Source organism: Calliphora vicina, chromosome 4 (assembly GCF_958450345.1).
Source record: "Calliphora vicina chromosome 4, idCalVici1.1, whole genome shotgun sequence".
Lineage (NCBI taxonomy): Eukaryota > Metazoa > Arthropoda > Insecta > Diptera > Calliphoridae > Calliphora > Calliphora vicina.
In genome coordinates this window covers 121,415,668-121,704,025 of record NC_088783.1, presented here as the reverse complement: position 1 = coordinate 121,704,025, position 288,358 = coordinate 121,415,668, and the positions used below count along the sequence as shown (strand labels likewise).

The 288,358-nt window shown below is 28.0% G+C and overlaps 11 protein-coding genes across 22 annotated transcripts in view; 6 read left to right on the top strand and 5 right to left on the bottom strand.

Moving 5' to 3' along the window:
- The window catches only part of Pde9 (phosphodiesterase 9), a 145,052-nt gene extending 31,643 nt beyond the window's left edge, over positions 1-113,409 (bottom strand). Inside the window, exons 1-6 of one of the 2 annotated variants that reach the window (XM_065509965.1) lie at positions 112,977-113,409; positions 105,601-105,839; positions 67,887-67,934; positions 24,857-26,682; positions 14,205-14,231; positions 1,299-1,624 (exon numbers count right to left, since the gene is read on the bottom strand). In XM_065509965.1, coding sequence (XP_065366037.1) covers positions 1,299-1,624; positions 14,205-14,231; positions 24,857-26,489 — 1,986 coding nt within the window. In that variant the 5' untranslated portion in view covers positions 26,490-26,682; positions 67,887-67,934; positions 105,601-105,839; positions 112,977-113,409. The remainder of the gene's footprint in view (positions 1-1,298; positions 1,625-14,204; positions 14,232-24,856; positions 26,683-67,886; positions 67,935-105,600; positions 105,840-112,976) is intronic. The other variant, XM_065509966.1, reaches the window with a different exon arrangement.
- Positions 113,410-115,607: 2,198 nt separating this feature from the next.
- On the bottom strand, positions 115,608-116,830 carry LOC135956842 (eukaryotic translation initiation factor 3 subunit G-1). Its single transcript, XM_065507438.1, has 2 exons — positions 116,693-116,830; positions 115,608-116,620 (listed from the first exon to the last, which is right to left on the bottom strand). The coding sequence occupies exon 2, from the start codon at positions 116,618-116,620 to the stop codon at positions 115,811-115,813; it is 810 nt and encodes a 269-aa protein (XP_065363510.1). The 5' UTR covers positions 116,693-116,830; the 3' UTR covers positions 115,608-115,810.
- Positions 116,831-117,177: 347 nt separating this feature from the next.
- Tip60 (Histone acetyltransferase Tip60) lies at positions 117,178-119,262 on the top strand. 3 transcript variants are annotated; one of them, XM_065507963.1, is made up of 6 exons: positions 117,178-117,299; positions 117,354-117,480; positions 117,540-118,108; positions 118,160-118,740; positions 118,797-119,009; positions 119,108-119,262. In XM_065507963.1, coding segments are annotated over exons 1-6 (1,545 nt in total). In that variant the 5' UTR covers positions 117,178-117,245; the 3' UTR covers positions 119,109-119,262. The 3 variants fall into 3 exon arrangements, with proteins under 3 accessions (XP_065364035.1, XP_065364037.1, XP_065364036.1); XM_065507965.1 differs by lacking the exon at positions 119,108-119,262 and having other exon boundaries at positions 117,540-117,781; positions 117,851-118,108; positions 118,797-119,013; XM_065507964.1 differs by lacking the exon at positions 119,108-119,262 and having other exon boundaries at positions 118,169-118,740; positions 118,797-119,013.
- Positions 119,071-119,974, bottom strand: LOC135957253 (uncharacterized). The gene has a single exon (XM_065507966.1). It carries the CDS (start codon positions 119,944-119,946, stop codon positions 119,275-119,277), a length of 672 nt encoding a protein of 223 aa, XP_065364038.1. The 5' UTR covers positions 119,947-119,974; the 3' UTR covers positions 119,071-119,274.
- A 1,053-nt stretch (positions 119,975-121,027) lies between these two features.
- Nsun2 (tRNA (cytosine(34)-C(5))-methyltransferase Nsun2) lies at positions 121,028-123,886 on the top strand. The gene is made up of 7 exons (XM_065508869.1): positions 121,028-121,166; positions 121,226-121,921; positions 121,984-122,126; positions 122,195-122,530; positions 122,599-123,233; positions 123,305-123,454; positions 123,522-123,886. Exons 1-7 carry the CDS (start codon positions 121,107-121,109, stop codon positions 123,680-123,682), a joined length of 2,181 nt encoding a protein of 726 aa, XP_065364941.1. The 5' UTR covers positions 121,028-121,106; the 3' UTR covers positions 123,683-123,886.
- Positions 123,887-126,200: 2,314 nt separating this feature from the next.
- On the bottom strand, positions 126,201-128,120 carry LOC135958936 (vanin-like protein 1). Its single transcript, XM_065509886.1, has 4 exons — positions 127,990-128,120; positions 127,289-127,925; positions 126,524-127,229; positions 126,201-126,456 (listed from the first exon to the last, which is right to left on the bottom strand). The coding sequence occupies exons 1-4, from the start codon at positions 128,047-128,049 to the stop codon at positions 126,213-126,215; spliced, it is 1,647 nt and encodes a 548-aa protein (XP_065365958.1). The 5' UTR covers positions 128,050-128,120; the 3' UTR covers positions 126,201-126,212.
- A 22,886-nt stretch (positions 128,121-151,006) lies between these two features.
- On the top strand, positions 151,007-157,281 carry LOC135958754 (uncharacterized). The gene is made up of 8 exons (XM_065509649.1): positions 151,007-151,143; positions 151,313-151,958; positions 152,194-152,881; positions 152,941-153,129; positions 153,544-153,571; positions 153,647-154,292; positions 156,320-157,001; positions 157,099-157,281. Exons 1-8 carry the CDS (start codon positions 151,078-151,080, stop codon positions 157,268-157,270), a joined length of 3,117 nt encoding a protein of 1,038 aa, XP_065365721.1. The 5' UTR covers positions 151,007-151,077; the 3' UTR covers positions 157,271-157,281.
- A 2,221-nt stretch (positions 157,282-159,502) lies between these two features.
- On the top strand, positions 159,503-262,658 carry Ca-alpha1T (Ca[2+]-channel protein alpha[[1]] subunit T). 4 transcript variants are annotated; one of them, XM_065510120.1, is made up of 24 exons: positions 159,503-160,070; positions 167,038-167,436; positions 214,275-215,559; positions 221,608-221,717; positions 226,171-226,402; positions 226,508-226,682; positions 230,040-230,081; positions 233,858-233,979; positions 234,060-234,214; positions 236,057-236,149; positions 237,151-237,392; positions 240,780-241,344; positions 242,244-242,429; positions 242,513-243,288; positions 243,356-243,568; positions 247,965-248,079; positions 255,594-255,749; positions 256,109-256,291; positions 256,360-256,626; positions 256,689-256,865; positions 256,925-258,117; positions 258,178-258,370; positions 258,430-258,579; positions 258,642-262,658. In XM_065510120.1, the coding sequence occupies exons 3-24, from the start codon at positions 214,527-214,529 to the stop codon at positions 261,201-261,203; spliced, it is 8,940 nt and encodes a 2,979-aa protein (XP_065366192.1). In that variant the 5' UTR covers positions 159,503-160,070; positions 167,038-167,436; positions 214,275-214,526; the 3' UTR covers positions 261,204-262,658. The 4 variants fall into 4 exon arrangements, with proteins under 4 accessions (XP_065366192.1, XP_065366191.1, XP_065366193.1 ...); XM_065510119.1 differs by having other exon boundaries at positions 256,354-256,626; XM_065510121.1 differs by lacking the exon at positions 230,040-230,081 and having other exon boundaries at positions 159,504-160,070; positions 256,354-256,626.
- On the bottom strand, positions 221,552-269,274 carry LOC135959100 (alpha-ketoglutarate-dependent dioxygenase alkB homolog 7, mitochondrial). 2 transcript variants are annotated; one of them, XM_065510124.1, is made up of 5 exons: positions 269,056-269,274; positions 268,815-268,987; positions 268,582-268,749; positions 268,322-268,515; positions 221,552-221,711 (listed from the first exon to the last, which is right to left on the bottom strand). In XM_065510124.1, exons 1-5 carry the CDS (start codon positions 269,219-269,221, stop codon positions 221,666-221,668), a joined length of 747 nt encoding a protein of 248 aa, XP_065366196.1. In that variant the 5' UTR covers positions 269,222-269,274; the 3' UTR covers positions 221,552-221,665. The 2 variants fall into 2 exon arrangements, with proteins under 2 accessions (XP_065366196.1, XP_065366195.1); XM_065510123.1 differs by lacking the exon at positions 221,552-221,711 and adding an exon at positions 267,877-268,188 and having other exon boundaries at positions 269,056-269,270.
- A 172-nt stretch (positions 269,275-269,446) lies between these two features.
- LOC135956971 (pyruvate dehydrogenase phosphatase regulatory subunit, mitochondrial) lies at positions 269,447-273,055 on the top strand. Of its 2 annotated transcripts, XM_065507610.1 has the most exons (6): positions 269,447-269,508; positions 269,595-270,574; positions 270,640-271,212; positions 271,272-271,569; positions 271,634-272,117; positions 272,186-273,055. In XM_065507610.1, the coding sequence occupies exons 2-6, from the start codon at positions 269,596-269,598 to the stop codon at positions 272,627-272,629; spliced, it is 2,778 nt and encodes a 925-aa protein (XP_065363682.1). In that variant the 5' UTR covers positions 269,447-269,508; position 269,595; the 3' UTR covers positions 272,630-273,055. The 2 variants fall into 2 exon arrangements, with proteins under 2 accessions (XP_065363682.1, XP_065363681.1); XM_065507609.1 differs by having other exon boundaries at positions 269,472-270,574.
- A 7,638-nt stretch (positions 273,056-280,693) lies between these two features.
- Positions 280,694-288,358, top strand: part of Pits (Protein interacting with Ttk69 and Sin3A) — a 17,843-nt gene continuing 10,178 nt past the window's right edge. For all 4 annotated transcript variants that reach the window (XM_065509830.1, XM_065509829.1, XM_065509828.1 and 1 more), the window contains exon 1: positions 280,694-282,686. In XM_065509830.1, the coding sequence (XP_065365902.1) occupies positions 281,906-282,686 (781 nt within the window). In that variant the 5' untranslated portion in view covers positions 280,694-281,905. The remainder of the gene's footprint in view (positions 282,687-288,358) is intronic.

Here is a 288,358-nt window from a genome sequence, read left to right as displayed (position 1 = left end):
ACAGAAATAAGAAAATTTTGTGTAAAATTATAATTTGATAATGTTTTATCATTTATTTACATTGTTTTCATTATGTAAACAATTGAAATAATAGGGTTTTCAATGTATTTTTTGTTTGATTTTATTTTAAATTGGTACATAAATTAATTTTCTGAATTTTTACATTGTTTACATAGTGTAAACAATTGAATTTAAGGTTTTAAAAGAAAACTTTTGTAAAGAACTCTAATTAAATTCAAATTTGTACTGTTTCTTAATTATTTACATTGTTGACATTATGTAAACAATGGTAAAAATTAAATTTTTATTTGAAAACTTGAAAATATTACCTAAAATTATAATTTTTTAATGATATTTCAATAAATTACATTGTTGACGTTATGTAAACAATTGAATTTAAAGGTTTTGAAAGTAAAATCTTGAAAAATAAACTATATAAAACAATTTTCTCAATTTTTTACCTGGTTGACATTATGTAAACGACTAAAAAAAATAACTTTTATTAGGCAATTTTTAATTAACAACAAATTTCAAGTTTCATTAAAACAATTTATGAATTTATTTTAGTAATAAAAACATTCATAGAAAAAAAAATCTCTGATAAATCTACAACTGTCAGTAATCATTGATAACATTTGAATTCAAAGGTAAAACAACACACAAAAATTGTCATCATATAATGAACATTTTTGACAAATAAGCCGGAAGCTAAAAATATGTTAAATACAGCAACCAGCCAACCAAACAACCCATCCATCCATCCAACCATCCATCCATACCGCTGCCATAATGAAATCTGAGCACAGGCTTAGCTAAAATACACAGAAATCTATGTAATTGTAGAAGTATGGCGATATTAACCTCAAGCTTTACAGGCTAACAAACTGTGCTAAGAGATTTTGTGGTTTTTCCAATCGTTACTTAACATCATTTTGTATTACTTATATTGACAAATGGAAAGAAACCTTAAAGAAATTTGTTAACAAAATCTGTTTGACTTTGAACAGTTTTTTTATAATGATTTGGCTTTCATGTTTATTATTTAATTTAGCTTTTTCTTATTTTGTTATTATCTTACAAGCTATCAAGTTGGTAAATGTACTGAAATCAATATAAGAGTGTGTCTAAATTGAGTTATATAGCAAAACTTCCTTATTAACTTTAAAACATTTTCAAATAGCTGTCTTTGTCATGGTAGAGGGAAGGAAATATTAGCTCAAAGCTTAAATAAGGTTTCCCTAATACAGTTTGAAATTCAAACAAAGAAAATAAGTTAAAAATATTTACAATTTACTTACCATTTGCGCCACACAAAAGCAATGGCGAAAATTGTGAAACGGCACCTCATTGTAGTGTTTGTACACCTCGTACAACCATTCACGTAAAGTATCGATGGGTAGATTGAATTTCTCTATAAAGCCTAATTCCACAAACATAGTTTGCATTAAGTGTATGATATCGGCATCACCCCAGTCATAGGAATCGAAGGCGGGAAAACGCAAAGCATGGCGCACCTCTTCCGAAAAGTTGCTATCGCAAATTTCCAAAAAACGCTTCTTAACCTCCTGATGCTTTGGTAAACTACTCTTGCGATGCGGTGGACCCATGGGACGTTTAGAAAGACCTAAAATTTAAAATGAAAACTCTGGAGAATTAGAAATCATATTTGTCGATATCTTAGCTTAATAATATTAGTTAAATACACAGCATTAAGAAACTAAAAAAAAGTATTGTATAAATGTTTATTAGTCTGCAAAACAAAAATATTGAGAAACATGTTATGAGCTAGAAATGCTGTAAAAATATTAAACGGAAATACAAAGGCCAATTGATAACGGAAATTAAATTTGAATGCAACACTGCACAGCATAGAACCAGAGCAACAAACACGATTTTTGTATGCTAAAGTAATTTCATACTGCTGCTGACACACACACACACACAGAGAGAAAACAAGGTAAATTACCACTAAACAAACCAGCTTAGACTGATTGAATTTCCTACAACGACAACACAAAACCATTCACTTACTAATTTTAGTTAAAAGGGAAAACTTTTTCACTAATTAAATCAATGCAAAAAAAACGTACCATGTTTAATGGTTTCATTTCTGTAGCTACAACATAAATAAAACAAAAAGATTACAATGTAGCATCCAGCCATATACTTTCAGTTAGTAATTAGTAACTCCCTAGCACGACACACCATTTTGTTTTAACTTTCATTTAAGCTAATACCGTTAAGGTATTTGCACTCTCTCACTCCCTTAGAAAAGAGAAAAAACTCACAGAGAGAGAGAGCTACAGAATTTAATACAGTAATGTATACTTAATAAAGATACAAGAAAAAAACCCACATTAAAATATAAATTGTTGCAGCTGTTCCAGTCAAACATTGATGATGCAAGTCATTACCTTAAACCAGATTAAACCATGAATAAATAGCAGGAGGAGTGAAAAATAAACACGACAAAGCATGCAAGAAGAAAAACCTTCATTACATTTAAATTACTTATTGTTAGCATGAACAGCAACAAACAAACAAACACTATGTTGCAATAATGTGCAAAAAGAAATTGTATACAAAAAGTTGCTTGCAACATTAAATTTGCATGAAACAAACAAAGAAAGAAACTTCATAATGTAACACCCAGCCACCAACGTTGTCTTAGGGACAACCAAAATATAAAACTTTCAAAAACATTATAAAGAAAAACATCAAAATCAGCCCTGGTGTAAAACGAAACGAAAGTATGAAAGAAAAACACCTTGGGTGTGAAGTATAAAATGTGTAAAAAGTGTTAAGGCTTTACGAAACAATTCAATTTTATATTCTTGATCCATTTTTTTACCACATTTATCTCCAACACATATACACATCTTGACACCCTCCCCCCTTCTTCTCAATATCTGCTAGAGTTGCTGTTCATCTTTAGACACCTGCCATGTACAAACCCAATAACAACAATCAATTTAAGTTCATTTTCGTTGCTATGTATATTGTGCACATTAGTTCAGTTGAGTTCAATTCGTTTCAATTCTTTTGGTTTGTTGGTTCAATTTTGAAAAGTAGAAATGTGCAGACCATTGAAGTGGAAAAGTTACGTGCTTTCTAGACTTCAATCGTCTAAGCAAATATTTTGACTGTTTTGTTAATATATCATGCCGGCAAGCCATACACTGCCACTAATGCCCAGATAATCATTTATTTCTTCCTTGTAGTTAATAGGTTTTAGTAATTCGTTGTTTGGATCAAGATCAAACGCAGTATTTTTTTTTTGGGGGGGGGGGGTGATTTTAAGATGACAGAATGTACAAGGGTTATTTGCAAAGTAGGAAACGAAGGCAGGCTTTTTAAATAAGTAATATTTTTTTACAAACTAGCATTCTCTTTAAAAGTACTTAATTGAAAAGTATTTTTTTTTCCAAAAAAATTCTTTTCCTAAATGGAACTTTTTAAGCTTATTTGTTTTAAATATTATATGCTTTTGAATAATTTAAAATTATATTAGATTCTGAACAAAATGCATTGAAAAACAACTTTTTGGAAAAAAAAATATTTTTTTTATACATTTATGCTATTTTTGATATTGCAAAAAATGTACTTTTCCAAAATAGAACTCATTACGAAAAAAAAGTACCTTTTTTAAAAATGAACCAAATTCTGTGAAAAATTGCATAAAAAGTACTTTTTTCAAAATAGTACTTATTGCCACAAAAAAGTACTATTTTATAAATTTTTGATAAAAGTACTTTTTTCAAAATAGTACGTATTGCACTAAGAATGTACTATTTTATAAATGTTGTATACAAATTTTATGTTTTTTAGATTCTGAGAAAAATTCTGTGAATAATCGTTTTAAAAAATATCTCTTGATAAAAGTACTTTTTTGCAAATAGTACAAAAAGTACTTTTTCGCAAATTTTCTCAATATTTAGTGATTAAATTTAACTTATTTTAGGTTCTGAACTAAATTCTGTGGAAAAGTGTTTCAAAACGTATATTTTTCCAAAAAGTACTATTCTTAAAAATAGTACTTCTTGCGATAGATTATTTTTTTAAAATAAATTTAAATAATTTTTTGATTCTGAACATATTTCGGTACAAAAAAGTGTTTCAAAAAAGTACTTTTTTTCTAAATAGTACTAATTAATTGCTATAAAATGTGCTATTTTGAAAATATTTTATACAAAATGAATGTTATTGTGGAATCTAAAAAAAATCTGGAAAAAAGTTTCAAAAAAGTACATTTTCCAAAAAGTACTTTTTTGGAATAGTACTAATTTCAATACAAAATTCTATTTTATAAATGTTGTATAAATAAATTGTATAAATAAATAAAACATGTTTCAGAAAAGTACCTTTTCAAAATAGTACTTATTGTGACAAAAAGCGTTTAAAAGTACGTTTTTCGAAAAGTACTTTTTTTCAAAATAATACTTAAGCAAAACAATTCGTCCTATTTTAAATTATGAAAAAAAAAATGGAAAAAATTATTTAAAAAAGTACTTTTTTTTAAATACGACAAAACGCTAAATTTGTCTACACGATTAACTAGAAATTTCTCACATACAATTTCAAGGCAGCCCAAAACTTCTCAAACTTGCTCAAACAGCATAGAAATGTATGAACATTAAAAGCAAGATACTGGAATTTTGTATATGAGATACATATTTAGATAAAACCTTAACATAATGTACGAGTATTTGCTAGTGCCCTAAAAGATGTATTAGGGTTTTTGCTAGATGCCTTATCCACATGTACACTCACACGAATTATCTGTCTGTAGTAACAAAAACAAAATTTCATTAAAATTATAGGATTTTTTTGGTGGATAGTAGAGCTTAGTTAACGGAAAAGAAGAAAGAACAGGAAATGGCAATAAAATCTACCAGATTTATTTAAGTAGAAGTAAATCTATAATGCAAAATGAAAAAATAGGCCAATATGTAAATGAAATATTAAGAACTTTAAACTAAATAAAAAAAAAAGTAAAAAGAAACTGTTAGAAAATTCTAGCTATTTTAAGAAACTTTTTCAAATTTAATTCCTAATTTAATTTGTTAAAGCAGCCTTTATTTTATTACATGTTAATTTGCCTGACACTTCTCTTTATTATTTTATGTTTATTTTTGTTGTAAACTTGTATTGTGTTAAATTTTCATTATGTTTTAATAAAAGTAGGATTATTTTAATTATTTGTTAAAAATAAATTTAATTTTACACAACATTTTCAATTAAATTGTTATTTGCTTTGTGGTATTGTTTAGCAAAATGTCAATTTACGGCTCAAATTAAATAGATATTTCAATTCTCTTAAAACAAAAGGCCTACAACACACACAAAAACACCTACAACCTTAAAATAACTGTTAAAACGTGTACAAGTCTTTACTGTAATGAAAATTAATTGTAAGTCCTGTTAAAAGGAATTGTTTTGCACGTTTTATTAAGAATAAGTTTTAAATATCTTCATTATTATCTTTTTGATTTAATACTTTTTTTCATAAAATTCAAATTAAAAAAACAAATTAATACGCATGTTTTGGTGTTACAAGATGTTTACCTACTATATAACGTGAATACAAAGGGAAAGAAGATGTTTACAAAATCAGACGTTAAGTATCAGTGTTGAAAGATGAAAAGGCTGTGTGGTAAATTTAAATGTGTAAGGCAGCCTTTACAGATTCACATCGGCATGATTTACATACAAATTTAGACATGACTATAATTAAGTTACCGAAATGCTGATAATCACTTTGACAGCCAGTTATTGGACATTGGAATTAGGGAGAATTAACTTTGTGGCAGAAACAACACAATTTAAATAAGTTGGAAATTTAAATAGAGTAGGATTACTTAAAAAGGAGGAGATGAAAAGCTTAAAATAGATATACAATTTAAATAAGTAAAAGTTAGTAGTATTGCTTTAAATTGATTTGATTTTCTTTAAACATTTTTTAGGTATTTTCAATGTATACTTGTCATTAATATGAACATAGATAAATATTACGTATACGTTCATTTTTATATGAAAGTCAAAAAAGATTAGCATACTTTTAGGTGCTATGATTTAATATAGATTGTAAGCGTATACTTAATATTTAATTGAAAATAATTAAATATAAAGTATACGCAATTATTTGTATGACAACTAAATGTAATTGAGTATTTTAAATAGCAAATGTTTAAATACTATGATTTATGTATATGCATGTAAATATGAAAAATAAATTTCATTCAAAACTAAAGTAGTTTGGTCCTCAAATTGAGACAACTTTTATAATTTGTTATAGGTTTTTCATCAAATTTAATAAATTCTGTATTTCGCTCTTATTTACTTCTACATCATTGACTTTTTATTGCATAAAAAATCGTTTCAACCAAAAGTCTATGAAGACTTGTTTCACAAGAAAAACTGTTTGCCTAGACAATAGAAATGCTATTAAGTAAACTTTTATTTCTTTTCTTTTGTCCACAAAAAAACTCAAAAAAATCTACTACAAATCCCCTAAGGCCTGTATAAACAAAATGTAACCAAAAACTCTTAAAAATAATTTGAAAATTGTCGAATATAAAACGTTACTGTACAAAAAATAACGCAACTTGAGCCAGAAAATAAAAACTAAATTGTTTTCAGAAAATTGTTAGCTGCTAAAAAATAAATTTGTTTTACGCTTTTACAAAGGTGTATTTATTTCTGACTTTATGTCCAAAAATTTATGATGACAGGCTAAAAACCAATAAAAGTTAACAATCTATATTAATAAATATTTAATTACTTTCTAGCTAATGTATTCATTACCACATTTAAGCGGTATTTAGCACAAAAAACAACACAATGATGTTCTAAACAATTGACAAGTGATAATCACTAAAGTCCTATAAGTAAAACACAATTAATTACAGCAAAGTTTGACCACACAGAATAATGTTTTGTAATGGTAAATGTATGAGTGTTTGTGTGTTTTTTGAAAAGGCTTTATTGTTAATAATTTGAGGCTTTCAAGGCATTACAAGGTGTAAGTAAACCTTTCGGCCAGGGTATTATTAATTACTGCTGAAGTCTTTATGACAGTCATGTCTGACCAGCTAATTGTTTTGCTGAACTTGTGCTGGAGTATTAAAGGTGAAGCAAGCAGAACGGACATGTTGTAATTAAGTATTTGTCTAGGTTCACTTAGAAACGAGTTATTGTAACGTATGAGTGTGTGGAATTATTTTATGTTCAAATACTATGCATACGATTTGTAGTAAGTCCTATAAATGTTAACAAATTTGTTTATTTAAGCTATTTGCTTTTTAGTAGCATTTATTTTTTTTCTCCTATTTTTCCAAAGAAACCAACAATTTCCGGTTAATGGAATGATCTGAAAGTAAGTCACGTCCAAGTTCAACAATATTTGAATTATCACAAAATATTTCGAATGATATTGGAAAAAAAATTAATTGAATTTTTTCTCACCAAATAAATATGTTTCTGAAACTTTTAGTTATTAAAATAGTTCACCTTATTTTATTTTCAACGAAAAAAATTTCCGAAAAATAAAAAAAATCTAAGTCAATTTTTTTTAATAATTTTAAAGCCTATTTAAAAAAAAAATAATCTCTTGTCATTATCAAGCGTAAATTTTACACCATATATTTAATATTTTTGAAAAATATTACTTTTTTTAAACTAATTTGAAGCTGCTTATTAAAATGTATGTGTTACATTTGTAACAAAACAAATAATATAATGAATGAATTTGTTAATTTCATATTTTAACCTTTGTTGGTTAAAATAATATGTATGTGATTAAAATAAGAACAAACCCTACTTAAAGAAAATAAATATGGAGAAAACACATAACAATGTTTTGTTCCTTAATATAAAGGTGTAAATGTATGTGGTTTTGTTTTTAGAACACATAAATAACAGTTATAAATGCATTATTTTACTCCCTATACAATAACATGATTAAAAGTAAAAGAGAAAGAGAGACCAACATGAAAAAAAATATAAATGATGAGCATGATTATAAAGACAATAATTAGTATTCATGATGGTAATGATGATGTTGAGGCCAACAAAAACTTAAGAGCGTAAATTAATTAATTAATGGATTGTAATTAATTATGAAGCTTTACTGTTGTCTTTATTTATTTATTTTGTTGTTTTCTAAGAACATTTATAACAACAACTACTACAAAAACGAGTACATACTTTGTTTAAGGGTTATAACAATGACTACTCACACTTACTATTACACAAAAACTAGCTATACTTACTTTGTTTTTGTTGATTGGTTTACTAGACTCATGCTCTACTCTCTTTCTCTCTCTTTATTTTTATGATGGCTTGTATGTAAGTACTCATGCTTTTTTACTGTTATTTTTTTTCTTTCTCTAGCTGTTTTTGTATTTGTGTATTAATTTATGCTTGTTAGAGGAGTTTAACGGTTTTTATTTTATGTTTTTATGAGGGTGTGAGTTTGACAAAACTATTGTAATTAACTAATAAATTAATGTTTTAATATCCATTTAATTAAGTTGTTGTTTTCATTCAAATATGCTTAATAAAAGCCCCTGGAAAGTATTGTATAAAAACAATATTCATTTAATATTATATCCACAGCGTGGAGTACAAAAAACTTAATAAAACAAATTATGTATAATTAAAATTGAAAACAAAAAATAAATAAATAAATATAACCAGTTTTTTTTGCTATTATCTGTTTAAATAGGTACAGTAATGAAACGGAAAATAATTATATTTAACCTTTTCTATACCCTCCAGGATAACAAGAACCTGGCCACAAATTAAGACATTAAATAAAAAAATGTATTCTTACAATTAATCAATATAGCTAAGGGCTATATCGAGTCCCTATTTTATGAATTATTTGCTTTTATTTTCTGAACATAAACAAACGCCTACATAAAAATAAATCTACAGAATTACGTGGAAAAATAATAAAAACAACTGTGTTTTGTATGCCTAACAACATTATCCAAAGGGATATTTTTAAATGCTTCTGTTTAAATTTAAAGCGTTTATAATAATTATAATATAAATATTTAATTAAATCACTATTAATATTATTTTAGTATAAAAAACAGTTGTTTCAAATTGAGGAAAAAATTCTTAAGTTACAAAAAAATATTCAAAATTATTAGCAAATAATAAATTCATTTTATATTGTATAAAATATATCTTAATATTTATAAATTTTCTGTTTAAAAACTGCATTCGAATTACATTTGTTTGTCATTGAAATACCTACGTATACTTTATATTTAATTATTTCCAATTAAATATTAAGTATACGCTTTAAATGTATAGTAATTAATAATAACACCTAAAAGTATGCTAAAATTTTTAGCCCATATATAAATACAAACGTATACGTAATATTTATTTATTTTCATAATAATAACAAGTAGACGTTAGAAATACGATGTAGAAAAACCAAACAAATTATGAAAACTATAATTTTAATCAATACTACGGGTATTTAAACTTTAATAAAAACAATTTAAAGAAACTCACATCAACTTAAAGCATTTAAAAATCATTTTAATACAAACATTTAATTATATTAGTTATTAAATTAAAACTTTTTTAGTACTCAATTTTTATTCAATATTATTTTAAAAAATGTTTGTTGTCGTAGACTAGAAAACAAGTTAAAATTTTTATTACTACACAAAAGAAAAAAGGATAAATAATGAGCCTTTGTGTTGTTGATGTTAAACACGAAAAGGAATGTTTAAGAAAAACTTAAGATGTTGTTTGCTGCTGGTAAACATACTTTTTAATATAAACCTTGTTATCTCACGTACTTTTTAAAACAAACTCTGAATGAACCAGGCAGACAGACGTAACTACAAACAAACAAAAATGTTTTAAGATTTGGTTTCGTTTACTTATTTATTTATTTTGTGTTCAGCAGCAGCAACAAAAAAAAACAGAAAAAAGTCTAGAAATAAAAGAAAAATACTTGACATCCTTAAACGTTCGCATAGTATAAAATAGAAAAAAATAAAAGACTATAGAAAATGACTTGTTAACACAGACCTACTTACATAGACTAATATACAAATATACATACATACTACAGCCTACATTTAAACAGCGCAAAGTATTCATAGTGGTGGTGTGGTTTGAAAAATATGAAAAGTTGAAATACAATAAACTGATTGTATAAATTTCATAACAATAAGACATGACATAATTTCATTTACATACATTCAAACGTACTAACATGCATACACACACATAATCTCACACACACATACTTACACATACACAGGAGTTTATAGACAGCCTCTGTAGACGTGTTAATGTTGTTATTATTACATGCCTTTCAATATATTTGTGTATGAGAATGTGTGTATTTAATTTATAATCATATTTAACCTTAATATTGTTTTACTAAAATATATATACGAATTTATGTATAATAATACATTTGCTTAAAATCTAAAAATATATAAAATTCAGCCTTATGTTAACAAAAGACTAACTACAGTTTAAACAAATAAATAATATTTTTGTATTTTTTTTTCAGAAAATTTTCAACAAATCAAGAAATTGTTTAAATAGTGTAAAATACTCCGAAGTGATTACATACGAAGTTGCGGGTAAGTACCATACATTTTTTGATTTAAAAACTATATGTTAACTGCAAGGAATATGTTAGTGCATGTGAAACCTTGCTGAGTTTTCTTGCTCCAAATCAATGGTCGGCATAGAGTTATGCACTTTCTTTTTCTTTTATAATAATTTACAAAATTCTAAAAAAATTTAAATAAGCCCTTTAACACATTAACCTTTATTATTTCTACATACACACAAAAGCCTATGAAAAATCCCACATTATTGTTAATATTTTCAATTGACAGCCAGTGATAGAGACAGAGCAGAGGGAAGAGCACATAGCTGCATCATTACCATCTTTCTATTTTTTTCTTTCCAAAATTTATTCAATTTGATATGCTAATTATATATTTTAAGGTTTAAATTTAATTTGTCTAAAATAAGAAGAAAAAAACACATAATAATAATTGAATGACATTGGGTTTATATATACGATTGTTTGTCGTTATTATAGGTTAGAAAAGTTCAATTTAACAAATTTTATGATAAATATAAATGCAATTTAATGGGCAAAGGAAACATGATTTATTTGGCAGCTAGCGAAACAAGAACATTTGTTTTAAAGAACATGTTGCCAATCAAAAATAACAACATGTTGCAGTTCAAGGTTTTATGAATTCTCTTCAAATTAAAAATTATTCTTTTTAAAAAAAAGTACTTTTTTAAAAAAAGTACCTTTTTAAAAAAAGTACCTTTTTAAAAAAAATATCTTTTTAAAAAAAAGTACCTTTTTAAAAAAAAGTACCTTTTAAAAAAAGTACCTTTTTAAAAAAAGTACCTTTTTAAAAAAAGTACCTTTTTAAAAAAAAGTACCTTTTAAAAAAAGTACCTTTTTAAAAAAAGTACCTTTTTAAAAAAAGTACCTTTTTAAAAAAAGTACCTTTTTAAAAAAAGTACCTTTTTAAAAAAAAGTACCTTTTTCAAAAAAGTACCTTTTTAAAAAAAGTACCTTTTTAAAAAAAGTACCTTTTTAAAAAAAGTACCTTTTTAAAAAAAGTACATTTTTAAAAAAAGTACCTTTTTAAAAAAAGTACCTTTTAAAAAAAGTACCTTTTTGAAAAAGTACCTTTTAAAAAAAAGTACCTTTTAAAAAAAGTACCTTTTAAAAAAAGTACCTTTTTAAAAAAGTAACTTTTTAAAACAAAGTACCTTTTTAAAAAAAAGTACCTTTTTAAAAAAAAGTACCTTTTTAAAAAAAAATACCTTTTTAAAAAAAGCACCTTTTTGAAAAAAAGTACCTTTTTAAAAAAAAGTACCTTTTTAAAAAAAAGTACCTTTTTAAAAAAAGTACCTTTTTAAAAAAAGTACCTTTTAAAAAAAGTACCTTTTTAAAAAAGTACCTGTATAAAAAAAGTACCTTTTAAAAAAAGTACCTGTATAAAAAAAGTACCTTTTAAAATATTACCTTTTTAAAAAAAAGAACCTTTTTAAAAAAAGTACCTTTTTAAAAAAAGTTCCTTTTTAAAAAAGTACCTTTCAAAAAAAGTACCTTTTTAAAATAAGTACATTTTAAAAAGGAAACATATTACAACTATTTAGGCTGGAAACTTAAAATTTATTAAAAAAAATATAAAATTTTTTCGAAAAGGCAAAGATGTTCACAAGGTTGATCACTGGATTCCAAAAAAAGAACAATAGTTCAGTCATGTTTAATACATGAAACTAATATAGTAGCGAAAAAACAGCTTCAACAATAGTTTAATAATCTATAAATTACTGTACAAATCTATAAATTACTCTGACCATTACTCTATTTACCCTCCAAAATATGCTTGCTACCTCATTAGTTTTCCGAGTCTCGAATCAATTAATTAAAAACAGTTACATATTTGTACAAGTTAAAACACAACAATTAATTACTTTCCACACATTTATAGCCTTTAGTTAGTCAGTGATTTTTAGTTAACTATGTGCGTTTGCAGATAAACTAAAATCTAAATTGCCGCAATGTTTATTTAAATTTTTAATTAAAACGTCATTATAATTGCAACCACAAAACCTGACAGACAGTATTTAGGGGAAAATGTATTGTATAAAATAAGATTGCTAAACAAAATGGGTTTAATAAATTTAAAGTAAATTGAAATCTACATTATTAAAAGTTAATGAAAGGATAAACCCGGATAACGCCCAAAAAACAGTGGGTGTGTAACAAATTTAAGTATGAAAGCTAATTTAAGAGGCTTATAAAATCTTTTATAATGAAAACACAACAATAGTTTATAGGATTTTAAAAAGCAAAACCCTACTCAATTGTCAATAAACTTAATTGGTTGTATGGTGGTGGTTGTGTAGTAAAGTGTATTAATTTAGACAAACCATTCATTTACTTAAAACCTAATAAATGTCAAGCATTTTTTTAAGGGGGAAACCAAATAATTAAGTTTCTGTTTGATAGAATTTTTTGTAAACAAATTAAAATTTAGAGCCTTATGTAACTAAATGTAGAAATACCTAATAGATGTGTAATAGAGATGCTGAGTTATTCTTCATAAAGCATATAAAAGTGCTGAGCATATACGACCTTTTTTAAAAATTAATGTTGATATTTGTCCAAATGTATGATAATTTATTTATATAATTTGAGCTCAGTAACAAATTGAACAAATCTACATTTCCAATCGGGTAATTATTTTCTTCACAAATGAACAAATGAACAAATTAAAAACCAAATGCCTTAAGTGTTAAAATTGACTGTTGACATATGTATGTTTATCTTTTTGTTCGTCTTTTTCATTTCATTTTAATGCGAAAAACTCATTTGTTTTAAAAGAAATTAAATATTTTATAGAGGCTTGTTGAAAAACGATTTTCACCATCGAAAGCTGTTGCCTTTAAATATTTAATGTTAAACAAAGATCAAACTTGTGGTTTTAATATATGAAACATTTTAAATTTTTTTCTAATTTTAATGAAATCGTTCTGCTTTGTTTAAAATAAAAAGAATTTAAACAATTTTATGTGAAAAAACACACTCAATAAGAAAGTTTCACACACAAACTCTCAAACACTCATCATATAAATGGTGGAATTTAAACGTTGATATTTCTGAAAGGAATCTGTAGAAATACAAAACATAAATGAATATTTAATTTTTAATTACGTTTTTTCACTTAGCAACTGTTACTAATGAGCGCAAGAGAGTAAATTTAAAAATAATTGTGTAAAAAACCACAGGAAAAAATGAAAATGTCTTATTAAAGGAAGACGACATATGTGTTGGTTATACATATAGAAAATAAAGAGGGAGAGAGACAGAGTGATAGAGTACGTATGTGTGTTTTAAATTCCAACTGTAAATAAACATAAAAATGCTAATTTCAACATTAGCATTGAAAGTTTAGATTTCATCGTTAGAAATAAGAAAAGAAAACCAGCAAACAAAAACTTAGAAGAAAAGAAAACAAAAATACTTAAAACAAGTTCTTATAATTTATGACTTTTTATTAAAAGGAAATTCTTTTTCATTCTACTCTACATATACATATAAATAAATAAATGTATGTGTGTATTTATTTATTATTTTCATTTGTAGTTGTTGTTTGTTTTATGAGAAAACTTACTATTGATTTCCTTGTGCGTTAACTTACCTGAAACAAAAAAGTATTTAAAAGAAAAAAATATTGAAAAAAAAATAAACAGAATTTTTATTAAATCAGTGAAGTTTTGCTACAGGATTAAGAGAAGAACGAACACACAATACTACTAAACAGCATAACTAACACTGAGTTAACAAACATGCATTGTATCGGGCACATATTGGAGGAATCATAAGGAGGAATACACACAACACTTACTAATAATACTAATTCTAAGAAAAAGAAAAATAAGACATTTTTAGATACAAATGTATTAGTTAACACATACATAATTTATATATTCAAAATTCAAAGAAATAGAAAATTACTCTATTTGAGAAAAAAAAATAAAAAACACACCAACAGGAAATAGAAAGTATTTAAAACTTTGAATGCATTGAGGCAAAGATATGATTTTTTTAAACGAAAGTTTAATTTTATTCTGGGTTAAAACAAAACCTAAGCCAACTTTTTGTTATAACATGAAATGTTTAGAATGATACAACAACAATTAAAACTACAACAAATTTTTTTATAAATTACAACAACAATTAAGGCTGGAAACTGAAAATTGATTAATTACAAAATATTAAAATTTTTCGAGCTACTCTCAAATTTTGCTTCATAACTTTGTTTCTACTAAACAAATTTTGCTGAATTTTAATACCAAACTAACTACACTAATTGTAAACAGTCTGGGTAAATTTTCTTGAGATCGGTTAAGTATTCTAAGCTTGAGTGTGATTTAAACAAACAGACATTTACACGGGTCGATTGTACAATATGTTATGGTTGCAGTTTAACTTAAACCATGTAAAACTACAACAGCAACTAAAACTGCAACAACTTTTGTGTTTACTATACACATTATACTCAAATAAATACACATTACAACGATAATTTAGACTAAAAACTGAAAATACATGAAAATTTCGATTCTTTTAAGGTAATCTTATATTTTGCATCATATCTTTGTTTCTACTAAACAGATTTTGCTGATTTTTAATACCAAACTAACTACACTAATTATAAAACATCTGGGTAAATCTCCTTGAGATCGGTTAAGTATTCTAAGCTTGAGTGTGATTTACACAAACAGATATTTTCACATGTTATGGTTGCAGTTTAACATAAACCGTGTAATAATACAACAACTAAAACTACAACAATATATTTGCCTAAAACACATTAATTCGTAATAATTAAGGCTGGAAACTGAAAATTGATTTAGTAAAAAATATTAAAATTTTTCGAGGTACTCTCAAATTTTGCTTCATAACTTTGTTTCTGCTACACATATTTAGCTGTTTTTCAATACCAAAATTACTACACTAATTGTAAACAATCTCGGTAAGTCTCCTTGAGATCGGTTAAGTATTCTTAACGTGAGTGTGATTTACACAAACTGAAAAAAAACTGAAAAGATTGTCTTATATTTTCCTTCATAACTTTTCTTCCACTGAACAGATTTTACTGGTTTTGAATACCAAATTGTTTGAAATAGTTATTAGTATTCTATAAATCTCAATGCGATCAGTTTAGTATTTTAAACGTGAGCTTGATTTACACAGACAGATATATACACACGTTTAAGGTAATTTATTGTTACAGTTCAACTTCGAAAAAGATTTCAGATTTTACATAATAATTTTTTTTGTAGAAAGAAGGTTTGAAGACCTTTCGGTTTAGTATTTTTAACTTGAGCTTGCTTTACACAGACAGGAAATCTACTAAGGTTTTACAAAAATTGTGCATTTTTAAACTAATCCTTTTATGTACCATAAATCTGTAATTTCTGCAAGTTTTCTTTATGTAAAATTAACTTTAACTTAAATACCCTTGAAATATTTAACTTTGACATTGTGCGTAAATTTTCCTAACTAGCTTAGCTACCTTATTACAACAGTATGTCTTAAAGTTTTGCTGTTTTCATTACAAAAACTCATACTCATACATATAAAACTACATAGTTTACCTAGCAGGAAAAAAAAACTTTTTACATTAAAACTTCCCCTTGCCATACTTATTTATATACGATACTCAAATACAGAAAACTTACAAATTCTGGGAATCTTTACATAAAAACCAATGATAAAAATGGTGGCTTCCATTAACTGAAACCTCTCAATAAATCAATAGTAACAACAATTAAAGCGAGATTTTGATGGAAAATTTAATAAATTAGAGGGAAACAAAAACCCACATAAATGATGCTTTTCTAACAAGGCTAAAAAAAGAAAGCAAGAAAGATAAGTATGTGCTTTAAAATAAAAATGTATGCATGTGCAAAAAAACAAGAAAAGAAAATTTCCATTAAATTTTGCTAAAAATTTCATTACAATGTGTACATGTCAATAAATGACACCTCATTTACTTTTTCAAAATAAAACACACTCTGGCACACATATCACATTTACTCTAAGGAGTGTGCAAACAAAAAAAAAGCATAAATTTTCTATGGTTGTTAAAGAAAAAGAAAAAAAACCTTCACCTTTATAGTGACAAAATCTAACTGACTGGCATATTAATATTGTCAATAACAGCTGATTCCAAAATAAAAAAACACACACACTAGATCGAGTATACTTATAAAAACACAAGTGTTGGAATATTCTTCTATATATAAAATATAAAAGTTATAGCAACCCAGCAAACAATAAAGTGTACAAGTTTTAGCAAAATATTTAACACTTACGCTGGCTTACTGTTTTAAATACAAACATTCATATGTATATTTGCTTGTGTGTGCTTTTATAACAAACTATTTTTATACAGTGCATACTTTTAGGCACTCTATAAACACTGCAGGAGTATTTTTTGTTTTTTCTGTTACAGTTCTCTCCCTTTTTTTGTTGTTGAGGCTAAGAAAGCTGTAACAACCTCATTACAAATTCAAAACCATCATTGCTGTTTTGAAGTGTGGTGTGTTGCGACATGTTGTATTGTGTTACAGTGTGTTATATTTTATTTTATAAGTATGTATTGCCATAGAATACATTTACACTTGAATGATATTTTAGTTTGTCATATACTGCATACATACATACATATGTATATAAATAACAAAAATAGCATGTCTGTATAAATATTCGAATACGTATAATACATTCTTATAGCTAAGAAAATATTGTATAATATAATAAATGAATGTATAAATGTAAGTACCAAAATATATAGCAAGTAGGTATGTATGTATGTATGTTTTTAGCAACATACTTACTTAATAAAGTCGTTACTATGGTAGTAAAACTTTTCTTTCTGCTTACTCCCTACTTGTGTTATTTTAATGACACAAACTCTTACACAAAAATAAATTACAAGACATGAATTTATTTATAGGGAAAATAAATTTATGTTACTTAGAAATACACAGCTTCAAGTGGAATGAAAACTAATGGCAAATGACTAGATTAATATTATTGTTATGTAGTTAATTGAAAAAATATGATAAAAGGAAAAATTGTATAAATAAAATAAAATAAAAAAAACATTTTACCCAAAAAAAGTTACATCTTCATTTATTGGTAGGTTATTTTTTTATACTACTGCACAACCTGATTATTTTTAATGATTGAGCTTCATTTTTCTAATTAAATTTTTTTGTAAATGTTAAACAATATGTGACAAATTTTCTTAAGTATTAAAACAAATCATTACAAAAAAAAACTAAGCCGATTAAGTTATGTCCATCTATGTGTTAGTGTAAAACAGGCTCATGTTTAAAATTCTTAAGAAAAATTAATTAGACTCTCATAATATATTTATCATTGTCCTAGGCTGTTTGGTATTGAAAATCATTACAATCAGTTAAGAAGAAAAAAAGTTACGAAATTAAATACAAGACCATCTTAAAAAAATTTGATATTTTTAGGAAAATAAACATTTCAACATTGATATTATTGTTGTTGTATTTTTTACACAATTGAATGAACAGTTTAAGCTTAATTCAGAATTCATTCCATAAAACTATTAAACAAACAAATTCAAAGGCTTTTATTTTAAATAGAATTATTCAGTTTTTACTTAATTCATAATGGAATTATTTGAATCTTTGAATGGTTAAATTTTAGTTAATTCAAAGTTAATCCAAATTCAATGATAATATTCTCCATTTGATTTGTTTTTGTTTTGCTTTCAATAATTTACAAAATGATTTGAAAAAAAATTATTCAATAAGCAATTAATTCTATGAGAATGAGTTCTGCAAAAAATGTATTCAATATTTTTGAAGAACTAGAGAACTTATGTATTAATTCGTAAGGAATGTTTTGATGGAAAGGTGAAGACATAATATTTTCGATTAATTTAATTCTAGAACTCAGAAATTTGACTTTTTTGGAAAATTGTTACCTTCAGAACTAGTTCTATACTCCGGAATCAATTCTTTAATCCATGACTTTTGTTCGAAATTTCCACCTTCGTAACTAATTCTTCTTAGGAGCCATTTGACTCTGAGATCAATGATTTCTGTTATCTCAGAACTAGTTTCAGAGAAGCTTTATGGAGCTAAACCACGGAATGTTGTACGGATCCTGGAACCAGTCCATTGATCAATGATTTTTGTTGTAAATGTTCACTCTTCTAGAACTAGTTCTAGAGAAACTTTACAGATCCAAACACCTTCTTACGAATAGTACTAGAACTTGTTATTTTTTCTTTCTATGTATAGAATACAGCAATACGTTTTATAGTTCAGATATGCATTATTTGTTCATCTACAATTGAAGTCAAATATCTTTAAATTTATGAAAAATTTTATTGAACTTTTATGGATGTGTGAAAAAGATTTGATAACAAACCAAAATGTAGGCATTTTATGATCGAAATAAAAACTAAACTATATAATCTTAATAAAAATCTATCTATTTTAATGATTTTCTTATAAACAGTGGGAACAAACTTTGAGTTTACAAAGAAGTTTTTTATTTGAAAAAAAAATTAAATATATTTTTACGGTAAATTAATTGTTAATTAAGAAAAAACTAATTTTGTAAAAAAAGTTTAAAATTTTTTGAAATATTTCTATTGGAAATTTTTTGAAAAAAAAAATAAAATAAATATTTTCCACAATACAATAATATGATGAAAAATAAAAATTTGTTTGAAAAAATATTTAAAATTTTTTTAATAAAAATATTTTGAAATTTATTTTAACCGAATTTTTTTTTTTTTAACAATAATAATTAATAATTATTTTCTAGTATATAATAATATCGTAAAAAAAATAAAATTAATAAAAAATATTTTTTTATTGAAAATTTTTTATTTTTTTTTTTAAAAATTTTAATTTTTACTGTAAAAAAAAATAATTAGTATTATATTTGTTTTAAAAAAGTTTCAAAATTTTTAAATATTTTTTATGAACATTTTTTTTATTTAAAAAAAAATTTTAATTTTTTACTGTATTATTGTATCGTAAAAAATAATTAGTTTTATATTTGTTTTCAAAAAAATTTTAAATACTTTTTTTCAAATATTTTTTTATTTTTTTTTAAAAAAAAATTTTAATTTTGTTACTGTATTGTTAAAAATAATTAGTATTATATTTGTTTTCAGAAAATTTCAAAATATTTAAATACTTGTTTTCAAATAAAAAAAAAAATTCTTTTAAATGTTGAATATTTTTTTTGCGATTTTTTTAAATTTGAAAAATTACACTTTTCTTTACCATATACTTTTAAAGCAAGCAATGATTCTTAAAATTAGTTTTAAATTCGGAGTAATAATTCCAGAATACTTACAGGGTCCCACTGTAAATCTTCATTTGAACTAGTTATTGCTTATGGTCACACATGTATTCTATTCTCGATGTAACAAATGTACATGTTGGGTTTTTCATTCAAACATGATGGAAAGTTGTTACGCACATTTGAACACAAACATACACACACATGTATGTTATCATATCTAATGTATGGGTACGTGAATATAAAACTACAACTACACATCCATTCAAACACATACTTTCACAACCAAGACAATTTATCCGTTTATTTACACACTTGTGACAAAAAATAAATGACAAGACAAGTATGGTTATATATTATATATTTTTTTCCACACTTCAATGACAGATAATGTGCTCTCGTACATACATGTACAGACGGAGGGACGGACGGACGAACTACAATTGCGGTAATAACATTTATACCAACAATCATCAGTTACAACTAAAAATGAAATGATTTAATATGTTACGAGTTTTAAAAACAATCATGAAAGTAATCTTTGTAAAGGCTTCCCTATCTTGCTACACATTTTCTACCAACAAAATATTATGTATCTATGCCAAATATTTATATTCTAGTCAGTGTATTTCAAGGATGGGTTAGGAAGCAGCATATTTTAGCAAAATTGTATATAAATTCCATTAGCTATTACAAATATTTTCTACTTCATATACAAACGTTTAACTGTAAATTCTTTTAAAAGGGGTTGATTAAAATGAAATTTTCATTTTAACCCTTATAAATTATGAATACATATATAAATGAAATGAGGGAATAAAACACATTTATGTTTGTATTAAGTAGATAAATAGAAACGTGTAAAGATCTATTAGATTAACAAGCAGAGATTTAAGCTCATTAAGTTAAATAATAACAGCTTTTTAAATAACTTACACAAAGTAAACATGAATAAGTATGTGGTATTTATTAGGAATATACACTAACTAACAAAAATTTACATATAAAGTAATAAATATAAATAAAATTAAACTTAAAAAATCTAATTTTTGTTACAAATTAAGTTTCAAATTATATAAAAACCTAAAAAATTTAATCGTTCGAAAACATTTGCTTGGTAGTGTCTTACAGAAAAAGGATTAATGAAATAATTTGAACAAAATAATGGTTGTTTTTAGAAAGATACTTTTGTTTCTTACTGTAGAGGCCAATTACTGCTTAGGCATGGCTTTATGAGCCAAATAGATTAACTTTAATTTATGAATTTTTAAAAATTTAATTTCAAAAGAAATTACTTTGAATAATTTATAAAACTCAAATTTTCTTTCTATATTTTCTGTCGTTTTCAGTTTTAGGGAGTTAATCTATTTGCCTACTAATTATAAACCCAAATTATAAACCTTAAAATTTTGTACTATATTTTCACTACATTTTGTTTTACAGACTTAATATATTTGTTAATTGAGCCTTTCATTTGCTTGTTTTGTTCCTTATTTCTCTACTGATCAGTTAATTAAGTCAACAAGATTTTATTAGTCTAATAAAATTGTAAAAGATAATAAAAATAATTTGTTTTTTTTATCTGTCGTTTTAGCTAAAAGCTATTGAAATTCTTTTCATTGCCATAATAATGAGGCTTAGGCTTAATAAGCCTTATATTTGTTGTTGGCAGTAAAACTAACATAATTAATGTTACAAAATAAATAAACGTTTAGTTGAAAGAAATTTAAATATATAAATAAGTAATAATTTAGTGGAAACAAGTATATAAAACAAGCTATTAAACTAACTAATAAAACTGTTATGAAAATAACAGGACCTTGATTAATTGTATTATTTAACTTTAATTTAATTTGTTGTGATTAAATCTCACACATTACATTCAATCGTATATCTTTGTACAGTTATATTTATGCTTTAATTGTAGGTCTTCATAGAGTCTACCTTTAGCTTCAGTTTTACTACAGTCCAATTCTACATATTTATACAGTCCATTTTTAGCTTCAATCATAGGTCGTCATACGGTCATCTTACAATAGCATCAATTGTAGGTCTTTATACCGTCCAATTTTAGCTTCAGTCTTACTTTTTCTACAGTCCAATTTAAGCATCCATCTTCATTTTTTTACAGTCAATTTTTAGCTTCAATCATAGGTCGTTATTCATTCATATATCTTTATACAATCCAATTTTAGCTTTAATCGTAAGCATCACTTTCGTTTCAATATTACGCCTTTATTCCTTGCATTCATCAATAAAATTTATACAGTCCAATTTAAGGTTCAATTGTCGTTTTTAATACTGCCCAGTTATAGCTTTAATAGAGCATCTTTATATATATTTATATGGAAATTTAGCTACAATGCTAAATCTTTATACAGTCCAATTTTAACTTCAGTCATAGGTCATGATACAGTCCATTTTGGGCTTCAATCATATTTCTTTGTTTAATTAAATTTTCGTTTCAAATGCAGGCCATTGTTCACTTCAGTCGTATGGATCATTTTCGTTTCCATCGTACAGCTTTTTACTGTCCATTTCTTGCATTAATCGTACATCTTTATACAGTACAATTCAGTCTTCCATTGTAGTTTTTTATACAGTTAACTTTTAGCTTCAATTGCAGGGTTTACACCTTCAAATTTTTGCTTCAATCTTACTACCTTGTGCATTCAAATTTTATCTTAAATCGTAGAGGAGTATACCGTAAAATTTTAGCTTCAATCGTACATCTTTTTTACATCCTATTCAAAATGTCCAATTTTAACTTCAATAGTACTTCTTTGTACTGTGCAATTTTAGTTTCAATTTATATCATTATTAGCTAATCGTACGGAACACTTTCGTTTCATTGGTATATCTTTATACAGTCCATTTCTTGCATTAATCGTACATTATTATACAATCCAATTTAGCTTCAGTCTTAAATCTTTATACAGTCCACTTTTAGCATCAATCATATATCTTTATACAGTCCATTTTTAGCTTCCATGATGTACCTTTATACAGCATATTTCTTGCATTAATCCTAATTCTTTATACAGTCCACTAAAAACTTCAATAGTATGTCTTTATACAGCCAAATTTTAACGTTATCCTTTAGCTACAATCATATTAATACGTATTAATTCCAATCGTAGACCAATATTAACTTTAGTCATTTATACAGTACAATATTAGCTTTAATTGTAGCGATTTATACAAGTTCTTACTATGAGTTTATACAGTCCAATTTTAGCTTCAATCGTACATCTTTATAAAGCTAAATTTCTGGAAATATTTCCGAAATCTCTTTAGTTTAAATTCTTAAGCTTTTACTGTCGACTTTTGTATTATTATTACTGGCTATAAAAGTACATAGTTGTAAATAGTATTACAAAAATTATGCGCCAGTTATAAAAATGAAAAAAATAATTACCAAGTCAAATAATCCTATGTAAGTTGTAAAATAAACAATGTAATAGGAAAACAACTATATTTGGTATAACGAAATGCGGTACACTATGCAAAAGATAGTAAATACTATTCATTAAACCGATTAAAACAAAAACAAATACAATTTTAATTTACAAACGTCTTCATTTTATACAAAATCGTTTTTCTGTAACTCTGTTATTTAAGCAACAACTTGGAATCAAATAAAAGTTATTAAAATGTCTCTTAATAGAATAATTTTGCTAATTTTCCAAACAGATGTAGTCAAGTAGTTAAGCAATACTTAAATTACATAAAAAGTCATTGAAATGTCTCGTGATAGAAATAGTTTTATTGCAGCATTCATGTATACAAATTTAACAATTGAATATTACAGAATGTTACAAATGAAATGACAAACATTAATGCAACAAAATGTAGAGCCACATATGAATCCATTGTTGTAAATTTTTTTCAAAAACGGATTCTACAATGACGTCGACATTGTGTATTTTTTTATGGCCAAAGAGCTAATAAATACTAAAAGCACTAAAAATGGCAATAATAATTCTATAGAAATCCATCACTAGTAAAACATGCTAAATATATTTGCATTAGGAGGGCTCAACTAAAAATAAAGTTTTTTTTTTATTTAGTTCAAAAAAGCACAGACAAATTTAGGCATGATTGGACATGTTGGATCACAAAATATAACAAATAACTGGAAAGAGACTATTTTTTGCTTCGATCTTAAACTCTAATAAATATTTGAGTTAAAAACACTGAACATATATTTGTTCCTAACAAAGCAGGACATCCTAATACAGCTAAACACCTACACATTGATAAAAATACACATATACAAACGTGCATAGAAAATTATGCAATACAGAGCAAGAAAAAAATACGTCAAATTTGTTGCTATGTATATAACAGTTATAAAAATTTAAAACCATAAAATATTGACAGTCATTAAATGAAACACGAAATACGAATAATTGACACAGACATTTTAGGAGAAAAAAAGAAAAACTTTATAGAAAAAATTCAAGCAAATTAAAGAATAAAAATATACCATTTAACATTGAGTTATACAACAAAAGTATGACACGCCCACGTTAAGAGGGGCGTATAGATTTATTTGCACAAAATGGCAGAAAATCCCCTTTTTAAAGGGGGTTTGAAACAGATTAAATAAAAATATTATATTTTACACTGATTTCTAAGGAAAATGAAGTCAGGACCATTTAAAAAAAGCGGCCAACTCCTTTTAAAAAGGGATCTACAATATTGGCTGCCTTAAACCTATTTTAAAAATCTTAAACACTTAAACAACTAAACAAAATTTTAAATAAAAAAACATCCAAATTTATATATTTTTACAACATCTAATAAAAATTGTTCTTAAAAGTTAAAAAAAAAATTTCAAAATTTTTCACTAACTAAACTACAATACTTTACACAAATGTTTAAAACAAAATACAATAACTTTTTTTTACAATTCTAAATAACAAAGTTCTCAAAAATACTACTTACATAGCCAATTCATACGCTCGGTGTATTCGACTTTACGCTTAAGATCCTTGACCAGGGCTCGAAAGTCTTCATCGTTGAAATGACACTGTATAATGGTGTTATTTAATTGAACAATACTGTACTCGTTGTTGCCATTGGTCTGTGTTGCCCCACCTCCTACACCAATACCGCCTCCAACACCACCGCCACCACCACCAACAGCTGCACTATTTGTAGTCGTTGTGACAGAACCATTACCGCCACCCCCTGGCGTATTTGCACTTAAATTGCGCAAATCTGTGCTGCCATACAGAGCAGCATTACTGTTGCCCAGACCGGCATCCACATTGCCGCATGATTTACTTAGAATTAAAGTCTGACGATTGGCTATAGAATTGGCGGCTAATAAATGCTCACCGGCGGCTCCACAACTGCCGCGGTGCAAGGGAAATTTTGTGCAATTATTGTTTTTCAAAGTAATCTGCAGTTGATTACTTAAGGGTTGGCCCGGATGGGAGGGTGTGCAATCGCTGGCGCGTCTACGTTTTAGACTCTCATCCCCCGGTATGGGCTGGAGAAATGCAGTACTACTGCGCTGCTGTTGCGGCTGACTAGAAGTTGTAATATTTGCATTGTATATATGATTACCTTTGGTAAGTCTATCCGAGCTTTCGCTGCCTGTAACACCAATAACGCCCACAACACCGCCAACGCCACCACCACCGCCACCCTCGTCTTCGTTATCTAGTTGTAATAGCCGCTCAACACTGCTGCTGGTAGTCTTACTGCTCATTATGATCAAATGATTGCGTGGTAGCTTGGAGGTACCACTGCCTACTGCCCCAGCACTGCTGCGCCTACTACGTCTGCGGCGTATTACGGTGACCTTGTTGCGGCGGTCCTCATACAATTGTATTAACAAATCTTCGAGTAGAAAAGTGGTGGCCGAGTTTGTCACCGAAGTAGATGATTTGCGACGCACTGTGCCGGTCACCGAATCGTCTTCAAATGAGCTCTCCGTTTGCGGCAGACAACAATAGCTGCTGGCTATGGAGCTGGCTGGTGTGAGACTGCGTACCGAGGATGTGCCGCCTGCGGATCGTAATTTCAAATTTTCACTTTTGGCCAATTCGCGTTCGGGATCAACAATCGAGTGCTTGAGTAAAATTTCCTGTAACAGACGTTTCTGTTTGGCCGGACTGTAGGGATTCACCAGTTTAAAGTCACCATAGAGTTTGGCAAGAAAACGGACCCGTGAGGCAATATAACCGATCTTGCGCAAAAGACGCACATCGGAATTAATGTGACTGCGTGGAGCCGAGCTGGCGGTGGTACGTTTCTGACGTCTCAAACAAGGCGCTCCCACTGCAGGCCCTGCCGCCGCTGAGGAGGAAGATGTAGAAGTTGTGCTAGTGGTAGAGGGTCTGGAACGTATCTCGTAGTCGGTGTCACTGCTAGATTCGGAGGGACAACTGAAGCCGTCCTCTTCGTCGTCTTCTAAGGTGGCAGCGCGGGCATGTATAGGTGGGTTATCTAGGGGTAATGATGCTGCTGTTGTGCTTGCTACTAATCCTGTGTCCGTGGCTATTTCGGCGACGTTCGTCGTTGTTGGTGGTGGCTGAGGGCTGCTACGGCAGCTACTGTCCTTGTACATTTATATTTATAAGCAACGGGGGGATGGGCGTGTCAAAAGGACAGCGTTTTGCTTAACACTCGCGTCAACAGCACCAGCAACAACAACAACAAAACCTAATGTTTCTGTTGTTGTATGATTTTAATTTATTTGCAAATTAAATTTCCGTTATAAATTGTCATTTAATGCGCTAGTAAATCTGCCGTGCATAAGCCTAAAATGAAAAACAAATTTATATTAAATCAAATTAAAAATTGTATTGAAAAAGAGAAAAAAAACACTTTTATTTAATAATAATAAAACAACACAGTGATGAGTGATACTAATATGATAGAAAAACTAATAATTTAATTTAGTTGCCGATTTTTTTTTAGCTTTTTAAAAAAAATTTATATAAAATTTCCTCGTTTCCTGTGTAATTATTTATTTATGCCAGCCAGAAAACGTTAAATGTTCGTCATACCAAAAACCCCGTACACATGACTAAATAAATGCGTTATTAAATGTACAATAAAGCAAAAAAATAAAAAAAAAATATCATTTTATTTTATTTATACAATTCAATACGTAATAAGCGATGATTGAGTATTTTAATTGGATACAAAAATAAAACTTTATTTCGAATTTCACGTCACAATATAATATTTAGTGATGCAGAGAGAGAGTGAAAGGGAGTCAGTAAAATGACTCAATGTTTGTTTGTGAGTTGGTCCCCGGCAATTTAGTGCTAATTGATTTATTAGCTAAACACACAAACCTGGCCGCAACGACAAAACGACACAACCACAGGGAATTTATTTTCAATTATTTCATGTTTTTTTTTTGTTTTTGCTAAATAATTAAAAGGCAAATATTTTCATTGGACAAATTGCCAAAGCAAATTAATGAAATATTTCTTTTTGTGTAATAAAACGATATCAAAAGAAAAATTCCATTTCATTACATTACAGAAAAAAAACTTCTTTCAATAGATTGTGTTTATAATTTTTGTTATGTTGGAGTAGGGAAAGATGAGAGTTTTACTTTATGAACAAAGAACTTAAACATACAAAACAAAGAACTTAAACATACAAATTCTTTGAAACTTTAATAATGAAAATTGTATTTAAAAGACAGAGAAATTCTGTATTACACAAATTATAAATTTAAAAAGACTTTAAATAGTAGAACCTTTATAAAATGGACTTTTAGTAAAGAGACCTTATATAAGACCAATTAAAGCAAAACCTAGTTATAAATGCTTTCTATAATATGAAAGCTAAAATTTTAGCTTGTAATTTGTGTTTGTTTGTTATATCCAGGTTTCACTGTATTTCTATGTTACCTTATTCCTTTAATAATTCAAAGGCACATGAAAAATAAATATTTGTGTTATTTACTATGAAACAATGCTGTAATAATACAAAACAAAAAGTAACCACAAAAGCTGTTAGGTATGAGTACTGCACTCTAGCATTTCAAATACATAGCGTCAGCTAAATTGTAAATGTCCTAACTAATACTTTCATTCATTTTGCAAAAATAAAAACTATAACAACAAGCCTGCTTGTTTTCATTAAATTCATATACATATTACATCAACAATCTAAGCAAGAAGAGCAATAATAAGTATGGTTTTCTCTAAAATATATTTCGAGTCACATTTTGGTTTATAACTTGTTTTCATTAAATTCATATACATATTACATCAACAATCTAAGCAAGAAGAGCAATAATAAATATGGTTTTCTCTAAAATATATTTCGAGTCACATTTTGGTTTATAACTTTTTTCCTACTAAAACGTTTTCATTCATTTTCAATACAGAACAACCTAGAAGTATCATACACATGTTGCACAAATCTCATTGATTTGGTTTATGTACTTGGGCCATGAGCCTGATTTACACACACATAGAAAAGGATATTTCAAGATTGCCTAAGAATTTCATAAGAATCAAAATGCAATGTGAAATTAAAATTTTCTCAGTCATTACGATTGATAAAAAAGTGATTTCACATTTTGTTTTATACATTTTTTTCTACTAAAATGATTTAGCTAATTTTCAATACCAAACTGGTGTGGCCTGTGATTTACACAGAGAAATATTGTATGATCGTTTAAGAATTTCATAACTCTCTTTAGATGACTGAAGTTAAAATTTTCTTAATCATTACGATTGCAGCTGTAGGATTTACAAATGAAAAATTGATTTCATATTTTGCTTTGTAACTTTTTTTCTACTTAATTAATTTCGCTAAATTTCCATAGCAAACTAGAACTGTAATAAAAATTCTAGATAAATCTCAATGATTTTGACTAAGTATTTAGGACATTAGCTCGATTTACACAAACAGGCACATCATCTAAGAATTTCATAATTAAAATGTTAGTTAAGTCCTTTTAGGTTTCAGCTAACTGTATTAAAGTTAGTTTAAATAAATACAATCATATTTGAAAGCCCTACAAATACATATATTTATGAACATATAGAATGTAACTATAAGCCTCTCAACTTTCCACAATAATAAATACAAGCAGATTAACTCTGTTTTTTTTTTGCATTTCACGCAACAGGTAAACACAAAACAATTTCTCTGTGTATATGTTTGAAACTGCATCTGTGCTCACATCAATTGTCATTGCTAGTTGTCAATGTTGAAATCAATACATTTGCAAAAAAACACACACGTAAGGGAGATCAAAAAAATATATAAAATTGAAAATACAATTCCATAGATAGATGGACCACAGCAGCAGCACATCACACATCATCAACGTTGTTGACGTCGTCATACACAACGCCCTCACCATTGTCATCCTCGTTGTGTTGCACATCATCACATGTCCTCCTGTGTGCACAAATATTGTACAGTGTATCGCCTTTTAATGTTTCAACATTGGCTACAGTTACACATTTCATAAATTTATACTGATACATACTCCAACAAATGCTCATTCGTAGGAGTACACTCAAACAAAATTTTGTAAGCTTTGTCAATTTTAATGATTCTGGTGGGAAATGAAAGTAGACTAGTAGTTGAACAGATAAAAAAGTTTCTAGAGTCTTGAGAATTGGCAACTTTACAAAATTATCGAAAGAACTTCTCATATTTTATAAATGTTGATTAATTCTTGGAGATTTAAAGTCAGTTTTAAGAATTTTGTTGGTCAATGAAAAGTAGACTCCTAGATAAATAAAAAGCCCAAAGGATTTGTCAAAGTTGTTCTAAATTAATAGTTTATGTTTTTATTTTTTGTTCCAGTAAAGAATTTCTCCGAGTGCAGAAATTCATTTCAGTAAAACCAAATTGTTTTTACCACAATCCATGTATTTTTTTTTTTTTTTTTGAAATATGACAATACATATGTATGTAAGAGTACAATACATAAATACTTTTATTGTTAATGGCAGTCAAAGTGTGTGAATGTTTGTATTTGTGTACTCCTCTCTCTGTGCATCTGTGTGTGGAATACAATTCGTTAGTTATTTATGTTAAAAATGCAGAAAAAAATATCCTTTTACTAAAATTGAAAAATAATATTAAATTAAAGGCAGCAAAAATAAAATAGGAATATTTTTTTTTTCACAAGCAACTCAATTTGAGTTATACAACGAATATTAATGCAGACATGAAAGCTGTAGACTGGCAGCAAATTAAAAATAATGATTTCTTTTTAAAGATTTTTCATTTAAAAACCAATAATTCAATTGTTTACTCTAAGACAACCTTGTTCTTAATTAGAAAATTAAAACATTTTAGCAAAATCGGATAACACAAAAAATTATTAAAAATATAAAATACATGAGATTTTGAAAATTCAAAAATGTAAAATATGGTCATCCTACCATACAAACACATAATACCCTCCCCACTGTGGTAGTGTAATGTATAAAAATGATATTCCTTGTGCAAAATACATATGTGTGCTATACCTTTACCGAATCAAAATATTCCTATTGCAAAATACATATGTGTGGAAAACCACACAAGGGTGTAATGAACATCACTTGTTAAATATCTCAACAGAAAATATTTTTGAATAAATTGATGCATTTTCTTTTTTGTGTGGTTTCCCACACAAGAGTTAGATGAGGGTTAAGACAAGTTTACTACCAAGTTTACTTATTTACAACATTACCGAATCAAAGAACTATATGTATATCATTTTCCTCAATAAAACCCACAACCTTCTTCTCTGCTTAATTCACTTTATGATAAAAAAAAATCAAAATACATCATGACTTGAGATATTATCTCAACAAAAATGTAATTTACTTTTAATTACATTTATAAGTATGGTATAAGTACTCTTATGAATATGTGTACCACACTTATATTGATTAAAAATCAAGTTTGTTTTCTTCCTCTGAAACACAAGCAAAAAAAAGTCTTTGAAATTCACCAACATCTCAAACATTCTTCTCTACATTATGACATAAAATTATCACTGTTAAAATATTATTTTTGAGACTTTTATTTAAACTGACTTACAAAAACACAAAAAGAAAAAACTGTACAGAAATAATAATCATCACCATGGCTTCTCAATCTAATTAAGTAACTTTATAATAAAGCTTTACAATATTTATAATACACACCTCACACTCTCTTCATCTCTCTCTTTCTCTCTTTAACAACCAAAATTTAGGGAAACCAAAATTTGAAATGTATATGTTTGTAGGAGTATGTATAAATGGCGGATGACATCAAATTGGTTTTTGTTAAATTAATGAATGAATGAACGAACAAATGAAGAGATGAACACATTAAGATCACAATGTTTTTTGATAAGTAACAAAACCACAATCTAACCTTAAAATATAACACTAATTCTCAATGTCAATATAAAATTTTAAACAAAGCAAAGAAAAATTATCTTAATAAGTTTACCATTATTTTAAATAACTGAAATTGTTAATTAGATTTTGTTGTTCCTTTTTGTTGTTCTTGTTTTAGCTGTAATAGTGTTTATTCTCTTGGCATCTAAGTGTGAATATGAAGGCATTTGCTTGGAATCTTTTCAAGAAACTTCAAAAGAAACCCCCTTCAAAATGACACTTCAAGTAAAAGACAAGCATTGAGGCAATTTTTCATTTAATACATACATATGTATGTATGTATGTCTATAGAAAATAGTAGAAATCAGGTTAAAAGCAATTACTAAGTTTATAATTTTATAAAAATATAAATTCTAAGAAATTTAACAGCAAAATCTATTTAGCATATAAAACAGCTACACTTAAATATTTCTTCAAGTCTCAAACACTTTGTCAGGTATATTTTAATACATTTTGGGAAATAAATAAATTTATTCTTGAATCTTCGAGATAAGTTAGTTTTAAATAAATTATGTAAATAGCTAAGGATGCTTCCAAATACAATTTTGTACGAAAAATATTGAAAAAATTATTAAATATACTTTAAACTTTAGTACTTATACTTTTTTAAAGTTTTGTACTTTTATAGTTTTATGCTTTAATGCTTTTAAACTTTTATACTTTTAAACTTTTACACATTAATACTTTGATACTTTTATAATTTTATACTTTTATGCTTTTATACTTTTATGCTTTTATACTTCTAAACTTTTATATTTTAATACTTTTATACTTTGATACTTTTATACTTTTATAATTTTATACTTTTGTACTTTTATACTTTTGTACTTTAAACTTTTATACTTTGATACTTTTATATTTTAATACTTTTATAATTTTATACTTTTGTACTTTTATATTTTTATACTTTTATGATTTAACCTTTTATACTTTCATACTTTTATAATTTTATACTTTTATGATTTTATACTTTTACACTTTTATACTTTTATAATTTTATACTTTCCTACTTTAATACTTTTATACTTTAATACTTTTATACTTTTATACTTTTATACTTTTATACTTTTATACTTTTATACTTTTATACTTTTATACTTTTATACTTTTATACTTTTATACTTTTATACTTTTATACTTTTATACTTTTATACTTTTATACTTTTATACATTTATACGTTTATACTTTTATACTTCTAAACTTTTATACTCTAATACTTTTATACTTCTAAACTTTTATACTATTATACTTTTAAACTTATGTACTTTTATTCATTAAAAATTGTATTCTATTGCAATTATACTTTTCTACTTTTATAATTTTCTACTTTTATACTTTTATAATTTTATACGTTTATACTTTCCTACTTTAATACTTTAATACTTTTGTACTTTTATACTTCTAAACTTTTATACTTTTATACTATTATACTTTTAAACTTTTAAACTTATGTACTTTTATTCATTAAAAATTGTATTCTATTGCAATTTTTTACTACGTACTCCTCTTTTTATAGATTTTTTTCCGAACATTAATTAGACAATTCCATGCCTTATTAACTGTTGTATGACGACTGCCATTTAAATTTCTCTTATTTAATTTATTTATTTCTGTTTAAAATAATTTGATACACGTGTTGTCAAGACTCGTATATGTAAACATTATTTTTTTTTTCAATATTTTTTATATGAAATACAATTATTTTCTTATAATTTATCTATGATTATGATGGATTGCTGGTTGATAGGTGGGTGGGTTGTTAAGTTGCCAAATCTTATGCATGATTGGTTAGTAATGATTACTGTTTGTTTTCAAAGTTTACATAATAATCATATAACATTATTAAAACGGAAAGTACTCAATAAACAAATTAAATATATAACAAAATTCGATATGTCCTAGACAAACTTTACTTAGTTACTTGAAATGGCCAAAATAACAAACATAAATTTGCCAAATTTTCTTTTATTTGCAGCTATTTTTATAACCTCCCCCTGCCTGGTTTTATTCCATAACCAAATGACAAACTTAATAAATGTTTATATGTTCAATATAAAGTGATAGTCATTCCATTTATTTATGTATGTATGTAAAATTATAATAATATGGTATAAATATATTTGTATTACAATCAAAACAAATAAACAAAAAATTATGCATAAACAATAACAACTTGGCCAACAAAAAAAATGAAATAAGAAATGAAAAAAACTTATTTAACCGGAAACGGAAACTTATATGAAATGTATACAAATGAAAAAATATGTTACATATTCAAAATCATACTCTGTCACTCACACCTCACTCTCTGCTTTCCTCTCCTCTTACTTTAACGCCAAAAGAGAAACATATTGCTGTATATTTTCTTCCTTTACTTAAAAGAAATCACATTTTATTATATTAATGTTTTGAAAATATGGCAAAATTAAACAATGACTTGATGTATTTCTTTAGAAAAAAATTGGGATACGAGTAACTAGATCATGTTTATTTTTTCCCATAAAAACTAGTAGTTTTATTTACAATAATAATCAAATTTCTTGTCAGAGAAAAAAATAAAGATATCAGTTTAAAAACCGTAACATAAATTTTTGGCTCATATTTCAACACTTACGCACAAAAAAAAAGGTGAAATGTGTATTACTTTTCCAAGGAAAATGTGTAATATGATTATTATATAACAAAAAAATGTGTTGTTGTCATTTCATAACATTTTAGGTGAATGACACGAGTTTTATAAAAAAAAATTACAGTGGGCAACAACATGAAACAAAATTTAGAAAATATTAATTAACTAAATAAAGATTTTAGTTTAAATTTCCTTTAAATGTTCATTACATTAGCAGCTAACTTTTGCCCTGGCAACATAAAATTTGTTATGAACTAAAAATCAAAACCCCTAAACTAAAATTCTAAACTAATTAACAAATTTAATGTATGCGGCAGATAGTGATTCCCCTTATGAGGGATTTCAATAAGCCATGCAGCAAATTAATTCAATAAATTTGTGCAAATATGTAGTTTGCAAAATTTACACACATTCCATAAATATTAAAAAAAGCAAAGAACAAAAAAAACAACAGTGAAATGCCATAAATACTGAAAATTTCACATTATAAATAATGAAAAAAATCAGTAAATAATGCACTGGTTTTTATGGAATTCTACTGTGAATTCTTTATATGCACTTTAGCTAGTGACGCAAATACAAACACTAAACTTAAGCTCACACATACAAACAAATACACATACATATAAATATCCTCTACTTTAAAGCATTTGTCGGTATGTGTGTTAAACGACTATGAGTAGTCTATATAAATTTCCTTTACTGCTATATGTTTTATAGGTTTTCCGTTAGTTTTTTTTTTCTTCATTTTTCTCTTCCACTAACAAACACATCCGAAAATTGTGTCAAAATTTTAAATATTCTAACACTACAAACACATTTACGTTTGTGTGTTGTAGTTTAAGAGCTTATGCATGTAGTTGTGTTATGGAGCTGTTTTTAATGTGTGTTGCTTTTTTTTACAAGTCTAATATTTCAAAGATGGCGTTAGGGGAGACAGTAAGTACGAGTACAAATAATGTGTTTGTATGTGTAAAAATGGTCGCTGTTTTATAAATTTCAAAGTAGCATTGTTATTGTTGTGTTTACAATTAGAATTTTTATTGTCCGCAATATACTTGGAAATTGGGTAATAAAAAATACAGAATTTTGCAACGAAAAATGGGAAAATATATTTGGTTGCAAAAGAAGAAAGAAAATTATTTCAATAAAAATATAAAATTTAAGAGCTGTGTATAATAAAATCATATTTAGAGGAAATGAAACAAACAAATTTATAGAAGAATGGACAAAAAAATGCAAGCGACATCGAATATAGGATTTTGTGAAAGTATAGAAGCATAAAACTATAAAAGTATAAAATTATAAAAATATTAAAGTATAAAAGTATGCAATTATAAAAGTATAAAAGCATAAAAGCATAAAAAAATTAAAGTATAAAATGTTAAAGTATTAAAGTATAAACGTATAAATTTATAAAATTTTAAAATTATAAAATTATAAAATTATAAAATTATAAAATTATAAAATTATAAAATTATAAAATTATAAAATTATAAAATTATAAAATTATAAAATTATAAAATTATAAAATTATAAAATTATAAAATTATAAAATTATAAAATTATAAAATTATAAAATTATAAAATTATAAAATTATAAAATTATAAAATTATAAAATTATAAAATTATAAAATTATAAAATTATAAAATTATAAAATTATAAAATTATAAAATTATAAAATTATAAAATTATAAAATTATAAAATTATAAAATTATAAAATTATAAAATTATAAAATTATAAAATTATAAAATTATAAAATTATAAAATTATAAAATTATAAAATTATAAAATTATAAAATTATAAAATTATAAAATTATAAAATTATAAAATTATAAAATTATAAAATTATAAAATTATAAAATTATAAAATTATAAAATTATAAAATTATAAAATTATAAAATTATAAAATTATAAAATTATAAAATTATAAAATTATAAAATTATAAAATTATAAAATTATAAAATTATAAAATTATAAAATTATAAAATTATAAAATTATAAAATTATAAAATTATAAAATTATAAAATTATAAAATTATAAAATTATAAAATTATAAAATTATAAAATTATAAAATTATAAAATTATAAAATTATAAAATTATAAAATTATAAAATTATAAAATTATAAAATTATAAAATTATAAAATTATAAAATTATAAAATTATAAAATTATAAAATTATAAAATTATAAAATTATAAAATTATAAAATTATAAAATTTTAAAATTATAAAATTATAAAATTATAAAATTATAAAATTATAAAATTATAAAATTAAAAAATTATAAAATTATAAAATTATAAAATTATAAAATTATAAAATTATAAAATTATAAAATTATAAAATTATAAAATTATAAAATTATAAAATTATAAAATTATAAAATTATAAAATTATAAAATTATAAAATTATAAAATTATAAAATTATAAAATTATAAAATTATAAAATTATAAAATTATAAAATTATAAAATTATAAAATTATAAAATTATAAAATTATAAAATTATAAAATTATAAAATTATAAAATTATAAAATTATAAAATTATAAAATTATAAAATTATAAAATTATAAAATTATAAAATTATAAAATTATAAAATTATAAAATTATAAAATTATAAAATTATAAAATTATAAAATTATAAAATTATAAAATTATAAAATTATAAAATTATAAAATTATAAAATTATAAAATTATAAAATTATAAAATTATAAAATTATAAAATTATAAAATTATAAAATTATAAAATTATAAAATTATAAAATTATAAAAGTATAAAAGTATGAAAGTACGAAAGTATGAAATTATGAAAGTACGAAAGTTTGAAAGTATAAAATTACAATATTATAAAAGCATAAAAGTATGAAAGTATAAATGTATAAAAGTATAAAAGTATAAAATTATAAAAGTATAAAAGTATGAAAGTAGGTATGTATAAACGTATAAAAATATAAAATCATAAAAGTATGAAAGTATGAATGTACAAAAGTATAAAATTATTAAAGTATAAAATTAAAGTATCAATGTATAAAAACATGAAAGTATAAAATTATAATAGTATAATAGTATGATAGTAGAAAAGTATATAAAAAAATATCTCAATATAAACGTGTTAAAGTATTGTAATGTATGGTTAAATCTCCTTGAGTTAATCTTACAAATTTTCAGCTTAAATTGAAAAATCCTTAACCCTCCCCTCCCCATTTGCTTAAAAGTGTTTATACCAAAGTTTATATACATACCTTGTATGTAAAAACATAGTTTTCTTTTTAATCACAGCGGGGGAATAAATTATCTTTTTTTTTATTTAAGTCACCGTCACCAACACTACAACCACGTAAATAACAGGTATATACGCTATTTTATTGTAATAACGGTTTTGCGTTTGATGCAAACCAACACTACAACAACTATTACAAAATTTACAATTTACTCGTATGTCTGTGTAGTTGAAGGTGCACATATTGTTTTGTGCTACAACTACAACCACATTGAAATAGAAAAAATTAAAAAAAAACATCCAAACAAATACCAAAATGAAAACGAGGTATTTTTAGCTAGAGGATTGACTCACACACACACATTTATGCACTCGTTCACTTACTCAACCATACACTGGCAAAAGATTGTTGCTGTTTTTTTGTTGTATCTGTGTGTTAATTTTGGTTCATAGTTTTAAATGTATGCAGGCAGGGATGGATGTGTTTGACTGTTTGCATGCCATATTTTGTGCAGAGAAAAGGATAGAGAGGAAGCGTGCAAAAACCATCAACAAGAACAACTAACAATAACGGGAGATATGAAAAAATAATAATGAAAAAAGAAAACTACTTTTAAAAACTGTTTTCATTCAGACATTTCTTGTTGTTATTGTTGTTGGGTTTTTTTGCAAAACGAAAGCATACAGAAATGAACAATATACTACCTGTTCATACATACGAGCAAAAACAACAAGAAAAGCGAAAACTTTTGCCACAAAGTCACTCACTGTTTTGAGGTTTAAAAAATATTGATTGTTTACCCTCAATTGCTGTTGTAGTTGTTGCAATTTTGTTGCTGTAGTTGTTGCTATTGTGTTGCCGCTGCTTGCATATAAAGTGAACATATTGTTATGGCAGGTAGCAGCACAATGGTGCATAAATGAAATTTCTATGTCAAACAAATACAGGGTATTGAAATAAAAAGGTTTTAATAACAAAATTATTTAAAAAATCTACAAACCCCAAAAACCTAATCTCAAATCTTTAAGTTTTTTATGAATTTATTTCAATTTAATCTAAATTAATTGAAAAATTCCTTAATCAACCACCCTGTTTACATTTATTTGCTTTTTGTTGCAAATATTAAATGTAAAGGATACATTGTGTTGTACAACATTCCTTTATTTACTAACAATTGTGGTTGATTTAGTCAAAAACAAGGCCCATTTTATATACATTTTAAATTTCTGTTGAAAGTACTTAAGTAATTCATAGAAAAACCCCTTTAAAAGGTCTATAAAATATAAACAAAAAACATTCTATTTAATATTTTAACTTGACCTGTTTTCCTGGGAAAAGTAAATACTCTTTTTCTTTGTATTTAAAATAATAAACACTTTTTGTTATTACTTATTGTTAAGAGAAAGAAAAAAAATCACCAATCAATAAAGTAAATATTTGGTAAAAAATAAGGTGCAATTTAGTTATGAACATAATGAATATTTTCTTTTCAATATTTAAGCAAACATCTTTAAAATCCTTTTTCTTGCTATATATATTATACAACTGTCAAATATGTTTATATTTTTTTTTTTTGGAAATTTAGAGATCAACTACTAAGTAAACTTTTACTTGTTAACATTCAAGTTGTTTTTTATTTTAGGCCAACAACTTTTAAAGTTCAAACAAGAGTTATTTAAGATTTGTTAAAATTTTTTTATAAACCCAGCAGTTCTCGCAAAGTGCCCCGAACTTGTTATTTTACCTACATAAAATACAAACATAAAAGTCTGTAAAATGACACTTAGAGACAAATGACTTTCCAATTAACTACCTCTGGTTCGATTTTTTCACCTACATTTCACCAAAATTTTCTTTCACTTTCCCTTCACCATCTGAATAGTTATAGATAGCGAAGTCGATATAGCCATGTCCGTTTGTATGTTGAAATCAACTTTCCGTCAATATATTGGAAAATCGGCCCACAAATGGCTGATATATAAGGAAAAAACCGGGACAACCTCGATTTCTGGCCTTTTTTATCTCTATCTGGATTACTAAGTCGTTAATATAGACTATAAAATTGTAACGATGTATATAAAGCTATAGTACGTTAGACCTACAATGGGTCAAAATCGGGAAAAATATTTTTTGCCCGAATTTTTTTTTTCACCAAAAAATTTTTTTTGTCATAAATTTTTTTTCACCAATAAAAATAAAAAAAAAAATTTGGAAAATTAAAAAAAAAAATAAAAAAAATTTATTTGTTTATCTAAAAATATTTACAATTTGTATTTTAAAGTATAATGTGGTGAAGGCACTGTCGAATATAGCACTTTTACTTGTTTTTAATTGGATTATTTTCTTAGGAATTCTTAACAAAACTTCTTTCTAATAAGAAGAATTTTGTTGTTATGTAGTTTGAACACCTTTGGGATTTTATCAAACATTTTGTCTTTAAATATTTGTCGGTTGAGTGCATTTGTTTGTTACAAAATATTGTTTCATATTCTCAGGATTACTAGGGCAATCATTTTGAATAGAAAACATTTTTAAAGATACGTTTTTAAGCATTGATAGATATGCATTTTAATCAACATTAGTTTAAAGAAAGTATTTTTAACAACGAAGAATATTATGAATTTTGAATATTTAATAATTATTTTCTGTTTGTCGGCTGAGTCTTTATACCCTACACCACCATAGTGGGGAGGGTATTATGCGTTTGTGCAGATGTTTGTAACGCCCAAAAATATTAGTCTAACACCCACCTTAAAGTATACCGATCGACTTAGAATCACTTTCTGAGTCGATTAAGCGATGTCCGTCCGTCCGTCCGTCTGGTTGGCTGGCTGGCTGGCTGTCCATGTAAACCTTGTGCGCAGAGTACAGGTCGCAATTTTGAAGATATTTCGATGAAATTTGATACATATTATTTTTTCGGCTCAAGGACCAAGCCTATTGAAACTGGCTGAAATCGGTCCATTATTTCACCTAGCCCCCATACAAATGTCCTCCGAAATTGGACTTTATCGGTCATAAATGTTTAATTTATATATGTATCTCCACAAATTGCGCTCCAAATAAGTTTTATATACACAAAATTCATGTCACCAAATTTTGTTACGATCGGTCCATAATTAGTCATAGCTCCCATATAGACACGCTTCCGAAAATCACTTTAACGTGCATAAATCGCTTAAAAATGTTGGTAAACACACAAAATTCAACATAGTTAACTTCAATATACACATAAATCACACGACCTAATTTCATGGTGATCGGTCCATAATTGGTCATAGCCCCATTATAAGGCCCACTACCGAAAATCACTCAAAAATATAAATTATTGAAATTTAAAAGAAAATTTTTTTTTGCTCTTTTACTTAGTGTAGGGTATTATATGGTCGGGCTTGACCGACCATACTTTCTTACTTGTTTTGATATACATATTTTATCGGTCTGTTTGTCGGATGTTTTCATCATACATTTTAATATTAAGATTTTGTGAAATTTTATTTTCAATTTCCTGTAAAATTTAATTTTATAAAATTCAGCCGTCTGATACTTTGCTTGTTGTAATCCAACTTCTTGTCTGACTAAAAAAATTTATTTTATTCTTATACCCTTCATCTTCGTGAGAAGGGTTTGTTTGGCATTCCTTTTGTAATTTTTACATTTTTCATTTCCGACCCTAAACACAAAAAAATAATCGAGGCTATATTAACTAAGCTTGCATAGGTAATTTCTTTTTATATGAGACTGAAAAACTAAGTTTTATTATCTATGCCAATAGGTAATTCAAACTATACACTTTACCTAAAAACTATGTTAATATAACTATTGGAATTAGTATCTAATTTGATATTTATATCTTCTTCGAAGTTTTTTTGTTTATTTTATTGTCAATTGAAAATATTTTTGGTGCATACCATATTTTTAGGAAATATAACCTATGGATTTTTTGTGTGTATAAAGTATATTCTGGATCCTTATAGATAGCTGAGTCGACTATGCCATGTCCGTCTGTTGGAATCAATTTTCTGAAGACCCCAGATATCTTCGGGATTAAAATCTTCAATAATTCTGTCAGACATGCTTTCGAGAAGTTTTCTATTTAAAATCAGCAAAATCGGTCCACAAATGGCTGAGGAAAAAACCAGGACAAACTCGATTTTTGACCTATATTTGGATTGCTAAGTAATTAATAAGACAATATGGATATCTAATGATAGATATTTCAAAGACCTTTGCAATGACGTATATAAAACTATAGTAAGTTGGACCTACAATGGGTCAAAATCGGAAAAATATTTTTTAACCCGATTTTTTATTAAAAAAAAAAATTTTTAAATTTAAAAAAAAACAATTCGAAATTTTTTTTGCCAAAAAACAAAAAAGAAAATAAATTTTGTTTACCTAAAAATATTTACAATTTTTATTTTGAAGTATAATTTGGTGAAGGGTATATAAGATTCGGCACAGCCGAATATAGAACTCTTACATGTTTTTTATACATTTTTGTCGGTAATTTATTTGTTTTATTTCCCTGCAGCTTTCTTCTTATAAATGCTTATTTTGAATTTGTAAATTAACTTAAAAAAAAAAATTTACCTTCAAAAACTGTCAAACTTTATTATTCAGCAAATTATATTGTCACACTAAAACTTTTTAGAAAGAGTTCAACAGAAACTTTTAAAGTTTGTTTTTTTTAACATACAGGAAACAGTTAAGAAAAGCTTCCTTCCCAGCACCTTAAGTAAAATTCATGATGAATTATCAAATAATTATGAAACACACTAAAGCTTAAAAACCAACTGGTTTGACATAAATTTTCCCAAAGATCACAATCAATTATCATACACTACAACAGCTTTAACTTTGTAGAGATGCAAAAAAAATAAATAAACTTTTTTGGCATTTTTAGCCATTTATTATAATATAAACTTGTTTATTTTGCCAAACCAAAGAATGGGATATAGAAACTTTTAATAAGCTTAACTTTCTATAAGAAATTTGTAGTTGTTATTATTGTTGTTATTGCTAGGTGGTAATATGATTGATAACATGAAGGTTTTGCTGTAGTGTTTTGTTAACACTTCAATAGTTGTGTGAAAATTAAATTTCAGTTAAGAGTGTCTGTGTGAAAATTATCTATAAATATTTGTTTTCACCTTAACATTGTAATACATCATGTAGTGACGTATTTGAGAGATACAAAGCAAAATAAGAAAAAAAAAGTCAAAAGAAACGAAGTGTTAACACTAGATATGCCAGGTGTAACTCAAGGGAATAAAAGAACTTTTTTTTGTGTGGGTGGGTAGTTCCCTTCACTTATTTAAGCAAAAAAAAAAAAAAGAAGTAAAATTTCAGAGCAAACAAAAGAACAAATCATACATCATTCATCATCTGTGTGATATTTGTAAATAATGATGCCCAAAGGAGACAGCATCCATAATGTTTATTGCCGGTGATAAATCACATTTGACAAAAATCAAAAAAAAACACACAAAAGAAAAGAAGTAACTACAAAAGAAAAACATAGAAATAGTAGTTTAAAAATAACATGTTTAAACATTCCTTTAAACTAAAAAAAATCTCTTTGTTATAGGACTTGTTATGTTATTTTCTTTTTATCTAATTGTTTTTCCGTTTTTTGTTGAGTTGTCCTGGTCAAAGTTCAAATGTTACATTAATTACGATTTATTACATTTTATTTATTTGTTAAATCAAGACAACACAAAATTAAATGATTGGTTTGTAAATACTCTAGTAAATAAACACAAAACAGACTGCTTGTGCTGTACAACTGACAGCTTAAATGGTGGTAAATTGTCTGGTAATCCTTAAAGTAATACAAACACCATTAATTTGTCTTAATGCCAAAGCATACACTCACTTAAACATGCTGCTACATGTTACTCTCGTATATTGTTAAAGAAATACCACTGAAATACCACATGAAACACACTCACACAAACCCATAAATATGTATATGTAGAATTAAAGGAAACGGATATAGTAGCTGCAGATACACATCATATTTGCAATATATAATGCATAAATATTTGTAGTTATATATGGCAAACATTTGTACAAATCTAAAATTTTACAGAGGGAAGTGAGAAAGGATGGGGGGAGGGGTAATAATTTTAAAACAAGTGAAATCATGTTAAAACAAAATGGTTGTCTATAGCATACTAACTAAATTTACAGAAATGCTGGCTTATGATCCTGGTAACCCAGCAAACATTATGTTGTTATAAGAACTAGGTTTATAACATTACAGCCTTAATTTTTTTAGAGAAAAAGGCATGTTTCTTATTTTTAATACCAACACATGGTAGTGAGAATTTCATAACTGAATGTTTGCTGGGTTATTATATGTAATATGTGGTAGTAGGTGTTTAGTTATGGATTTAAAGTGTAAAATAAACTACAATTTTACTTATATGTATTTACACGCTGTCTCTAACTCTCTCTCTGTCTCTTTTCTTACATATGTACATAGAAATTTGCATTAGGGTGGCCCGAAAAACTAATTTAAATTCCACTTTACTTTAAGACACTTATGACACTCCAGGGCTGGCTTAAGAATGAACAAGCAGCTTTTTAGGTTTAATTTTGATTAATATTCACACAAAAAGGTACCACCCTAATAAACTTACAAACATATGTCATGATGTTAGTAAGTATATGAGTAAATATAACACTAATGCCTGCATATACATAGATATATCTAAGCAATTGTTTGGTAGTAGTGGGTGTATATGTATGTATGTACATATGTATGTGTGTATTTGTCACAATCAGTTTGCTGTCTATTAAATCTCTAATGAAATGTCACTGCATACTACATTTATATTTGTTATAATGCTGCTTGCATGTGTGTATTACAGTTCAGTAAAATATCTTTGGTAACATCTCATCTAAACACACATACACACATCCAACCTAACAAATGCAAGCACAGTCATGCTTATACATGCATTTAAAAGTATTTCTGCTGTAATGGACATGTAATATATTATACTTATACAGTGTTTTTTCTATCCATTTCTCTATTATTTTTTTTTTCAAATGATATTGCATTTGTCCTGTTTGAAGGTGCCCAGCTAAAGCCCTCGAGATGCTATGACATGAACGATTATAAAATCACAAATGTATAAAATCTTTCAACGCTTTAATGGCCCTTGGTATGTTGCAAGACTGGCTGATAGCAACTGGATTATTTGCTCCTCATAAAACTATGCCAAGTGCAATTTAAACCGACCACAGGTGTGATGTGACGTTCATGGCGTATGAAATTAATTTAATTAAATTATCAACATTTGTGTGTTTTTTTTTCTTTTTGCTTTTATATTATATGTATAAATGAGACATAAAAAAGCAGGTATTAACAGGATAATAAATTAAAAGCAGCTTAGTTATTGTAAGCTGATTGGTTAAATAATTCAAAAAGAGGAATTAATGAATATTTATAAGGTCATGAATAAAGGAAATTAACTAAAAATAATAAAAACAATTCAATATAGGAAAAGTGCAAAAAAAACAGTCGGTGGTTTTTCAATATATAAAATATATAAAATTGTTTGTGTGTATGAATTCTAAAAAATTCAAAATTCTAAAATATTTGAAATTGTACATTTGATTGTGTGTGTAAAACATGCTGATGCCTGAAATAATAAGGTGAATTACATCATATTTTGTAATAATATTTCTTATAGTCCTAGGCAGTTTGGTATTGAAAATCAGCCAAATCGATTAAGTAAAAAAAAGTTGTGAACCGAAGTTCATAGAAAATTTGTTTTATATACTTAGCAATGAATTACTTACGAAAAAAAGAAAAAATATATACTTTTTAAACAGAATTAACTGATGTTATATAACTAGCAAGAAAATATCTTCCAAAGAAGTGGAAAAGTAATGGAATTTACTATACAAAAAAGCCAAAAACTTATATTAAAGGTTATAATGAATTTTAAACTTAGTTGTGATAACCCAAACCTTGCTAAATATATAATAATTTAATGTACAAAACAATTCAATAAACAGTCTGTATTTTTGCGTGTGTAAATCACGCTGATGTTAGAAATACAATAGTGAAATATATAATTCCTTTGTAATAATGTTTGCAGTTTGGTATTGAAAATCAGTAAAATCTCTTAAGTGAAAATAAAGTTATGAACCAAAATATGAGGCAACTACCAAACAAAATTTATGATTTTTCAAAATATTCCCTAAATAATCATTATAGGAACTTCATATAGTTATAAAGACAGTACATTTGACCGCTGTCTATATAAAACACAGTTTTATAAATCAAAATGTAAAACACAATTGAGCAAATTTGATGCTTTAAAATATTTTTTATTGGTTTTATATATCTAGCAAAAAAAAAACGACTTCCAAAGAAGCTAAAAAGAAGTACAAGAAATGTTTGATGCATTGAATTTGAAGCTTATTTAAGTATGTTTTTACTTTTTTAAGCTTTTACGTTTGATGTAATGAAAAAATAACATCTAAGATGTTGTTTCTAAGTAATATCAAAATTCATTTAAAACCCTCAACAATTCAATAATGTTTGTTTTAAATAACTTTCAAAGTTATCCAAGTGTTACATTTTAAGTATTTCTAAAGTTTTTTGGTAAGAATCTGCTCACACTTTTAGTTGAATTTCCTAGAAATTGTTATAAATATATTTTAAAGAATAGCAAAATACAAAAGTTAATTTCCTAGCTTCAATATATTTTTTTTCTGTTGGTTTGATTAAAGAAATGCTGGAGCCAACTTTTTAAAAAAAAACCTCTTTATTTTAAATCTTGGAAAACTAAAATAATATCATTTCTCATAACAATAATGTACTTATAAAAATATTTTTTCCAAGAATATTCCAAGAATTTGCTGATTATGTATATAAAATAACAGTACTTTATCCGAAAATACTTATAATAATCATAAATATTTAAAGCTACTTTTTTTCGCGAATATTCCAAGAATTTGCTTATTATTGCTTTTCCAACTTAAATATTGCAAAAATACAACTACATGCTTGTTTTCGCATAGTGATCTCATAAACAACAACAAACCCAGCAAAAAATTAATATTCTTGTAATAACAAAAATATAAATTTATTCTAGGTCGTATTACATTTGCATTGCTAACTTCTAGAATATTAAACCAATTTAGCTGATTTTCAATAGCAAATTGCTTAGGATAATAACAATAATTCTAGATAAATTTTATTCAATTCAGTTCTTTAATTTAGATGTGAGTGTGATTAATACTAAAAAAATATATTATTTTACTAACACTGCTATTCTGCTTTAAATTCTTAATCTCTATAAAGCATATCTAGAGGTATTTAAACAAAATATTTTATTTTCTCTTACTGCTTCTTTGCAATTTTCGTTCTAAAACTGTTTAAAGAAATAGTTTGCCTTTGTTCTTTAAATAAATTAAATCAGATTATGAAATTCAAAACTCAATTACTAGCTTACTCAACTCCTTATACAACCTATTTATTTGCTTTTCCCTCTTTTCATTATATAAAATGAAATCTTATTTTTTTTTTAATTTTCTTATCTTTAAATAACATTTTCTGTTATTTTAATTTATTTACTCTATCATAGACAACAACCTCTTCAAGCACACCGGCAATCACAGCACACACTTTAGCTGATTGTGTGAATGCTAAGGAATCTGTTGAAATTGCTTTTTAAATTTCATAAATAAATATTTTAACAAGTTCAATTTTACGTTTTTAATTAAAGTCCACTTTTTTTTCTGACGATTTTTATTTACATACATGAGTGTTTGCACAAATTTTCATTAATTTTTTTTTTGTTCATTCTCTCACACTTTCTTTCATTTACGTATGAGCGTGGAGATACAATTAAATTTTGCTCTTAATAGATAGAAGAAAAAAAATCAAATACAAAATGAAAAGTAAAATGGAAAAATTGAAAAAAATGGAACTTAACCCTTGCTCATGATATATTATTGATTATTTTATAAGATAAAAATAAAAAAATATATTTTTGTAATACGCAGCAGAAAAAATGTTAACAAAATAAAAAAAAAATCACACAAACTGTCCTTAAAGTTTATTCACTTTCCAATAAAGTAGATCGATAGAAACACTCTCCAACACATGTATTAAGTTTGTATGTGTGTATGTTTAAGTGTGTGGGAAAAAGTTCATAAAAATATGTGTACGGGAGAGAGTGTTTCCTTTTTTTTATTTAACAAAGGATTGTTATTTGTTTGCAATAAACTGCAAATATTTCAAGAGAGCTGCCAAGCCATAGAGCAAGCAGCACAAAATTTAATGTGTTTGAAAAAGGATGTCGACCTTTTTTATTTTGGTTCCTTTTTTGTGTTAGTTTGTTTGTGAAAGTAAGTGTATTTCTGTATGATATTTGTTTTTATTGTTATTTGTATGGCTGTAAGTAGTAGTGGCAGTAGTAAATAACAATCGAGTCTAAAAGAAATAAAGCTTATTAACTGAAATAAAATTAGAAAATTACTTTTCGTTTGTTTCAAATACATACATACTTAGATTAAAATCTTAAACTTAAAGTGTAATATAATTTGAAAAAAAAACGCTGCTCGTTTTAGCACTACAAAGGATTTGAATAATAAACAAAAGAAATTTTCTTGTGGAATATGTAAATAAACAGCCTTAAGGTAGACTTTTTATTTTCTTTGTCATTATTACAAAAGCCAAGCAAAAGTAAAGAACTAGTCAGCAAATAAGACTTAACATGACTTAACTTTATTTGCTGACTGCTTTTTAAGAAAATTAAATAAATGTTTTGAAATTTAAAAGGATTTACACAAGTGTTTAAGGCTAGAGTCTTAAAAGTTTTCAATAATGTTTGGTAAAAAGTAACCTGGTTTAAGAAGTTCATTCTAATGGCTTTGTTTACTTTTCACAAACATTATTGGAAACTGTTAAGACATAATATTTAAACACTTGTGTAAATCCTTTCAAATTTCAAAACTTTTATTTAGTAAAAGTTTTTTTTTCCCAAATTACTTCTTCTAGTCACTAAAACTTAATCCACTTCTATTCTACTCTTTCATATTTAGTAACAATTTTACAAATTTTTGGCAGCTTTTAAAGAAACATTTATTTCATGTACATCGATAAAGCCCTTCTTAGGTGCTGTAATGTAAGGGAATAACCCTTGATTGTAATTGAGAAAACAAAAACTATGAGGAAAATAGAAAAAAAGTTGTATGTCTTTTTTTCTATTTTCCTCATATCTGCCATCTGCTTACAAGTACACTATACCAAAAACCTTGTCTTCTGTTTCCTCGCTAACGATTGATCGTTTATTACCTCACATTATTACCTTCGTGAGAAGGGTATATGTATATAAGTTTGCCATTCCGTTTGTAATTTCCACAATATAATTTTCCGACCCTATACTTATATATTCTGCATCCTTATAGATAGCGAAGTCGATTATGCCATGTCCGTCTGTCTTTCTGTCCGTCTGTCTGTTGAAATCAATTTTCTGAAGACCCCAGATATCTTCGGGATCCAAATCTTTAATAATTCTGTCAGACATGCTTTCGAGAAGTTTTCTATTTAAAATCGGTCCACAAATGGCTGAGATATAAGGAAAAAACCAGGACAACCTCGATTTTTGACCTATATTTGGATTACTAAGTCATTAATATAGACAATATGGATATCTAATGATAGATATTTCAAAGACCTTTGCAACGACGTATGTATATAAAACCATAGTAAGATGGATCTACAATAGGTCAAAATCGGAAAAATATTTTTTACCCGAATTTTTTTTTCACCAAAAAAAAAACCAAAAATTTTTTTTACAATTTGAAAAAAAAAATTAAAATAACAATTCGAAAAATTGTTTTTCCAAAAAATTAAAACTTGGAAAAAAAATTTTTGTTTATCTAAAAATATTTAAAATTTGTATTTTGAAGTGTAATTTGGTGAAGGGAATATAGCTCTCTTACTTATTTTTAAATAAAATATTCATAAGTTTGGGCAAAGTCGCAAAATTCAGTTTTAAAGAGACTGATTTCTAAAAATCTTGCTTTAAAGCAGTGGTCGTCATAAAGAGAACGTTAAACAAGGGTTATAATAAAATGCTATGCTCTTTTTCTCGCTGTTGTAATGGATTTTTGTTACTTATTTGATAATTTGAAACAACTTCGTTCAGATTTGTGTAAATAATCGATTATATTCGGCCCCCAGAAGTTATGAGTGCGATCACTGCTTCATATGTTCTGTGAAAGGAAATCTACTTCTCAATCGTGTAAATTAAACTATGTTTACGAACTCATATCGAAAGAGCAGACTTAGGTCTTGGTAAAATATAGTTCAAGACTTTATTTTACTGATTTATTTGTATTAAGATCAGTGGTGGGCACTTAGAAGCACCAGGTGCCGACGACGATGTAGTATTTAGACACCAATGTCAGCTAAACTCTTTAAAATTATTAAAAATATGACATGTTTTATTTTTGCTGAAAGACACAATGAATGCTGCTAAAGATCGCTCAGTCCCTCACATAGAGCTTATTGACCTTTAAATTCACTTTTATCCAAATCTTTACATTCTTCCCACGTTATTGCTGTAAAGTACATGATGTTTTTAGCCTTTTAATACCCCGCAGAGCAGTGTTTTTTCTCTACAAATTTATTGGCCACATGATTTTGTGGTCCCTTTGAGAAAGAAAAGGAAACTCATTGATAATTGCAAATAAGTGAGTGAATGATTGGTAAAATAAAAATAATAACATAATAATAAGAAATAAAAACAGCATGTATGTTATACAGTAGGAAATTGGTTTAAAGTCAAAGAAATTAAGAGAGGAAATATCTGATATATGAACCAAAAAACACTCGATTTTGTTTCAAATTTTTATTTTTGGATAAATCTTGAATACTAAGTTTTGTACAGATGCAATATGTATAGCAAATGAAAGGTATTTCAAAAGCTTTCAATAAAATTTTTAATTCTTTTAAATTGTTTTTTTTTTTGTTCAAACAATCATACTTTGAATACAATAGTTTTTCTATTTAGTTTTTAATGAATCCCTAGAGTGGCACTATTTGAATCTAAAATTTCACTGACCTATTTTATTTTATTTTGTTTGTTCTAAAACTTATTTTAAATATTTTTTATTAGGAAAATGATAAACATCTAATACCACTACAATTAAAGTATGGAAACAAAAAAGAAAATAAAACTTTCAAATATACAAGCACATGTTCAAAAACAAATTTATAGCCAATTGGGAAAAGTGTTTATAATTTAACATTTATTCTCATACATATGAATGAGTTTATGTTTTACAATAAAAATATGTATATTTAAAATGACTTTTAGTTTTATAGAGCAACATTGGTTGTGGAAACACAACTGAAACACAAGTAAAGAATAGCCAGGCTTTAAAAACTAAATAAAAAAAAGAGGCAAAATATAAATATTTATTAAAATATTTATATATGTAATGCTTCTTTGTCTCAGTTTCTTTTAAATCTTTAGATTTTTTTGCGTTCAGACCAATTCCATTTGCATTAGTCTGCTATATAAAAAACTTACATCTTTCAAATTCAAATTCTTAAGAGAATGATTTAAAAAAAATACATAAGTACTTTTAAATTCATATTCAAATGTTGTGCAAAAAATAAAAAAAACACAGACTAAAACAAAAACAATTCCATATTAAACAGGTGGGTTTGTGTGCAGTTTGCTGTCCCAGGTATAATTCTAGACCTTCTTTCTTACATTTTTTTTTGTTTTTTTGCTTTCCACAAACCATTAAGTTAATTTCTGTGCAGCTTGTGTATGATTTTGACTTTTATTTGTTTGTTCGTTTGGTTTTTTTTGTTTTCTTAAAAATTCATACAAATGTAAAATGAAAAATCCTCAAGTATAAACAAAACAACAAAAAAAAATAACAAACAAATTACCATAAAGAAATCCTGTAAACAACAATAAGAAAAACAAAAATATTTTTTTCTTTTTTTTGTAAATTGTAATATACAGATACTATTTTCAAAACAATGAAATGTTTTAAAGAAGATGTTAGCTGAAGAGCTGCATTTAGACAGCTACCAGCACATATTCATAGTGTTTTTATTTGTATAATAAAAATGGTTGATAAAAGAATAAAAAGAATAAAGGAAACCAAGCAGGACCTGAAGTAGATTTATGCAAAATTGTATATCAAGTATTTAAAAATGGTAAATTGTATATTTATAGTGAATTTCCCTCGTTTTAGCTAATCATAGTAAATTTCCCCTAAATTGAATATTTGTTGTAAATGTCCCTTAAATTTGCTATTTATATTTAGAAAATATCCCTATTTATATTTTTTTGTAATAAATTTTCCTTTTAATTAGCTCTTTGTAATAAACTAGCTGACCGTCCCGGCTTCGCTCGGTAGCTATTAATACATTTTTAATTCGTATGAGAGGTGCCACGCCCATTGTACTTATATAGGTCAATTGTGAATCTAAACCATCCAGGGACCCACTCAAACACACACAAACAATTTCATCCAAATCGGCCCAGCCGTTAAGGAGGAGTTCAGTTACTAACACACGTACAGAAGAATTATATATATAAAGATTTCCCCAAAACTGAATATTTATACAGCCCAATTATGAATAAAAAATCAGCGGGAGTTTTTTTCCCTTTTTCCATTTTTATACCCTTCACCATGAGTGGCAAGTTTGTCATTCCGTTTGTAATTTTTACATTTTTCATTTGCCTCTGCGTCTGTATGTTGAAATCAACTTTCAGTAGCCCCCAAATAACTTAGATACATGATTGAATTCTTTTTTAACCCGAATTTTTTTTCATCAAAAAATTTGTTGGTCATAAATTCTTTTTCCAAATTTTGTTTTTAATTTTAAACTTTTTTTTAAAAAAATGAAAAACAATATCGAAAAAAAAAATTTATTTTGTTTACCTAAACATATTTAAACAAATTTATTTTAAAGTATAATTTGGTGAAGGGTATAAAAGATTCGGCACAGTTGAATATACCTCTCTTACTTGTTATCAGTAGTATTGTTCTGCAATATTGCCACTCATTACTTTTATAATTTATTTAATATTTTTACTATCATCCTGATTTTATCTTTTAGTACCTCTGATTAAATTTCAAACAAAAATCTAACCCCCTTATCCACATTAAAAATTAAATTTTGTATTAAAATGTTGTTTTATGATCCTAGTAAAATAAAAATTTCATTATGAATAACAGCTTTATTAAAAATCTTCAAAATATTTCCTAAAAATTCTCTTCCTACCATTTTCAACTATTTTTTGTGAGCCATTCACAAAGAAAAACTTTACCATAAAACCTAACTATGCTATTTAAAAACTAAACTTTATCCTTTTTCCTTTCTTTACAGTTTGCAACAATTTGGTCAATATGCTGCTAATCGTGACAACAAACTAAAGTAAAATAAAATAAAGTACTACCAACAGCTCCTGACAGCAAAAGGTAAGCACACTTTGGCAAATGACTTAGAAACCATTAAATGCATTAAACATTTTACTTTATGACAAAACAAAATATAAATTCACTTAAATAGTATTATAAATGAATTTTAAGAGGGGTGATAAACATTTTGGAAAAATGACGGAAAATATTTCACTTTTAAATTCTATATAATCCTCTTCAGCATTGATAGTACGCATCATATCGCATATCGAGAAATTGAATTCGCGACTTTCTTACAAATAATCATATTACTTGCCATCAGTGGCCGGCATAATGAGAACACATAACATGGATTATAATATCATGTTAAGCGGTCTCTTTCTTGGTTGTCTGAAAAAATAATCGATCATGTTTTGCCCCTATTGGCTAAGAGTGCCGATCACTGTTTTACATATTAAGTGAAATGAAATCTACTTCTCATTCATGAGAGTTAAACGATATTGACGATTTATTGATATTTAGATCAGTGATCTGCCATCATATCCACCAGAGGCAGAACGCAATCGACTATTAGATGTTGAGAGTTAAACGATTGACATTTAAAATATACCATTTTATCCAAAACTTTCCATGCAGCCCTCGCTATTGTTGGAAATTATATGATGCTTAGCCTTTCAATACCCCACTGACTTTGCACTGTGTTCTCACTCCTCAGCTCAATTTTATTTGCCACATGATTTTGTGGTCCATTTGAGAATGAAAAGAAAACTCATTGATAATTGCAAATGTGCGAGTGAATGAGTGGTAAAAAAATAACATAATAATAAGAAATAAAAACAGTATGTAAGAAAATCAATTTGAAATTGCTTTAAAGTCAATAAGTCAATACAATTAAGTGGATTTATAAAAAGGAAATACATGGAAAAGAGGCAAGCAAACAAATAGTTATACTTGCAACAGCAAATATTGAACATATTGTGAAATTCCAAAATTCTAGGCTGAGATCCCAACATTTAAATCCTCTCTCTACTATATGTAAACAAAAAAACATAAGAAAGTTACAAGGGACAACAAAAGCATCTTCAAGCTGTCTAAGCTCTTTCATTTTCTGGGATGGCAGCATTATTAAAGCTCGCTGGTTTCTCTCACTTAATTGTTGAGTTGACAACATGGCAAACAAATAAATTATCAAGCTGAACAAAGTTTCCATGTGTGTCTGTCTGCTTTAGGATACATATTTACACATTTTCATACATAAACATTTTCTCTGCATGATTAGTTTTAATGAAAATTTATTGCGTTCTTGTAATGTTATGTGTGTGTGTACGTCTGAGTTTTCAAACTAAATTGTTGCATGTTGCTTTCAATAAAGTTAAACATACCAGGGGTATGTTTTAAATTTATAGATTGTTAAAAAATACACGAATATTTGAAATAAAGTTTTACATGAACAATTCTATATACTATTTACAAGTTAAAACACCAGCAGTACTTTGTTTTTTTTTTTTTTTTTTTGATTGTTAAATTGAATATTTTATGCAAAAAAAGAAGTGAGGAAAAAAAACAAATATTTTTATAAAATACTTACTACCACCTACAGAGACCAGGATTGCACTTGAGCTTCAGAGTTTTTGTTATGGAAATTTAGTTTAACAAATAAACGTTTGAAATAATTTAACTCACAGACAGATTTTATTATGGAAATGTTCAAATTCAAATACATACTTGGAAATGTTAATGCGTTTCAGCTTAAATGTTTAACTTTAGAATGGAAGAGGGATTTAAAGTAAAATCTTAAAGATAGAAATCATTAAGGAGAAATACATTTTTTATTTGAGCAAAGCAAAACAAAAATGATATGACCTTCATCAGCAATCTTGGCAATAGTTTGACATTAGTGGTCGGCATAAGAGAACATGGATGTTGAACATATAATGTTATTGTTTGAAGTGAAATCTACTTTTCAATCATAAGAGTTAAACCATGTTTACTCAATAAATAAATGTCAGTCAAATGTCTGATTTTTAGAACTATTTCTTCGACTTAAGATCGACTTATCAAAAAAACCTTTAAATCTGTAAATTTGTTTGGGAAATTATAATTCTAAACCTTGTAATCCAATAAATTATTTAATTTTAAGCTAAAATGAAACTTCGAAATTAAGTTTGAATTATTGAAATTGTCAAAAACTTAAAATCTATATACATAGATATATGATTTTAACTATATAACTGATTGAATTATGTAAAAAGAATTTAATTTTGAGGCTAATAAAAATTCTAAATTAACTTCGAATTATCGAAACCTTCAAATCTATAAAATGTTGTTAGGTATGTGATTTGAACTATATAACTGGTTGAATTCTGTAAAAAAAAAAATAATTTTGAGACTAAAATAAAAATTCGAAATTAAGTACGAATTTTCGAAGTTGTCACAAAATATTCAAATTTATAAAATGTTATAAGATATTTGATTTTAACAGTTTAAATAATTGAATTTTGTAATTTCGAGACTTAAATAAAAATTCGAAATTAAGTACGAATTTTCGAAGTTGTCAAAAAACCTTTAAATCTATAAAATGTTATAAGATATTTCATTTTAACAGTTTAAATAATTGAATTTTGTACAAATGTTGTCATTTTGAAGATAAAATAAAAATTCGAAATTAAGATCGAATTATCGAAATTGTCAAAAACCTTCAAATCTATAAAATTGTATAAGATACATATTTCATTTTAACTATATAACTGATTTTGAGGCTAAAATAAAAATTCGAAATTAAGTTCGAATTTTCGAAGTAGTCAAAAAGCCTTCAAATCTTTTGAATTTTGTTAGATTTTCATGCACTTTTGTTATCTGTTGTTAATATCTGTTTAAAAAATTCCATTATTAAATATAATTTAATGAATTGAAATCTGCTCAAGTTCATTGGCATTCATATTACTTACACTACAAATAATAATAAGTGTGTAAGAAATAATTAAGGTCATTAATCTTCCAAAAGATCATGATTACTTTATTTGCAAATGTTTAATAGTTAGATGATTTATATGGCTAAAAAAATACTTAACATAAATTAACCTTAACTGGCAAATATCATGGCCCCAGGATTGCAAATATTAATTTCACAAAGCTAATGCACCGCAAAGTTTTATAAAAAAATTCCTTTTAGATAAATCCTTACACAAACAATATACATTTAATAAGAAACTAATGAAAAAGGTTTTTGAAGCAAAGAGTTAAACAATTACTATATTACCTTTAACCTCTCTACGAACTCTTATTAAAAATAAACTTTCATAAACAAGATTCCAGATTAATTAACATAAAATTGTGATGGCATAGCAACCGATACTTGAAAACTCCTACAAATAAACCACACTTTCTTTGCACCAACAACCTTCTTAACGCTTCATTATTATAAACATTTTTATGGCTGGAAAAAAATATATTCAAAATAGAATTTATGTAAATTTATAAGTATAAACATGCATCATAAATCATTATGATTAAATTGAAACAAAAAAGAACTAAGAAAATTATAATTATTTTTTTGCTATTTATATTTACTTAGGAAAAGGTAGGGGCGGAGAGGGGATGTGGTGCGCCCTCATTAATTCAAATAAGTCTTAACTTAACGCCACAATTAAAATAGGGAAACAAATCTTACAAATTATAAATACCTACATACTCTTAATATTTTTTGGCAGTCGGATTATGGAGTAGGGGTAGGGAAATGTAAAAAGGTCCACCATATGTTTAATTACAAGAAATATGAGGGAAATTCCTAGTAAATCCTTTTTTTTGGTATGAGAATAAATGAAATATTATAATATATTTTTGCAACATTAACTAGGAATTTAAAATAAACTAAAAAGGGGAATAATGTATTTTTATACATACTCTGCTGTAACAATTTCAATCCTTTTTTAAACAATTTGAACAACCAAAAACTTTCAAATGTGCATTCGACAAAATCATGTTTCACTGTAGACTCTTGAGGTTTCATTCATTTTTAAAATGATAATTTAGCTTAAAATCCACCATCTACACCGATTTCTTTCTCTTGATCTTTAGTATTTCAAAATCGCAAAAATATTCTTTAAAAACATGATTCTTATACAGAATCTTGTCAACATAAGATATTTATGTACTGACCTCGTAACATAACTCCGGGAGGAAATTTTGCCTGCAATTGCAAGCTTTTTTTTAAATAAATTTTAAGCACCAAAAACTTCAAAATGTAAATTCTTATTTCATTGGATTCTAGGAGTTTTAAACAAAAACACAAATCCACCATTTATCGCAATCTTTCTTTAAAATGTGTGGCAATATTTTTTTATTCAATAATTTTTTTTCTTTTCAATTTGACACAAAAAAATATAAATTCACCAAAAAAAAATACAGGAAAAACATTTTCTTTCCTGAGTCTCAATTTGTTTAAACTGCCAAATTAGCATACCATCATGAGCCGGACTTTAAAAATAAGCAAATATTAACTCCAATACAATAAAATTTTCACAAAATCTTAAGAAATATTTACATTTTCAACATAGCCAGATAAAATCTTGTTTTGTTTTTGGTATTTCCAGAGTCTCCCTTTAAGTCAAAGATTCCCCAATGATATAATGGACCAAATAGTGAACTAAGATATGGAATATTGAATTTATTCATCTCTCTGAAACAAATATCGAATTTTAACACAATAAAGATAGAAAATCTTATTTATACATATTTTATATTTTTTTTTCTTTTTCAAATTCAAGAAAATTTTACGTCCTTTCAGAGCTAAAAAATGTGAAAAATGTTCGTTGGAAATTTATTTATTTTGAATCCTTTTTTTCAATTTTTATTATACAAATCCAGGGTGGCTTTGTTAATATTTGAAATATTTTTTTTAGACAAAGTATATAATTGAATATAAAAAGCTTTAAAACCACATAACTTGATAAATATTAAGCCGATTTTAACAAATGATATACCATTTTAAAGCTTACAAATTAAGGTTTTTACTGAAAAACAAATATTTCTAAAATTGTTATATATTTTATAGAAATGCCAATCATCTTCTGACTTTTGAATATGTTATTCGCTAAAAATTGGATACTCTTGAAGTTTCACACAAATATTTTCCATAGAATACATGCGTCTCTAAAAACCTTAAAATATTCATTAAAAAAGCCATTCTTCTCCAGAATTTTGAACATATTATTAGCATAACTTACTTTTTTCGTTAAAGCGGTAGATATTTATGCAGTAAACCACAGGAGTAAATTTTTCCAACAATTTCAATCCTTTAAAACGGCTTTAACTGAACCACCAACAATTTTAAAATATCTATTCGAGAAAATCATGTTTCTTTGTAGTGTCTTGAGGTTTCAAGCAAATATTTTCCATAGAGACCGTTTTTAAAATAATAATTTTTCACCATCTGATCTTAAAGTATTTCAAAACCTAAAAAAAAATCTTTAAAAGCTTCATTCTTCTCCAGAATCTGGAATGTATTATTTTCATTTGAAGGCTTTTTAATCAATTTTAAGCACCAACAACTTCAAAATGTAAATTCGTTAAAATCATATTTCTTTGGAGACTCTTGAAGTTTATACAGAAATCCACCATTTATACCGCTTTAAAATCTGAAGCAAAAATATATATGTATGTATATAAATTTGACACAAAAACTTTATTTAGAAAACAAACAAAAAATTTTCTAGAAAAAAAAATTGTTTAAAAAAAAATTTAATTTCGAGACTCTCAATTTGTTTAAAACACCAAATAAGCATAAATCATAAGCCGGACTTTAAAAATATGCAAATCTCGAAGACTATAAGCTTTATTCACTGGTCTGAAAAAAAATATTGAATTTTAATGCAATAACGGGAGAAATTGAAAGATATAAAAATCTTGGTTTTTTATACATACGAGAGTCTCCATGTAAGTCAACGATTTCTTAATTACAAAATGGTCCAGATGTTGAAAAAATAATTTAACTTCTTTCTTCTTATGCGCTTTTGTTTAATCACATAAAATGGTTTGTAAAAAATAAGATTTTTAAAGAATTCCTCTGCAAACAAAATTTTTTCTAGATGAAGTCTCTGGCAGTCTCCGCGTTTATTTACCCTGATCACGGGATAAAACCAATTAAATTACACGGTTTACTATTAATATTTTTTATAAATCGCGAATATTTCTTTTTCCGCTTTTAATTTGATAAAAATTGTGTGAATTTATTTGAAAATTTCGTAGGAAAATTCATATTTTTTTTTAAATTCAAGAAAGTTTTACGTCCTTTCAGAGCTAAAAAATGTGAAAAATGTTCGTTGGAAATTTATTTATTTTGAATTTTTTTTTTAAATTTTTATTATACAAATTCCGGGTGGCTTTGTTAATATTTGAAATATTTTTTTTTAAACAAAGTATATAATTGAAAGGAAATGCATATAAAACCACAAAACTAAGTGAATACTAAGCCGATTTTAACACAAGATATATTAATTTAAAGCTTACAAATTAAGCTTTTTACTGAAAAACAAATATTTTTAAAAATCTATTATATTTTAGAGATATATCCATTTGAAATATATACAACTTTTATACTTATTTATTACAAGATTTAACTAGAAATTAAACATACTTTAAAAGTTTTTGTAAACTTTCTGCTATCTAAAATAAAGCTCAACAAAATTTTCTTAGAAATCGTTATATTTTTATAAATTCTATTAAATTTAAATCAAGACAATAGCTTCAGTGCTAGCTAAATTAGGTCATTATAATTTATATGAATATTTAAAGGAAACGGATGCTCCCTACATACTCAACCAGCCATTTTGCTCTGTTTTACCGTTTCTAAGCCTGCATGTGTTAGTAAAAACTGCATACTCATATATATTTGTTTATGTGTTGAAATTAATATGTATGAGTGTGTCTAACGAAGCTTTGTGTGTTTGCATTTAATATTATCAATGTAAAATCTTAACATACATACATTTTGAAATAAATGTTTTAGTTAAGCAGATGATGATTGTCTGCGTTCTTTTTTTTATATATACATACATATGTATATTACGTTTGTAAAACAAAATAAATAAAAATATAATCATGTTGATTTGGCTTGTTCTTTTGTTTATTACTATGTAAGTAATTGTAAGCATTTGTTTTTGTTTAACATTTTTAATGATTTCTTTTGTTTCATTGTACGAGTAATAATTTATTACAAGTTTTTTTGCAACCTTAGCTAAAAAAATATTAATAATTTAACGCTTATTATGGCAAAAAATTTTGCAGCTATTTACAATATTTGCAGAAAACTGGCTACAAAATCAAATATTAATTAATTGTGGTTGTTAATATACAATATATTATTGTTATTGCATATTTAAGTAGAACTTAATTGAGATGTTTTTCGTTTGTACAGCAAAAATAATATTAATAAAGGAAAAAAAAAATACATATCTTAATAAAACAGCAACAAATACCGTAAAACTATTTATGTTGAATGAATGTATCATTAAATCAACAAAATTCAAGTGAAATCAATCAATCAATTTTAATTTACTTCAATATTTGTTTATTAAATATCAATATTAATAATATTGAATATTCTGCAGGCCTACCAGCAGGCATTCATACAAACACACATACAAACAGAAAGAAATTGAAATATATCAAAAGGCACTGTGGTCCATGATAAGGAAAAATTCCATAGAAAAGCAAAATATGTCGCTTAACACTGGAATATTACAAATTACACCTGTCCTTTTACACACACATGGACATACAAACTTTCTGTGTATGTTGTTGTTGTTTTTAGTTAAGGTACAACAACTTGTTAGCTTTTTATCCTATTACAACAAATTAAGCAAGCGAATCAATCAATGTAAAAAATTTGTGATTTTTAAATTTTTTCGAGGTTATCTCACATTTCGGTTCATAACTTTTTATCTATTCACACGATTGTCTTGATTTTCTATAGCGAACAGCTTAGGATAATAATAAACATTCTGAATAAATCTCATTCATTTCGGTTTTATATTTTGAACATGAACGTGATTTACACTAACAGAGAGAGACAGATAAATCTCTAAGTAGATTTAATTATTTTATTTAAAGCATCGTGCACATTTTTGGGGTTCCTCTATTGTTTTCTATAGTTAGTATAGGTAGGCCTATTGGATTGTTGTCCTTGTCAACAATATTCCTACAAATTGTATCATATTGTTTTCATTTTAGTTGTCAACACAATGAAACATTTTATTTTTTCGCTTTTTTTTTTTTTTTTGTTTTTGTATTATTTAATTTTAACCATTAAACAAGAGTATCCAAGAGGTACAAGTATATACATAAATTGAAACTCATACAAATAATACAATAACATATGGTCGCCGGATATGCAAGAAGGCAACTAAACTTATAAGTTTTTGTATAAAAGCCATACAAATTTCTGCATAATACTTTGTGATAATTTCAGAACTTGTAGAGATATTTAGAAATATATTGGTAATGCTCTCAACTGGTCAAATAAAAAAATGGTTCCATAAAATATACATAGGCCCTTTTGCCAGCAAGATGGCGATATATACATACATACAAATAAATCCACTTATATATGTATTTGAACAATAAACATATGTACAAACATTCATATGTATCCTTGTTTATAACACTGTATTGTATAAATTTAATGGCAACCACAATTTGAACCCACCATTGTGATGTATGCACATATGAGTATCATAAAAAAATAAATATAAATTGATATTGTTGCTAAAAGTATTTAACTTAAAATATAATCAAATTTTTTCTGTTCCCTACTGTTTTATATGCTCATACATACAAACATTTCATTTCATTGTATTGCTTTATTTGTAAAGTTTTGGCTTTGTGTAAATGTGTAAGATTTTTTTTTCGCTTTTGCTGTTTTTCTCTTAATTTTTTTGCATGTGGCTTTTAACGTTAATAAAATTGAAAACTTTTTAATTGTCTATTAAAAATAAAAACTGAAAAGTCACGCCTTACTCTTCCTTTTTTTTATACAGCATTTTACTGTTAACTGTAACTAGAACAATGCAAACGCGTGTTTGTGCTAAATATGCCAACACTTTGACAAACACCCACACACACACTCTCTCACACTCATACTCATACATTTAAACAAATATTTTCTACCCTTAGAGTAAAAACCAAGTACTTAAAGCCAGAGAAGCCTGGGTATTGTTAATATAGTTTATTTTTTATTTTTTTGCTTTTGTTTTATAAATGACAGCTTTTAACTAATATTTGTGTTAAAGTTTTCGCATCAAACTTTTACATAGTGTGTGGCATAAAGTTAATTTTATAAATTAAACGCTATTTTTATAAAAAAAAGAATCATAGAAAAATTTCATTAGAGATTTTATTTAATGAACATGGAAAAACTATTTTAACAAACCTTTAAAATTTCAAATATAAATTTCATATACAAACTTTATGTTAACAAATTACTTCTACAGAAACTACTAAATTTAATCATTAGTTGAACATTTTTTGTGTAAAAACTTTCCTTGATTTTTTGTTAAATAAATGTTAGAAAATATTAAATTTTAATGATGTCATACATATTAAAATATTAAACAATTAACTAACTCATTATACAAAACTTGAAAATTTAAAAAATCAAGCAAAAAATATCGATACGTATGATTAATATTAAATATTTAAAAAAAAATTGCACGTGGCGTATGATTAATATTAAACTACAACTTTTAAAAATTAGCTACAAATATTAAAAATCTACACAAACCTAATAATTTGTGTAACTAGCTTTATAGGGCTGTAAGGAATCTTAAATACCCTACACCTATAATTGCAATTATACTTTTCGCACTCGTCTCACATGTTGGTTTGTAACAAAATAAAGCACTATATATTTGTCTTAGAAATCGTTATATTTTTCCAAATTCTATTAAATTTAAATCAAAACAATAGCTTCATTATAATTTGTATGAATATTTAAAGGAAACGGAGCTTTTCTATTGCCCTAAAATGCTCAAAAAGTGTAGTGCTTCCAAATTAAGCGAAATTTTATTTAGAAACTGCCTCTACTAACTCCAACAAAATGTTAATTCATTTTATTTGTATAACCACTTGTTGCTTGGCCTAACCCCCTTAACTCTGACTTTGCCAACTTTGAGTTCAAGTGTTATACTCATAAACAAAACGTAATGTTTGTACAAATAAAAATCATAAGTTAAAACATATAATAAAATATTTTTACGCAGCCATTTAGTGTTAAATTCAAACGCGTCAAACTGGCGTTACATACCCAGTTGGGTGGTCTGTTTGTTTGATAAAACTTAATTGGATTTATTTAGACATGTTAGTAAGTACATACAAATATCTACTCATGTAGGCATATCTGTATACTTAAGCAAGTATGTGCGTTTGCTTAAACATTTTAATGTGTATTAATACATGTTCGTTGAAAACTGTTTGTATGTTTGTATTTAATGTCTATTTAATCCATTGCTTTATTGGAAATATCACAGCTGCTACATACCATACAACAATTGCAAACAAAATATTATACATTAAATACTTGTAGCCATAAATTATAAACTGTGCTTAAGCCAACAATTAATTGAATGCAATTCACATGATTATTGACTTTAGTTGGTGGAGCAGGCGTTAAAATAAAATTAAGGGTAAAATTTTAACATTCTAATAATAATATATTTTGAGAAAGATTTAAAGGTTTAACTTTTTTTTTATTAAACATGTGTGTGTAAAACACTTTCATGTGTGCAGTTTAAAACTCAAGTTTATTAGATTTATGCAGAATGTTTGCCATTGTCCTAAGCAGTTTGCTATTGAAAATTAGCAAAATCAGTTTAGTAGAACCAAAGTTATGAGGAAAAATGTAAAACTACTTTGGAAAAAGTTCAATATTTTGACAATTTCATATATTTGTTGTTGAAATTAGTTTCAGTTCAATCTGTATAAGCAAACATGTTGTTGTAGTTTAGAATGTTGAAGAAAAATCAATGTTTGTGTAAATTCTTGTTTTTGTGTGTGTGTGTGTGTGTGTGTGTGAATGAGCATCAATGTTGAGACGAGTGTAATTTGTGTAATTCTCATATTAGTGGGAGAGTAATTTGCCTTTACTGTTTTCTGCCTGACTGTGGTTAAAGATATGTGTGTATTTGACGCACACACTAAAAAAAATATTGACATCAATTAATTATAATTGTTGGCGGAAAAAAATTAAATAAAAATAATATGTAATATTAATAACAATAAAAATAAAACAAAATAAAGCTTAACATAAATTAAAGAGCAAACATTTGGTTAATTTTATGTTATTTTTATTAAAATAGCGATTGTTACAGAAGAGACTAAATAAAAAGCAGAGTTAGGAGAACTAGGAACTAGAACTAGAAATAAAGTTTAGAATACAAGTTTAGAGAAATTGTAACAAAAAATAAAATAGACTATTAGCGAATATAGCTTTTGTAATAAAATTCATTTTTATTTTACTAGAAGAGCACAACCAACCAGTTTTGAAGAAAGTTTAGAACATACTTTTAGTTTGTTCCAAAAAGGCACCAACTTTATGAGGCTTCATTTTAAAGTAGAGACCCCAACCTAATAAAGCCCTTTGTAGGTATAATTTTTATATTTATTTTTAGTTTCAGCTCTGCTATTTATTTTAACACACATGTATTTATTAATAAAACGAATTTTTTTTTGTATTTTTTTCTCATGATTTTTAATTAAAATCAATCTGTATTGTTTGTACATGTAAGTAAATGTTTGTCATATAATCATTTACTCATTGTAGACTTAAGCCAGAGATGTAACGTTAAAAAAAATCATCAGAAATATCATGTAAAGATTAAGCACGGTTTATAATTAAAAGTGTAAGGAATAATGTTAAGAGTATGAGGGAATTTGTATATAAATTTGTTGTTTTATATGAACTAAAATGAAATTATTTAAAACCCCACAAATTATAGGTATATAATCATGATTCTTATAAAATTCTGCTTAAAAATAGCTATACCTTTTTGTTATGTGTGTGTAAATCATGCTCACGATCTAAATACAGCACCAAAACTATCGAGATTCAGTTGTCGTATTTATCATTGTCCTAAGAAGTTTGTTATAGAAAATCAGTCAAATCGTTTTAGTTGAAAAAAAGTTAACCTCGTTTAAATCTGTTTAAATTTTCTTTAATTTTATAACATAACTGGTCATTCAGTAGCGCACAAAGTCTACGTACGTTTTTATTTTTAAGCAATTGTATAACGATTTAGTGATATTCTTTTGCTCACCTGCCAAATATTATTCCGAAAATACTAAGATTCACCTATAACGCTTGTCATTGTCCTAGGCAGTTTGGTATTGAATGTCACTATAATTGATTTAGCACAAAAAAAAATATGAAACAAAATGTGGGCTGTCCTTGAACAAATTTGTTGAAATTGTCTTTTATATCAATATATTGTAATGTTGATTATTATCATTCTATGGGTGTGTAAATCACGCTCACCTGCAAAATATAATTCAGAAATATATGAGATTCATTTAGCACTATTACTTAGAAATATTCATTTAATATCTCACAAAATATACACAAACTTGATTCATATGAAATTCTAAATGTATTTAGAAATTTTCTCCTATCATGTGTGTGTAAATCAATCCCACGATCTACATACAAAACCTAAATTAATAAGATTCATCTGAATTGTTTAAAATTGTCCTAGGCAGTTTGGTATTGAAAATCAGCATAATTGATTCAGCAGAAAAAAAGTTATGAAGCAAAATATGAGCTGACCTTGAACAAATTTGTTGAAATTGTATCTTACTTCAACATAATAAACTAACACTTGTTTTGAAAACCAACAATGTATAGAAAATCTTTATTCTTATGCTATTGTACAATGATTTAGCTATGTTCTTCTGTTATGTATGTGTAAATCTCTTTCGCGATCAAAATACTAAATCGAAATTAATAAAATTCAATATTTATCTTTATTATTTTCCTAGGCAGTTTGGTATTAAAAATTAGCAAAATCTTTTTAGTAGAAAAAAAGTTATGATGCTAAATGTGAGGTAAAAAAAAAATTTGTTATGAAATTTGTAAATTCAACTAGTTTCAGTTACAGTAATTAAAAATTCTTCAAATAAATGTCACTTGTTTGTTTGTTTGTTTTTATCTGTGATATTCATATTTATACACTTATGTACACAACTGAATACACATATACATATATAGCTGAACACATATGTATGTATGTATAGAATATATTGAAAAATGTATGGTGTGCTTTTAGGCTTTACCTTTTTTTATATTATTTTGGTAGTATAAATAACGTTCAAATAACAAACAAAAAATCATTGTAGCGTAATAAAAAATCCTTTTTCCCTGTCAACCTAGTTGGTTGTTTATGTGGGTGTGTGTGTATGCGAGTGTTTATATGCAAATAAAATATAAATAAATATTATTGCTTTAAATTCCTAAAAAATAAAATTCAAATCCAACATACTAACACCAAAACATCACAGGGAAAAATACACAAAATTCCTGGCTCGCCCACTCCTTTCGACTCATTTTCATTTCATTTATATTTGATTTTCATTTGCGAACAGGCAATAATATAACAAATAAAAATAAAGTACTGGTATCATCATACAGTGGGTAACAAAAGAAAACTAATAATGAAAACTTTGCAATGAAATTTCAATTACTTAGATTTAAAATAAATTTATTAAAATAGGAGTTTTAGGCTATTTTTAGAAAAATTCAAAGATTTTATTGTCATAAATATTTCTGAGGTGCTGCTTATATTTTATTCTAAAAAGCTATGTTGTACTTTTTTCTATTACTGTACTGGTTGGTGTACATGACAAATATTATTTACATAAAAGTACAAACATTAACCATAAAATAAATTTGCATTCTGGGTAAAATATAAAAACAAAAAAGCAAAATATAAAAAAAAGAAAACAAGTGTTAAAGTTTTTGAATGGGACTATTGTGTGTGTGTGTATTGTTGTTGCTGTAAACAACAAAACCATCATCATCATCACAGTTTTCAAAATTGGCAGAAATGTAACAAACTCACACATACTAAAACTTATACTCATACATGCATATCTACACTTACACATACAACGGAAGTTGCCCTTATAAAAAAGCTCTCTCTATGCGTATAAATGATAAATTTAAATGAATACTAACGGGTTTTTTATATTTTATTTTTTTTGTCTTTCTTTTTTTTTTGTAAATGACACACTTACATAAATTATTTTAAGCAAAACAGAAAAAAATAAAAAAACAAGTTTAAACAATTGTACTACTTTTAATTGCAAAAAAATAAAAAAAAACTTTAAAAAAATGATTAAATTTTAACAACCGTATACATTAATATGGTTGATAAATATTTAAATTTTAACTGTTAAGCAAATTACACAAAAAAATACATTCTTACTTACATACATACATATTGTAGAAAATACATTAAAAATTATTTGAATATTCATTTAAAGTTATAAAAGTAGGCAGATGTTCTGGTAATTAAGCACTATATGATTGCAAAAAACAATAATAAAAAAAACATAAAATATACAACAATATAATACTTATATGTTTAATGTGAAGAGTTGTGTTTAGCCCACTTGTCCCATATCCAACAGTAAGTGTTTGAAATATTTTGACATTTTGATGATGGCGGTGTTAAACTAGAATAGAATACAAGGTTTGTTGACAGAAAAACAAAACCTTGTTAATTTAGAGTTTTTGAGGGTTCTTTTTTCTAGGTTTAATATTAAAATTAAAGAACACAACAAATAAATATTATAATAAAATTATCAGAAACATAAATTTTAAGATCAATTATAGGGATGTGTAAGGGGTTTTTTAATGAACAATGGCTTAAAGTCATATTAAACACACAATTTCTCAAATTTTTAATATTTTCGATTTTAAGTGAAAACGTAGTATTAAAAATACAAAAGGTACCCTACTAAAAATGTATTGATACCTTCACCTTGTGCCTGCAATATTATCCAAGACACAAACCCGCAATTGGAAAATTTGTTTATAAGTTTAATTTTAGATTTGCAGCTTTAGTTCTCTAAATATGTATTAATAACTTCAGCCTCACTGCTCTAAATACCAAATGATACTAAATTAAACCAACAAAACCGAAACCCTTAATGGGTTTTGTAAAGCTAATTTTTTTAAATTTAATTTGAATCCCTTTTAAATCAATTTCAATCTACAATTTCTTTGAATTTTTATGCTTAGCCAAGACACTTACCTTTACATGAATGGAGTCCGCAAAATAAGCATTATCAGTAGCGGAAACCTAGAATAAAAATAAACAGAGATTAGTTTTTAGTATAAGAAATGAAACAAATAAACATAAATTATAAATATCAAAACCATAAACTTTGAAAAATTTCAGATCATTTAATTTTGAATTAACTAAAGATGATCTTTCTACTGAAATAATAAAATTCCTGCTAAAGAACTAATGATTTCAATAAATTATTTATTGAAATTTCTACTTAAAATAGTTCCTCCTAAACCCCAAGGGCGTATGATTAATTTAGTTATTTATTAACTCCTAAACAACCCACACACCCCACCCCAATGACGTATGAGTAATATTGATTAAAATCTATACGAAATATTAATCATACGTTAAACAGTGAAGCCAATCTTAAATTTTTTTATTAATATGGAACTTGTAAACTGCTGGTATGATAAAGAAATAATGTCTATAAATATTGTAGGGAAGAACTTAAGCTTTTAGAAGATTAAACTTATAAAAACCGTAATGGGTGACAGAGTCACCTATTGCAGTTAAAAGTTGACCAACAGAGTTCATAAATCTTACTTTTACAATTTGTGTACAATTTTGTAAAATATACCACTGGACTTAACGTAATTTTCTGCTATAGAATGATTAGTTTTCTGCTGCCTACAGATGCATAAAAGGTCTTCAAATTCGTTGTATTAAATTCAAGCAAACATTACAAGTTGTATTGAATAAGAAGTTAATTTAGGATACAGTAGATAAACCTAACAGAGAACTTGTTCATTATAGGGATCACAACTTAACTTTAAACCTAAAATTTTAAACCTCCAATACATATTGCTGTATACATATTTGAAGTAGTACACTAGTGGTTAAATATATATATTTATTATAACATATAAATTTCTTACCACAAAACATACCTTAAAAACCATAAAATATTTTATGTATTTGCTGCCTTATTTATTAAACAATCAAAATAAAAAGCCATAAAAATTCCAAAATTTAAACACAATATAATTGCTACACAATATTGGAGTTAAAAGGAAATATTATAAAACTTTTCATAAAAAAAAAACTTAGCCAACAAGTTCATTAAAATGATTTTAAATTCTTAAAAAATATATGGTTCCCTAGGCAATTTCTCTGGTAGTCTTTTATTTGTTGATGACATACTGTCAATGGTAGTTTCTTTCAAAATTCTTGTACTAATTTAATAACTATTAATAATAAAATAAAAGAAATGTTTTTGGTTTTCAACAGAAAATCTCCTTAAAAATTTTATTTAATATCAGAGTCATGTAAATTAGAAATTTGAAATTTAATATAAACGAAATATAACTACCAACTACAAAGTTATATAAAAGTAGCACCTATACAAATACAAACATTTCTAACTAAAAACCGGAACCTATAAGGATATTTAGAGTTATGTATAGGTATTTTAGCATTAAATGTAAAATGAACTAATAATAAACTGGGAGTAGATGATAACCCTGCAAAGTTTAACGATTTAAAATGATATAATGGAAATTTATATTTAGATTGTAGACACTTTTAATATTCTCCACCTATAAGTATTGTACAATTGCACACATTACACTCGTTTCAACATTCATGTCTTTTCTCACACACTTAAAAAAAAAGTTCAGCCGAGTTCACTTGGCCAAGGTCTGTCAACTCACCAATTACTTCTGCTACAACAACAAAAACAACATTATATTTTTTACACATTAAACTCTAATACACATTACAACAACAATCAACACAACAGTGTCAATATTGGAAATGGTTTTGCTAAAAAATATGAAGTTGGTCTTATATTTTGGTTCATAACTTTTTTTATAGTAAACAGATTTGGCTGATTTTCAATACCAGTTGACCTAGGACAATGATATATATGCTGGCTGAATCTCATTATTTCCAGGTTAGTATTTTGATCATGAGTGTGATTTACACACACATTTTTTAGAATACAGCCAAATTGCTGTAAATATCATTTAAAAGCAACAACAATCAATACTACAACAATTTTAGTTTTACACATAAAACTTTAATACACATTTCAACAACAAACAGTGCAACAGTGTTAATATTGAAAAAGGTTTGGTTAAAAATATGAAAATTTTGTCGAGGTTGTCTTTTTGGTTCATAACTCTTTTTCATGTAAACCAATTTCGCTGATTTTCATTAGCAATTTACCTAGGACAGTGATAAACATTCTAGGCTATTCTCATTAATTTAGGTTGAGCATTTTGAATGTGATCCTGTTTTACACACACAAGTTTCGAAGAATACATCTAAACCAATAATTTTTAAACATTATGGAGGTTTTAAATGAATATCTAGCCATTAAATTTATCATTGGGTTCTATACCTGCAGTAAATTGGAAATTGGAGACAAAACAACAGCAGCCTCAACTAATTTCTTGCTTCAACAATTGAGAAGGACAATGCCAAGTATTTTAGCACCTATAAAATAAAAACTGTGAACAATAAAAATCTACCTTAACAACTTTAAAAAATTTGGTAATTGAGAAAACTGCTAGAGAACAACTAAAACAACAAAGTAGCGTAGTAAACATAATGTAAACTCACACAACAAGAAAAAGTCTTACTTACAAAAATGCGTGACTAAAAGTTTAACATTACAAAGTAAATTTACAGCTATATTAAACAACTGAAGGAACGTTACAAGATAATGGACGACAATACAACATACCTTCCTTATAACTAAGCCTAAAGGAAAGCAAGGAGAGTGTAAAAACAGTATTAAGGCTATTTTTATGATCCTCAACTCATAAAATAACAAGTAATGTAGATATTAAATACAATACATATGCTTTTTGGAGCTGCTTTTGTGTTCTAAGAAAATTGCTTTACCCCCCAAGGAAACACTTTTTAAAGCCTCCAAGTAGCTGTAAAAAAGGGGTAGTAAAATTATGCGAAAAAAAATTCATATTTTATTCTTATATGTCGGTTTTTTGCTGCTACTTTTTTTAACATGTTGTGTTTTGCATAAAGCGTCAAAATGTAAGTTGTTTGTGTTGTTTTGTTGCCATGGCAAATCTTAGGAGAATGTATTGTATATAATCCAAAAAATAAGGCTATAGCAATTTTTAAACGTTTATTAAGGAGTTAGCGGTAGTAAAAAAGAAACAAGACAAGATTCTCAGAAAGAAAAAGACAAGAACAAGTACTTGATTACATTTTGTATAGGCCTTCGCCATATGATGTTGATGATTATGAGGGGTTTTAAGTTTTTATTTTAAGCATTATTTTATAGCTCATTGGTTTGTTATAAATTTTAGGAAAAACATCTAGTTACTGTTTATTTCTCAGCTTAGGCGCTAGTAAGGGATGTTGTTACAAAGAAAGAAAAGTAAAAAATTATGTAATGTTGTGAAATTCCAAGTCAATTTCACTATGTCCATTTTTATGTTTGTGTGCATCAAGCTCACAGCCAAAATATCAAACCGAAACTAATAGGATTCAACTACAATATTTACCAAAGACATAAAAAGTTTGGTATTGAAAATCAACATAATCATTTTACATGAAAAAAAGTTATAAATCAAAAATCAAATGAATTAATCCTAATACCTTAAACATACATTTACTTTTTTGGTCATACAATTTCTTACTCCCCCTCTCAGTTTTCAATTTTAATTAAATTTTAATGTTGCTATTATTGTTGTTATGTTATTAAGAGATTAATTTCGTTTAAATTTAACGTATTAATGTAAAAGCAAGGAACTGAAGGAAAGGAGTTTTATTACTCTGTTGCTTTATTTAAAATAAAAGTTGGGATTTTTATCCTGCTGTTTGTATTTTTCTGTTTTTTTTTTGTTTGTTAAGTTGGCGTTAATAAAAAATTATGTTACAGACAACATACAGCAACAACAGTAAAATAAAACTTAATTTAATTTTATTGTTGTGAGCAGCTATTAAAAAATTAATTTTTATTACACAAATAAAACAATTTTTCTCACTCTCTCTCTTAACTACACAGAGAGTTTTAGAATGATAGCAAAGTAACTGAAAACCAGCAGCTGTCAAAAGAAGTTAGACATTAATGAAGCGAATTGTTGAAATGGTTTTATGAGTTGATGTCTGATTTAAGGAAGTTTATGGTTTATTATATGAAAAAAAAAATCATTTACTTATAAGGAATTAATGGGAATATAAAAAAGTTTGTTTCAATGAAAGAAAACATTGATTTAATAATAGAAATATCTAAATATTTATTACATATTTATGGTATATTTTCCATTAAACAATAGGCCCCTAAAAGAAATGATAGGCGTATGAGTAATTTTATTTAAAATCTAAATTAAATATTAATCATACGTTGAACAGTGAAGTTAATCGAAAGAATTTAAATCTTTCATATCTTCTAAACTCTTAAAGTTTCTAAAAACAATGTTGTTATAAATTATAGAGCAGGAATTTAGCTTTTTGAGTATGTAACATGTATCAATCGGAATGGATTATAGAGTGAATTACAGGAGTTCAAAGTTTGCCACCAGAGTAAAAAACTTTCATAAATTTTAAGCAATCTTTTTATTTTTGGTGAAAATTTCAACTTTTTTTACCTTCTTATGATACATATAGATTAATTTGCCACCAAACAACTTCCAGAAATATTTCTAAAAAACACTTAAATTTTGATGATAAAATTGTTTAACCTTAAGCACAATAACTGTAAAGGATTTAATATCTTAAGGAGAAACATAGTTTCTAAAGTCCGTGTCTATTGTTGTTTAATTTGTAGAAAATTAGTTTTAATAACTATAACTGTTACAAAACTATTTAGATTCAAGTTTAATTAGAATAAACCACAAAATTTACTTTTTAATTTTGATAAATTTTTTAAAGAAATTATATCATAATTTTTGAAATTTTTAAATTATTTTTAATATGTATACTTAATCCTTAATTATAAATAAATAATTTTTTTAAAACTCTTCAATTTTTTGCCTCAATCTTTCCCATAGTGTTTTATACTAAATGCAGTTTCTGTCTCTGTCTGTATGAGTAACATGGTTTCCTTCCTTCCGTTTAAGGGTTGATAGTTTAATGACACTTTTTTTTTTGTTTTTTGATCTAATATGTAGTTGATTTTTATTTGATTTTATGTGGGTCTCTAAAGCTAATAAATAAAACAAAAATAAAACTAAGTAAAATTACCTCAAACTGCAGCTTAAAGCATATTATGCTAACAGACAGTTCAAAAATAGAATAAAACCAACTAACTTGTTCGGCAATATAAATAAATAACAAAAATAAATGAAGTCTAACCTTAGGCGTTTATTAAATGTAACACACTCATCCTTTTTGTTTTTTATTTCTTTTGTAGCCACAAACTAGTTGCTGTGTGCATGAATGTGAGTGACAATGTGTTGGCAATAAAAAAATATTATTTATATACTACAAAATTGTACTTACTACCACTACAGCAACAGAAACAACAAAAACTATTACTAATACAATAACTGTTACGTTTTAATGATGTTTGTCTATAATATCGACCGCACAACAGTTATAAAAACAACAACGACGACGACCACGTCCTGCTGCCAGTTAAACAAACACGAACGAACCAACTCACTCACTCACTTTTATTCAGACACTTTTGCAAGTTGTTGTTAGCAGGAATATTTTACTTTTTCACACAGTTTTTCAAACACTAACACTTTTTCACACACACTCTCTAGAATTTACAAACGTTTCGTTTAGTTTGCTGATAGTTTGGTTGGCTCTGGTCGCTTAAGTTTTCTTTGCTTAGTTAGTTCAATCAAATGAGGTTGTGTGTCATCTATGATTTTAGTTTCTAATGTTTATATATTCACTTTTATGACAGAAAGCCAATATTTAATATTAATTTAACCTATTTTTGCCCACTATTTTGTATACAGCAACAATCTCGGCCGCTTAATATGATTTTATTTTCAATATTTTCAAAACACTGTTAACAAATTTGTTTGCAGTTTATTAAACTTGCAGGATTTCGCTAGGTTATTTTTATTTATTAAAAACTTTTTTACTTTTTTACATTTCCTTTAATTTATTATATTTTTCTTGCATTTTTTGTTTAAATAATCAAATGATTTTCTTAGTGGCTTTGCTAAAATTTAGCTAGATTTATATTATTTATGGATTTTTAATTATGATTTTTATTACATGTGTGTGTATATGTATTGTTGTTTTTTTTTAATATATATACACTTATTTATATATATGTATATGTAGGTATGTGTGTGTGATTTTTTTTATTAAATATTGTCACGATTTTATTTGAGTTTAGTCCGCGTTATACTGTAGATAAATTTCAACTGTTGGGATATTTAAGCTTTAAAGATTTGTGTGCTGCCATCAGATTTTAGCTTTTCCCTTGTCTAAACGTCAAGGAAATGTACAAAAACAACAACAATGAGAAGGGACTAAATGAAAAGCTTTTTACACAATCAACAATTGAGTACTAACGTTTATGTTGCCTTGATGTACCAGAGAGTATGAGAAATGCAGAGAGAAAGAGTAACAAACTAAGAGAGCAAAGCAACATAAACAGTTAACAGGAACTAGGGGAAATGAAACAGTCGTTACTAAATGAAAATGAAACGTAATAAAACTAAAATACATGAATGAAAAATATATAACTACCAGGCGTATGAGTGTTATTTAGTATTTAACTATCAAATATTAAACATACGTCTTGTTGAACATGTTTTACTTTGAATTTATCCAATTTATGAACCAAAAGGCGTATGAGTGATATTATTTAAAAAATTATTAAATTAAACATACGTCAAATTAGGTTTCCTAGGAAAAAAACATTTAACTAATAACCATGCGATATAAAATAAATTAAAATGAAATTCGAAAATATGCAAAATCTCAAAAATATATTTCAATAAATTCTTTTAATAAAAAAGTAAATCTAATCATGAAAAAAATCAAATGATATTCCAAAATCAAAAAATATAAATTTCTTAATTAATTTTTTCACAAAAAGTAAAACTATAAATATCAAATGGATTTTTGTAAAATGTATATCACTTTTAAAAAATCCATAAAAAATTTATGATTTTTTTTAATGAAATACAATAGTTATTAAAATAAATTTCAAGCAGCAAAGTAGACACAATTTCCATTTCAATGATATACAATATGTCTACATTTTCTGCCACTTATGCATACAAATTGCACAAATTTCTAAAAAGTCTTTTTATTTTTTTATATAGCTAAATATTAAAACTAGTTATATGTTTTTGAAAAGCAGACATAATTTCCTTTCCAATGATATAAGATATGTCTATTATTGCTTTTCTTTTTTAAAAAATAAATGGGCACAAACTTGACAATATGCAATAAAATTGCACAAATTTTTAAAAAGTCTTTTATAATTTGTTTTATATATTAAAATATTTAATATATATATTAAATATTTATACATTTTTTGAAAGCACACACAATTTCCTTTCCAATTAAAATTATATTTTCTTCTTCTTTTGTAAAAAAAATGGGCACAAGCTTGATGCAATAAAATTTTTACAAAATTTCTCATAAATATTTCATATATTTAAATATTAAAACAAGTTATATATTTTTTTAAAGCAGACACAATTTTCTTTTCTGATAATATAAAATATGTCAACCTTTTACTTCCTTTAAGACAAAAAAAATGGACACCAACTTAACCACAGGCATTCAAATTTGCACAAACTTTTCAAAAATCTTAAATAATTTTTAAAATATATTTTAATACAAATCTTGTTTATACATTTTTGAAAAGCAGACATAATTACCTTTCAAATTGTATAACATTTGTCTTTCAGGACTTTTCTTTAAGAGAAACAAATAAGCACAAACTTAAGAGCAAACAATAAAATTGCACAAATTTTAAATAAATTTCTTGAAAGTTTAGAAAATTTTTACAAATTTCTTTTTAAAAAATAGTGTTACACTGTTTTAATATTAAAAATCAAATTGTTTCGCAAAAATTAAAAAAAAAAATTTAAAAAAATCGATTTTCTAAATTTCACATAAACAATTATTATCTTATAATAATCTTAATAATCGAATTCTAAAAAAATTTCACAAACTAAATTATTTATATGTGTATAGTTTCTTGTTTTAACAATATTTAGAAATATGTTCCTTAAATATTATTTTAAGACTTTAAAACAAAATTGGTTTGAAGATTTGGGTTGAAAAGTAAGAATCTAATATTTCTTATTTTTCAAGGCTTTGTTTCATTTCTCTTTTCTAAACCATATTTTATATTATTTTAAAAACTACAAAAAAAAAACATTTGTTTTCTAAATTTTCTTACTTTCCAAACCATCAAGGCTTTGTTTCATTTCTCTTTAAACTAAACCATTGTGTTCTAAGCTTAATAAGTTAATATGCAAATTTTCAATTTCAGTTATCTTTTTTTTTGCTTAAGAAAAACGTTACAATCAAATTGTCAAATTATTAAGTTATAAATAAATTACCATGAAATAGACTTGATGGTTGTTAACATAAAACAAAAAAGCTTTTATGCTCCTGGTCTCTAAACTAAAGCTTTTCAAATAAATCCTTAAAATTGCTAAAACACAGAAACTCTTAAACTTGATAACAAATTTGGACAGATTTACTCTGCTCTTTTAAAGCTCTGTGGTAATAGAAATGAAACAAAACATAAATATGAAATGGTTTTTTTAAAAATTTGTTTATATTATTTAATAAAATAGATAAAAAAAAGTTTATACTTTTTTATTAACTTAATGTTTTTTTTATATAAAACTTTCTTAAGGCATTAACACTTTGCCGGCAGCCAAAGTAGCAGCGACTTGTTATAAGCATCATGATCTAATAAACTTCAATAACAATCATAATAATAATTGTAATTTTATATTTTTATTATTTTGTATTTTTTTTTTTTAAACCGTTTAAAGCCTTACTTTCCCTTACTTTGGGTATAAACATTTCAAACATGGTTACAGAGATTGTTAAATAAGTACGAACAAAAAAAAAACAAGCGTTTTGTAAACGACAGTAACGTCAAAATTCATTGTCTGCTGGCGAATATGTTTTGTTTTGTTCACTTAAACAAACTCTCTGCACATACATAAGTATAAAAGATGTATGTGTTGTGTGTGTAAATTTTACTTATATATAATGGATGCTGCTAACATCATAATAATAACGAACGAACAATGAGGCATATTTTAGGGCTTTTAACAAAAGCATTTATTTGCATATAAGTGCTTATAATGATAATGTACATATTTTCCGCATACAAACACACTCGCTCGCTCTCACACCCACTCATTCCCTTAAACATGTTCTCCTGGCAGCATTGTGCCGTTTATTTCTTTTTTGTTTTTTATATAAAATTTAAATAAATTTGTTTTCGTTTTTTCTGCTGTTTTTTGTTGAAGAAGAACACGCAGCAGAAGCTTTAAAGGCAAGAATACTTACACAAACAGTTGGAGTTGTTGAGGTGACAGTATGATAAAGTTTCGTGTGCCTTAAGGGATTTAGTAAAACAGTACAAGAGAGCACAGCTCAAAAAAAAAAACAATGCAAAACAAAAGAAAAAATTACTGGAAAAACAATAACAAGCTGAAAAACATTGAAATGTTTGTATGACTTGTGAGTTATATTTTTTTTGTTTTTTTGGATTTTAATTTTTATGCTGAACTCCAAATTGTTGTTCTTATTAGGATGCTGCACACGCCAACACAATATTTTATTACCTTTCTTAGGAATATGTTTTTGTACATTTAATATTAAAACTAAAACAGCATATTAGCCTTTTTTCAGCTTTCATTTCTTTTGTGTCTTTTTATACTCATTCACTGAGTTGAAAAATTAACAAATATTTACTTAAGATCTGTTCAACAAAATGATGAATTTTTTTTTTGCTTTTTCCCAGAATGAAGTTGAAATATTTTTAAAACAAAACAGTTTAAAATAAAGTAGAGTGAAACGAAAACTGGGAAAACAAACAAATAATCCTGACTTTTAACGCTGCATATTAAATGCCAGGGTATATGACAAATTAACACAATTAATCCTTTAAATATGGCTCAGAAAATGTGGCATATTTTTAGGGGGCAAACAAATTTGAAGGCATAAATCTAGGTATAAACAGGAAGAGAAATTCTTAAAGTAAAGACAAAATGTAAAAAATATAAATAAAAAAAAAGCATTTAAAGATTTTATTTGAAAGAAAAAAAATTTTTTTTAACAATTAATTTTGCAAATTTGAAGCAAATTAATTTTAGAAGTAATTTCATCCTAATTTAAAATGGTTAATTTTGAAATCCCAATATTGATCGATTTTATCAATGACAGCTGCTGTGTTTCGCATAATTTTGTGGATAAACGGGATTTTTTTCCTCAAAAAAAATATTGTCAGGAGAAAAGGTTGTACGATAATATATAAACTTTAACTTTTATTATTTCAATAATTAAAAACTCATATTTAGGAAAAATTACGCCTTTTTCAAGGGTTAAAACTCCCAAATATTATAAACAATTTTATTCATTAATGAAATTGAAAAGAGAAACAACAAAAAGTTGACCCTTTTTTCCAGCAAGCAGAAAAAAAAATCAGTAAAACATTTTTAATTAATTGAAATATGATCAACATGTTTTACAGCTACATATTTTTAACAAATGAAACATATCCTCAAAAACAAGATAGATTTAACTTAATTTTTTTTGTTTAAATACAAGCTGCTGTAACTAGATAAATCAGCTGACATTAACCTTTAACCCGCCTCATTATACCCCATTATAATATTTATTAACATTGTCATTTATCATTCATCATCAGCATCATCATCAGCATTCATCGTTCACCCGCAAACTTCAAAGTGTGGGACAAAAAACAAGTTGTAAACATATACAGCCATTGTACTTTCAGCCACCAAACAGTTTTCTTTTCTTATTTTATTATTGACATTTGCATTACCCTCAATTGACAGAAACAGGCAGTGGGACAGGGTAAACACAGATGAACAGCCAGCCACAATATGACAAGAAAATTGAGCAGCAGTTGAGAGAAAAGAAAAGAATGTGAACTGAAAATCCCAGCAAAAGTCTATTACTTGTCTTCAGTTCAAATAAATTGTAATATTCATCCTTAAGATACATAAATATGCAAACATACAAAGAAACAAAAACAAAGAAGAAAGAACAATAAGAGCAACAATATTTAAAAAAAGGATATAAAATATATTTTTTTTTTATATTTTTGCTATTGTCATGATGAGTGTGTATGAAAAGTATAATATTATGAAAGGACATAATGAAAGTACAAAGTTATTTTGCAATTTTACATTTATGAGTAAATAAAATTAATGTAAGTGTTTGTTTGTAGATTCATGTAGTAATGAGTAAGAAGCTGATGCTGGAGAACTTAATTTCCGCACAATTAAATCACAACAAAAGATACTTTTGTCTTTTCTTTGGTTTTTGCATACATTGTTGGTTGGTTTCCACAACTCAGTGTTTTTGTTTTTACACATCAATCCCCAAAAAAAAAAAAGTTAAATAAACCCATTACAGTTTAAAACAAAAAAAAACAACAGAAACATGAAATTTTACAAAATTTTGCATAATATTTCAATTACTTGTTTAAGAGTACATGACCGGGCATGAATGTTTCCAACCAGTGTTTGGTGGCATGTGTTGGTCGTTAAATTAAATGTGGAAAACTCAATCTGTCAGTCAGTCAACTGACTAGAGAGCGTAACAGACATTATTTATCAACATTTAACCATTAACGAATTGTCAACAACCCATTCATTTGTTCATTCATTTGCTTATGACAAAACCAGACACTGCTTGTGTTGCTGTTGTGATTTTTCAGTATTTTTCCCTTGATTAAAGCAGATGAAATTGTTCGGAAATAATAGTTTTGCCTCATTTTTGGTCATTTAACCCCTACAACTAGATTAAGAAGACAGCAGTAATACGAAAACATTAAAAATTAAACATACAGAATAAATTTAATGGTGAATGGAATTTTTTTTTGTTGTTCTCAACTAGCAACAGTTGGTAGGCGTTTTGTAAATCTTTGCTTAAAATGATTACAAAGATTTCTGGCCAAATTTACCTTTCATTATTTTGAATTCGTTATTTTTATAAAAAATTTTAAACAAGGCTGGTTTTCAATTCCTTTGAGATCAAATGAAATTCCTCAATTTTTTTCTTCCCGAGTTAAAAAATAAAACTCGCGAAGCATAAAACTAACACTCGCTAACTAATAAAATGTGTGGACCTTTTCCTTTTTTATTTTTCAAATGAAATAAATGGACGCAAAGCCAACTTAAAACAAAAATCATTTTGAAGAAAATTCATTTTCTATCCGAGTTTAAAAAAAAAATTTAACTCGAAAAAATTTTAAAATATTTTGGAGCGAAATTTAAAAAAAAAATCACATTACGAGTTAAAAAAAAAAAAAACTAGAGGTAGTCTAAAAATTTGACTCACGAACTTCTAATTTGAAAACTATGTTTTTATTCCCGAGTTTAAAAATAATACTCTCGAAAGAATAAAAGTTTGCACTCTCAAAAATAATAAATAACTAAAAAAATTTTAAAATGGGGTTTACCCGGTTTTTGTAGATACAACTCGCGGGAAAATAAAAATTATATTCTTGAACTAATTTGAAAATAATAAATCGCAAACAATGTAACATTAGATTTTAATTTTTTGTTTTTTCGATTTTGAAAAATAAAACTCGCAAAAGAATAAAAAAATAGTTCACGAACTAATGCAAACATACAATTGGAAAACTCTGCTGTTAGCTCCCGGCTCAAAACAAAGACTCCCAAACGTATATTAGATAAACTTTTCTTAATTATAAAAATAAAACTCCCAAAAGAATAACAAGTTCACTCCCAATTTAAAATGAATTATTCGCATGAAACAGCAATTTACATTCCGGAGAGTGTAATTTCAACGATTTTTTGTTTAATTTTCCCTTTTCTTACGAACTAATGTTGGCGAATGTAGCTTTTAATTTAAAAACGATGTTATTTCTTCTCGATTTAAAAGAAAAAATAAAACTCGCGGAAGAAAAAAAAGTTTGTTTACGAACTAATTAAAAACATTACGTGGATCATTACAGCTTTATAGCAATAGCAACTTGTAATTTTGAACTGATTTTTTTCTCGAAATTAAAATATAATTAACAATTTAGCTATCGAACTAAATTCAAATATAGACATTCGCAAGCAATTTATATTCAAACGACTAAAATATATAATATCAAAAATATTTTTTTTTTATTTCCGAGTTAAAAAATAAAATTCTTCAATGAGTTAGAATTTCAATCGTGCACCATTCAAAAAAATAAAACTCGAGAAAGAATGCTATACTCAACCCCATAAGAGCATAAAAGCAGAATATTTGAATACACTAACAAGAATTAAAGAAAAAATCTAGATTATTAAATTCGGGAATTTTATTTTTTAAACGAAAATCTATATTTAGTTCATAAATTAATGATTTTTTATCTGCCTTTAATAAAATTTTTTTTAAAAATTTCCATTTAAGTTTTAAACAATTTATAGCTACATATTTGTTTATTTAAATCTTTTTCATAGAAACTATAAAAATATTTGCAATTTTATTTTTCTCAAATAAATGTTTTTAAGCCTTTAAACAGAATTTATGTTTTAAAACGTATGTAGCTATACAATGAATTGGTTATTTGATCATGACAACAATATTTTCCCGGTTGTGAATTGTTTGTTTTCATTTATATGGTTTATGCGTTGGTATTTATGTATATCTATGCTTTCACACATATGTATATATATATGTACATGCACACACACACTCACATGAATACCTTGAAAGCAAATCCTTGTTTTAATCTTTAACAGCAGCTGCTGGCAATTTTTATTTTCACTTTGATATTCAACCCATTCATTTATGGTTTCACAAAACGTTAATTTCGAAATAAAGTCATCATAAAAAAACCAACATATACATACATGCATGCATACTATACTAAAAAAAAAAAACATATGTATGTGGGCAAAACACATACGAACATTTCCCAGCAGTTCTAGGAGACTGTCCCGAACTAGTGATTTTATCAATCATTTAGATTATCAACAACTTAGTTACATAATTAGTTATTTTAACACATGCTTGTCATATGCTGGGGATTTCCGCCCTTTTGCATTCACATACCGGTTACATAGAGTCATTTACCTAACTGGTTACATGATCAGCTACTTTACTAGTTAATTTAACATATAACTACTTTCTACAGTACAGTACATAATAAACCTTTAAATTGACTACACTCTTGGTTACTTAGAGACACTAAAGTGACAATTGACTTCACGCTAGATTACCTGGAATGTATAAAGTAACCAATTGATTTCTCTCTGCACTGCAATTAACTTCTCGCTAGGTTGCATAGGATTTCAGTACGCTTACACAATTTGTATGAATTACACACTAAAAAGTGCAGTACAAAATAAACGATTAATGCGACTACACTCTTGATTACTTAGAGACACTTAAGTGACAATTGACTTCACGCTAGATTACCTGGGATGTATAACATAACCAATTGTTTTCTCTGTGCTCTACAAATAGCACATACGTGTCAAATGACCCAAAATATATAAATTAAAGTCAGCAAAGCCAAGTGACATTAATTACAGTTATTGTATATAAAGGATACATTGACTACTTGCTTAACTGCTGGGTTACGCATTTTAAACTTGGTTAGGTATGTGTGTGTGTGTGTGGAAAAGAGCAACAATGTTGTCTGCTGCAACAAATAACCGATATTGTACTTTCAATAATACTGGGAGTAAAGTGAAAAAAACACAGAAATGTGAAAACTTTATTTCACTTTTTTTTCCCAGGTCCTTGGCATACAGGCACTCATACGCAGCTAGCAGTTCAGCTAGAACATTGTGCATACCTTCTGCCTAGCAGCCTGTCTCTCCCTGCCTGCTTGTAAACTGTCATTTCAGTTTAAACTTTGTTGTTGAAACATTCGTTTAAATGTTTTTTTTTTCTCTAGTTTATGTTTTTAGTGCTCGTCTGTTTTTAGTTTTTTTTTATTACTTTTAGTTTGTGCCACATCTAGCCAAGGTTCCTATAGAAATGTTTTCCTGTTTTTTTTTTGTATGCAGTTTTTCCTTGTGCTCTTAATCGTACAATTCTATGGCTATAAACTCATTTGTTGCTAAATGTGTGGGTGCTGGGATGATTGATGGTGGTGTTAGTAAGGACAATGATGATGTTGATAGTGTTACTCTTGGTGTAGTAGGTGTTGCTGGAGGTAAATGTGTGTGTTTTTATATTCAAACATTTGATACTGTGTGTTGCAACAAGTTGTTTAGAGTTTGTTTTTTTTCATCCATCTTGGCAAATGCTTTTATGATTACAATTTGCAAAATATAAAGCCATTTCAGAAACTTTCGTTTTTTTTCGCCCAAAGCTAGAAGTTTAAGGAAAACGGATGTAAAACAAGATTTGAGTTTCTATTAGAAATTTTTGTGTTTGAAGATTAGCAATTTCTTATACAGTTATAGCTAAAATCTGTTACGTTTTTAATTACAAACTGAATGGACTGTTAATAAACTTTGTATTTTTTTGTTTTTTCTTTTTGGAAGCTTTAAATCTTGGCCTAATATCCTGTCTTTATTACTTAAGTAAATTCTAACACATGCTTTTCTACAGAAATTTTAAGCTTCAGTGCTTTTGAAATGTTTAAAGGAATTTTTAAGAAATAAATCATAAATAAACAAGAAAAACAAACAAACAAAAAACTTATTTCTTGTTTGTTAATATTGTTTAGCTTAAGGGTCCTAATATGTTTAGCCGTCTGTGTAACTTATAAATATGTTATGTAGGAAAAGTATGGCAAAAACGAGCCAATTTAATGACAAAGAAAACTCCAAAAAAGTATCCCTAAATTAGTAACATTATTAACAATAACAATGGCCTCGAAATGAAACAAAAATCTGTTTTGTCTTTACATAAAAACTGTAACTATAACTTTAGTCTGCCGAGGTAATACAATTTGTGTAGCTAAATTTACTTGACAACTTAAGTTAACAAGACAACCTTCAAAATGTACTACATTAAATGTTTTAGACAGCAAGAAGCCAGCTTATATAACCTTCATAAAGATAATTTTATGTCCTAAAAAAGGAAACAATTGAAGTTTGTGCATAAAAATAATAAAATTCTCGAATTGTTATTTTGAAATTTCGAAAAACTCGCAATTTTTTAAGATTTTGGGATAGCAACCTCCAAGGATCTAACATAAATATACTTTATCGGCTCTTAAATAAAAATTAATTTTTTTCACCCCAAATTTTCTAACGAAACTTATAAAATTGATGTTCGAAAGCATAACTCTACCTAATTGTGTTTTATCTTAAACACAAAAAATGTTTAAGTATTTGCAAATAATTTTTTCGGTTATACTAATGACGTCAAACTACTTTTACGTACATATGTTAAAAAAATAAAACATTTAATGCTAAAATCTATCAGCCACGAGGGCTGTTCATAAACCTAAATAACTAACAAAAAAGACATAAAAACCCAGCTATAATTTAAGGCTTAAATTAGTGAACACATGTAGCTCACACAACCCTCCTTTTCAACTAGTTTGTGCTGCAAAAGCATTTCGATTGACAACTTGGCTGATGAGCCAAACAAATAGCAAACAAAAAAGTATATAAAAAAACAATCAATTAATTATATTAACACTAATTGTAATCAACAGGTATTTGCACGAACAAAAAAAAAAACACACAGACATAAAATAATAATAACATGAAACAAAAACAATATAATTATTTGCTTTTTTATCAATAATAACATTGAAACTAACCAGGCGCAAAAACTCACGTATGACGTTATGAATTTATGTATGTTCGGTAACCAAGAGCAGGCTGGCTACATTATCTAGACAAACATTTTTATTAAGCAATTGTAGTTAGATTAGGGGGCTGGCACAAAGAGAACTTGGCGGATTGGTACATTTTTATTTACTTATATAGTACATGCTGTGTTTTTTCACTAAAATGTATAAAAGTAAGTCCGCTTTGCTTAAAACTATTAAGTTTATTTTTATGAGATTCATTCACATTCCGATCCTGATGAATATGAGTGCCGAACATTGATTTAGATCGGAGTATTGTTGTACCAGTTCATTTAACAGCAACGGAAAATTTAATACCCAAAATTGTATACCCAATTGTTTGTATAGAAAAACTATTATACACAATTTTTTCAATAAATACAACTGTTATACACACGATTTTCTATAGAAAAACAGTTATACACAAATTTTTATATAGAAAAAACTGTTATACACAAATTGTTCTATAGAAAAAATGTATACACAAATTTTTCTATAAAAAAAACAGTTATTCACAATATTTTCTATATAAAAAACTGTTATACACTACTTTTGCTACAGAAAAAACTGTTATACACAAAATTTTTCTATAAAAAAAACAGTTATACACAATATTTTCTATATAAAAAACTGTTACACAAAAATTTTTCTACAGAATAAATTATTATACACAAATTTTTCTATAGAAAAAACTGTTACACAAAAATTTTCATATAAAAAGAACTGTTATACACAAGATTTTTTGTAGAAAAAAACTGTTATACACAAATTTTTCTATATAAACTATCATACACAAATATTGCCATAGAAAAAAACTGTTATACATAAATTTTCATATAAAAAGAACTGTTATACACAAATTTTCATATAAAAAGAACTGTTATACACAAAAAGAACTATTATACACAAGATTTTCTTGTCATACTCTAATAATGCTGTAGAAAAAACTGTTATATACAATTTTTTATAGAAAAGACTGTTATATAACAAAATTTTCTGTAGAGAAAACTGTTATACACTAATTTCTTTTTTTGCATATTCTTTTTTAAGTATTTAACTACGAGTTTAAGTTTCAGTTCGGTAGTTAAATTTTTGTTTTATTTGATTTTCTTATTTCATCAGTGCCGCTCATTAAGGCAAACCCAAAATTAATGTTTTATAAGTTTGCCGGCCACTATTATAGAGAATTTTTAAATAATACTAGCCATTAGCTGGTCACATTAATGTTAAATTTCCACTGTTTCATATTGATTTGCGTTTATTTAATGTTATTTGGTTACAATTATCAATGAGTGCTGTAATAAGATTATTTTTATTATTTATAAACAAAAACACTCAACAGATTATTTGCCAAATTCAACTATATATTTCTATTTTATTTGATACACACTCAACAAGTGCATTATTATCAGTAATGAGCAAAATATACATATAAATAAACAATTTACTTATTCTAAAACAATATTTACTAAATACGTTTTCAAAATTTTAACCCAAACTGAAAATGAATTAAAACATGCAAAATATAAACTACTTAAAACCATAAAAACAAATAGTAATAACCAAAAACTCAAATGGCCACGTTTATGCATAATTTCAAGTTTATGGCAAAAAGCAACAATAGTTCATACCAAAAAGATTTGTAAATGCAAGTCAGGTGTCTAAAAAAGCTTTACACACACTCACGCAGGCATTAGCCCAGGTGATAATGACATTAAGATTTAAATATATTTGTTTTTAGTTTTTTTTTTAATTTTAATTTTCAAAGTCTATGAATGAGTTTGCTGACTGACTGACGTTTATTGTGGTGAGTGTATGTGTGCGTATTTGCGTAAATTTTATGGCCAAATAGACACATCGTTACCAACTTAACTGAACTAAACTGAACTGACTTAAGTATATCAGTTCATTGTTAGATTTATTGGTTTTTGATTTGTTTGGTTTGTTTCTGTGTAGTTGTTTGGTTTAAAGTATTTAAAGATTTTTTTTATGAAATAAGCATTTAATAGTAGCGATTTTTATAAGTGTCACTTTTAATGAGGGCCATAAAACTTGAAACACACAAAATGATTGATGAATACCAAATTACTTATCTATACAGTTTAAGTGTTTTTCGGTTTTTTTTTTTCATTATTTTATTAAGCATTTTTGCAAATTAAACAAAACAAAAAAATAATTTAACCGTGATGTCAACAAATTTTAAAGAAGAATTGGCAAACATTTTTAAATTCTTTAGAAACGTAATTGTATAAAAAGGGTCTTCCACATGACAACTCTAATGAAACAGCAAAAAAAAACGTTTAAATGTTTAAGTTTAGTGCAAAAAAAACTATAGCATGAGAGCATAAATAAATACACATGTGTAAGTTTATCTGTACTTGTATCAATTTTATTTAATTTAATTGAAACTCATTTGAGGCCTTCATACGCACATACATCTCTGAATACGAACAGCAGAGATGGAAAATTAAATTATTATACCCAAGTTTTTCTATAGAAAATACTTTATATAGAAATTTTTCTAAAGAAATTTTTTCTCCAAAAAAAAACTGTTATACACAAAATTTTCTATAGAAATACTGTTATACAGAAATTTTTCCATACAAAAAACCGATATACCCAAATTTTTCTATAGAAAAAAAAAGCGTTATACACAAATTTGTCCCTATAAAAAAAACTGTTACCAATGTTTCTATAGAAAAAACTGTTATACAAAAAAGTTTCTCTAGAGAAAACTGTTATACACAAAGTTTTCTCTAGAAAAAAACTGTTATACATAAATTAATTTATAGAAAAACTGTTATACACAAATTGTTCTTATAATAAACTGTTATACATAAATTTTTCTAAATAAAAACTGTTACACGCAAATATTTGTATAGATAATAAATGTTTCTATAGAAAAAAACTGTTATACCCGAATGTATCCATAAAAAGCAATGTTGTACACCAATTTTCTATAGAAGATATTGTTTTACACAAAAATTGTCTGTATAGAGAACTGTTATATACCAATTTTTATTTAGAAATAAACTGTTATATACAATTTTTTCTACTTAAACAACTGTTATACAGCAATTTTTCACTAGAAAAAAACTGTTATACACACATTTGTCTCAAGGAAAATCTGTTATACATAAATGTTATACAAATGACTTTAGAAGAAGACCTTTAGAATTCGTAAATTACATAAAAAGCCGATAATTACTGGAGAGTATCAAATTAGTCACGGTAGTACTATGGAAACGTGAAATAGTATCAAAAATAAAATAGTATCGTATCAACTTTTCCATGCCTGAGCAGCAGCCTCAAACGAAGAGGAAAAAATTTTGTATCAAATCAGAACACCAGACTGTTAAACCTCAAATCGCAAATTAAAGATAAAGTAGGCACAGAAAAAAATAAAAATCAAACATAAAAGATACAAATGTAACTATTTGTGTGCATGAAAAAAGCCACACACATACACAGGCTGGGGACAAAAAAGGCGGAACACAAAAATACATAATATAAAAAATTTGCGAAAATTTAATTAAATTCAACTTGTTCAAATTATATATTTTTTATATATTCATAATATAATCATGTGTCATCATATGGTTCAGCAGTCATTATATAATTGTGTCAAATCATATTATGATTTCAGCAAGTTTAATATAATTATATGTCATAGGTTATAATTGGTATGATCATATTATGGTTTTAGCACAATTAGATTATGGTTGAACCCAACCTTATTATGATTCTAGTTCAATCCTAATATGATTATTTTTAAACCTATTAGCTGACATGAACATATTATGGAGAATCTGTGATCATTTCATGATTATAAATATAACAATATTTTTTCATCGTTATCATAATTTAGTTCAAAATCAATAATATTGTCAAGTATATAGTGGCAATTATGTAACATTGCTGATGTTGTAGCAAATAGAATAGTTGCCGCAACCATGATGTAACTTGTATTTTCTCTCTGCCTATATGTTCTTAATAAATTGACCACAGCCTATTGAAAGTATCAGCATTAATGTCAATCTTTAGAACATCTTGCTTTTATTCATTTTTATTTTTATTTGATCACATACACACAATACTAAATACATGTAAGTGTACACAATGTACAAAAGAATGTAGTACATAAATGTTTGACTGTCTGTCTGTGTGACTGTCTAGCTGTCAGTTTGGCTAGCCGCCTGTGTGCGAGTCTGTCTAAAAATCTTTTTAAACACACAGAGATTCACGACATCAATGTGTTTTCTCTTTAGATTTGTTAAAAAATTCCCAAATTGAATAATTGACAAAGAAAGAAGAAAAATAGAAATAAACGTACTCTAGATACAAATGACATGACAAGCATCATAGTCGTCAGCGTCATCTTTTTCAGCAGCATCTTCTTTAAAACATCATCGTCAAACTCATCTGTAGGTAACCAGTCAAGCACCCGCGCCACCACCCTTCATTTGAACATATATACATCCATATTTATTGAATTTTGAAATTTATTTATGTGCGTGTAAGTGTGCAAAAAATATTTATTTTCAGTAGGGGATATACGGGTTGATTGGCTGGCACGAATGACTGACTTTGTTATCGTCTGCTAAGCTAGATATGACGACTTTAAACGTTGATACATATATGTTTGTAGGGCGGTCTATCTATCTTTATATCTATATATCTTCACTGTGGCATATTGATGTTTATATTTGTTTTTTTCTTCTTTTTATTTCCTTTTTTCGCAATTTATTTTGTATTTTTTTTCTTTTATTTGTCTGTTTGAATACCGAAGCTGTCTATGCAAATATTTGCAGATTCGAAATAATGAATAGAAAACTGATACGATAGGTAACTTAACGTAACGATACGTAATGTGAGCTTTCCTACCTCTCTAACTCTAACTCCCTCTAAGTGCGTAAGTATGTGTGTATCTGTGAGGCCGTTAGGCGTTGAAAGACAAATAAAGCTATTTATTGTCTTAGGCTCAAATGAAAAATGCAAATAATCTTCAAGGTATAGATAACATGGTGAAGATATTATTTTTCTTTGCCACACTTGTCAAACCAATAAATATGAAAGTGTCGTTATTTTTACTAAAAATATAAGTGTTTGTGTGTTGACAGGAGAGTTTTGTGGTTTAAAGGAGGGGGAGTGGAGAGAGATATAGAGAGAATAAACAAACAAACAAACGTGCTAACAATATAAACAACAAAAATAGTTAACATTTTTATTTGAATATAATTTTACTCTACCATGTCAAGAATTAATTGTTAATTCCAATTTAGAAATCGAAATTAATTTTATCTCTTAAACATTCCGCTAATGAATTTATTATGAATCAATTCGTTTATACAGAATTCCTTATTGAATGATTCAATTTTCAAAGTAGCTTAAAAAAGGTGCTCAATTTTCTTCAATTTCAAAACTACTTCAATCAATTTTTTTCAGTTAATTTTGTAATTGGGTCTAGGTGAAATCATGGACCGATATTTTCCATTATCAATACCAAACAAATCTTATCCACAGAGAGTATTTGTGGAAAATTTCAGTTAGCTCCTTTCGTTTGGGCCCTATCGTGTTTGTAACAGACAGATAGAGCGGACGGACATAGCTAGATTGTACTTAGTGAAGCTAGATTACCTGTGATGAATAAAGTATCCAATTAACTACCCTTTGCATTACAAAAAGCTCATTCGTGTCAAATCAGCAAAAACTATATAAATTGGACAAAATCAAGTGATCGGATATTAGAGAAAATTACTGTATATAATGTTTACTTTGGCTGCTTGTAAGACTGCTGGTTAGTTAGCTAATTTATTAAGAATCCACACTTCATTTCTCCTCTTTGCTAATGATCTATTACAGCCAGCAACTAAATCACCCTTTAAGTATTCAATTTTGTTATTTTCTTGTTTAGTAAAATGTTTAATTTCTTTTTTTTTTGAAAATAAACAACAGATAAATGCCAAAAGAAATTAATGTTAAAAATGATTAAAAGTGCAATTTTGTTACAGTGCAAAGTCCATATCATTTAGTTAAATAAAATACCTTTTTCTACTCGCTCGCTGTATGTATCTATCTATGTGTGTAAGTAAGTATCTGTATCTGTTTGAGCTGAGTGGTAAAAGTATGCACATAAATATGCATTCAAACTTAAAATTGTTTTGTTGCTGCTGCTGTTGTTGTTGTTTTTGTTGAAATTATTTTCCTGCAGCACGCCAAATTGGTAGCTGATGAAGAAAATAACAAACAAAAAAAATATATAAAAGCAGCAGAAAATAACGCGTGCTTAACTCGTTTCTTTATATGATACCATCACTATACAACAACAACTGAAATGCAATATTTTTTTTTATTATGTACATTGTATGTACTAAAGTGTATATATGTTTTTGTACTCGTCTATATATGTATGTATATAATTTGATACTTCTTGTGATTGCATGTTGTTTCTTTTATTTTTATTCACCATTAAAAATTCTTGGCAAACGTAAGAATTTCTTGTTTATCAGATGCACTGTCAAGCTCACTTGTTCTCTCTCTCTTTCAATTACACCAACACATCACCAAACACTCTCTCACGCACATGCTGTTATAAACAAAGCTTGCATATGTACAAACAAACATAAGGTATGTGCATACCAATGTAAAAAGCCTTGTAGTTCTGGGTGTCATAAAACTAGACTCACTAAAACAAAGCTCACACTTAGATAACATAGCAGTTCTTAGTAGTCATTAATTTACCCCTCTCCCAATGTGTCAATTTACCCTCTACTAACTAGTTCATTTCAGGTCGTTGTCTTATGTAAGGTACTGGCCAAAAGAGGTTAATTATTGCTCATAGAGCTAGAGGGTTGTAATATTTATAAATGCACCCATTCATTTTGTTGTTCTTGCTTTTTTTTATAAAATAATAACATCTCTGTGAAACACGAACATAAGGAATTAATTGACTATCAACGATTGCTTATTGAGCTATTTTAAACGATTTACTACTACGAGTCCTTAAAACTCTACATTCAAGTTTTAAAATCCTTGTTTTCTCAGTTTTTTTAATAATTAATTCAATATTTAGTTAATATAAGGCGTTTATAGCAAAGGTCAAAGTTCATATTTTTATTTTTTTAAATTTCTCAATAAAAAAATTAGAGTTTTAACACAATCCTTTAAAAACAAAAGAATTTAAGTCACATACAGGACGTTGTGAAAAAATTTCTTAAATAAAATCTAAAAATGTATATATTTCAGATCTCAGTCAACAATAAGTTAGGAACGAAATTAATGTAAATATTTCAAATCTACAGACTTTCTAGCAATGGCTAGGTATTATAAAGCTAGATTAAACCGATAATTAACTGTAACCAAATGTCTGGGGGGGTTAAATTTAAAATTCGCGAATTATTTGAAAAAAAAAGTGTGTTAAAGTAAAATCAACATGTTTAGGGGAATTTAATTTAAAATTCGCAAAAAAAAAACTTCCAAATAGCTTTTTAAACTTAGGATTTCATAGTGGTTTTTAGAGTATACTAAACAATTATACAAGGAGTTAAATTTAAAATTCGCGAATTATTTTTTTTACCAAAAAAAAACTTAATAGGCATTAGCAAACATCTGATGTGTTACAGGATAAAATATTAAACCTCTCACTTTTTTAACAGTAAAATTAAAAATTCCAGAAAAGTTATATTTAATGTTCGCGAATTATTTTTTTGCATTTCATTTATTTCTTAATCATATTAAGAAAATGTTTAGAAAAACTTATAAAGCACATATGTATTTAAACTTCCCATGCTGCATTATATATAACAACTTTAGGGGAGTTCTATTTAAAACTCGCGAATTATTTTTTCACCAAAAAACTTTGATACCGGTTAATTATATTTAATTATCAAAATGTCCTACAGCTATTTTTTACAGTAAAATAAAAAATTCTTAAACGAGTTTTATTTAAAATTCTCTAATTATTTGTATTTAGCAATAAAAACTTAAAAGGTATTACCAAACTTCGGATGGGATACAGAATAATGATATCCAATCATCAACATTTTAAAAAGCTCATTTTGTAAAAGTAAAGGAAAAAATGAGAGAATTATGTTTAAAATTATGGATTCTTTTTTTTTTTTTTGTTTAAATTGACGATATCCGATCTTGCTAATATTTTAAAGCACATGTTTTTACCTAAAAAAAATAAATTTTAAGGGAATTTTATATTTAAAATTGTCGAACTTTTTTTTTCAGTTTAGCTTTTTTCCATAAGTATTATTCTCATCTCAGTTGCTTTATCGATTTCTGGAATATTTTTTTGTTGGTAGAATTCTTGAATTATTTTTATTTTTGGTGCTATTTATTAAACAATGTTTTTTTAATTATTTTAAACATTGCTTTTCCAAATCGAAAAGTAATTTATTATTTTCTTCTCAGTTTCTTTAAAATTTTCTAGAATATTTTTTTAAGTTTTATGATAAAGAAAACCATTCTAGAGGGTGTTATACATATAAAATTCTCAAATTATTTATTTTTGTACAATCTATTCCACAGTATTATTTAGTTGCTTAAAAATCTTTTTCCAAACTATAAGCAATTTATAATGCCTTTTTAGTTAGTTTCATAATTGCCTTAAAATCATTGAACTCTTTTAATAGTTTTACTGGTTAAATAAAACTGCTCCTTTTGAGAAAACTTTCTTACTTATTGCTATAAGGTAATGCCCACTTAATTTACTTATTTTTTTTCTAAGGCAATAGCAACATCATAAGTTAAATATTTTTCCTTCTGCCATTCCATAAAATCCCATAAAAAAGGAACATAAAAAAATTTTTTTTTTCTTCTAAAGAAAAACTACAATAACATGTTGATCATACACATTCCTGGCAAAAGTTATCATTGGTTCCGTTCTTCAGACGACCTTAAAGCAAACAAAGTGGCAGAGAGGGATAGGGAAGAAGGAAGGAAGAAGAATATATTCTATTATAGTTGGTTAATGCAGAAAATGGAAGCATCAACAAAAAAAAAAAAACAACAACAGAAATGCCAAAGCAGCAGCATTTCCACAAGAAACCATTGCATGTGTAAGAGTTGTTGGCACAGAGTGGATTTGAGGGGGATTTTGGTACAATTGTACTTTTATTTGAGGTACTATAAAAACTTGAAAAGTTTAATATGACATCTGAAGCAGTTAAACTGATTTATTATAACATACATTTATATCGTTTCAAAAAAAAGTCTGAATTGTTTTTTTGACTCAGCAAGGGACATTTATTGGGGACATATTAGGTACCAAATTATAAGTACCTCAAATTCTTGTCCTATATTATATAATTGTTTTGGAAATTTGTTAAATATTATTTTAAATTTATAGATATTTGAATGGTCTTAAGTTGTAATCATATAACTGACAATTTTTTCAATGAAAATATTTTCACTATTATACAGATATCGTTCGTTATTTTAACAAAGTGTCAAAAACCAGTTATTTACCATACTGATGTTGTTTGACATAATCAACCATAAAAACAGTTTTTTTTAATTGTTTATAACTCTAGGTCCAATTAACATTTCTTTACCTATTAGCCCTGTTAAAAAAAGTAACCAGAAAGTACTTATTTCAATTTTCTTGGTACTATTTATATTATTTCCCTTACGCACCTCATATGATCCACAACACATATAGTTGAGTAACAAGTGCAACGTTCCGTTCCGTCTTCAGCTATAGGAAACACATTAAGACGAGATTCCTGAGCAACTTTATTTTTTATTTTTCTTCATTTATTACAAATCAAACTTAATCTGCCAGCAAATGCTAAACCATACTCATGAGCTGCTAAAGATACTACAACAACTACAAATAAATAAAATACAAAGTTGCTGAAAAATAATAAATACATGAAAGAAACAACAAACTGGTCCATTCAAGCTTATTGCTCTGCCATTAGTGTTTCTGCAAGTGTTTGTGTTTAGATTAACCCTTCAGTCAGTCAATGCTTCAAGACTGAGGTCAAGATCGTTCGTTGACCAGCCTATAAGTGGCGCGCCAATGTGTGTGTTTATGATGGTGGTAACAATAATTGTATGTTGCAGCACATTGCAAATGGTATGTACAAACAAATACCAAGACATTAAATATAAAAACAAGAAGTAAAGATGATTAAACAACAAAACAAAAAAAAAAAGTAAATAAATAAAAACAAAATCTTTAACAGCAGCAGCAAAAATATGCAAGCCGGACAGGACAGTAAATAAACCAGTAAACAAGAAACAAATAATAAAAAAAATATATACTTACGTACATACAAATATATGTATGTATGTGAATATTAGGGTGGCACTTCGTTGTACTCATGTCCGACGGTCCGTCTGTATGTTGAAATCAATTTTTCGTGGCCCCCCAAATAACATATATGTATGTATGATTCATACATAAATATATCAGCTATAGTATCGGTTCGGTTGTTATTTAAAATCAAGAAAATCGGCCCATAAACGGCTGAGATATAAGCAAAAGCACGACTACTTCGATTTTTGACCTATTTATCTATATCTGGATTACTAAGTCATTAACATAGACAATATGGATATCTAATGATAGATATTTCAAAGACCTTTCCAATGACGTATATAATAACATAGTAATTCGGACCCATAATGGTTCAAAATCGGGAAAAATATTTTTACCCAAGTTTTTTATACAAAATATTTTTTTCCATAAAATTTTTTTAATAATAAAATTTTTTTAGTCGTAAAATTTTTGTTAAAAAAAATTTGTTCAATCTTTATCTTAAAGTATATTTTGGTGAAGGTTATATAGGATTCGGCATTTATCTCTCTTTTGACCAAAAACTTTTGATAAAATGTACAATATTTAAACGTTATCCAATAATGACCTAGAACAATTTTAGATCTTGGGAGCATAGAAAATTTAAAAATTGCTAAATAAGGGCCACCCTAATGTTCACATACACGCATACATATGTATGTAAATGTGTGTGTGTAGATGTTTATAAGAAAATTTTGTTTGCTTGGCTTCGTTGCTTGTTTAGTCAATGTAAAATTGTTGTTGGTGGCGTTGGCTGTTTGGCTCCTTCGTAGTCAACGTAATCGTGAACATCATTGTCGTTATTGTGTTCGTAAACATTAGTGCTGTTGTTGTAGTTGGTGTTGTTGTTGTCATAGGCAACTAAGTATAAAGCTGGTCATTAATCTTTAATGTAAGGCAGTGGTCAAAGTAAGCAGAAAAATGTGCAAAGAACAACAACAATAACAACAACACTGCACTAACTACACCACACTATACTGCACTGCACATTACTTTACTGCAATGGCTGTGTGCACAGCAGAGCACAACTATAAAATCAAGTTTATTTTGTTTGCAATATCAAACTTATAATTCACTATTTTACTCTCTAACACACACTCACTTTGCACACACACATTACACATTTTATATGCACATAGATACATACATACATACATACATCCTCGTACAATATGCAGGTTTATTTTGTATGTAAGTCTGTTGTCGTAAAAAAGCAACACAACATGTAATTGACAATATGTTGTAAAATAAAATAGGAGTTGAATAGAAGACAACAACAGCAATAAAAAAAGGAAAACAAAGCACATGCAAGAAAAAACAGCAACAACAACTACAAAAACCAAACATGTTTAACAACAACAACATATTTTGCCATAGAAACTCTACAATTGTTTTTGATTTGTAAACAAGAGCATCGTTCAATTGTACACAAGTCAGTTAAATGTAAACTAGGGGTTTCAGTTCCTTACGATTAATTTTTAAAAAGGGGACAATATAAATTTCGGATCAAATAGCAAAAATTAACAAAATTATGCTTGTTTTCCAATAAAGAAATATAACAATTAATCTACACATTGATGAAAAAATTAATAGCTGCCTTGGGGCGGCCTAATGCTTTTTTTGTGTAATGAGCCAAAATTTTAAAATTGATAAAAACACTTTATATTTGAAATAAAGCAACGTTAACTTAAGACTTTTTGTTTTAGTTTTGGTGACAAGAAAAATACATAACATTTCGTAATATTTTTATGAAAAATTAAAACTTTTCGATTTTTTTTTTTGGGGGGTGGGGGGTTCAATTATCATTGTCGAGGCTTAAAGATTAATCACTTTCCTATTTACTACCATTTTGTTCTTTTCTAAGGAAAAATATATATAAAATCCTAGAAACAAAACTATCCCTGTTCTCGTCTTATCCAGGGTAAAAGACCGACCCCCCTAACTTTTACAACAGACAACAGAAGTATGTAATTTTTTATATTGTTGCACAAAACATCGTTTATTTCTTTTCTTTATTTATTTCAGTTTTTTTATTTTTGTTTGCTTTTTCTGGCTCTGTGCTCAATTTAATAGAGGGTTTTGGCGAATGAATGAATGCATGCATCTCGTTGATGTAGAGAGACGACCCCAAAAACCAACACCCTAGTAATTATCTAATAATTAACATTTATAGACATTTTGTTGTTGTTGTTGTTATTGTTATTGTTGCGGTTGTAGTAGTCGTGGTTTGGTGTTGTTTATTATTATTGTTATTGTTGTTATTAAACGTATACATGACGCCAGTTTATTATATGTAATTAGTTAAAATATGCACTCACACAAACTCACACACACAAACATGCCAATAATATTTTTACACATTCATATAATTAATCTATAATATATATTTTTTTTATTAGATTGTGTATTCATGTGTTTATCATTATTGAGGCGAAAAAAAAACATTATAATTGTCTACAAACTTTTCATTGAATTAAGATATTGTGATAATAGAGATTATTTTGAAATGTGTGAGTTTGTGTTTATTTACAACAATTTAAATTGTTAAATTGTTTTTTAAATTCGATTTAAAATTCTGGCCACAATAATGGTTGTAAACATTTTTAAAAATTTGGTCATCTCTATTTAGCTTTTCAAATTGAAATTAGTGTTTTCTCGGTGGTGTGCCTATAATAGTGTGAGAAGTAATAAATCCAACATTATTAGTGAATTCACAAGGTATAATATTATGTCTTATTGTTATAATGTTCTAATATTTCACGACTTGGCGGCTAGGCTTATCCGGCTCTTAGGCATTCGGCGCAGGTCTCTGCTGGTTGGTTAAGACAGCGAAATAAACATAGCATACAGAGAGTAGTATTATTTTAAGAAATTTTTTGTTTGTAAGGCAATAACAAAATTTGTAAACCATTGTGAAATATTAGAACTTTATGACAATATGACATATTAGGATATGCAATTTCATAGCGAATATTCAAAATTTTCTAGTACAATGCAAACAATTTGTTTTTTGCAAATATTTTAAGCTTGACGTTTTTTTAGTATAATAATTCTTAAAAACTTCCTTATAATGATTTTTTTTTTATTTCACAAATTTGACTGATTTTTTATAACTTTTTTGAATATTACTTTTGCATCTTTTTATGTTACAACAAACACATGTCACCCTGTAATCACCCACTTTTATTAATATTATATATCTACATTATATGTATATATACATTAGAGTGGCCCTCTAAACCATAGATAAATACACATAGGATCGGAAACTCTCCTGTCAAAGACCTAACTCAGTTGTCAAAAAACTATATGGTGAGAATGTATTAGTAAAAAAAACTCGTATATGTGATTTTTTTGAGTTTGAATTTGTTTCCGCTGTTTGTGTATTTCTCTATACTCTAAACATTTACCGATTTTGCTCAAATTTTCAACATTTATTTATTACTTGAGGAAGAACAATTGTACAAACTAAAGACCACCCTAATATACATTTTCTTTTCAAAATACTTGCATTTATGCGTAATTTCAATAATATACATTAAATTATGCTGGAGTATTTGTACTTGTATTAAGTATAATAAAGAGAGGAGGCATAATTTAAATTAACGACCGGATGTTTTTTTTTATATTTATGTACAAACCCAAGTAGAAATACATACATACATATATGTAAACAACAATATGCAACATGAACAGATCAATTCAAACAACAAATTATTAAAGTCAACAACACACAAAATAAGTGGAACGACTGCCAGAATATGCAGTTCAAAAATAAATTACAAACAACAACAAAAATAAAAACACCAAAGAAAGAAACTGTTTAACAAAAAAAAAAACCCAACTATATACACAGCACCGACTGGCTGTCAAATGAATTAAATTTCAATTTTCTCTGGTTTATGACATATTTACAACATCAAATTAAATTATATTTTCAATGTAGTTAAGTAGAGACTTTTTAATGTTATTAGATTAGATAAATGCTATTTAAGCAGTTGAAGGAGATATTAAGTTAGATTAGAGACTGTTTTGTATTATGTTGTTAGTATGTACTACTACATATGTAGATGTTTGTAGATTGAAGGGAAAATAATTCATATGAAACAGTTGCTGCGAAACGTCACGTGAGTCTGTCATTAAGTTTCAGCATGGAAAATTTGTATTTATCGTAAATTGTGGAGAAGTGTAGAGAAAAACGAATTTTATGTAGGCTACGAGGTACATATATTCTTTATTAAAGACCCGTTTACATTGTCCCACAAGTAATAAGATTTGTCAAATTTGTGTGTAGATGAGTACGAATGGGATTGTCTAAATGTAATATGTAATGAAATCATATGACATTGAGAGAATATAAAGATGAAAATACATACCGATCGTTTAAAAGCAATAAGCAACAACGTTCATCATATTTTTTTGGCATACTGAGGAATTTTCATTTTATTTTCTGTCCGTAAAGTCTTATCGTCTAAAGCCACCTCAAGTAATATAAAGCACCGAATTTCACAATGCAAAATACATTTTCTGATATTTACTATAAAAACTACAGATTGATCTAACTAGGTACAGTAAAATGGTAATACATCCAGTATTACATACTTTGTAATGCTAATCCCTAAAGTGAAATGGAAGAAAAAAATTAAACAGACTGCAATACTGATTACAAAAGGGTTACTAAGTAAATACCGATACTCAAATTGATTAAGTAACTACACTCTTGATTACATAGAGTCACTAACGTGTCAATTGACTTCAGTCTAGCTTACCTGTGATATATAAAATAACCAATTAACTTCATTTTGCACTACAAATGTTAAATGACCCAAAAATATATAAATTTGGAGTCAGTCAGGTGATCAGGCATTAGTGAAAATTACAGCCTATAAGATATACATTGACTGCTGGAACATGGCAATGCTACAAATCAAAAGCATTAGAAAACTGAGAGGATCGCCAGAGAGAAAGAAACATAAAATATAATATATTCTGGCCATTTTGGCTGACCACATCGAATTGAATGAAATTTTGTTACTCAGTAATCAGAATGTAGGATTGTGATGTAACGAAATTAACAATATTTTTGTTTTACATGAAATATTACCTTTATAAAACCATAAATACTAACAGTAAATTATACTCCTTACATAAAAATAATTGAAGTTTTGTTATAATTGATTCACTCTTACCTTTAACTAACTATGTATGTACTTACTTTAACAGTTTTCCTTTTTGCCTGCAACTCTCGTTAAATAAATGTTGTTTTTCTTAATTATAATTACCCTGTAATACAAGAGGAGTATCATAAAAATGTTTCCCATAAATCTTTTTTAAAGTTTTTCCTAAATAAAATGCGCTAATACATTAACACGATACCTTCTACATAACTACTTACAGACAGACTACACATTCTCATGCTACTTACATACATAAATACAAACATATAATGATGGCAAGTTAACGAACCTTCTTCTATAATTCTTTATAAATATTTTTCCTTCTTGCCATACTCTTCCCTGGGTTTTTCTATATGTACATACATATATTGTAGTATTTTACTACTAAATCTAATATAAAACTACAGCAACGACGAGCACAATAATTTAAACATCTTTTACCCTTGATAGTAAAAACCACTTGAGTTGTATTTTATATTTAATATACTCTCATACAAGCATAGTTATACAAACATATTAAAAGTTTATCAGTAATACCAACATACGAGTTGTACATATAATATAGTTAATGTTAATGTTAGTTCTAGGCGCCCTTCATTATAAGAATAAAGTATGCTAAAAATTTTAAAGAATTTGTTACAAAATTTGCAAAAAAAAAAATAAGCTTCAATTTATTAAACATTATTTAGCCTGGACAGGAACCATGAACATTCAAAATACGCTTCAATTTATTAAACATTATTTAGCCTGGACAGGAACCATGAACATTCAAAATACGATCTGGGGCAAAATTACTGTATTGTTTATTCTTACAAAAATTAAGTATGATCAACTATTTAAGCAATGTTAGCGTAACTTAACACTGCTCAATAAAGTTGCAATATTCTCACCTAAAGGAAAAGTTTAGCATAGACATCCACCTTCAATATAAATGAACATGTTGGAAACGACACATTTTGGAAACAGGAAACATAATAAATAGCAGCGTATACTAATTAGTGCTCTTTGCGTTTTACTTTAAATCTATGTAAATTTAAAAAATGTTGGGTAAAAGTTCGTAAGCTTAATTCTTGCTAGTATAGATTAATAGCAATTGGTTCACAAATTTTCCTTAACACACTTTCGTAATTTTCCCCATTTTCATGGCATTTATTTCTTAAACTCTATTTGTTTATGAGAAACCTTTTTTTGCTTAACTATTTTCTCAAACCACTATATTATAATTATACTCAAATGAATGAAATTAAATGTTAATTAATTTATTTTGTCGACTTAATGCTAATTTCAGTGGGTACAAAAGAATTCTTTTTTTTTTGCCAAAATGTTTGTTTAAGTAAACAAAACAAAACAAAATACAACATGCTCGCTCGTACGAAGTAGAAATAGAAAAAAAGAAATGATAATGCGAAAAGCAATAACAACAACCACAAGACAGGCAAATACAAAAACAAAAATAAAATAAAAATCGGTTATAGTCGTGACACTTGTTTTGATCGCCAGTCTGATCAGACAGACTTCGACAAATACACACATTGAAAACAGCTAAAACAACAACAACAACGAAAACAAAACCAAATTCAATGAGTGAGTAAAATAAACAAAAACAAAAAAAGAAGAAATAAAAACAAGCAAATGACAAGCAAAATCATATAAACAAACAAAATGAAACGGTACAGAGTGTGAATAAGACTCCTCTACTCGTAAAACACTTTGTTGTTGCAGTATTTAAATACAACTATATACAAATCTATATACATACACAAAAACATTCATATCTACATACATACAATATATAAATATGTTAATAAGAGTGTTTATTATTTTATATAGTTTTTATTTAATTATATTATCAAATGTTATTCACTACACACAGTTTTTATTAACTATTCAAACCAGTATGAAAGAGTGCTTATTTGCAATTTTTTTTTTTATTTTTTTTTTTTGTTATTTAATTATTTTGTTTTGTTTTCATTTATTATTATTATTTTTATATTAATGTGAAAATAACAAGTGTAAACATGTGATTGCAAAAACCTACAATTATTCTAAATGTTCTAAAACTATTTTACAATATTATTTTAAAATAAATTGTGCCCTTTTAACTTGTAAAAATTTACTTGTTGCGTATTAACTTATTCGTTGTCTTTACTTTGTAATTGTGATAACAATTTGTTTTTTTGTTTAATATCTCCTCTTGAAGTGATTTTATCAACAGGCCACTTGAACTGATCAAACCAATAATTATTTGCGAAAAATTGCTAATGAAAAAATAAGTAAAATAAATTTCTTTGTTGCACAATGAATTGTTAATTAAGAGGTTTTCATAAAAACAAATGTTAGGATTTTGGTAAGGAATGTTAAAATTATAAACAATATAGTATTCCTTATATTTACTCATGGGATTTTTGCATCTAAGTCTACGTCTTGACAAGCCATTCAATTTGTTTACTTGGCAGACATTTTTCATTTGCGAAATTTTCATTAGCCATGTCCGCCTGTCCGACTGTATGTTGAAATCAACATTCCGTAACCCCCAAATAATTTACATTAAAATACATCAATACATGGTTCATACATCAATCTCGGCTCTGGTGATATTTAAAATCGAGACAATCCGTCCAAAAATGGCAGAGATATAAGGAAAAAAACCCGGGACAACCTCGATTTTATACATAATTTTTATCTATATCTGTATTACTAAGTCTTTAGTATAGATAATATGAATATCCAATAATAGATATTTCAAAGACCTTTGCAATGGCATATATAAGGCCAAAGTAAGTCGGGTCTACAATGGGTCAAAATCGTTTTAACAAAAAAAATTTGTTCACTAACAAATTAAAAAAAAATAAATTTTGCTAATAAAATAAAAAAAAAAATAAAATTTTGTTTACCTAAAAATATAAAATTTTTTTATTTTAAAGTTTAATGTGGTGAATGGTATATAAGATTCGTCACAGCCAAATATAGCTCTCTTATTTGTTTTTATTAATATCTGTAAATTTAAACCCTTTTACCATAAAGGTAAAATTTCTATATTTTGAAATTTTCAATGTTACTAGTAATTTCCAAAAAAAATATCCCGCAAATGTTTTAAATTATAAACATTTTAACCCCTTTATCGCCGAGGTCAAAGATACATTTTTTCATTATTTAATATATCTCAATGATAATTTGCATTTTTATAACAAGCAGCAAAAATTTCGAGAACATTTATTAAAACATTTGTTATTTGTACAAAATCTGGCATCTTTAACCTTTTCACTATGAATGTCTAAGGTCAAATATTTCAATATTTTAAATCAATTAAATGATATCGGAATTTTTTTATTAAATATTTGCTAAATAATTCATTTTCAATAAAAATCTGTCAAAGGTTAAATTTTTCAATATTTTAAATGTTCCATTAAAAATCTAAACATTTTTGATAACTAAAATCAGCAGCAATCACGTGTAACAATAAACTTTTAATCACCAGCAGCCATTAACAAATTTCAGTTAAATTGATAAACAAATGAGTCTTAAATTTCCATAGCCTATTGACTTGACTGCCTGCTGCTAAAATTTAATCACAGTTTGATGTGAAAATTTTGTACAATCAAACAATTTTCAAAGCGCGTGGCATATTTTTTTTCAACAGACATCAGCGTTTGTTTTGTCAATAACATCAATAGTATTGAATTGTTTAAAAAAAAATCAAATGATTTAATATGTTACTATGCGTTTTAGATGAATTTATTTTCATTTGAATTTAATCAATTAATTGGTCAAACATTAAACGCGAGAAAAAGCACGATTATGTTAAATTACTTGTACTACACAATAAAATTAATAACAACCATAATTTTTATGAAATTATTTGTCATTTTGTTTGTGTTGTTTTTTTAAACATGTGTAGCTGTCGTAAAGTATTCTCAAAACAGTGGAGGGTCTTAATAGGGAACTGATTTAGGAATAATATGATGATTTGTTTAATTACGTTTTTGCCAAAATAAGCTTCTTTTTGCTGGACAAGCTTTCAAGCTAGTGTTAATGATATTTGACAACATGAGGCATACACGACGTATAAGAGATGAGGCTGATCATGCATTTTTAACGTGAACAAGTATCATTAATCGTCCTATAAAAGTGAATTTGATTTAAGTTAAGTTATTAGTTTTTGTTTAATTTACTTCCTAAAGGTACTTAATGTATTTCTAATAAAAAATTGTTACCATTTTATACAGGTGCTTAACAAATCGTACTCATTCTCAAGGTACTAACTAAATACCTTAAGCAATTTATGTGCGAAATATGCCGCCCACCATTAAGACATTTTACTGTCAAACAAAATAAATATATGTACAAAGATTTGCAGCAGTATTGAGCACAAATATATGGCTAAATAAACATGTACTTTATAAGTATAAATGTACGCAAAAAAAAAAAACGTAATTGTACATATATTTTTTTTGAGTGTGTGCTTATCACGCCAAAATGTGTTGTTCACTTATTTTAATTTATTTTATTTAATTTTTGCTGTTTTTGCTTTTTCTCTCAAGTGTATAAAAAACAAGTAAGAAAGTATGGTCGATCCATCGTGACCTTATAATACCCTACAATAAGGAAATGAGCATCAACACTTTTCTTTTAAAATTTCAATAATTCATTTTCGTGAATGATTTTCGGGAGCTATGATCAATTATAGACCGCTCGCCATGAGATTAGGTCGTGTGATTTAAGTCTACGTATATGAGACTTATTTCAGTTGAATTCTATGGGCCTTATATGGGAGCAATGATTTATTATGGACTGATCATCAGGAGATTAAGTCCTATTCGGAAGGACATTTGTATTAGGACTAGGTTTCAACAGACTTCGTCCTTGCATGTGTCAAATTTGATCGAGTATTTTCAAAATAGCGACCTTTACTTTGCGTACGTACGGACGGACGGACATTGATCGGTATACTTAAAGGTGGATGTTAGACAAATATATTTGTGCGTTACAAACATCACCACAAACGCAAATTCCCCCTCCCCCCTAGTGTGGTGGTGTAGGGTATAAAAATTAACAAAATACACAAAAAAAAGAATAAAGAATTCTACTATTCTACTCCAAAGCATGATAAGATTAGAGAAAAAAGCAAATAGCGGAGACAGGTGTAACAACATTAAAGTCAATAACATGAAAACTTAACAAAATTCTCCACAAAAAAGAAGGAAAAACTAATGAACTTGAAAAAGTCAGTTGGTTTTTTTAAATGAAAGACTACAACAGATTTTAGTAAAACAAAATAAAAGTTTAAAATAAATAAAATAAAAAAAAACTTACCCCCAAGCTAAGAACAGCCAGTGTCCATGCAGTTGCAGGCTTAACAAATTGGCGGGAAGCACATCAGCAACTGAATTTGATTTAATTTCCGTTACGTTTTGTTTTATTAAGGATATTTGTTTCACAGTTTGTTTTTCAAACAAATTTTAATGAATTTTTTTTTTGTTTGTTTTGTTATTTAATTTATTATTGTTTTTTTTTCAAATTGTTTTCATAACAGGAGAAATTATTAGTAAACACTTAAAAAAAAATCACAATATATAAATGAAAATGAGTACAGACACAAACATTTAAAAAGGAAAAAAACAGCTCAATTGCGGGATTTAAATGAATATATTGTAGTTATACGTATTTTAATATATGTATATAGTATAACAAGAATTATATATAAAAACCTTCAAACTATAATAATAATAATATCTACATAGCTACAAACTAAAATATATATTTATTCGTAGTACATATACATATATAAATACATATTTTTGTGTATAATTTTGCTCACATATATTCACGTTTTTTTATTCAAATTAGTTTTTGTTTGAAAATAAAATATGTGTGTTTACTGTATAAATACGATCGAATATAAAGAATCCATTAGAGTGAAAATAAATATTATAAAATAAAAAAAATACACACATCTATATGTATTTACACAAAGATGACGAAACGTCCTACAGTGCGGCACTCAGAATAGATAAATTAATTAATTTTGTTCATACAAAATCTGTAAACTGATTTGTTGCTACTTCTAAAGAAAGTCAAAAAAATTACTTTAACAAATTTGTATGTAACTGATTGACTGTCTGACTGACTGATCACAGGCAATAGCGAGAGAGCACAAACACACAATTATTGGCCAAGGGGTAAAAGATCTCTCGCCAGAGGGAGGTTGAGTGTAGAATATAAATATTCACCATAAACAGAACGCCAACAAAACGGCATTGGCATTCAAATAATAAAAATTTATATGTGTGAATTTTTGTTGAACAAAAAATAAAAATAATAACAATATTTTTAAACAACCACAACAAAAAAATCCCATTAAAAACAGCACAACAATCATAATCAACAGAATTTGAATTTATTGATGCGTTGAAAGTAGTCAATATCTAGGGCGTCCGAGAACACACACAGGGAAATTCTATATTGGGTGGAAAATACGAGGTTGGTTAAGTTATTTAACATAGAGACGAGACACTCCATAGTGTCAAACAAAAATACAACAAATAAGGTGTTTTTTATAACTGAGTTAGGTATTTTCTATGTGTATTTATTCAACAAGGATTGAATTCTATTCAAATGCAAATCTTTAAATGAAGCTAGAGAATTTGTTTTGTTTGTAACGTGCAGTTACAAAATATAGTAGAATATTGTTGTTAATAATTAACAAATAGTTTATGCGAATTTTAATATAAGACATCTAAGAAATACATAAACAAGAAAAGCAAGAATCGAAATCCATAGCCATAGTCAATAAGTTGTAGTTAGCCGACGAGAGCTAAAGAATTTATATCCTCGGATTGCATCAGTAATTAATTCGTTAAGAATAAATTCAGTATTCTTAAAATTTAAAGGAATGGTAAATGATTCAGAAAAATATTTCTTTTATGAAAATCATTCAGTTTTCAAATAATTTTTGAGTGTTTTTTATAAAAATTTTAAATTTCCAATAAAATTTGATTTAGAAAATTGAATTCAGAATTAATTCTTTCAAACCTTTAGGTGTAATAAGCCGGAGTATTAGTTTTGTTGGTCTGGTACAAATCTTGCAATATAACTTATGTTTTGCTTATTAAATTGTAAAAAATTTCAAATTAAAACTATAATTTGTATTGTATATATTGTGAATAATTTACTACTATGAATGTTTGTTCTTCATTATATTGATAAAGTTGTCATATTTGTTGTTTGCACATTTTAAATTTTAATGAATTAGTTTAAAAGCTGGTGAATCAAAAGTAAGACATAACGAATTACATCACGAATTGATCTGATGTTTTTAAAAATTCGATAATGTGAACGAAACGGAACGGTATACAACACAAAATAAAAATAAAACCAACAAAAGTAAGTATTATATAATAAAGAAGATTAAGTAAACCCTGAGATTTAGTTAAATATAAGGAGTGAGATCGAAAAATTCTTAACACACGTTTTTCATTACATTTTTTAACCCAAGTATTATTTGAATTTTTTTTTGATCAAGTTACCTTTGAAAAACATGTCAGTTATTATGTGTAATGTCAATTATATTAATTTTTTTGTTAATCTGATTAAAATGAGTGACCAGAAAAAAGTGCGTACTGAAATTATTAAATATTTTCAACAAAACCCAACTTGGTCTTACAAAAAGTTGGCCAAGCATACAAAGGTCTGCCGTCAAACTGTTTCCAATGTTATTAAACAGTACCGGGAGAACTTGTCAGTTGATAGAAAACCTGGTTCAGGTAGAAGGAATGGTCCACATGATGTTTCTAAAGCCAAAAAAATAGAACGCATTTTCAAAAGAGCTCCCAACACATCCGGTAGGAAAGCAGCCCGGTTAGCTCAGTGCTCGGACTATTTGGTACGAAAAGTTAAAGCTAATGCAGGTTTAAAAACATACAAGGCTCAAAAAGTTCCTGACAGGAACGCTACTAAAAATTTAGAGGCCAAAAACAGAGCACGGAAATTGAAGTCAAGTTTTATAAAAAAATATTCTTGCTGCATAATGGATGACGAAACGTATGTTCTGGCAGATTTTTCGCAACTTCCAGGTCAAAAATTTTATGTTGCTGATGCTCGAGGGAATGTTGAAGAAAAGTTTAGGACCCAAAAGCAGACAAAATTTCCCAGAAAGTTCTTGGTATGGCAAGCAATATGCAGTTGCGGCAAAAGAAGCCACTCATTTGTTACAACGGGCTCTATAAATACCGAAATTTACATCAAGGAATGTTTACAAAAAAGGCTGCTTCCATTCATAAGACTTCATAATGTGTCCACTTATTTTTGGCCTGACTTGGCATCCTGTCACTATGGCAAACAAGCCCTTGAGTGGTACAAGAACAATAATGTGGTATTTGTACCAAGAGAGGCAAATCCTCCAAACTGCCCGGAGCTAAGGCCAGTGGAGAGATATTGGGCTCTTGTTAAAAGAGAATTGAAGAGTACAAAAAAGGTGTCCAAAAGTGTGGTAGATTTTAAACGGAGATGGACTACATGTTCGAGCAAAGTGACAGAAAGCACTATAAAAACGTTAATGGAAGGGTTTCCGAAAAAGGTTCAAAATTTCATCACTAGTGATTAAAACTATAAAAATAATTTTTTTTGTAAATTGTAATAATAATTTCAATCAAATAAAAAAAAAATTAAAGCTGTAAGTTTAGTGGTTTCTTTTTTATAAACATATATGTATGTTAAGAATTTTTCGATCTCACTCCTTAATTAAAAATTAAGTAAAAATGTGTATTCCTACAGGGTCATGTTCAACCCCTTGAGTCTATAAAGATTAATTTGTTTATTGTGGCATGTAAATAAAACGATCACAAATCATCAACAAACCATAAAAATAATATTAAACGAATATACAAATTAATAATTTAATACGAGTACTTTTTCTTTTTGCTCATAAAATAAAAAATAAAATAAATGAATAATGTGTCTGCAATTTAAATTGAAAAAATAATGACGTACATGCACAGAAACATTTTTTAATATGTATAAAAAGAAAACTACAAGCTTACGATTTTTACAAGCAATATAAAATAGAGCAGTAATAATAGAAAAAAAAATATGTAATATATAATAACTTTGGTCACAGGTGACAGCTCGTAACTGACAATATTATAAAACATGAAAGATTGCTGCAGTACACAGCTGTTGTTTGGCATCTTTATATCCTGTTCCAAACAAAATCAGTCAAAATCACGATGTGACAACATGTGACCACCAATATATTTAACAGTATCTTTATTTTGTATTGAAGTCTAAAAATCACTTGTAAATCATCTTTTGAATATATAAATGTCAGCGTTACTATTCACTTTTTCTAAAGCGGTTAACTTTGTACCCACCCCATCAGGGGTTAACTTGACGATCACTATTTGTGTGTAAATAAAGCCATCAATATCATCAACAAACCATAAAATAAATTCTTTCAATTAATTTTAAATAAATAAAAACAATACAACAAAATATAAAAAAAAAAAATATTTTGAATTCAAAAATTTTAAAGAATTAAAAGAGAAAAAAATTCAATTAATTGAACATAAATTAGGTCAAAGGCGTTATACTCGCAGCGCACATTATGAAACATAAAAGAATGGCGCATTTAAATTTAAAATGTTGGAAAATTTTCAAATGTCCAATTGTCCATTAAATAAGAGAAATTTGAAAAAAAACGTTTAAATATTAATTTTGAATTTAGGTTAAGTAGAATGTAACAAAAATTATTATCAAAATGAAGTGCATTTATTTTTTGACAATTTCTTTGAAATAATTTAGCTTTAAACAAAAATTCCTGTTTCTAGTTACATCATATTATAAATGCAACAAACATATTTGATTCAAAATTTTGTTAAAACAGGTTTGAACATGTCTTTGTTATTTTTGAAAAATGTACAGCATCTATCATCGAAAATTTTAAGTAGATGAATAGAAAATCTACAAAGCTCAATAAGAATCAAATTAAGCTTAATTCAGAATTAAAAAATATCAGCAATTTATTCCATATTACGATTCCAAACAATTTCTATAGCTTCATTCAAATGCATTTACATAAATAGAATTCATTCATGGTTGAATGCATTCATAATGGTTGTCAGAAACATATACTAATTTACTGCAATCATATATATGATTGCTACAATAATGTGAATAGTAACTTTACCATATTATGGTTACCACAATCAAAGGAATAAATTCGTAATCAATTTTCGCTACAAAATAAACGGGGTTATTTCTGTTCTCAGTTTCATCATATAATCACATCAATATTATACAAAGCTTAATCAATCTTAATTCAGAATTTAAAATGTCAGCAACCCATTCCATAAAACCATTTCCTACAATACAAATCCTTTAACTTTATTCATTTATAATACAATTTATTCACCCATTGAATAATTAAATTACTGTTAATTCAAATCTAATCCAAATGATTTTTTTTTCATTCAAATTGTGTAGTTTTTAATAATTTTGAAAATTAATTGAAAAAATTGTCTAATGACTATTTGTAATAGATTTTAATTGAAGAAAAATGTAATCATTCAAAGCCATTAAACAGTATAAGCAAGACTTGAACAATGAAAGATATTGGTAAGGCAAAAGAAGTCGAACAAGTCTTTCGAAGAGCACCGAACACTTCTATCTGATAAGCAGCTCGTTAAGTTAAATGCTCTGATTCTTTTGTACGCAGAGCCAAAGCTAATGATGGGTAGAAGTCGTATAATGTTCAGAAAGTTCCAGATCGCAATGCGTTAAAGAACTTAAAAGCAAAAGATCGAGCGATCTTTGCCAATGTAAAGGCTTTATTATTGAGAACAAGAACTGCTTATTTTTGTACGGTTTTATTATATTAAGAATACCAATCATTTTGTAAATCAATGTGAGACATTTTTCCCAATGATTCTTATTTTTACTGGAATTCAAGGCTTGAGAATTATAGTCAAGCAATTGAATTACAGTTATATTACAGTTTATTTCAACAGCAATCTCCAGTAAAAAGGAAGCATACATTATGTTTAAAACATAATTGCATTTGCATTCAAGTCAAATTCTAACAAAATGTTCAAGTGCTTGAATTTTGTGGGGCTTAGGTGCTTATTGGGGTCGTATAATATTTGTTTGGTTTTCAAAACTTTGTATGGAAATATTTTCAAAGTGTGATGTGATAGTGTTTTAAAATCTAAGGGGGTAAATTATATGTATTTATTTAAAAATCTTGCCGAGGTAGTGCTTATTTATTGTATTCAATTTTAATTTTTGTACATTTCAATATATAAAATTATTTATAGACTAACGGTAACGATACTTTAGACGTAACGGTATTTTCGATTATAACGGTAACGATATTTTAACGGTAGTAGAGTTGTAAGGGTATCAATCTAATAAAATAATACTAGATTTAAAAAATTTAAAATTTACTTTTCTCTATTTTGTAGTTAGACTATTTATTTTTCATATATTTTGAACTTATCCTTTCAAAAAATCTTTTAATATTAATTACTATTTTAAAATTCAACTACAAAATTGTATAGCTAGATTGTTTCAGGTCTTGTCTTGTCATACATATCTAAAACTATAATTGCAATCTAATGGAAAATAGGAAAACAAAACACTTTAACAAACAAATTACTATCTTTAGACATCATTAATATTGATTAAATTTTAAATTGATTTGATTTGTTTACCACATACACCACTCAGCTAAACTACACATATGGATTTCAATGTATATATTACAAAAAAAAAAACAATTTGTGATTTTCCGTTTCAATTCCTATTAATGTGTACCAATTTCTTCCGGTTCAGTTTCATATATGAAAAGGATATGCATATATGCAGTAGCGTACTGTATACATTGTGAAATTTATAGTCGTTTGTAACTATAATTTGATAAATATAATGAAGAAGTTTTATAGGTTATTTCCGTATTTGGTTATCATGGTAATTTGGTTTTTTTTTAACAGTTTTCAAATGAAAATAGGAAAATCTTAGAAATTCATATAATAAAAACTATTAAATACAATAAAAACCCATAATTTTTTTTGTTTTGTTTCCCCCCCATTGGGTGGCTTTTTCCCATTATTCTTCCTCTCTATTAAATTCTTATTTGAATATTTGTTTTCTCTCTAGTTAAGGGTATTATTATTGTTGTTGTTGTAGTTACTGTAATATTTACACAAGCAATTATTATTGTTATTGTAATGTGGACACACAAACAAACACTCGTACATACTTACAGTTTTAAGTACGGTGGGCCTGTAAGTATGTACATATGTATACAGAAATATGTATGTAAATTTGTACATACATATGTACGTGTATGTATGTTTAAAGCTAATCAGCTGCTTGATTTGTTTCTTTATTTATTTATTTATTTTTTTTTACTACTCTGCTATTTCTGCTTCTTTATTATTATTATTCTCATCTTTTATTGTTATTAACTAGATGGGATTGAGTGTGTGTGTTTATACATATTTCTATGAAGTCGCGGACTGGCTGGCCCATTTGGCTCAGTGGTATTAAATTGTTGTGCTCTCTATTGCCTTTTGTTCGCTTTATAAATTAATTTGTGTTTTTTGCTTTGTTTCATTGATAATTTTTCTTTTTAAATGTATGTTGTTGTTTTTTTTTAAATTCATTTGGTGACATGCACTCACTCATTCACTCACTTACTCACTCACTGGGCGCACATGTAGACAAACACACACGTTTACATGCAGTATTCATTCGTTTGTACATATACATAAAAATCGTGATGCACCACTATCGCGCACCAGGTATGCATAAATTTATATGCACTTTTAATGAACAAGAAAAAACCGAAACAGAATTTTTCTTTACTCCAATTTACTTGCAAACTTATTAATTTTGTATGTTGAAAACTCTATTAATTTTTATTTATTTTTTAAATGGTCATTCACACATCAATTTACTCTACTTCTTTTGTAGAATTCTTTTCCAAAATTGTATTTGTTTAATAATCAACAAAAAAAAACAACACTTTGTTGTATTTCTTTGTTTATTTATTTAACTGATTTCCACAAAAGACTAGACGAGCGGATCTTAAGCGGAAAACACAACCTTCACGAACGAAATGCAAAAACGCACTGAACGAAACATCTACTGTTTCGTGCTCATTTTACCACACGAGAGGTGTCAAGTTCACAAAGAGCAACATAACAAGATTGTTTTTTAGTAGTGGTGGTACACAATGGGAAAAGAACATTAATTAACGTTTTCTAATTTTTGAATTTTTACAATTGGTCAATTCGCAAGGTCTCTTATCATGTCATATTGTCATAATGTCCTAATATTTCACAATGGTTTTTATTGTTTTTCGAGCAAAAAATGTCCTACTGTTTACTGTATTATCGTAACCAACCAGCAGAGACCTGCGCCGAATGCCTTAGAGTCGGTTTAGCCTAGCTGCCGAGTCGTGATATATTAGGACATTATGATTATATGACAGATAAGAGACCTTGTGAATTGGCCAAATAATTTTTTGTAAAGAAACATCAATTTAATAATGTAAAAAATAGTAACATTATATACAAGTCAAAAGTTCGAAAAAATTAATTCTTATTTCAACAATTAAATTTTAATTCAACCATTCATTATTTCGTAATTCAAACGATTTCACTCCACAGCACGAATAAATTCGTTGTCTTAATTCCTTAGTTCTCCAAACGTATTGGATTCATTCCTTTGAAAATTCATACTTTGTGGAATCATTCAAGTTTTCTTTAAGTCAAATTCATTACAAAATAGCTTAATAAAATTTATTAAGCATTACTTACAAATGTACTGTTTTTTTAATAAGCTATAGACATTTTTTAAATTTATTTTGTTAATTAATGATGAAAAAATATTGTTATATGTATATCGTCACCTAAAGAGCAATATAACAACAAAAATACTAAAATCGAATGTTTGGTGGATAATAATGAATAATTTAGAGTATAAATAACTATTTAAAAAATGCGATCGTATCGACTTTTCCTTAATTACACTTCAAATTATTGTTTGACTTTCGAGCCATAATTGATCAATCGTTAAATTAAAATTACTTGTTGAATTCGCTTTGAGTTATATCATATTTATTCGCTTGACCTTAACGTTTTCGCCTTATGGAATTCACCATACTTTTATTTATGAAACTATTTTCTATTTTCTGTTACATTTCATAGCATAGTTTTAGGTGTGACATGAAAATGAAGAAAGTCGTTATAGTAAAATTTAACAAAATTTTAACATTTTTAACTGATTTTAAATAATGTTGTATTCAGAATTGTATTTCTTTAAAAATTAATATACATATAAATATATGAAAACGTTTTAATACAAAAAATTAGTAAAAAAAAATGAATAAATAATTTTTTTCTATGCATTCATTTTTTCCAAATATACAGGCCTTTCACAGAATTCCATTCCGATCGAAAGTGGAAATTAATTCCTCATTTTGCTTCTTCAGAAAAAGTAAAACGAAAATTTCTTTCGGTATGAAACCACTTTCAGTTTTTAAAGTGGAATTAACATTTCTTGGTGTTTGTTTTTCTAAAAATTTTAAACAATTTTTTTTACCAAAAACTTCACTTTTGTTTTAATATTAAAAACGTCAAATTAAAATCAGAAATATAGAACTATTGAATGTGTGACAGCCCTGATAGTAAGAAGATTTATCGATAATTCAAACTTTAATCAAATTTATAAACTAATCTTTTTCAGCTGATCTATATATTTTGATCGTTAATTAGGATCAGACCAATCCATGGAACTATGCCATGATGATTAGCTTTGTAGTTGTAATAACACTTGACCGGAAACTCAATGTTCTCTATTGTTTCTGCTAAAAATAATAACTACTGCATACTCTTCAAAAACCTCTGTATAATTTTTTAAAACTATTGTGACAGAAAGTAATTTTAGATAAGAAATTCAATAAATTAAATGGAGGTTAATATTTCTTTAATTGAATAAATTATAAGATGTTGAGTATCTACATACATTAAAAAAAATTGCGATGACTTCGTGAATTTACAAAGTTATAACATTATTAAGTTTGTATTAAAAAGCGGAAATGCTTTTATTTTTTAAAATTAATATTTTTGAAAATTGTTTTTTAGATTTCATTTATTTCTAATCAAATTGTTTACCATTTATTAAGTAATTCTGCAAAAAACGTAAACCATTATACATATATCAGAAATAGCTGCTAGAAATATTGAAAATGTAATGAAAATTACAATACCATACCTTAACTGTCCGAAAGCATTTCCCAAACAAAATGTAAACAAATGATATTGGAGTTAGGCTACTGCTTACATTTACTCATGTAGCCTTTCTATCTACTTATATATTTATATTTCTGAATAGTTTTTGTTTGTTTTTCTGTATAACATTAATTTTATCATATAGAACTTGTTTGTGTAAGATGTATGTAAAAAAAAAGTTTATAATTTTAATTCTGTTTATTGGAAGTTAAAGTCGAATCCCTCACTACGTATCAGTTGGTCTGGGGTTTCGACCATTCAGCGCTCAAGATCAAATGATCATAACCGTGGCCATTAAGGATTTCAATAGCTGCAGCGGCATCTTTGCGTTGGCGGAAATGAACGTAGGCGAAACCTTTGCAAAGGCCAGTATTTTTATCGCGGGCCAAATACATTTTGGTATGTTGTCCAATACGTTTGATAAGTTCTTCAAGATCTTGTTCGGTCATAGATTCAGATAAATTGGAAATACGAATAGCAGCAGTATCATCGCGTCCACGCATACCCATACCACCTTTTTGACTGTCTTTAAGGAATGGAGGTACATATTTGCCGGGTTTGGGTGCTTCTGTAACGGCGGTGGCGGCAGCGGTTGCTTTCTTTTCCATCAGATTGGTATCCATAGCAGTACCCTTGTATGGACAATACACGGACCAATGCTCACCATTACAAATACGGCACTTGGCAATGTTTTTGCTCAAATCTAACAAAGGATCATTGGCCTTTTCTTCTTCCTTGGTGTTGAGAATTTGGATGAAGATTTCTTCAGCAACAATAGTAGTTTGGGAGTTGGGTCCGGCTTTATCATTTTTGGACTCGCCGAATTTGGGCCAAGTACGACGTAGAGCAACTGTTTTTGGCACAACTTGCTTGGAAATCTTGTATGTACGAACCACTTTAACTTTCTTGTCATCCTTGTCGTAGTTGTACTCTGTGACGTATTTGAAACCATTTTCAATTACTTCAGTAGGTGGTGGCAGACCGCCGTAATCTAGCTCAACCTCATCGGCCCATGAAGATTTAATTGTATCTGCGCCTGGCATCTGCATAAATTTTATAATTAAATGATAGTTAGCAACGTAATGTACACTTTTATAGTATTTATTTCACTTTACCTTTAATTTTAATTATATTTTTGCACTAAAAAATGAAAATTCTCTATACGCCACGAGTTAAGCAAATTCGATGCAAATTGTGAAAAGAAAATGTCAAATAGCAATCTTCTTCTTCTTTCAATGATTAATAACACAATCAATAGAATTTCACAACACTGAGGTGTAGTATATGTTATAAATAATATGTATTTTTGTATGGCAATTCCATAAATAAAAAGTAATTATTAACAGAACTCCCAAGCATAAAAAGTAAATAAACAAAATAGTATGATTATTAAAATTTTTAAAAAATTTCATAAATATTAAAATATATTTCATAAACAAACATTTTTGTCAACAACACTTGACAGACTTAATTTTATCCATTAATTTTTGGCCGTGTACCCGTTTTTACGTTTTTATATCAATCAGCTTTTATATAAATTAGAATTTGACATTTCTTAAATCAGCTTTGTTATTAAATTTTCTTGGCTATTATTACAAACAACTTCATTTAATATAGACGTGTTTACGAGAAAAATATATTAAAAATATAGACAAAAAGTATTAAAACATGAAACAAAAGATTGACATCGATGAAGATGTATCCTCTATATGTGAATCAACGGTAAGTTGAATTTAGTATTCTAATTTCTGGCTTATTTTAATGTTTAAATTTTAGGCCTCACTGACAGAAGGATGCAGACTTTCAGTGCGTATGCATAAAACAGACGATTGGCCCCTGGCAGAAATCGTTAGTATAAAGGACCATGATGGCAAAAGACAATTTTATGTCCATTATGTTGATTGTAAGTACAAAAAATGTGGAATGTTTCAGTTCCTTTTTTATGTTAAATCTTAATTTTAGTTAACAAGCGCTTGGACGAATGGGTAACGGAAGAAGATTTAGATACACGAAAAGTGCAATTTCCCCGGCGAGATGGTACACAAACTGGTGCCAGCACTGGTGTCACCACTCCCAAAAAACATCTTTCAGTGGCTGGTAGTGTTTCTCGGCCTACTTCGCCCCAACCCTCAGGTGGTGAAATGGTCAATGGAAATGCAGTCCTGGCAGCAGCATTACAGAAAAAAATCAATAGAAAAAGAAAAGTAAATTCTGTTCCAGTGCCTCTAAAGGAGGAAATAGTTGTTCCTAAGAAGAATTGTAATATTTTACAGATTAATTCTACACCTTTGCCGCTGTCAGCACCACCAGTGGTAGCTGCTACAGTGGCACCCACAGAGTCTTCTCCGGCCACTATACCAGTGACCACTAATGAAGAAGGTTCACAGGATGGTAAAAACGGCACCCCAAGACAATCAGGTAGTATGGTCACTATACATCAAGACGATGTAGTGACACGTATGAAAAATATTGAAATGATAGAATTGGGTAAACACCGCATAAAACCTTGGTATTTTTCCCCATATCCGCAGGTTAGTTACTTTAACATCTTTTTATATTATTTTGCTTAATCTTCATGTAAGCAATTTCAGGAACTGTGCCAAATGCCGTGCATTTACATATGCGAATTTTGTTTGAAATATCGTAAGAGTCGAAAGTGTCTGGAAAGGCATTTGGTCAAATGCAATCTACGTCACCCGCCTGGAAATGAAATTTATCGCAAGAGTACAATATCATTCTTTGAAATTGATGGCCGCAAAAATAAAGTGTACGCTCAGAATCTGTGTTTGTTGGCTAAACTTTTTCTGGATCACAAAACATTGTACTATGATACAGATCCATTTTTATTTTACGTCATGACGGAATACGACAACCGAGGCTTTCATATAGTGGGCTACTTTTCGAAGGAAAAAGAGAGTACAGAAGACTACAACGTTGCTTGTATTCTGACCATGCCTCCCTACCAGCGTAAAGGATACGGTAAATTACTTATAGAATTCAGTTATGAGTTATCCAAATTTGAAGGTAAAACTGGATCCCCCGAAAAGCCTTTATCAGATTTGGGTCTGCTTTCTTATCGATCTTACTGGGCACAAACAATATTGGAGATATTTATCAGTCAAAAACCAACAAATGATGGCGAAAAGCCAACCATAACAATCAAGTAAGTTCATTAGTAAAATTGTTGAATACAAACTTATTAATTTCTTGTTTTTTAAGTGATATTTGCGAAGTAACTTCCATCAAAAAGGAAGACGTTATTTCTACACTGCAGAACCTGAATCTTATTAACTATTACAAGGGACAATATATTGTTTGCATTAATCGTGATACCATAGATCAGCACAAAAAGGCCATGGACAAGCGAAAAATACGCATAGATTCAAAGGCTCTGCACTGGACCCCAAAAGACTGGTCTAAACGATCCAAGTGGTAATTAATTTTTTTCATCTTCCTTAACCCGCCCTCATTTTTAGTTATGTAGTCTAATCCATACATTTTTTTGTTTTTCTTTATTTTTTCATTATTAGAATTGAATGTGTAGAAAGAACCTAATGATACTTCCCCCCACTGAAAATAACTTAACAAATACTATTAATAAGATAAGAAATAAATGCACTGCAGGCTGGTGGAAAGATGTGAGACACGTCCTTTTGCCAGACACTGCATTTATAATATAAAATAATTGTGTTTCCTTTCAATATTCATTATACTCGTACTCCTTCAAGAGTTTAGGATAGTTCACCATGTCTAGGGTGTTGGTAAAATGGTCCAGACCTTGGGTAGTACATTTCTCCAAAGATATTTCAATAGCTTCAATGGAATACTGTATGGCATCAGTAGCGTTTTGAAGATCTACTAATTCCGAACGCCTAATTGGTAGATTTTTGTATTTCACCACTTGATGTAACATTTCCTTAAACTGTGTCAACTCTGGAGTGCAAATGTAGTCATTAGCACTGCCGCTGCTTAGTTTCTCCTTGATACTTTTAGCATCAGCGCGAGCTGATTCGGTGTTAAATTCAATAAGGTCATTGCGTAGTAAAACTTTTCGGGTACATGCTAATTTCACTAATGTGGCGTATTTGGCCACCAAACTAAAGTACTTGTGACGACGTTCTTCAAATACTTTCAGAGCTTCTTCGACTTTATGCTTTAATAGGATTTCACTGTCCCTGTTGCGTTTTAGAGTCTCCAAGTGCAACAATAAGTTTATCTCTTCCAAAAGCTTAGTGGATGAGCTGAGATTTGCACTGGAACTGCTGCCACTAGTGTTGATATTGGTCATCGATTTCGATTTAGTTGGTGTCACTGGCTTAAAATTTTGTCGACTTTTTGTGGGTGTTAATGGTTTTAAAAATGTCGACATCTTTCGTTGTTATTTAAATTTTTTCCCGCTTCAACACAACAAAAAAAGAGATGTATTAATTAATTCGTATACAAAACTTATTTTCCGGGTATTCGATACCAAAAAGATAATTAGTTTTATGATATTTTTAAAGAAAAAAGCAACTAATAAATGTGAAAATAAAGTTAAAATTTCAAACACAATTAAAGCGTGAGTTTAAACCTTCAAATAAGTTTTGCAATATTTTTCATTTTCAAAAAAATATTTAGTAATCTATCAAGTACCCAAACATAACATAAACTAGTTAAAAGTAACCATAATTTATACAAAAGTAGTTGGGAAATTTTTATACACTGAAAAGCAGATGTTAAATTAAAACGCTGCAAGTAATTAAACAATTCTACGAATTTTGCTATGAGTTTACACATTTTTATTGTATTTTATGATTCTAGTACCTGTGTTAATCTGTATGTACATATTTTTGTAATTTAAATACATTTTGTTTTATGACATTCACAAAACATTTCTTTCGCAAGCAAGCCATTAAAATAAATACGTGTAGCTTTCGCGACAAAAACAATATTTAAAATGGAAATGCGTCAACGTTCTTCGAGCAAGAACATAACATCGACAAGAGCTGTCCACACGAGTAAAAAAATTAGCTCTTTTTCTGCCATGCATCTTCAAGAATTAATATAGCAAAAAATATTTATTTTCAAAATTATACTTTTAATTTGTTTTCAAATTTAAATGCAATAGATATCTGATAGAGTATAAACAATATGATTAAAATTTTAAAATAAAAAATATCAGGAAATATTAAATCATTGGTCGGTATAGAAATCACCAGTGCGTTGTCGTTTGTTATAAATAAATTCCAAATCCTTATTTATTTTGATCAAAGCAAATAATATACATTTGGTGGGCAAATTTGTTATATTGGAATGAAAAGATATCGAAGTTACTAAAGAAAGGTCAGATTAAATCTTTATCATCAAATATATATATATACAAATAGTTTTTTCTAAGTGTATTTTACCATTGTTTAGTAATCTTTCATCTGGCAACTCCCTAACTTAACAACACGTGTTGACATTCAACATTTGTTTTCATTGAGAATTGTGGAGAAAAATTATATTTTCGCTTTAAATTAATAGAAAAATCACATTTATTAATAAAAAATGGGTCGTAAAAATAAATCTAATCCTTTTGCTGCCAAAAAACGTCAAAAGCGCCAAAATGTAGGTGTTTTAATGTTGCTAAAAACAATGTTTACATGAACTTTTTCTTTCTATTGCAGGCTGAAGAAGCAAAGCCGGAACGCAGAGCTGAACCATACCCAGATATAGTGCGTGATAATGCAGCATTTATTAAATACTATAATGTCCAGAATATTTGTGCTGATGAGCAGGAGTGGGAAAAGTTTTTGGTGGCTATACGTGAAAATTTGCCGGCTACTTTCAGAGTGACCGGTTTCAAGGGAGAAGCCAAAGCTTTATTAGATATAATACAAACTGAATTATTTACAGAATATGTTAAGGGTGTAGCGGAATTACGAGGCAAAACCATAGAGGAGGTAGAACGTCCTGTTTGTCTGCCTTGGTATCCAAATGGCATGGCTTATCAATTGGATTTGACCCGTAAGGATATACGTCGTTCAGAATCTTTGTATCGTCTACACAATTTCCTTATAAATGAAACCAATGCCGGCGCTATAAGTCGTCAAGAATCGGTATCTATGATACCGCCCATTGTTTTAGATGTTAAACCTACAGACAAAGTTTTGGATATGTGTGCTGCTCCCGGCTCCAAAACTGCTCAATTGATTGAGGCTTTACATGCCGAACCTGAGAAGTATAAGATCCCACCTGGTTTTGTTCTGGCCAATGATGTGGATAATAATCGCTGTTATATGTTGGTGCATCAGGCTAAACGTTTGAATTCACCTTGCTTTGTAGTGACTAATCATGATAGTTCATTTTTTCCAAATTTGTTGGTATGTATAGCTTAAAAGGTTATATTATTATTTATTACATATTTATTTTATTTTGTTGTTAGAAAACTGAGGCTGATGGCTCGAAATCGATTTTGAAATTCGATAAAATTTTGTGTGATGTACCCTGTTCCGGTGATGGTACTTTACGTAAAAATCCTGATATTTGGTTGAAATGGAATTTGGCCCAAGCTTATAATTTACATGGGTATTTACATTTTTTTTTTTTATCAATTTTACATAAAACTCAATTTACATTTAATTTTTTTGGTATAGTATACAATATCGCATTACCAGACGTGGCGCAGAAATGCTTGAGGTAGGCGGTCGTTTGGTTTATTCTACTTGCTCCCTTAATCCCATCGAAAATGAGGCTGTCTTGCAACGCATTATTTCCGACTCCAAAGGAGCTCTTGAAATAGTTGATGCCTCCCATTTGGTACCAGGTTTGAAATTTAATCCCGGCATGACTGAATGGAAATTGGCTTCAAAAGAAGTTGATGAAATTTATAGTAGTTTTGATGAGGTACCAGAAAAATATCACACTATCATAAGGCCCAATATGTTCCCCATGCCCAAAGAGGAAATTGAAATGTTGGGTTTGGAAAAATGGTAAGTAGTTCATTACAAGTGGTATTTCTATGAATTTAAATGAATTTCACTAATATATATTGGTAAAGCATACGTGTATTGCCACATTTACAGGATTCTGGTGGTTTCTTTGTAGCTGTATTGCAGAAAAAGTGCCAATTACCTTTCGAGAAAAATGATGTTAAAGATTTGTTGGACAAACCCAAGCCAGAGGTAAAATTGGACGAAAATGGTAAACCCATTGAAGAAAAATCGGTACCTTGGGGTCCACAGCGTAAACGTAGACGTCTACATGGCTATAAAGAGGATCCTTATGTATTCTTCGAAGAAAATGATGCCGACTGGGAAGAAATTAAAAAGTTTTACGATTTGGATGACAATTTGAACAAACGCTGTTTACTAACCAGATGTATAACAGAGAAAAAGAAAAATATTTATTATTGCTCTGATTTGATAAGAGATCTGGTGTTATTGAATGAAACTAACATTAAGATCATTAATACTGGTGTTAAATCATTTGTGCGTTGTGAAAATCGTCACACCCAGCATCCCTTCCGTTTGGCCCAGGAAGGTTTGCAGACTACAAATGCCTTTGTAGGAGCCAGCCGCCGTATACAAGTTGAAAGAGATGATTTGATTTTACAGCTTAATTGTACAGATCCCACCAAACCTCCCTCGTCTACAGAGCTCAAAGAGGCTACACAGCAAAGATGCAAAGAATTGAGTAAGTTTGTAATTGCAACGGAAATGTAAACGACTTATTAATTAAACCCATTGTTTTTTATACTTTATTAGGTGTTGGCAGTTGTATTATTAAATATGTAGATGAACGCTTTACTTTGTATATAGTAGGATGGCGCGGTACTTCCAGCCTTCGTGCCTATGTAGACAGCAATGAAACTTTACATATTTTACGTTTGTTGGGAGCTGATCTTAGTAAATTTGGTAAGTCATTTTATTTAAATTTGGGGGGTTTTATTTTAACTTATGGTTATGTTTTTTTTTTCTAAAGAAATTAATAAGTATGAAAAAGCTAGAGAAGCAGCTGCATTAGCTGCTGCCAATGAGGCAGTAGACGCATCTGCTGAGGCGGGAGATTCAATAAAAGAGGTTGAACAAAATTCGAGCCCCATGGAAACAAATGAAACCGAAGAAAACGCTACAAAAGAATAAATAAATATGCTGCAATTTTTTTTTTTAATTATTATTTTTAATATAAATGAAATAGTTTTACAGAAGGGATTAAGAAATACTTTTTAAATGTTTTAACTCAAAACTGTTTTTCATATGACCCTCGTTTTTGTGTATTTTTTTTAATCTAAGGAGCGTAAAGAAAATATAATCTTTATTTTTTGAAATATTTCAAAATTGTAACAACGTTATTGCCTTTTATTTTTTTTTTATACTGTTCACCCGTTTCCATTTTTAATTTGAGACCATATATAACCAAAAAACATCGACTACCTAAATTTTTGCCCAAATATATTTTTTCACCAATTTTTTTTTTTTAACAAAATTTGTGTTTTATTTTTTCACCAAATTTTTTTTTTTCACCAAATTTTTTTTTTAACCAAAAATTATTTTTCACTATTATTTTTGCAATTTTTTTTGTTTTTCAAAATTCATTTTTTTTTCACTTTTCTGCCACACAAATTTACCTTTCAGCAAATTATTTTCGACAAGCTTGTTTTAAATGTTTTTTTATTTAAGTTTACTTAATTTTGTTCAAACAAACAAAAAAAAAATCATTCTGTTAAATTGGCACTGCTTATTAAGTTAAAATTGTTGTTTTTTAATTAAAAAATCCATTTTCTTTATTAACTTATTTTTGAAAAACATTTTTGTAGTACTCTCATATCAATTATGTTGTTTCACACAGTTTTAAAAATAGTTATTCTTTCAATTTTCATCTATAAACCACCATCTACCATAACTTTAGTAATTCATGGTTATTGGCAATAATGTGTATTGCTTTGCATCCGTTTAATGCTAAACGTATATCCGGTTTATTTAGCAACAAATTAACTATAAACTTCGAATCAATCAAAAACGTATAAATTTAATCAATCAACAAATATGATTTGCAAATTAAAGGAAGAAACAAAATTTTTAAAAAATAATTTCCGTTTTATTAGAATTCGTAATATGTAAATTTAGTTTAAAAGCAATTGGTTAAAAATTGTTTTAACAAAGTAATAGATTTGAGTAAAACTATTAACGGCTTTACATTTAATATGTATATGTACCAGTGTCTTAGTATGTAATAACTTCCAAAAATTATAGCCTTGAATTTCTTTTTAGGATATTTTCGGAAAAAAAATGTTTCCATTTTAATTAAAATTGGCGTATATTATGCACACATATTAAATGCACATATAAAAACATCTTCTGGTCATATATTCATTAAATGTGAATAGAATGACCAGCCAGCCAACGGGTTTTATATGGGTGAGACGTGTGAAAATTACAATTACGTGACTAAAACATGTTAAAAACTCTAAGTGGTGTATAGTTCAGAGTAAAAACAAACAGCCATGAATTCTTCTTAAAAATGTATAGATACGACTCACATATACATTCATACTTATTTATACAATGTATGTTCTTGATCCTAGAAACGCTATCAATGTGTTAACACACAAACAAACATGTTCGTATAGATTTGTGAGAATGTGTGTAGATAAAATAGCAGGATGGCAAGCAATCATTAAAGCGGAAATAATACAAAACTGTTGCTTGCTTTCCGGTTAAAAAGCAACAGTATGAAAAAAACACTCAAAAAAGCTAGTGAAAGAAGCACGTAACTATAATTTGGTATTCGCCACTTGAAGGTTTCTCCATTACATTCATTTAAACCAAAATTGTTGATTTCTAATGTTTGTGTATTTGTTTGCATTTGAAATTAATGTTTGTCTGCTTGCATGTGTTTTTTTTTCTACTTTCTAATGTGTGTTTTTAAGTGTGTTTGAGTTATGAATGTGTTAGATATTAGATTTGACTATTTACTATGTTTATGTGTATAACATACTTATCAAACAGTTTAAAAAGATATTAATGTTTATCATTTGTGACATATTTTTTTTCATTAATTTGAAGTAATTCTCAAAAATGCTTGCATATTTAAATACTTTAATACTTTGGAAACAGTCGCCAGTTTCTCACAAAATTAACGTCTATGACGCCTCTGAAAATATCAAATGTTTGGAATATCCACCATATTTCCTTGGAATAACTTCATTTCGAGGAATATTCTTTGGCCAGAAGAGTTATCCGCTATAAGTCTGCTTAGGTTGCCATTTAAATTCGAGAAAATCGGCCCACAAATATGGTCAATAGCTGGATACTAAGCAATTAAGATAAACAATATCTAATAATAGAAATTACAAAGGCAATTCCAACGGCAAATATAATGCCATAGAAATTCCGATCAACAATCGGTCAAAATCGGTAAAAATATCTTTTAAACTGAACAATTTTATAATTCAAAGGTGGAATGAATTTTATTATGAATTAATTCCAATTTAAATAAAAGCCTTTGAATGAATCTATAGAACCTATTAATTGAGTAGTTGGAAAAGTTTATATTGTATTGTCAGCCTATTGTATGTATAGCCGTCCTATAAAAAACATTTATTTTTAAAAGCTTATTTCTTTTATTTCTTATTATTTAAGAAAGTAAATTTCTTGTAAATTTACTATTCTATTACAAATTGTTAACTGCAAACATTATTAATCCCAAAAGCAATAATTTTGTGAAATTATTGAAACCTGCATTGAGAGTAAATGCTGAATTGTTGACAGGCTTTTGTATTTGTTGTGTATTCTTTGTGAAGATATTCAAATTATGGGTATTCTTAACGGTACTGTAATAGTTGGCCCATATACCAAAAGTCAAAAGATCCTGTTGGGGCTCAACAAGACTCATTTGTATATGAGTTGAAGTATTACTGCAAAATAATACAAATTATTATATATCATTTATAATTAAATCAATATAATTAATAAAATAAATACCTGTCGGTTTCCAACCACTCAAATGTATCCACAGTTAAAGGCATCATAACAGAATTTACAGTGCTTGGCATAATTATGCGCCTTTCGGAATTCACAAAATTACCTGTTACAGTTATTGCACTAAAATAGTACTTATTGCCCACTAGAACACTTTCTGGGAAAATGTGGCCACAGGTATACAGCTCACTGCCAGTACAGGCTATTAAAGCACAGACACTTTGATTGCTGCTATCAATACGTTCGAAAGTGGTTTGGGAACCACGATAGGCAGCCAAACGATAGCGGTAAGAACTGTGTTTAACTGAATCTGCAATCTTAACTCTGTCTACATTAAAACTGCAGCAAAAGTTATGATGACATATCGTCTCATTGACCTGGGTAAACGATTCCTCTAGCAATGAGGTATTAAATATATCCACATTGTAGTCACGCAATAAATCCAGTTTTGTATAACGAATGCTTTCTAAATGAGGCACAAATAAAGGCTTAACAACTGCTGGCAATTGATAGCTATTAAAATTCTGACGCTTGGGCACCTTGGCCGTAAGCAATTTGGTAGTGGGTTGCTCGTATATAACAGCTGCAAGACGTCCCAAACGACCGGCATAAATACCCGAACCAGTATTTTGTCCCGCTGGATAACTGCCATCAGCGGCCAGTAAATTTACATTGTTGGCAAAAGCCCATCCTTCTTGCAGTTGTACAGCTTTGGATAGAAATACATATGATAACAAAGAAAATATTTTATTTTCTTCTCAAACTTACCCGTTAAGAATGGCAATTCCGAGAACCAATAGGTAGGATAAACAATATCGGTTATATTTAGTTGTCTTATCAAAACCTGAGCCGGCTCATAGAACATCATATCAAAGCAAATAAAATGGCCAAAAGTCACACCAAAGTCAGTGGTAAAGGTGGCTAATTCAGCTTGAGGTAACACATTTTCTTTGTACCATTCATAACGATACAAATGTGTCTTACGATAACGAGATATAACACGACCCTCACGATCAAACACTATATTGGTATTATATTTCTTTAAACCATCTGCGGCACAGTTGTCATCTGAGGCAAGGCATTGAAACTTTTCCACCACATTCACCACAACATACAATTTACGACTGCGTACAGCACAGGATAACTCGGTGAGAAACCAATCATAATTTGGTATTTCACAGGGCACAATATTATCCTTGGGGTCTGGCACATATGTCATCATGTCCAAATTGTTTAAAACAAATTCGGGAAATACTAAAATATCCAAATCCTTGGTATCCTCCGATTCTATAATAGCTTTCATGCGTGCCAAATTATCTTTGACTAAAGCCTTGCCTTCTCCATTCTTGGCAGGTATAAACTCCACCACACCAGCATTATAAGTAGGATCACTGGGTAAGGATGTCTTTTTTCCAAGGATAAAATAAAATTTAAAATAAATTTCTAATACATTTAGGTCCTAATCATACCTGCTGGGATAATTGTAGTGTAGCAATCACCAACAATATAATTGTGTTTGTAAAAGCCATTCTATTCAGTTTCCTGGTCTTAATAAGACTGATTTAAAATTCTCTAATATTTTGCTTAATTAGTACATTATTCTTTTTTATTAATTTATTTTTTTTTAAACTCTAATTATGCAAATTAAAATTTATCTTGTCGGAAAAAATCTGTAATAAACATTTGTTGCGTTATCAGCAAACATAAAAATTAAGGTTTGTAGGTTTGTAAATACTCGAGAATTTAAAACATTCATTGCTTCCAAGTATTGACAAAAGTGAGATAATAAATTTATTATTACGTTAAGCGGTATTGTCATATTTATTTTATAACTCTAGATAAAGAATTGTCTTTTGTTTATGTGTTTATTATACCCTACACAAGAAATTAATCTATTAAAAAATATTTTAAAGATTTCAAAAATTTCCAATCAACTCAATACTTTATGTCAATAATACTAATATGTTGTCTGTTCCAGTAGTAACAGGATTAATAGGTTTTTAGACAGAAATATTCAGTTTTAATTAGAAATATTCCATAAATGTTATTGACAATACAATGGAAACTTTACCAAATATTTAACTTATATGTAGGTCAAAATCCAAAAAAATTCTTATGAAATTTATATTTTACCTTTACCTTTTTTAATTATATTGATAAAAAATTAACGTATTAATTAAATTGTGAAAATAGAAAACAAACTAAAAAGTATTTATTATTATGGTATTGACAAAACAATGGAAACTTGATTTCCACTTTTACAAAAAAATATCTCACCCTTTTAGTGACTCTGTATTTTCTTTTCTTTTACTACTTCAAAGCGGCAATGTATCAATAAATCTTCTCCTTTGAAATATTATGCCATTCCCTTATAACAGCATCTGATAAAGCTTCCTTTGTGGTATAATTTTGAGTCCGTATTTAGAGATCAACAATTGCCCATAGTTTTCATCTGAATTCAAATTTACAGCAATTTGCATTGAACAATCTCTAAGTAATGATAAAAAAAATGATTTAGATACCGAAACGCGTCATTGGAACATGAGCTTTGTTCGGCCTCTTTTAATTTTTTAAATAGAGAGATTTTATGAGATGAGTGCAGTCATTATATAAATATGTAAACAATAGAATTTGTTATCATTTTTTTATAAACATTCTGGAATAAAAATATCTTCCAATAAGGAGTTCCGAACTTTGACACTTGATAGCGGTAATATTGTTGTAACTACATCTGTCGAATTCGCTGTTATTTATTCAGATTGTTTTGCCAAATCACCATTAACGAATATAGCGTTCAACAACACGTGCTAATAATAAAATTGTTTTATCAAAATTAATGTTCTGTTCCGATAATTTTCATCAAAAGATCATCTTCAGCGATGAGTCCCATTTCTGGATGAATGGGTATGTCAACGAACAAAATTGATGAATTTGGGACGATATCAATCCTCATGAGATCCGAGAGCGTCCAATGCATCCCGAAAAAGTCACTGTTAGTGAGGATTTTGGGCTGACTTCGTTATCGGTCCACATCAACGCAAGCTCTATAGGTCGATGAATACCAATTTATTTTGGCCTGAATTGGATGATATGGACACCAACAACATATGGTTTCAACAGGACGACTCTAGGTGCCACAGAGTTTTTGTCACATTGCACATTCTGCACGAGCGATTTGACAGCAAGGTAATCTCACATTAACTGGCCACCGAAATCGTGCGATTTGACGCCGTTAGTCTTTTTCTTGAGGGGTTTTCTTAAGTCGCAGGTCTATCCGAATAAGCCACTGCGGACCTCCAAGGCAACATAACTCATGCCATCGGTAAAATATAGCTTGGTTTATACTCCGGAGTCTTGGAAAATTGGACATTTCGGATGAGCGTCATCCAGCGAAGCCGCCGCGGACTTTTGCACGATTTTATATTCCATGACATCGATAGGCGTTTCAAACGAATTAAAAATGTCACACATACTTTGTTTTATTTCAATTTAAAGATAGGAAGAGCTTAATGAAAGACCCTTTAGTTTTCACAAAAAGTTTATATTGCATTGTCACTCACTGTATGTATAACACTGTGTGCTCTTATTTAAAAAATACACGTACTAATACATTTTTAATGTGGATGTCCTTGTACCTTGACATACACAGAGTGTTTATTGTTTAATCTTTAACTGTTTGTTATTGTTCGTATGGTGCCTGCCAGCCTTTTTTTCCTGGGGGTGTGAGGCAAAAGGTTGCAAGGGCAAAGTGCTGGCGATTTGCAGTATGAAATCAATGATAACCTCAAACATAAATGATGATGACCAAAACAAAATTGGTCGGGAGGAAAATGAATAATAAACAAATTTGTAATGTGAAGGAAAACAACAACAAATTGCAACATTGTTTGCATGAAATTAAGAGTATGTAAAAAATTATGAATATTATCCTATATTTTTTTTGTTTGACGAGCTGGACCATTAATAATTAATATGCATCTTATGAGCAGCTAGACACTCATACTTGCGACTACCACAACGTTAACGCTGAGAATGATGGATGGCAATGACGATGTTCAGGTTGTTGATGATGAAGATGATGATGGGTATGAAGTAAAGTGGTTTTTATTGCTGATTATCTTCTCTCCAATAACAAAAATGAGTGCCACACTGTTGCTTCTAAAAAGGAAAAAGAAAACAATTCCAAGGCATGCGTTTTAACTGCCAGAGCAAAGAGAGTGACAATTGTTTGGCAAGAGAGTAGTTTCTCTTGTAAAACTAATGTAGTCTCCAATCGTAGTCTCTCAAATATAATACTACAAGTATAATTTCCAACAGGTAACTCGGTATGAAACTCCTGAAGGATGCTGTTTAAATAAATATTTTTTTCTTTTGATTTATTAGCACGTCCTCGTACGTTACACTATCTGTCTCACCAGTTGTTTTCTTGCGACTGACGGTCTATTTTGTACATTTTTGTTTTCTGTGGCATTATTAAATGTTACCACTGCTTTAACAAAAAAATTGCGTATATCGGTCGGTCGGTTGGTCGGTCGCAGTATAAACTGTAAACTGACATGATGAGGGAATGAGGCATATATTTTAAACACAAACTAGGTCGCCGAGCCTGGGTTGGTGATAAGTATGTATTTATGTGAATGAGTGCGTGTGAGTGAGTGTCTGTTCGTACAACTTTGAGTACCTCAGTATCACAGTTTAAATACTCTAAAATACAAGGCCTACAAAAGCAAAGTTTTTTCTTGTTTTTATTTTTTTTGGTTCCGTTCTGTTCTGCTGTTGTGTTGGTTGTTGTTTGATGATGGAGACAAAAGAGCAGGGTGTTTATTGTAGCATCATATGTTGTAGGGCTGATTTTTCTTATATTTTTTCTGCTGTTGTTTTCATTATTTAGTTGGGTTTTTTTTTGTTGTCCTGTCGTGTTTGGTTGTGTTCTGTTGTTTGCTTTCAATGCTGGTGCCTGGATAACTTTCATAAACACTCACAAATGTATATGTATCTGTATATAAAAGTATGTTTGTATGTACATAAAAATTGTACAATAAAAGGCCTAGTAAGACAACATGTTTGGCTGATACTCGACTCTAACTATCCTGTATAGCAACAACTATTAAGGGTCGGTAAAAACAAAAACAAAATAAACACTGAAAGCAAGTAAGAAATAACGGGACATTTCAAACGGATGCGGATGTTCATATCGAAACTTTGTTAACTTGTTGTAGTTGAGCAAACAGAACAGCTCAGAAACAGAAACACAAAAACGTTGTACTATTTAATGTTGTCCAAGCGCCTTGTTTTCTTGTCTCGTTTTCTTAGAGTTTTTTTTTCACTAGTAGTTGTTATTATTGTTCTTTTATGAATGTTTATTGAAGGATACAAATTTCTACTTTTATTTTTTTTTTCATATTTTCTATTCATTGTAGTTATTTGTTTTGTATTAGAAACATGGGGTAACAGGTTGAAATTATTTCCATAAAAGGATAAGATTTGACAAAATTAAATATTTTCATAAAAAATAAAAGAACTATGTATGTATATTTATAAAGTGTTAATAAAAAATATAACAAAATTAAAATATAAATGGCTTTAGGCTAAATGGAGGGTGAATAAAATGCTAAGAAGCCATTTTCGTATAAAACTACTTAAAATATCTACATTTTTTCTGATTTTTCAACTAAATTTAAGATTTTTAAAATTTGAATATTCACAGAAACCGTAAAAAGAAATGTTTGTAAACAAATAAACTTTTCAAACATTATATTAAAAAAAGTCTAAATTTGTATAATATAATGTATTTTTAGGTAATATTATTTGTTATCATGAAAAAATTGGACTGAAAACTGATAATATGTAGTTTTTCTTTCTACTTTAGAAAAAATGGGAAAAAACTCCCGGGGAATTTTTTCATGATTGGGCTGATTCTGTATTTTATTTTATCTTTGTCATTTATACATTTAGTATGATTTGTCATGCGACATATATTTCTGTTATGATTGTAATACCGATTAGTCAAGTACATTCAACCCAAAAAATACAAAGTTAATCAGCCCAATTATGAATAAAATATCCGCGGGATTTTTTCCCTTTTCCCATTTTTGCTATTCAAATTCAATGTTAAAAATGGGAGAACGGAAAAAACACCCGCGGATTTTTTATTCATAATTGGGCTGATTAACTTTGTATTTTTTGGGTTGAATGTACTTGACTAATCGGTATTACAATCATAACAGAAATATATGTCGCATGACAAATCATACTAAATGTCGTAAAACAAAATCAATGCAAACATTTCAACACGAAAATTCTCAATTGTTAGCCACATTATTCCATTTTAATCTAGAGGTAGCCGATAACGATTTCCGGTATTTGTCACGTTCGCGACATGTTTATTCCTAATATATTGGAAACAACTAATTGATAAAACCTATCTGTTGCACAAAACGTAATGGTACAATGTAAATAACAAAAAAGAAATATTCAGATTTACGAATGTCGCGTTCGGGACCGTGAACATACTGATATGAATTCATTTAATGTTAATAGTTTTTTTTTAATATTTTAATATTTTTAATATTTGACGAATATTTTATATTTTTCCACAAAAATGTTCGCACTTTTTCAAAACAATTTAAAAGACGCATCAGAAGACTCTAAATATGTATGTATATCCAATATTTTTCTTATTTCTTTTAAAAAACTTGAGATATTTGAAATTTCTATATGAATTTATCAAAGTTATTAATTTTTCAGGGTCCTTATTGGTCTATTTATTAAATTGCAATACAAAAAATATCATATTTCCATTTTCAATAATTTGACAGTAAAAGCAAATGGCGATATACATAGGTATTAAGTTACAATAAATTTGCCCTCAAGCAGAGGATAACATTTTTAGTTTAAGGAAATATTAAAAACACTAATACAAAATGCTTTCTTATACCAATTCCTTTTTAATTTTTGTTCCTGCTCGTACTTCCTGAGAAAAAAGGACACAGCGACACTATTTATTATAAACCAGCCGTATGATTAATATCATTTGTGTAATGCTGTTGTAAATACGATTTGCATTGTCTGTACGAAAATTTCAACAAATTAGACCCTAAAAAAACATTTCAAGTTTACTTTGTTTCTTTTTTACATACTTTCTGTGCAAAGAAAATGTTGGAAAATCATGACAAATGATCTTTTACTGAAATCGTATTTGCATATAAATTTATACGTATTAAATGTGTGTGTAAAAATTAGGAAATAATCGATAAAGATTTTTTTTGCTGTTTCTTCCCTCTTTATAGCAAAACCTTATTTATTTAAGCAAGCATAAACAAACCGTTTCATGACAAAATTAAAGCAAGAAAAAAGGATTCCTAACAAAGGCAACAAGTACGTTTAGGGGGAAAAAAGGTTCATTTTCATTATTTCGATTTCATTTTAGCTTCACCTTTAAGCAAAACGAAGAAAAATTTAATTTCCGTTTAGTACAATGTGATTTTTCATGTTTTTCTTACGCCAGCTGGGGTTTTTGTTCATGCTTGCTTTTATTTCCATAAGTTTATTCAACATCTTTACGTTCATATTATACCCTTTTTGTATGCAAAAAAAAAATGAACTATTTATCTTGGCTTATTACTTCTGCTACAGCGATAAGAAAACGTAAAATAATTCCGTATTTCGTTTGCTCTATCTAGTATTTCCAAGTGAATAAATTTAAAAAACCAGTCATATTTAGTACCAAATGTTAGTAAATTAGTAAAATCAGTATTTCAAGGAAAACCAACAAAATATGTATTTATTGTGTGTACTGCTATTAAAATCAATATTTCTCAGTAAGATTTCTGCCAATCATTTTACAACATCTTGCAGTTTTACCTATTTTTAGGTTTTTACTATGTGGTAGAAATATTATTTAAGGAAAAAACCTGTTTATATAAGTATGAAATTATTTGAAAATATATTTGTATGTACCCAGTTGGAAATTTGTACTATTTACTACAAATTTTTGTCATCTAGCCAGCAAAAAAGACTATCACTGTCCCTGACATCAAATTCGTACTAGAAAATAGTGAAGTTTTTGTGGCAGAACGACATTCTCAAACTCTCAAAAAGATAATGTTTTGGATCTAAAGCACTGACATCGTCTCCAGCACTCTATTTCCTGCTGGGGTGCTGCATATGAAATTATTGGCAAATATGCTTATATTGTATTTATGTACTCCCGTATGTGTCAGCCAACCTGGGTATGTGTGTTGTATGTATGTAACTAAAAAACGATTGTCATGTCATACAATAAAAAATAACGAACTGTACTTAATATGTACTACTAGTAGACACAATTTCGAAAGAAAAAAAATATATTTTACGTTTTCTACGTGATGTGATCTTCTTTTATTTGTGCTTGCATTTAAGGTAAATTTGTTTCTGAAGCAAAATTCATTCACATGGTAATTTTATATTATTTTTACATACTCGTTTGGAAAACAGAATTTCTGGTAATTTATTTATTTTAATGTTATTTTTAAGCAAATTTGTATAATGTACAGTGAAGAGGAACAAACACGTTCAAAACACAAGTTCCAGGAAAATAAAAATGTTATTAAAAGTTAAACAGTATTAAGAATCATATCGAATTTAACTTTTACATGTTAAAAAAAACTTATTTATTTAAAATAAAAAGCAACTCACTTGCCTAAAACATAAAGTAAATATCTAAGAACTATAATAATTTACATTTATGTTTTTTAGTTAATTTCCTTCTAAATATACATATTTGTTTAGAATTCAATGTTAATAAAATATATTTCAATTATAATTTAATAAAAAATAAATAAGATTTATAAATAGAAACAAAGAAAAATGTTATTTAATGTTTAAAGCAACAAAATTCTAGGTAAGTACATATTCTGTCATCCGAAAACAGCAAAACGGTAAGAGATTTTATTTATTATTTTCAACAAAATTAATAGAAAATTATATAAAATAATCATTAAAAACGACAACACATACATATAAATGCAAAAAATTGTATACGATTTTTTGTTATTTAGTTCCATTGTTATTTCTATTAAAAATGCCCCCTAAAATATGCTGTTTAAATATTAATATTTTATATGCAAGTACATGAGAGCACTTGTATGTATAGGTGTTTAAAAATAATTTTCTGAAAATTCAAGATTTTATGTTTTTTGCATTTTTCTCCTAAATTTACCGTCCGATTTGGCTGGAAACCCCTACTTACCATAACTCCACACGCTGAATCCGAAAATGGACACCAAATTTTGATCAGACAAACTTTTTTTTCGAAAAATTTTTGGTCCAGTCACCTTAATAAAAAAAATGACCCCTAAAGTATGCAGTACAAATTTTGGTATTTTATGTGTAAATAAATGAGAGCACTTGTATGTATAGGTGTTATAAATGAATTTTACAGAAATTCAAGATTTTATGTTTTTTGCATTTTTCTCCTAAATTTACCGTCCGATTTGGCTGGAAACCCCTACTTACCATAACTCCACACGCTGAATCCGAAAATCGACACCAAATTTTGATCAGACAAACTTTTTTTTCGAAAAATTTTTGGTCCAGTCACCTTAATAAAAAAATGACCCCTAAAGTATGCAGTACAAATTTTGGTATTTTATGTGTAAATAAATGAGAGCACTTGTATGTATAGGTGTTATAAATGAATTTTACAGAAATTCAAGATTTTATGGTTTTTGCATTTTTCTCCTAAATTTACCGTCCGATTTGGCTGGAAACCCCTATTTACCGTAACCCCACCCGCTGAATCCGAAAATCGACACCAAATTTTGATCAGACAAACTTTTTTTCCGAAAAATTTTTGGTCCAGTCACCTTAATAAAAAAAAGACCCCTAAAGTATGCAGTACAAATTTTGGTATTTTATGTGTAAATAAATGAGAGCACTTGTATGTATAGGTGTTAAAAATGAATTTTACACAAATTCAAGATTTTATGTTTTTTTCATTTTTCTCCTAAATTTACCGTCCGATTTGGCTGGAAACCCCTACTTACCATAACTCCACACGCTGAATCCGAAAATCGACACCAAATTTTGATCAGACAAACTTTTTTTTCCAAAAATTTTTGGTCCAGTCACCTTAATAAAAAAATGACCCCTAAAGTATGCAGTACAAATTTTGGTATTTTATGTGTAAATAAATGAGAGCACTTGTATGTATAGGTGTTATAAATGAATTTTACAGAAATTCAAGATTTTATGTTTTTTGCATTTTTCTCCTAAAATTGCCGTCCGATTTGGCTGGAAACCCCTATTTACCGTAAACCCACCCGCTGAATCCGAAAATCGACACCAAATTTTGATCAGACAAACTTTTTTTCCGAAAAATTTTTGGTCCAGTCACCTTAATAAAAAAAGACCCCTAAAGTATGCAGTACAAATTTTGGTATTTTATGTGTAAATAAATGAGAGCACTTGTATGTATAGGTGTTATAAATGAATTTTACAGAAATTCAAGATTTTATGTTTTTTTCATTTTTCTCCTAAAATTGCCGTCCGATTTGGCTGGAAACCCCTACTTACCATAACTCCACACGCTGAATCCGAAAATGGACACCAAATTTTGATCAGACAAACTTTTTTTTCAAAAAATTTTTGGTCCAGTCACCTTAATAAAAAAATGACCCCTAAAGTATGCAGTACAAATTTTGGTATTTTATGTGTAAATAAATGAGAGCACTTGTATGTATAGGTGTTATAATTGAATTTTACAGAAATTCAAGATTTTATGGTTTTTTGCATTTTTCTCCTAAATTTACCGTCCGATTTGGCTGGAAACCCCTATTTACCGTAACCCCACCCGCTGAATCCGAAAATCGACACTAAATTTTGATCAGACAAACTTTTTTTTGGAAAAATGTTTGGTCCAGTCACCTTAATAAAAAAAAGACCCCTAAAGTATGCAGTACAAATTTTGGTATTTTAAATGAGAGCAGTTGTATGTATAGGTGTTAAAAATGAATTTTACACAAATTCAAGATTTTATGTTTTTTTCATTTTTCTCCTAAATTTACCGTCCGATTTGGCTGGAAACCCCTACTTACCATAACTCCACACGCTGAATCCGAAAATGGACACCAAATTTTGATCAGACAAACATTTTTTTCCAAAAATTTTTGGTCCAGTCACCTTAATAAAAAAATGACCCCTAAAGTATGCAGTACAAATTTTGGTATTTTATGTGTAAATAAATGAGAGCACTTGTATGTATAGGTGTTAAAAAATAATTTTCTGAAAATTCAAGATTTTATGTTTTTTTCATTTTTCTCCTAAATTTACCGTCCGATTTGGCTGGAAACCCCTACTTACCATAACTCCACACGCTGAATCCGAAAATCGACACCAAATTTTGATCAGACAAACTTTTTTTCCGAAAAATTTTTGGTCCAGTCACCTTAATAAAAAAAAGACCCCTAAAGTATGCAGTACAAATTTTGGTATTTTATGTGTAAATAAATGAGAGCACTTGTATGTATAGGTGTTAAAAATGAATTTTACACAAATTCAAGATTTTATGATTTTTGCATTTTTCTCCTAAATTTACCGTCCGATTTGGCTGGAAACCCCTACTTACCATAACTCCACACGCTGAATCCGAAAATGGACACCAAATTTTGATCAGACAAACTTTTTTTTCCAAAAATTTTTGGTCCAGTCACCTTAATAAAAAAATGACCCCTAAAGTATGCAGTACAAATTTTGGTATTTTATGTGTAAATAAATGAGAGCACTTGTTATGTATAGGTGTTAAAAATGAATTTTACACAAATTCAAGATTTTATGTTTTTCGCATTTTTCTCCTAAAATTGCCGTCCGATTTGGCTGGAAACCCCTATTTACCGTAACCCCACCCGCTGAATCCGAAAATCGACACCAAATTTTGATCAGACAAACTTTTTTTGCCAAAAATTTTTGGTCCAATCACCTTAATAAAAAAAGACCCCTAAAGTATGCAGTACAAATTTTGGTATTTTATCTCAATTGCTCTCATTTATTTACACATAAAATACCAAAATTTATACTGCATACTTTAGGGGTCTTTTTTGATTAAGGTGACTGGACCAAAAATTTTTGGAAAAAAAAGTATGTCTGATCAAAATTTGGTGTCCATTTTCGGATTCAGCGTGTGCAGTTATGGTAAGTAGGGGTTTCCAGCCAAATCGGACGGTAAATTTAGGAGAAAAATTAAAAAAACATAAAATTTTGAATTTTCAGAAAATTATTCTTTAACACCTATACATACAAGTGCTCTCATGTACTTGCATATAAAATATTAATATTTAAACAGCATACTTTAGGGGTTATTTTTAATAGAAATAACCATGAAACTAAAGTTTGTATGAGATTTTTAACAAAAGTTTAATAGATTAAAATTTTAAGGCCATTTTTGGCTTCACCATGCAAAATAGATAAAATCTGAGTAACCTAAAGTTGAAAAGTGTTTGATTGATTTTAGAAATTTTATTATTATTATTAATACATTTTTTATTGTACAATAACAAATAATTTAATATTAAATAAGATATTGTTGTTTCCTTTGGCGACCGCTTAAGCCTCAGATGGGTTTTTATTAATTCGATAAAATTGTCTTGCGAGTGGCATAGGTATTTGGCATAACATCCTAAAAAATAGAAAAAAGTAAGAGTTTTAGTGTTTTCTATTAGCAATAATATAATTCGATTTTCATAGCTTTATATACAAAAACACTATACACATATTTTTATTAGATTTTTTTATATATTTTTGATGACCAAATTTTATCTAAACTGTGTAATCTTTAATTTTCTTGCTTTGATTATAAATAACTAAAGGATATAAAAATTCCTACCCTTAACAAGGTCCACTACAAATGCAAAAGAAAAAATATAATAAAAACCCAACATCATTACCTTTTGCCAACAATAACAAACCCTATCAAATCAATGTGATGAAAAATACGACTAAAATTAATTGATTGCTTTTCCCCCGTTTATCGCCATGTTTACGGATGAATTCCCCAAACATAAATAAATGACTTTTTATTTAAATACTTGTGTAATGAGAGACCGAGATTGGGCAGAAAGAGAACGAAGAACGACAATGATTTTCCTTATTTTTCTTTATTATTGTATTTGTGGTTTATGGTAGTATTTGATCAGTTTTTATCAGTTTCATTTTAATATATATTTTTTTTGGTTATTGTTGTTTATTGTTTATTTTCCATTTTTGCTTAGTTTGTTTACTTGCTTATTCGATTATGTATTTTGTGTGTGTGTGTGTGTGTGTGTAGCTGTAATTTTTTGTTTGTTGTTTTTTGGCATGGTAAAAAAAATATGTTTGTTTTTCTTTAGTCTTTAAATGAAAAGTGACAGCTTAGTGACAGGCAATTTGTGTTGAATGGTAAATGAATATATAATTTGAGAGTTGCCAATTCCAACAACAACAATTAAAAAAAAAATAATGTTATTTAATTAAAATCATGTTAAGGCCCTTTTTTAAATGATTTATAAAAGAAAAATGTGTCAATTATAATTGTAAAGTTGGAAAACTTTTACATATTTGTAGATAGATATTAATGAAATACATACTTTAATTAAATTAATACAATCAGTTTACATTATTTTGTTAAAACCTTTGGCCCTTTGCTACTTAATTACAAACATATTTTCAAAAGTTATTTAAATTTTAAATAAATTGTATTGACCTTAATAAAATATGAAAAACTTGAGTTATGCTTAGTGCTTTGACCCTTTTTAATTTAAAAGATTTTAAGATTTACACAATTTCTAATGTTTTTCAAAAGCATAGGGAGCAGCCAAGCAGTTGTGCGGGTGGAATGAACCTTTTCCAAGAGACTATTAATTGGATATTAAGTATACCTCTCTACATGTAAATGTTTAGTAGCTAAAAATATAATTTTTTGGAAAAATAGCATTTAAACTTACATAAAAGGCACCCTACTACTATGGGGCAATGGTATTGAATTGTATAAAATTTTAAATTATTATCATTACTTAAGAAATTTTATAAATAGTTATACATTTTTTTAAGGTAGAGTATTTTTCCTTTGACAATTTCCATTTTTTTTCATTCACTTCGACTTTCTTGTATTTTTTTTTGTTATCTTAAGAAAACTACTATGACTTTAGCCTGCCCCTTTAATTGTTTAGTCAATGCTTTTGAATGTAACAACCCATCATTTAATATCATTTACTTTTATAACTCTCTAGAGAGCGGCTATTTAAGCTCCATTATCTACTACTGTAGACAATAAAACGCACTCACACACACATTCATACACACACAAACACTCTCGTATACCCGAAGGCTTTGTATAGAATTTAGTAATGATGTTCTGATTGAAGATGGACATGTGATTAAAAAAAATTATACATTTTATTTTCAAAAAGGAAAAAAGTTAATGTGCACATTTAGAGTTGGCTACACGCACTAACAGAGATATATAATGACATACAGTTGGGAGGACAAAAAAATATTCTTTCAATTTTCAAATGAAATGTACAGGGGCCAGAGTAAATCATGTGCATACAAACAAAAAGGATTTTTTATGTTTTTATTTAAATTTTTGGAAAATATTTATTGGAAAATAAATCGATTTTTGTTCAGAAATATGAGTGATCACAGATCGAGCTCCTTTTCTTGATTAAACGCTTATTGGCCAAGTTATTAGCGATTTTAGATATTTTGAGTTTTTATATAAAAAAAATCGATTTTTGTTCAGAAATATGAGTGAACACAGATCGAGCTCCTTTTCACAATTAAACGCTTATTGGCCAAGTTATTAGCAAATTTAGATACTTTGAGTTTTTATATAAAAAAATCGATTTTTTGTCAGAAATATGAGTGATCACAGATCGATCTCCTTTTCATGATTAAACGCTTATTGGCCAAGTTAATAGTGATTTTCTAAAATATTAAGACAGTGTTTAAATTAATCCCCAAATAACAAAAAATACATTTTAAATTAAAACATGTTTATATTTTCATGCAAATTTAAAAAAAAGTTTAAGTCTTAAGAAGTCCAAAAATATTATATCAAATCAAAAAATAAATCGTTAATTGAATTTAAATGGGAAAGTTATTAATTTTATTTTCTAACATTTTTATGGTCCAATAAAAATTAATTTTATTTCCTGATTTTCGGCACAATCTTTTAAATTAATAATTTAAACTTTTTGAGCATTTTCGAAATTTCAAACGTAATTTCGAATTTTTCGAACATGGCCACAAAAGTACAGAAAATGTCAAATAAGTGACTAAAAATAGAATTTAATTATATTTTTTAAGAAAATATGGTTGCAGCTTATTATTTTTATTTTCGAACATAAGAATATAGTTTATCTTTTGGAATTAAAATGATTTATTTCATGATTTAAAGAGAAGGCTTGTTAAATTTATTAATGTTTAACTATTTTGAGCATTTTCGAACTTTTTACTAAATCTTTACAAAAGACCCGCATATGCCCTCATTTCATATACTTAAAATTCAAACATAGTTTCTAATACAGCTGTTTATCACATTCAGCTTCTTAATATTACATCAACTATATCCTGCTTGCTTTCTGAAACCTTCCCCTCCCCACAAACTATATAACTACATATATTTATGTATGACCATGTGTGCAATTCACTAGAACACCTTATGAATGTTCTTAAGGCATCATCTTAAGCTGTTTATGTTTTGAGTCCTAATTAGAGATAGAGAGAAAATTGTTTATTTGTTTGTTTGTGTGTAAGCGATTGTAAGTGTAACTGTGTGTCTGTGTGATAATACATGAGTATGAATACAAATACAAAACACGTTCTTGAAATAATCTTCAAATAAATCGTTTATTAAGATGACAAAATAACAAAAGTAAAAACTATAATTGGCTAATAAGAGTAGAGAAATAAGCAAGAACAAACAATACATACTTATGAACATTAGGGGGGGTAGTTATAAGGATTAGAAAAAGTTCTATTGGTTTCGTTGCTAAATTTTAGAACTAATGTTGTTTTAGTTATACGAGAAGTTGGTAAAATGGATTACACTACAAAAAGGTACTTTTTCAGAGGTTTCTCTTAATACCTAGTTTCAAACAACATTATCATTTTTAGGTATTATATGGGAAATCTTTGAGTCACATCGAAAGGCAAGGTTAAAATATCAGATTTTTCACAATAATTTTAAACTTTAGAAATTTCTACTCAAGTTTGTAAACCCAAAATTAAAATTTCGTATTCAATCACAAATTTATAAAGTCAAATAAATATTTTACTGAAACAAAACATATCAAAGAAATCATAAAATCAAATAATTCAACTTGTAAACCCTTTATTAAAGAAAAATATATATTTTTATTATTCAAATATTATTTCTATATTTAAAAATCTGCAAAAATATCAAAAAATTTGTTTAATTATAGCGATTTTTTCATAGAAATTCAAATATTTTCTTAAAGTAATCAAATCATTAATATTTTATACACGGTACTGTTATACACAATATTTTCTATAGAAAAAACTGTTATACACAAAATTGTCTATAGAACAAGATGTTATACACAATATTTTCTAAAGAGAAACTGTTATACAAAATGTTTTCTATAAAAAAAACTGTTATACACAATATTTTAAAAGAAAAAACTGTTATACACAAAATTTTCTATAGAAATTTTCTAAAGAAAAACTATTATACAAAATGTTTTCTATAAAAAAACTGTTATACACAATATTTTTTTATAAAAAAAATCTGTAATATACAACATTATCTATAGAAACAATGTTTTCTAAAGTGAAACTGTTATACACAAATTTTTCTATAGAAAAAGCTGCTATACAAAAATATTTCTATAGGAAAAACTGTTATACAATATATTTTCTAAAAGGAAACTGTTATATAAAAAATATTCTATAGAAAAAACTTTTATAAACAATATTTTCTATAGAAAAAATGGTTATACACAATATTTTCTATAGAAAAAATAGTTATATACAATATCTTCTAAAGAAAATCTGTATTACACAATATTTTCCATACAAAAAACTGTTATACACAATATTTTCTATAAAGAAACTGTTATACACAACATTTTCTATAGAGAAACTGTTATACACAAACTGTTTTCTAAAGTGAAACTGTTATACACTAATTTTTCTATAGAAAGAAACTGTTATACACAATATTTTCTAAAAGGAAACAGTTATATAAAAATATTCTATAGAAAAAACTTTTATAAACTATATTTTCTATAGAAAAACTGTCATACACAATATTTTCTATAGAAAAAATGGTTATACACAATATCTTCTAAAGAATATCTGTTTTACACAATATTTTCCATAGAAAAAAATGTTATACACAATATTTTCTATAGAGAAACTGTTATACACAAACTTTTCCATAGAAAAAACTATTGAACTATTATTTTTTTCTGTAGAAATATTTCAAAATCGAAAAATTTGGAAAACAATCAGGATAATACCGGTTTGGTTAGTCTTAATTGAAATTCCTTTTATGATGTTTGATGGGCCTTCAACAAAAAACTTTCATATAAAGCCAAAATATACAAATATCTGTGCTCCTGACAAACGCTAGAATAATTATTTTTATATAAATGTTTCCTTTAGTCAAACCAAATTGTTATTTTAGCTAAAAACATTAAGAATTTCTTTTCTGATGGCACCCTCCTAATATTTTCCGATACCTATTGTGCTAACATTTGTGTTCAGAGAGCACAAGAGAAACCAAAGACCAGCAGTAGACAATTGTCTATGACTAGGCAGTTTCTAATAGAATACATTTAAAGACAAACTAATCCTTTGTAAAATACTGGTAAGGAAATCTATATTATGTGTGTATGTATGTATGTATATAATAAACTAAACAATACTTACAGTTAAACTTATACACATAAACAAAACTATAACGGTTTACTATGAACTACAGTTAAGACTTGCACAAACATGCTCTAACATGTTTGCATGTACTATATAAGAGCATTAGTTAATTTACTGTTACTGTGAAAATCTAGCGTTCGTTAGTTGTTGATATGAAGATGAGTCTGTACATTTCTGTTTTTTTTGAGCATTTCCCGGCATTCAGTTTAGAGGGGGAAAACAAATCAGTTTTACTACTTGGTTTGTTTGTTTGTTGTTTATTTGCCAGCCTTTTTATGGTTGTGATTAATGGAAAATGTCTACAAAACATGAGTTTTTAACTGACAGTTCTTAGTCGCAGGCATATGTGAGGAACTTTAGACCTTTGGTTTTTGCAAGTGACATCACATGTAACACTAGTTTGAGTAAGTGTGTGTGTGTTTGAGTGGGTATTATGTGTTAGTGTATTTCGTTTAAACTGACATCAATTTAGTTTTGTCAGCCCCTGAGGCGTCTCTATGGGTTTGTTAACTATTATTAAATGGACCATATATGACATGTAAAGAGTAAATTGCAAAGAGGTGGCTTTAGAAAATCACAAAATGCCGGCAAAAGGGTATAATCCTTTACTCAAGTGTTAAAGTTATACATTTCTTTTTTATATTTTAATGAAAATCAAATGAAAAGTAAAAATATATTGTCAATAATTCTTAGACCTGTTTAAAATTTTTCTTTTTTATGTATTGTACACTTGTTGCAATACCCTTTCTAGGTATTTTGTTATATAACATCGTGTGTTTATGCAAAACAAAAACAAAAAAATCATATGAAAAATCTACTATATTTAAGATTTATTTCCATTTTGACAAGATTGATCAAGATTTATGATGTTACGTTTTGATTTTGTTTGTGTTTTAATAGAGTGTCAGTGTATTTGATTACAGCATTTGATAGAAATACTCCCTGACTGACACACATGAACATGCTCAACATTTTCAGTTGTTTACCCACATTATACCCTTAAGTAATAACTCTACTGTTTGCTCACTTTTCCGTTGCACCCAGATACCCAGCTAGCAAGCTACTCACACATCCATACATATATACATCAATTTTTATCATGAGGTTAAATCTATGCAGAAATATTCTACCAGTCTCTGCACTCGTAACACTAAATTATTACCATTTACGACAATTTTCATCAATTCAATTTGACATGAAATACTCGAAATGAAAAATATGGAGGAAATAAGAAAATGTTGCTAGAAAAAAAAAATGTAAAAGAAACCATAATCGCATCATCATTGTTTGCAAAAGTGGAAAATTCAATTTGAAATATTCAAATGTTGTTATAGCAACAACAATATCAACAACAACGTTAGTTGTAGTCATCTTGATGATGACGACAACGTTATCAAGCCACTGAATTTCTTTTAAATACGAAAAAATAAGAAAAAAACAAATTGAAATAAAACTAGACGTATAAAAATAAAATAAAATTCAAATTCAAATCGTTAAACCACAACATAACAATGCTTTTCAACTGCACAAGTATGTAAATACACACAGAAAGAAAGAATGAATGCAAGCAAGTCTGTTTGTTTGTTTGTTTGTTTGTTTGTCTGTATGTATGTATGCTTTGTTTGCTTCTAAGTTTGTGTATATATGTATGTGTGGGTAAGTGTCTAACAGAGACTATTTGTGTTAACAAAAACACAATGCAAATGTAATTTGCCCTCTATTCATTGCTGCCGCTACTTCATGCACAGTACATATCTACACTACCATGTTTTTTGGTACGTACATACAACATTTCAGAAGCGCCACTTAATAGCTGGAAGCTGAAAAATACTTATACACAAACAGCAATACTCACTCATATACAGACAATTCAAGCAAACAGTCATCTATCCGTCTTGATGATATTCTTTTTCGTTTGCAGCAGCGATTTGAAAGAATAAATAATCAAACAACTAAAATTTATTAAAAATAAATTAAAAAAATATTTTTTTTTTGATTTTCATTTTAAATTTGTTTTTGATTTTTTTGTGAAAAAAATTTTACACCAAAAATTTTTTTTCGAAATTTATTATTTTTTAAATTTATTAGTGAAAAAAAAATTATGACAAAAAAAAAAATCAGATTAAAAAATATTTTCCCAATTTTGACCCATTGTAGGTCCGACTTAATATGGCCTTATATACGCCGTTGCAGAGTCTTTGAAATATCTATCATTAGATATTCATATATTGTCTATATTAATGACTTCGTAATACAGATATAGATCGTTGTTGTCTGGTTCCATATATCTTAGCCATTTGTGTGCCGATTTTCTCGATTTTAATAGCAACCGAACCGGATCTGTATCGGATATATTGATGTATGAATCATGTAAGTTATTGGGGGCTACAGAAATATTTTCATCTTTTTTTGATAAACCTTATCAAAGGATCAACATTTGAAAAAAAATCAATGATATCGTACTCTCAATAAAAAAATGGGTCAAAAAATCAATTGAAATATTACTATTGTTCTAGATGTCTACTAATACAAAAATTTTAAACTCAATTATTTCGAAATGGCAAAAAAATTATACACTATTGCTTTATTAAGGGGACGATATGAAGAGAAGTTTTATTTGCCTAACTCTGAAATACAAGCGGGAAACAAAAATTTGAAAATTGTTTTCCAGTCGTGTTTCTGAATCAGGCTCTATATATCAAAACAATTGGGATCGAATAATTTACGATTTTAGTGATTTAGGATGTAAATAAGTTCCCAAACTTTATTTGCAGGAGGTGACTAGAGTAATAATTATTCGTTTCGTTCGTTTGCTATTAAATCTTTCATACTAAACCTTTTCTGAGGTGTTAATTACTTAATACAACATTCTTTGTCATACTGTTAACATCACTATTGTCAAGTGTTGTTGGTTGGTTGGCTGGTTGGTTTGGTTTGATGGTTGCCTGCTTTGTTGTTGAAAGTAGGATGCATGGTCGGTGTTGTATAGATTTCCGTTGCATGCCAAATCTACAACACATACATACTACACAAAACCTCTGGTACATGAAAATCTATTTGTTTGTTCGTCAGACAGTGTGTTTTTTTTTCAGTTTACATTTAAGTTTAGGCGACCTTGTTGAGAAAGCGTCGACTTGTACTCCTACGTCTTGCAGCATTTCAAAAAAGAGACTCTTCCTTGTTGCTGTTTAAATTTATATTTATTTATAGTCTTTATGGTTTTTGTGGTACACAAATGCTACGAAATTTGTTTACGACTCAAAAACTCAAAATAAAAAATTTACAAAAGCACTGAAAACAACCCTCAGCAGTCGTTATACAGTTGCAGTAAGTATGAACGTAAATACTCACTAGTACAATAAATACCTGACTTGCATCCCAGCTTATAGTTTTTTTTTTTATTCTTTCGTTTCTTTTTGCTGTATTTTGGTATAATGACATACTTAGTGGTGCGAAGTAAATAATGATGCTGTAGCTGGCGAAAAAAAACTACAACAAATATTACCAAAAGTATCTACATGAAATTTGCATTTCTTGTTGAACAGTAGAGGTATCAACATGGAAATATGATCATGAACTGCCAGCACATGCCAGGGACTTACAAAAATATTAATTTTCCAAAAGCTAAGCAGGGGAGTTGGCACTGCATAAAAGCAAAGAATTTTTTAAGTTTCTTGTCCAAAATATATAAAGAAATATGATTTGAGGTAAATATAAGAATTTTCAAAAGAAAAAAAATGGAAGTTGGGAAATCAAAAACTCTATACAAAAATTCAATACAAAATCTGTACTTATCAAACACTAAACTATTCATAGAAGCTCATAGCCACCAGTAAACGAGTGCACTCGGTTATTTACAAGTACACGATACGAATGTCAAGGAAACAAAAATTCATATTTTGAACTCTTTGCTAAGAGTTTCGTTGGTGTTCGTGTTGCTTTTGTGTAAAAAGCCGATTAATGTTTACTTTACATAGCGAAGATATAGCCGAAAATAAATTTTGGAATTGAAATTCTATAAACTGAAAATAATTTTCAAACATTGTTAAACCCATCCCCAAATTTTTAACTACCCCTTATATAAAGTAGAGCTGACAAAATATAGCCAATGCAATAACTAATGGTGTGAATCTGAATTGAAAAGGAACACAAATAATAATAATAAAAAAACAGTTTACCTCCACATTCTACTTAGGCAATCGTTTGCTAAAGGGAAAAATATCCGTACAAGTTGCAAACTTTACACAAATTTATTTTATTACATAGTTTTTTTTCTATCCATTTCAGCTTAGTTTGGTTTATTTTTTGCAGCAGTCCTTTGAGTATATTTTCCTGTTGTGCCAGTGTATTAAATTTGCATTATTTCTTAGATATAGCATTGGATTGGATTGAAATAAATATGTCATCATACGAGTATAAGAACAAATTTTATACTTTTTTACCTAGAAATTTATGTGTGTATATCTGCTGCAAACTTTATTTTACATATTTTTTTCGTGGCTCAGCAAATTTATGTTTATGTGTGTGATTTTTTTTGGGGAGAGATATTCATTCAATAATGTGTTGTAAAGGTATTAAACCATAATTTCGCTTGGTTAAATCTCAAGGTATATAAAAACAAATTTATTTACAAAAAAAAATTGAAAATATTGCTGAAGTAGCTAATAAAGCATGGAAAATGTAATGAAGTAAAAAATAAGCTTAATATTTAAATAACATTCTTGATTGCAACAAGTCACTTTTGCTGGATTTTCATTTAAGGTGAATCTAAAGTATATTTTAGGGTAAATATATTCAGGAAAATATAATTTTTGGTATTTATTTACTTTAAATAGCAAATTCTTAAGAAATTTACTATAAATAGCTAATTCTTGGGAAATTCATTTTAAATTCATATAACAAATTGTGTAATTTGGCTATAAATAGCAAAAGTAAAGAAAATAGAAAATGCTTGGAGAATTTTCTATAAATAGCAACTTTTGAGATAGAAAATTTACAATAATTACAACTTTTAAGAAAGACTATTAAATAACAACTTTTGAGGAAGAAAATTTACGTAAATAGCTTTTTACCAACTTTTGAAAAATTTACTATAAATACCAGCTTTTGACAAAGAAAACTTACTATAAATAGCAACTTTTGAGAAGGAAAATTAGCAATAAATACCAAGTTTAGAGAAAGAAAATTGACTTAAATACCTACTTTTGAGGATGAAAATTGAATATAAATAGCAACTTTCGAAATATTTATTATAAATAGCAGCTTTTAAGAAAGAAAATTGACAACAAATAGCAACTTTTTAGAAAGAAAATTGACTGTAAATAGCAATTTACTGTAAATATCAACTTTTGAGAAAGAAAATTGATTATTAATACCAACTTTTGAAAAGAATATTGAGAACAAATAACAACTTTCCAGGAAAAAAATTTAAAAAAAGAAAATTGACTATAAATAGCAACTTTTTTAAAAATGACTAAAAATAGCAGCTTTTGAAAAAGAAAAAAAAAAGAAAATAGCAAGTTGTTTAAAATTTGACAATAAATAACACATTTTTGCAAAATTTACTAGCAAATTTTATCCATTATTTAGAATTTTTCTAATTTTTCGAAAATTTTCCAGATTTTATAAAATTTCTCCAACAGTACATTGAGATCTAAACAAAAGCAACTACACTAATGATTGAAAATATATTTTTGTATAGAAAAATGTTTGGTTTAAAAATATGGTAGAAAAAAGTATTTGCTGAAAAAAAAAATTCGGTTTAACAAATATTTTCCCGTTTTGACCTATTGTAGGTTTGAATTACTATGGCGTTATAAACGTCGATGGAAAGGTCCTTGAGATATCTATCATTAGATATCCATATTGTCTATATAAATGACTAATCGAGATAGTCGTGGTTTTTTGCTTATATCTCAGCTATTTGTAAGCCGATTTTCTCGATTTTAAAAAGCAACCGAACCTGCACTATAGGGGAAATATTGATGTATGAATCATGTATGTAAGTTATTTGGGGGCTACGGTAAGTTGATTTCAACATACATACGGACATGACTATATAGACTCCTCTATCTATAATGATCCAGAATATATACCCTTATGTATATGGAAATTACAAACGAAATGACAAACATATATGCATATATTCCTTTGGCACTCATGGTGAAGGGTATGATAAATAACTCTTTAGATAACAAGATAATTGTGTTATTTTAATACAAAATTCATCCATAATTTTGAAACATATTTTGTTACTTACAACCAACTACGCCTAAAAATAGACTACATTTACACACCTAACACCAACAACAAGTCATTATTATTATTTATTGACGCATAAGTGAAAAAATAATCTCTGGTTTGTCACCATCGATCGTTAAGGTAAGTGACCAAAACATGATTTTTGATTTGGTTTGATTAGATTAAAATATTTTTTCACTATAAATAACAAAAAATAAATAAAAAACAGACAAAACAATAACATAATATTTACAATAACAACTTAAAGTTCAGACAAATTTTTAGAGAATTTAAGTAAAATGAGAATGACTAGAGGAATTTGTAAACATTTTATTAAAGACTGTGGAGGTGTGAATATCATTGTTAGAAACTAGTGCGTTAGTTAGTTAGATAGTAAAATTTTTAAAATGTTTATAAAACAATTGTTAGCAACAATTGTGGCTATAATTGCACTGGCCCAGTTATCATTACAGGTGTGTCTTTATTACGAGTAAAAAAAGTGATTTCTTGTTTAAATAATTAGCCATAAAGAATTTAACATTATTACTGATAAATGAAATAAACACAAAAGATTATTGTTATTAAGTGTTATCTGTTTAAGTGTTACTTAACAAATTTATTTAATTTTTTATTAATTTTTAGGCCAGCACGGCCTATGATCCCTTTTACTCAGCCGGTGTAGTGGAATTTCGTCCCTCTACTAGCTTGACGGCAGAGGCCCGTATGCTGGATAACCTTAAGGATTATTTGTCTATTTTAGAATCTGAGGAAGCTAAAAATCTCGATATAATAGTTTTTCCTGAATCAACTCTTAATAATAATGAACAGGCCACATTTGTGCCAAATCCCTCTAAAGATCTAATAGTGCCCTGTGAGGTGAATACTGGAGAATACAACACTCTATTGGTGCAATTGTCCTGTGCTGCCAAGAAGTTGTCAGCATATGTGGTCATTAATTTAACCGAAAAAGAATGGTGCACAACAGTACCAGAAGATACACGACCTTGTGCGTCCAGTGGCCTAAATCTGTACAACACCAATGTGGTGTTAGATCGTAAGGGAACGGTCATATCACGTTATCGCAAAGTTCATTTATATGGTGAAAATAAAAATTCCACTTTTATGCCCGAAATGGATTGGTTTGATACAGACTTTGGTGTGCGTTTTGGTCACTTTATATGCTTTGATATATTGTTCTATGTTCCTGCCCAGTCGTTGGTGAACTACAGTGGCATTAAAGATTTCATATTCCCCTCTATGTGGTTTTCACAGCTGCCATTTTTAACGGGTAAGTACATATTTGCAGCCGTAACTAGGCGGAAAACAAACAATCCAAAAAAAGTGATTCATAAATCTTTAGTGTTTTTATTTTTCAAAGAAATGAAAGTGTTTTAAAAATAGTCTTTGAAAAATATATAAAGAGTTTATGACCTGATTTGTGAGCGATAACAAACTTTAATATCAGCTAAGAGAAACGTGTATTTTGTTAACAACTTTGTTTGGGTTTTTGCGAATATTTTTAGCGGTTCAAGTGCACCAGGCCTGGTCTTATGCCAACAATGTGAATTTACTAGCGGCTGGGTCATCGAACCCCTTGGTGGGTTCTACCGGCACGGGAGTTTATCATGGCCGCCAGGGTATAGTGGTGGCTAAAATGAATCAGGGTATTGGAGAGCGTAAGTTGTATGTGGCCCAAGTACCCAAATATCGCCATTTAACCAAGAGGTCCTTGGACTTGAATAACACCAACAAGATTAGACTTTCTCTGCCAAATATCAAGCTCAAAAGGGATTATTTGCAAAATTATGAAACAGTAGCACTTAATTTGACCACTAGCACTAGTGTAAAACAAGAGATTTGCTTTACCAACTCCTCATTTTGCTGTAACTTCGAATTGAAATGGCAACCTTTAACTGTACAGCCAGCAAGTAAATATTATCAATATCGTTTGGGTGTCTATGATGGCTGGCGCAATGAAGAGGCTGCCGAAACCAATCAACTGAAGAACTGTGCCTTGTTTAGCTGCATAGGCGAGGATATCATGGACTGTGGCAAAACTATGGCCACAGACATTGATGTGGTATTTGAAAATATCACCATATGGGGCACTTATCCCAAGGCCGAGAGATTTTTAATAATGCCCAATAGTTTAACAGCCGACATGATGCCGCTGCCGGTAAATCACTTCCAGTGGCAAAGATTAGACACAAAGTAAGTTGTTCTTAAAAACTTCTTGATAATACAAAACTAATTAAAATTTATTCTTTTAGAAATAACCTGCAAATGCGTTATGAACTTAATACCACCACCCCCAATGTCATGGCCTTTTCCATCTATGGCAATTATTATGACTGCATTGTAGACCTTAAACCAGACGAAGACGAAGGAGGAGATGATGCAGCAGCTGCCTTAAACAACTCTTTCTTTGTTATAGTGGGAATTTTCCTAATAAACTTGCTGCTATAAATAATCTATAGATTAGTTGTTTAATAATGAAAAAACCCAGCTCCCTAAAGTAGATAATAAAAAATAGTTTGAAAACAACACAACAAAAAATTAACAAACAACAATAGCAGCAACAACTTAAGTTGTTCTTTATAACTCATTAACAACTGATTATCTGGCATTGTATGGTAAATATTTTGAATCATTAAATACTTAAAAAGAGAAAGAGCTGGAGAGAGACAGAGAGTGTTAGAGAGGTTATAAAACATACGATTTATTAATCTATAATACTGATATTATAGTTTAAAATGAATATTAAGCAAAGCTAACCAAAGAGTATTAATTAGTATTAAAAAGTTAATGCTTGAAACAACTTGTTAGGAGAACTCATTTAATTTAAAAAAAATGAATTTCTTATTGTTGTTAAGTGTTTTGTTTTTAGGTTTTACCTGTAAGGTAAGTAATTATAAAAATTTATTGTCTTAAAATTTTTTTTTAAAAAAAATTCCTCTAATTCTGTTGTTTCAAAAGGTAAGGGCCGATAATTCATACTATACTGCCGGTGTGGTTGAATTTAAACCCCAAGTGGGTGGCATGAATTCCTCTGAATTATTGGCCGATCATTTGAAAGCCTATTTAAGCATATTAGAATCATCCGAGGCTTTGGACACCGATATTATAGTCTTTCCCGAGGGCACTTTAAACAATCAATTCCATTTAACCTATGTGCCCAATGAAAACGATAAAATAATACCTTGTGTAACGAATAAAGACAATCTTTATGCCGATTTCTTTGTCCAACTCTCATGTGCCGCCCGCCGTGTAAGCAAATATTTGGTTATAAATTTACCCGAGAAAGAAAACTGTCCCTCGAGTAAAGAAGACTCAAGACCCTGTGCCAGCAATAATTTAAATATTTACAACACCAATGTGGTGTTTGATCGTGAGGGTCGGGTAGTGTCGCGTTATCGCAAAGTGCATGTGTATGTGGAGAATAAAAATACCACTTCTAAACCGGAATTTGCTATATTTGAAACAGATTTTGGGGTACGTTTCGGTCATTTTATTTGCTTTGACATGTTGTTTTACACACCCGCCCAGGAGTTGGTCGATCGCTTTGGTGTGACAGATTTAATATTCACCAGTCTTTTTTACTCGGAATTGCCGTTTTTGACAGGTGAGTAAATTAAATTTAAAATCAATTTTTTAAATTTATCAAATGTTTATAAAACTAAATTTCCATACAAAATTTGTTTGATAAGATTTTTGATTATGAATTGGGGGTTAGTAAAATTAATGAAAAATTTGCATTTTTCAAAGTCTGAAAAAATAAATAATTTTTTCTTCAGATTTTTAATTACAACTAGCAATTGCTGGTAGTATCAGTAGATACAATGTGTTATAAACCGTAAATATTTCAAGTTAAAAAGTCATAAAATTCAATGATAACTTTTATGAAACTTTAATTTCAATTCATAGAGAAATATACAGAGAGCAGAAACTCTTCTGTCAAAAATCTAACTCAGTTGTAAAAATCTTTGTGGTGAGAATGTATTACTAAAAAAACAAAAACAACTCGTATATATAATTTTTTTATTAAGTTTTTTTTATAGTTTCTGCTCCATGTGTAACTCTCTTTCAAATTAGATTCTAAGGTCTCATTCATAATAAAATTTTAATGTTCTTATTTTGCAAATCGAAACATTTTCAAAAGTAAACAAAACCTGGATGTTATAAGAAAAGTACTGGACAATTTTTGCATGTTTAGTTCCCAAATGCTTGCCTAAAAATATTACATGAAAACTGAGTGATTTTCATACAAATTATTAAAATAAATGTTCTGTTCATGTTTCCGAATCATACCCTTTAAAATATTTGCATACAAATGGGTCAAGCTTTAAATTTAGTTTTATTTTTTGTGGTGGATAGCAGAGTAATTCAAAGAAATTGTTTATGAAATTCAATATTTTTTTTAAACAACTAAAAAGAGCACTTCTCTATCAAAATTTATATTTTGTTGACTCTCTTAGCTTCTCATATATACTAATATCAATGCTTAGCTTGGATTATATTTCAAAACAATAAGAATATAAGAGAAATATTAAGTTCTCAGGTAAATAATCTAATTTTTGGTTCTCTGCTTTCTAAATAATACGACACCAAAACAGGGATGGACAAGTTGATACGATCGTATTGCTTTTGATGCGACTTATTTGGTACATGCAAACAATTTTCAGTATTTTATGTAAAAATACAATTGAAAATATTCCTATAGATTCAGAATGAAGTTCAATATCAATATTCAATATCAATTTTCTTAAAAAATATGTGTATAACGCAATTTTATATAGGAAGCTGAAAATCATTAATATCGCTTCAGTAAAACCAAATTTATGAATTTAAATGTTAGAAAACCTCGTAAAGGTTTGAGGTTTTTTAACAAAATCATTTAATTTTATGACAAAAATGGTCAAATGAACAAGATTCACATAGAATGTTTATCAATGTCCTAGTTAGTAGTTGAGTATTAAAAATCAATCGGTTAAATAAAACCATAGTTATGACCTGAAATGTGAGACAACCTCAAACTAATTTTATGTTAAAAAAGTGATGTTTTAATGTGTATAATCACACATTTAGCAATGTCAGAATTATTGTGTGTATAAAACACTCTCACGTCCCCTATAAATACGATAAACTAATAAGATTCACCTAGAATATTTATCAATGTCCTAAATAGTTTGGTATTGAAAATTACAGAAATCGGTTTAGTAAAACCAAAGTTATGAATCGAAATTTGAGACAACGTCGAACAAATTTGTCAATGTTGAATAGCTTGTTGTTGTCTACTGTTGTTGTTGTAGTTTTGATTATTGTGTTTGTTTAAAGTGAATGCATGGAGAGACGAGTTTAATGTTTATATTAAAGATTGTTTAGAGCTAACAGTTTACTGTTAACAACATAACAGCAGTCTGTAAAGTCTGTTAAGACCTCTGTATGTATTTCTTCTAACAAAAAATATAGATTTTTTTAAGGTTTTCCAAACAAATTTAATTTAAGAAAAGAAAAAAACGTAGCACAAAGCAAAAAACAACTAAACAGTCTTTGAGGAAAGCATTAAAATTTATGAATAAATAAATTTCAATATAATATTATTGAATTAAATTGAAATTTTAATAAATATATTTCTTAAATTGTTTACAGCCGTACAACTACAACATGGCTGGGCCTGGGGTAACAATGTGAATTTATTGGCAGCTGGTGCTAGTTATCCCGAATGGGGCATGACCGGTAGTGGCATCTATTCAGGCCAATTAGGAGATCTAGTATCTGTAATGGTTAGTGATCAAGGCGAACGTAAACTCTACAAGGCCAGAGTACCCAAAAAAGGCTCGAAATTACAACCCCAACCTAATACACAACCTTTAATTAAACCATCTCGAAATATAACCAAATTACGTCTCTTGAAAGATCCACAAATTGTAAATTACAATTCGGTTTTACTAGACTTTAGCCGAGTAGATAGCTTTACTAATATACATTTGTGCGATGGCGATGTGTGCTGTTCGTTTGAAATAAATGCACAAATTTTAAATTTTACCCTGGGGCTTAACTTTAAGTATCGTGTGGGTATATTTGATGGCCGGCGTACTTATGAAAAGGAGGAGTGGAGTGATATTAAAGTGTGTGCTTTATATGCCTGTGCCAATACAGAGCCCAGCAGCTGTGGTGAAGCTTTAAGTGCGGACAATGTGTTATTCAAAAGCATTAACATTAAAGGCAAATTTCCAAATGCCAACAAACTCATGATAATGCCCTCCATATTGGATGATCAATTGTATCCCCTGAAACATAATGAGGTGGTGTGGTCGAAAACAAAGCAAAAGTATGTTTTTCATTGTATATAAAGCTGTTTATATTTTGGTTTAATTAAAATGTACTTATTTTTTATTTATTTATTTTTTTTGTTCATCTACTTTCAGCCAAGGTTATGAAGTGGTTTTAAAGTTAAACAAAGAGCTGAGTAACATTATGACTTTTGGTATTTATGGCCAGTATTATGAAAAATCTTCGGCTGCAGCTATAAAAGCAGGAAATATGTTAATATTTGCTTTCATCTTATTAAAATTACTGGGTTTTATGAACTACCATTGATATTTGTAAATTATTATTTAATTTTCGACTCCGAAAAAAATGAAGTATTTCTTAAATTGCTAAATTTCCATTCATTCATTAACCCTCATACTACTTTTTTTGGTTTAAAAATAAAATTAAAAAAAACATATTTTTACATTGCAGCTTAAAACCAGCGTTTGCTCAGTTTCATTACTGAGATAAAAAAAAAAAACTTAATTAAAATTGTGTTTTTAATGCAATTAAATGAGTCTCATTTACGTGGTTGTGAACTGGAAAAAATACGTTTCTTGTTTTTATATTTTCCACAATATTTGCTGAAAAGAAGAGACAGACAGACAAACCGCTCATTAGTTTTGGAGGTTTCTTGTTTTACAACATTCACGTTACGTTTTTATGACAAAATTATCCGTTAAACATTTAATCGTATCTTTTAGATACATACCTACTTGTCCTTTAACAAGATTACCACAAAAATTGAGTTAAATTTGACTGCTCTTCATTTTCTAAACCCAGCAATACAAATAACAGTTGCAAGAGAGAGGCAAAAAACGTATTTAAAACATTATAATGAGGCTAATAAAACCACAGGAGTTTTATATGTCATATACACTTGCCATCTTCTATTTTTGGGTAAAAATGGAAAAAAGAAATGGAATATACTTTAACCATGTGAAATTTATTTGCTTAAAAAATTTGAATACTTTTCTTCAAAAGACTCTTTAGTTGTTTTTTGTTACGTTTTTTTTTTTTATCTAAAATTTCATTTTTATGGAAATTTAACAAGGCATCCTTAAAAAAAATCCCCACTTTTTGTTAGATGAAAAACATACATGTATGTGTATGGCGATACATACACATTAACCCTAAAACAGAGGACTTAAATATTGTAAGAATTGAAAAATGTAAATGTTTATACGATATTACAGACTGCTGTTAAGTTGTTAACAGTAAACTGTTAAATCCAACGAATCTTTAAGAAAAACACACACATGTCACAACATTGATGCGCATTTACATTGAAAATATGCGCTTTTACATTGAAAAAAAATACAAGCCTTTTTCAGACTTTACAGACGGCTGTTAAGTTGCTAACAGTAAACTGTTAACTCTATCAAATCTGTAATCTAAACATTTTCATAAGGAATATCTAAGGATATAGATGAATAGTTCTAGTGTTCTACAGGAGTAATGGGAGAGTATAAAAATAATAAGAAATTCCACTTAAAGGCATGTACCAAAAGCTGTCTCATTTTGTACAACCTTAACCAAACTAAGGGTTAATTAAAAATAAAAAAAACGCGGCAAAACAAAAAAAAAGTAAATATAAATTAAATGAAATGAAAGCAACAGTCAGTGGCTCCTTTCTCAACATTTCATAGAGTCAAATACAAACATCAATGCTCTCGAACCAGCATAAAAAGCCACGCGACCTAGAAGCACATAAATGAAATGAAACCACTAAATATGTATAAATGTGTGTGTGTGTATTCTCATGCATGAGTTTGTGTACGTGTGTAAGTGTGTGTGCGAGTATAAATACAAAACGAACAAATAATAAAAACAAAAAGAAATAAACTAAACGTACTACGAAGCAACAGAAATAATATAACATGAAAAAAAAACAGAATTTTAAACAAAAGTAACAACAGAGAGGAGTACAGAGACCCGGAGAGAAGAAACAAGAGAGTAAAAGCAAATGTAAAATGAATAGACGGAACCAACGTTAGACACAACAACTGTATGACAGACTGAACAACTGAAAAATAGCATTGAGGCAGGCGAGCGAGCGGGAGGCAGAAGTTAAGAACTGATGGCTGATGTTGGTGGTGGTGGTGTTGATGTTCATGATGGCCCACAATGCAGGCCAAGTACAAGTACACCCTCATCTCTGCCTTTAATCAACAATCAAGTGTAAAGCAATCGTAACAATTCATTCATTTCAACTGTTGCTCCACTTGTTAGCATTTCTCCAGCCAACCAACCAAATCAAATCAACACTCTACAGCTCTCCAAGGTGTGATAAGAGAGCGAGAGAGAGAGAGAAAAATAACAAATAAAATTAACATGAAATTCCAGCAAATCACTAAAATATAATTTTGAAAAAAATTTAAAAAAATTTTCAAAATTTTGAGGAAATAATTTTAAATTAAAATTTTATCCTTAAAATTTTAACAATTTATAAAATATTCAAATTATTTTTTTTTAATAACAAAAGTCTCCACTTTAAGTGAGTAAAGAGAGCATGGAAATGAGTTCTCCAAAAAAAATAGAAAAATCTAAAATGGCATTACGAGTAAAAAGCCACGTCATTGCCATCCGTTAAAAAGTTTTACAAGAGCATTCGTGTGGCTGGTGTATACTTGAATCCAGTAGGCTTTTAGCCTCCGAGCGGATAACTATAGAAATTTAACGAAAGCGCAGTGTTTGTGTTAAACAGTGACAAAAAAAAATAATAAAAAGAAGAGCTATAACTTATAAAAAATTCAAAAAGTTGAGAATTTCAAATTCAAACAGCCAGCAAAAAATTTTAACTGAAAAATTTAAAACAAGCATTTAATTAAAGCAGCAAAATAAAAAAAAATATTTGCAAATATAAAATAAACTCCTAAAAAAAAGTTTTGTGCCAAAAAAATTTAAAATAAAAATCAATTTTACTTAAAGAAAACAAAAAAATAATTACTCAATATTAATTATTAATTACAATAAACAGGTGCAAAAAAATATACATACACTTTGAAAAAAAAATTAATAAAGAAAATTATACTTATATTTACAATTATAACAAATCAATTGAAATAAAATTAAAAGAGTTTTAAAGGTAAAAAATAAAGAAATTTATAAATTGTATGTGAGGTTAATTTGATTATTATAAAACATGTGTATATATATAACAAAACCGTTAAACGATCGGAAACGAACTTTATATTTCAGCAAAAATACTAAATGAAATGAAGAACAAACAAAAAAAAAAACGGCCATATTACCAATACATACAGACAAATGTACTTAAATTTCTCTACATATATACGAACACACACATACTTACACACTGATATGAATATTAAACAAATACTATTAAATATACATAATTTTTTTTTCTTCCAGTTTTGTGTTTTTCCTTTACGTTTTAATAATTGAATTTAAATCAAATTGAAAAAGTGTTGAAAATGCATTTCAATTTTATGGCCATAAATGAAATTTATTAAAAATGTATTTTTTTTTTATTATTTTTAATTAATAAAAATAATTGCACGTTTGTTAATGAATTAATTGAAATTGTAGAGAAATAAAAAAAGCTAAACATGCTTTTAATGTTAAAATACATTTTTTATGGCAAAATTATAAAAAAAATCATCCCAAATAAATAATAGAGAGAATTGAAAGCAATTCAAGCTTCAAATTTGCGGAAGTGCCTTCATACATTTTAAATTTATTAAACTGCATTAATTTGTATAAAATATTCTACAAATATACCAATTAGTTGAAAGCTCGTAAAAAATGCCCGTTTAAGGTATAGTAATAATTTTGCAACAAAGAAAAAAATAATTTTAATATAATTTTTATGCAGTTGAATCAATTTTATCCGAAAATTTGACAACTTTTACAAAATAGGCACCCCTGCCCATGATTATGAACGGCCGGGTAACAATTAAATGGCAGATCAATTTGAATAAATATGTAAATTATAATTAGTTAAGAAATTTAGAAAAACTCGAGAAGATTTTTAAGATAATCTTAGAATTTTGTTAAAATAATCAATATTTCGACTATTGCCTGAAGTAGGGTGTACGTTTATAACCATTTAAAAGGTTATTATTATTAATTTATGAATTTAGTTCTTATTAAATATATTAAAATATTATAATTATAATATAAAACACTTAAGCTCTATTTTTGTAAAAATCAAATCATTTTCATTTCAAAATTTCGATTTTTTGAATATTTTTCTCGACTAGGCGGATTGAGATATTGCAAGACTTATTTAAATATTAATTTGGAGTTAATTAAAAATAAGAAAATATTTTTTGTAAAATTTTTGGCTAACTATTATGAAAAACCAAATAAAGTCTAGGAAAAAACGAACTTTTCAAAATTGAAATTTAAATATCTTATAAATTACAAAAAAAAACTAAACCAAATTTTCCTTATTTTTCTATTTGCTTGAAAAATTAAAATCCCTTGAAATTTGTACAAGCTTCGATCAGTGCAAACGATCAGAAAACACAGAGGTAGTTTACTTTGCAACCCTATTTCTCGGCTTGTGTTGAAACAGGTTGATCACTAATTTAATTTTCTGAAAGCGTATGTCCTGCTGTATTATTCGTTTGTACGTCATTTTGAAATCGGACCGATAAGATGAGGTCGATTGGTCCATGAATTCTCTCTCGTTAGAGAGCAATTAGTTTATTATTGTTATTGTTCGGAATGTAAAACAAGGCGGATTCAATAAATAAATCGTAAAAAAAACTTTTTTTTGGTCGATCCTGGACAGAATTTATTAATAAGTTAAGGTTTTTTTATGATTTTTTTATATCATGTTAGTGCTGGTTCACACACGTCAAGTTTACTTGAGCAACTCTTGGGTTTAAAGAAGAGAGAGGAAGAAAAAGAGGAAAATCTTTCCAAACTCCTCTCCTCTCTCTTCTATAAACTCAAGACTTGTTTAAGTAAACTTGACACAACTTTGCTATATTAATTAGCTTAATTTAGTATACAAAATTCGATTCTTTTGTTATTTACGGGAATGCAAAAAGTTAGTTGAGGTACGTGGCAAAAAATTATATAATTTTTGACGATTTTATTATTTTTTTTTACTTTTTTTATTTATTGAATCTGCTTTATTTTCTTAAGCATTCAAACTGAACTCAAATTAAAACGAATTTCTCTCAAACTAGAGCCTTGATAGACAAATGGGTCTCATTTAAGCGCGTTGGTAGCTGGGTCTAAGGGTTGCGGGTTCGATTCCCACCACAGAGTATCAGCATACAAGCAAAACGCATAGCAGTTTGTTTTTTCTTTTTTAAAGATCGACTCTACGAAGCGTTGATCGCGAAATATAGAAAGACGATTTTGCATCATTTGTACACCGAATCATTACTAGCGATGAAAAATAGATCCATTACGATAACCCGAAGCGTAAGAGATCGTACGTGAAGCCCGATCAACCAGCCGAATCGACACCAAAGCCAAATATTCATGGCTCTAAGGTAATGTTATGTATTTGATGGGAGCAAAATGGTTCTATCCTGTTGAACCATCACATGGAACCGGACAACTGATTTGAAGCGAGCATTAGCCGAAAAGCGCCCAGAATATGCGACCAGACATGAAACCGTAACATTACATCATGACAGCACTCGGCCACATGTTGCAATATCTGTTAAAAACTAGTTATAATGAATGTTGGGAAGTTTCGTCAAACCCGCCTTATAGTCCAGGCCTTCCCTCGTCCGACTACTATTTGTTTAGATCGAAGCAGAACGCTCGCTCTGGGATACGCTTCACTTTGGAACAGAGTATCCGTTACTGGCTTGATTTGGTCTTGGCCTCAAAAGTTGAGCAGTTGTTTGTGCTCGGAATCCATATGTTACCATGTTTCAAAATAAAAGCAAATATGACTTGTATTCCTTGAAATTTCCAAAAAAAAAAAATCTACACTATTGTTTGTTATTAATGATTTCAAGACAATATTTTAAAAACATTTTAATATTTTACACCATTATCACGAAATATATGTACATGATTTAATCTTTAATTAAAGTCTTTCAATGAATGTAAACAACTTCTTTTTTTGAAATGCAATCCATTAGCGTTTGTTACGCCTTTGTATTTTGACGTAAAAGTTGTACGCAAATTATCCGAACATGTGGGAGAAAATTTCAGGAATATAGAGAATAAATGTGACTTTACCTTAAGACAGGTAAATGAATCATTTTAAAACGCATTATATACAAAACGTCAAAACAAATGTCAGAAATATTGACGTAAAAATTTGAAAGAATTTTTTAAAGTTAAAGAGAAATTTTCAGAAAAATTAAATAAACATGCCATTAAAGATATTTAGACAGTTTCAGTTTGTGGCTGGCTGTCAATCGAGATAGAATTTGGGAACAAAGTGCAATGAGTTTTTAAAAATTTCGAATAGGAAAATGTTTTGAAACAGATTTTGTGTTTATTGAAAGAATTTAAAAAAAAAAACAATAATGAAATGTAACCAGCTTTTAATGGATAAGAGATTGATAAGTCTGAGTGATGAGTCTGTACACTTTTTTTAGATTTTAATTTCTATATATTTTGTTAAATTTTGTATGTATTTTATGTAATTCTAGGTAAACAATTTTATTTTAAACAATTAAAATCTATTTTAAACAAAAAGTTCATTAACAGAATTATTACAATTGTTTATAGGCTGACTTAAAAATGTCTTACGTTTCCAGGGAAAATAAAATTTAAACAGAAATTCTAAAAAATCAAAATAGCAACATAAATAGATCTTATGTTTACTATAAATGACATATGTTTGTGTCAGAAATATTGAAAAAAAAACTACTTCAAAGATTATCTAAACTCTAGAAGTTCAATAGTGAAGGTCGGTCAGTTGGTTTAAAAACATCTTTAATTTTCATTATATGTAGATTACAATACAAAGTAGGTCTAGGTCATTATTCCTGAAATCATATACATAAATACAAACACTACTCGGTATGGAGTAAAACAAATAAGTAAATAAAATTACACCAGATCAACTTAATAAACATAAAAAAACTTTAACAATAAATTAAACAAAATGCCAATAAAAGAAATAAATAAATATTGTACAAACAAACAAACAAAAGACTCATTTCCATATCTAAAGCAATTAAAACAGACACTGTCGATATTGTTACAACAAATTTTTTTTGTTCAACTGTCTTACAACTGGACAAGTCCTAATGGCAGCTGTACAGATTTTCATACACAATTTTCTTTTGGAAAAAATAACAAAAGAAATTATTTGTTATTGAAACGATTAATGAGTATACTTTTCGAACTTTTTGTTGGGTGAACAAAACAAAAAAAAAATTAACTGAATTTCAAGTATATTTATTTATACACTTTATGGAAATTTATCTCTTGTAATATTTGTGCTTGCAACTCATCTGGTTTCTTTCATTAAAAGCTACGCAAAAAAAAAAAATCAAGAAAATATTAATTTTAAATAAATATTCTTGGTTATAAAAACTACGCCACACGAATTAAAGAGATTAGAAATGTATTTTAGTCACAGAATGGGGCTGAATTGTTACATGTTACAGTGGCTAACAAAAATGGCAGGCATGCTCAGATATTGTAAACTTAGTAACTTAAAATTTTTTTCAACTGTTTTTTCAAAAAAAAACATTTTAAAGTTTTATTAATCCATTAAACTAATTTAATTTTGTCTTAGAGCTATTTACTGTGACATTTCCTTAAACAAACAATTGTTAAAAGGAAGAAAATATTCATCTTTATGCCGATCACTGATTTTAAGCAATAATGGAAAACATAACTCAAATTTCAGGAGGATTTCAATGTTAAAACGATTGAACTTGAAATACAATTTGAAAAGTTTGTAGGACAATTCGTTCCATTGGTCATTTCATATAAGACTTTAGAACTATTAAAATTGTTAAATAAATAAATGTTTAAAGGACGGAAATTTCCAACAACTGTGAAAAAACTCTTTGAAAGTTTAATCCCTCCAATAATCTGCTTTCTTTTCGCACTAAATCTATTAAGGCAGACTGTTTTTGTTGCTTTGTGTTAAATTTTAAAGAAATAGTCCAAATTACAGGAGGCTTCAAACATGAAAAATTAAAACAATTTTGACAAAAATCTAAATTTAGGCAGTTTTCATACCCAATTCTAAATTTTGACTTTAATTATTTTTCACGACTAAGTGCATTGAGATAATGCAACAAAACTTTTTACGTATTATTTTGGAATTTATTAGAAACTAGTTGATCGCCCCGGCTTCGCCCGGTAGCATTTACTAACGTTAGTTCTTCAAGTTTCTCCAACCCAATATCTAAATTTGTACTGCATACTTTAGGGAGCTTTATTATTACAGTTTCCTGGACTCACAAGAAAAAGAATTTCCAAGTTTTACCCGGAATGTTTTAATTTTTTTCTTTACAAACCATCTCCTGAAAATTTCGAATCGAATAAAAAAAAAATCAGCCAAATCGCTCCAGCCGTTCTCACGTGATGACATTACATACATGGACCATTTCATTTTTATATGTATAGATAGATTGATAGATAGATAAGAGAATATTTTTATAAATTTTTTTGGATAACTATTACTGAAGATATTTGCAAGAAACCAAATAAAGTCAAGGTAAAAAAATTTAAATTTTTATATTTTTTTGAAATTTCATTATTTTCCTATTTGATTTATCAGAGGTAGTTAACTTTGACACCCTGTATCTGATCTTGTGTTCTAACAGGGTGGTCACAAATTGAATTTTCTGAAAACTCATGACCTCTTGTACGATTCTTTCGAACATCATTTTGTAATCGCATTAGTAGTTTAAACATACATATTTCACAATCTAGATTTTCAAAGGTTTTTGTAAAAATAACTAGGGATTACTTGTTTGCTACTACTTTTTATATTTTTTTTGTCAATATTCTCTATCATTTCATTAGATTGTCCTAAATTTTACTGATTCTAATTGCAACGTTAAAAAAATATTCAAAATTCAGAAGACCACTACAGAAAATTTCAATGGATAATGATATTTCAATATTAATTTGTAAAACAATTTTATTTTAAATCACTTTTTATGTTTTTTTTTTGCAGATTTTTTTTGCAATCCCTCAAGCATTTTACATATTGCAGTAGTAGTTTATTAAACAATAAATTTTCATTAATATAAATTTACTTAATTTAAAATCATATGTTTTTTCCCTTTTTATTTTTCCTCTATATTAATTTTTTTTGTTGTGTTCTGTAGAGAAAATGTAATGGAAAATGCAAAACTGTAATGAAAACGAGTACAAAGTAAATGTTTACAATAGTACACATACAAACACACTCAACTACACAACCAAGAAAATTTCATTAAATTAAAATTTCAAGTAAAAGTTAAAACAAATAAAGGTTTTTATTTTAACAAAAGCATAGTAGGTAGCTATTGCAAAAAAACAAAACAGCAACTAAATATTTGAAAAAGGAAATTAAATTTAAAAAACATAAAAGAGCAAATAAGATTAAAAAAAAGTAATTATTTATGTAAAACAACATTTAATGATCAATAATTTTATTTTATTATTTTTCTTTTGCTGTTATTATTTGTTATTGTTGCTGTTTTGCATAAATATTTTATAAAGAAAAAAACGTAAATTGACTAAAAAATTCAATACAAACACACATACTTGCATACATAAAATATTTGTATACAAAAAAAAAACTACACAAATCCATATAAAATAAAGAATTTATAGTGTGTGTGTATGTAGAGAAAAATAAGAAGAAAAAAACAACAAATAAATATACAACTACACACACACACACATTCACTTTTAAACATTAAATATCGTTATAATAAACAAAACAACAAAAAACAATAATATAGAGTTCGTATTCTCTTCGTTTCAAAACGACGACCAACCAGCCAGCATCAAAATTGCCTTTGATTATTTTATGAAGCCATTTTTTTCTTCTTATTTGTTGCCGTTTTTGTTGTTATTTTATACAATTATTTTCTTTGTTTTTGCAAATGTTTATCTAAAATTTTGTTTGTGCTCTCGTGTATTTACAGTTATTTTATTGTAGTGTTGTTGTTGTTGCTGTTCTCGAACTACCAACGAGTTGCTGACAGTGTAGTGCACTAGTATATAAAGAATTTTGGAATACAATATATATAAAAAAAACCCATCAGAAAAAAATATGTAAAATATCCAAAAAGCAAATAAATTAAAAGAGCCCAACCAAGTAGTGAAAAAGTAAATTAAATTGTAATACAATCATTTGAAATAATATTGAAAAGTACACAGTGATATACACAAGAGGCCAACACCACCACCACACACACCACCAACAAATTATTGCAAACTCAAGAAATCTAGTGAAAACGTAAAGAAAAGATTTTCAAACACAAATTCATGGAATTCTTGTACAACTAATGAACAAAATTATCAGCAGATTGTTTTGAAAAAAGGTGAGTAAATGGGGGATAATAAAAGCAAACTAATGTATATAGAAAAATTTTAAACAATTACTTTTAAGTTTTATAAAAATTTTTTTAAATTTTAAAATATCAAAAAAAGTACCCTTTAATATGGGTACGAAATATTAGCAATTGAATATAAATATGGGGGATTTCATGTCAAGTGAACCAACTTTTAAAATCGATGTCTTCCGATTCGATTCCGATTTTTCAACAAGATCGGTCAAGGACTCTCTGAGTTAGTAACCTTCGTAAACTGAACAATATGAACGCCTACCAATGCTTTAGATAGCTATTTCTTCAATCTTTCCAAAAATTTTTTTTGTATATTTTTTTTTTCCAAAATCAACAAATTAAGTTTTGAAAGAAAAAAATTAAAAAATTCCAGTAAAACTCGAAAATTTTAGGTTCCAGTCAAATGTAATAAAAAAGCTCCCTAAAGTATGTGGTACAAATTTAGATATTTTATTTGCAAACAAATAAGAACATGCAGGTGTTTGTGGGTTGGAGAAACTTGAAGAACTGACATTAGTAAATGTTACCGGGCGAAGCCGGGGCGGTCAACTAGTTGAATATAAATATGGGGGATTTCATGTCAAGTGAATCATCTTTTAACATCGATGTCTTCTGATCCGATTCCGATTTTTCAACAAGATCGGTCAAGAACTCTCTGAGTTAGTAACCTTCGTAACCTGAACAATATGAACGACTACCAATGGTTCTTCAATCTTTCTAAAATTTTTTTTGATATTTTTTTCTAAAATAAAATTTTTTTCTAAAATAAATTTTTTTTTTTACTTTTTTTTCAAAATGGGCCTCTTTTTTTCTTAAAGGAAAGCTTATTTCTTTTCCTTGAGGAGCGTTTTGGTCGCTTATTGGGATTCGAGTTGGATATCTATCAAAATAAATGTTTTTTAACACAAAACATAAATTTTTTGACTTTTTTTTTTGCAAAATCAAAACTTTTTATTGACTTTTTTTAATTTTTTTTGCTGAAAAGAAAGCTTATGTCTTTTCCTTTAAGCACTTGACATACAATTTTTTTTGGCAAAATCAAAAAGTTGTTGATTTTTTTTTTCAAAATAGGCCGTTTTTTAATTTTTTGTTTTGCTCAAAAGAAAGCTTAGGTCTTTTCCTTTATGATTTTTTTGGTCGCTTAGTGGGATGCGAGTGGATATATATCAAAATATATATATAAAGATATACAATTTTTGATTTTTTTTAAATGGGCCCTTTTTAACATTTTTTTTTTTGCTCAAAAGAAAGATCTCGATCCAAAGACATCGATTTCAAAAGTTGGTTCACTTGACATGAAAACCCACATAAACATATTTATTATAATTAGATAGCAGCTTCTCAACAGTTCAAATGATGATAGAATAAAGACATTTCCCTAATAAACCCTTAAAGGTATGGTAATGTTCATAAAATTTTAATTTTACGATACACCAGCGGTACGGTAATAAAGAAGAAGATTTCTTACCCTCTCCCTCTTGGTTGTGTAGGTATATTTCAGCATACAAAGGTGTTTATCTTTTTATCTCTTTATTTTGTTGTTGTTATTATTATTATGCTGATTGCAGACAAAAGTTAAGTATTTTATATGCCAAGTTTATGGAAATTAAACGTAAATGTACACAATGTACTTGTACTTTGTATTCGTTTTTGTATTTAAGTGAATTTTGCAAATAAAATCAGCAAGAAAATAAAAAAATAACTATTTATTTCAATTGTTTAAGTACGGCCTCATTTTTATCTCTTTTGTAGTTGTCATCATCATTGTTGTTGTTGTTGCTGCTCTTTCTTATTGTTGTTAAATAAAGCTCTTTAATAGTATTTTATTTTGTACAACTGTTGATTGTGGTGGCTGAATTCTATACAAAAGTAGATTCGTTTTTTGTGTTTTTATTATTATTATTATTTTCATTTAAACCCTGTTAATGAAATTAACATAATTTTCTTTTATATTTTGTTGTTGTTGTTGATTTTTGCATATTTGTTTACAAACATATGTAAAGTAGGTAATTATAGTGTATCATTAAAATTAACATTATTACATTGTTTATGAAAAGTTGTTTGTAATAAGAGGTAATTGAATTAAAAATTAAGAGAAAATTTAAATATGTTAATATTTAAGGCTTAATAGGAAAATAGTTTTCACTTAGAGGAAATAATAGATAGTTAAGAATAGTTTAGGAAATTAATAAAAATTCCTCTTAAACTTATACTGCAATTCACTTTTTATATCTTACTCTTGCTACCACCCTCGTTGCATTATTTTCCAGCAAAAAAAAAAAAAAAATATTCCGACACAAAAAATCTTCAAATATTTCCAACTTGCCACAGTTTAATGTACTAAAAAACAAAATGTTTTCCATATGATTATCAGTTTGAGTAAATATTTCTTTTCAAATTTGTTGTTCTATTCTATTGTTGGCAAATTGAGTTTTCCTGCAATATTCATTGATTTGTTTTTTTTTGCTATCTTTAACTCAAAGCCTTTTGTATATTTAAGAATTTATAAACAAAAAATTGTTGCTTTTTTTCAATTCGTAATATAAAATGAATCTATTTTTGTGTGCTTACTCGTAAAAGGCAAAGACACCTCATATAGCAATCGTCAACATGATTTTGAAAAAAATCTCAACACCTGGAATTTTGTTTTTTTGTGAAATCTTATTTAATTGTTTTGATTTTAATAAATACTTAAATTCTTTTTAATTTCCAATTGATATACACTGAAATAGTTTATTTAACAATATTGAAACATATTTGAAATTATGTTTATTTAGATTTAGTTAGTTAGTTGGTGTGTTTTGTGTATAAACATGTAGTTGGTTTTTTATTTGGAAAATGATATTTATTAGTTGGAATTATCTGTAGCTCTACTACATTTATACCTAAATATTAAAACAATAAAACCTAATTGACTCATAAATTTATATGAAGGTCGTAGAACGTAAAAAAAGATGCAAGAAAATTAATACAAATAGGAAAATTTTAAATACTATAAATTTTGAATAAACATCTAGCAAGCACGTGGCTTGAAATTTTATAAAAGTACTTATATACTAAGTACGAGGGATGGTCAATAAATTTGTGAATTTTTGAGTTTTTGAAAGAGCCACGCTGCTCCTGTCAACAAGAATCTGTCAATGGACTCCTGTCAAAATTTGAATAAGCTGTCATTTAGTTTGTGTTTGACAGCCATTGATAGCAGAAAGTGAAAAAGTGAATTTCGTATGCTCATTAAGCATTGCTTTTTGCTTAAAATCACTTCATACAAGGCTAAGCTTGGCAAATACTATGGAAACTCTACACCATTTATTTAAATGGTAAAAAAAAGTGGTTTACTGAATTTCGTTAAGGCCATCCAAGCATGGAAGTTGACGAACGTTCTGATCGACCTAAACAATTTAAAAATTCCCGATATGGTGTTGGGCCATTGGAGATGGAAAGTGCGAGAGATTGTGGAAGCCATAGGCATCTCACATGGCACAGTGGTTTCAATTTTGAATCACCTCAAAATAAGTGCCGCAAATGCACACATGTAAAGTTTCCATTACAAAATGAAATGAATTAGGCTACGAATTGCTCCCTCATCCACCCTATTTTCAGGATTTAAAAATTGTTTTAATTTAAAAAAAAATTATTATTGAGAATCAAATTTTATGGCAAAAAAAATATTTTTGGGTTAAAAAATATTTTTTCCGATTTGAACCATTGTAGGTCCGAATTTCCAAATTACAAAAAAAAAATTATTGAGAATTTTATGGCAAAAAAATATTTTTAAATTTTTTTTAATTTGTTAGTGAAAGCATTTTTTTGGGTTAAAATTTTTTTTTCCGATTCTAACCCATTGTAGGTCCGAATTTCCAAATTTCAAAAAAAAAAAATTATTGTGAATCAAATTTTATGGGAAAAAAAGTTTTTAATTTGTTTTTGAAACATTTTTTTGTGTTAAATTTTTTTTCCGATTTTAATCCATTGTAGGTCCGACTTACTTTGAAATTTACTTAGTAGTCCAGATATAGATCAAAAAAAGGTTGTCTTGGTTTTTTATCTTTTTATATCAGCCATTTGTGGACCGAAAGTTGATTTCAACATACAGACGGACATGGCTATATCGACTCCGCTATCTATAACGATCCAGAAACGGAATGAAAAACGTATGTATACGCTTGACAATCATAACAGAAATGTTTTAATGGTGTTATAACTACGATCACAGTCAAGTAATCATTGGAACAAGGTCAAATAAACCCAAGGTCAAAGGTCAAGAATTATTTTTATAAACTTTCATGCATTTTTTTCGAAAAATTTAAATTTCCTTTGAACAACCTTCAAATCAGGCTTGGAAGGTAGGTGGTACGTTTACTCATTTGATACTTCCAAACAATTTTCAGTATTTTATGTAGAAAAGCAAATTTACACATTCTTATTGACTCAGAATGATTTGCTGTTCAATATGAACTTGTTCGTTCATGTCGTGTTTATCTTATTATCTTTCATTTATCGATAATTTTGTGCGTAACAGTTTTTCTATAGAAAATTTTCATTATAACAGATTTTTTAAAAGAAATTTTTGTATAAAAATTTTGAGTATAATATTTATAAAATTTTTACTATAGAAAAGTTTAAGTATAATAGTTTTTTCTATATAAAATTTAGTGTATAACAGTTTTTTCTACAGTAAATTTTTTGTATAACAGTATTTGCTATAAACAATTTTGAGTATAACAGTTTTTTTTTATAGAAAACTTTGGGTATAACAGCTTTTTTTATTATTTTCTATATTAAGTTTTGTGTATAACAGTTTTTTTTATAGTAAGTTTTCATTATAACAGATTTTTATAGAACATTTTATGTAATTTTTATAACAGTTATAGTTGTTTCTATAAACAAATGTTTAGTATACATTTTTTTATTGAATAATTTGTGTTTAACTGTTTTTATAGAATATTTTCAGTATAACAGTTTTTTTTTAGAAAATTTTGTGCACAAAAATGCTTTCTGTAAAAAATGTTCCGTATGACTGATTAAGATATTTTGAGTTAGTAAATATTATAAAAAATATCTAAAACAAATAAATTCTTTAACGTTAAACAAATTATTTTTACTACTACAATTAAACATATTTTTAATTATAGAAAAAAAAACGTATTTAAACAATAAATAAACTTGTTTAACTTGTGAGCAGAAATTCCAAAAGTGAATTTATTTCCTTTTAATTTTATTTATTTACCTTAATTTATTTACACATAACTAACAGCAGTGGTTTATTATAGACACTGCAATTGACAATTTATATTTATATTTTCATTATTTTCCTTTCTAAACACAACTCCAGCTCTCAATATTATGTGTCATGTTATTTTTTGTTTGTGGCTGTAGTAGTTGCTGTTGTTGTATTTTGTCAAAAGTGTTTATAATCCAGCTGTTTGAGTTTTATTGATGTGACCTTAGACGCTGTAAACGACTAAACCAAATAAACAACCAACTACTGACTCAACCAAACTCATTGACTGGCTGACCCATTTCGTGGGTTACTTGAGTGATTGCCAAAGCTTTACTATAATAATGAAGAAATTATTTTACTCTACCACAAAAACAACAACTACTAAATATATTTACAGGACAGAAAACAAAAAAAAACAACAACAATTCAAACAGGCACTTAAATGTGTTTTTGTTGTTTTTTGGCAAACAAACGTAAATGTGTTTTTGAAATGCACATACCAACGCATAAATACACACACTTACTCACATACACCAATCTAAAGAACAACAAAAACAAAAGAAACCAACTACTAAAATGGCAGTTAAAAGCATTTGTAATAAATACCGTTATGTGTTTGAAACACAGAGGAGAAGAGAAAGAGAGCTAGTGACAAAGAGGATATTTAAAACCCAACCATAATTGCCGCCAGTCAGGCGCTTTTATTATTGTTTTCATTTTCATTTTTATTGAATTTTAATTAATTTCATTATTGTCATTATTACCCCAATGTTGATTGTCCATTATCATTATACTTATCTATCTTCTGTTGGAACCCTGCCTCACTTTCAGGCAGTCAGCCAAAAACCATTTGCCTTCCTTTTGCAAACGTTAAAAATCATATTCAAATAAATAAATTTTGTGTTTTTTTCGTTTTTTTTATCAGTAAGTAATTATGAGCCAACAATATGCTGGAGGACTTTACTAAATGAAATGAACTGTTAATGAGTGTTTGAAATATAATATTTCTTATCTCAAATAAATAAAATGAAATGTAAACTTTTATATTTGAACCCATGACAGCGGTAATTTGTAAAGCAATTAATTTCAATTTTTTTAAATACTATTTTGTATTTTTTTTTTAATTTATTTGATTTTTTAAAAATTTTGTCTTAATGTTTTGCCATTAGGCAAATGCATGAGTGATGAAGCCAGCAAATATTTCAACGACTATACATTTGTTCAGCTGTAAATTTATTGCCAAACATTTTTATATATTGTATATTGTATATTTCTTTTTTATTTTACACAATTTCAAAATGGAAATTAATTACGTTTTCTGGTATTCTCAAAACAAATACAAAAATCAATTTTCTAACACTTCATTTTCATGCATAGATTTAAAATCAAAATCAAAAATAAAAATATAATTTATTTTTATTGAACTAAAGTTACCTCTATAATATAAAAGAAAAATTTACATATTTATTGTTTTTTTGTTAAGCAAATAAAGAGAAATACGAGTGTAAATATAGTTGTATACATACATTTCTAATCATTATTTATGTATTTCTCCCCCTTTACTAATAAATATTTGCATGTCAACTTAACATTTGCACTCAATCGTACAAATTGAAAACACGTAAGAAATATTAAAATATGAAATTCCATCCAGTACATGCAGACATAACAGTTCAACACAATAAAAAGTACGTTTTTTTGGTTTTTGTCACCAAACCCCTAACTAAGTTAGATATAAACATATTTACACGCAGTTTAATAAAATATGTCACACCGAAGTTTTGTTTGGGCCGAATTTATTTTATTTGGGTTTTATTTTAAACATATTTCGTTTAATTTTGCAGAATTATTAGAAATTTTGGAAAGATTTTCAAAATTTTTTGAAAATGTTAAAAATTTCTCTAATTGTTTTATAATTACAAAATAAAATAATTTCTTTAATGAGTATAAAAATTTTTGGTACTTTTCAAAGTACTTTTTTGGTGCCTTGATATTTTAGAAAAAATACACTTTTGTTTGAACTTTCTAAAAAGTACTTTTTTGAACTTTCTAAAAAGTACTTTTTTGTACTTTTGCAAAAGTACTTTTTTGTACTTTTGAAAAAGTACATTATTTTGTACTTTCGAAAAAGTACCATATTTGTTTTATTAGAAATATTTATTATATTAAGTTTTAACAACAAAAGTACTTTTTAGTGGTATCCAAAATGTACTTTTTTGGTGCTTTCCAAAATGTATTATGTTAGTATTTTCGAAAAAAAACAAAATTTTTTTAACATTCGAAACTTTTGTATTTTTGAAAAAGTACTTTAATTATTTTAGAAATATTTGCTACAATTAAATACAATTGTTTCTTAAAATTATAACAAGCAGAGTTTTCATTGATATTGAAAAAAAAAAATGGTATTTTTTGGTACTTTTTGAAAATGTGTCAAAATTAATGGAATCAATATTGATTTATTTATGTACTATTTAAAAAAGTTACAATGTTCGTACCATGTTCGAAATAAATACATTTTGAAACTGTTTAACTATTGTTATTTGTCAAGGTTTTAATTACAATAGCAAGGAGATTTTGAACTGATAAAAAAATAGTACTTTTTTTTTGGTACTTTTGGAATGTATTTAAAATTTGTTGAAATATCTTGCCAATATTAAATGAGAAATAGTTATTTAGTTTAAAGTACTTTTAATAATGATACAAAAAAAGTACTAAATTTTAAATAGTACTATTTGAAAAGCTTAAAACAAATTCCAAATAATTTATTTCCTGACTTAATTGATGTTTTTCATAAAATACTTTTTTTTTGGTAATTTTTCAAAATGTAAAAAAAAAATTAGAATTTTCAGAGTTAAAGTCAACTATTATCAAAATGATTCAAAGATATTGATGTTTAATGCTGGTTTTTATGTTGGTACTTTTTGTAAATTTTTAAAAATTTAGTACTTTTTATAAATGTTGAAAATCTTTTAAATTCTATAATAAAAATTATCTAAGGACAAAATTATTTGAAAAATTTAATTCTTTAAATAAGTACTTTTTTGCAACATTTTATAAAATTAAGAAAGTACTAAATTTTTAAAAGGAAAATTTGAAATTTCTTAAAATTTTAATTATTCAAACATTAAACAAAAATTTTAAACTTCAATTGATACTTTTTGAAAATGTTTTAAAATGCCAATATTTGGTTTTATTTGTGTCCAAGAAGTTTAACAATTTTATTTCTTCGCAGTTATAAATATTGGAAAAATCCACTGAAATTAATTGTTGGGGGATAAGCTACTCCTTTTTTTGTTTGGCTTTTTAGAAAAGAACTCTGGTACTATTTAAACAGTTAAAAGAGTACTAAAGTTAGAAAATTTGTGTGGTTTTTTAAAAAAATCCACCTAAGTCTTGTTCATATTTCATTATTCTGTCGGTCGTTTGTACAATATAAAAAAATTAAGTGTTTCTAATATGATTAAATAATTTTATGTCCTTAGAAATTCTAAAAATAAATAAAGTAATCAATTTGCGGGCAACCACATGAAGGACGATAATAAAAATATAAAACAGAAAGTAAAATAAATATATATATTTATATTGTATATATATAAAGTTATACTTATTCTGCAGAAAAAATACCACAATTTTTATAATTCATACTGCTAACAACACGTTTCACATATAAAAAACAATCAACAAAGTATTTTTCTCCATATATACAATATTTCCAGTTACTACATGTTCTTAAAACAAAGTACAAGTACATAAATACAATAAGAAAATAATTGTAAAAATAGAAAAATCTATGACTGTTGTAGAGCCAAAGATAAGTTTCGTTTCCTAAAAGAAACTCTTAAACATTGATGGTATTTACTCAAGGTATGAGTGAGATTTAGAGTGTTTGTTTGTTAGTACTTTGCCAATAATGCCAACCGCAATAGTTATTTGTCTTAACGTGGTTTTAACTTGTCTGGCTGTAAATCGCATCATTTCTTCCGTTTAGGAAATGAACTGAAGTCAAGTCAAGACTAGAACACCAAACTAAACAACAAACAGCAGTGGTGACAAATGTTTTACTTCTACCAGCTAAAGATTGTTATTGAAAAAATTGTATTTATATAAGTAAGAGAGACAGGGAGAGAAAACAATAAAGACAGCTTGAATGAAATAAAGCAAAATATCCTCCAAGGAAATATGTTCGTTATCTATGACAATCAATAGAAAATGGATTAAGTTTTATTACAATCTGTTTATTTATCTATTGAATTATTATTAATATTGCTAATCCATGACTGAAATATGAAAATAAAATACAAAGATTTTATTACAAAGTTTAAATCATAATGTTTGTTAAGGAAACTATTATTTTAAATTGATTTTTTAAGTCAGAAGAGAGATTTGTTATTGAAATGAGATGGAATACATAAATATAGCATACTTTAGGGCGTATGATTATTGCTGAGAAGGTGTGTTGAATAATAATCATACGCCTGCGGGTTGTGGTGATACATTAAATAGGAAGACAACAGTACGTATGATTATTGTAAATTTTAATTGATAATTTTAAATTTTCATTGATATGAACTCCTATTGATAAAATTTATAGAACCAAACGTTAAGGGAGCAAAAAGTTTATTAAATTTTTAATATTTGTTTTTATTTAATATCAATATCACATATCACAAATCAATAAATTTCTTCGACAGAAAATCTTTATACAAAAATATGCGGTTATTAGAACGTATTTTATCAGTGAGATTCTTCATTTATTACTGCTCTATTGCTTTAATAGTTTTTTCAAATACTGACAGTACAACTAAAATTACAAAAAACAATTACACCTTTGACAGTAAAACTTTATACGGTTATTGGAACGTATTTTATCAGAAAGATTCTTTCTTATTTACTGCGTTTCTTGTTTGCTCTATTGCTTTAATAGTTTTTAATTAAAAACTATTTTTTATTTGTCTAAAATAACAATAAAAACAATATAACTGGAACATCAGAGCGTATGCTTATTATTAAATTACACCACGAATTCAATATTAATCATACGTAACCTGGTACAGACGATTATAATGAAATTGTAATAAAACATATTGTACAGTAACTTTCAAAATACTGAACCGTTTAAAAAACTATGTATAAGTAAATTAAAGACAAGGACCTAACAAATTTAGAAAAGTAAACATGTAACCACCTGATTGGAATACAGCATCAGCTATAGGGCGTCAAACATGTCCACCACAAATGTGAAAAATCTCGAAACTTTCACAAATATGGAAACTAATCAGGTTTATAAGATATAAATAAAGGGTATTTTTAAGAAATGCTGAAACGAGGTTAATTTTGTGTAGTTCTAGTTTCTATGAGTTTATTGGTACTCATTATATTTTTGACTACTTTCCTTGTTTGCTCTATTGCTTTAAGAAAAGTTTGTCATTTTGTCAAGCTTTCCTATTAAATTTCCCTTTAAATTCAATTTTAATTCTCTACGCCTTATTTTTGCTCAAAGTTTCCCTTGTTTTGCCAATTAAAAAGTTTTTTTATGTATTTTGTAAAAGTTCATAAACTAAGTTTTGTAAATTTAAATTGTTTTTTTTTTAAAAAACTTTTAGAGCAAGAAAACGCGTTTTTGCTTTTAAGTAAAAGAAAAAAATAAATATTTTTTTTTTTTGAAAACAAGAAATATATCATTTAATGAGACCTCTCTACCCAAACACATGCATACAGTTATAATAATTACACTGCCTCTCTTAGCTATAAATGTTTACAGGCATGTATTTGATATACATTTTAAACAATCATTAAGCTTTTGACTTTTGACAAATACAGCTCAAAAAAAAAAAAAAATTACAAAAAACAAAGAGAAGTTTACATATTTTACATAAAATAACACACATACAGTCAGTCAGACATACATACATGCTTACTAAATAAACAAACTACAACAAATATAAACAAAACTGTAAAATATATATAAAGATACAGCAGAACTCATACAAATATATGACATATATGTATTTAACACATACAAAATGAAAGTGGATAGAAGAGGAGCTCGCAAGAGATGCTGGTTTTATACAATTGAAAGGGAGCTAAACGAACGAACGAACACTGACTACAATTTGTATAAAGTGACAACAACAGCAACAACTAACAAAAGAGTAAACAAAAGTTTTTAATAAATAAATAAACAAACACTTACACTCGTAAGCCAAACAATATTTAAAACAGCAACAACAACAATAAAAACATCAGTCAGTATCAGCGTTCCGAATACCAGAATATTAGCCCTGTCTATCTTTTCTCCATTGTTCGTTGTTGTTTTTCTTCTTTAACAGACAGTTTTCTCTTTTTCGAAAATGTTGACGTTTGTTGATGAGCTTGTTTTGTTGTTGTTGTTGCTGCTGTTGATAAACACTAAATTTCATTTCATGATATTTATGTATACATATTGTACATATTTTGTTTGTTGTTATTATAGAAATATTAAAAACATGAAAAATTATAATGGAATTTATGTAAATTACCCTCATTTTCTTGTTAACATTTTTTAGAGTTAGAGAATTATTTAAGTTGGTAAACAAGATTGAATTTTAATTTAAAAATAAGTGATTTAAGTTTGTAAAAACAATTTAAATAGCTCGAAAATTATTAGAAATGAGAAAATCATTCAGTGATTTTAAACAAAATCAAGAAAATTTTTCATTAAATGCTTAGAAATTAAATATATTTGATATATGTTTAAAGTCTTACTCGAAATGTTTAAGTGAGTTTTTTTATGGGGGTTTTAGTTTCTCTGAGTTCAATGTATTTTTGTAAGTCTGTGTAAAACACCCTCACGTCTAAAATACAAACTCGAACTTAATTTAATTTACCTCAAATGTTAATCAGTGTCCTAAGCTATTTGGTATTGAAAATTAGCCAAATTGGTTAAGTAAAAAAAATGTTACAAAACAAAATGTAAGACAATCTGGACATAAATTTAAGTTTTTTACCAAAATAATATGCATTATTGTTGCTGTTAAATAGCTAATAAAAAGTACAATATGCTTGTAATTTTAATTGTTGTTTTATTTGCTAATCTATTTTAGATTAAGAAACAATAACATACACTGAATATATGTCAGAATTTTCAACCGAGGCTAATTTAGTGTAATTGTGGTTTTAGGTCCAAAGTATTTAAGATATTCATCACAGCCGATATCCAAATTTGTTTTAGTTTTAATTAAATTTTATGCTTTATTGGTCTCAAAACTAGACAATAATGTAACAGGAACATCATAGCGTATGATTATTATAAAATTACAAAATGAATTAAATATTAATCATACGCCATGTGGAACAGTCGATTGTAAAAAATTGTAACAAATATAACTTCCAAAATACTGAACCGATTGAATAGCAATATATAAGACAATTGAAAAGGAGGACCTAAACGTTTAGAAAAGTAAACTTGTGATCATCTGCTTGGTATACAAAATAAGCTATAGGGCATCAAATATAATGACCTCAAGTGTGAAAAATCTAACAACTTTTACAAATATGGAAACTAAAAAGTCAAGTTTTTATTGTAATACTTTGATAAATATCTGTATACCAATATAAAATTTGTTTAAAATACCTTTAAATTAGTTTATTCACAAAATCTAAATCTTAAGTCTACATTTCTTTTTTCTTTGCTTTTTAAACAAACTTAAGCTAATTGAAAATGCCCTTAAGTTAATGTATGCTATATAAAGCTCCAATTACAAGTAAAAAGGAATTATGTTTCTTTTTTGAAAGTATTTTTAGTTGCCTTTTATACTTCAATATTAAACATGTGCAAGGATTTATATATATACATTTCTTTTAAGTCTTAAATATTATGCGAAAATGTATTAGTTGTTTTTTTTTCATGCAATTTTGTTTACAGTTTTTTTTTAACTCTATAGGCATTTACTTGGCTGGCTGACTAACTTGGTAATGGACACATAAACACATAAAAAATCTGAAGTTTTGCCAAAAAAATAAAACTTAAAAGCTTATTGACTTTATGGCCTATGAAAGTGCATGAAATTTAAAATAATTGTGTATTTTATACAAATAAAATTAAATACACTAAATGTGTGATAAGTTATGAAAACTACGGAACAAAAAAAAAATAAATTTATACAGAAGTTTTCAAAGGAATTAAAACTTAAAATCTGTTTCAAATTTATTTTTTAAAGATATTTCAAACAAATTCTTTAAACAACTTATGAACTTTTGAATACTTAAATTGTTCTTGAAAATCACAAACAAAAATTAGCAACAACATTGAAAAAATAGGATGTTTTGGAAGTACATAATTTGCATTATACATTAATATTGCTGGTTAAATTTAATAATTAAATCGTGTTGTTGTATTTATTTTTATTCACTTCTCATATTTGTAAAAGTTGAGAGATTTTTCACACTTTAGGTGGTCACTTTTGATACCTTACAGCTCATTTTGTATTACAATTAGTTGGTTACAATATTACTTTTCTAAATTATTACGTTCTTCTCTTCAATTTTCGTTTACATTGCATTTCAATCGGTTCAGTATTTTAAAAGTTATATACATAAGGAATTTTTAACATTGCTCTACAATTGTCTGGTCAATGTTGTAAATGATTAATATTGAATTCATGGAGTAATTTAATAATAATCATACGACCTGATGTTTATGTTTCATTGCTTCTATTTTCATTGGAGACATAAAATTTGAATTACACAAAATGTACTCTTGCCTCTAATAGTAGTATTACATTGTAATGCAATACAATTTTGTATTATTTTCATTTAAATTTCAAAACTTTAACATTCCTATTTTCAACTTTTTAAATTTGTTTAAAATACTTTAAAATTCCCATTTATTTATATTTCATGTTAAACTTTTAGTTGAGTCTTGTTGTTTTTATTGCATTTATTTACACTCTCTTTTTTTAATTTGTTCTCTTTTAGGGATCTTGCTATGTAAACAATTTCAAAATAAGTAAACACTATGTATATGTCCTCTTCTTTATTAGTTTATGTAGGTATTTATGTGTGTGTTTTATAAATGAAATTTATATGTTTAACTGTGTGAGCAAGAAGAGGCAAATATTTATTTTATATACAATATATACAGCAGGAGAGTAGAGAATACAATACAGTTAAAAACAAAACCAAACAAAAAAAACTTGAGTTTGCATTGTTTAGTTTGTATCAAACAACAACAACAAAAAGGAAACAACAAAAAAAACAGTGTTAAATGAAATTTAACTAAAACCAAGTTAAATAAAAATCTCATACACATGAAAAAACACAACCACATACCTGATGTACATACCAACATATGTAAAATAATTTAGAGCGGCTTATATGTTTGTAAGTTAGATTATGAAAAAATGTTTTATTACACAATTTATTGAATAAAATAAAAAAAAGGAAATATAAAAATTTATGGAAATTGGCTAAAAAGCCAACAAAATTTATATGTTTACCTGTAAATAACAGTTTTCACTTGTATAAACACAAAAGTAAACACTTTAAGGTTAAAATTTACTTTTTCCTTTAGAACTTTTGTTTCAATATTTTTCATTGTTAGCAGCTTTAATTTGACCATTATATGCCAAAAACATATTTCATACATTTACAAAGTAAATGAGCATCATTTATATAGTTTTTTTTCTCTACCATACGACTCTTTGAAATGTTTTCTACAGTTCTATAGTTTTTCTTCTTTTGTTTTGCTTTTGCCCAGTCATTTATAACCCCAGTTACTATAACTATAGTCTTTACCACCGTACAGCCGTAACTTTTCTTTATCGACTGTTTTATACATTTGTTCAGTGTACTTTAACTGGCGGCAGAGTAGTGGTTTACACATCACTGACTTACAACGGGAGAAAAAAATAAACCAAAAAGCAACAAAACTGCAAAAGGAAATGCTCTTGTAATTTAACAATGAAAAATATATTTTTTCTGTTTTGTTTTCATTAACAAAAAAAAGGGGAAAATTAAACCAGATTGTATAGTTGCAAGAATTAATTTTCATTTGAGGTAAAAAGAAAACTGTCTTTTGCAATTATTTGTTTTAAGTGTAATTGAGAAATAAGAAAAAAGAAAGGAGGAGTATAGAAAACAAATAACTTAAACTAGAATTACACAAATAATACACGTCTTTAGATTTTATAAAATACAACTGCAAACCTAAAATCAATGTTGAGGCGAGGTTAATTATTTGTAATTAAAATTTTATATGGAGCGTAATTATGATTCTTTATAGCCTAAAATAATATTCTAATTGCATTTGTTTTAAATTAAATACTAGTTTTTATAAGTTTCAAATAATAAAATAAACAATGTATGCGGAACATCAGATCGTATGATTATTATTCAATTACACAATGAATTCAATATTAATCATACGCAACGTAGTACAGACTATTGTACAGAAATTGTAATAAATACTTATGTGTATAACTTCCAAAATACTGAACCGATTGAAAAGCAATATATAAGAAAATTCAAGAGGAGGACCTAAACTTCTAGAAAAGTAAACTTGTAAATTTCAATTTAACTTAGTAACAAAAGCTTTATTTTTTTAAAGAGTTTAATAAAGATTAACCCTATTTCTATAATATCTGCTTTCGAATCCCTTAAATTTACACCTGCTAGACATGCTAGAGCATGAAAGCGCGCCTGATGTACATATATGAATTTCATAACTTGCAATAACAATGACAAATTTAGAAAATTTCTCACGAAGGTTATAAACATTTCAGCTGCGAAAAAAGAAAATCCAATTAATGTTTTTAAATTCATTGAAATAAATTACAAATTTTCTAAATTAATTTCAACAAAAACAGCAAAACCAGAAATGAGTTTTCATTAATGAAATTCTTTTGAAAATTTCATAAATTAAAAATGAAAAAGAGAGCAAAAAAAAAATCAAAATTAATTATCAAGCAACACTTTTATACCATGAGCTAGCTAGCTGCTGCTGATGGTGATGCTGCTGCAACACACACGATAAAATAATTAATACGAGCAGAAAATAAATTACAAAATAAAGAAGATGGAGGCAAAAAAACAAAAAAATATACTTTTATTTTAGTTAAACCTTCATACAGTTTTAGTACATGATGTGTTCATGCTCGGATGTGATCTAATAGTAGGAGGGGCTTTGAAGGAATGTTCTCTTAAAAGATAAAGATTGAAATAATGCATTTCGTAAGTAATAATTTTTAACAATATGATTTCTAATAGTCGACTTAGCTATGTAGGTGTATGTAAATCATGCTCATGTTCTACTACTAAGCGAAAATGAATAAGATTTACCTAAAATCCTACTTAGTTTGGTATCGATTCAATAGACCAAATGTAATAAAACAAAATGTGAGATAATTGGGAAAAATAAAATATATTTAGCAAAACAAAGACTTTTGTTTACAATAACTTAATGTCATTGGTATATTTTGCAACCTTTAGATTTTAGTATTTCTGTGTGTGTAAATCATGTCTACGTCCTAAATATGAAAGGAAAATTAATAAGATTAACCTACAATATGTATCACTGCCCTAACTAGAATGGTATTGAAAATCAGCAAAATCTATTAATGGAAAACAGAGTAGATGAAACAAAATTTGAGACAACTTCGAACTAAAAAAATACTATTCTTGATTACGATTTAATATAATTTACAAATTTTTAAACTCTTCATCTCCTCTTAATATTCCCATGAAATTCTATGATGATTTAGCTTTTTCTGTGTGTGTAAATCATGCTCACGTCCAAAATATAAAACCAAAATTAATAAAATTCACCTAGAATGTGTATAAGTTTGGTATTGAAAAGCACAAAAATCGATTCTGTAGAAAAGTTACGAACCAAAATATCAGAATCTCATGAAAACAGAACCGATTCAAAGAAAATAGTTTGAAAACTGAAACTGTTCATTTAGATTTGTATGAAAACGGTGTTGGTTCCTTTTGAATCGCATGAAAACTGAACTGATTCATTTAAAATAGCATGACAATTTAACCGATTCATTGAAAATAGCACAACAACTCAACCGGTTCATTTCAAATCACATTAAATGAATTATCTAACGGACAAAACTAGAATGTTCTATTTCAAAATGATCACCTAGAGCATGCTAGCAGCAGTTTAACAGTTAATGCTGTCATACTTATAAACAATGTTAATAATATTGGAATATTTGTAACTAATAATAAGTTTTAATACCTTGCCACTACTGTTTATACTTTTTCAATATCATAACATTTTGTAGAACTTAAATACAAGGTTCTTGTAGCAGCAGCATCCTGTTTATATGTGGCATGACTGGTTTTATACCTTAAATGCTTACCTTAGTAAATACGACAGCATACTAGTGCATATTGTATGTGTATCTGTGTATGTATATGAAAAATTCAAACAAAAAAGAATTTACTCTGACATATGGTTGTGTACACAGATTGTAAGGGAAACCGTGATAAAATATTGAACCACAAAATAGACAGACATAATTTACAAACACACACACACAAACACATGTCTAATGTGGTTGCCTGTTATTTATCCACAAATTTTTCCCCAAAGCAAACGTGTTATGTTGGTTGCTTGGATGTTTTTCCCCATCATTCTAGTTTTTTTTTCCAGTACAGAAAAGGGCGTAAGATTTAAGTTGGAATACTTTAACAACTACTTAAATGTACAACACACACACTCACTCAATGCCTTGCATATACAAATACAAGCATTGAAATGTTCAAGCTGAGCATTATACTCAATTTAAAATACACACACACATGCACCCACTCTATTTCTTAAATGAAAATATTTCTCTTTTTTGCACAACTTCCTGGTGAACAGGAAATCTTAACAAAAAATTAAAAAGAAAAAACACAACTTTTACGACATTTTTGTTGCTGCCGCTGTTGTTGTTGTTATTTTAAATGCAACAACATGTTGATTAAGTTTACAAGTGTGTTTGATTGTTTTTGTTTTTTTTTTTGTTGTCGTTAACAAACCCTTACAACCTTAAACAACAACCATTCTATACTGTTGCTCTAGAGTGGGAGGCAGGCTGGCTAAGCAGAGTGTGAGAGAGTATTTAACGGTGTAAGTTTAAATACATTAAAAACACTCTATAAGACACTTTTGCCATTTTACACATTAAAACAAAAAGGGAAGTAAATAAAGCAAGACGAAGAAGATCTCTCATTTACCCAAAAAAATTATAAAGCAAGCTGATACATTAAGATGAGCAGTAAAAAATTAATACGTAAATTTGTAAATATCAAGGCAATGGCTCAAGGATATGTTGTGATTAGAATATAATATGATAGAATGTTGCTGTTGTACAGCGGGGGAGAATAATGTATTTTATATTAATTTAAAAATTCAATTTACAAGGATATTTTCAGCTGTTGTTGTTAAAATTAACATACAGTTTTAATTTAAAAATTTTGTGTGCTTTTTTTTGTAGTTTTAAATTAAAATTATTAAGCAGTTTTGTGATTTATTATAGAATTAGCATAAACAAGGGATGGGCAAAGTTATTTATTGAAGGCCTAATTCGTTTAAATTTGAATTTTATAACTAGAAATTAGTTTTTCCAAAAAAAATCTTTGATTTTTTTAAAAGCTTTTTTCTCCAAAAAAGCTGCCTTATTAATGCATTGAAATATTTTTGTTTCCTTAAACAGCTTTTACAATACTTTCGTCAAGAAATCTTTTTTTACCTAAAAACTTATTTCACAATAAAAAGCTTTTTCAAACAAATAGTATGTAATTTGTGCAGGCAAAATTAAGATTCTTATGAAATTCTAAGTCGATTTAGTTACTGCGAGTGTGTGTAAATCATGCTCACGTATTAAATACAAAACCAAAATTAATAAGATTCATCTAGAATGTGTATCATAGTCATAATCAGTTTGGTATTTTAAATCAGCCAAATCGATTTAGTGGAAAAAAATTTATGAACCAAAATGTGATTCTGTTAAAATAGCATGATAAAATAAAACGGTTTAAATATGAATTTTGTAACTGGAAATTCCACAACAAAACTTTGATTTTTTTAAAGAAGTTTTACATATTTAAGGAAAGAAATGATTTTGGCCAAAAAAGCTTTTTTTTAGCAAACAACTTTTTAATAAAAAAATTTTACAAAAAAAACAAATATTCTTTTTACATTTTTTTTCCCAAAACAGCTTTTTTACCAAAAACTTTTTTTCACTATTCACAAAGCAAAAAGCTTTTTCAAAAAAATTTTTTTTTTTTAAAAGATTTGTTTTAGCAAAAATGATTTAAAAAAAAAAAATTTTTTGTTAAAAAAAAAATTTATGAAAAACTTTTTTCACAAAAAAAGCTTTTTTACCAAAATATTTTCATAGAAACTTATTTCATAAATTTGTTTAGAGTTTTCCACCAATAAATGTTTTTTTTTCACAATAAGAAAAACTTTTGCTCTAAACAAGCTTTGTGTAAGAAGCTTTTTTTATAAGAATCTTTTATAACAAAATATTCTTAAAAAACTTTTTTTCATTTTACTGTTGATTGTTGTTTTTTTAGTCTGTTTATGCTACAATTACATACACTGAAAGTTTTGTGGTATGTGTGTACAATTGATTAGATTTTAAATTTCAAACTAGAGTAGTTTGTGTAATTAAAATTTTAGCTGCAGGATATTTAAGATTCGCCTTAGCCATTTATAAAAATCAACTTGTTTTATATAGAGCTTTCATTACAGTTTTATACCTCAAGTAAAACATGTTTGGTTTCTCTCTTTTACTAGTTGCAACACTTATGGCAGTTTATACAAAACTTTATCCTAATATGACCACACAACTTTGATGTCATTCACGTAGACATCATAAATGACGGATAAACAGACAAACATTATTACATACACTTACTCTTACATGGCACACCAGGCAACCAAAATAGTATTTGTATTATAACAATAATCATTATTTGAATAAGTTTTCATTTCATTTCGTTTTAATTTTTATTTTTTTGTATACAAAATTTGAAATTGAAATACTATAATCGGTTTCACAACAAAAAAAAAATAAACTTGTGGATACCTTGGTTGTAGTGCCCTCATGATCTAAAGACTAAACATTTCATTCACATGTTTTACTTGCTTTTGTCAATGACGTCTGTCAGTTTTGTCCATTTTTTTCTTTTCAAATAATTTTCATCATGTTTAATTGAGCTGTTGCTGAACTGTGTGTTGTTGTTTTAATGATTTTTGTGCCAACAAACTCATTAAATATAACACTAATAAGAAGACATCCCTACAGAGCTCAATATAACAATACTTCATCACTAATTTATTAATGTGTGTGCTGGTTTCTTTATTTATGTACCTCACTGTAGGTACATTTTCCTATTCTTTACCTTATTTTTGTGCACATTTTTATTTTTTTCAATGTATTTTTGGAATATACCACATTTTTTATAAATTATATTTATCTATCTATAGTTTTTTTGTTGACATCTCTTGTGTGTTCTTTGTTGATGAGTAAAGAAAATGTTTCAATAATTTATTTTTGATTTATAAATGTCACCAAATTTCTTCTCACACTTGTCAAATATAAAATGTTTTGTTGGAAAAACACACACTATAAAGCGCCCTTCACAGAAATGTAAAGGCAGTGTAAGTTAAACATATCATTGGTGACAGGTTCTCAAATATAAATTATGAATTATAACTAAATTTTGAATTTGATTAGAATATATTTGTCATGTTTAGTGTTATGTTGAAGATTTTTAGTTACAAAATCTTTATTTTGTTTTTATTTGAATGAATTTTTTAAATTTTTATATTAATTTAAGGTATCCACAATTCTTTGCTGCCATTTTTTTTTTTTGTTAAAATATTTTTTTAATTTGTTTTTAATTAGAAGGGGGAAAACCCATTTGTCATTGAGGCACACTTAAACAAAATAATGGAATATTTTGTTTTGTATTCTTGTTTTGTGTGCGCATTTTTTTGTTTTTTTGAAAATATATATAAAAATAAATTTTCAAAAGGGTGGGCCATCTGTTGGAGGCTCAATTAAAATATGTTTTTATTTAGGTCCGCATAAAAACAATAACCCCATACTAACGTCATCATTAACATAAAGGAATGTTAATAGTACAAAAAAATACAATAAAATAATGAAAACAAGATGAATTTATGATGCTAAGTAGATAAAATAATGAGGGGAAAATATTGATATAATAACACAAATTTAGGGAAAATGAGAAAAGAAAAAAATATATAAAGTAAATAAAATTTATAGAATTTGAAAAATATACTAAACATACAAATGTTTGTATATAGACTATAGTAAAGACTCTGGACTAAGCTATAGTCAAGACTATAGACTAACTATAGTCAAGACTATATATACTAACTATAGTCAAGACTATATAGACTAACTATAGTCAGGACTATATAGACTAACTATAGTCAAGACTATATATACTAACTATAGTCAAGACTATATAGACTAACTATAGTCAAGACTATATAGGCTAAATATAGTCAAGACTATAGACTGGACTATAGTCAAGACTATAGACTGGACTATAGTCAAGACTATAGACTGGACTATAGTCAAGACTATAGACTGGACTATAAACTGGACTATAGTCAAGACTATAGACTGGACTATAAACTGGACTATAGTCAAGACTATAGACAGGACTATAGTCAAGACTATAGACAGGACTATAGACAGGACTATAGTCAAGACTATAGACAGGACTATAGTCAAGACCATAGACAGGACTATAGTCAAGACTATAGACAGGACTATAGTCAAGACTATAGACTAACTATAGTCAATACTATAGGCTGAACTATAGTCAAGACTAACTATGTGAGTATGACAATAAGTGGACTTTTAGTGCTATAAGTAACATTTTAAGAAAAACTAAAATTTTAAAATTATCGGCATGAGTAATAAGTGCCTGTATACATTTCACTGCGCTGAATATATTAATTTTTTAAAATGTACGATTTATGTTTATACTTTCAGCATATTTATGCAAATTAAATGACAACAGCAAAAATGTTATAAAAAACACCCTTCATATTTATAAACATTAAAAACACACGGTGTGTCCTTTTTATAATGAACAAGGATTATTATTCAAATCATGTGTATTTATGTAAAACTGCTGATATTTATACAAAGTAAAAATCCCTTCAAGTAAAGCTATAGTACATATTATTTTATTAAACCACAATTTCCCTTTTAAAGGCTAGACACCAAAATATGCAAATTGAGAAGAATTTACAAAATAAACAATATCTTCTTTTGAAAAACAACAAAGGACCCTTTTATTTAAACAGCTTTTCATAAGATAAACCACAAAGAAGAAAAAAAATCGTGGTTAAATGGTTTTTTATAGCCTTTTTTCTGTTTGCCTTAATATTCTAAATATATTTCTTTTATTTCTACTTTATAGGCAAAAAATAGTTGTTGTTAAGCAGGGGCCAATTACATATTTTGTAAACAAACTACTACATCCGTTTCCTAATTGAGGATTTCTTACAACAATAGCAACAAATACGTTAACAAAGATATCTTGTGCTAAACAGGGAGTAAATATAAAATAACAGAGAGTTAATGACTGGTTAATGTAAGTGTAATCGTAAAAAAGACGGCCAATAATCATAAAACAAAAAAATTTAGCTAAATAAAATGCAGGAAAAGCAACATCATCAAACACACACAAAGTTACAAGATATAAATGAAAATGTCTGAGTCGGATGGAAGCAAAAAAAAAAATAAAATAAAATTTAATCCCTCGTATATGATGGTCTTAAGTTATATTTCAGTCAACATCAAATAACATGAAAATCCCCAGATTATATATACTGGCTTACAAAGAACGAGAGATGAACAAAATTACAAATATATAAAAACTAAACTAAATTTGTAGTGAAACATTCAAAACGTATTTTCTTAGTCTTCTTACTGTTTTACAAGTGGTAGGTATCTTTGTGTAATGAAAATAAGGAATAGACAGTCAAGCAAACAAATAAACTGACAGACAGACAGAGCTTCAACGTTTTAACTTTTTCTACCATATTCTCTCATTTGTACCAGAACATATGTATGAATACATACAAAGTTAAACGTATCAGCATACGCTCACTTTCATCATAAATTCTACAGTAGGTGTGACAAGTAAAGGTGCTATTAAGCTTAATCTAATATAAAATCTTCTATAGGGAACTAAATCTTAAAAAGCTGTATTAAATAAGTAAGAAGCTTTTGAGAGAAACTTAATTTGCTAAAAGATTTTCTCGAGAATGGTTTATTTGGAAAAAGCTTTATCTACAATGTGTTTCTGGCTTTATTTCACAAAAAATTGAAAAAAGCTTTTTTATTTCTTTATTTAAAAAAAGCTTTTTTAAATGGTTTATCATTAAAAAACTTTGTGTTATTGATTTAATTTAAAAAATTGAAAAAAGCTTTATTGGTAAAATAAAAAAAATTTAATCATTTTTGAGATAAGACTTTATTTAAAAGAAGAAATGGTTTATTTGGAAAAAGCTTTTTTGAAAATAAAAGTTTATGTTAAAAAAGCTTTTTTGAAAATAAAAGTTTATGTTAAAAAAGCTTTTTTGAAAATAAAAGTTTAGTGGAAACAACTTTTTTTGGTAAATAGTTTATCTGGAAAAAGCTTTTGAAAAAAAAAAATATTACTGAGAAAAACTTTCTTTGAAAATAAAAGTTTATTGAGAAAAGCTTTTTGAACTTTATCTTTGAGAAATGGTTTTGAAATTGTTTATTCTAACTTTATAGAAGCTGTTCTTATTAATTTTATAAAAGCTTATTGGGAAAGAAGAGTTTTATTTATTCATAATCTTTCTTGTAAAAAATCTGTAAAAAGCTTAAAAATTCTTTTATGTATTCATTGGATGAAAAAGCTTTATTAAAAAGGAGGTTACTTAAGACAAACATTTATTTAAAATGAATTTTTTTGGAAAATTTATTAAAAAACATCTGTACTTGGAAGAGCTTTTAAAAAAAACTTTATTTTTTGAGAGAAAATTAATATGAAAAACATTTTTTTTAAATTGTTCATGTAGAAAAGGCTATTTCCAAAATAGTTCATTTTGGAAAAAGTTTTTTTTTAAGTTTTCTTGAGAAAAGCTTTAGTATGAGCAATAAAATACTGCTTTATTTCAAAAGTTTTAATTTTAAAAAGTTTTATGAAAGTTTACTTTTTGAGAAAAGCTTAATTGGAAAAAAGCATTTTTCGAAAAATGGTTTATCTAGAAATAGCTTATGAAAAGAGTTATTTCAAAAGCTTTTTTAATTGTGTATTAGAATTTTTCATGTAGAAAAAATATTTCTGAAAAAATAGTTCATTTTGGAAAAGCTTCATTTAAAGTTTTCTTTAGAAAAGCTTTTGTAAGAAATATGAAATACTTCCTTATTGCAACATTTTAGTTTTAAAGAAAAGCTTTTAAGAAAATTTACTTTTTGTGAAAAGCTTAAATTGAAAAAAGCTTTTTAAAAAAAAAATCTTAAGAAAAGCTTATTTGAAAAATATTTAAACAAATTTACTTTTTTAAAACAATTTTATTTTCATAATGTTCTTATAGGAAGATTTTTTCTAAAAAAGATAATGAATCAATTCCAAATTTTATCTTAATTCTTTTGCTACTTACTGTAACCCTTAGTTTTTATATTGCTGTTGCACGAGGGAGAAAAAATTTTACGTTTGTTACAATCTTGTATTCACTGTTTAGTTTAATGCCTCATACAGATTCCCTAACACTTTAATCCTTTTTATTACACTCTACATCATAAAAAACAAGTAATAGGAGGTGAATTAATACACAGGAGACACAAATGGATAAAAATACAAAGTTGTACCTTAAGTACAGAACAAGATAATTGCGGAAAAATTTTGAAAATTTAAATAAACATGGAAAATTTGTACTTTATTTGAATACTCTCAAAAAGAACTCTGGAGATTTTTTTATAGCAAAAAAAAATTAAAACTTTACAAGGATTTCAGAGAACAGAACAAATTAAAAACTTTACAAGGACACTGAAAAGTTATTTTGCAAATCGAAAAATCTATAAAACAAATTTTAAGTTATTTTTTTATTTTAAAAGCTTTTGCAAATTACTTAATAATATACAAGACATTTTTGTATAGATTTTATTTGAATTTTAATAAATTTTAGTTGTTTTTGTAGGTCATTTCAGTTTCTTTGAGGTTTCCTTAAATAATTTTTAAATTTTTTTTTAGTTTTTGCTTTTGCCACAATCTGTTGACTACTTACTTGAAGTAAAAAGAACAGAAAAAAAAACCAGAAAGTCATACTTTTAACTAAAGTAAGAAAATTATATTTAGCCAATTGGATAAGAAGCAAAACGAAAAAGTAAATCACCAGGAATATACTTTTACATACACCTACAAAAAACTACCTTGAAAGTTACCGAACAAAAATTGTGTATTTACTTGTTTTTTTATCACTTTACAAAGGAGCGAATTTTTTTTTTTCTGGCGTACTTTTTTGTACTCTGGGTGGTTTGTGTCTGAATTAGGAAATGACTTGGCAATTAAAAAACACACACACTCACACAAAAAGCTAAAGAATAAATAAAGAGAAATATATAAATTCTATAGTATAGAACTAATCTTAAGAAATCAAAGAAATGAAATGTCAAAAAATATACATTATAAATTATGGTATGCTTTCAGGCGCCATCATGACTAATGAACATGTTTTTTTTTTGTTTTGTTGTTATATATTATGTTGCTAACTGTGTATGCAAGAGCAAGAGTATGAGTAAAAGTGTGAGTTATTGTTTATTTAAGAGAGTGGAAAAAAATTCACCAAAAACAATAATGTAGAGGCTCAATGGTAGAGTGTAAAGAAAAATGATTTGTGTGGTGTTTTGTAATTATGCTCATTTGATCCCTTTACGCATACATATGGCAAAACAAATACTTTAAAGATGAAAATTCATTATTCTGGGGAAGTTAATTAGGCTGGGGTAGAGCAGAAAATTAAAAATAATTAATAAGTTCTCAAAACGCCTTAGGATAAATAACCTCATTATAGCACTTTTTAAACAGAATGCTAAAAAAAAACTAAACTTTATGCAAATACTGGCTGGCATATATTACAAAGAGACAACAGTTTTGTTAAAATACTTCCTTAGACAAGCTCTTAAATAAATACAAAAAAAGCTCACCATAAACAAAAATTAAAGAATTTCCTGTCGTACCAAAAGACAAAGGCCAACATAAACGCTTACAGACTCACAACTAAGAAACTAAGCTAAACTTACATAAATAAATACCTACATATAAATATATAATAAATACATAAGTATATAAGAACTAGCTACACTATAAAATAAATTATAAATGCTTTTTAAGTCTGTTATACATATTGCTAGCTATTCCTTTCACCTCTAACTATTAGTTATTTTTTGTGGCTCCAAGTTTTAGTTTTAGTTTCAGTTAAAACTTTTGCTTTTACTTTTCAGCATCATGTCCTAAATAAACACATTTTTTGTACAGCAACACAGCTACAAAACTAGCAAAACTCTAAAGAAAATGTATTATTTCAGTTACATTCTTTGCATATTTCTATTCACAAAAAAAAAAAACTCACACAATAAAAGATTTAAATACTTCCCAGCAGCCTGTTAAAAGGCCTGAGTAGACAAATGCTAAGGGCCGTTTTTATTAAAAAGGAAAGGCTACAATTGTTAGGGAGGGGTTTGTTTGAAAAAATGTTCTAAAAAGTATTAAAAACATATTTTTGTTTTAAAGGAGGATTTCTCATTTTGAATTCAAAGAATATAAAACGAGGGTGAACAATTTTTTGCTTCAACTCTTTTTAGAAAAGGCTTTATTTAAAAACTGAAAAATAATCCTTTAAAAGAGACAATTTAAAAGCTACTATTTTTATAAAAAGTTGTATTTGTAAAATGTTTTATTGAAAAAAGCCTTATTTGGAAAAATCATTATTCAAAAAACTTTAATATAAACAAATAATGTGCCCAGTTCGAAAAACACATGGTTTTTCATTTTTTTTAAAGTTTGTTAAAAAGCTTTATGTAAAAACAGCTTTTGTGAAAAGCATTATTTAAAATCAGTATTGCTGAAAATTTGTATTTAAAAAATTATAATAAAAAAGCTTAAATAGAATAAATATTATTTTAAGCTTTTTTAAAAAAAATTTTTTTGACAAAAAATCTTGTTTCAATATTTAGATGTTTAATTTTTGAAAATAACTTTAGTAGACACATATTTCATGCTTTTTTTTAAATTTAAAAAAAACTTTATTAAAAAAACTTTATTAAAAAAAATTTTTCTGAAAAAAATTTTATTAAAAAAAATTTTCTGAAAAAAATTTATTAGAAAAAAGCTTTTATGAACAAAAAAATAAACTTAATTAGAAAAAATTAAATTTTTGAGCTTTTTAAAATTTGTTAAAAAGCTTTATGTGAAAAGCATTATTTTAAAAAAATCATAATTAAAAAACCTAATTAGAAAAAATGATTTTAAAAATTTATTAATTAATATTTTGATGTAAAAAGCTTTTTTGAAAAATGTTTTTATTTAAAATAATCATTATTGAAAATAGCTTAAGTAGAAAAATATATTATTTTAAAATTTAAAAAAAGCTTTTAGTTGTTTATAAAAGTTTAATTAGAAAAAAGCTTTAAAAAAACCCAATTTAGAAAAAAATTCTAAGAAAAAAATATTTAAGAAAATCATTATTTAAAAAACGTTTATTAGAAATAAATTGTACTTTAAGCTCTTTTTAATTTTTAATAGTTTTATGTAAAAAAACATTTTTGAAAAAACTTTTTGATTCAAATAATCATTATTGAAAATAGCTTAAGTAGAAACATATTTTATTTTTTTATTTTATATTTTATTAGAAAAAAAATTCTTACTGTCATCGTAGAAAATAGCTATATCATAAAAAGACTTTATTAGAAAAAAGCTTTCATGAAAAAATAATTTATTAGAAAAAGCTTTTCTGAAAAAAAAACTTTATTATCATCATAGAATATAGCTTTATTAGAAAAATGCTTAGTTTAAAAAAAACATGTACTTTACTTTCTTAAAAAGCTTTATTAGTAAGTTTCTCTAAAAAGCTTGATTTGCTTCAAAGCTTGATTTATACAAAAATTTACATGACAAATAAAGAATAAAAGAGTTTTATATGGAAAGGGTTTTTTGGAAAACATTATTTGGAGAAAAAAAATCAAATAATTTTGATAAAAGCTTTACGAAATTCCATTACTTGGTTTATTATTTTTAACGTGTTTATGTTTAAATATTTGGTTTTGTATTAAAACATTAATTTTTTTATCAAAACAACCCTCGTTGTTTCTATTAAAGTTTATTCTAAAAAGTTTTATTTCTCGTTTCGTTTTTATTTTTTTGTATAACTTTAAGCAAAAATTCATAAAAAAAGGCTACAAATACATGGAGTACTAAGATAGTAGATACAGAAATATAGATATACATAAACTGTTGCTTTTTCCACATGGCCGAAATAATGCTTTGTAGATTATTTCAGTATTTCTTTCTTATAAACTTATTCTATCAAATATTAAAACAAAAAACGAAAAAACTTTTAACAAATTTTCTATCCTAATCTATTTTCTATCCTAAAAAATTGTTCATGTAGAGAGAAAAAACTAAAAGAAATACGAACAAATTATAAGTTCAGAAAAATGCACAAACACACCAGCAAGCAAGGAAGGCTACCAAAAGTATCTTAAGGATACATGTTTAAAGTACAAAGTTTAAGTTTCTTTATTGCCCGGCAAAGACTTATGCTGTTGAAACTGCCAACTTTAATATTTTTGGGGGATGATTTGTTGATTTAAGACTTTGGTTAAGGGGAAAAATAAACATTTAGCTACAAAAGGTGTTGTTAACACCTGTGCCACACTTTTTCAGCCTTATTGATTACCTTTTTCAAAGCTTCCTTCCTGTTTGTTTTCTATTTTTTTTTTTTCAATGTTGGGGTCATTTCGTTTTCGAGACACATACAGGAAAAAAAATAAACAATAAGTTATACTCTGGAGTATAATTTAAACATGAAATTAATCTTAATCAATTCTGAGGCAATAAAATCTAAATGTGAAACACACTTTCAAAACTGCTGCTGCTACTTATACGTTCCATTACTTATTTATAAACGTACTCCGTTACGTATGATTAATATACATTTTTTATTTTCTTATAATTGTTTAACTTTTTTTTTAAAAAATAATATAAACATTTGTTAGGCGCACAAGTACCTTTTCATGAGCAATTTTTTACATTTGAATAATTTTTCTATAAAAAAGTCTTTCAGATAAAAATTTTCATTTTATTGTTTTTCATTTAACATTCATGTTTCATTTGTGAAATAATGTTTTCACAAAATAAATATGATGCGTTATTTTTCATTTATTATATTGTACTTTCCCAAGAACATATTCACTCACTGCTTTATTTTTGTTCAAAAAAAAAAGAAAAATATTAAAAAAAAAGAATGAATAAAATGTGGAAAATACCGTGAGTTATGTTAAGAGTGGTTAGTGCGGTTTTGTGGCCTACACTATTTCCTGGTGAAATTTTTGTTAAAAAATATAAATGCTGTGTTTTTGTTTTAAATGAAATGCTTTTTATCTGTCAATTTAAGGTTTTCCCCTTAGAGCTATTATGTCGTCATGTCCTTGTCTTAATTAATTGCAAACGTAATTTGTAATTCATTATGAAACAGTGTTTTTGCTGCTGTCGATTGCTACTGCTATTGCTACTGCTGAAAGCCTTGGGCATAATGTTATACAATTCTTTGCTACATTGAATTTATATTCTTACATTAAATGAAACTTTAAATTATGAATAATAAATATTATATACAATTCATATAGGTAGGTACTAATAATTTTTCTCGTTTGTTTCGAGCAGCAGTAGCAAAAAAAAGTATGGTTTCTTTTGTTTTATTGTGAGAAATAAAAAATAATATTAAAAAAATAACATCTAACCCGTTTGCTGCGGAAACATGGATGCCATTTCCGGTTGTAGGAAACAAATTTTATTATAATTATAAAAAGTAATTTAAAATGATGTGCCATTTTTGCTAAACTAGAGCGTAATGTGAAAATATATAGGTATTCGCTAAGGTTCGAATATAAATTCAGCAAATTCTTTAAAAAAGCTTTACTAATATAAGCTTTATTGATATAAGTTTTCTTAATAAAGTTTTATTAAAAACTGTGTTTAATAAAGCATTTTAAGAATAAAGCTTTCAATGTAAAAGCTCTTTTAATAAAGTCTTATTACAAACTAATTTCTATAAAGGTTTTTTTCAGAAAGCTTTCTATTAAAAAAAGTTTTTTAATAAAGCTTTTTATTTCAAAAATGTTTGTTGAAATGAGAAAAACGTTTATAAAATAGAGCTATAGTAAAAACAATTTTTTAATAAAATTTTCTATTTGAAAGCTCTTTTTAATAGAAATAAAAAAGCTTTTTGAAAATTCGTTTTTCCAGCTGTATTTAAATAAACAACTTTTATGAATATAGTTTTTTCAAAAGACTTTTAGCAATAAAAAGCTTTTGAATAATAATTTAAACAAAACGTTAGAATAAAACTTTGGATGAAAATAGCTTTTTTAATAAATCCATAAAAGCTTTCATAAAAACTAATTTTAATAATTTTTTAATAAAGAGCAATTTCGATAATTTTTTTGTTTTTGAAAAAATATTTCTAATAAAAAAGCTTTTTTGTATTGAAAACAGTAATTGTGTTAAAGCTTCCTATAAAAAAATTTTAATAAAGCTTCCTAATATAAATGTTTTATTTGAAAGGAAAAAGCTTTCGTTAAAATAATTTATTTATAATAAAAAATAATTGTAATAAAGCTTTTTATATAAATGTAAAAGCAATTTTAATATTTTTTTTTTTTTTGGACAAAAAGCTTTCTAATAAAAAAAGCTTTTTTTTTCTATTGAAAAAAGTAGCTTGTAAAGATTTTTGGAATTAAGCTGTCCATGGAAAAATATTTTATAATTAAACTTTCTAATAAAAAAGCTTTTTTGAAATTAAAAACTTTGTTTGTTAAAGCTTAAGAAAAAACAGAGTTTTTAATAAAGTTTTCTTTCCTTTTTTGCATAAAACTTTTTTTAGAAAAGCTTTTGTTGATAAAAAACTATTATTTGAAATATATCGAGAACTAAATTTGGTATGAATTTTAAAGTTTTGTAGAAGAGCTTTTTGTTATATTAAACCATTTTTCTAAGCACTTGTTTTCAATTCAAGCTTTTCTAGTTTTCCAGAGAGTGTGTAATTTATAATAATAAAAATAAGTTTGAAGTACTTACCGAAATTCGTTTAGATGTGGGACAGGATCAGCACAATAATTTAAAATTTGTTGAAAGGACAAGATCAGCACAATAATTTAAAATTTGCTGAAAGAAATTCGAGAATTTTGTAAAGCTGACGTGTTGAGAATATGTCGAAAAGATAACGTTGCTGTTGAAGAAATTGTGTTGATAAATCGAAGTCATTATTCCCTTATTAAGGAAGTAAATCATTTTTTTTTTCAAAATTATACCATTTCCTGGGGTTTCTCTATCAAGAACTGGAAGAGAAAATAATAATGATTAAGTTAATAATATTTTGTTTGGGTTTTTTTGGCTTTCTAGGCTAATAATAAATTTCTCTCATTTGCTTAGGTGTTGAAATTGGAAATCCTACGTAAGAAAATAATAAAATAATTAGGTTTTATCCTTAATAATTCCGTTATTTTTGGTAGCGCCAAAAAATATAGTTGTGACAATTAAAAATTGCTTTAGTGCAAACGAATTTAAAATTGAGGTCGAAATCAAAGTTGCTATTGTAAAGTTTGATATCAGAGATAATAAGAATAGATGCATTATGCAAATTTAGTTGTAACAAACGAATTTTTGTTCGCAAAAATTAAAAATTTTGTAACATTAACTAAAAAAAAAATAATTGAGAAAATTAAATCATTAAATTTTCCATTAATTTTATTGAAGTAATGATAATTATTTGTGTGAAACTAAAAAAAAGTATAGACTATTAAAAAATGGTTTATTTCTGTGCCTTTTTAAAGCTTTAAAATTTCTGTTTATTAAACTTTTTTTCTTATCTTTACAGCAAATTTATTTTATAGTATTTTTCTTAAGCTAAAGCTGTTAATTAAAAGTAAATATTTTTGTTATTCACATATAATATTTAGCTTAATCCCAGCATCTTTACAAAAATGTACCAAAAAAATAAAAAATACCAAAAGGAATAAAAAAATATTTGTTTAAACCACAAAAAGCTAAAAAAAAAATTATTTAAATCCTACTTGATCTTAAGCGAAACCGCAAAAAATGTAAACACACCCTTGTCCAACTAAAAGGACACTTTTATTTTTGCTGGGGTAGAATGAAATGTCCAAAGGTTTTTTATAAAACAATTAAAAAACATCTAGAAAATTTTGAGTTGTTTTTTTGTTTTTGCAGGAGGTTTAGCTGTTTGTTTAAAAAGACCTTGAAACTTAAACTTAAAAAACAAACAACAATTTGTTAAATTTTAAAATTACAGCAAGAAAAAAAACACCTTAAGCTGGAGGTTGTAATCTAGACTAATAACCAAGGTCTGCTGGAAGAAAAAAAACTGACAGTAAGCATTAGTAAGGCCATCAATTATTATGGAAACGTTAGACTTAATATACTCGCTTAGTCATTAAATCTACAAACAAACATTATTCTTATGAGTATTACCAGCTGTTTAGCTCTCCTTGCTATCTTTATCTTTAAATGTATTCATTTAGCTGTTGCCACAAGTCATTGGCCTTCTAGTGTTAGAATTTATGCGTCTGCAAATGTCATTTGCAATCATTTGTTAAGTGAAAAGCGAATATTAATGTTTCTGAAGTTTATTTGTATATACAATAAATGAATAAATGAATGAATGAATGAGTGCTAGAGAATTTCTATTGTAACACCTTGTATGCTACTTGTACCATGTTGGCCACTTTAATGTCAAAATCATTTAGCAAAAGTTTGCTACAAAAAATACATTTAAATGCTTTACGTTTTGCTGTCTAAAATGACAGATCCTTTTACAAAACTCAAGTTGTTTTTTTTTTTGCAAAAAAAAAGTAAAATAATAACAGTAAAATAACAAAAACAATTTAACAAAGAGACGAGTTGTTGTAAAAAAAATGTCACTTACAAATTGGGGTCATCATCAACACATATGTATGTATATTGTTTTACAGACACATACAAACTCAACACTTTTACATACATATATATTCTTTTACATACATTGAATTGTATGTGTGTTAGAGAGTAAATGATTTGTTATATACACGTTTGTATTGCGTTCAGCACATGTCAGTGCTTCCGTTTCGAATGTCAGTTGACATTCCTATTTTGTTGGGTGAGAGACTACTTTCATACGAAGTACCCTACAACTCAATTAAGATAACATATAAACTTGCCAGCTAAAATGTAACATTCGTATGAGCAGGATGTTTGCCATGCTTATCTTCTTGTCTCTAACCATATATTTTTCATGAAAATAACCATAAAAAATAACCGCTCTCTTCCAGCATCCGCTTGTAAAGTAGACTAAAAATGTAGCGTAGCCTGGCTCTGACAAAACACCAAAATAAACAAAACATTTCAACTTCCTTCTACTGCCTAACACCATTTCTAATTCTGTAACATTTTTATTTTGTCGCTACTATTGTATTTGATCTCATTCTGTTCTGCTGTTGTTTTACACATCCTTTATAGGCTCGCTCTTCTTTATTTGTATCCGTTTCCGTTGGTGTGTGTCTGTCACAGAAAATGTGTGTCATCATGTGTTCATTGCTGTAAGTTGGTATTTAATTTAAGGCAATGACAAAAAAAAAAAAAAAAAAACAGAGAACACACAGTAGCAAACACCTTTTGAACAGCAAAACACAACCCTACTTGAACTTTTGATGTTTGTATGGTCATGTTAAATACAAAAAAAGAAAGGAAAAACAAGATACAACAAATCAAGTAAATATTAATTATTTATTATAAATGCTACACATGCATACCGTCAGGCTTTCGTTTTTATATTTTTTATTTTTTTTTCCAAAACTAAAGTGACACAAAAGCGGTCAGGGTTTAATAAAGCAATAAAAATAAAGGTAAATCTTTATATATTACTTGCAATTGCCAGAAATATTGACCCATTGCAAGATAAATAACAAAAAATAGTTAATAAATTGAAATTTTTTTTTAAATTTCTTTGATTTTCTTAACTAACCGACAAACAGACAATATGAAAATTGTGATTTAAACACTTATAACTAGATTTAGTCAATAGAAATTTATAACAAATTAATAATTTCCAATCGAATTATAACAAGAAACAGTAATTTTCTAAGTTTCTGGAAATTTTTTGTCTGACCGACAATCAGACAAAATAAAAATAGTAACTAAAACTCCCATAAATATAATTAGACAATTTAGCTTTTCAATAAATTACTATTTTTCAAAAGAATTATAAAAAGAAATTGTAATTTTCCAAGTTTCTGGTAATTTTTTAACTGACCGACAAACAGACAAATTGAAAATAGTTCCTAGAATTCCAATAATTACATTTAAACAAATTGTTTCTTTAACAAATTAACCGATTTTAAAAGAATAGAAGAAAAGTAGACAAATTATCAAAGTTACTTACATTTTTCTCGAACGTTTTTGTCTGACCGACAAACAAACAAAACGAAAACTAGTGATTTAATTACGAAAAAATACATTAAGATAATCTTTCTTATTAATAAACTGATATTATCCAAACGATATATAAAAGAAAATAATAATGTTTAAAGTTTCTCGAAAATTTTTGTCTGGCCGACAATCAGACAAAATGAAAATTGTGATTTGGACACTAGCAAATACATGTAGAAAATTGAGCTTTATAACAAAGCAACATATTTCAAATAAATTATAGAAAGCGAGACTGATTTTAAAATTTCTTAAATTTTTTTGTCTCACCGACAAACAAACAAAACGAAAGCAGTGATTTGGACAGACAGAAATATAGAGATAAACTCTAAATTTTAAAGTTTCTTAAAATTTTCGAGATATTTATTTTAAAGTATTGCTACTTTAAAATCTCCTCACAAAGGAATATTTTAAATGAACTTTTTTGTCTGACAAACAAAATTTTAACCCTAATTTGTCTGATCAAAAAAAAAATAATGTAAAATTGTTAAATTTTTCACAAGATTTCAAAACATATAGTTCAAAAATTTTTACAATATTTATGTCTGACAGACAAAATGGAAAATAACAAATTTTGATTTTATGAGGAGTATAAAGTGAAATTTTCGTGATTTTAATTCATTGATTTTAATTAAAGTGTAAGCTTAAAATCATCTTATAAACGTTAAATAAATAAAGTATTTTGTCTGTCAGACAAAAAATTGTAGAATTCTTAATTTTTATATATAGAAAACACTTTTTCTGTTTGACAGACGACTACAATAAATAGGATCATAGGAAAACAGATAACATTTTAAATGGTCTTTTAAACTAACGCAAAAAATTATCAAATTTGGTTGAAATATAAGATTTATAAATAAATTTAAGTTTCTTGTTTAATATTGAGAATTTATTTAAGCTGTTTAATGCTGTCATAATATGTACCTCCCTCCCAACAGAAAATTAATAGAAAAAGCAAGAAATCATTGGCACAGATTTAATTTGATATAAAAATTCAACATTGTACTTGCAATGTGCTGTCAACAACTTGCCAGAAATTTTCTTAAGCGTAAATTGAGAGAAATAAAATGACAACAGAATGTTTTTTTTTGTTTGACACATTCATGGATGGTGGTGGAGGCAAAAAAAACACATACATGCTGCACAATTTATTTTGTACCGCCAACAATAAAATAAAATATTTATTTATTTTTGTTGTTTAATACTTATTTATGCTCATGCATTTACGAAGGCGAGCATAAATTTTATAGCAGTCACGACACACTTCAGTTCTGACAACAATTTAAACTCGCTGGGGCTGACTGGCTGGTTGGCAATGTGTCATATACAAACAGCCATGGCTAAGATATGTGAATGTTTATGTGCATTTGTTGTTATTAATTTTCACGTTGACTGTCAAAATACTTGAATGTGTCAGTTTTATTGCATGACAAAATGACAATTTGCAGGAAACTAAATATCAAATGCGTACAATATCCCCAGCTACATGCATATTGTTGTATATATGTATAAGAACACACACTAGCATAGCCAGTAAGGACAGACTGTATGAGAGATTTTATTCGCCTGAGAGATAAAGTTTTGACAATTTAAATGTTGTAAAAATGTCCCAAAAAAAAAATATTCATCAAGCTACACTCATAAAAATGGGTGTGCAAATGTGTGGAAAAATGTTTTCCAGCTTTTTTTGAAAGGGAAATCATAAAAATGATATATAACAGTCATAAATGAAGCAATAACATATTTGTAATGAAAATATAAAGAAGTTTATTAGTTTACAAATTAAAATTAGAAGGCATCTTTTATATGTTTTAATAAGAAAAACACGTAACGAAATACTAGCTTATGTTAACTGGTTTCAAAATTCCAATTAAATTCTACAGAATTTTAAAATTTCTATGATTTTTAAAAACAAATTTTTCTCCTATACATTACAAACCCAGCAATATGGGTTAAATAAATATATTTCATAAACATTAATTGAATCCTGTTTCATTGTTAAACATGACATATTCAATCTATACAAAAAACCTATTTATTTATTTGACTTACATATACCCAAACTCACTTATACTGACACAATACACAAATACATATATAGATAAATAGATGACTAAAATATATTCATGCAGTTTTCATAAGTATAAACCCTGTAGTTTTAACAACCAGTAGCGTACTAGTCACTTAACTAGCCTGACAAAAAAAGCCTGTGAAATTGCACGCTTTGTCTGATTATCGGCCAGATTAAAAATATTAATAAACTTTGAAAATATGTTGTTTTTCCAATAAATCTTTCGCAAAATTTTATGTTTTTAAAAAGCAAATTGTCTAATTAAACACTATTTTAGTTTTGTCAGATTGTCGGTCAGACAAAAAATTTCAAGAAACTTTAAAAATTTGTCAAAAAAATAAATTGTGTAAATATAGTTTTTGTAGTTCTAATCACCTATATTTGTTTTGTCTGATTGTCGGTCAGACAAACAATTTCCAGCAAATTTGTAAATTACTGTTTCTATCAATAAAACTTTTAAACAATTTTAATTTGTTAAAAAGCTGAATTGTGTAATTGTGGTTGTTGTTGTTCAAATCAATATTCTCTATATGTCTGATTGTCTGTCAGACAAAAAATTCCCAGAAACTTTTAAAATTAGTCCCTATTTCTATCATTCTTTTGAAAAAAAATAATTTCTTATAGAAATAAATTCTCCAAATGTAGTTGTTGGTGTTTAAATCAATGTTTCCATTTTGTCTGATTGTCGGTCAGACAAAAAATTTCAAGAAACTTTGAAATTGAGTATTGTTTTCTATAAATCTTTTGAAAAATATTAATTTTTTAAATTTCACTTGCAAAAAGCTGTGACAAAATAGAGTGTATTGCCTCAGAAAGAACTAGCGGGTATGTTGGCCTATTGTTAATTGTATTTATTTTAGGTTTTATTCATTTTTTTGGGGTTTTTCTATGTTGGTTTTTTTGTATGTGAAAAAGGTCAACAACAATTTCTTGATGACATGTAGGTATGTATAAATGTATGAATCTAATATATTTTCTAAATAAATATTGTAGGTTGTTTTTTGTTCTTTTAGTAGTACAACTAGTAGTAACAGTTGTTGTATTTAGCTCATGCTGTGACATTGAGTTGACAGTTGTCATGTTACATTGTTCTTTCGTCATAATTTTTAGTTCTTAAACCGAAGGCAAAAAAAACACACTCCTACATAAAGAATGTACAAAATAAGTACAAGACGAAATTATGAATTGTTTTGCAAGTAAATATATGTACATTATGGTTTTTTCTAGCTACAATCACTCACATATGTTCATTTTAACTACTAACACACCTCCTCCAAAATGCAAATCTAGAACTGCATTCAAGGTAAAGGTGATATAATGTGGTTGTTTGCTTTAGAATAAAACACCCCAAAAAGAATCAAATTAAATATTTAAACCAAATTCTATTTTAAACATGAAAAAAAAAAATTCTTAAATTTTGTTTAAGAAATTTAAGAAAATCATTATTTTCCCCAAAAATTGTTTTTAATATTTTTCTTAAATATATATATAGCACTAATACTTCTTTTAATATGCTTTTTCTGCCCAAAAATATGTCTGTTTATAAAAGAAGTCAACGAATTTTACTACTTTTTATTCAAAAACAATTTTATAGATTTCTTTTTTCCCCCATAAAAATTCATAAATAAAATTGAAATAAAACTCTATACTTATTGTTTTGTTTCATTTAAAAACAGTCGCCATTTGACATTTGCATATTGAAAGAACAAAATAAAAAAAAACAAAGTAGAAAAGTAAATAAATTCTTCTTATGGATTTTCGTTATCAAATGGGTAAAAGAAAATAAGTGGCGCCAGCAAATATGCCACACATGTAAGACACATATAAAGATTGCTCTCAATACACACATACTCGCAGGATAAAGGAATAAAAAAACAACAACAATGACAAACACACGAACTCATAAACGCAGAAAAATGTAAATTGATATCAATACTAATGTATGGAAAATAATAATGAAAAATAAGCGGATGAATTATGACAGAAAAATAATAAATTAACAGCGACTAAACGGAGGTTGTACTAGGAAGGAATTTTCTAGTTTAGATTTTAGTTCCGGTACTAGTTCAGTTCAGTTTTAGTTCAGTTCAAGTTCAGTTCTAGTTCAGTTCTAGTTCAGTTCTAGTTCAGTTCTAGTTCAGTTCTAGTTCTAGTTCTAGTTCAGTTCTAGTTCAGTTCTAGTTCAGTTCTAGTTCAGTTCTAGTTCAGTTCTAGTTCAGTTCTAGTTCAGTTCTAGTTCAGTTCTAGTTCGGTTCTAGTTCAGTTCTAGTTCAGTTCTAGTTCAGTTCTAGTTCAGTTCTAGTTCAGTTCTAGTTCAGTTCTAGTTCAGTTCTAGTTCAGTTCTAGTTCAGTTCTAGTTCAGTTCTAGTTCAGTTCTAGTTCAGTTCTAGTTCAGTTCTAGTTCAGTTCTAGTTCAGTTCTAGTTCAGTTCTAGTTCAGTTCTCTTGCAAAATCATCACTGGCTCATAAGGGTAGTTTGTCACAGTCATAAACATTTTAATAATAAATTATAACATTAGCGAACAACAAAAAAATCGATTTTATTACTTTTTTCATTAACATTTATTGAAAACAAAGATCAATATCAAGGGAATTTATAACATTATAGACTTTGTTTTCTACATGTTTTTACCTTTTATGTCATTTAAAAAAAATGTCATTAAAAAAGTTATTTTACACGTTTATTAAAAAACAAAGTATGTATTTTAGAATCTTTTTTAAACATACTCTTCTTAGAGGAGTTTTAAAGTACTTCCTTTTCACCATAAAAAAAGTTTGTCAATTGAAACTTGATTGCGTTATGTGTGTGTAATTAATATTAAATTTTTTTAAGGAATTTTCTAATAAGAGGCAAAATTATGGAAAATGTATAACCTTATCATATAAGTAGATAAGAAGAAAAAAATTTATTCCAAACAATAAAGAGGTTGTTTTAAAATTAATGGAGAAATAAAAAAATCTTTTACCAGCCTTAACTACCCCTTAACTTATTACTTTAACTGTAATCACATCAGTACTGAAGTTTTCCATAAAAAAATTAGTAAATTTTCATTTTGAAATATTAAGAATTATTAATTTACTCTCGGCAATCATAGCCACAGGAATCAACGAAACTCATGACAACTACTACTGAATAATTATCAGGTACTTGGTTTAAAGATATAGAAGTGCCGACCACCGATCTAATACCATTTTAGTCTTTTAAGTAATTTATTTTAATAAAATTTCTTCCTTAATAATTTAAGAAAGTTGTGACATTGAATTAACAAATAAAGTCATTATACCAACACATGCTTGAATTAATTTCTTATTTTATTTCGAAACCATAACAGATTAATAATTTCCATCTACAGAAAAAAAGCATGAATATGAAAATCAAACTATAAAATTCTTCAGGGAAAACAGAAACGAACGAAATCAGCATGAAAATCAAACTGGGCATAAAGAAATGAAGAGAGAATACTTGTGATTTGATATTTAAATTTGTATCTTGTGTTTGTATTAATATTATTTTGGTATTCCACTAATGCCAACGGGAACTTGGCAAAAAAAAAAAAAAAAATACCAAAAAAAAAAGAAGCATAAATTTTAATTTCGAATGCGAAAAAATTTGAAATTATCTGGGGATTTTCATAACATTTGCAGAGATTTTTGTTTACTGATGAATACACAAAAATATTTATAAGATTCGGGTAATAAACAACAAACTCCTATATTGTTGTTGTTGTAACTTAATGTGTGTATGAAAGAGGTTTCTGTCCCCCGCTTAATCTTTGTTTTTGTGTTTCCTTTCTCTTCATTTTGTTTGTTGTTGCTGGTTTGATTAAGCATGTGTTGCACATGCTTTCGAGTGAGTGAGTGTTTGAGTTACTTTAGCTTCGTGTGTAGTAATTCAAATACCTCAGGGATGTTAAAAATGATGACAACAAATAATTGAATTAAAGTAGAGATAACAACATTATATACCATTTAATTGTATTATTATGTTTCTTATTTATATTATTATCTCACACATATTTCTGTTTGGATTTGTTCAAGTATATGTTGCTTAACAAACACTTGTGCAAAATGTAAAAGAAAAATAAAATACATTTTAATTATATTTATTATCTTTAAATGAAAAATGAAACATTGAGTAAAGATTTGTTTACCACTAATTTTAATGGAAAAATTTACTTTATAAAAGGTAGTATTTTTGATACTATTTTATTCATTTTACATTTTTTTTTGGTTCTGACAATTTTTGAAAGATTTCTATCCATTTTTTACAACATTTCAAAAAAGTAGTATTTCTAATACTTTTTTTAAAACTCTCAGATATTTATAAAACCGTTATTAAAATTATAAAAATGTTTAAACTCAGCTAATATTTCAGTTTTAGCTGATTTATTTTTAAAAATTAACATGTTTTGAAAAATGTAGTATTTTTAATACTATTTTTTAACCATTACAAAAACATTATTTCGATTTTATTTGTGATTCTAAGAATATTATAAAGTTTTGTATTGTAAAATAAAATTTTTTTTAAACTTTTTCAAAAAGTAGTATTTTTTAATACTATTTTGTACAATCTCAGAAACTTGCAAATCACATTTTAAAATGTTTTAAATGTTAAATCTCTGCATTTTGAAACACTTTAAGCTGATTTCATTAAAAAATATTTGAAAAATTAACTTTTTGAACATGTTTTGAAAAAGGTAGTATTTTTAGTACTATTTTTCAACCATTACAAAATCATTATTTCTATTTTATTTGTGATTCTGAGAATATTAGAAGATTTCCTATTATAAAATAAAATTTTTTTAAATAAAATGTTGAATAAAATTTTAATATTTTGGCATGTTTTTAAAAAAGGTAGTATTTTTTAATAGTTATTTTAAAGCCTAATACTAATCTAAAAATTATTTTAATATTTTAAAAATACTTTATAGGTACTTTTAAAAAAGTAATATTTTTAAATCCTCTAAAAAAGATAAAATTTTTTAATTGATTGTTAAATATAATCTTAATATTTCTCATTAGCAATTTGGTAGTGAAAACATAAATTTTTCAAAAAGTAGTAGATTTACCACTTTTTTATTTTTTCCTGAAAATCACCAAAAATTAATGGAATTTCAATAAAATTTAATAAAGTAAATTGATTTTCGCCATAATATTGCTTGAGAAATATTTTTAAATTTTAGTACTTTTATATATTTTCTTAAAAATTCCTAAACTTTTAAGGAATTTCAATAAAACTCAAAACAGAAGATTGATTTCTTGCTTAATATTGTATTAGAAATATTTTTTAAAAAAGTAGTAGATATACTACTTTTTTATATTTTCCTGAAAATTACCAAAAATTTATGGAATTTCAATAAAACTCTAAAAAGAAGATTGATTTCTAGCTTAATAATGTTTTAGAAATATTTTTCAAAAAGTAGTAGATTTACTACTTTTTTATTTTTGCTTCAAAAATTTCAAATATCAAAAAAGTAGCTTAACAATTTGCTTAATATTGTTTTAAAAATATGTTTCACTCATAAACACCATAATTAATTAAGGCTAAAAAGTTAGTGTTTTCAAAAAGTAGTAGATTTAATACTTTTTATATTTTTTCTTAAAAATTGCCAAAAATCTAAGGATTTTCTTTAAAACTTTATAACATTTTTTTTATGCACTTTTATACATATTAATTTAGTATTTTATTGAAATGAACTTTTTGTTATTAATGACATTTACCTTTCAAATGTATAAGAGTACTTTAGAAACTTTCCTTTCTTTAGTACGATACGTTATTATTAAAATTATTGATTTTGTTTTCAGCAACCATAAAACGCATTAGAAAATTGCATTCCTGCTAGGAAAAAAAAACAAACTTATTGATTTAATGGATTTAGTTGGAAACAAAATGAAAAAATAAAATAATATGAAATAAAACCAAAAGAAAAACTATATTTCCAACTAACGCAGGACACTTGAATAGATTGTATACTTTCAAGGTTAAATTGTTTTTTAACGTTTTTAGTAATTCATCAAAGTATACACTTATATAGAAAAAAAAGCACTACTCACCACTATTTGTTCATATTGCATTGTTCACGTATAAATGTAAAGAGTATTGAAAAATAAGTATTTACTCTTTTATGATAATACGACAAAAACAAAAAAACAAAAAACGTTGTTAGAGCATAAAGCAAATCTCTATCAAGGTTATTGTTAAAACAAAAATTTACTAAAGTAAATATATACAGCAGGCAGGATCACAGAAAAACAAAAAAACAACACTATTTCTATACATTTTTTGTTAAAAAAAAGCTGTTATTTGTTTTTTCTTCAAAACATAAACAAATTACTGGTAGATAGGTATGTAGGAACAGAGATTTTTGCTTTTAATATTTCCATATGCAAAACCTTACACAGTTTTTTTTTTAAGAAGGAACCATTTGCTGTTCAAGTGCCTTGTGTATAGCAAAAATTTCATTGAGTGAAAAACAATTCACTTGAAAATTTAACTACATTTTCGGTACATATGCCTTTTACAATGTATGTAATTTTTGGCCCAAATTGTTTGCAAAAAGAAAATGTTGCCACAAAAAAAGCTGATAAAAAAACATGAAATGTGGAAATGTTTTATTTCAGATTATTTTTATGTGAATGAGAGACGCTTGTTTAAGCCATTGACCTTTAGCATTAACGAATGACTGATTTCATTAAGTAAAAAAATAGAGTAATTTAATAGTGCTAGATAAATGTTTAAAGGCAATTTAGGAAAATATAATTCTTCAGTTTAAATAATCCAATTTAAAATAATTGCAATTGGTTATGATTTCTCTTTTAAATTTTTAAAAAATTTCTACAAAAAATATTTGTTTTTCTTCCTGCCTTTAATCAAATCCTATGGACTGTCTTCATACTATGACGTTTTGTTTCCATTACATTTTTCAAAATTACCTACAAAAATACACATGTTTTAATGTGAAATTATGTTAATTTGGTTTTTGGGCCATAAATCATGACACAAGTGCCCCCCAAAACAAAAAAAAAAATGAGAAAAATGAAAAATTAGCTTTGTATTTTTTTGGGGTTACCTTTGTATGTAATTTAAATATAAATTACCAACAATTTATATCATTTTCATTTTTTTTCAGTTGCTTTACCTTGGGTTTGATATATGCATAAAATAAATTAAATTTATAAAAACAAAAAAAATTATATTAAATTTTAGGGAACAAAAATAGCTTTAAATGTAATACTTAGCGCTAATTCCATATTCAAGCTAATCACTTGTTTTGTAATCATAATTTCTCATATTTGGAGGGTTTCTTACCTCCAAATATTCCCTTTTTCCTTTAGCCAGACTTCCTTTGCTGTAAATTGTTTACATTAATCTTTAGTAATTTTTCATTCATTCAATTTCACTTAATTCGCAGCAGATTTTCTAATATTTCCATTTGCTATTTTGTTGTTTTGTTGTTTTGTTTTCTTGTTGCTGTTGCGCAACAACTGATTAAACTAAAAAGCAACTCAAGCATCAACTGTGAAATTCCAACCCGAAAAACTTAATAAAACTTTCAACAACTGTAATTGAGCACGCGGGACTAAAGTACAGCAAAAAAAAAAACACACGCAAATAATACTTTGTAAGTTTTTGCCAAAAAAAAATAATTAGGAAAAATAAAAATTAGCAAAATTCTTATGCTGAAGTATTGTAACAACAAAACATCTATTCAATGTCAAAAATTGCTTAAAAACAAATACTCGAAAGAACTCTTGTTATTAAATGAATATAAAACAATCACATTCCCTTTCTAGCCGTAACGAAAATTAATGAGGTGAAAGTAAGCAAAATTAAAAGCTTAATTCACTCTACAGCAGCAATCACAGGTAGTTTATAGTTCAGTTCAGGTTCTAATTCAGATTCCAGTTCAGGTTCAGGTTCTAGTTCAGGTTCTAGTTCAGGTTCTAGTTCAGGTTCTAGTTCAGGTTCTAGTTCAGATTCTAGTTCAGGTTCTAGTTCAGGTTCTAGTTCTAGTTCAGATTCCAGTTCAGGTTCTAGTTCAGGTTCTAGTTCAGGTTCTAGTTCTAGTTCAGGTTCTAGTTCAGGTTCTAGTTCAGGTTCTAGTTCAGGTTCTAGTTCAGGTTCTAGTTCAGGTTCTAGTTCAGTTCTAGTTCAGTTCTAGTTCAGTTCTAGTTCAGTTCTAGTTCAGTTCTAGTTCAGTTCTAGTTCAGTTCTAGTTCAGTTCTAGTTCAATTCTAGTTCAGTTCTAGTTCAGTTCTAGTTCAGTTCTAGTTCAGTTCTAGTTCAGTTCTAGTTCAGTTCTAGTTCAGTTCTAGTTCAGTTCTAGTTCAGTTCTAGTTCAGTTCTAGTTCAGTTCTAGTTCAGTTCTAGTTCAGTTCTAGTTCAGTTCTAGTTCAGTTCTAGTTCAGTTCTAGTTCAGTTCTAGTTCAGTTCTAGTTCAGTTCTAGTTCAGTTCTAGTTCAGTTCTAGTTCAGTTCTAGTTCAGTTCTAGTTCAGTTCTAGTTCAGTTCTAGTTCAGTTCTAGTTCAGTTCTAGTTCAGTTCTAGTTCAGTTCTAGTTCAGTTCTAGTTCAGTTCTAGTTCAGTTCTAGTTCAGTTCTAGTTCAGGTTCTAGTTCAGGTTCTAGTTCAGGTTCTAGTTCAGGTTCTAGTTCAGGTTCTAGTTCAGGTTCTAGTTCAGGTTCTAGTTCAGTTCTATTTCAGGTTCTAGTTTAGGTTCCAGTTCAGCTTCTAGTTCAGTTCATTTAACCTTATCCTGTAAACATTTCACACAAAAAAACTTAATACACTTTCTTTTCCATTCAATCGTTAAACACGTCAGAAAAAGGGTCCGTGTTGTGATTTGAACAAAAGAAAGAAACAAATAAAAAAAAAAAAATTAATTTCAAATAACCACTTGAAATTATTTTCATTTCTACGAGCCAAAAGGGGAAAATTAACTTTTTCCATTTTTGTTTCTGGTGCAGAAAAATATTTAATTAAGCAAAAATTTCTTTCATTCAACATTTTCCCCTGCGAAATCCTTAGAGATCCTTAAAGCAAAAGGTAAAAAAAAAGGGGAGCCAACACAAAAACATTTGTTTAATTTTTGTATGAATTGAATTCGTTCACAAAATGGAAAAGTTAGTTTTCCAAATGCTAAAAATGAAACAAATAAAGTTAAAAAACAATTTCTACTCATTCATATTGATGTTAAAAATCATGAGGATGAAAAGTATAAGATTTTTGTGAGTTCGTGCAAAAAGTTTTCTTACGTTTCGTGCTCAACGCATGAAAGACAATAAATTTGTGTTAGTGTAACTTCGATAGATTATTTGGATACCTAAGAATAAGTGTAATGGAAAGTTTCCCATCATCATCATCATCGTCATGTATTTTTGAAAAATGTTTCCTTGCTTGTTCGTTCTAGTTTTCAGGGTTTATTTAAGCATGTTTGCAACTCGTTTCTAGTAGCATAAATTTCTGTTACACAAAGCAGGAGATGGACAGACAGACATACGGACACATTTGTGAAAGACATTAATTTCCATCATGAATTCAAGTGGACAAGTGTTGTTGACGACCACTTGCCAGCGTTATCGTGAATATGATGAATTTGAAATATTGCCAGTTGCAGCACGAGTTTTTTGTTTTCTGTTTCTGGTTTAGTTTTATCTACTCTTACAGTTAAAGCCCTTAAGTATTAGTACTCCTCCTCTTTAGTTTAAACAATGCTATGTAAATATTTTGTATTCATCAGTTTCTTTTCTTCTCATTTCAGTTCTTTTGTGTGGCACATAGATAAAAAAAGATGGTCGTGCTGTCTGGCTCACTGTACTTGATAGTCAAATGACAATAACATTACGAGGCTGGATGCAAACTTAGCTCGGTTTAATACTAAGCACTACAGTCTGGCCAATACAAACAAATGCTAGTGAATACCTAGTTGCAACAGCTAAAACAGTGGATAGCAGTTTTGTGTGTTTCTTTGAGTGTCTTTGTCGGCGAAGAAGATAGTCTTTTTTTTAGTACAATGTTGCACTCCTCCGTGCAGGAGCAGCACAACCAGCATGGAAATAATAACAGCCACAACAACAATAATAACAACAACAACTACAACAACATCACAACGACATCAATGACTTCAGCAAACAGCACAAATTTGAATGCCAATGCTGAGGGCACAAAAGCATCAACTCAAGCCATAGAGATACGATCGTTAGCTGCTGCCCAGCTAGAGCAGCAGCACAACGGCCAGAAGAGTCAGAAACATAACAATGCAGATAACGATTCTCTGGCTGGGGCGAGAAGCAGCAGCATTAATATGGCCACCAGGGCGAGAATAAGAGAAGCATCCACGAGTACGGGCAGTACAAACTCAAATATAATGCATTCCAATGAAGATTCTGGCATCGAGGCCAGACATCGACGAGGTGGCAGCAGTAGTAGTGGCGGTGCTGGTAATAATGGCTCACGCAGCAGCCATCGCCATCGAAAAACAAGTTCCTCAAGTGCCAAAGCATCAACAGGAAATGTGGTGACAAACAATGTTGGTGCTGGCTCTTCAACAGCGTCTACCAAAAATCAATACAACAATATCACAGCGGCTCAGAAACCAGATGAAGCCATTATCCAACAGCAGCAGCAGCAACAGCCACCCACAACAGCCTCTCAACGTAACTTACAATCCCACCAAAACTCGAATACAATTAAAAACAGGTCTTCTAATAATCTTAAGAAAAATGCCCGCGAACGCAGTGATGATGAGCGATTGAGTATAGCCAATGACAGCACTGAAGAGTCCACCAGACAGCGCCGGCGTCGTTCGAAACGTATAAGTAAACACACAGCAGCCAATTCTTCCTCGTCCTCCTCATCATCCAGCTCATCAGTGTCGTCAACGGGTTCCAGTTGTAATGGCAGCTGCAGTTCCGATGACGGCGACTCGTCCACCTCATCGGGTGAACCGAATTTAGCGTATCCTGGTTTTCCGGAAGTGGCCCTCAAGTATTTGACACAAGGTTCGAGACCGCGCAATTGGTGTCTAATGCTGATTACAAATCCATATCCTTTTTTAATGAAAAGCTACATTATTTATTTATTTAATTATTATTTTTCTTTCTTTAGTAATTTCTATTGATTTGAGAAAAAATTTCCCTTGTAGTCGTTTGTTAGTTGAAATCATCTTTCTGAAAGCCCAAAATAATATTTAAATGTCAGTTAGACTTTCGAATTCATTGCTATAGCAAATTATCTCGATTGTCTTGGATTAGAAAATCCAAAAAATGTTTTCATGAAAAAACAAATAATTTGTTTAAATAGTATATCAAAGGTTTTACTCCAATTCTATTCCTTTTAAAAATATTTAAAATTTCTTAAAAATCTTTTAAACATTTCAAGTTATAAGGATTTTTGTAAAATTTTCCCATGGAGCGTATGATTAATATTAATTCATGTGAAATTTCACAAAATTGTTAGGAACTTTTATAGTTTTTAATATAATAAAATTGTCTTGATACTTTTGAACAGAAAACACCATAATAATATTCATTAGCATAAAATTAAACAAAATTAATCACTATTAAAATATAAAAAGCCATAAAGAAAAAATTTTGGAAAATTTTAAGAAAAAAATATTTTAGAAATTTAATTAGTTTAAACATTATTTAAACTGTATTACTAATATCTGTGTTCTTTTAAAACCTTTTAAAATTTCTTAAGAAACTATTATTACTTACAAGTTATAAAGATTTTTGTAAAATTTTCTCCTGGAGCGTATGTAAAATTTCAAAAAATTGTTTAAAACTTTAATAGTTTTTTAAATATTAAACATGTTTTTGATATTTTTCAATAGAAAACACCTTAAAGAATATCAATCAGCATAAAATTAATGAAAAATATTAGCTAGTATAATATAAAATCAGCATTAAAAAAATAAAATCTGTTTGAATTTTTTTTAATGTTATAAAATTTTGTTTACTTCAATCTATTTGTAAACATTTTCATGTTTTAGATAAATCACAATTATCATTTTGTTGTTTTTATGTGTAAGCAACAAATTAAAAATTAAGCCACAGCAACAGTTCAAGCCACTTTAAATTCACCAGTTTTGTCACGTTTCTATACGTAGATTTTTTTATATTTTATATACATATTTAGTTAGTGTAAATGCAGGAAAATATTGTACTAAAAAGTTATAGCAGCACCACCAGCTGTGCACAAAATAGCAAAAATAAAAAAAGGATTAAAGCGTATTAAGTGATGCTCATTAGCCCAACTGTGAATACTCGTACATTTGTAAGTGTCTAGAGTGTACTGTCGGTATGCGAAAACGTCCGAGCCCGGCAGTTCTGCATTGACTACAAAAGAATTCAGTAATTTTTACAAATGGCTGACTCCAATTTATATATTTTTGGGGGTTTGTGCTCTTTGTAATGCAGATACAAGTTTTTGGATTACATTACACATCCCAGGTAATCTAACGTGAAGCCAATTGTCAGCTTAGTGTCTCCAAGTAATCTAGGATGTAGTCAGGGTCCATTTTAAAAAGTATTTATTTTACTCAGCAGAATTAATGTATTGAAAAGTCAATTGTCAGTAAGTTTTCTCAGTCACCCAGAACTGCTGAGTATGCATAAACGTCAGTGGTTTGTAAGTGTTTGTGTATGAGAGAGTGTATAAGAGAGTATCCTGTTTGTTAGCTGGTGTTTTTCAAAATGTAATTTCAAGTTGAGGATTTGATTATTTGTTAAGTTTGTGTTTTGTTTAAGGAGATAATCTAAATGATTGCTGTAACGGAAATTGCGCACTATATAAAACAGAAAACACTACATAAATTAAAGAAAATAATCAGCTAACATAAGCTTAAATGTAGTAGATGAAAAGCAAATAAAACAAGTTTGGGGAAGTATCCCGCATTCGACTAGGAATCTAATTTCCACTAGAATTGTGTCTTCTATTACAAATGTGAACTATTGTCCCTTTTTTTTTGGATAAGAAAAGAACTATTTTCCTAAAATAACCTGCTTAAAATGTAAGTGTCCTAAAACTTTTAATTTTTTTATGAAATTCTCCCCCTTCTGATACTATTCATTTACATTTCCCTGCACTCAGACAAAAAAAAATATAGTTGTACATGATCACTACAATAATTTCATCATGATTATAAGTTTTTTAACAATATTATGACTACCGCAATCATATATATGACTACTGCAATCATATATATGATTGCGATAATAATATGATTGCAGCGATATTAATATGATTGCAGCAACCATAATATGATTGCAGCAACCATAATATGATTGCAGCAATCATATATATGATTGCAGCATTGCTTCAGCAACCATAATATGATTGCAGCAATATTTATACGATAACAAGTTTTTTAACATTACAAGTAATTATTGATATGACTACAACAACCATAATATGATTGCAGCAATCATATATATGATCATATATATTATTGCAGCAATCATATTATGGTTGCTGTAGTCATATCAATAATTAATTGTAATGTTAAACTTGTTATTGTATAAATATTGTTGCAATAATATATATGATCATATAATGATTGCAGTAATTAAGAATATGTTTGTGGTAATCATGTCCATGATTAATCTTACAGAGACCATAATATAGACCATCTCTATTGCTGTGATAACCCATTTACCATACAAAAGTAATTGCAACTGTTTGCATCAAGTGCTGCTGCTGCTGTAATCAGCACATCATGGTCATTATTTAAATACATCGATACTGTAAATTGTGTGTATGGAAGGGTCAGTTTGTTTTTTAATTTACATTTTTGGTTTTTCGTGTTAACGAGCAACGTTGAGCTTTAACGTACATATATAAACACACACACACACAGATTGGAAGCCTAGAATATGGTCAACCACACAATCACCACTTTCAACGCATATTAAATCTATAGGCTGGCATAGTTTTTTGTTTTTTCTGTTGTTTTGTAATTAAACCAGGGCTATTTATTACTCTTGTTCGATAATGCCATTTAATACATTTTGGCTGGCCAAATACACATACATGCATTAATAAACAAACACTCAAGCAAATGACTCTAGAGAAAACATTTGTTATTGATTTGCAAATGTCTGCTATTGGCTTAATTATCTTTGATTAATGCTTAAACAAGCTTTTCTAGAGTATATTTAAACTTAAAGAGAGCCAAACAAAAAATAGTGTAATGCAATAAAAATATATACATCTTTAGATTTTATATCCTTACTCCTTCTTCACATTCTACTAAGAACATTAAAAATTCACTTCTTACTTTATTATTTCAAGATAAAATTTAAATATTTTTCTTAAGTGTTTTAAAAGTTAAGCCAGCAAAGCAAGCATTTCTTTTGCCACTCGTAAATCATGTTATCGCTAAAGTTGTAATAGAAAAGTTAAGAGGCTTCGTGACACTGCGTTTTTTTGTTGTTGTTGAGGATGTAGTTTGTTTTAACTAGTGTCACACTAAAATCTACAACGTAAATTATCCCCTCCCCCCTAACACTTTATCAACAATGATACAGCAGTTCCTTACAAATAGGGAGAAAATTGTAGAAAAAAAATCACACTTTATACAAACGTAATTTATTTAATACACATCTTAACATTTATCTTTATTGATTTACTACTTGAATGTTTGTATATAGTCCATTGTCATTGATATAAACATGCGACGATTATTTATACATACATATGTACATATGTACTCGTATGTTTGCCACATACAACAATAAACAATAAATAACATCATTTTATTATCATGTTCGAATTGCAAATGGTTAAACAAAAATTTATTATACATAATAAGAGTAAATAGATTATGGGTATTCAGTTCAGTTATTAAAGAGAAATTAAAGAAAGAAGTTTTAAAAATAAACAAAATTATATTTCTTCGAAATTAGCCTACGACTGAATTTTATAACGAATAACCAGTTAACCGAATAATTAAATAATCCGGTAAACGAATAGTGTCTCCCTTCCAAAAAAAATTCTCTTACAAAATTTTAGCTATAAAACATAATTTTCTTACAACAGAATCTTAAGACGAATAACCGGGTAATCGAATAGATAAAAAATCCGGAAACCGAATAATGTCCCTTTAAACAGAAATATATTTTACAAAATTTTAGTTAAAATCCTAATTTGCATATAACTAAATTCTAAGACGAATAACCGGGTAACCGAATAATTATAAAATCAGGTAACTGAATAAAATCTCCCTTCAAAATGACAAAATTGTAGTTATAGAACGGAATTTGCCTACACCGGAATTTTAAAACGAATAACTGGGTAACCGAATAATTAACCGAATAGAGTCTGAATTCCCAGACATATAACAGAGTAACCGAATAATTAAGTAGTTCATTAATCGAATAATCGGATAACCGAATAAATTTATTACTCAGTAACCGAATATTATCCCTTCAAAATTCTATGTAAAGAAATCGAATTGAGTAACCAAATATGTATATAAGTATCCAAATATAGATATAAATCGTAATTTGCTGACAACTGAATTCTAAGACGAATAATCGTGTAACGAATAGTTAAATAGTAAAGTAAAATAAAACAAAAATATTTTGCTATCCAATATTTTGCTCGACAATCGAAAACTGAAACGAATAATCGAGTAACGGAAAAATTACATGATGATTCGAATATTCAAGTGACCGAGTAATTTCTCAAATAAAAACAAATAATATTTTTATACTTAAATAAGAATTTATTGACTCATACTAATAATCGAGTAGCCGAATAAAACCTATAAAACACATTTTGACACTTATTAAAAGTAACCGAATAAATAAATATTCGAGTAAGAGAATAATAATTGAAAAATATGTTTTATAGAGTTTACTTTAATACGTGATTTTATTGTTATTCGTATAATCGTGTAACCCAACAATTCCGTAATCGAATCTACTAACAGTATACTTAAATATGGACTGAGATACATATGTCTGCAATTGAATTCTGAATTAATGGTAATTTGAATAATCGAGTAACCAAATAATTAAACATTCAAGTAATCGAATAAAAACTTACAAAAAGTAATTTCAAGCAATCAAAAACTCAGACAAAAGTCGTGTTGATCCGAATAATCGAGTAACCGAATAATCGATGCAAATAATCGGGTAACCGACTAATTAAATTATCGAGTAACCGAAAATTTTAAATTAGTAATAATTTATTTTTGATTCGAAAAATGGAATTAATTAAGTAACGAAAACTAAGACGAATAATCGGGTAACCGTATAACTAAATAAACGGGTAATCGATAAATCAGTAAAAAATATGTAACTTTAAAGCCAATATCCAGTCAGAAAAAAATTTTTGGTTCGAATAATCGAGTAACCGAATAATAAAGTAGTCAAAAACTGAGAAGAATAATAGTTTAATCGATTAATTGAAAATTCTAGTTAGCTTTAAAATTCAAGATATTTAATGTAAATCAGTTATATGTATTTATATTCTGATTTAAATAAGCGAGTAACCGTGTTATAAAGTAGATTTTCCTAGAAATGTTTTTAAAATATTCATATTTTCATTGTTGGCTAACGTTAACTAAACCTTTTTTTAAACATTAATAAATTGCTGAGTTGTTTGTTTTTCTTTTGTTTGTAGTGGTAAAAAAAAGCTTTTAAAAATATAAATCCCTGGCGTTAGGCAATTATTTTTGTATTTCTATGGAAATTTGTTATATTTATACCTAAAAACCAGCTAAAAGCACGAAAATCGTTTACATTTTTTAATAAAATTTTTTGCAAAAGTGCATAATAAATAAGAAAATTGTTTGTTTGAAATGTGTACAAAAATTTTTAGAAAAAAATCACAAAAAATTTAATAAGAATGTCTGTCTGTTGTATAGAATATTAGCCAAAATTTAAAGATTATTTTTTGCTTACCCAACTTTCCAAAAAGTCTTTACTGGTCATCAAGCTGAAGTTTTTTTTATCTTCTTTTGTCAATGAAATTTTATTTTTTTCCTTTATTTATCTCCGCCTTCCACCTCCAATGTAGTATATGGCTGTGTATATGAGTTTTCCTTAACTTGATTTTGATAACTATTGATTTTCTCATCAACACATGGTTCGAGCGCATATCAATACTGGTGATATTATTAAATTGCATAACACTGGGCATGTATCAGCCTTGTGTGGACGATGATTGTGTATATAATCGCTGTAAAATACTACAGGTAAGTCAGTTTTTCATACATGCATACATACAAATAGGTACATAAATATTTATACAATTATTTATAGGAATATTGTTTATTATTATTTTTAAGTAAAATAAAGCCAATAACACATGCCACCACGTAAATGAACACAAACGGAAAATGAAAACAATTTAAATTATTACCAAATGTTTTCTTTTTTTTCATTGTATAAGGGAAATTAATTAAAAGTAGGTAATGGAGATTTAAAATTGAGTTATTAATAAAAAAAATGGAAAGAAAGTATATAGATATAAACTTAAATTTATAAAAAGAAATAAATTTGTTTAATTAATATTACTTATACGCTTTAAAATGTTGCAAGCAAAGGTTACTGGGCGTATGAGTGTTATTTAATTTCATTGATATTAATATTACTTATACGCTAAATGTAAGTCATATAAATTTCTTTGCTTTTTAGCAACCAGAAATATCTTACATTTTCATTAAAGTCTTACATTTTATCAACACTTGACTTTTTACTCTGTTGTAAGTATGAATGAATGTCTTTTGTATGCCAGGCCAATGTGTTGTTGTCGCACATTGGCTCATTAGTCACCATCATATAGAAATATATACTAAACGTACATACATACATTCCCTCTCAGTGTCATACATACTTGTACAACATGTCTTCATGCCTGAACACTTTAAGAGTAATTATTTTGATAATAAAGTGTACACACAGTCATATATACTCAACATACTCAAATGTCATTCACACACACACACACATACAAACTAATGTAAGTAATGTCTTTATGTATATGTGTAAATTGTCAAAAATATCTTGATGCTTTCTAGCATGAACAAAAGCAACAAGACAAACAATCATCAAAATATACAATTACAAACATACATACATATGTACCTATATATTAGTGTGGCACTTTTTGGATTTTCCAAAAATCTGAAATGGTTTTTCGCCATCTAAAAATCAAATATTGAAAATTTAAGCCAAATCGGATAAATTTTAGAGGTTGAACATTTGTAGTTATAAAACGTAATTAGCTTACAACTGAATTCCCAGACAAATAACAGAGTAACCGAATTATTAAGTAATTCATTAATCGAATATTCGGATAACCGAATAAATTTATTATTCAATAACCGAATAGAGTCCCTTAAAAATTCAATGTAATCGAAGTCGAATATTTGAATTTTAATCGAAATCGAATAATTGAGCATCTAATATATGAATAATCGATTAGTTAACTAGTGAATTAAAATATAACAAAAATTTGTTGGTGCTCTATATTTTGCTCGACAATCGAAAACTGAAACGAATAATAGAGTAACTGAAAAATTACATGTTCATTCGAATATTCAAGTAACCGAATAATATCCCAATCGTATCAAATAATATTTTTATTCTTAAATGTAGATTTATTGAAAATTGAATTAACCGAATAAAAACTGAGACGAATAATCGTGTTACCGCATAAATAAATATTCGATTAAAAGAATAATTCGTTTTATAGAGTTTAGTTTAAAACGTAATTTTTGTATAATTTTATAGTTATTCGGATAATCGTGTAACCGAATTCTAAAACGAATAATCGAGTAATCGATTAGTTAAACAGTGAATTAAAATATAACAAAAATATTTTGCTGCTCTATATTTAGCACGACAATCGAAAACTGAAACGAATAATTGATAAATTACATGTTCATTCGAATATTCAAGTAACCGAATAATAATCCAATCGAATCAAATAATATTTTTATTCTTAAATGCGAATTTATTGAATCATATATGTGTTATTGAATTCTGAGTTAGTGCTGATTCGAATAATCAAGTAACCAAATAAAAACTGAGACGAATAATCGTGTAACCGAATAAATAAATATTCGAGTAATAGAATAATACGTTTTATAGAGTTTACTTTAAAACTTAATTTATGTATTGTATAATTTTATAGTTATTCGAATAATCGTGTAACCGAATAATTCCGTAATCGAATCAAATAACATTTGTATACTTAAATATGGACTTATGGACTGTGATATGACCTCAATTGAATTCGGAATTGATGCTATTTGTCTTGTCTGCAGAAACACCCATTTGGTTTTTATGACGGAGAACAATTTTAGAGTTTGGGAACAACGAAAATCTAAAAAATAAGGACCAACCTAATATACATACATACATGAGTATGTGTATTTATTAGTGTATGTGTGTATGTATATATATGAGTGTGTGCGAAAGATCCAAGAGTTAATATGACTCTTGTCCCATTAAAATACAATGTTTTATAGATAAAATGACAGTTAAATGGTGTTGTAGTCACTTGTCGCACAAATATTATTTCCACAAAGATATTTCACTTCAATGTACCTATACATAACAACAAGACACACATTGTACCTCTATAGCCATAAAATATTTACATATGTAAGAGATACCTTCATTCTATACATATTTACATACATATGTTTTAAATATTGTTCTTAAACTTTTTATGCAAAACAAACACGAAGAAAATATAAAACAACTTTGTAACTTTGTAATAATTTACAAGTAGTCTCTACTCGACGTTACAGTGTGCAGCCTAAATAAAGGAAACAAATGGAAACAGAAGACCTGATAAGATGTCAACATTTCCTTTATAGATTTAGAAATTGTCCAACTTCCTTTGGCACTCTCTGTAATTATGGAAATTATTTGGTGTCTTAAACAGACATTAATTACATTTAAACAAACTTGAGAGCCATTAATTTAAAAAGTAGTACAAGTTATTATTATAGAACAATATGCTTTGAATAGAAAAATTTGCTAAATTTATTCGAATAATCGCATAACCGAATAAAAAACCGAATAATCGAATCGAAACAAATTTATAACCGAATAATATCCCAATCGTATCAAATAATATTTTTATTCTTAAATGTAGATTTATTGACTATTGAATTCTGATTTAATGCTGATTCGAATAATCGATTAACCGAATCAAAACTGAGACGAATAATCGTGTAACCGAATAAATAATTATTCGATTAACAGAATAATTCGTTTTATAGAGTTTAGTTTAAAACGTATTTTATGTATAATTTTATAGTTATTCGGATAATCGTGTAACCGAATTCTAAAACGAGTAATCGATTAGTTAAATATTGAATTAAAATATAACAAAAATATTTTGCTGCTCTTATTTAGCTCGACAATCGAAAACTGAAACGAATAATCGAGTAATTGATAAATTACATGTTGATACGAATATTCGAGTAACCGAATAATATCCCAATCGTATCAAATAAAATTGTTATTCTTAAATGCGGATTTATTGAATCATATATGTGTTATTGAATTCTGATTTAGTGCTGATTCGAATAATCAAGTAACCAAATAAAAACTGAGACGAATAATCGTGTAACCGAATAAATAAATATTCGAGTAATATATTAATACGTTTTATAGAGTTTACTTTAAATCGTAATTTGTGTATTGTATTTTTATTCGAATAATCGATTAACCGAATAATAAGGTAATCGATTATAATTTTTTTTTAAATTATTAAATTATGGACATATTTATTGAATGCGATTCATCTACAATTCAATTCTGAAACGATTCAAATAACCGATTAATCGAATAAAACAAATCAAACCACAAAAAATCGACAATTTGAAAAAAAAATTGTTTTTTTTTACATAAAAGAAAAAATTTACTAAAATTCCTAATTTAGCTAATACATATTTCTTTAATCGTTATTTTTTGTGAAAAAATCTAATTTTACAAAAATTTTGAATTTTTTAAAAAATCGCTAAATTACAAAAAAAAGAAAAATTGATAAACAAAATCGATTTCATCAATTTCAAAAACAATAGAGTAAAAGAAGAAAAATGTAAAAAGATTCCTCTTAATTTGTTTCTTTAACAAATATTTAAAATATAAATAGAAGTACATTCTGCAAGACCCTTGAATTTATGATTTTGTATAACAAAACAACTTACACCCTTCTTGCAAATAACGTATCACTTTTATATCAAATCGTCAGACAATGAATCAAATATTAAGCACGTGTACAATGGATTTATTTTCTTTATTTTTTTTGGAACATACGGCTGCAACATACAAAATATTGCTATACATTTTAATAGTTTTTATGTCGGATAATAAATCCTACAAACATACGTGATTCATCATCATCATCAGCATGTAGGTAGTGAAATAAAATATAAAAAAAAATTATCAAAAAGTGTACAGATAAATCCTAAATAAACCTGTAGAAAAAATATAGAAGGTAGTAAATCAATATAATTGAGTTTTTTTGGTTGGTGAATAATTGCAGCTAATTTATAAAACGCCTAAGTAATTAATTACTGAATAAATAAAATTACTATAAATCGATGAAAATGGCTTAAGAACTATAAGTTGCTATAAATAATTTAGGATTTATAAAAATATATATTTATTCGCTTCTTATTACAGATCTTAGATGACATTATATTTGCTTTCTTTGCCTTGGAAATGAGCATTAAAATGGTGGCCATGGGTATTTATGGTAAAAATACCTACTTGGCCGATTCCTGGAATCGTTTGGATTTTTTCATCGTATGCGCTGGCCTCTTTGAATATGTCATGCATGTGAAAAATTTAAATTTAACAGCCATACGAACAATACGTGTCTTGAGACCTTTAAGAGCCATTAATCGTATACCAAGTAAGTTGGCCATTACACACAACATTTATTCAAAAATTTATGACGATTTTTTTTATTCTTTCTTTTTATTTTTTATTTTTTTTTTGTCATTCTTTCTTTTTCAAGGTATGCGTATTTTGGTGATGCTATTGCTGGACACTTTACCCATGCTGGGCAATGTCTTGCTGTTATGCTTCTTTGTCTTTTTCATATTTGGCATAATTGGCGTACAACTTTGGCAGGGCATTTTAAGGCAAAGATGCGTTTTAGAGGTGCCTCCCTCCATACGAGTGCCATTGAAGTAAGTTTAATATTTTATTGAAAATTTATTAAATAAATATTTTAGTTTTAAATAACAACAAATTCATCTTAATTTCAAATTTAAATTCAAATTCTAACAGTAACTGTTATAAAAAAAATAACCAGCTAAAATAACAATAATGTTAACAAGTGTAAATATAATTACTAAACAGTATAATAAGCCGCATAATCAGTTAAAATGGAGCAAAAAAAATATGTGTTTAAGCTTTTAAATTAATAACATTGAATGCCTTTAATAGACAAACTACCAAGTACTAAAGAAATTTCATACAATTACCAAAAAATTAAAAAAATAAATAGTTTTTTATAGGTTTTACTTTAAAAAAAAACAGGACATTTAGTAAGTTTAGCTAGTTTGGGGTTTCTTTTAATTAAATTTGTTTTTAATTTAAATAAATTTTTTGTTCAGTTCTTAAATTTCTTTTTTTCCTCTACATACTTAAACAATTCTATTAGAAATTGTATACAAATTAGTCATTGAAAATATTTTGCCAAAAACAAAATTTACATATTTACAAAACATGTATGATTATTGTACAAAAAAATAAAAGCAGCATTCATTACAACATATTGTAAATTATTTAAGCACATTCCAAATAACAACAAACAGTCAGTCAGTCATTCAAAATGAATCAAATTTACACAGATAACAAATACAGAATATTTAAAAACAAAAAAAATAATAGAAATACTTCAAATTATTATCGTATTACCATGAAATAAAACAAAGAGAGACAAATTTTCTATAATTGCCAATAAAATTGTACGTACGTACAACAATTGCACTGCACACTCATGTCTATATGTACATACGATGGATGTTGGTGAAATTTGTGAATTATTTACATACAAACATACATCCACAAATGTACAAACATGCCCAAACTAAATTCAGAGACAACAAGTGACAGTAAAAGTGTCAGTGTCAGCACTAAATTTCAAAATTTGCCGACATTTATTTGAATTGTTTTAGCATACACATGCAGAGTTAAACTATGTATGTTAACCTCCCCTCTCAATAACAACAACATACATCCATTGAAATATGTAAACAAAAATATGTTATTTATACAGTTATCTGTAGTGTTTGTATGTATGTTAACAGTATTGTTACCAGTGTGTGGTATAAATACTACTCGCACTCCTACTCTCAGCCACCACCCTCCATTTTTACTTATTTCTCTCTTTCTCCTCCCTACATATGGAGTACATAAACAAATGTATTTGTAACAGTACTCGCATGGTGGCTGAGCTCGTTGACTGAGTGAATGAGTGAGTGAGTGCAGCAACAATGTAAACAATTGCCCAAAAAAGAAAACAAACAACACTTGTCATTTAGTAACGGATTTTAAAATTTAACAATTAAACATTTTTTTTTTTGCTGTAGTTGTTGCTGTATATATTTACCATTTATTATTTAGCATAGGGTAATTAATTTATTATCACAATTTCATATACAACTATGTATTTACAGCCACTATTTGCTTTTAATTTATCATTTAGAAATTATTTTATTTATTTGTATATAAATTTTAATTTTATTTTATTAATTATAGATTTTACTACTTTTTTTCATAAGTTTTTGTATATAAATTCTTGTAAATATTGTACATTTATCTCTTGGTTTGATTAACAATTATTTTTAAATCACTGTCACACACATAATTTAGTTCATTAATAAAATTAGTGATGCGATTTTTTCTGAAATAAAACTGAATTTTTTTACGTGGTAGCTCTCTGCCCGCAGGCAGTCAAGAAGGTTAGTCGATATGACTGGAACCTGGAACCAACAATGTCACAACGAAAGCATAAACAAAAGCCTTAATTCCATTTTTGTCCAAATAAACAAGAATCGAGTATTTCAAGAAGTATTTTCAATTTGGAAGAATATGAAGGTCTACTGTATTCTCATGACTTATTTTGCCATTCTTGGGAATTTAAATAACCATTATGGAACCAAATGGAAGAGGGCCACAGAGAAAACAGATTCGTATTGACAACCGAATTTGTTGTGGCTACAAAATTTGAGAAGGGATAACAAAAGTTTGGTTGCTTTAACTGAAATGTTTCCTTAATAACTGATTTTCTGCTGCTAGAACCGAAAAATTCGATGTGTGCATTCGAATCACTAGATTGGCAAGAAATTCGGTTGCCAATACGAATCTGTTTTCTCTGTGCAGGGAATGATGGTTCTCTTTGCCATCTGCAGTTTCGAGAAGATTCTCCTGCTTGTTGCCTTCTGGTTCTTTCAAGTTATGCTAAGTATCCGATTTGGATTCCCGTGACACATACCTATTTAGCTGTCCATCTAACCCTATATCACTACGTTCAGTAGATTTATGAACTCATCTATTAATCCACTATTCCTTGAGCTTGACCCCCATACATAACCGACAGATTATAATTATTCGAATATATAATTATGTTACGAAGAAAATTATTATTAATGGCCTCATCAGTGCAAAAGTGGTGTAACCCACAATTTTTTGTTGGTTGATGTTCTGGTATATAAATGCGAGTAAGCCACTTTTTGGTATTCAAAAGCAGATGAAAAAGCAGAAAAAACCATTTTGCACAGAGCATAATCTAACCAAGTAATAGAGCAAAAGTGGTGTAAGTTACCCCTAAGTTAGGCTTTAGTTTTTGTATTTATAGAAATTCAATGAACACATTAAACAAGTAATTTAAACACTTGGCAGACCGAAATATACATTTTGACCTGCTACAGGCTTCATCAGCAATCTCTAACACTCAATGATTGAAAATCATTTTTTTATTTACATATCTGAGTTATCTATGATTATTCTACAAATTTATACAAAAATACTAATCAAATATCTATTTAAAGAACTACAGCTTACAATACATAAATTTTAATAGTTAACATTAACATTTTACTAGCCTATTTATTAATATTTAAACACCAAAATGAAAAATTTCGAAACTTGACAAAGAATTTTTTTTGTTTAAATTTTACAATAAAATAATTTTCTTACAAAAACATGTACAGTTTTAAGGATTTTATATGTTGAGAACAATTTAAAACCTTTCTATATGTATATACACATACACACCTGTATAAAAAACCAACACCAACACCACAACTTTTACTACAACATTTACACTTGTACTTTCAAAATCAAACATGATTTTACTTTGTAAATTTTTTATAATTTTCTTTTCACATTTTTGTTTTTCAAATAATACCAATTTAAGTATATTTTTTTTTAATTTTGTTTAATTATTATTTGTATATGATTTTTTTTTTGTTTAATTTGTAAAACTTATGATGCCAAAATTCCAAACTCAAATATCATACGCGATTTTTTGTTTACAGGGAACTACCTGATGTGTACAGAGTTCGAGTCCGTGTTAACTCGTAAGATGAAAAAAAGTTTAACATAATTAAGAACATTTTTCTAACTGTCTATCTAAAACCAAAAAAAAATAATTATACAATTATCTGTATAACTCTTTCTCTACATAACTTACTTACTATATATAATATAACTACATAAGAATATAAATATATATATATATATAAACGTACTTATTTATACTATATATATTTTTTTCTCATATATAAATATTTAGCTAATATTTTTTATCTTTTTTTTTAAAAAAATACTTTTTCATTTTACTTTTTTCTTTAATTTTTGATTTGAATGTTATAAACTTTAGAGTATTTCTAGATAAAAATAAAGATTTGAGCAGTGTTAGTTAGTGAGAGCGCCTTAAGCGTAATTTTGAATTAAAACTCTTTCTTGTAAATTTCATTATACAAAAGTATTTTGTATTTATTTTAACTATTAATTAATTCTGTTTTGAAAAATATTTAGTGCAGAAATGTTGTAGTAACAAAACAAACACTTTTATTCAAATTTCCTTTCTCCACATTTTCCATGTTATCTGAATGTTGATTTTTTTTCCTTCTGAAACTTAGCACTTTTTTCCATTTATTTTGTTTTCCTTGTATGTAAAATTACATTTTTTTTGTATTTTATTATGATTTTAATTGAAATTTCTTAATTTTTCTTTTCATTTTACAATTGTAGCTATAAATCTGATGTGGCTTATTCGGTGTCCGAAAAGTAGTCTTTGTTTAATTTTTTATTATATAATTAATTAATTAAATTCCAAAATTTCGTATATTTTTATTGGTGTTGTGTTGTATCTTTTACCCAAAAGTACTTGTACTTGTAGTTTAATGTTTAGTTTTCTTTATGTTGTCTTCTTTTATTAAATTTATGTTTTGGTATTTTATTTAAAAAAAACAACTGGCTTTAATTAATACTTTAACTAAAAATATTAAACACTTACTTGCTATATTACGGATATAAAGTTTCATTTTCACTTATAAAGGCAGTCTACACTTTTATACTCAGTTAATACAGCAGCACTGTCTTTTTCACACAATACTCTAATGCTCTCTTTCACACACAAACCTTCTCAGCCACTACAAGTGTAATGCCTTTATTTCGCAAACAATAACAAAACAATAACGGTAATTTAATAGGATTAGTCCTCAGTTATTTTATACTAACGGGTTTTTACACTTGGCGAAATTGAATTAAGAGCAACTTTCAAAAAACTAGGAGATCAATTATTAATCGCTTTATATGAAACCGAGTTTTGTCAAGATTCTAATTAATCATATTTATGAGAGTTAAGCAATATTGGGGAGGATTAAATTCAATAATGAACAGATTCTCATAGAATGGCTTTGTAGTGACATAAGAGATTAAATGTGATTTTTGATAGGTGGCCTATATTAGGACTAGGGTCAATTATACAGATCTGTCTCAATACCAACATTTAAAAAATATTTATGAACATGAAATGATCTTCGGGAGTATGCCTTCAATAGGGGCAAGGATCAATTATGGACCGATTTTCAGAATTTTTTAGTTAGATTTCACCTTGGGCATTAAATTTAAAGCTAATAAAGTGCATCTTTGTTCCTTACTTAGAAGTTATTTTCTAGCATTTCTTAAAAAAGACGAAATAAGCCATATAATAAAAAGTATACATTGAATAATTAATAATAAAAACATCAGGAAATAAACTTTTTTGAAAAAAAACATAATAAAATTTTGCCTAAAACCTCGAATTTTCAAAAAACGTATTTTTCTAAATATTTTTTTTTAAATATGAAATGAATTAGAAAAACCCAAAAATTAAATTTAATAACATTTTTAGATAGAACTTTATTTCAAAAACAATATTTTGTAATTTTTTTGTTTTTCAAAAAAAGTAGTATTTTTAAAAAAGTACTTTTTGGAAAAAAATTTTATAGAAAACTTAAATTAATGAGAAAAACTAACACAAATTTAAATTTTTGGAGTTGAACTAAAAATAGTACCAATTTTAAAAAAGTACTTTTTTCTAAATCACATTATTTTTGGTTAAAACTCTTTAAAAAAATTTCTAAAACATAAATGAATTAGAAAAAAATAAAAAAAATTATGTTAAAAAAAAGTACTTTTTTCAAAAAACGTAGTATTTTTCTAAATATTTGAAATACATATTTGTGGTTGAACAAAAAAGTACTTATTTAAGTACATTTTTTCAAAAACGTATTATTTTTATTAAACTTTTGCTAGTAAAAATTTAACTTAAACAAACATTTTTAAAGTAAGGAAAATAATATAAGGTGCTTTTAAGGAAATTATCGCCCGGTGTATGTTTTCTACTATTTCTAGCCATTAATTCTAATTTAAAATTGATTGATGAGAACATGAGAAAATAAACATTTAAAAAATATTCGTCATTTAGCTAAACATATCAAAAATCATTATAAAGAACCAAGCATAATTTAGTGTGTAAAAAAGTATTAAGAGATTCACATTTAGTTTTAATTTCCATAAAGTATGAATTTCAAAAATTACACAGATCTCAGATCATACCATCTTGCAGTTCCCTGACATTTATTTATATAAATATAGAAATTTATGTTTGTTACTTTTGTTTTAAATATTCACTTAAGTTTGTTTAACAATTTTAGCATTAATCACAGCAAACACTTTAATTTTTTCACACTGAATTTTTATTTAGATTTATAACACCTACATTTACACTTTAACACTTTAACTTTAAATAAATAATTATTTAGTTGTTTGTTACAAAAAATATGTTATTATTTAAAAAGACTTTGATTTCCTGTTTGCTTTATGTTTTTCTATTTTCAAATTATTTTCTTTATGCCCCCAATTTATCTAGAGTTTAGTGTTACAACCCTATAGTTTTAAAATATTAAGTGTGCTTTATATTTAAACAAAAAGTGTTAAGTGTTGCCTTAACATAGTTTTTTTTATTCCTACAGCCAATTTCATCAGTTTACTTTGGGCAGGTATTAAACAAAATTTCTAAACTAAAACTCAAAGTTAGACTTAAAAGGCACATAAAGGACCAAATCTTAAAGGGTTTTGTTAAGTCCTCTAAAAGAGAAAACTTTATAAGAAAACCCATTTCATTTCCCACTTAACACTGACAATTAGCTAGCAAATGTAGTCGTATGTTATTACCACAGTGTATGATGGCCTCTGAGCTCAAGCAATCAATCAATCAATGAAATCAACTCACTTGTCTAGTTTACTCCTTAATCTTTACGTCTTGCTCTGTGTCTCGCTCTTTGCTCTTAACTCTCACTACCTATTGTCTATTTTCTTATTTCCCTTTATTTCACAAGTGTGTAATTCATGTGTATGTGTGTGCATTTTGCATAAACGTTTTTTCCCCAACCTTTTAAATCTCAAACTCAAATTTGTTTTTTTTTTATCCATTAGTCCTCCTTTTCTTTTTTTGATGTGTGAAATTCCTTTAGTTATTTTTCAAAGGATAACTAATATTTTCTAATAAAATAAAACAAAAGATCTATTATTTTAATTAATTAATTAATATCTAAGCAAATCAAATTTTATTATAAATTGGTTTTCATTCATTACTCATGGCAATTTTCTATCATTCTCTTCTACCCACTCTACACTTCTACACTCTTAAAAAAATATATAAATACTTAACAACACAATACTACACTGCGACCACTCTCCCACTGCACACCCACCAACACCCAACATAAAAATACTCCCAAAACAATTCAACAAAAACAACAAACATTATTAAAACCCCCCAACCACCGTCACTACCACAATATAGTATTTCCTACTACTATGAGTTCTCCAAGGAACAGGATTATATATGTTCGACGCCAGAAGACTCTGGTATGCATATGTGTTCAGATTTACCGCCCTATCGCATAGGACCCATGCTCTGTTCGGGTAAGTAGTCATTGTTTAAGGATTTTGACATTGATGGAGATCAATATACAAAATAAATTTATATTATTTCGTTTCCGTAGAAGAGGCAATACCCAATCACGACAATTTACCAACTAATACTTCATGTGTTGATTGGAATCTGTACTATTCGAAATGTAAACAGCAAGGACTTAATCCTTTTCAGGGTACCATATCATTCGATAATATAGGTATGGCTTGGGTAGCCATTTTTTTGGTAAGTACTAGCGAAAAACAACAACAATAAATCAAGATAACTAAACTAGAACTGAACTAGAATTGAACTAGAACTGAACTAGAACTGAACTAGAACTGAACTAGAACTGAACTAGAACTGAACTAGAACTGAACTAGAACTGAACTAGAACTGAACTAGAACTGAACTAGAACTGAACTAGAACTGAACTAGAACTGAACTAGAACTGAACTAGAACTGAACTAGAACTGAACTAGAACTGAACTAGAACTGAACTAGAACTGAACTAGAACTGAACTAGAACTGAACTAGAACTGAACTAGAACTGAACTAGAACTGAACTAGAACTGAACTAGAACTAAACTAGAACTGAACTAGAACTGAACTAGAACTGAACTAGAACTGAACTAGAACTGAACTAGAACTGAACTAGAACTAGAACTGAACTAGAACTGAACTAGAACTGAACTAGAACTGAACTAGAACTGAACTAGAACTGAACTAGAACTGAACTAGAACTGAACTAGAACTGAACTAGAACTGAACTAGAACTGAACTAGAACTGAACTAGAACTGAACTAGAACTGAACTAGAACTGAACTAGAACTGAACTAGAACTGAACTAGAACTGAACTAGAACTGAACTAGAACTAGAACTGAACTAGAACTGAACTAGAACTGAACTAGAACTGAACTAGAACTGAACTAGAACTGAACTAGAACTGAACTAGAACTGAACTAGAACTGAACTAGAACTGAACTAGAACTGAACTAGAACTGAACTAGAACTGAACTAGAACTGAACTAGAACTGAACTAGAACTGAACTAGAACTGAACTAGAACTGAACTAGAACTGAACTAGAACTGAACTAGAACTGAACTAGAACTGAACTAGAACTGAACTAGAACTGAACTAGAACTGAACTAGAACTGAACTAGAACTGAACTAGAACTGAACTAGAACTGAACTAGAACTGAACTAGAACTGAACTAGAACTGAACTAGAACTGAACTAGAACTGAACTAGAACTGAACTAGAACTGAACTAGAACTGAACTAGAACTGAACTAGAACTGAACTAGAACTGAACTAGAACTGAACTAGAACTGAACTAGAACTGAACTAGAACTGAACTAGAACTGAACTAGAACTGAACTAGAACTGAACTAGAACTGAACTAGAACTGAACTAGAACTGAACTAGAACTGAACTAGAACTGAACTAGAACTGAACTAGAACTGAACTAGAACTGAACTAGAACTGAACTAGAACTGAACTAGAACTGAACAAGAACTACAAACTGAAATAGAACTGAACTACAACCTGAACTAGGACCTGAACTGAAGTCTCCTCTTGAGAGTTTAATTATTAAACTCCTCTTTAACTTAAACACTCCTCAAATAAATTACTTAAAGATCATAGAAATGAAAATATGTTAAAAAGCAGCAACCAAAAAGGGAAACATTTTACAAACTTTTGTTTCTGGAGTGTTTGCTAAATGAGCTTAAGTAGATGGATTTGGCCAATAATGCTTAACCACCAACAGAGAGTTTGTTAACAACAAAGTTTTCCTTTACGTACAAATTTTCATTTCAACCACACAATGCACACAGAGACATTGAGAGAGAGAGTGAAAAGACTTGAAACTACTTACACATTCAAAATATTTACATACAAATGTTTGCATTTTACCATAAACTTTCAACACATATTCAAACAAGCTAACATTTATTGGCAACCGGAAATAAAACTGGCACCCCACACACTTTTAGATTTAAGAAAGTAAATTAGAAAATGTGTAAAACTGGATACAAGTAAATTCTGGTATATTCTCGTTTAAATTTTCCTTTTTTTTTCCAAAGGTAATATCATTGGAGGGTTGGACCGATATTATGTACTATGTACAGGATGCTCATAGCTTTTGGGATTGGATATATTTTGTTTTGCTAATAGTGGTAAGTATATTTTTGCTGTTTCTTGTTGTGTAACACTTTACGAATGTATGCTAATTTCATTTAATCAAAATGGTATTTTATTTTATTTAAAAAAAAATAAAAACAGAAAATATTTATACAAATTACTTCATATTCATTAGAGTTATTGTTGTGTATTCTAATGGTTTTCTGTAGAAATGTAATAAAATCAAATCTGCATAAGAAAAAAGGGATGACTTGTTGAATTTTTTCTTTCTACTTTGCTTAAAGACATTTACGAAATGAAAAAACATACCTTTTGAATTCAAATTCTATTATACTTATTCATGAAGTTATGAATGATAAAAAAAAATAAGAAAAGAATATAAAAAAATCAAGAAGAAAATAACAGAGCAAAAGTTTCAGTGATAAATTTGAATAATATAAAGAGAAAATGTATGCACGCATACCTTCAAACACAGCGGAGCACACTTGTTGGTTATACAGTAAGGCCTTGAAAAACACACAACATTAAAGCTAAATAGTAATACTAAGAACTTCGAATGAAAAGTATTTTCCTACAAAAAATATTTTATGAAAACTGTATAACTATTTCACTATGTTTGTTTATAAAGGGACTACTGTAGAAACCTGTTTGTTGGTTAAGTTTTCCCAAATACATTTAAAATCCCCTTCTTACTGTCAGTTTTGGATGGTAAAACATTATAAAAAGTTTTCTGTAAAGTTTCGCTCTAGTGTGGCTGTTAAAAACCAACAAAACAGTATTTTGTTTGCAAAAGCAACACAAGCACGTTTCTGGCAAAAAACACGAGAGCGCTGCTAAAGTGTTGTAAAGTTCATATGTGGCTGATGATACACCCCCAGAAACTTGCAAAATAAATGAAAAAGTTAAACAATTTGTGTAAACTAAACCAGCTTAGCTAAAACTATAGTAATTGAAACAAGCGATTGGAAATTTCTTTTAAACTGAAAATGAAACATAAAATCTTAAAAAAAAAAAATTTCTTTCCAACTTTTTCTAGATTGGCTCATTTTTCATGATCAACTTGTGTTTGGTTGTCATTGCCACCCAGTTCAGTGAGACCAAGAAACGTGAAATGGAACGCATGCGTCAAGAACGGGCCCGCTACACCTCCACCTCGACATTGGCCTCCAGCACCAATAACTCGGAACCGACCACCTGTTATGCGGAAATCGTTAAATATATTGCTCATCTTTGGCGACGCTTCAAACGACGAATGTTAAAGAAGTACAGATTATATAAGTATGCTGGATGTAGTTTCAATTTTATTTTCAGTTTTTATTACTTTTTAGTTTCACCCTGATTTTCTAAAACAAAACAAAACAAAAAAAATTTTACCCTGGACTTCATAACCAACCAAGAAAAAAACGCACTTGTTCAATTAACATGCATAAATTACATGAGTTTTACCATTTTACCAAGTATTGTTAACAGTATTTGTAGATAATTGAAAATAATTTATGAAAAAAAAAATTCCATTAAAAAATCGATTTTTTTTTGTGTGTAAATTTGGCCATAAATAATGTGATTTTGTATATAAATTAAAATTCAATTTGCAAGATTTACTACATATAACGAACGCTAAAGAAAACTGTTTTCCTTTGAGCAAAGACCAGCAATGGTTTCATTTATTACTATGTTATGCAGAAGCTTTCATAAATAAAGTACAACCAAAGTAAGCATTGGGAAACTTTAAATAGTGAAAATGTTGCCTTTTTTGCCCATAAATTGCATTTTTTGTGTCCTTGTGTAAAGAAAAGGCAACACTTTGCCCTTAAGTTGCATTTTTCCAACAGTTTCATTTATTCCTAAATCATGCAGAAGCTTTCATAAATAAAGTACAACCAAAGTAAGCAATGGGAAACTTTAAATAGTGAAAATGTTGCCTTTTTTGCCCATAAATTGCATTTTTTTGTGCAAAAAAATGTAACTTAAGGGCAACACTTTTTAAGTAAAAAAGGCAACACTTTACTTTGAACGGCTTCTTTTCAAAATGTTGCCTTTTTGTCCTTAAAGCCACTTTTTAGAATATAAAAGAAACCCTAAATATTTGAGAAATGTGAAACCATTTTTAGACATACTTGGCTTTACAATAAAACTAAATGAACATTTCTAAAATTTTTATTAAGAAAGCAATCTGCAACAGGGAAAACAGTTTTCATTTAAGCCTAATCTTCCACCCATTAAACTTGCTGTAGGTTGAAACCAAAAACTAACCTCATGTATCATTAAAATTAAAACCCAAAAAACTAATTAAAACTAATTTCAATATCTTCACATTACTAATTGTTAATATAACTCTATGGTTCTATTTGTATCCCAAACTTGAAGCAACTGTATATAGAAATTCCTGTAGAGCTAAAGAAAAAAAATATACATACATATATAAAATCCATTTACTGTTTTAAAACTGTATGCGGCTGGCTTTAAACGGACCCTTGGATACGAACATAATTTTCTTATTTGTAAATTAATGTTTACTTTAGCAATCATACCAAAAAATCAAAAAAAAAAAAACAAAAATTAAAATTGAAAAACCCTACATTAGAGCAAATTTAACAAAAACTATATATATTTATTCGAATACAAAATAAATGTTTGAATTAAAAAAAAAACTGAAATCATTATTAGACAAATAACAGTCAGTCAAATATCAGTCAGACAATCAATGTTCAATGAATTAGTTGCAACCATTTTTTTTACAAAACTTTAGTTTGTTTAATTTAAAGTTTTGTTTATGTTTTTTTTTTTAAATTTTTGTTTGAAAATTTTTATGATTTCTGTGCATGCCTTTTGCTGAATTTTTTCTATTCTAATCTACTTTAGAGTTTAGTTTAGAACTTGCATTTGGCATTTTATACATAAATCATTTCTTTTGCCATTGTTGTTTCAATCCAACTTACTTCATATTCTATGTAAGCAAATGTAAATTTGATCAACAAAACTTGGAAATTATTTTTGAAATATTTTGGTAAAAGTTAAACAATTGGCTGGAATTGGCAGTAAATTACATTTGCTTGAGCTTTCACCATTTCTCTGTAAACTACATGTGAACATTTCTACAAACAAGTAGTAACAAAATCTTTGAATCATTTACAAAATTTCAAAAAAAAACTTTAAATAAATCTGAACATTCTTTAGAGGGGATAAACTTAAAGTTTCATAAATTAATAAGGAGGATAGGGTGAGAACGTTAAAAAACAATTACTAAAAAGGGATGAAAAAGGCAACACTGATAATAGATTATTTTGAAAATGTTGCCTTTTTGCCTTCAAGTGCAATTTGTGAACAATTTACTTGATGTTTTAAAAATGTTGCCTTTTATGCAAAACATTTAAATTTTGTGTTTTTGTTGTTGCATTCGAGAATCAGTCTTGTGTATGAAGACACCATCTTAGATCTATCTGTGAATACTTCTAGGTAATAGTCTCCTTCAGGTAAACCGAGTACCAGGGTCATGGTACACCGTGATTCCTTCAAACAGTTTATAGCATCCAAGCTAGTAGTTCTTTTAATGGAAATCGAGTATAGAGACATTCGAATATCATTATCCTCTATGAAGACACCAGCTAATGTGACTATCTCCATCTTAGATTCATCTGTGAATACTTCAATCCCTTCAAACAATCGATTGCATTCAAGCTAGTAGTCCCTTTCAGGGATATAGAGTGCCAGGATCTCGGTACTCCGTGATTTCTTCAAACAGTCTATCACATCCATGTTAGTAGTTCCTTTTATGGAAAACGAGTACAGAGACATCCGAATTTCAGTCTACTCTATGAAGATATTAGCTACTGTTACTATCTCCATCTTAGATCCATCTATCTGTGAATACTTCTAACCATGGAAACAATCGATCGCATTCAAGCAAGTATCACTTTCAGTTAAATCGAGTTCCAGGGTCTCGGTACTCCGTGATTCCCCGAAGAATATCGTGGTGTCCACCTCTGAGCCTCACTGAATATCTTTCTATTGCTATTCAATCTTATAGCCTCCCACTAGACAGAACAGATTTGTCTGTTCTTACTTCCAGTGAGGTCATTATTATTTCACTGATAGTTGGAAGGAACTTTCCTTTAGCTATTTAGATACTGTTTTCCAACATCTTGCCCAAAAGGAGGTCGAAATAATAGGGACGATGAAACACCTTTTTGCGATGTTCCATAGGTCACCTTTCTCCTTAACTTCTCCTCCCCTAGGCTTGAATCGATAATTCTGCTGCAAACTATACAATTCGCCAGGAATGCCTGGATCATGACAAGAATTACCTAGAATTTCCTAGCCATTATATATGGAGTTATTAACCACTAATCCTTAGTTTATCACTCTATCCTCTTTTTTTTCAAAACCTATGAAACTTTATTGCAATATCACCCCCCAGCAAATTGGTAAAAACATTAAACCTCATATGCATATTCATTAGCTAGTTACTGTTAGGAAAATCCAAAAAAAAATAAAAAAAAAAATCTAGAAAAAATTACAACTAAACATATTCCAAACTCCAATCTATGTCGTTTACTAAATCAAATTAATGTAACAAATTTTCCTAATCTTTTTTTGCTATAAATGCACTTACACCATTTCAATTTGATTTCCATGTACCCGTCTACTTTGTGATCAATCAACAAGGTACCAACAAAAACAGCGCAAAGAAGGTCTGCTACCCCATACGGATAATTTGACATTTTCGCCGTCACGCATTAAGAGTCATCATCCCAAATGTCCCAAGTATGCCAGCAATCGTAAGCCATCGAGTATACAAGATCAAATGATCACGGTTATGGTGCCGCTCAACTCCAATAATAATGTAAATGCCAGTGGCAATAATAACAATCATAGTCATGCACAGCAACAGCAGCAGCAGCAACAACAGTTGGTTGCACAAAATCAACAGCAACAGCATTCTACTACACAAACTCCCAGCGGTATGGTGTCCTTGATAAATGGCCTACACAATGGCAATAGCGCAAGTAATAATAATACCCAACAACAGCAGCAGCAGCAACATCATTCTTCCTCAGAAAATTCTGAACAGTCTTTGGAAAATGCGGTAGGTGCGGTTACTGGTCGCAATAGCAATTATAAGAAAATATCCAATCAATTAAAATCTGAAGCGGACAACAAACAGCAGCAGCAACAGAAAACCATACTTTTGAAATTCCCTCAAAATCTTATGGAAACCGATCAGTTAATTGTAAGTTGCAATGTAAATCTTTCAAATACTCTCACTCTTAAACACCAAGCAAAAGCACTCTACATACTACACAAAATTGGTGAAACCAGAAATAAATACTCTTAAACATAGCAAACACTCACCACAATAAAATTAAAAATTATTAACTAAATTAGTTGTAATTTAAACAACAAATCTAATACACAGTTGCGACTACTCCCTGATTCCTTGAAAACTAAACTAAATTAATCAAATGAATTAAACAAAACAGAATTTAGTATTTGATCTGTTGGCACGATTTCTTTATATACTCTATATTCGCATTTTATATACATATTTACATATACATATATAGAGAGTTATATAGAGAGAGCGAGTTGTAAAAGTTGTTGTAAACTTGTATTTAAACTAAGAATTGTTTATTTTATTTTAACCCAACCACCACCACTACTAACTACTAACTAACTACTAACCAACACGTTCAAATTCACCAATTTTGAAATTGTTGTGGCAAATTTTGTAGCTCCAGCTGGGAACTCTAGGCAAGGTATTAATTAACTAAATGCAGCACCTTAAAACAAACCAATTAAATCCTTTTGTAAACTACATATATATTTATATAAACTTATTCGAATTTACTTAAACATTTACTTCTTTATTTACTTAATTAATTAATATTTGAAAATATTTTTATTAAAAGTCGTTAAAAAACCTCCCGGCCAATTGTAAATAAATGAACAAATCATTTCATTTTCAACCAAAAAACAAAAAAAAAAGAATGCTTCCTTCCAGCTTATTATGTATAAATATTTATATAGAAAAAAACCACCTTATTTCGTTTACCACTTTCGATATATCACTTCAACTTCATTGTGTAAAAACCATTTATCTAGTATTCATGCAACATTTTATTTTTATAGACACATCCCTGTACATCCGGCTTTTTAAGTCCCCCCACATCAGCCAGTCGCCGACCTTCTGTCATGTTCAATGAATACGTTTTATTGCACACGCCACCGGCTCTCAAGGAACCGCAATCTAGTGTTGAGAAAACGGTATGTTCGTCCGAAAAGATGACACAGGCCGGCGATGGCAGCATCTGGCAAGTAAGTTGAATCGGGGGACTTTACCTGTCTCTATGAATTTTATTCAGAAATGTTTTCCTTGTGTTTTTTTGTTTTGTTTCAAGGTGAATCTACCACAGACTCTGGCCAGCATTACGAACCCTTATGCAGAATGTTCAGATCTCGGTATACACGACGCCATGACTTGTCAAGAGCTTTTAGCATTTTCTGTGGCATTTTCAGCTGCTTTGCCCACCGGTCAAAGTACTCTGGAATCGTTTTACTCCTCCTTGGCTCGTTGTGATCCCCATACAGCCGAGGCCATTCGAAATCAACAGAACTTGGAAAACACCAATCTGGCCATGCAACAGCACAATCAGCTACAGCAGCAGCAGCAACATCCCAAGCATTTCTCGGAACAAACTAAAAAACCTTTCGATGCTGTCAACTCAAATGGTGGTGCAGTTTGTGGAACAGCACCACCTCCCAGCACCGGTAATTATATGGAAGATTATTCCTGCTGCTACGATCTGTATCAGAATGCTCTCTCCCCGCTGGATGACAAAAAGCGGAAAAAGCGTTCGCGATTAATGAGAGTAATAATTACCTCCTACCGCTGCATAATGCGTGTGTGCGGCACTGGCAGACGCTACGTTAAACGTTTAGTGGAGCACAAGTACTTCCAGCAGGGCATTTTACTGGCCATACTCATAAATACCCTGTCCATGGGTATTGAGTACCACAAACAGCCCGAAGAATTGACCGTCATAGTGGAGACCAGCAATATTGTTTTCTCCGCCATATTTGCGGTGGAAATGTTACTGAAAGTAGTGGCCGAAGGACCATTTCGTTATATAGCCAATGGTTTCAATGTATTCGATGGTATCATAGTGATTTTAAGGTAATAATCAAGATGTTTTTCATTTAATCTCTTTTTAATTTTACTAAAATATTTGTGCTTTCTTCAGTGCCATTGAAATCTGTCAGACGTTCACTGGCAATGGTACGGGAGGAGGCGGTGGTTCTGGTCTATCTGTGTTACGCACATTTCGTTTGTTGCGTATTTTGAAATTGGTACGTTTTATGCCCAACTTGAGACGTCAATTATTTGTCATGCTGCGCACCATGGACAATGTGGCCGTATTCTTTTCCCTGCTCGTCCTTTTCATTTTCATATTTAGGTAAGTGTGGCCAACAATTAATAGTAACAAGCAAAAAAAAAAAAAACAAAACCAATAACCAAACACCCTAACATACAAAATCCAAATGTAACAAAATTCACCTGCTGTGTTTAGGTTCAGTTTACTCTTCATTTAAAACCTTTTAACAACAAATTCAATTTTCAAAAGCTCCAAAAAAAACATCAAACAAATATTCCTTTCATCCTTACTTCCAAAGAGATCAACTATACATTTGCTTAATCATAAGCATTTGTATTTTACAATTCATAAAATCATGATCCCATTGAAATAATAGGAAACTAAGTATTCAATTTGTAATAGAGTCCTTTGAATTGGTATATCCTGTAATAGTTAAGTAGCTAACATATGATGTAGTATAATCATTTCCTTAAACCAGTTACTCCAATTGTTATTCTTAAATAGTTAAGTTTTCAGCAAATTCCTTTGAAATTGATTAAAAACCCTTTAACCCCTGGAATAGGGAAGGGTTCAAGAAGTATCCACATCTCATTTGTGCTAAGTTTAACATACATCTGTGATTACATTACAATATCATTGATTCACTATTAACTAACTAATGCATCACTACTTAAACCCTCTCTTAAGTTCCGTAACCGACTAACTCTAAAACACTTTTACTGTCTGGCTGTCTGACTCTTATTTTTTCTCTCTCTTAATAATTATTTGTGGAGTACATTTGATGAGTGTGTTTGTTGCAAACACAGTTAGTTTGAAGTAGTTTGTTCATTTTAAAGTTTAACTATTTTTCCTCACCTTCAGTAACGCCACAATTTGCTCTTCTCTCAGTTTTCTAATAAAATTTGTCGCCTTTCTATCTCTCTCTATCTCGCTATCTTTGTGTTTGTTTTCCTTAATTACATTTCCCGTTAACACTTCTCTTTAAGCTGCATTACCACAATATCACACTCATTTATTATTCACAGCTAGTTTAAGTAACATTTCTTCACATCTGGTACTCGTAAATTGCTCTTTAGCTGTTGTCTCTCTCACACAGATTTTTAATACTATTTTTTATACACTTCCCCAACAAATTTTAAAAGAATTTTTATTTCTTCACTATTTTTGTAAGAAAAAAACTTCTATGAAGCGAAGACAAAACATCACCTAACAACTAAACCACCAACCAACCACCTTCTTCACTTTCTATATACAACTCTGTTTCTGTTCATTTTAAATTCAATTTTATACAATTCAGCTCAGTAATGATCAAATTCAATTCAATTCAGTTCAAATCACTCATTATTTGATTTCATTATTAATTACTAATTAATTGTGTGTATTTAGTTTTAGCTGATAGCGTTCTACTAAAAATGAAATTTTAACTTAAACCACAAAAAAAACCGTAATAAAATTAACTAAATTTAAATAAAACTATTGATTACGAATTGTGTTTTTTTTTTGCCAAATTAATTTGTAGACCGTACATGAGCTCTTCCTTGATTGATTCATAACAGTTATAAATATTTATTATATTTATTACATATACATACTTCATACTACTACATATTTAGTAAATAATGATAATAATTAATTTTAAACTTAATTATTATTTAGTTTAGATTCATTGTTGCCTCTTACAAGTAATTAAAGTAGTTAGTTATAATACTTAAAATCATAAAACTCATTTAAACAGTAATTTGTAATAATAATACTACTACTATTTACTGCTATTTAAACTACTACTACTCTGCTACTGCTAATACTACTACATATTTATTTACCAAAAAACAAAACTGTTGCTATTTTTAAATATACAATATTATAAAACCAATTTAATAATAATAATAATTTACCCAGCAATTTTAAATTTATTACTATTAATTAAAATTATACAATATAAAAATTAACTTTTTTAAAAAAGCCATCTTTAAATTCTCAATATTTCAGCTTTAAGCTTCAAAATGACATTCACAAATTTCACTTCAACTTTTTTCAAGCTTTTCTAAAGCTAAAGTTTTGTTTTCTTAATATTGTTGCGTTTTTAATTTATTTAAAATTCCTTTTTATTAAATAATTTCTTTATTTTTTAAAAAAAAAAATATTTAAATTTTTATTTAAAAATTAAAAATTGTGAAAATATTAACTCTTTGATAATATTTTAATTTTTTTTAAGCAATAGAGTTAGAGCTGATGTTTAATATTTTCTTTTGAAATAATGGATTTTAAGATTTGAGTTGTTGCAATAGAATGATGTAATTAAGAGTTCAGCTACCAGCCTATAGTTTGGCAGTTCAAAATAATTAAAATAACTCAAGTGTTTGTTGAAAAGCTTTAGGTTAAACACAAAAAGATTTGGGTAAAAAGGTACGAAAATCTAAGTCCTTCTAAACCTTGTTAATAGTTCGATAGGTTTGTTAAAAAATCAGTTTGGAAAAGCTTTTTAGTGAAAAAAGCTTTTTAGTGAAATATTTTTTTTTTGGTGCAGATGCTTTATAGTGAATAAAGCTTTCTTTTGAAAAACCAGTTTTTTACATAAAATACTTAAAATACAAAATTTAAGTCCGTCTAAACCTTGTTAATAGTTCGATAGGTTTGTTAAAAAATCAGTTTGGAAAAGCTTTTTGTAGAAAAAAGCATTTTACTCAAATAGTTTATTTTTTGGTGAAGAAGCTTTATAGTGATAAAGCTTTCTTTTGAAAACCTCTTTTTTACATAAAATACTTAAAATACAAAAAAAAAACTTTTTTCTGCAAAAAGCTTTTCCGGGAAAAACTAAAAAAGATTTTTTCACTAAAAAAACTGGAAAATGTTTTTTTTTGGAAAAAGCTTTTTTTGTAAAAAAAAGCTATTTGATAATGCTGAAAGGTTTTGTGAGAGGGTTTTTAAAAAGCTTTTTTGAGAAGATGTTTATCTGAAAATGTTCATGAAATGGCTTTTTCCGAAGAAATCTTTTTTTTTTGTCAAAAAGATTCCAAAAAAAACTGATAAAGAAATATTTTTGGAAAAAAAGCTTTTTTGGGTAAATGTTTTTTGTAATTTTTATGTGAAACGAAATCTTTTTGTCACAAATATTTTTTTTTTGGAAAGTTGCATTTATTTTCCTTGTAAAATAACTTATTTTTCAACAAAATGTTTTTTCGCCCAAATAAAAATTTTAAAAACTATTTTGCCGAAAAAGCTTTTTTTAAAAAAGTGTTTTTCTGAAAATAAGATTTTTACATGAAAAGAAAGCAAAGCTTATTTGTCAGGAAAATTGGTACAAAAATTTTTATTTATACAAAAGATTTTTCAGGAAAAGCTAAAAAAGCTTTTATTCTCTAAAAAGATGTTCACCAAAAAGATAGGTTAATAACTTTTTTGGCGAAAAAGTTTTATTTTTGTGAAAAAGCTATTTGATAATGCTGAAAAGCTTTTTTGAGAAGGAAGTTTTTATGTAAAAAGAAGGGAAAGCTTTTATGTCAGAAAGATTTTTTTATGAAGAAAGAAGCCTTGTTTTTTGGTGTAAAAAACTTTTTTACAGAAAGTTTTTTAATTGCTTACAACGCAATAATTAAGAAAGCTAATTAAGGGTCTTCTAAAAGTGTCCTTTTGTAAAGAACTTGCGGATTTCGCTCATATCTCAATTATTTATTGGACGTTGCTTACAAACTTAGAATTTGCTAATAATGACATTTAAACAAATGTATAAAAAAGTTGGGGCATGACCAAGAGAAAGGTACCTCTCATAAGCTCAATTTTCTGCTAATTTTTAAATCAACTATTAATTAAATTTAATTTACGTTTCAAGCTGTATTTTCTTGTATATTAATTATAGAGACAGTGGGATTAGTTTCAGATGCTAATTTGGTTTAGTTTTCTTTATTTTAAATATTTTTTTTTTTTGTTTTTTATTAACAACTGTCTTAACACTTACTCTCTGATATTAATAGCATAATTTTTCTTATTCTTCTATAACTTCTCTCTTTCCATAATAACTTTTTCTCCTCTAATGTCTATTCTATTTTTAACTCATCATCTTAACAACTTTAAACTACTAAAACTTCTTTAAAAAAAAATAATCTTTTATAAATCATTTTCAATAAAAATTTTATAAAAATAAAACAAATTAAACTAAACTAAAATTTCCATAACTAATCAATCAATTAAATTTTATTTAAACAAAAATATTTAATATAAACCATTTTATTAAATTAATTTAAAACAAAACGTCTTAATTTTAATAAATTATGTGTTTATTGAATTTCATTTTTTAAATTTTAATTAATTTGTTCATTAAATGAATGAATAATTGATTGATAAAAACAAAATGATGACTTATTTAAAAAAAATAATAATAAAAAAAAAACAAAACACAAAAACCAATACATTTATGATCGTTGTAACGTGGTACTTTGATTGATCGATTGATCGTACGATTGATCGAAATTTATTATAGTATACTTGGCATGAATCTATTCGGATGTAAATTCTGCGAAAAAGTGGGCGATGATGTGGTATGCGATCGCAAGAATTTCGACAGTCTACTGTGGGCTCTCGTCACAGTATTTCAGGTAGATTTCTAATTTATTTTAAAACCTTGATAACTCTATACATATACATATTTATTTATATAACAAAAACAATGACATATTTATCTAACAATTCAAACAAATATAATAAAATACTAAACTATAACTAACGAGTTTGTTTGTAATGTTTATATGATTTTGTTGGTTTTTTTTTTATTTCAAAATCCCTTCAATTTTGACAGAATTTTTTTTTGTTGTTTTTTAAGTTGGCTTGTCTTTTATGTTTAATATTCTATTCTAAGTTAAGCTTTTTGTGTGTATTTTTATTGTGTTTTGAATTTCTTTATAGTTTTTAGTTTTTAAATATATTTTAATTTATATTTTTTGTGTTTTTATTTGTTGCTTGTTCTGCTGTTATTGACTTTGAGTTTTTAATTTGTGGTGTGTTCTGTGTAAAAACAATTGAAATAATTAATGAAAAATTGTTTTAGGACACTGTACTTTAGGTTAGGGTTTCAATTACTGTTAGTTTAGTTCCCTTTGTACAATTAGAGTAGCAAGTCTTGAAAAACTATAAAATCAAAATTTAGATTTTTTTTTTTTTGGTTGAAAACTATTAAATGAAAGTAGTGTGGCATTTTGATAAAGATAAACAATAAAAAGGACGTAAATACTTAAAATAAATTTGAATAACCAGGGTAAGTATTATAAATACTTAGTGATAATAAAAAAAACAAAAATAAGCATGTTTATTAAACTATTATTTAAACAATTTAAATGTAAAATATGTATTTATAAACTCAAAATGTTTTATGTTTGCAAAACAGCACGCTCATATTTCACTAAAAATGTTGGCAATTGATGTTTGTTTACTTTTTAATCACTAATAGCTAAAGTTTCACTTCAAAACCAAACTCATCAATCAATCAATCAATAATATTCACTCATTTAAAACACTTAATATAACTCTTTAACACTATCTCCCTCTATTTATTTCACTATCTATCTCTCTGTATCTGTCTAACATTATCATTTGTAAAAATATCATTGTTAATAACTCTCTCTCTCTCCCTCTCTCATATTTTATGGAAATCACTCTCTGATCATGTCTCATTTATATTTCATGATTTCTATATATATCATTGATATTGTATATAAAATTGCAGAATAGTTAATAATTCATTTAAACAAAAGTTCAAACAAACAATAATACATTTTATATATTTATATACCTACTCGTATTAATTAAATAATAAACCGCCAATATATTTCACCAATTTAGCTAAAGATTTAAGACATATTTTATGATCAAAAAGGGTTCCACAAAAGTTCCTTATTTGTCGTTTTAGTATGTTTTAATTATTTCGCTAAGTGTCTGTATAAATAGTACCCAAATCAAACAAAATTTCACAGTTACAATAATGTACCTCCCCATCAATCAATTAATTAATTAATAAAAAATAAATAAACAAGCAACCACCCCCACTTTTGGCTACAACAATTTTATCAATAACATAAATAACTACTAAATACTTAATAAAACATAAAATTTTTGTCATTTTATAAAAACAACAACAAAAAAACAAATACAATAAAACTCCGAAAAATATTGAAAACTGAAAATTATTAATTTTCTAATATTAGCGAGTTTTACTGTATTTTTTTTCTTATACAGTGGTTGACAATACAATGGAAACTTTTCAAAATATTCAATAAATAGTTGAAAATTAAAAAAAATATCTTAAGAAATTTGTATTTTAGTATTATGATTTACTTTTATTAACAAAAAAAAGATAATTAATTAAATTCTGAAATTATACAAAACAATGGAAACTTGAAATGAAAACTGATTCGTAGTTACAACCGAATTTCTCGCCAATAAAATATTTCTACCTTAGTGTCCCAATTTTACAGCTGTGACAACAAAAATTTTAAAAGGTGTAACAAAAGCTTGGTAGCTTCTACTGACTTTCTGTTGATTGAACCGACAAATTCTATGTGTGCAACCGAATCATTAGATTGGCAATACACTCGGTTGCTACTACGAATCAGTTTTCTTTGTTTACAAAAACTTTTATTATTGCTTCAGAGCAACGATGCATTGAACCCGTTGAATAGTCAATTGTCTCCTTGAAATAACCTCATCGAAAAAAGCCTTCCTGCTATAATTTTGTGTCCGTATTTTGGGAACTACAACTTTTCATATTTTTCTCAGCGGTTGGGTGCATAACATCGTTTCAAATGGATCTGTATCCGATTCCTGTCATAATATTTTTTATGATATGAATTGGATCCATACCTTGGCCAGAGAAACCGCCCACACCATAATGTTGTCAACGCCAAACTTGACTGTATTATTTCCCAGCTAAAACTTCAATTACAATGTAACTACAATTTAACTACTTCCCTAATGCAATAAAACTCTAAAAGTGAGGTCGCGAGTTCAACCCCCAAATTATGTTGATTTTTGTTTGTGTGTGAATCCAGATAATGCTTAAAAAAAATAAGGTCGTGGTGTAGTGAGTAAGACAGGATATTAACAATCAAAAATAGTTGAAGTACGTGGGTTCGAGTCATGTTCCAGACATGTCCGTGTGTCTATTGAAATCAACTTTCCGATCGCCTCAAATAACTAACAAATCATATATCCTGGTTCGATTGTTATTTAAATTCGTAAAAATCGGTGAAGGGTATATGTCCGTCTGCTCTTATTTGTTTAGATACCTATTTTTGGTGTATATCTGGATTACTAAGTCATTAATATAGACAATATGGATATCTAATGATAGATATTTCAAAGACCTAATGATATATATTTCACAGACCTTTGCAACGACGTATATAACGCCATAGTAAGTCGAACCTACAATGGGTCAAAATACGGACCTAAATGGGTTTTTTCACCAAAAAAAAAAGTCTTCTTTTTTGCAGAAATTTAAAAGTTTCCATTGTTTTTCCAAGGCCAAGAAGTATAAACACATTCAATAAATGTATTTTTTTTTTTTCAAACCTGAATGCTTAAAAACGCTGAATTTGAATTTATCTTAAAAATATACAAATATATGTATTTGTTAAAAGGTTATATGTTTTTGAAAACTGAAAAAAAGTTTCCATTGTACTGACACTCACTTAATAAATAAAACAATTTTTCAAACATTTACCCAACTTTAGTTAATTATATTTTATGTTATTTTTTTCTATTATATAATTATAATTTTTAAGAAATTAATTTTTTAATAAAAAGAAAATTATGTATTTTAAACAATATTTAACAAAACAATATATCAAAACATATATCATTTTTTATTATCATATTGAAATACTACTACTACTACTACAATCAATCAACTAAAAACTACTACCCTACTACTACTACTACTGAAACTGATAATACTACTACCACAACTACTACTACACGCGTGTGTGTGTGTAAAATAAAAAAAAAAATAATTAAAACGCAAAAAACAAAACTTTTTGTGGTTGTATGTATGTGTATGATGTTGTATGTGTGTTTCTTGAATCCGTCATAACAAAAAAAAAATAAAACAACATACAACCTGCAGCATACTGGGCATGTATTTGTTCGGCGGTAAGTTTTGCAAATTTATGGATGACACTGGACTCGAACGCGAATGTACGTGTCCCGAAATTATCAGCAAACATCCTCAGTGTGAATGTGATCGTAAGCACTTCAACAATATACTCTGGGCCACCGTAACCGTCTTTCAAGTAAGAGAAACTTAGTCATACCTACTACTACTACTTACTCTCTTTGTAAACTCCTTATTTTTTTTTGTCTACTCTTTTACATATATTAATTTTGTTACAAAACAATTTTATTATTATGATTATCTATATTAGACACATCCTATATTCAATTCACATTTGTTTGAAACTAAATTTCTCTTCATAGACAATTTATAGTTTTAAGAATTATTTTTATTTTTTTGTTTGTTTTTTTTCTTAGTTAAAATATGTTTTAATTTTTGTTTGTTCTTGTTTGGTTATGTTGATTTTTTTACACTGAGTGAATTTCATATAGTCATTTTAAAAACCCATATCAAAATTAACCAAAACCCAAACACTTTAGAACAATTTTTGTTAATTTAGTTTGTAGCTAAAATTTTTATGACCAATTTATTGTTGGCCTTTTAGTAGTTCTACCCACAACTAGTTGTTAAACCTTTTAAAGTTAATATACATATTTTAAATAACAAATTAAAGTAGAAACTTGCGAGCACTTACTAGCTTAAAGTTAACAATAAACGATCAATAGCATTTGAAAACAAGATTGGACCCTAAATAATCAATTGCTTGGTAGTCGTTATTAAAATGAGTGAAATAATCAAGAGAGAGTTTTGAAACTTATTAAATTGTGATGAAATCGAAACATTGCCAAGAGGCTTGGATTCAATTGGAAGAAAAAGTTTAGTCTTTTCTTAGGTTTAGTTTGAAAGGGTCTGCAAGTGAACTCGGATACCCTTAGCACCATTAAAATTATAATTAAATCAACCTACAAAGCCCATATAATCTTACCGGCGCTTCTAAAAAATCTGACTAGATCCGTTCATAATACATCTTGTCGCTGTACCGATTCCAATTCTTCCGAACTAAATCTGCACTATTTATTACCTGAGAAAATCATACCTACCAGTGATCAGCAATTAACTGAAATGGAATCGAATTCCTTGGTTGCATCCTACCCATCCTATTCAAAAACACAAACAACAAGATGTGAATGAACAATTCGTTCAAAAACTTCCCGTTGCTTACACATTCGTTAGACAATTAATTTCTATGTATGTTTCTAAGCCTCAAATGGTTTTTATCTCAAGATGAAATTCCTTGATTCCCTTGTATTAACAGGTATTGGGTAGTTTGAGAGACACTATAAGATAAAGGTAATTATAGAAAATTCCAGTATAAATCTTACATACATCGTCTTATACTGAAGGACAGTTCTGTTCGGTATTAAATACTGTTTTACAAAAACTTTTCTATAGGAAAAACAGTTATATTATGAAAACAATTGCCTATAAGAAAACATGTTAGACAAAAACTTGTCGATAGAAAAAAACTGTAAAAAACATAAATTTGTCTATAGAAAAAACCGTTATACACAAATGTTTCTATAGAAAAAAATGTTATACAGACATTTCTCTATAGAATAAACTGTTATACACCGAATTTATCTAGAAAATACCGTTATACACAAATGTTTCTATAGAAATAACTGTTATACATAATTTGTTTATAGAAAAAAACTATTCTATAGAAAAATCTGTTATACACACAATGTGTCTGTAGAAAAAACTGTTATACACTCATTCTTCTGTAGAAAAATCTGTTATACAAATATTTTCTATAGAAAAAACTGTTATACACAAATTTCTTTTATAGAAAAACTGTTATACACAAATTTCTTTTATAGAAAAACTGTTATACACAAATTTCTTTTATAGAAAAACTGTTATACACAAATTTCTTTTATAGAAAAACTGTTATAAACTAATATTTTTTATACAAAAAAACTATTCTATAGAAAAACCTGTTATACACACAATTTGTTTGTAGAAAAAACTGTTATACACAATTTTTTCAATAGAAAAACTGTTATACACAAAATTTGTCTATAGAATAAACTGTTATACACACAATTTTTCTATAGAAAATCTGTTATACACAAAATTTTCTATAGAAAAAAAATTTTATACACAAATGTTTCTATATAGAAAGCTGTACAGAAATTTTTCTATAGAAAAAACATAAATTTGTCTTTAGGAAAACTGTTATAAACAAAAAGCTTTATAGAAAAACTGTTAGACACATTTTTTCTGTAATAAACCATTTTTTTCTAGAAAAAACTGTTAAAATAGTTTGACAGTATAAAATTGTAACATGATTTGTCAAAATTGTAATGACTTTTCGTCACATTTTTTTTTAGTTGTAGGCTGAATTAAAATTGAGCATAATATTTAACTCTCTCTCTCTCAATTAAATAATAAAATTATTACAGAATGAAACCAATATTAAGTATATCTTAAAAACAGTCTGAAAATAAAACCTTTCAAAAAGAACTATTAAAAAAACTAATGCATTCACTGACAACACCAAATGTTATTTTAAAAATAAAGACACCCCAAAAAGTGCATGTAACATAATTTGTCATTTATTAATAAAAATGAGCAAAATAATAATTTTAAAAAAAATAACACACTCCAACTCAAATAACACCGCAATTTATATATAAATATATTTTTGTAAGCATTAAGTGATTTTGTATATAAATCATGTTAAAAGTAAACGTTATTAATGCCATCATCTAAGCTCTTAAATCATCATTAACATTGCAGAAATCATTATTAATCAATCAATCAATTAATTAATAACTTAAGTAACGATTTTCCCATGCAGTTTCAAAACTAACAACTGAGCATTTAATGCATGCATTTTTTAATACAATTTTTCATACAAATTGTTAAGCTTTTTTAAAAAAACTTTTTTCCTAATAATAACAAATTATAATCATAATATTTTATCTTAAGATTTCAAAGTACCTGTAATAATATTAATAAGTTCCATTAGGTAGTACAATTTTTAAACAAAAATACAAAAAAAAAAAAAAACAAAAAAACAAGTTGGCACGTAAAGTTCTATATTTTTTTCTATTTTACTTTTCTAATTTTTAAGTATAAAAACAAATTTTGTACATAAATGTTGTTTGAGAATAATTATTAATTAAATAATTATGAAATACATATGAACTGGAATTTTGTTGAAACAAGTTCGCGTTCAAACTAGAGTTCTTCATATACTCGTAACGTCTTTTGAACAAATCACACCACGAATTAAATATAAAAATTTAATTGAATTGTTTGGTAATCTTTTTCTACTAATTGTTTGAAAGTTTTGAAAAACAAAAATGTAATTTTTTTTTTAATTTAGTCAAGGATGTCTGTCACAGTTTTGGCTTTGCTTTGTTTTAATTTTGTTTTAAATTTAATTTTTAATTTTGGACTTTCCTTGACCATGTAGGCTGTGAGCTGCTAATGCATTTTGAAAAACATTATTTTGAATTAATTAATAAAAAAAAAAATAACAGCAAATTGAATTTTCTTTAGTTGTTGAGTATTTATTTGTTTATTTTTTTATTAAAAGTAAATTTTTTGATTTAATTTCTTTAAATGTTTGTTTGTGTGTGTATGTTTTTATTTTAATTTAAACCTGCTCTCTTTGGCGAGAAACATATTCATATGTCGCTCTCTCTCAATCTCTTTGTAATAAACGAGGTTGGCTATCGACAACGGTAGCTTAGCGGTTACGGTATTTACTGAATTAAATTATTGATAAAATTTTCAGATATTAGAAATATGTTTAGAATATCGGTAACAGTATTTTAGCCATAACGGTAGCCAACCTTGGTAATATACATCAATTTTGAAAAGGGGACTTAAGAATATGTTTCATAGATTTTTTTTTGTTGTTTCGTTCGTTTAATAAATATTTTGCTCGAGTTATTTATCGATCTTCACTTATTGAGCGCAAACATTTTGTAGATTCTAACACAAGAAGACTGGAATGTTGTACTATTCAACGGCATGGAAAAGACAAGTCATTGGGCTGCATTATATTTTGTGGCCTTAATGACATTTGGCAATTATGTGCTCTTTAACCTATTGGTCGCCATTTTGGTTGAGGGATTCAGTTCAGAGGTAGAGTTTTACCACTAGCAAAACAATATATAGAAAGGCCAAGAAGAATATTCGTCGTTCGCAAGACATAAAACAAGTTTGAGTGGCAACAAATCAACCAATAAAACACCCAACCCCCCAACTCAATATTTAATATTTAATCTCACAATTATTTATGCACCTTAAATATGTAATTCTAGTAGTTATGTTTTCAAAAAACCCCAAACTTCTTTTATGCCGATGAAAATTCTTCTTAACCTCCAAGCTTTCCAAGCGTGAGCTTTTCACTCGACTCAACAACAATGTTGAGAATGATGATTTTCGTGGCCGTTAAAGGCCAGCATAGAAAAAGTCTAATTTTGAAATTTTGATTCCCTCAGCGAAATGAACGTCGCGAACGTGAACAACGAGAGTTGGTTAAGAAACTGCGTGAGGAAACATTGGCCGAAAATTATAGCGATGCTATGTATGATGAATCGCACAGCGAAGCCGATTCATCGTCGACCAATGAGAGTTACTATGAGGTTCGCAATCGTTGGCATAGTGCCGAAGACATACGCAAGGTGAGTATGAATTGAAACTTTGAACTGTAACACACATTACTAACAAATCCACCAAATCAAAGCACCAGGAGGCCGCTGAAATGTTCTTGGAGTCTAAGAGTAATGTGCAAAAGCAGCGCTTGAGTCAACCCGCCAGTCGAGATCATCAAATTAAAGAAGTGGCTTCTGCAGCTGCCTCTACCAATGCTCTAAGTAATACAAATCGTAAATCTTTAGAAAAGGATGTGCACAAACCTACTGGTGTTGGTGGCGGAGCTGGGGCTACAGCGGGAGGAGGAGGAGGAGTCATGAGTTCTACCACTATTACCGATGAAGATCGTAGAGGACTTAAAAAGGTTTAGTAGACAAATACTTTATTCATGTTTCCGTGACATATTTTTCTTCTATTTAATTGCAGACATATTCCATTAGAGACAGACGAACAGATGTTCCTCGTTTGGCTAAAATTCGACCTATGCGTGAGCCTCCTATTATAACCACAACTGCTGCTACACCTCAGGACTCGCCCAATACTACTCTGGAAACGGGTACAACTTTCAGAAACTGGGGACCGCCAGAGCCAGACACTACAGAGGTACACTACTTACTTGCTAACCATATTATCGCCAATTCTAATATTTATCTCTTTAACAGAGTCCTGTTTCACCCTCACTCCTAAGGCCACCTACCCTATTCAGTGGCCAACGTTCTCTTGACGAAGGCATTCCATCAATAGACCTCATTCCGCCATCTCCTGTCTTGCCCCACAAACCTCACATTAATATTTTAAATGCCAGCCAATTGGAAAGCAATACAAACAACTCCTTGAATAACTATGGTCAGGCTGGGGCCACTAGTTCTTTGCTGCCTTCTTCACTAAATGGTAGTGGTAGTGGTATTCAAAGTGTTATTATTGATGACATTTCGAAAAATTCAAACTCAGCTGCCGGTCCTATTTATGTGCCCACAATATCCTCGACTGCAGCTAAACTTCAGTTACCTACATTTACACACACCAGAAGTGAGAGTGGTTCGGCCACGGCAGGTACACCAGTCCTGTCCACGCAGCCCAGTACATTGAGCTCAAATGCTCAGGAGTCCTCGGCAGAACCTTTGCAAAGACTGCCTAGTCTTAAACGTTTTCGTCGTTCCAGTTCAAAGAGAAAGAAGCCTGATACTCTAACTGCCGAAGATGTAGAGCATCAACTCAATAATGGCAGCGACAATTCCTGCTTGTTAACAGATAGTCCTTCGGCAAGAGCGGAGGCCTTCCTAAAACCCAGCACGCCAAATTTATCTGTTAAAAGCAAGGAAACCAATCGTCTAAGTCCTCAAAATTCTATTAGACGTCTGTCTACTTCACTAAGCATAGGCAGTGGACCCGGCAGTAGGCGTGCTTCGGCTTGTCTCTTCAACTCTCACATGTATCAGAATCTCAATCAACCATCAAAGTTGCACAGTGCTACCGGCAAGCGTAGAATGTCTTCTATAGAGCTGGCCTTTACGAAAACATCCCACCTGAATCTGCACAACTTGGAACCATCTCGCAAGTCTTTGTCTTACACCAACTCAAAATTGGATTTGGACAAGTGGCAGAAAAGCTATGCATGTGTTGGTGAAACGGATATGTTGCAGCAATATATGCAAGAGCGTGAAAGACGCAAGAACTCCATTAGCCAGTATCCCAAAAAGATCAATGAGGAGGAATTTAAGGAGCAACAACATTCCACAGTATCACATTCGGAACGTATGTCAAAAATAAAAATTCTTATTGAAAGACTTGTTCCACATGATTTCACGAATGAACGAAGAACATATTCACTCTACATATTTCCCGAGAATAATAGGTAACAGTCATTTGATATTCGTCTCTTTCCGAGTTGTTAATTCCAAAATTTGTTTATTAGGTTCCGTCGCATTTGCATTTGGTTCGTTAATCAAAAATGGTTTGACAACCTGGTTCTACTGTTCATTGCCCTCAATTGCATAACTCTGGCAATGGAGCGGCCCAACATACCACCATACAGCACCGAAAGACTATTTTTGTCTACAGCGAATTATGTCTTTACAGCCGTTTTCACCTTAGAAATGCTCATTAAGGTAAGTTCATGATCTGTCAATTTTTAACGTATCTTAATCTAATATTTACTCTTAATAAGGTTGTGGCTACTGGTATGTTTTATGGCCCAGATGCCTACTTTACATCTGGCTGGAATATAATGGATGGATCGCTGGTGACGATTTCAATCATTGACTTGTTAATGTCACTGATCAGTCAATCCAGTCCTAGGATATTTGGGATTTTAAGGGTATTTTGTATTTATATTTTCATTAGACTTGTTAATTTTCATATCACTTTCAAATATTCAAGGTGTTTCGACTACTTCGTTCCCTGCGGCCGCTGCGTGTTATCAACCGAGCCCCGGGTTTGAAATTAGTCGTGCAAACGCTCTTATCGTCCCTTCGACCTATTGGCAATATTGTGCTCATCTGTTGCACATTCTTCATTATATTTGGCATTCTGGGCGTGCAGCTGTTCAAGGGTACGTTCTACTTTTGCGAAGGCGAAAACATCAAACACGTTCGCAATGCATCAGACTGCCTCAGCATACCGGGTAATGCTTGGGTCAATAGAAAATACAATTTCGATGATTTGGGTAAGGCACTTATGTCGTTGTTTGTCCTGAGTTCGCGCGACGGCTGGGTCAACATTATGTACACCGGGCTTGATGCGGTCGGCATTGATCAGCAACCGATAGTCAACTACAACGAATGGCGTCTGCTGTACTTTATTGCATTTATTTTGCTCGTAGGATTCTTTGTGCTCAACATGTTTGTGGGAGTCGTTGTCGAGAATTTCCATCGCTGTCGTGAAGAGCAAGAGAAGGAGGAGAAAATACGGCGTGCAGCCAAACGGGCCTTGCAGATGGAAAAGAAGCGAAGACGAATGCATGAGCCACCCTACTATATCAATTACTCGCCTTCACGCATGTTTGTTCACAACGTAGTCACATCGAAATACTTTGACTTGGCGATAGCGGCAGTGATTGGCCTGAATGTTGTTACGATGGCCATGGAATACTACCGGATGCCGATGGCGTTGGAGTACACATTGAAGATATTTAATTACTTTTTTACCGCTGTGTTCATACTCGAAGCCAATATGAAGTTGGTGGCTTTGGGATGGCATCTGTACCTGAAGGACAAGTGGAACCAACTGGATGTCAGTATTGTTCTATTGTCCATTGTCGGCATAGTGTTGGAAGAACTAGAAACGGAAAATAAAATGCCCATCAACCCGACGATAATGCGGGTGATGCGTGTGCTGCGTATAGCGAGAGTGTTGAAACTGTTGAAAATGGCCAAAGGGATTCGAGCTTTGCTGGACACGGTGATGCAAGCGTTGCCTCAAGTTGGCAATTTGGGCCTGCTCTTTTTCCTGCTGTTCTTTATTTTCGCTGCGCTCGGCGTGGAATTGTTCGGCAGACTCGAGTGTTCCGAGGAGATTCCATGCCAGGGCCTGGGCGAACATGCACATTTCGCCAATTTCGGGATGGCTTTCCTCACATTGTTTCGCGTAGCGACTGGCGATAATTGGAACGGCATCATGAAAGACACATTGAGGGATAACTGTGATGACGCACCGGATTGCGTACGCAACTGTTGCGTCAGCTCCGTAATCGCTCCCATCTTTTTTGTGATATTCGTGCTAATGGCGCAATTCGTGTTAGTGAACGTCGTCGTGGCTGTACTGATGAAACACCTCGAGGAGAGCCACAAACAGATGGAGGACGAAATGGATATGGAAGTCGAACTCGAACGCGAATTAGTGCGTGAACAGGAATTTGAGCAGGAACAAAAACTTTGCGAACAACTGCAACAGCAAACAAAACCGCCTGCGCCAGCCCAACGTCAACTGGGCAAAGTCAAATCACTGCCAATGAACTTTATCTACAACACCCCCTCTCTGGAGAAGAAGTTTACCGGTGTTCTAAACGCCACCAACAATCGCCGACAAACGGTCCAGTACTTCAACCAACAGAACGGTCTGGGCCTGGCAGAGATGGGTGGTGCTTTCAAGACACAAGCTCTCACACAACTTATCCCTGAGACGGCCACAACCGAAGAGAACAGTTTCGACTCCAAACTACAAATACCTCCCACAGCAAGACGTGGACGACGTTGCTCGACAGCTCTGCGTAAACGTGGTATGCTAACGAAAGAACGATCTCTGGACGAACAAGCCATTCGTCGTCGTACCCTCGAATCGAAGCGTATGAGTTCCGATTCTTTGCCTTGGGGAGGCGATGTCGTTGATTTTCGCAGTGGCACTATCTTCGAGAGTCTAGAATCGGACGGCAGTCCCTCCTCCACATACGACGTGCACAGCATACGCAGCGAAGAAGTTCCACGCAGCGTATCCGATGTAGCCAGCATCGTTAGCGCGGTTGTTAGTGAAAAACCAGCCAGTGCGGCTACATCGAGTGCATCCACAACGAGGCGACCTTACGGTCGTTCCCTCTCAACAGATCCCACATTCTTGGGTCCTGCACGCACAAATCTACTCTCTGTACCACGTTCCATGCCACCGCGCAGTCGCAGTGGCAGCACCAAGCAACTATTCAAACAACAAGCGCTCGACGAAGATCCCGACATGGATGAGAGCTCCTTGCTGCTGCCAGTGGTCATGGAAAGTGGAACTGATGCCAATACTAATACACAAAATGAGAATAAAGCCAACGTCGATATAAATGGTCGTTTATCCGCAGATATTCCAATAGTCGAAGGTCTGAGCAAATCTGATTCGGCCGAAATTTTACGCATAATATCAGAACGCAGACGCATGGATCAACGTGACAACAGCGGCAATGAAGATTCTGACTATAACGAATTGTTATTAGTCAAATCTCCTCAGTCATCCATAGATGGCTAGCTCAACAACTTTATTTAACTTATCGTTAACATTCATATAACATAATACATACAAACAAACAACAACTGCGCGCTGTCACTCTCAAAACATTTAACATTTGAAATGTCAATTGAACTGCAATCTCATAATCATTAGGGAATTTTGGATGCATACTTTCTTTCTTTCTCTCTCTCTCTCTCTCATCCCCACATACAGTCTTAAGTCAATACAAAATGTTAATAATGGTTTTCATTGCAAAGAGAATATAACATAATACATACAAACAAACAACAACTGCGCGCTGTCACTCTCAAAACATTTAACATTTGAAATGTCAATTGAACTGCAATCTCATAATCATTAGGGAATTTTGGATGCATACTTTCTTTCTTTCTCTCTCTCTCTCTCTCATCCCCACATACAGTCTTAAGTCAATACAAAATGTTAATAATGGTTTTCATTGCAAAGAGAAAATTTAAGTTTATGAATTGTTAACGTAACATTTGCTTTATAACCGGTCTGTAACGTGCAGTTAGACAAATTCAAGAGCCAGCCCACAACAACATTAGCAGCAGCAGTAGCAGCATCATCAACTCTCTGTGATTAGCCAAATAATTAATACTAAAAGAATTTCAGATTTTAAGGATATGTCAGGCAATGTATGCAAAGCAATTGATAGAATATTTAGCTAGAGCGAAAAAAACAAAACGAACAAGCGAACGAACGAACTACTAAGTGAACCGATCTTATAAATACATATATACGAGTTTGAGTATCTAGAAAGTATAAGTAGCTAAAACAGTGTAAATATTAAATGTAGTTTAATTAAAAGGAAACTGGATTGATCATTCTTACGCTGTCTTCTTCTTCTTTTAATCCTAATCTTAAGTCTAAGCTTATAAAACTTCAATTAAAGTCTTCTAGACGTCATATACCTAACTTATCATAAAGAGAATTTTATACATTTGCTTGGACGTACTATGTATGTAGTTAGTGTAGGTTAGTGTTAGAGTATTATTTCAATTTAATATGAAACTTAGCAAGAATCCAAAGTTGTGGTCATTTCATTAATTTCACTTAAAAATACTTTCTCAATTAGGATATAGAGTGAAAAGAGCTGCTTGTTGAATCATATAAACTTGGTTAACATTAATATTGTGTAGCGTTATTTAGTTGCTAAATATTGTTTGACAGATTTAAATAAAACAGAGAAATAATAATTATAATAAATACTACATTTATGTACACATAAGAAATGTTTGTTAAATTTGTGGCATTCAATGAAAAAAACAAAAAAGAAAAAACGAAACAATTAATAATTAATGAAGAAAAAAAAAAAAAATAATTACAAAAATTAGCTGTTAAAACGAGTTTATATTTAATGGTAGAACAACAACAAACAAAACAAAAAATTTAAAAACAAAAACGCATTTATATTGAAAATTTTAATATAAGAAAAACAATTGATAAACCAAAGCCCCTCCCCCCCCCAAAAAAAATAGTATATACCTAAGTATATTTAAAATAAAAGCATACTACATTTGCATGTTTTTAGTTTTAGAGAAGTTAAACAAAAATTAGAAAATTGTTTTTTTTTTAAAAAAAAAAGAAGAAACTAAATTGTTTAAGTTGAAAGATTGAAAATTATGAACAGTTAAGGTGCGGCGGAGTTTTTTTAAAAGATAAATTAAAATCTAAAGAAACAAAAATAAAAAAAAGTACGGATTTTTCTTAAAAGTACTTTTTAGAACAAATTTTTCATTTGCTTAATCACTTTCTTCAAAGTACAAAAGTACTTTTTTTTCTAAAAATGCACTTTTTTATGAAATTTTTTTAAAAAAAAGTACTTTTTTAAGGAATGGCAAATTATTTTCTTAAAAGCATTATTACAAAAATTATTAAAAAATTTTTTAAAAAAAAAATCACATTTTCAGAAAAGTACTTTTTTTCTAAAATTGTAAAATTGTTCCCAAAAATGTGTTAAGTAATTTTTTAAACTCATTGTTTTTTATTTAAAAACATGTTGCTTGAAATTGCATACAATACTAATTTTAAAGTAAACAACTAATTTTTTAAAAAAAGTATGTATTTTTTTAAAAAAAAATTTTAAAAAAGTACTTTTTTTTCTTAAAACTTGTAAAATTCTTTAAAAATGTGCTAAAAAAGGTGATATTCTGAACTCAACTACAAATTATATACTTTTTAATCAATAAAAAGTTGCTGAAATTGAGTTACTTGTACAAATAAAGTACTATTCTTAAAGTAAAATATTACTTTTTTTTCAAAAGATGCATATTTTTTAAAAATATGCATCTTTGTTTTTATAACTAAATAAATGTGTAATTAGTCATTTTAATTTGAAAAAGTACTAAAAAAAATATTATTTTCCAAAAAGTACTTTTTGAAAAAATTTGGTTTTATTATTACAAATGTTAAAACAATTTTTAAATTTTTTTTCCTTAAAAAACTGTAAGTACTTTTTATCAAAATGTGTTAAAAATTGATTTTTGAAAAAAAATAATTTTATTTTGCCACCTTTTTCAAAAAGTACTTTTTAAAAAAGAAATAAGATTTTTATTTTTAAAAATAATATCACAAACCGGACAATGTGAAAATGAAACTAAAATATGTATATAAAATAACTTTTTCAGTAAAGTACTTATTGAGAAAAGTACTTTTTCAAAAAAAAAAGTTTTTTAATATTAAAAATGATAAATTTTGATTTTAGAACAGAAAAGTATTTTTTTAGGAAAATGTCTTAAACATTTTTTTGAAGAGATACATTTTAAATCACATTTTTTTAAATTTTAGAAGTATAAAACAATTTAATATTTTTTTTTTTTTGGAACAGAATTTTTTTTTAAAACAATCCTTAAAAAAGTATTCCGTCGCATCTTAATATCTCATAATTTGAAAACAAAAGTTAAAAAACTCCACCTTCAGCCAGTTTCTTACATTGTGATTTTTGTAAGAATAACTCTTTAGGCTGCTGAGGAAGAATATTAAATGTAAAAATTGAAATTAAAAAACCAAACTAAAACTAAATAATAATAAAAATAAACTACAACAACAATTTAAATTATCAACGAATTGTGAAATTAAAACAAACAAAAAAGCAATTTCTTTTTTATAATACAATAATAAAAAACAAAAAATCTCTCTAAATAAAACGCAAACAAGAAAAACACTGTCAATTCTTTATCATACATAACTATTATATATATGTATATGTACATATGTAGGTATATTATATATATTTAAATATACTACATATAAACATATAAACTAAATATTTACAACACTCTTCCTCGCTCTCTAAATCAAACTCAAATTCTTCTTCTATGTCTATAACTCTAACTCACACTTTGTAACTAATACTTTTTTTATATTTAAATAAAAGAAAAACATGAAACCTTTTAAAAAAAAAAATAATTGTAAATTATTAAATGAAAAACTAAAATAATAAAAATAAATACTCTTATACTTTTGACTTTACTATACACAACATATGTACTACAACATACTTTAATACTTTAGGATATGTTTACAACAAATTTTATATAGATATAAACTAAAGTGCATAAAAATACTATGTACTCACTTTCACACTCTCACACTTTCACACACACTCATATACCTGCATACTTACATACATACACTGTGTATAAATATATGTATGTACTGTATTGTAGGTTTATAATAAGTATGTACTATTTTGTATATAATAGATAATTTCTTCTGTGCCTTCTTTTCCTTAACAAACGATCAATCTATTATAACAAAAATAAATAAATTGAAATAAACAAAAAAAAATAAAAATAACACAAAAAGCAACAAAACTACACTTCCAAAACCTGATCTACACAATTTTCAATATACATACATACAAATTTAGATTTCAAAAACCCAGCAAAATTTATTTGTATGTTAAATGTATTATTCTTTTAAATAAATATAAAATTTCAAAATAAACTAATAAACGAAACCAATTATGTTAAATTTAAGTTAAAATTGTTTAGGGAATTTGTTAAATGTAAAACAAAACATTTGCTGGGTTATTAAGTTAAACAATTTTAGATTTTTATAACTAATTTAAGTTTAATTTTTAAATTTGAGTTAACAATTTCTTAAAAGCTTTTTAGAAATAATTTTCAAATTTCAAAACTTTTTTTTCTGTTTTATTTCAAATTTATTTTAAACCTTCCAGTAGTAGAAATGTTTTTTTTTTAATTTTTCCTTTGCCATTTAAAAAAAAAGCTGCTTCAAAATTAATACATTGCAAAAAATCTTGTTGATTAATTATTAGGAATAAAAATTGTATTAAAATAAAACCAAAAGTAAATTTTAATTAAAAATTAGCAATGAAACCAGTTGTATTAAGTAAATTATTTATGAAATTGTTTAGTTTAGCAAAAACAAAAAAAAAAAACAAAACAAACAAACAAAAATAAAACTAATGGAACAAGAATTGTTTAACTAATAAAAAATATATATATTTAAAACAAATAAGTAAAAAAAAATATAAACAACAATAATTACATATGTAATCAACATTGAGAAATTGTTAAATAACAGAAAAAACAACAAATTATAAAATAAAAATTATATTTAAAATAGGAGTAAAATTTTAGCAAATATTTTAGAATTGTGTAAAAAGTTGTAATTCAATACTTTCGAAACTAAATAAAAATTAAAAAAAAAAACAAATAAGTATAAAAATTTTATTTATATGGAAAACTCTATCAAATCGAAATAAAAACTGGTAATTTATCTAGAAAATTTAATATTTTTAAATAATGTTGATACATCATTTTGTCGAAAATAATAATCAAGCTAATTCTCCAATTTTAGCAAAGTAACAATAAAGAAACTAGTTTGCATCATCTAGACAATTTGTATCAATATAATAATTCATGAAAGAACTTTTTCTAAAGAAACTTCGCTTTCATAGAACAAAGTCTAAGACAATTTCGAATAAAAATCATTATAAATAAGAGAACAAATAACTTGTGGTAGCTCAGCAAAGATTCTCTAGATCCTAATCTGAAGAAGCCACTTTCAAACAAATATCATTGGGCCAACGAATAGTTATAGTTTCGAATAATTATTTAGATAATTTTGAAAAAGAAAATAAATATAATCAAAAACAGAAAATTATTTTTTAATAATTATTGATTTTTTAAAAAAAAAAAAAAAAAAAAAAAAAAATTGTTGGAAAAATTTTTCCAATTATTCGAATAATTTTATCATATAAAACTACAAGAAAAACTTATAGTAAAATGTTTGCGATTATTAGATTTTTTATTCGAATAATTTATTATTCGTTATTTTCGAGATAAAATTAAATAAAACATTTTTTTAAACATAAAATTACATTTCGAAAATTGCTTCCGATTATTCGGTTTTTTATTATTATAAACGCATAATTATAATTATGCGTTTACTTTTGTAGAAAATCAGAAAATATTATTTCTCTTAATATAGAAATAAAAGAAAATATTTTCGGAAAAACGATTATTCGGTTTTTTTATGGGAATAATTATCGGGTTTGAAAAAAAATTAAATATAATCAAAAACAGAAAATTATTTTTAAAAAATTATTGTTGTTTTAAAAAAAAAAATTGGAAAATTTTTTCCGATTATTCGGTTTTTTTATTCGAATAATTTTATTCGTATATTTTTGCAAAAAAAAAATGCAAAATTATTTTATCATATAAAACTACAAGAAAAACTTATAGTAAAATGTTTGCGAAAATTACATTTCGAAGATTGCTTCCGATTATTCGGTTTTTTTAATCGCATAATTATGCGTTTACTTTTGTAGAAAATCAGAAAAAAATTATTTCTCTTAATATAGAAATAAAAGAAAATATTTTCGGAAAAAACGATTATTCGGTTTTTTATAACTATCGGGTTTAGGGAAACATTTTTTTTTTTAAATAAAAAATTAAAGTATTTTTTAACAACAAATGACTTGTCAGAAATTGTTTCCGATTATTCCGATTTTATTCGTATAATTATTTTTCTAATATTCATCCAATCTTTAATATAAAATTTAAAAATTATCAATCAAAACGCTAATTTAACAAAAATAAATAGCAAATTTTCCTAAAGAAAACTCAAAAAACTGATTTCACCAAAAAAATCTATCACTTAATTTCCTCAAAAATAAAATTGTTACAAAAATAAAACTTTGAATATTTTTTTATCAAAGATGGAGTTTCTTTCAAAATTTAAAGAGCCGAATATAGTTCGAACTTGTTACTTTTGTTGGCCAAATAATACTAAAAATCTATAAAATACAGAAAATTTCAAATGGAAAACATTTAAAAATTTTATATAAAATGCAAATTAATATGGAATGGGTTTTGTTTTATGGAAATAACTCTTTAAAAAAGTGGAAGAACTTAAGATTTAATGAAAAAACATATTTAAAGAAAAATAATTAATTTATGGACAAATATGCATAGTTAGTACGAATGACAAGGGAGAAATCTGAATTGAAATGAAAATAGGGTTAATGAAAATAAAAGGCAAACAAATTTGAATTCATAAAAAATAACAAAGAAATGTTAATCGAGAATCTATTACACTATACAAATAGTTTACCCACCTGCAGAAGGCTTTTAAAGGAATGGACACATTAATTAACCCACCTGAAGACGACAGAGAAATAAAATAAAAAAAATATAGATTCACTGGGAAAATATGAACTTTGTGGCTCATTAAAATGGAGTTTACCATCAAAATGAGCTTTGTTTATTAAACAATAATAAGATTATTCAAAAATTTCTTTATTTTCTTAATAAAACAAATGTTTTCGCCACCAAGGACATAACAAACATAACTAGAGACCAAAATACCTTTGTTGGCTAAATATTTTACGGATTAGGGGTCATTGCGGCAAATAATTGATATCCTGCGTTCTTTAGTTAAGGGTTGGCCCTGGAATTTTGACGCCTCATTGGCTAGAATTTCATGGGTAAAATTATATCTAGACGTGTGGCTGGAAAATATACCATTTACAAAAAAAAAAAAATACGAAATATATGCATAAAACATTTGGCTTATCCAGTTTGGGCTTTTTTACTTACAAGTAAAAATAATAATAAAAGAAAATAACAAATCTGTGAACTTACCTCATGATGTACAGAGATCTGCGTGGTAATAATATATCCACATAAAAATTGTTTTCTAAAATAGCTTTCGGTTGACTACGATAAGCATCCTCTTGATTATTGTTTGTAGTAGTTTCCGTAGAAACCTGAGTGCGCACCAAACGCATAACAGCATCAGATAGCAAACTTAAACCAGCTATAGTATGACCACAATACTAAAAGAAGAAATAACAACAAAAAACTAAAGAATTTCTACAAAACCCAAGAAATTTCGTTATTACCCTTGTGCTGTCCACATGAGGTTTAATAACACCCTGAGGAGCCAAATCTAGTATGTGTATATAAGGCATAATTTCGCTGTCAAACCCCACTTGACTAACACGGTCTAAGACGGCTCGATTGTGGGGATACCAATGTTTGCGCTCGGTTTCTCTGAAACCATGTATGGCCTAGAAAATAAATATATCTTATTTTAGATATTAATACTTATTTAAAAACTCTTCATATAATTTACATCATCCCAGTGATCATACTCATAACGCAAACGTTTCATATATGGCTCAACTTCTTCAAATAGTTGTGTCTCCTCCAATTCTGTAATGAAATCAGGAAATATTTTCATGTCGCACTTGAATTTTGTCAGCTCTTCTAAAGGCCATTCGCCTTTAAAGTCCATTAAAGTAATATCTGTTAAATACATTAAAAACATTAAAATTTTGATTAAAATAAATATGTACTGTTTAAAGAAACAATACCTTGATTTTGTTTTTGCGCCACATCCTGGGACCTTTTTGTGAAATCTGTATGTAATGCTTTTGTCCAGTTTATGAAAATTGTCCAGGACTTTGGTTTGTTAATTAAACTAGAATTATTACAAAATACTACACCAACCGGCTTAATATAATTAGTTAATTTTAACATATTTTCACAAAATTAGAGCAATTAAATAACAACTGCAACACTTGCAATAAAATGAAAAATACTACAAAATATTTATTTACAGTTATGTCAGCTGTTTAAACTGTTTTACCCTGTATTTTACAACCTGTATTATCACTAATGTCGGACACTACTTTATACAGAAAATACCTTAAACTTGTCAGCACTGGCTGTCACTCAAATTTGACATTTCTATTTTTGTATATTGTTGTTTTTGTTTTTCACATATGTTTACTTTAAATCTGCGGAGCAGATTATTTTCCTCTTTTGTGAGTTTTTGCAAATTCTTATTTTTGTAAAAATAAATACGCAATACATATAGATCACTAATTATTACTCTTTTTGGCATTTAAAGAATGTACAAATATGGCCACAAATTATCCTCCAATCTTTGGCAAGGTCAAATTTATAGTAAAACAAACAGCTGGCTGGCTTCGTCATTGCAACTGAGATGTCTTCAATCGAATGCTGCAGAGCAAGACTCAAATGTGTTTCGTAAACGTAAATTCATACCTCCGGAACCGTCCAAATTGGCTAAAGGTGTTGTACCCAACCAAGTACGTGTGGTGATTTGTGGTGGTGGCATAATGGGTGCTTCAGTGGCTTATCATTTGGCTTCGATGGGCTGGGGTAAGGATACCTTACTGGTGGAACAAGATAAAATAGGAGGCGAGAGTCCGTGGTGTGCTAGTGGCTTGGCTGGGCGTTTTGAACCCAGCTACACGGAATTAAAACTGGCAGAGTATTCAACTGAATTAATTAAAGAGCTGAGCCAAAAAGGTCTGAATATGGGTTGGAAGCAGGTGGGCAGTCTTAATTTGGCGCGCAACTTTGATCGCATGATTTCCTTTAATCGCATGAAATCTCAGGGTGTAGCCTGGGGTGTGCCAACCGAAATTTTAACGCCCGAACAGTGCAAGGAAAAATGTCCTCTCATAGAGGTGAATGATTTGATGGGTGGTTTATGGATACCCGAGGATGGTGTTTGTGATCCTCATCTTGTGTGCCAATCGTTTATAGAAGAAGCTCAACGTATGGATGTTCGTGTTGTGGAGCATTGTGCTGTGAAGAAAATACTTTCAGAGCAAGGCAAAGTTACTGAAGTTGAGACTACCGCCGGCAATATTCTTTGCGAATATTTCATCAATTGCACAGGATTTTGGGCTCGAGAAGTGGGTACACTTTCCAATCCCCCGGTTAAGATTCCACTCAAGGCAGTAGAACATCATTATTTACATACAAAACCAATTGAAGGTATAAATCCCAATACGCCCTTTGTACGAGACTATGATGGTGGCATATATTTTAGGGAAAAGGAGGGGTACATTTTGGCCGGTAAGCTGTTTTTAAATATAATTAATAAATAATACTAATTACAATTTATTTAACCTTATATCCAGGTGGCTTTGAACGCGAGGCCAAAGTAGCTTACGAGGGTGGAGTAAAACCGCTGTCGCAAAAAGAACGTTTGTTGCCCGCCGATTGGGATCATTTCCATGAACTGTTAGATGAACTTTTAAAAAGAGTGCCTGCTTTAAGAACAGCCAATTTGGATCGTTTAACCAATACTTTACAGGCTTTTTCGCCCGATTGCAAATGGATCATGGGCGAGGCTCCAGAAATACAAAACTATTTTGTTTCAGCTGGCATGAAAACTATAGGCGTATCGGCTGCTGGTGGTATTGGCAGAGCTTTGGCGGAGCTTATAGTAAAGGACACTTGTTTCGTAGATGTTCACATTTTGGACATACATCGCTTTTTGGGCTTGCACAACAATCGTAAATTTTTAACTGATCGTTGTAAGGAAGTTCCGGGCAAGTTGTATCAGATTTCTTATCCCTTCGAAGAGTACAAGACTGGTCGTAATTTACGCATGTCTCCCATATATCCAGCTCTACAAGATGCTGGAGCTGTTTTTGGTCAAACAATGGGCTATGAAAGACCTAATTACTTTGACACCAGAAATGTCAAGGGTAAGCTTATTTAAGGTTAATATTTAAAATTATGTTGATTTGATTTTTTTTAATTACAGATGAGTCTGGTCTGCCCAAGTTTCGCATAGCACAGACAAAGACCTTTGGCAAACCGCCATGGTTCGATTATGTAGCTGCTGAATACAAGGCCTGTCGCGAGGGCATAGGTCTAGCTGACTACAGTTCATTTACCAAATTCGATCTGTGGTCAAAGGGTCGTGAAGTAGTCGATCTTTTGCAGTATTTGTGCTCGAATGATGTAGATGTTCCTGTTGGCAGCATTATTCATACCGGTATGCAGAACTCTTTGGGCGGTTATGAAAATGACTGCTCCTTAGCCCGTCTTTCGGAACAACAGTATGTTTGCCTAGACACCACTTGATAATTGATACTGTACCATTACTTGTTGCTTTCTTCGTAGTTATATGATGATTGCGCCGACCATCCAGCAAACGCGCTCTATGAGCTGGATACGCAAGAATATGCCCAACCATTTGAGGGCTGGTGTGAATGTAGCCGATGTGACATCCATGTACACGGCCATCTGTATTATTGGACCCTATTCACGCATTCTGCTCTCGGAACTAACAGACACCGATCTTTCGGCCAAAAACTTTCCGTTCTTTACTTACAAAGAGCTGGATGTGGGCTTGGCAAATGGTATACGCGTGCTAAATATCACGCATACCGGTGAACTGGGTTATGTGCTTTATATACCCAACGAATATGCATTGCATGTCTATTCGCGAGTCCATCAAGCCGGCCAGAAATACAATATACAACATGCAGGCTATTATGCTACGCGAACGTTGAGAATTGAAAAATTCTATGCGTTTTGGGGACAAGATTTGGATACATTTACCACACCGTTGGAGTGTGGTCGCAGTTGGCGTGTCAAATTCAATGTAAGTGTTTTCAGCTAACAGGCACAGAGAATTGGTTGGTATATTAGAGATTTTTCTTGTTTTTTTAGAAACCCGTCGATTTTATAGGGCGTGCTGCTCTGGAGAAACAACGTGATGAAGGTGTAAAGAGAATGTACGTGCAATTGCTGCTCAATGATCATGATCACGAAGTTGATATTTGGTGTTGGGGCAATGAGCCCATTTATCGAGATGGCAAATACTGTGGCATGACCACAACCACCGGCTATGGCTTCACATTTAAGAAACAAGTATGTCTGGGCTTTGTGCGTAATTTCGATGATGAGGGCAATGAAATGACCGTCACCAATGATTATGTGCTGTCGGGCCACTATGAAGTCGAAGTTGCAGGTATCCGTTTCGAGGCCAAAGTCCATTTACACTCGCCCAACTTACCCACCAAATTTCCCGATAAGGAACGTGAAGCTTATCATGCCACCCGCGACAAACCGGGCCAGGCTGATCTGCTGTCTTTTGGCCACACCGAAACTTGAACAGACGTGTCTAAGTCTAACACTTTTTTTGTTATAATATTGTTTAAATATTTATTCGTTGGCAGTTACTATTTGTTTTTAGTAAAGTATTTAATATTTAATCGGCATTTATCTACAAAATCTCATCCCGCTTCCAAAGGAATCATACTCATATTTGCTTCAAATCAAGCAAAGTAAAAACAAATGGAAAAAAATTATTTATGAACATTATTTACGATATACACAATTACATTAAATTTATTTAATTTGTTAGTATTGAAGCTATATATTTAAAGTGTCCTTGTAAATTTTTGTAATTATAGATTTAAATTTATACAAATTATTTTATATACATGATTGATGTCTTCTCAAAAACATTAAAAATATATGAGTAACAATTAGTAAATTATAAATTTCATAATAAATGTTAAAAGCAAACGAAAAGAACTATTAATGTGTAAATGTTTATATAAAATATGGGTTTCTTTAGAAAAGTGTGAGGATTACTTGGTAATTCGATTCGAATTACATACAAATTCGGATATTTTATTTATTGAATAGACTTTTATATTGAATTCATTCTTTATAGTACTAAAGCCTATATATTTCCAAGTATTCTTGAATTCAAAATCCATTTTAAAATGGCTTGATATCTACAATTTATTGATTTTTCTTCAATTCAAATCTATTACAAATAGTTTTAATACAATTTTTTAAAATTAATTTTGTATATGATAAAACAAGCAGGATCAAATCGCAAGATCTCTGTAGCCAGTTCACATCACCTCGACGTCTTGTTGAAATGACATGTCGTTGGTGTTTCAGGCCAAAAGAATTTGGTAATAATCGGCCTATAGCGCTCAAAGAAATATTGACCTATTATATTGCCCAAACAGAACACCCATTTTGATAAAACAATTTTAACACTTGTAAGTGTTGTTGAACGCTATATCCGTCCATGGTGATTTGGCACAACAAACTGTATAAATTACAGCTAATTCGAAAAATGTAACTTCAACAATATGGCCGCTATCAACTGTCAAAGTTCGGAAGTCTCTATTGGAAGATCCTTATAATAACGATAATGATATTTTCAATCAGACTAATAAGTATCTCTTTCGTATATTATAGAAGATCCTAACCAGAAGTTTTATTTACGTATGTATGTATATGTATATACTTTTTGGAAAATAGAGAATATCCTGGAAATCTCATAAGACTTATGAACAAATTGTTTAATAGGTCGATTATGGATGGCAACCGAACTTCAGTTGCGTTGTCAGTTGCCTAAATGATATTACAGATGGTAGCTATCATTTCTGTTGCCAAATTGGTAACCAGAAATTTGTGGTTGCTCTGTGGCAACGCAACTGAAGTTCGGTTGTCATCCATTATGGACCCATAATTGTATAATATTAAAGAATTTGCTGATTTATACCCACTGTGCGTATATATACATAGATTCTTTGTATATGTATACGTTCATACACACACATATCCATGTATGTACATATTTATGTAATTATGAAGTACAAAGTACTCGTAACTAATAGTATGTATCTAGTAGCTAAAAAATTTAAGTACATTGTACATATAGATACATATTCCAGACCATGGCCAACTATTGCAGCAGATCGATATTTAACCCAGCCAAAGATAGTGCACATACAGATACAAACACACAATCTAATTTACATGTGGATGGATGCTCACCACCACCAAAGAGAGCAAGGACATGCGCCTTTTCCATAACAAATGTTGTTTCCTCTCTATGATACACAAAAAAAAAAACAATACAAATTGTAGCTACATACATACATAATATGTAGGTATGTTCATTTTGTGCTTTATTTTAGTGAATTTCCTCCTCCAAATAAAATGGGAGCTCAGCATTGTGCTGAGAAAAAGAGCAAGTGGCTGCACGTAGACATTTTTTCGTTCGTTTTTGCTATTTGGCTGCTACCAACTGAATTGACACGAAAAGTGTAAAAGAATAAAAGAGAATGTGTTCCAAATAGAATGTTGTTGTTGATATATGTAGTGGTATTGTGTGTGTTGTTTTTTTATGTTTTTATTTTTTTCAATTGAGGTGGTTGAACTTGTACCACCAGTATTCAGTTTTCATGTCCGCAGTTGCATGCAATTCAAATTTGTTGTTCTGCGCACAAAGTTCGTCTAAAATAGTAGGTACATACATACCTACAATATTTTTCTTTTTTTTATGAAGTACAAACCAACAATTGTATGTACTCACTCACTTACCATCATTATTACTATGATTATTTTTGTGGCTGTTGTTGTTGTTAATTTTTTTTCAATATTTTTGGCGCAAATTTTGCTTACATTGATTTTAATGAAGTTTTTAATTTCAATGCTGGTTTTTTGTCCAGGTGTAAACTTTGTTTTGCAACCCCATTTTTCTTGTTGTTTTTTTATTAATTTAATTAATTTACTATTTACATACGAGTACTAGTTCTGAACTTGAGTTTGCTCTTCACCAATTGCATTTGAAATTTTACAAAAACACGAATTAAGATACAAAAAAAAACAAGCAAACAACAAATTGAACATGTTAATGCCAGTCAAGTGTATTTATTATGATTTTAATATTCACAATTTCTGACGTCACAGAGTCTTTGCTATTTGTAGAAAACTGGTATTTTGAACACAACAAACAAACCAACAAACCAAACTGTCAAACAGGTTAGATTGGTGTGTGATTGTTGTTGTTGTGTAGGTATGAATAGGTAAAAAAAACTAAAACTGATAGAGATGATGATCGACAACAACAATCAACAATAGAAAACAAATGGTGGCTGATGGCTGAGAGGAATGTAATAATAATCGTAAATCAGTCAACAGGCTTTAATATTCCATGCAGTAGCTATGGCTGTTGTTATTGTTGTTATTTTATTTAAAAAATGCATGAGCGGCATACAGAAGTAGGATGGATCAGTTCGATGTTGTAGAGCCGTTACGTATTCAAGGTCTACCACCACACCAAGTTGTTGTTGATATTTTTTTTGTTTGTTTGTTTTGTTGTCTGTTTCTTAACATGCAGCAAGGTGTATTTGTATGGGTTTTTGAGTTAAGTTTAATTCAAATTTAACTGACAACCAGGCTTACCAATTAACAGAATAGGTACCTATTTAACTTTACTGATTGGATTTTTTAAATAAATTTTCAAAAACCTGCATTAACGTCTCCAAATTATTTAGATAGGTACAAGGAAAATCTGCGTTCTGTGAGATATGTTTTTCGTGCACTTCAAGCATCATCATCATTGCATCATTTTGGCGAACAGCTAAATTAGCGTTCAGGATTTCTCAATTAACTGGCTAGCAGGAAGGACCACCTACAGCATAGTAGCGGACAACATTTGAATGTAATTATCTTTAAAAAGTAAATTCCAAAGATTGTTCTTGCGGGTCACATAAAGATTCCGATTCTATTTTGAACCATTGTCAGTCCGAATGTATATGGCGGTGTTTAAAACATCTTCGAAATGTCTATAATTTTTGATTATATCTCAGCCATTTGTGGACCGATTTTCCATAATTTAAATAGCAACCAAACATGTACTGTACAGATTCCTAGGAAAATTAAATTTTTGATAGGTATTTTGTTTAAGTTTTCCATTTCAACTATCATTTGGCACCAAGATTTAGTAAATAATGCTCTAGTCTTTTGTCAAAACCTACAGAATTGTACTCAATACCTATTTTTATTGATGGTTTTTTTTTCAAAAATCTGAATAATATTGGAATTTAATCTGTATAAAAAACACTAAACTTTGTAATGCTTGATAGGTACCTATTACAACAATAAATTAATCTTAAACTATTCAAAACTTAAAGAAATTTTTTAATAAGTTAACAATTGTAATAAGTTACTAATCATAATAAAATTATACTTACTTACACATACATACATATAAGTTTTTATGGATATTTATTATCCTCCAACTCCAATATTTGATTCTTAATAGAATAGAAAATATCCCTATCCCCTACCCCCGCCAAAAATTAAAGAAATACACCCTCTGTAACCATAAAATAGTAATTTATATGGCAATCATGCAACATCAAAGCATCAATACATGCACAATACCTCGTCACTTGAATACCAATGATGTTACTGAACGCTTACACTAATAGAATACAAATTGAAATTATGCTAATTGATTATGTCGGCCATGTACGACTATTAAATGTTCGCTAAACGTTTTATCTATATAGGTACCTATCTATATAATTTCCTAACTACTTCTGTGCTTCTATCTCTTTCCATAATTTAGGTACCCCGAATATCTAGAAAGTTGCAATTCGGGATATTTATAATACTAGGCCCGAAGCGTAACGGTGCTGAAATGAACGACCGGCTTTTACACTTTCATAGATAATGCAACTGTAATAGAAAGTTGGACACTCCAATAGATTACATCTGGTGAGAAAACTATAACGAGCCATTTAACAATTTAAACCAACTACAGTCTAGATTACTTAGGGACACTTAAGTGATAAGTAAATTATAACATAACCAATTTACCATGGAATTGTAAGGTAGATCATCATAGTATTCGTTATATACCATTCGTCAATGCATCTCATTTATAAGATGTGAAACGTACGTAAAGCTTTTGGTCTCTAAATTATTATTGGTAGAGTAAAACGTATTTTTTTCACGTAATTGTTGGCATGAATGTATACTACAAATATATGTGTGTATGTACACATCCAATATTAGGGTGTGTGTCTCTGTATAGGTATAAATACAACAAAAAGAAAAAAAAAGCTAGTGAAACATTACTTGGCAATAATCCAAAACACAAAATTCATCGTTGCCGTTAACGTCTTGCGTTGTACGTCTCTCGTCTAGTGCAGCCTCAACAACAGTAAAACAACAAGAAAAACCACATCATACAAATAGGAATTTTGCATCGGATCCATTGGCACAAAATAACCACATTCCAGTTTAGGTTGAATTTGTTTGTTATTGTTGTTGCTGCCGCTTGTTATTTTTAATTTTTTTTATTTCGTTTTATTTTCTTATCATGCCTTTTCTGTTGTTGTTTTTCTTTTTTTTTTGTTACCAGTTTGTTTTGTTTTGCCATTTCTTTACTCACGTACATACACTCAGAGAGTATTCGTTACTGTATTTTCTATGGATACACAAAAGTCGTTTTGATTTTTTGTTGTTGTTGTATTTTTTGTTTACTTTAACATTTTTCATTGCTCTTTATACACCACGTACAATATTACAGCATTTTCGGTATGTATACAAAATACTTAAAGTACTCACATCCAAACACACATACTATTTCTATTTTGTTATTCATACTCTCTTCTACACCCCTTTTTAATCATTCATTCGTTTCAAACTCGTAATTTTCACAAACTCACACACAAACACACACATGTATACGATTCTATGTTTACTTTTTTGTTCGTTTCTTTATCGATTATGTTTTCACTTCCGCTCGTTTGTATTGGTGTGATTATGACGCGCCTCAGCTAGTAAAAATTCACCAGTTTAATACTCACACATACACCAACGTTATAGTACGCATACCCAGAAAACATTTTCTTTCGATATGTCTGAGGTCTGAAATGTTTGAATACTGAATGTTTAACCGTGTTGGGCGCTCTTAGGAGTGTGTTATTCTCTATAAAAAAGTAAACTAGATTCAAAATGTTGTCCCCTCGACAGGGTTTATGCGTGATTTCCAATTTGAATTCCTAAGATATTCCAAGAAACTGTTCTAATTCTACTAAATACAGGACATTGGTAAAGTTTCAATGTTTCGTCCTCCTCTTCACATTCTCTACAGATCGTATCGTTGGATATACCCATACGAGCCAAATGAGACTTCATCTTCTCATTAACTAGTCTTCTGAGTGCTGACTTATTTATATTCAGAATCTCCTTTGAAAATTATCGTACTGGTCGTACTGCCGACTGTATAGTCGGCATCATTCTTTGATATTTTACACTGTAATATATATATTGGCATTAAAAATTTACAGCATGATGGTATCGATGTACGATCTCATCTTTGATTCTCTTCTAACAATGTATTACCAATTATTGTTACACCCTTCAGTACGTTTTCTGTCAGACATAACAATAAGACACTTCTGCTTTAATTCAAGAGTAATTTGAATTGAATTTAAAAGAAAATGTTCACTTGGTAAACAGCCAGACAGACAGAAAGACGTTGAAACAAACAGAAAAAAAAACAGATAAATCTTGTTTTCTTCCCTAATTCATTCGTAGTGGTATATGAAAATACAAACAAACACATACAAACATTCAGAATTCTAGATATGTTGTGTGAGAATCATCATGTTTGGTTGGTTAAAGGGGCTGACATTGCCATACTATAGTACAGGGATGGAAACAGGGTATTTCTAAAATTTCACTCAAACCTAATTAAAAAGTATTTTTTAGTTTTTTAAGAATAATGTGGTAAATTTTTTAATAACAAAGCAAAAGGATATATAGAAATGTATCAAAATGTATTAAATTCTATTGAAATGTCATTAAAAATCATAGTGAAATTCTAGTCAACAACACAGATCTTCGAAAAACACATTGAAGAAAAAATTTAAAGCAAAAGTCGGAAGTACGACGTAAAATGACAAAGAGTTAGATTAAACAAATTCCTTCCTTGAGTAAACACCAAAAATTATTTGATTTTTTTAAGATAATGAAAATCATAAAATCTATCAATCGATTCAAATATAAAAGTTTCGGTTTGTTGGAGATTGAGTTGAATAATAGATTCGGTTCTCAAAAAAAAAAAAAGATTTAAGACGGAATATAATGAAAAAAATCACTGGTGTATAGTTTACACTGTATACTCACTTCTGAGGCTGTATGTATATTTACAAATAGATACAGTATAGAGATATTTAAATAAAAATATCAAGGAATTTTAGAAATTTTATAATAGCAACGAATTTTCCATTCCTGCTTCAAAACAATTGTGAGTAACTGAGAGTTTGTTGGTTTGGTAAGTTGGTTGTTTGATACGTCATAATCAAGTTGAATACAACGCTCCCTATGGGCCTGTGTATGAATTGTAGATACATAGAACAACAACAACAATCAGAATAACATTTTAAACAGAAAAACCCTTGTTACTTTTTACTACATATTCGTTGTATTTATTCAATATTGTGTGATTGTATGAGTACGATGAGTACCTGTAATACTTTTTTTAGCAAACATTTCCAAATCTAAATATTTCCTAGTTAAAATATACAACGTATTGTGACGTCACAAACGAGAAATCATCATATAATTCTTGAACTGTAAGTACGGTGGGATGGAAGAGTGAAAATGTAAGAAACTGAAATAAATATTTGATAGGTTTTATATTAAAATATAGTAAATTTCAGCGTTTGTAAGCATTCAAAGTTCCACAAAAATAAATGTTTAGAATGGAAATGGAAACTTTTTTTCTTCAGTTAAAAAAAAAAAAATTTACTAAATTGTTTTTTATATAAATAATTTACTCTTACTTGTTCTTATTCGCATAATAAATTGTTTAAATATTTAGTAAAAATCGCTATAAAATTTAAATTTGAATAAAATTAAACTGAAATAAGCTGAAATAATTTGTGCAAAAAACTATTTGCGATAAATATTTAATTAATAAATCAGCAATTTCTGTTTCTTAAATTTGTTATACCCAATCAGAACAAAAATTCGGAACATACATACTTCTGTGCCACTGTTCAAGAAAAAACTGTACTTTGTCATGCGCATTCCATGGCTCGTTGTCGTATACATGACGATATTTAGGTACAGTGTCCGTGTAGTTAAACCGCACACAGATACATATTTGTTTTATTTATTTATTATTGTTTTTTTTTGTTGTCTTTTTTGTTACGAGTACAAATTTGAGTACTTGAACCACAAGAGAGCCAAAGTATTATTTTGATAAGTTATTTTGTTGTTATTATTGTTGTTGTTGTTGTTGTAGTATGTAGTTAGAAAATCGGAGAGGAGAGTGAAGAAATGGGGAATAGTATACACACAAGCTAGTGTGATGATGATTACGAGCGAGTGATTCACAAAATTTTGCTGTATTCCGTTTTATTCGGTTGCAGACAGTGAGATACATAGGTAATGCGTCGGTCGGTTGTTAATTTAACTTTTCCACGATTTCAAGAGTAATCAAATAGAGAGTATCATTTATATATATATCTATAGAAAAACTATATATATACTTTTAGATTGTATGTATAACTAAAAGAAAAATAAAAAAAAAACATAATAGAACATCAATCTAAGTACAACAATAACCAGTTTAAAATTTTAAAAATTTGCATAAAGTTAAAAAAAATTGAAATAAATAATTTACATATCGCAATAAAGTTAATGAAAAGAAATGAAATAAAATAAATTAACAAATTAAGTTAAAACAATAGAAATTGCCAAGAAATATTAAGAAAGAAGGAGGTATTAGAAATAAAATAAAAAAAAACAAAATCAAAAGTGTATTAAAGTGAAATTTGGTGTTATTGTTGTTGTTTCCATCCACTCCGCGTAAAATTTTTGTTTGGTACGCATTATGTTCCTGCCTTTTCGATTTCCTTGCCAAATACACAAAAATCAATAAAAAGGACAATTGAGAACGTAGCACAACAACGACTACGAGGGTCTTATAACGGACAACGGCCTCATGGATTGTGTTAGTTCATATTTAACGTTACGCCAGTGTGGATGTGTAAAAGATGTGTTTGTTGTTTTTAATTTCATCAGAATGTAAAAAGCAATTTTGAATTTTCAGCTAAAAAAAAACAACAACATTTACATAGATGAAAAATAAATTTAAACAGGATATAAAACCACAAAATTATAATAAAAAATTTTTCTTAAATACAACCAGAAACCCCCCAACTAATTAAGTGTGAAAGTGTTGTTTATTTAATCCAATAAAATAACAGCAAAATAAATAAATAAATTTAACAAAAATAAAGCAACTTATTTAAAAAACGAAAAACCTAAAATATCCTTTGGAAATTGGAGCTTCTGGTATTGTATGTATAGCGTAAAGTTGTGTGGTGTAGCTACCTAGTTTTCAAAGGAGAACACAGGTCGTAAATACCAAGAACTGCGCTGATAAACTCAATTCAACCCCAGTGCAAAAACAAAACCAATATATAAATATAATACAAACAACCTGCTTAACCAGAAGAGTTACAACTCGCTCCAACCAACCAGTTTCTTTTTTTTGTGTTAATCGATTTCAACTGTGCCCAATTTCCAGAGACTCACTCAGAAATCATGTCATTGCAAACTAAACGGCAGCACTGCTATTTGTGTGATCTGCCTCGCATGCCTTGGGCCATGATCAATGACTTTTCGGAGGCCGTTTGTCGAGGCTGTGTGAACTATGAGGGCGCCGACAGAATTGAACTGGTCCTGGATGCGGCCAGACAGATGAAACGCCTACATCAGGCGGCTAAACGCAGCCACGAAAATGGTGAGGTACAACAGTCGTCGGTGCAGCAGCAACAGCAGCAGTCCCAGAGTCAGCATCGTGGTGGTGGGCCCATAAATGTGGGTGTTGTAGGCCAACAGCAGCAGCAACAACAACAACAACATCATCATAGTTATCCTTCTCAACGAATAGGACCGCCTCAGGCCACTCTTATGGACTTTCCGGTCAAAATGGAGGCTCACGATGCCAGTGTTCGGCCAGTACGCATTTCACACATGACTCCTCATCACATGTCTATGTCAAATAGAGCTGTTGCTGCGGCTGCAGCAGCTGCCAATTCCAACATTAATCAATCCCAGGTGGGAGGACCAGTACCACCCGCCTTGTCGGTCAATCTGAAACGACCGCCCTCAGAGGAGGATGAACATAACCATAACGATGGCAGCGGTCCATCGGGCATTAAGCGATCAGCCATTGATGATCCTGCCTCACGGCCACCTCTTACTCGTGGCGAATCTTTGCCGGCAGCGGTTTCTTTCATTTCGGAACGCCCATCTGGATTACGCGACAAACATCAGCCGGTCAGAGCGCCCTCATTTGATGCGTCCACATTTAAACCTGGCGGTAAGTATTTAAAACTATAAACTCCCAACACTCAAACCCTGGTCCCAACTATTGCGCCTTCTGTATTATTAGTTATACAGCAATTCCTCGATTTACGTCGTTCTTTCAGCTTCAATTTTCGTCGTCATTCGGAATCTCCGTTTTAAATATGTAGTTTTGAAAAGTTCATCAAAAAAGGAGCACAGCTTTAAAACCTAAAATTTATCGAAGTGAAGAGATAAAGAAAATAATTGATGAAGGTATAAGAATGATTAGCTGGTGGGCGGAATGTTTCGAAGTACATTAGACCTTCCCTTAAAATACAGATTTGCTTTGCATAAGTCTTCCTTCTTTTGTTGTTTAGTAACTAAAACAAACTGATGCATAATTTAATGCTAATCGGATAACGAGAACCACTGATGTAAATCGATATAAAGTTGATAAATTAGTACTTTTCTTGATTTATTCAAAAACTTAGCTAAGGGCAAGTCTAATATACAAACATATGTAAATTAAACCACCTAAAAGTATGAGCTATTTGAAATTCGATTTATGTTGTCTTTTTCCGGAACCAACCATGACGTAAATCGAGGGATTACTACTGTTACTGCTATTGTTATTAAATAGTGTTGCTGTTATAATTGTTGGTAGTAAGAGTGTGCTATTATGACTGCTCGTTGTTAGCCCCTGGTTCTCAAAATTCATTCTGCGTTATTCGCTAAATATACTATCAAATTTCCATTCATTTCAAGTCAATACTCCTAATAAATCCGTGTTTATCTTATCTCACTATGATTTGAAGTGCTAAGTCTAGGGTTCCTAATCGTTGAACATTTTTCCGGTAAATTTTAAGTTCTTAAAGGAATTATTAATATGATTAACATTAAAATATCTAAGTATTATAATAGTAGTACAAATTGTTTGGCTTAATTTAGTATTCAAAAATACCCGTGAATTTCCAGGGAATGAAGAAAGTTCAGGAAATTAGTAACCCTACTCCGTTAAAAACAATTTGCGTTATTCGCCAAATTTACTATCAAATTTCCATTCATTTCAAGTCAATACTCCTAATAAACGCGTGTTTATCTTATCTCACTATGATTTGATGAGATAAGTCCCTACAACTGATAGCTAATACAACTTCTGTGAAGTCTTTAAGCGATAATGAATATTATCAAAACTTATCTTGTTATATTTCTTACGCTGAAACCAAACAAGGCAAAAATATTCAAAATTACTTATTATAATATAAACATGATACTTAAACAGTAGTGAAGCGTGCGTACAAGGGCCGTAGAAGTGACTGAAAAACCCATCCAGATAATTCTTACAATTCTCATTTATTTCATTTATGAACTGATTGCATTTTTCAAAACTGTATCTGTGTAAGTGTGTATTTTCGTATCTGTGAGCGTAGAACAATATTTAAGTACGTGCGACTTTAGGACCAGAAATGTATAGAGAAAAAAAAAGCTTTTAAATCATGTATTTGTATGAATGTATGTTTGGGAGAGTGTATTTGAGTTTATGTGTATGTATACCAAGGGCTCATATTTGTAACGGTTATCCCGACATGTATTTGGTATTTTCCATAACCCAGAAAACAATAGGATTTAAAAGTTTGGCAGTAAATACGAGATTTCGTTCCAGAACTCTTACAGAACTTATCGTTCATTGTACCAGCAGTCAGGGTATGTCCCTGACTGCATTGTGTTGGATCTAGGAAAATAGTTTCCTATATTGAAAGTGGCAGCAAAGACATCAGTAGGAAGCTTATTTCACATACGGACAGCACAGCTTCTGATTCATTAATATTTTAATGAAACGACGCCATTAGGAAGGCTTGAAAGTCTCCCTTAGAGCGTCCTCTACGAAAGAAATACTGCCGGTCGCTAAGTAAATTGTTGGACTCTAAATATTTAACAAGACGATAGTTTACTATGGTAAACCATAACTCCATAACTTTGGAAAGTGCTAACTTGCTATTGGGTGATAACTATAAGGGTTATTAGCCTCTCCCATTTCAGGAATTGACGTTACATTAGCAACCTTCCAACATACAGTAAATACGACGGCACGGTACATATAAAGTGCTGAAAATGTTAGCTAATGGACGAGCTAGCGTCGAAGAACACTGCTTCAAGACCAGCTTCCACCCAGTAAACTCGTTCAGCGAGTTCATGGGGAAATGGTTAAGGGGTGCAAGAATTCTTGAAATTTGTCAGGACACCTGGCCGTAAAGGACACTCTAAGAACGAACGAGCAGTTTGTTTGGCAAATAGGGGACTTCGACATTGTGGTCTGAGCAATGTTGGAAATTGAGCGCTTTTTACGCAAGTATTATGGCTTTCAACAACCGCAAAAACCCGTTGTGACCATCAAAAAGTTAAATTTGTGAGTTACAATATGTAGTTCAAAATTCTGAAGATGTTTCGAAACGTTTAAAGCTACAAATTTGAAGTTTTAATGATCTTTATATTTGTTCTTTATAAAAAAACTATTTTGACGACCAATAAACTTACAAAAATTTTAAATAGGTCACCAACATTTCGCACATAACCATGAAATCAATTTGATCCAATTTCAAGTTTAATTGCTCACTGGGTTGATACCTGACTTACTGTATGCATATATTGTATGTATACGTAGATGTTTGTACTGTTATACATACACACACATGCCTCAATAGAATAACCCCAAACCAGTTTAGTAAGCCGTGAAAAATGTCATGCGCACTGGTCAAAATTTTGCTAACGTTCCAAGCACAGCACACACAAAAAAAAAACAAACAAAAACAGAAAAAAATATTGTTAACAATTCACTGGCTGACTACCCCTACCTACACTACCAAAACGAGTTTTGGAGTTTATACGAGTTAGGTTTTTGTTGTTTGTTGCCTCTGCCTGTGTAGACTCATTCACTTATTCGCCCGTACCATCCATCGTCACCAAACCAGTTTTTTTTTCTGCTTTAACAACAACAAAAAAAAACATTGTCTCGACACATTATAATATATATAGATACAGATACTCACACACATGCTCACAAACGAACATGCTGCATACAGACACGATATTTTGGTATGAACACGAACGTGTTGTACAACCAGAAAGTTACAAGTGTATAGTATAGTACGTAATGTGATGTGTATACATTTTAAAAATAATAACAAAAAAAACAACATAGAACAAAAAAAGATGATCGCAAGACAAGTAAGTGGGGTTTTCTGGGAGAGGGGGATAAAACTACATTCATACCTCTAGTTAAACCTCTATAAAAATACTAATTCCAGCAACCACAACTTCTCTCTCACTTCTACATATCGTCTTCTTCTTCTTACCATACATGTGTGTTGATCAGGGATGGAAATGTTGATACGATCTTGCCTTTTTTGGTACTAACTTGGTAGACTTATTTGATAATTTTAAACTATTTTCAGTATTTTAAGTAAACAGACTACTTTACAAATACCTATAGATACAGAATTATTTTCAGATATAGCTAACTTACTATTTTCTATAGAATAATTATGTGTATAACAGTATTTTCTATAAAAACTCGTGTGTTTAATAGTAATTAATTACGATAATTTTCAATGTAACAAAATTTTATAATGAACACCTTCAGTATCCAGAAGTATAACAGTATTTTCTATAAAAAATCTTGTGTATAACAGTATTTTCTATAGAAAATCTTGTGTATAAATGTATTTTCTAAACAAAATCTTGTGTATAGCAGTATTTTCTATAGAAAATCTTGTGTATAACAGAATTTTCTATAGAAAATCTTGTATATAACTGTATTTTCTATAGAAAATCTACAATATTACAGTATTTTCTATAGAAAATTTTCAATATAACAGTATTTTCTATAGATTATATGTGATGTATAAGCTAATATGAAAATATGTAAATTAAAATTTTAAATTTTAGTACTCTGAGATTGGAAAAAATACAATTTTTTATTTTCCATCCCTGGTATAGATGTAGTAGTAGTAGTAATTGTGATAAAATATATCAACTTTTTTTATTTGAAAATACTACAGTGGAACGCTAAAAATATGTACTTACATACAAACTTATATTATATACATGTGCGAGAACATACTACATAAATAATGACGAATACATATGGATATGTAAATGTTTATATATTTAGATTATAGTACATAAGAGTATCTAGTATGTACAATTACTTAGTTCATTTACTTGCAATGATCAATGCCGGTCTTCAAGAAGCTTCTTAGAAAAGTTCCCTCATTGCTATCTGGTTTACTGTATATCCATCACTTAGGCTATGTAAATCTGTCCTACATTTACCATAGGCGCTATTTTCCACATTCCATCTTTAAAGGACGAAGATAACCTTAAATTATTAAGGTCATTTTAATAAAATTTATATTTATAATTCTTAATACAATATATATACTAGAGTCCTAGATCGTTTCCTATTTAAATTCGGAAAAATCGGCACACGTTTGACTGTTAAAGAGTATTTTGTTTCCATAATCTAGACGATAGATTGTACTCTTCTGTCAAATACGGCTAGTTTCAATTTATATTTCAAATACTTATGTTAATACAAATTGGAAACAGTATTTAGCAAACAATATTTGGAGGTTTTCGGTCATAAATAGTTGGCACCAATGGGTTTTTGATAATATTATGATTGTGGCAGCAATGAGCTGAGCAAATTCGTGAGAGCCAAGTTTATTTTTAGCAATTCATTTTATTAGGTTTATGATAAAAAAAATGGCGGAAAACTCAATAAATTAGGGAGCAATGAGATAATTTAAGTCACTTAGCAAATAATAATAGAGAACATTAATAATCAAGTTCACTAAACCGATATTCAAAAAAAAATATAAACAAATCAACAGATGTCAATTTTCGCAACTTAAAACTAAAATACAAGTCGAACCTAACCGTTTGAAATCGTGACAAAAACCTTTAAAATTAAATAAATAGTAATAATAACAAAATACATATACATAGTGTGTATATGCATGCGTGGAACTAGCGAATCGCAATGACCCTAATGAAATATGTTTAATATTTCAACAGCATTCGTGTGACACGCTATACGAATAATAACAATAAAAAATAATAAAACCAGCAATAAAAAACGAGTCACAAATTGAATTTGTAAGAAGCCATACTATACTTGTGACATACCAATACCACTACATACTATACTGTATACCAATCACCACCTTAACTACCACCCCACAGAAGTTAAAATTTAATGTGAACGTATGTATTTGGATATTTATCTCTATGTCTGTCTTGTCTTGACTTCTTTCTGTCTGTGTGCAAACTTTGGCTTAAACACGTGAAAAAGTTGTTATTGAACATGTTTCAGTCAGTGAGAAGTGGTTAGTAGTTATTTAATGCGTATATGAACCGGTTGTTAACCAAAACAGAATGTGTGACATCATATGAATGTGTAGGTAGTAGATCTTGAACCAGCTACAAGATACAGATACTATATCAGCAGCTATAAAAGCCAAGAAAAACCTGAATAAATAATGCAAAACTACATACATACATACATCCACAAGTTTATTTATGGCCTTTTTAGTATAACTTGCTAAAAACGTTTTATATTTCAGTATTTAAGTACATTTTTTTTTTGTATTTACTGAAATTTATATATAAAATCTTAAAGGATTTTCTAAATTTAGTTTTAGTTAA

Coding starts and splice junctions, on each gene's coding strand:
- LOC135956842 (XM_065507438.1), bottom strand. CDS start 116,620: ATGCCAGGCGCAGATACAATTAAATCTTCATGGGCCGATGAGGTTGAG.
- Tip60 (XM_065507963.1), top strand. CDS start 117,246: ATGAAACAAAAGATTGACATCGATGAAGATGTATCCTCTATATGTGAA. Junction 117,481..117,539: donor TTATGTCCATTATGTTGATT/GTAAGTACAAAA, acceptor TCTTAATTTTAG/TTAACAAGCGCTTGGACGAA. Junction 118,741..118,796: donor AAGCCAACCATAACAATCAA/GTAAGTTCATTA, acceptor TTGTTTTTTAAG/TGATATTTGCGAAGTAACTT.
- LOC135957253 (XM_065507966.1), bottom strand. CDS start 119,946: ATGTCGACATTTTTAAAACCATTAACACCCACAAAAAGTCGACAAAAT.
- Nsun2 (XM_065508869.1), top strand. CDS start 121,107: ATGGGTCGTAAAAATAAATCTAATCCTTTTGCTGCCAAAAAACGTCAA. Junction 121,167..121,225: donor AACGTCAAAAGCGCCAAAAT/GTAGGTGTTTTA, acceptor TTTCTATTGCAG/GCTGAAGAAGCAAAGCCGGA. Junction 123,234..123,304: donor GCAAAGATGCAAAGAATTGA/GTAAGTTTGTAA, acceptor ATACTTTATTAG/GTGTTGGCAGTTGTATTATT.
- LOC135958936 (XM_065509886.1), bottom strand. CDS start 128,049: ATGGCTTTTACAAACACAATTATATTGTTGGTGATTGCTACACTACAA. Junction 127,926..127,989: donor CACTACAATTATCCCAGCAG/GTATGATTAGGA, acceptor CTTGGAAAAAAG/ACATCCTTACCCAGTGATCC. Junction 127,230..127,288: donor GGAATTGCCATTCTTAACGG/GTAAGTTTGAGA, acceptor TTCTATCCAAAG/CTGTACAACTGCAAGAAGGA.
- LOC135958754 (XM_065509649.1), top strand. CDS start 151,078: ATGTTTATAAAACAATTGTTAGCAACAATTGTGGCTATAATTGCACTG. Junction 154,293..156,319: donor GGAATTGCCGTTTTTGACAG/GTGAGTAAATTA, acceptor AATTGTTTACAG/CCGTACAACTACAACATGGC. Junction 157,002..157,098: donor TGGTCGAAAACAAAGCAAAA/GTATGTTTTTCA, acceptor ATCTACTTTCAG/CCAAGGTTATGAAGTGGTTT.
- Ca-alpha1T (XM_065510119.1), top strand. CDS start 214,527: ATGTTGCACTCCTCCGTGCAGGAGCAGCACAACCAGCATGGAAATAAT. Junction 234,215..236,056: donor CTTGGGTAGCCATTTTTTTG/GTAAGTACTAGC, acceptor TTTTTTCCAAAG/GTAATATCATTGGAGGGTTG. Junction 258,371..258,429: donor CCTTAGAAATGCTCATTAAG/GTAAGTTCATGA, acceptor ACTCTTAATAAG/GTTGTGGCTACTGGTATGTT.
- LOC135959100 (XM_065510123.1), bottom strand. CDS start 269,221: ATGTTAAAATTAACTAATTATATTAAGCCGGTTGGTGTAGTATTTTGT. Junction 268,988..269,055: donor GGCGCAAAAACAAAATCAAG/GTATTGTTTCTT, acceptor TGTATTTAACAG/ATATTACTTTAATGGACTTT. Junction 268,750..268,814: donor AGTATGATCACTGGGATGAT/GTAAATTATATG, acceptor TTTATTTTCTAG/GCCATACATGGTTTCAGAGA.
- LOC135956971 (XM_065507610.1), top strand. CDS start 269,596: ATGTACAAATATGGCCACAAATTATCCTCCAATCTTTGGCAAGGTCAA. Junction 271,570..271,633: donor GCCCGTCTTTCGGAACAACA/GTATGTTTGCCT, acceptor CTTTCTTCGTAG/TTATATGATGATTGCGCCGA. Junction 272,118..272,185: donor GTTGGCGTGTCAAATTCAAT/GTAAGTGTTTTC, acceptor TTGTTTTTTTAG/AAACCCGTCGATTTTATAGG.